The sequence below is a fragment of the Nannobrachium achirus genome (genome assembly GCF_963921795.1).
Source record: "Nannobrachium achirus genome assembly, chromosome: 24".
NCBI lineage: Eukaryota > Metazoa > Chordata > Actinopteri > Myctophiformes > Myctophidae > Nannobrachium > Nannobrachium achirus.
Genome location: NC_137831.1, coordinates 24193219 through 24481576, shown reverse-complemented (window position 1 = coordinate 24481576; position 288358 = coordinate 24193219). Strand labels below are relative to the sequence as shown.

Here is a 288358-nt window from a genome sequence, read left to right as displayed (position 1 = left end):
TTACACCACATAATCGTGTAAAATGTCCTTGAGTGTATTATACGCTGACAACAAAACGGAGGTAAAATGTCCCTACAAATTGAATTTTACCATCATGAAGAGAGTCATTGTGTTGATCGCTAATCAGCGTCATGCCCTTAAATCAGGACGTTTACAGGTTCCCAGAGGTCAAACTCAAGCAGTCTGTTACTTTGATTGCTTCGGTAAATTACTATCCAATAAAATGTTGTGCCATTGTGTTATAGCGGCACAAGCATGTTCAAACTTAACTCAAAGCGTTCTTGAACGTAGAAAATATGCACTCATTCCTGTAGGGTTGCTTTGCAAGAGTTAAACTAATCGATTCTCAGAATTTGTTGAAGTCCATTTGTTGTACTGTATATACAACACAACAAATACAAAAAACATACTTCAAGTTTATTTGAATAACATATTATATCAATAGAATAATCAATAAGAAAATAATCGATAGTTGCAGGCAGCGCTAGTACATTCCGGTTCAAAGTTCATGCTCGATGGATTCCAGCCACTGGACGAACCCGTTGACCACAGAAAACTCTATCTTAAGTGGCGCTGTTTTGTAAACGAGACACTTCAGACGTGGCTGCTAGTGCTGCTAGTTGAATTAATATTCCACAGGGAGTTTCACAAAGGTGTCTCTCTTTGATGCTGGCACTGGGAGTCGGTCCGTTGGCTGCCTGGTTGTTTATGGAGCGTCAGTTGTTAGGAGACAGTGAGCATCCATCACCACAACAAAAGAGTAAACACATGAATTCATAACTAGAGCCTGTCTGATGCCAGATTCCTGGGTCCAAGTATCAATCCCGATTCTAGCCCACGGATTACAGATTTGACAAAAAGTGCAAAATCAAAATAGTTTTTTCAAAAATAAAAAATCAACTTGTTGCATTGTGACATAAAAAAAGATTTCAAAATATTTTTAATAGAAAGATTATTCAATTATTTGAATTGACAGAATCATTTGAAAGAAAAATAATCACTATTTCCATTCCTAGAACTAATCCCTTTTTTCCCTATACAGCATCTCTGATTAGATTATAAACTATTGTGTGTGTGTGTGTGTGTGTGTGTGTGTGTGTGTGTGTGTGTGTGTGTGTGTGTGTGTGTGTGTGTGTGTGTGTGTGTGTGTGTGTGTGTGTGTGTGTGTGTGTGTGTGTGTGTGTGTGTGTGTGTGTGTGTGTGTGTGTGTGTGTGTGTGTGTGTGTGTGTGTGTGTGTGTGTGTGTGTGTGCTTACAGGACGTAGAGGACTGCAGGCCAGTGTACCGTCATCAGTCCAGGCTGTGGTGTTGGTGTATGTTTCTGGGACTTGGCCTCATGTTGACAGGTGTGGTGGTGGGAGGAGCTTACCTGTACAGGTCTTACATGCTGCAGGTGAGCAAATCATTGGTTGAAGGACATTCTTATTTTTATTTTTTTAAATGACAGATATTAGTGTTTACATAATAGATGATACCCGTCATCCTATTGTGAGGAAGATGTGAAATTCTTATCAGAATCCTTCCTTATGCATTGTGGAGATTTCACTCTCCAAAGTGGCACTGGGGAAAAAAAGTGTTCCCGTCCATTGATCGTTGCAGAACTCAGCTGCAATTATCACGGCACCCACTTTGGGAAACCCTGTGCTAACATGCCACTTCCCTTTACTCTCTCCATATTTCGTGTCTGTCTATCAAATGAGGATTTTATTTTTATTTTTAATCTGGTCTTGGTCTCGACTTGGTCTCGACCCCCATTGGTCTCAACTCGGACTTGACCCCCTGCTTGACCCCCCTACTCACCCCCCCTCGGACTTGGTCTTGACTTGGCCTCGCTTTAGGTGGACTCGTCTACAACACTAGCACAGGTATCGTCGTGATATTGTATTTGATGATTTTGTAATGATTATTGGCTGTATTACATTGTATTTTAATATATTTCGCTCTAGGATGTATGTTTTGATATTGGGTTTGTCATGTCATGTTTAAACCAAGGAAATGTAAAGAAGGAGGAGACGGAGACGTTCTATGACCTATTTTGCACCTTAGACACACTGGGAGGCAAACTGGAGCCGGAAAAATTCAGTGGAATGCAATTGCAGTCAATGAGAGCCAGCTGGACCGGCCTATGAATAAACATTTTTATTGATGGCGACCTTTGTCGTTCGGGACAATAAAAGAAGAGATATCACACATTGTTTTCATTGTGTGCACTATATAATTGTATTGAAGTAACTGAGCACGGAGTAGGGCATTCACGAAAATATTGTTTTCTCTTTAAACAATATATAGTTTATAAAGCTTGGCGAGATAGGAAGTCATAAGAATGAGTTGTCAATGCCCCTGGTGGATGAATTTGTTAATGCTCTATACCAGGGGTTCTCAAAACCTTTTAGGCCGTAAACATATTTGAACTGGGGACCCCCACCCTGACAAGCACTTGGAATTGTAGGTATTACATTTAATGTGACTCTGTTCCACAGATAAATATTGTGAAAATAGCAGATCTACATGCTCACAACTCCTCGCAACACGAGGCGTTGTGAGCATGTAGATCGGCTATTTTCACAATGTTCGCCTCTTGCTGACTTAATATTTGACAGTTTAGCCAGTACTGTCGAATGCCCTAGCACGGAGTGGGCAGTATTCACTCTGGCAGATTCATCAGGTTTCCAGGCTAGACAGCCATGCCAGGAACTCACTCTGTGCTCTTTAGTTACCCCAATAAAATATAATGTGTACACTGAAAAACAAGGAGATCAGAAAACGACGTGATATTTCTGCTTTCATTGTCCTGAACCGATTATTTTAAAAAGGCAGTGATTAAAAGCTAGTGTTGATTCATAAGTTTGACCACCCGGCTCTCATTTTTTCAATGTCTTCTCTTCTTTACATATCCTTGTTTTAACCCAAACATGTCTTTGCAAAGCAATGCACTGCTCATGATTGTCTGATTGCACACTTTTACAAAGTCATCAGAATCGTTTAAATTCATCTGTATAAATGTAATCTTTTGAAAGATATTCATACATTTACGAACGGTCTCACGAATAGGGGAACTAGCAGATCCCACATTGTAGATCGGCTATATTTCCACAATTTTATGACTCTGATTCTAAAAGTATTAAATGATTAAATAGAGCCTATTTTGTCATACAGTTTCTGCCCTTTGCACTTTCTGTTTGTAAAAAGGGCAAACAGATCTATTAAATTAAATCATAATCATACATACTTGAATGGAAATTAAACTGTCCAGTCAGTCCACAAAATGAACGCCCCTTCACCAGGACACGTGGTCTTCTTTTCTCCTTGGTCACAGGAGGGCCAGGTGTACTTCTGCGGGGTGGACTACCGGGAGGAAGACTACATGGTGGAGGAGACAGAGGTGGAGGAGTACAACGGCCTGCCGGCACGCCTCCGCCACATCAAGGAGAGCATCCGCATCCTGGAGGAGGACGGCGTGGAGATGATCAACGTCCCTGTACCCGAGTTCGCCGACGGTGACCCTGCTGACATCGTCCACGACTTCAACCGGGTGAGGAGAGAGAGGGGGGGGGGGGGAGGGGGAGGAGGAGGATGCAACAATTTGTTGTTTCAGTGCTTCTCAACTTGGGGGTCGGGTGGACTTAGAATGATGTTAAAAGATAATCGAAAACATTTATTTACAGTGCTGTAACAGTCATACAACATAATCATAATCATATGTCCTTAGACAACGACACTTAAAGACAAGACTGACTCGCTCTTCCTGACTGTCTGCTTATAATTGGCTAAAACATTTGATATCCTCTGTGATATCCCCTGTGAATCGTAAAACAAAGGCCTTCTCTTCTGCTGGCAGCTGTGTGACCTTCAACCTGTAGTTACTCCCTACATTCTAACCTTATCTACTACTTGTTCTCAGCGTTCAAACTCAATCTAGCAACACAAAATATTCACTGCTCACAATAGTAACATATAATTCACTGAAATGGTCCCCAGATGACAACCTAAGGACTTTTAAGACCTTTTTTAATACCCGAAAAGAGCATTACTGCATCAAAAGTAATCAACAAATTATACTATAAAACTGTTGAAACATTGGGCAAATTGTCAAATAATATTAAGAAAAGGCAAAACATTTTAAAATAGCTGATGTACAAGCTCACAAGCTCTTGTGAGCTTGTAGCCTTGTACATCTGCTATTTTCACAATATGTATCCGTGGAACAGAGCCCAAAATGTAATGCCTCAACTCCTACAATTCAGTTTGTCAGACGATGTCAGACTAACTCAAGTTGATTTAGTTTTTAGCAGCAGCATTAAAAGTTTACGATCATTTGGAAAGTTCAAGTGCAGTTTGATTCCTGCGTTTGATTCCTGGATGCATTAAAAACTGATTGACCAATAAGTCTTTCACATTGAACTTGGATTAAACGCATTTGTAAAATTGTGTTTACTGCAGTCATAGAGATTTCAAGATGGCAAAGTTGAGAACTGAACAATGAGTTATATATGGACTAGAGTTTACAAGAGATGTGAATGGAAAAAGCATAAAAGACAAGATCAATTTAAGTCTTGGACGACTGATTAAATAGCTATGAGGAGACGGGCAAAGTACACAATGTATATTTTATATTTATTTAGGAGACACAGGAGAAAGGCCAAGCTCATGAGCTCAGTTTCAAGGGCCTTGGGGGTCATGAAAAACGCTAGACATATTAATAAAATGAATAATTAACTAGGTTTGCAAAGTGCAGTTTAGAAAATGCTTTACAGCGATGCACAATGAATAGAAACCAGCAATTAAAGTAAGACAAAAGAAAATACAAGCAAAGTTGCAGTTAAGGACTTTTTTGCCCTGACGACAGCAAAAAAGTGTCTAAGGAAATATAACCCCAGTGTTCCTATCTGTGCAAACACCACTCTGTGGAGAGTTGCAGAGTCATTGGTACACAAACCAGCCCAGTAGTGTCAACGGCTAACAAAAATAAATAGTTGTCATTGCTTTCGTGAATAGAGATAGAGAAAGGAAAAAAAAAATTCTCAACAATGCACAATGTTAGAATGTTCTTGCATGTATATTTTTAGAATATACTACCCACTTTAAAAAAATAATAATAATAATAAAACGTTATATTAAAGAACAGGCAAAGCATTTCTCAGAGGAATCTAACTCCAACTAACAGTGTATCTACCTTAATCTTATTTTACGGTTTATTATTTCAGAGACTGTGCACAATTATAATTAATTAACACGTGTCTGGGGGTGGCTCAGTCGGTAGAGCACTTGCCTTTGGACCACGGGGTTCTGCGTATGAGCAGCACAGCTAAGTCGTGCGTTAAGTACTGGGAGCTGATGGCAGGTGTGGCGCTCTACCTCAGCAAAGTTTATGAATACTATGTAGTTTTCCCATCAGATAAACTTATACAACTAATATGCTTACTCTTACTTTTTGGTGACGGGACATCAAACATTAAGTTGTGTTTCATTTCACTTACTGCAGTTGTTGTTCTTTGCCTTTGGAGAGCAGAAGAGGGCATGTGTTTTGAGAGTGCTAACACCCGAATCTTTCTCTCTCCGTTTCTCTCCACCAGAGGCTCACAGCCTATCTTGACCTGCTCCTGAACAAGTGCTACATCATTCCACTGAACACCTCCATCGTCATGCCACCCAAGGACTTTGTGGAACTGCTTGTCAACATAAAGGTAATTAGCATTGTAAAATCTGCCACCTCTGTTAATTTTATGTGTATAAAAGTGTGGGAATTTGACAGTTTCGAGATAAGGCACAAGGTCATTAAAAGTGATATTCAAGATGGCAGTCATACGGTATCTAATATTATTTGTGGATAATTTTGTTCTCTAGGCTGGTACATATCTGCCAAAGTCTTACTTTGTTCTGGGATTGAATAATACTATATTGTATATACAGTAATCCAGGCTGATACCTACCCACCACAGTTAAAACTTGTACCCTGGTCTGGTTTCTAAAACTAATAATGAATTATATAATATTGTTATGCAGGCTGGTACCTACCTGCCTCAGTCCTACCTGATCCATGAGCAGATGATGGTGACCGAGCGCCTGGACAACATCGAGGACCTCGGCTTCTTCATCTACAGCCTGTGTCAGGGACGCGACACCTACAAACTGGAGCGCCGCTCCACTGTCCTAGGTTCGACTGCGCTCAACTCGTTTTGCAGTTTTCTGATCCGGACTAGAGATAATTGGCCCCTAAAAATAATTGCGTCAGGGTGTATCGGGCTTACCCATGAAAATGTATTTTATCCAGCAAGCTTCTTCAAAAACGTATTTTATGCTTTGGAAAGGAGAGCCTGGTGACATGAGGTTAGTCGTAGGTCAGGCCTTGAACCGAGGTTGGTTGCTGCGGGATCGGTTTCCCCTCAAACGGTCGTTCGCCCTTCAGTTGTTCATTAAAGTTTCAATGTTTGGCATTTAGCCGACACTCTCATCCACACGTATCCAGCCTCACACAACACTTTTTGGCAAGTTGTCACTGGATGATAAATGACGTATTTTCAACTGAATAATCATTTTTGTTGAACGACGGCCCTGCAGTAAAGTTTCAATTAGCCTTTAGACTGTGTTCTATTCAGTCTGACAATCAAGTCATGAGCCGATAGAACTAGCAGTAAATCTGAAACGAATAAAATGCACATAAAATGATGTATACTGTAAATGGTATATAATAAACAATTCTAAAGAACACTACGGCATCCAAACAGAAGTGCATAAAATATTCCGTATGTGATCTCCTTTGACAACATAATTATTTTCTTGCTCATTAGAAGAGGTTGAAGCCTAGTAAATGTCCTTTTAACTTTAGAACAGATATCCTTTTATGGAAACACTTTCAACCTGGTATCCGTTCAAAACAGTGCAGATATCCTTCCTATTATTGTCATCCCTATTGTGGCAATGTCATAATAGGGGAACATTTGGTGAAAATAGCTCATCTACAAGCTTCAAACGCGCCGCGATAAAGGAAGAGACCAAGTGTAGAGCCTTGGTGACCCTGATCAATGAAGTACAGATCCATCTTTTTTTTAAAAAGAAGAAAAAAAAAAACATTTTACGTAATTTAATTAAAAATGGAAACTTTAATATATACAAGATATATTGCGCATGCAGTGAAATAACCAAAACCTTTTTTTTATGGCATACATCTCAATATATATCTCAAAATATTACATCATTGCACAAGACCACTCAAAACAAGGATTTAGAATACATAAATGTCAACCTTCTGAAGTCAGAGTTGCTTGAGGTCCAGTTTGAAGTTTCCAGTCAGTGATGATTTGGGTTGCTATGGTATCTGCTGTTTTTTTTACACAAAATTCTATTTATTTATTAGATTGATCTATATAGGATTTAATTGGCTAATAACCATCCTAATCTCTCTCCGTCTTTCCTTCCAGGGATCCAAAAACGCGAGGCCCTCAACTGCCACAAGATTCGTCATTTTGAGAACACGTTTGTGGTGGAGACCCTCATCTGTGAGCCTTAAACAGGAAACCTTCCAGACGTTGTATAGTTCTATTTTAATCATTCTACTGAATCTCCTTTCCATCTAGATTCTCTGCATTCTGTTAAGTACTGCTGTCAAGGTCAAGATCCACCTGAGCAATATGATGTGAAAGCTAATTTACCAATGTATATTTCACTGTGTAAAAAAAAAAAGAACGGACAGAATCCGTTGCACAGGGGCAACTCTGACTGGCATGCAAAAGGAACAGTTCTTGTGTTTTAATAGGCAGATCTGATTTTGAGTCTTAAGTGGGGGTTCTTTTAGTTCATTTAAAAAAAGAAATGTTAAGAATTGAAAGCAAACCGTTGTTACCAACTCAGTGCGGTCCAAAAGCATTAGGCTACTCATGTTGTTGATAATCAGTCTATAAGCTGATTTGTTCATGTCATAGTTTGTCAGTAGTTGATGCAAGTCGATGTGGCCAAAAAGAAAAAATAAACTATTGTTGGGGGGAGAAACTCAAGTTGGTTAACAGTTAGGACTTCTGTCCTTACCTCATTGACTTAGTGAGGCTAAACAGACTCGCGTAACAGGACCGAAACAATTTGCAACCGATTTGACAGACTACAACTATTTTATAAAACAGTTTGGAAGCTGTTGACTACTGCAGCTGATGAATTCTTGTAACCGTTTCTGCTTTCAATAACACAATTATTTTTTTGGATGAACTTTCTGCTTTCAATAACACAATTATTTTTTTGGATGAACTGAAAGAAATTGTATAAGACCGCATGAGTCGTGCTTGGCTTCTTTTAAAAACCTGAACTATTCCTGGAAAGCGTGTGTTTTTTTTTTTTGGGTTTGTTTTCTATTTTGTGGGATATTTTCTATGTATCTGCTCCTCTGGGGGTGAAATCATTATTATAAACACTGAACAGTCTAGATTATTACACTCTTGTTTAAGGGTATAACCATAGTTACAATATATTGTTCTTGAGTAATAATATTGTGAATATTTTGCATATTATGCATTGGTTCTGATTATTTTTTTGCATAGGGTTCAATCTTTAGTTTTTTTTTTTGTATCTGCTGTAACTAGTGCACTGCAGGACGACTTTAAGAGTTTCACCATCACCGGAGTGACCTTGTTGTGGACACAAAGACCGGCACTAACTTGTATATAGCTTGAATATAAACAAACTAGGAAAAGAAAAAAACAATAGATGCCAGTAACACACCAATAAATCTTAATAATTTTTATTGTCTTTGTTCTCATGATTTTACAAATATGGTAACTTCTGCAATTCAACTTTGCACTGTGCAACACAATGGCATTATGGACTGTTTTTGTCATGACATCCGGGGTGGGGGTGTCCTGGTGTTTCCAGGAAGCTTTGAATCCAGCAGGCAAGGAGCCCCATGTAATGTAGTGTTATTTCTAGTTGTCGTAATACAAGTAGTTATTTCTCTGCTTCTCACAATGCACACCACCACGAGGCCAGTCACAGAACAGCCTGAACAGTGGTGGCATGACTCGGAACCCATCGAGACCCGAGGCAGATTCCACAAATGCATTCTAAAATTAGTTGGCCGTGGACCCCCATCTGAAAATGCTTTGTGCCAGGGACCCCGGGAAGATGTGTTAAGTAAAAAAAAAAATAGATGTACGAGCTTGTAGCACGGCACGAAGAGGCGCGCTGCGAACTGAAAAACTGTTCTCTGAAAAACTGTTCTCTGAAACACTTATATAGTTTTAACCCATTTAGGCCTGAACACATGACGCAATATTTTATGCTTTAACTATTGAAAAATAGCAGATATACAAGCTCACAGCGCGGCACCGAGTGCCGCGCTGCGAGCTTGTATATCTGCTTGTATATCTTCTTTTTTCCCTAGTATGGTAAGTGAATGAGAGCCACCAGATCCCATGGGAAAAGTGCTTGGGACCGTCAATTTTTGAATTCAGCGCACAAAAATACCCCTAGGTGCAAATTTTCACGCTTTCTGCCGGAAGTGAACACATTTGCCTTTTTTTGTTACATATTTCTTCCACTAAAAGTGTAAAGGGGAAGACCACAATATTGAACAATGTCATTAATATAACTTAGAGCAGTTGTGTGGAAATAGAAAAAAAGTTCCCCCCCTTCTGTGTTGCCTAGAACTGGAGGATTGATTTTTGGGTAAACCAAAATCAATCCTCCAGTTCTAGGCAACACAGAAGAGGGGAAACTTTTTTTCTATTTCCACACAACTCCTCTAAGGTATATTAATGACATTGTTCAATATTGAAAATGGGTGGTCTTCCCCTTTAAAGTCTTGGGATCTGGACTTCTAGACCTTCAGTGGGGCTCTTTGCCTGTAGGATCCACTTGTATCAACACACACACACACACACGCACGCACACACACACACACACAATTATCACCATGAAATTAAACGACAGCTCCTCTCGGGAGTAAGCTCGGTCACCCCGCGAAAAAAGAATCCGAGGACATCACGATTTGTGGGCTTGAAGAAGTAAAGTCATACAGTCTCTTTGGATGAGGCTGGTGGTACCTGGTTAATAAAGAGTAGTGGGGCTTTGCTTTGTCTCTAGAATGGGGTGATCTCGCCACGTAAGGTTAATCGGGACATCCAGTACAGAATAAAGAACAATGGCATGCAAGACTCACATACGGACCGACCCACTTGTTTTTCTTTTTAATAGAAAATAAAGATCTCGACATACATACAAGAACTGAGCCCTCGAGAAAAGTCTCTCCCCCCCCCCCCCCCCCACACACACCCCCCCAACCCCCACACACAAAACAAGCCAAGCGTATCGGAAATTAGTATGCTGCGCTTCGATCCCGTGTTCGAGGACGCAGGCCTAAACCTCGTCCAGTTTAGCGGGGGGGGCTCTGTAACAGTTAAGACCGCGTCAACACAATGGCTGGCTTCTTTTCATATTCAATAAAAGGAGTCCTGTTCTGTGGACATTAATAATACATCTTACATTTATATTATTTTGTTTCAGTTTTACTCTACACCATTTTTTTTTCTACAAATGTTATGTGCTTTTTGATTAAAAAAACAAAACAACAACAAGTGAAAAAAAAGGAGTTCAAAGTAATTAAAGGTTTTGAAGTTTTCAAACGACAATCCACCCCCCTCTCTGGCCTCAACGTTTATTGCAAATCAAGTGACTAAACCTTTTTGAACACACCACCACACACACTTTTCAATATGGCACAAGGGTCTTCTTAAAAATAATGACTCACCTAAATGTGTCCTCGTCTTTGATGGAGTGAGTATAATCAAATAAAAAAAACTGGAACCACACTATATATCTAAAAATATTAAGACATTAATAATCGATAGAGCAGAAAATAAAAAAAGAGGTCTTTGTTGTTTTTCCTCTCTCTCCTGTCATGGAAACATGCAGTCCTGTCACTCTGCAAGCATAACTCAATTCTGGACCCCTTGGTTGAATGAACAACACCCCCCCCCCCCCCACCCACCCTGAAATAAAACAGATAAGAGGGGAGGGTATCAACAACAAAAGTAATGGATGTAAAATATGAACACTGCAAATAAGTGGCCGGCGGTATCTATCCATTCATCCATCCGTCTAGGTACTCTGCGATCTCTGTGATGATAATAATGGTCCATTATTCATCACAGCGGAGCTGGAGAGACGGTAACATAAGACTTGAGAATCAAGGTCATTGTGCAGTAGAAGAACCCAACGGGCTCTTCTCCTCAACCTCCTCATCCACTTTTTACTTGAGGGAAGAAAGACAAACTCCTTTTCCAGCCTAAAAACACAGTATGAGGCCTTGTACCATGACCCACGTAGTGAACAAAATACGGATCTCAAAGTGGGTTTAAGCCACCCCAGAATCTAGAGCCGCCAAAAGGTCTCGACTAGCCAGACCTCCTATGGGGCCCGAGTCTCGACCCAGCGATGATCAAATTCACTCAGAATTGGGACGATGTTTTCTGCTCAAACAATACTGGGGTTTTGTATATTTAGTTTGTCAGACACCCACAACCCACTGAAATCTAGCTTATGGTCTTTGTTGCATTAAGACATGTATACATGTTATACTATTTTTTATATATATATATATATAGCTTTGGCACACTCATCGACGAGCTACCGAAATAACGATATAGTCTGTCAGGTTCGCAAGTGCTAGGCTAGTGTTTTACCTCGCGACAACCGACAAGATAGAGTATAATCTTTGTATTATCCATCTTTGTATTTAAACTATAGAAAGACCTTTGACTATAACGTCACTGTAGTGTTAGGTGTTAATAGACATTATACATAAGCAGAGATGTTCTCCTCAAGCCCTTGTCATCTGGACCTCTAAGCAGGAGAGCCTCCATTTAATTTCCCCCCAAACAAGCTTGTTGTCAGCGCAAGTTACCATATACTGTATATATTCCACTACAAGGTCCAAATAAATAGGATTCAAAATAAGGGCAAATTGGCTAAACACAACAACAAAAAAAAATATATATATATATATTTATATATATCAAGAGGAAAATAAAGCAAAACTAAAATGTAGTGGCCTAAAAAAAAAAGAAACAATCTCCCAGAAATATACCGTAAAATCCCACACGTTCACCATTCCTCGCCAGTCAAAAACAGAAATAAAAAAGAAAATAAGAAAAATGTTTACAGGGAATAAAAAAATAACATAGTGGAGTAGTGGTTGTGGAACGATGGGGGTTTGATGTTCAGAGAGAATGACCAGGGTCTCAGTTTGTCTTTTTTCGTAGAGAACTTTTTCAAACCGTTTCCTTCACTCTCGTCTCTGTCGCCGTCCTTCCATCATTCCTTCCGCCTTAGTGTGATCATGCTCTGTCTTGACCAAAGTCTTTGACCTTTTGACAATTTAACCTTTATAAACCGTCGGTACTCTGTATCCCCTTCCCCTCCCTCCCTCCCTAAACCGCCCTTCCCCTTTACACCACCTTCCCCTCCAACCTCGGAGGCCCTTCCTTGTCTTCCTTCAGTCGGCGTAGTGCATGATGGACTCCACATAGTTCCCGGGGAAGAGGCCGGTGGTGCCGCACATCACGCCCTCGTACCAGCCGTCGTCGTTCTTCTTGATGACGTAGATGATGGCCCCTTCCTGGAAGGACAGCTCGTCTTCCTTGTCCCGCGCGTAGTCGTAGATCGCCACCACTGAGGAGGAGGAGAGGAGAGATTTGTTTTTGGTTACTTAAAGATCACCGGTTCCCAAACAGCAGGTCGGAACTCATTTGTGGGTCACAGACACATTTTTACGGGTTTTGTTTACGAAAAGGTTTTCATGAATTAAAAAACGAATCGAATGGTTGTTTTCAGTAATTTCATGAAGAAATAAAAGAAAAATCCATAAATTAAAAAAAGATATAGATTACGAAGGAGCGATAATAGCCGATCTACAAGCTCAGCATGCTGCGCGGCTTTGTGAACTTGTAGATCTGCTATTTTCACTAGTTTGCGTCCTGGACAAACGTCTAATTTCTCCTTTGGGTCTTGAGGCCTAAACCTCGTCCAAATTAGATCTACAAGCTCACAACGCGTCGCGCTGCGAGGCATTGTGAGCTTGTAGATCGGCTATTTTCGGCAAAGAGCTTTAGTGTAGAGGGGAAAAAGAGCAGACTAAGTGCAGAGTGAAAGGATCCTGTTTATTAATTATTGGTTAAATATCTGAAAACACAAATTGACATGAATCCAAAATACACTGATGATTGTGCTGTCAAGCAATGAACTATATGCAATCTATGAACAGGTTGTAGGGTCCCTGCTTCATCTCTCTCTCTCAACTAAGGGGTCCCTGCTTCATCTCTCTCTCTCTCAACTAAGGGGTCCTTGGCCTGAAAACGTTGAAGACCCCTGGGCTAAAGGTGACGCGTACCTTTCTCCAGGTAGGTGCGTGGCGCCCAGGGCGGGTCCTCCTCGGCGTAGGGGTCGCTGTACTCCACCACGGCCGACTCCTCCTCCTCCTCCTCGTCTTCGTCCTCGTAGTCCTCCGGCGGGGGCGGGGGAGGGGTGGGCTCCTCAAACACCGGCTCCTCTGCGGGGGGAGGTGGCGGGGGCACGTCCGAGACTACAGGAGGGAAGGACCATGCAAGGAACGAACGGTGAAGGACGCGTACGAGAGAGAGAGAGAATCAATCAGACAATGAGGAAAGGTTGAGATGGAAACCATGGAAAGGTTGAGTCCATACTGGATGTTGCCTGTAAATAATTGTTTCTTTCTTTTTTTACAAGAAGGTTCATATTTTAGATTGTAATTAGAGAAAAGAAAAGATTAGTGTTAAAATGTTTTCATTTACTGCTTTAAATCATTTTAGCCATTTTGGAAAGTTTGATTTCAGTGGATACATATTTTGACACTTATACACAAGTACAAGTGTCAAAATATGTATCTTTAGACACAATTAGCCCATTCCCAACATGCACCGCAATCTTTCATGGTTAGGTGTGACTTATGGGGGCTAGTAGTGTTAATGTAAATAGCAATAAAGACTTTTTCGGCACAATGTGTCTAAAAATACATATTTAGCCACTTGCACGCATGCCCCCACCAACTGAAATCAAACTCGCTAAAATGGATAAAAAGATAGAAGTAGTAAATGAAAACATTTTAACACTCATCTTTTCTTTTCTCCAATAGAGGGTATGCGCATGCATAAAGTGAATGGCAAATCGAGTGGCAAAGTGAGTGGCAAAGTGAGTTTAACGTTGTTCAACTTCGTTTAATGCAATCAGATAAGACTTTTCTGTTTGGATGAATGGGCTGTCAACGCAAGAAAGTATGTTTTTGCCACTCAGTAGGCATTCACACATAACTTCCGGGTATGATGATGATGTCACACGCATACCCTCTATTACAATCTAAAATATGAACCTTCTTGTAAAAAAACAAAGTTATCCTTTAACCACTGAAACGCTATATACTTGACCAGGGTCCCCCAAGGCTTTATACTGGCTAGGTATTTCCCTTTCTACACCGCATCTCTTGACTGAAAATAGCCGATCTACAAGCCTAATGACGCATTGTCAAATAGTGAACTTGTAGATCCGCTATTATCTTTAGCACATTTTCGCCCTCTAGAATAGGTATTCATGAGGTTATGTGCATCATGACATACTCCCACTGACACAGGTCCGTACCAAGAACCAGAACTACACGTCGATCGGCATTGCCGGCTCTTTGGTGGTCAGAATTACTGTTGACTTGACTAAAGTATAGCGATAATATAAATACTGGTACATCCTTTTCTAAAATGTGGAGGGTGTTATCCTTATTGTATTCTTGATGTGAACGGCCCTCAAATATTTTAACCTTAGCATTCCCGTTCAGCGGGGCGAACATTCAGCAAAGATATTGTTTTGGTGTAGAGAGGGAGAAAAAAAGAGGTGGCCTAGTACAGGCCCCTGGGGGACTCCAGTCAACTAAGTATAGAGGTTTTAAGTGATTAAGGATGCTAGGTACTGTAGGTTATGAAGGGAAGGACACATGCTGGATACACGTGTGTGTGTTTGTGCAAGTGCGTGCGTGTGTGGAGAACAATCCCTTTTTATAGTCCTGCTGCGGAATTGCACGGAGACACACGACACACAAGTCCCATGCAAGAACAACAAGCACACACACAACATGCACCATTAGAGGAATCATGCTCACAGTAATGTTCACACTTTGTTAAAATCATTTTTTTGCTCATTAACCTCTTTCTGAATTCATGAACAGTCAGCTGCCAAAACGCTCTGGGCAAAACGCAGGTCCCCGCCAACTCAATTTGTGTTTCCAGGAGCTAATCTAAAATTTAGCTCTTAAACGGGTGCAAAGCAGTCCCTGGGAATATTCCGTCATTTATTTTAAAAGATAATTTGTCCAAGGTTATTACTTTTTTTTATTTATTTTTTAAGCGAGGTGCGTTGGCCATTTTCCGTTACAAATACGGACACGTTCAGGATTTGTTCGTGAACGTCATTTGGGGACGAGGCCCCAGAGAGGCTAATATTGGTGGCTGACTTCTCTTGAATACCTGCAAGACATGATTCACCCAGATATTTCACTGACAAGTGAAAATACCATTAATACCAAACACTGGCCCCCATGGGCGTTGGGGTGGTTGGGGTAGATGTGAGTTCACTAGGCAGTGGAGAGGACTAAAGAGACATGCAGAGGGGGTGCAGCTACTGTAAAAACCACTTACTGGTCTCCTGAACTCGCGCCACAAACCCCATCAGGGGTAACTGGGGGGTGATCTGCATGGAGGGGGGAGGGGGCGCGAGGGGACCTGCTACCACCGCACACAGAATGCACAGGGCGACGGGGGAGAGAGAGAGAGACAGAGGACAAGAACATGATGAGAGGAGGAGGCGTAAGAGAGAGAGAGAGGGAGAGAGAGAGAGAGTGTTGAAAAGTGAAAATTTAAGAAAGAGAGATGGATTGAGAGGGATTTTCTTTTTTTAAAGAGATGGAAGGCCGTTCTTGAGAGAATAAGGCTGCAACTTTCTTAGAGATTATTCTATTGGTTTATTTTGGGATTTATTGTGAGAATCGCGTTTTCAATCTAAAACAATTACGCAACAACAAATTGATTAACCACTATGTTATACTTTGTAGCACAACGATGTCTTGCGAAAATAATGGAAATAGCAGATAGACAATATCAGCTATTGTCACTATTTTTCCAATATCTTTGTCATTTCTTGATACTTTTCATCTATGACATGCCCAAAACAGGGATGGATTATGAATCGATTATTTTATTACGTTATCGCTTAACATTTTATTTTATTATTATAATCGATCAAATCCATTTGTTCGATTAGCTGTTGCACCACTATAAGCAAAGAATAGACGCTTGGGTGTCAATTACAGTTTCATGGATAATGAAGCCAGAGAGAAACGCACAGAGTCCTATCAGACCAGAGCAAAGAACTGGTTTAACTGGAAGCTGATAAGACTGGACACACGAAAAGAACAAACGATCAAATGTCTGGCCTCTCAGAGAAGACAAGAGTATATAGCAGAGGGAGAGGGCGAGAGAGAGAGAAAGAGAGAGATGGTGATGTTTAGTGACAACAGTTAAATAGATGAGACGAATAAGATTACAGAGGCGGCTTTTAATCAAAGCTGCATGGGATCTGGTGCTACTGCTGAAGTCTAGAGCCGCGGTTCTCAACTCCGGAGACCAGCGACACTGCTGGTTTTCTTGGTTCAGACTTGGGCGTTCCGGGGGAATTTAGTGGAAAAACCCTGCAGTCGTCTCTGGGCGGAGTTGAGATAGAGAAGTGAAGCAATCGTGATTCTAAGAGACCCCAAGCACTTCAATTATAAGAAAGGGATGCTTGGAAATTGAACATTCCATGTACAGTGGATGGGGAGAATAATTGGAATCAATCTAGGCGAAGACAACCCAATGAGAACAGGAATAGAAAAGAGACTATCTATTTGACACCATATATACCCGTATATATCTAGTCTTTGTGTGTCTCTGTAATCATTGTACTGTATGTTAAACTGACCACACTAAAAGCAGATGAGCTATGTCCACATGACCATGATGAATAAAAATTTACAGGTTTACTGTCAGAGCATGTTGCTGCCACTGAAGAACACCTTTGTGCCGCTGTACTTTCCCCCCAAAAAATGGATACTCCCGCTCACACTTTTCTACTTTGCTTTATTTATCCGTTTCAGTCGTAATACGACCTTCCTCAGGACATCTCTGTGCCACTGAGACCCGTTAAAACCACATGCACAGCAGCGTGTGAGTACCGCACCTTGGTTCTGGTTGAAGTGTGGTCCTCCGTTGAGCTGGCTCTGGTTGTGTGCCATGTTGGGCTGTCCCGTGACGGAGGAGGGACGGCGATAGGGCAGCGAGCCCCCTACAGGAGGGTTCTGGGACTGCTGCTGCTGCGGCCTGTTCATGCTGTAGAACTGTGGAGCACCTGGGGAGGGACGTTGGCAAACACCGGGGGGCGCCACAGAGTCATTTTGATTTAACAAAGGTCTCATGTGAGGGGTGAGGTTGGTGGTTTTATTGATTAATGGTGTCCTGGAGTAATGGTTCTCAACTGGGGAGTTTTAGAGATCTGCTGGCTTTAATCACAAACATATTTAGACCTGGGACACCAGGTGAAAACGATCCTTAAAAAAGGCAGGGTGAGTCATATTTTTTGTTTAAAATAAGTGTTTTGTTAAAAAGGTTAAAGCACTATATTCTGATAGTAACCTAATCATTATAGTGTGTATGTTCAGTAAAAGGGGTCTCCCCATTCCTCTAATAAACAGAAAATACTTCAGGCGTTCAGGTGTGTTGCCAATCTCAGCCCATCACGACAGAGTACCCGTTTCAGTTTCAATTTTAGTCTTCCAGTTCCAAATTAGTTTGGTAATTTCTTTTCATCACTTCCACTTGTTTTAATCTGTATCCTGTTTGAGTTCTTTCTCCTAACTGGATACAATTGGTATTCATCAGGTCAATTCTTTTGTCAGATCCTGTATCTAAACTCAGCAAAAAAACAAAGTAAACTTGACTTCGGTTCAATATATCTCTAATACCAAATTGTATTGTGTTTTATATCATTTTTATCGTTGATTCGTCACCTTTACAACGAGGTACAGTTTGTAAGCATTCGTGGAATGAGTAACACAGCCAAATGTGTGGGTAGCGCCGACCCAAAATATTTAGCCGTGTAGCTCATGCCTCGAATGCCCGATGCTTACAAGCTGTAAGACACAATCCAAGTGTCTCAATAGATGTGCAAGGAGACCAAATACGACCACCCCAATTGTATTTGTTGTATTGTAAAGTTGTATTGTATTAACATAATCTACCATACATATTGGATAAAATTACATTAGTTACATAGTGCTGCAAAGGCCTTAGAAAGAAGGGAAAAAAAGTTGTATTTAATGGCAAAGCTTTTGAACTTTTATACCAACAATCCATCTAGTTTTGTGCCAACGATGCATGTGACCGTCCGGTCAGGAAATAAACCCTGGAGTCATTTGTCTCAGCTTTAGTGCTCAGACAGTTATTGTGTTTGGTTTTATTGGGCAGCACAAACCTAACAGTCACAATAATTAATGCCCTGTGGAGGGAAATATGGCCACCGATGGGACATTGTTAATGTCTGACTTTTCCGTTTCGACTGCACCGTTTCTCAACCAGTGGTCTGTGGCAAAATGACTGGTGGTCCATGGGACAATGTTTTACGTAAATGGTAAATGGGGAAAAAAAGTTTGAAATGGAATAATGACCCTTAAAGGACCACTTTACCCATTTTTTTTTTTTTTTTTTAATATTTGTTTTTGGGCTTTTATGCCTTTATTGGATAGTACAGTAGACTGACAGGAAACGGGGGGAGAGATGGGGAGAGACATGCGGCAAAGGTCATCCGGATCGGGAATCGAACCGGCGACGCCGCCAGGCATCAATGCCTATATGGTATGCGCTTAGACCAGTAGGCCACCGGGCGCCCCCACTTTACCCATTTTCAACTCAACTTACAGTAATTAGTCCTCACTAATACTCATTATAAAATGGCACCATTTCTGTCTATCCAGTCTGTAACTCATAGGACAGTGGGCAGTTCAGAAACCTGCGTACCAGTGACATCATCGGTGGCACGTTTGGTCTTTTTTTTTTTTTTTTTTATTAAGGCAAGAACAATGACTTATTTCCTCATGCAAACTTTCCAGGAAGAATAAAGGTTTTAGTTTCTATTAGCATGGAATTAGGCAGGTTTCTGAACGGTCCACAGCCCAACATTGAGATGCAGAGTGAGTACCGGTAGATGGAAATCATGCCATCTCATCAGGAGCAATAGTGAGGGACAATTACATGAATAGAAGGTTGAAAATGGCTGAACATTTTGCATTGGCTATTCAATGTTCAAAATGGCAGATGTAGCTGATAGCTCACAGCGTGTCAATTCGTGCAGCACATCTTGAAAGTGTTTGATAAATGCTGAATAATTTTGTATTACGAGAAAGTTTGCAAACTACTGATTTAAAAGGCATTTTGTAGAATTCACGTCAGGCCTTAAATGGGTAAAAACAAAGGTGAACCACTGGTTTAGAGAATTGAGCAACCAGTCACATCCAGTCTCAACGAGTCCAGTCCACTCTAATGCAGCTGACCCAGATGACTGATGGCTCTCCGTTCTAACAGGGCAGGGGAAATGAATCCACTCGCTGTCATGGGGCTAAATTAGTCCCCGATGGCTAAACAAACGACACCCAGCATTATTACTCGGTTTCCCCAGAAGCTGAGAACCACTGCCATGGGAGTAAGAACAGGGTTAAAGGAGAATTCCGGAGTAGCGTTCTATTTACCTTAAAGGTGATACACCATGAAATTTCACTTTTCCTATTTTAAAACCTTTTTTTGGGGTCCCACTAGCACCTTCTATCCTCACAAAGTCCCATTTCTGACCGTTGTGTCTTTCTCTGGTTTTGAGAAGGCGAAGGTTAAAAGTATCTCACGGGTTCTCAAAACAGGCTGTCCAGATTTGCTGCCGATTGTGACGTCATCTGCCGATTGTGACGTCATCATAAAAATTCAAAAAAATAAAAAATTCAAAAAAAAACTTTTTTCAAAAAAACTTTTTTTTCAAAAAGATTTTTTTGGGGGGGGTGGCGCAGTTCAGGCCAAAGGTGGTACTGCAGCTGAAATGCTCTGAGAGCCATTCAAAAATGAGAGAGGCTCTCTATTCAGGAGTGGTAATTTAGCCTCAAACCTTTTGAAAAACGTTTTTGGGACATAAACAATATGACATAAATACTTTTTAAATCCATGGTGTATCACCTTTAATCTGACGTTATATCCCAAGACGAGTGCTAGAGCGTTTTTTGTTTTTGTTTTAGTCCACCTCAGCTCCAATCGCTTTTTTTTCCCGTAAATTAAAGCCCTGCCTCGTCATACAAGACTGTCGCACAAAACTAGTGAAAATAGCAGATCTACAAGGATTTTAGTATGTACCAACTACCCCAAGAAATAAATGCATAAAAAAAAATAAAAAAAAAATAAAAACATCAAATTGAACAGTGGTTCTCAAAGTGTGGTCCAGGGTCCCTCAGGGTAGATTTAGGTGTCCCAAATGGACCCTTACAGTGGGGGTCCTTGCAAGTTTGAGAACCACTGAAAAAGTACACAAACAAATACATTACAATAATCAATAATAAAAAGCCACCAGACAGGATCATGCGACAGATAACATCGACATAGGTACAGGTAAGTGAAGTGACGTCAGGTGGGGTTTGGAGGGGCAAATGGGTGGTCCTAGGAAGGCGGCGACAGAGCCAAAGTGAAGGGCAGTCACTCAGGAATCACGGCATACATGTTAAGGCATAGAGCTGCAAAGACTGTATAATTAAACAATTCATTTTATCCTAATTCAAAATGTTATATATAGTTTAATATATTCAACAACAAAAAAAAGAATAACACTTCCACAGGGCCAGGGGAAACTTGACACCAAAACAATCCTATGGGATGATGCAACTGAACCACTGTCTGCAGCACATGCCAGTCTCCCCCTAAAGGATTATCGCTCTTGGTTGATTTCCCCCCCCAAAAGCCTTAAGCGTCTTTTAACGCCAACCGTGCGCGGATTAGGGCAATTTTTTCAAAGATTAGTGAAAAACTCTCTGAACGCTGGCAGCAGCAGAATAGACGCCAGTATTTAAACTCAAGCAGTTAATGTTTTTGAATTAACAACACAATCACTTGTACAGTAACTTGACAGTCTGCCTACTCTGCAGCACAATATTGCAGAAGTCAATTCATCCTCTTCATAAAGCGTAACACCTGAGAGGACATCTTTAGTGATGTGATTATGGGTCTGCCTATGAAGCAATTTTGGGCAACATCAAAGTGCCCGTAATAACAATATAGAATGCCCTGGAGGCGGGCATTCTTTATTATGGCTTTTATGCAGCCGCTAGATGGGACGATTGTTTACTGTCTGGAAGGTTTTCTTCAAAGCGTAAGAATAAAGAGATAGAAAATGAGAAAGACTGTCGTCTAGTTATCATAAACAATAAAGTCTAGCTATGATTTGTGGGAGCGTCAACACAGCTGTGATGTTTCTTTGACCACTACTGGTCAAACCCATGGCCCACTTCCTGAAGGTACCCAAATAAACACAGTTCTGTCCCCCTTCATCTCACCACATGATTTACCGCCAACACTGGTGCTTCAGCATGTTAAGTATAGTGACATTTGGTATGTCTCCCTTAGAATAGAGTCATACCATTGATCTTACTGATTCCCCACATGAACTGTAACACATGTACTACTAGTACACCGTATAGTAGACACACAAGCTTGTGATGTGCTGGGAGCTTGTTGATCAGCTGTTCCGCTAAGAGATTCGGTGTTTACCAAACAGTGGGTCGGGACCCATGTGGACCCAATTTCCATAGGTCACGACTCAAGTAAAAATTCCACTCTTTTCTTACATTAAAAAAATCTATATATTCAAAAATTTGAAATTTCTAAAAAAATCTATATATTTTTAAATAAGCCTTTTTTTAAAGAATGTTATCAATTTGAACAAACAAACAAATTCAAACAAAGAAACAAAGAAATTACTTGAATTTCAAAAAAAGTAATAATTAAGAGAGTGAAAATTGACGATTTACAAGCTTGCAATGCGGCACAACGTGACGCAACGCAGCGCGTTGCGAGCTTGTAGATCTGCCATTTTCACTAGTTTGTGTGTCCCGGGCAAACTCTTTTGGGTCACGAGCTAAAAAGTATGGCAACCGCAGGTGCAGAGGGACCATGCCAAGTATAGACTCCTGAGGGACGCCCGTCAATGAATGAAGCATAGAATTTAAGTGGTCAAGGAAACGAGTTAAGGGAAGACATATGTTGGTTGGAGGAGGGGTCGGATCCTTGAAGGTGAAGGAGAGTTGGGATGGGAATGAAAGGCGGGACCTCATGCCAGGTGGGATGGGACGGGACGGGACGGTGCATGCAGGCAGGCGACACTCACCTTGTGTGGGCGTGCCAAAAGTAGCGGGGCCTGAGCTAGTGGGAGGAGCCACTGAGGCGGGGGGGAGCTGGGGAGGGGGAGGGGGCAGTGGGGGGACCTCTACGGGGGTGCTGGGGGCCTGCTGCGGGGGGCCGTCTAGGGCGGTGGTGGGGGCACCGGGGGTGGTGGCGGAGGGGGGCTTAGCATTGTTGTTGTTTGGGGGGGCGGGGGCTGTACCTGAGAGACGTCGGAATGCAGAGGGGTTACGGGAAGAGGGAGGAAGGAAGGAAGGAAGTGAACAAGGGGGAAGGGGGTAAAGACAGGATTAACATTAGGGAGGAAGACTCCAGTGAAGAGTGATTAGTTACATTCTACGCCAGGGGTCTTCAACGTTTTCAGGCCAAGGACCCCTTGGTTGAGAGAGAGAGATGAAGCAGGGGACCCCCACCAACCTTTTCAGAGATTCCATGTTTTAGTTTCATTGTTTGACAGCACAATCTTCAGTGTATTTTGGATTCATGTCAATTTGTGTTTTCAGATATTTAACCACTTGAACTGTCAATACTTAATAAAGTTGACCTTTCACTCTGTACTTAAGCTGCTCTTTTTCCCCCTCTACACCAAACCTCTTTGCCAAAAATAGCCGATCTACAAGCTCACAACGCCGTTGTGAGCTTGTAGATCTGCAATTTTTTGGCAAAAGTTCTCAGAATAAGGACACTAGGGTTCAAATTGTTAATATAACTGGGACTTGGAGGACCCCTTGTAGTAACTCTGAGGACCCCCTAGGGGTCCCGGAACCCCTGTTGAAGACCCCTGTTCTACACGGGAGAGAAGAGTCTCACACACACACACACAGGGCAGGCCTTTTTACCTGGGAGGAAGGTAGGCGGGGCCGGGGTCGGCACAGCGATGGGCACGCCCACGCTGCCACTACCGCTGTTCTCTCTGCTGCTGCTGCGACTGCTGCTGGGGTGACTGCCTCCACTGCTGCCGCTGCTGTCAGTGGGCAGGCAGGCACGCAGGCACACGCACACGCACGCACACACACACAGGGGCGTCACAAGGGGTAGGAAAGTGGGAGTGAGTTACCAGGGCCCAAGGTGGAGGGGCCCTAGTAACTTTAGCTATTGAAAAATAGCAGATATACAAGCTCACAGCGCGGCACCGAGTGCCGCGCTGCGAGCTTGTAGATCTGCTATTTTTTAAAAGTCGTGAAAATGTGCGCAAATCTTTGAATATATGTATTTTTTAAGTGAACATTTGTAACTCAAATTTTCCTTCTGGGGGGTCGCTGGAACTAAATATTTTGAGATGGGGGGGTCCTTCACATGAAAAAGTTTGAGCATCACTGACATGGAAACATAGGTTTCTTGGCACACATTTTCACGATTTTTCAAAAATAGCAGATCTACAAGCTCGCAGCGCGGCACTCGGTGCCGCGCTGTGAGCTTGTATATCTGCTATTTTTCAATAGTTAACATTCATGGGGGGCCCGCAGTGAATCCTTGTACCCAGGGCCCAGAATTTGGTGTGACGCCCCTGCACGCACGTCAGACTGCACATATACACGCACGCGCTCTCCTACACTCTCCTGGCGCTAGCAATGGCAATTTGTTATCACTGTTGCAGTAGAGCTGGTCTGTGGGCTGTACTGCAATGGAGTTGTTTTGCAAAACTCTTTGCTAATCAAACATAAAAAAAAGCAATAGGCTCCGTGCATAACTGTAGTCCCAGGTTTCCAGAAGGTGGCATACCCATTTCCTGTTCCGGTTTATTTTCTCATAGCTTCATTTGATTGGCCAATCAAACGAAGCTATGGCACATTTAACAGGAACCCCGAGACTACTGTCATGCACAGAGCCTATTATGTCATCATAATTGCTGTTATTTCATGTAACAAAAGCCTCAGATATAATGCATTCTGTAAAAAACTATGTTTAAGTCTCAGAGGCTTTACCTATGTGGGCAATGACTATAAATATAAGATACCGAAAAAATCATCAAAAACTTTGTATTTACAAATTGAGCAGGAACCAGGCCAGAGCAGTCAGTACATCACATTGCAGTTCAGTCCATCTGGTCAGTGTTTAAAGCCCCATTCATTACAAGACTTGCTACGAATCCCCAAAATGGCCCCCTCAAGATCACTGCATGGATTCACATGAGGCGCTATGCCTTTGAAATGACTATGTACAGCAATAAAAAAGAGGAGACGGAAGCCTCACAGGGACAAGACAGTGAGCTCTTGACAGGTGACACATTAGTGACATATGACAAAAAGACATTAAGAAGTATATAAAATTATATAAAAATACCACATCATGAGAGCTGGTGGCACAGAGACACACATACAGTAGCAGACTTTTGAACAGACAGAAGAGAAGGAACGGGTGAAGAGATGATGATAAAGATGAAGATGATAGGTGGAAGAAAGAAAGAAAAAAAAAAGACAGCATGCTGAGAAGAAAATCAATCTTATCTTGGTTTTGGGAGCCTTTTAACATCTGATGGACGTGTTCAGTCTTTATTCGTTGCGTTTTTCCTTCAAAAAGGTGGGGCAGGTGGGTGCGAAGATGGAACACGGCAAAAAGAAAAAACAGGACATCCTTGCGCAGCTGGATATCTAAGAATATCTTCTCGGGTTCAGAGGGCTTGCTAAGGTAGCTCAGTCAGTCGAGTGCACGCCTTTGAACCATAAGGTTCTGGGTTCGATCCTGGGCACTGCCAACTCAGCATAATGAATAGCTCCAATTACTGGGAGTTGTCAGTAGGTGCGGCGATCCACCTTAGCCATCCATCTCCCAGGGTCTAGCTAGCACATCGTAAGAGGGACAGACACCCTAGTTGCACAGCCAATAGCGACAATACGCTTCCTAGTTACTTAATTACTTTGAGAGGGCAATGGGTATTTGGTCACACCTCATTGTGAGGAGACATGGAAGTGGACAGGCCTTGGATGTTTAAAGACCATTACACTGGAAACCTGGAACTGGTCATTCTAAACACAGCTCTCTACCGTGGCCTCATTACTGTCTGTGCCGCTGAGGAGCATGCTTGGTAATGGAGGAACATCTGTTGTTATCCGGGGGACTTTTGGAACGTCTTCTAACTAAAGCAAAAGCTGCTTGGTCGTTTGGTCAAATGAGTCTCGATACTCTTATGTTTGGAGAACGGCTATTTTGGGGCTCGGGGACACCAGCCTACGATACCATCCTACTGCAATTCTGGTTTAATCGGTCTTAGCAAGAGACAATTACATTATTTTGACTTGACAGTCATACAACACGGCGGCATGTTCCTCATCGTAACCCCTTTCAACTACTCTCCACACTAAATTCCATTACGGGAAGAAAAAACTGTAAAAAGGCTTGGTTTAACGGGTTTAACCTTTTGAGCTGCGCGTCCGTCCAATCAAAGAATGGTTTAGTTCAGCCAGTGTGAATTGGTGAGTCACTGTTAGGTTTCATTTCATTTTAAGAGAACAGAGGAGGAATAGGGGAGGTAAGGAAGAGGGACAGGACAGGAGAAGGGGGCGTGTTTTCAGAAGGTATAGAGAGAGGCATGCTGGGTAAGGGAAGTCAAGGTTCTGTTTGGGTTTGTTTTTCTTTTGGAGGGAGGGGGTACCTGTACGTGCGGTTCCTCTGATTAACAGACGCAGTGCGTGCAGGGCTCTGCTGGGGGGGCGCCATGTTGTTGCGCGTCGGGCTTGAGACGTAGTCATTAGGGACAACGGGCGGACGCACTGGCTCGAGCGTCCGATAGGGGGAGTGGCGCCTGCGAGAGGGGGGTGGGGTGGGGGGGTTCAGGACAGGAGTCGGGGAACATCCACAGAGGAGAAGTGTGGAGGAGGGTGGGGGTAGAGGTGGGGGAGGGGGGGAGAGCGAGAAACAAACAGGTGCAAACTTAAAAACGGGAACGACACGTGACACGGGGTTGGGGCACAGAGGGTCGTTATGGGAGGGGAGTTGGGGCGGGTCCACAGGTGTTTGTTGGGGTTCACGTCTGAACCTGCTGGTGAATTCTTGTAGGGGCGTCACAAGGGGGGGAAATGTGGGACTGAGTTACTAGGGCCCAAGGTGGAGGGGCCTTCATTATTTAATGCTTTAACTATTGAAAAATAGCTGATATACAAGCTCAGATCTGCTATTTTTGAAAATGTGTGATCTTTGAATAAATGTTTTGAGATGGGGCTCTGTGGTCAAATACACATCATTTTGGGAGTCCTTCACATGAAAAGGTTTGAGCACCACTGACATAGAAACATAGGATTTTCAAAAATCCTTAGGATTTGAAATATTCAAAGAATTTGCACGATTTTTCAAAGATAGCAGATCTACAAGCTGGCAGTGAGCTTGTATATCTGGTATTTTTCAATAGTTAAAGCTCAACATAATAAGTAATAATGCGTCCCCAGTCTAAATGGGAAGAACATTCATGGGGGGCCCGCAGTGAATCCTTTGAATTTGGTGAGACACCCCTGAATGCTTGCACATCTTCATTTCTATTTTACCTTTGTTTATCTTGTCCCGGCTTTCCTGGAACCTCCAACGTGTCGCTTACAAATCACTAGCAGAATTGTCTGTGGTATCGCTACGTTAGTGAAGATATCCTAAGTTATGTCACCTTTATTTTTATCCAAGCATCGCTAGGTTAGGATAGTGAACTCATTAAAATCTCTTCAATTCCACCTATTCAAACAAGTGTTAGTTTAACCACAAGAGTTAGTTTAACCACATGAACCCTAGTGTCCCATTTTTGGTCGTAATAGGCAAACATCCTGAGGAAATAGCCGATCTACAAGCTCAGATCACAACTCGTTGTGAGCTTGTAGAGCGGCTATTTTCGGTGAAGAGATTTGGGCAAAAGGAGGGGGCCCCCGAGTAAAGGATTCAAGTGGTTAAGAGCATGATTTTGCATTTTATACTATCATCAAAAGCTTGAAAAGAAGAAAAAAAAATATATTTTTGTGCCTCTAAGGCTGATGAAGATTAAATTATCATGCAAGGTTCCAACTCATTAACATTATGGGATGACCCAACTCTGTTGCTATGGCAAAACGTTGCTATGGGAAACATGGGGCAGCCAGCAGTGACTGGGACACACGTTATACAAGTGAAAGATAAATTAAAATGGACAAACTGGGAAGGAGAAGCTTAACAAATTAAATAATGAACTACAAACAACAACAAAACAAAAAGATGCCTGCCCGTAAACTATGGGCCGCGGCACATAGTGAGTCATGGAAGGTCTGAGCTGTGGAAGACCAACATGCATCTTGAAGGGACACACACGCACACAGTCACACACGCTTCTGAAGGTCAGGAAGCTTAGGGTAGACACACACCGACATTTCTTGCCACTTTCTTTTTGACACACACACAGTCACACACACACATACAGAGGACAGATACAACTTCAAGCCCAGTTAGGTCCCAGGAGTGACACAGAACACAGTGTTATGGGCGGGCTGGACAGACACACACGGACAAACACACACACACACACACACACACACACACGGACACACACACACACGGACACAAGACAGCTAGGACAGTAAACAACAGTGAACACACATCAATTACCTTTCCTATTCATCACTAATGAGCTCTTTGCAGACAATGTCCAACATTCCATTCTATATGTTCTACAGACATCTGTACACATACATATACATATTTGAGTTATGTTTTAAATTATAATTAAGAAAATGTCTCTTCAAATGGATTACCGGTATCAAAGAAGTAGAAGAACCACATATAACCATCACTTAAACGTCTTCTATTGTACCTCTCTAATGTTCTGTATGGTAAAATTGTGAACGTGGCTGTTGTGTTTCCTGCAGTGTTACTTAAAAAGAAAGTAAGAAAATAACTTTTCATTCAATGACCAGAGTGACAGTTAGACATTGTTTTTACTATTCTACTAAGTAGACAAGCTTACCAGTGAGTCTAAACAAGTCACACTCCGCGAGACGTTCTGAAAGCATGGCAGACCAACCAATGTCGACTTCAGAAGAAGAAGAACGCTGTGTTCTTTATAATAACTGTATTGGATCTTCGAGCATCTGAGATCAACAGGTCTAACTACACACAGCGTCGGCTGGTTGGCAATTTCCCACGCTGATTACTACTATCAAAAAAAGGTCACAGAAAAGCCAGTGTCCTTTGTGATAGCAGTTGTCCTCTGCCCTGGCATGAGATAAACATGCCAGTGAAAGGTTGAGGAAGGGGACAGCGTGGCACTGGTGGCAACCCTGGTGGCATTTTGAGTGACACACCCCGCTCGTCACTTACAACACGTCAGGCGTAAGTGCAGAGTAAAGCCCGATCTATACTTCCGTTGCAGTGTGACGTATCGCAAGCTAGTAGATCTGCTATTTTGGGCAAGTGACACCGCAGGCAACAACGTTTAAGTCAAGCCGAGTGTTTCTTAATGAGCCATCAATCGATTCTCTTTCGGCTTGCATCAAAGGAGCTAACATAGTATACTTCAACTTCCCATTCATCTATTCTGTATCACAATTCCTTCTAAATGTGGAGTCTGCATGTTCACCCCTTGGTTGTGTGTGTTTTCTACCACACCAAAACAGACCCAGATGAAAGGACATGCCACCTCAAGGACATGGTATGTACTGTCTGTACAGAACAGCGTATAAAACGTGAGCCATATGGGGTAAATGTTTACATTCTCAGGGTTAAATTTAACACAACAAACCCCACAATCTAGCACTGCAACAGAGTCATTGGAACTCAACATATACATTATGACAAACTGTTGCTAGTTGCTAGGCATCTTGTTTTGTTTGAACTTGCCTCTGAATTCAAACACAACGTATGATGAGACATCAGGTCTCATTTCAGACTACATCTATTTGCGTTGAGATCTCAGAAGAACGTTTAAACATGCGTTGTGCATTGATGTTTCTCCCTGCACGCTGAACACACGGCAGCACAGCATGGATCTGGAATCCTGGCCAGTCTTCCTCGCTTTGTTTAGATCAAACAATACAGATCAAACAATGCAGAGAAAGAAAAAAAACCATTCACACCAGTAATTCCCCCACTGTGATTAAAAAAAACTGAGCATCTTTTAACAGCTGTGATCAAAATGCGGAGCATCTTTAATTAACCACTTAAACCCCACCATTCCACGTTCTAGGGGGGAACATTGGCCAAAAATAATAGATCTACAATGTGAGCTTGTAGATCTGTTAGATCAGCTAAGAGATTTGGTGTACACTGTACACAGAAGGAAAAAAACGGATTAAAACAAACTGTACAGTTGCAACAGTTCCAGTCTGTTTAACTAAGACTAGAGGGTTTAAGTGGTTGAAACAGCTGGGATCAAAATGCAGAACATCTTTAAACAGGCTGCGATACAGCTGTGATCAAAACTAACAGGGCATCCATCGTTAAACAGCCCCGAGGACACCCTCTAAATAAACAAAGAGCCAATGATGACACCCAGAGAAACCAACTGCTCGCCGTCACCGCCTCAAAGCCACAAACACACGGCAGATACGTTAACGGTGCAGACGACGGCGTCGTTCTGTCGCAGCTTCTCAGTTTTAACAGTGTGAGGATGGCGGGGTCGGGTCCCCCACCGCGGTCGTACGTACCCTAGGGTCCCCTTCCCTGTCATGGGGGGGCTGGGGGGCTTCTGTGTGGGGGGGTTGGTACGAGGCAGGCCACCGGCACCGGCCTTCATGTTCTGAGCACTGGCCTGTGAGGAGGAGGAGGAAAGCCAGGGATGAGAAGTGGGTGACGATATTGAACATGGACTGAGAAAAATGAAATGCATCAAGATACCAGTGTGTTTTTTAAACCAGGTAAAGCCTGAGCTATAATCAGCAACGTGCATCGAAAATAGCTTGTAGCTCGGCTATTTTCGGTGCGCGACTAACAATCTGGCATAAGAAGCAAACAAGGTTCTAGGGATGGGACGATTAGCGATATTATCGTTTATCGCGATAAAAAACACTCACGATAATCGTATTGTGTAGATTTAATATATTGCGATATCATCCTCCGTCATGCACTGGGATCAATTCACCTTTTATTTGCCATCTACAAGCGATCTACAAGCTCACAACGCGCCGCGTTGCGACGCGTTGCGACGCGTTGTGAGCTTGTAGATCTGCTATTTTTTGGCAAATGCTCCACCCCAGAATAATGGATTTTGATTATCGTGATAATATCATAATTCATGATTTATTTTGTCACAATAATCGTGATATGACATTTTCATATCGTCCCATCCCTACAAGGTTCTTAACTTCTTAACACAGCAGTCAAGAGAGCTTTAAAAAAAATGCTGCAACCACAACAGTTCTTCACACAGCATCAAAACAAAAACAAAGGGAACCTCATAGCAACTGTGCTCTGCTAGGACAAACACTGGAGATACTTACCTTAAACCTTAGCAACCACTGAGGTTGAGTTTATAGGTAAATTAGGCAAGCGGAAAGAGAGAGAGAAAGAGAGGGAATCAGAGGATTAGTGAGTGAACAGGTAGAGAAACAAACTGCACATGAAATGTGATCAACAGCCCGACACGCCTATGAGACTGGAGGGACAATAGCTAGGGCTGTCACGATTACAAATCGTAAGTTGACGATTAAATGTCACACAAATAATTGGTTCGATTAACGATTTGAACGTTTTGAGTTTACCGTCATTTTTGGAAAATGCTTGAAAGAGTAGGAAGATTTTTCAACACAAGACGATTATGAAATATAATTATCTCAAATAATTGCGATTAGGAGATTATATAATAATTGTGACAGCCCTAACAATAGCCGTCCGCTAAGATCGAACACACTGCTGTGCTCTGACAGACATCGGTTATACTTTGTTCAGTAAAAGAAATAATAAAAATCAAACCTTGGTTCGAAGTGGAGCCGTGAAATTGAGCACTTCCAGATCTATGTTTTTGATTCTATGTGTTCCCCCCTGTGTGTGTGTGTGCGTGTGTGTGCCTGGCCTGAAAACAGCGCCCCTCCCTTAACATGTGTGGTCATAAAAGGTACTGTTCGAACTCAACGGGACAGTTCTCACTGGTGAGACAGGACACACATTGCCACTCAGAGGGAGACCATGGGCTCCGCCCACGGCTCCAATAACTTCATTCTTCCAAATCAGGTATAGGGGAAACCTTGGATACCGTAATATCCCCATTTCACTTCAATTTTAGGAATGGACAGGAACCTTCAAATAACACTGAGTTACATGCCAAAGCTGACACAGCCATTCTGAATGATACAGTCAGCGGTTAAGAGCTAGAGACATCAGGCAGGCATTTTGTAAGTAAAGCACAATTAAACTTTGGTAGACGTTTGGGTTTTGTAGTTACCTTGCCATGATGTCACTCCTAATATTGGCAAGATAATATTTAGATACTTGTGCCGTAGATTAAAAATGTATAATCCAAAATATTCTCCCTATTAATTTATATAACATGGCGAAACAAACACGTCTCAAAGTCACACTTTTAAACACACCAACTAACAAAGCGGATTCTGCCAATGTATTAGAAAACCAGACTCTGCGTTTTTCATCTGTTTACAATGACTGCCAACAGGTACTATCGTTTCTTACACTCGCAACAAACACAGTGAGTCACGTAAGCATACTTACCGCAAACTCTTCCGAATTCAAATCGTAAAATAAACACAAGTTAACCTTTTCATATCTAGAAAACACAGGTTTTGTTACATATGGTCACAATCTGTGTTCGTTTGTGAGCTACAGCAGTGGTTCTCCACCTTTTCAGGCCGCGACCCCCAAAATAATCATATTTTAACTGGGGACCCCCCCACCCTGACGAGCACTAAGGGATGAGGCATTAACACGGTTCTATTGTGAAAATAGCCGATCTACATGCTCACAACGCCTCATGTTGTAGATCGGCTATTTTCACAATTTCTGCCTCTAATATTTAACAATTTGGTTTAATTTGTAATTTTAGAGGTATTAAAAAGTCCTTAAATTGTCACTTTAGAAATGTGCAGATATCCTCTATACACTTCAACTTTATGTTGGTTTGTTTACTGTTGACTGAGAAAACAATGTTGCACATTAAGTTAATCATCTGGGGAAGGGGTCCCGACCCACAGGTTGAGAACCACTGAGCTACAGTAGTGTGACTTTGAGACCTTGTCTCGTACGGTGGACCAGCAGGGCGGAGCCTACCTTTACGCCGTGACCCATGTCGTCCAATAGGCTGTAGTCGATGGGCTTGCGGATGTAGCGCACAGGCCTCTCGGGATTGGCCGGGGCGATGATCTTGTGCGTGCGCGAGGTGTTCTTATTGGTGGTGAGGATGCCAATCTCCCGCCTGGCCACCTTCTCTTTGTGGATGTCCACCGTCTGAGGAGATGGAAGAGGTAGAGGAGGAGGGGGTTTTAACCTTTTGTAAACTCCTTTCTATGTGGGATGTGGATATGTCATAATGCAGGGGTCTTTCAGGCCAAGGACCCCTTAGTTGGGAGAGAGATGAAGCAGGGACCCCCACAACCCTTTCATAGATTCCATATTTAACCACTTGAACCGTCAATACCGTCTTGACCTTTCACTGTGTACTTAGTCTGCTAATTTTGCTAGCAGACTAAGTACACTGCTAATTTTCTCCTCTACACCAAGCTCTTAAAATAGTCGATCTACAAGCTCACAACGCCTCGCAGCGGGGGCGTTGTGAGCTTGTAGATGTGCTATAGTTCTGGCTAATGTTCTCAGAATATGGACACTAGGGTTCAAGTGGTTAATATAAAATAGGAGAAGAAAAATAAACTTTCTATCACTCAAAGATTTGGAGGAACCCCTGTAGAAACTCTGAGGACCCCCTAGGGGTCCCGGACCCCCTGTTGAAGACCCTTGTCATAATGGATATGTGCATATATTATTGCCTTTATATTGTTTTTATTTTGATGCATATTGCATATTGTTTAGTCCGGTCGATCACGATCGACATGTCAATCTTCAAAGCCGTCACAGTCGACGGGAGAGGAGGCAACGGACGGCTTGAAAAGGTTGGCCATCACTGGTTTAGACTGATGCTAGGTTCTTAGTTTACCTACTGTATGATCCTAGTTTACTGAGGCACTACACTGTTTTTCTCAACCAACTCAGTGGCCTTGTGATTAGAGTGTCCGCCCTGAGACTGAGAGGTCGGGGTTAGGGCTGTCACGATTATGACATTTTACATGACTATTAATTGTCACTCAAATAATTGCGATTAACGATTTAATTGTGTTTTTGTCGTTGACAATTACATTTCTGTTTGGCTTTTAGGCTTTGAAGTTGCACATGGCAGATATGACACATCTGCTGTTTTCAAAATGTTTGACATTTTTTTAAAACATGAACATTTTTCTACATGGAAACAATTATGACTATTATGAAAAATAATCGCGATTATGTCAAATAATCACGATTAGAGGTTTATGTAATAATTGTGACAGCCCTAGTCGGAGTTCAATCCCTCGGCCGGGTCACAGCAAAGACTGCTTGGCATCAAGGGTTGGATTGAAGTCCCTCTGACATACTAGTGTCATGTCCAGGGGGTTTACGTGTACATCAAGCTGCTAAGGAAACGGGAGATAGGATCCTGCCCTATAGGCCTCAGAGCTCGGCAAGGCTTACTTACACGGTCTCTCTGCATTTGATGTACAGTATGTGTAAATTATGTCGTTATAAGTGGAATTCTTAAAAAATGAAAAACATTCGAAATGCCCAAAAAAAGAGAATGCGTTGAGAGAGAGAGAATTCTTTCCTTGTACATTCAGTCTCATGTCTAACATATGATAGGGATCACAAGCAAATGAAGGGTTGTGGTGATGCAGCTCTATACTCACAGACTGCATTCTCCTTCACCCCTGTGGTTTTACAACCTGTTCACGTTTAATTGCACAAACCCAAGAGGACACAGTCTACCAAATGCGTGAATTGAAAATGAAACCGTAAATTGATATTGTGGTTGATATTGTGGGGAAGACTATTGGTGCTTTCAAAAACCATTTACATCGAGATCTCTGATGAATAAATCATCAGTAATGCCTATAGAATAATTAAGCGGTTAAAGGCAAACTATAAAACATCTATGACTTGAAAACGAGGAAAATGCAACACCAAATTCACCATATTACGATTACAAAACCACAAACATCGTCTTCACCAGCCCCTGTGTGTGTGCAATGTGCATGTGTGTGTGTGTGTGTGTGTGTGTGTGTGTGTGTGTAGGGCTGTCACAATATGACATTTTACATGACGATTAATTGTCACACAAATAATTGTGTTTTTGTCGTTGACAATTACATTTCTGTTTCGATTGTAGAATTTGAAGTTGCAGATTGAACATGGCAGATATGACACATAACCTAAATATACAAAGAAATTACTGACATATTTGACAACTTTATACTTAAAAAAAAGAAACATTGATAGTGGAAATAGCCGATCTACAAGCTCACAACACGTCGCATCACGACTCGTTGTGAGCTTGTAGATCTGCTATTTCCACCATTTTTGAAAACGTTATGAACATTTTTCAACATGGAAACGATTATGACAAAATAATTGCGATTATGTCAAATAACAACGATTATTTAATACAAGGTTCCCACACATTTTTACCAATTAATTTCCAAAACCTTTCTAAAACTTTTCCAGAATATTTAACCCAATTTCCAGGACTATATAACAATAATTCAGCTCAATAACAAGTCGCTTACTCCTATGCGCAATGCCCAAAGACAGGTAGTGTATGCCAGTGGTTCTCAACCTTTTCAGGCTGTGACTCCCAAAATAATCATTTTAACTGGGGACCTGGCACCCTGACGAGCACTAAGAGTTGAGGAATTTTGTATAACACGTTTCTATTGTGAAAATAGCAGATCTACATGCTCGTTGTGAGCATGTAGATCGGCTATTTTCACAATTTCTGCCTTTAATATTTGACAATTTGGCCAATGTTTAATTTGTCATTTCAGAGGTATTATCAAAATCAATAACCAAAGACAATGCATAGCTATTTTTTCCAGGACCTTCCAGGACCCTTGATCAATTCCAAAACGTTTCCAGTACTGGAAATATATTTGTCTAATTTCCAAATATTTCCAGGAATTTCATGACCGTGGGAACCCTGTTAACTCATTTGCTGCCATTTAACAATACCTTCGTACTCCAATCCTGCCATAAGTCTCCATAGACTTCCATGTAATTCAATGTGCACGGATCATGCACACCCATGCCTAGATCATGCACCACTTGTGTGCAGATTGCTCACAGCTTTCAAACAAAAAAGTCAGAATGGAAATCCGTTCAGGCATTCATGAGTTAACAGCCACTATGTTTTCCTAATATGTAAACAAAAATGGCTGCCATGCTTGAAAGATGGGGTTGCTATGGGGGTTAAACATGCGATTTCGCAATCGCAATCATGCCTACTATAGTTTTTGGGGTCAAATTATTTTTTTTCGGTTTTGGCAGCAAATGAGTTAATACATTGTGACAGGCCTACCTGTGAGATGTGGTTGATGGAGGACTCCATGCGGCGGAGCTGGGAGGCCTGGATGTCCAGCATCTGGAGGACATTGTTGGCCAGTGTGTTGATCAGGTAGGCCACGCTGGCCAGGGACTGGGTGGTGTAGTTCTTGGTCTCCTCCAGCGCCCTGTGCTTATCTGGTGACTGCAACACAAGGGACAGAACGGGAATATTAAAACCCCTTGCCACCTAGAAGAGTCCCTATTTAGGGCCAATTGCCGGGTTTCCCAAAGCGATTTTAGCCCATCCTAAGCCCATCGTAGCTCACGATGGTCGTAGAGACCAAGCACCGATCGTCATGTTCCCGTGTTTGCATGGGTTCGGGCAGAGCAACTTATTTAGCCCCCTACAACTACACCAACATTCAGATTTCACAAACAAACTGCTTAATAATACGGTACGGCTTTCTATAATTACTAGGGGTGTAACGATACATTTTAATAGCGATTCGATACATATCACGATACATGGTTGACGATACGATACATGGACGATATTGGTTCATTCATGGCGATACGATACGATTCGATTCAATGATTTAAAATCGATATAGTAACTATTTAGCAAAGAAATTAAATCTGTGTGAAAGGTGTGCATAGTGCAGGTTTTTAAGGGAAACATGTATTATTATGATTATCTGCCAAATACATGGACAAAGTATATTGACAAACTTCCACCTTGAAATGAACCCAGAGATTACACACATTTATCCATAGACCAGTGTAGCTATATGGAAAGTAGGGCTGTAATCTAGCCCTCGTTTTGGGATTCGAACTTCGGGGGGATTTTCCGAACGGACCTTCGAACCTTAGATGGTTCGTTCAATTGATTAAAAACCGAACGTTCGAACGTTCGAACCTCCGATGGTTCTGTACATAAACCACCTGCATTCATTATAACCAGCTGCAATTCATTATAGGATCCTACGGGGGGCGACATTGCATAGTCTTATCGGTAAAAACGATTAGTTTCATAAGGATCAATTACACAAAATACACGTTTGCACAGGATTTATTGCACAGTCTGACAGGAGCAAAGTCGTTCTTAAATAGGCCTACAAGCAACTGAAGCAAGCAATGCAGATCAGATCAACAATAGCCTAATATCACAGGCTCACAGAGCACAGTATTTTCTAGGTCACTGTCTTTTTTTCTTTTTAAACTGTAAAACAATAAAATAAACCATTAAATAAAAAACGGACACAATAAAAATAGTCAGACAAAGCGCACTCTATGTCCAATAGACAGACCTCTGCACAGGGCTACAACATTGCAAACAAACAGCTTCAATATAAGTATGCATGTAACCAAATAAACAAAGTTACAACGACTTTAGTGCAACCAAGCCAGGCTTGTAACGAAGGAGCTCACCTCTGCGCCCTAAACCCTCTTCATATTGTGTGCCAAGAAAATCAGTTTGTCCACATTCTCAGGGAGGAGGCAGCTCCTCGTCTTGCTAACAATATTCCCTGCTTTGGAAAAGATACGTTCCGATGGCGTGGAAGTTGCTGGGATACAAAGACACCGTTTGGCTGCCAATGCAAGTTTTGGGTAGCGGTGGCAATGCATCTTCCACCATCCTAGTGGGCCCACTGGGTCGGTTTTCTCTTTGGACTTTGACTTGTCGCCGCCGGATTTCTCTTTGGGCTCGGATTTTGGCACTTTGGACTTGTCGCGAAGGTAATTCTCCATCTCTTTTTGGGCACCGCCGTCACCTTCCTCCTCATCTTCATCACCCTGTAGCAACATTTCTAGGTCACGCTCTTTCTTTTTTTTTTGCGGTGGTCCCCCGTCCTCAGTCTCCTCTCCCTCCTCTCCCAGTCCCTCCTCTTCCTCGCGTGCACCCTCTTCCTCGGTTGTGGGTGTGTCACGCTCGTGTAAGTGGTCAGCGAGGTGAACAATCTGAAAATAATGTAATATTTTAGTAATAAATCAAATCGGAGAAAATGTTGAGCTGTTGCAGGCTAGTGAGGCTACACAGTACATATGTGTCATTAAGAGTTGTATAGTTAAGAATTTAGATTTAATATAGACTATATTAGTAGGCTATACTCTTACCTCGGTGTATACGTTGTCCCTCATCTCGTCATCGAGGAATTTGAGATGCTTATAGCGGGGATCCAGGGCAGCAGAAAGCAGATAGATACTGGTAGGCTCAAGCTTTTGTAGCTCCCATCTGTTGTCGATTTCGGTGACGAGGGACTTTTTCAGTTCTCTTATCGCAGGGCTGTCAGCCTCGTCTGGTGACAAGCTTTTCTTCAGGTTGGTTAACATCGGCACGGTTGCTGACAGAGACACGTTGTCTTCTTTAGAAAACAGTTCTGTCAGTGTCTCTAAAGGGTGGAGCACATCTGCAACATCGGCTGCCAGAGTCCACTGATCCGAAGTGAGGTCCAGTGAACGATCTGCCTTTTTGGTGACAGTGGAGTCGGACAGCACCGCAGTTATTGGCCATCGTTGCTCCACCAAGCGGTCCAGCATGTTTAGTGTGGAGTTCCAGCGAGTGGTTACGTCTGGGATTAGTTTGTGGTCAACGACACGTTGTGCAGCTTGTTTGGTTTTCAGAGCAGTTGTAGCTTTTTGGCTTTTTCTGAAATGCGACACCAGATTCCTGGCCGCTCCAACCATTTTGGTCACAGTGGGATGTTTTAGGGATGCATTAATACAGAGCTGCAGTGTGTGTCCGGAACAGTAGACCCCCTGAACCTTGCCCCAATGTTCTGGGTCCTGTTTCAGTGTTGCAGTGCAGAGCTTCATGTTACTAGCGTTGTCGTGTACAACAGCGATTCTCTTGTAGTTGGGTATGTTGTAAGCGTCAGCCACTTCACCGAGGCGCTGTGCTATGTTTGCTCCAGTGTGCACGACATCCAATTCTTTGGTTTCCAAGACGTATCCCTTTAGTTCCCAATCGATGGAAATAAAGTGAAGGGTGACCGCCATGTACGCCTCCATCACTATGGACGTCCAAGCGTCGGTTGTGAATGCTACAGCCGTAGCACTGTCAATTTGAACCACAATCTTCTCCCGCACGTCACTGTACTTTATAGCTAGGGCATCGGTGATGGTCTGTCGACATGGCACGGTGTAACCTGGCACCATCAGCTCAACCATCTTCTTAAAACCCTGGCCCTCTACCACACTAATGGGTCTCATGTCCATAGCTATAAATTCAACAATGCTGTTCAGAATCGCTTTCTTTCTCGTTTCAGTTAATGGCACGTTGAATGACAGCTTGGCCTGCTTTGTTCCCGTGGGCCCGACGTCCAGATCCATTCTGTGTACCTAAAATACATATATAATATAACTTTTATTACGTTTATTTGAGACCCAACTGCTTAATATGTGCGCAGCCTACCCTGCACATGGCTATAGTTCTAATATAGCGTTCATACTTACATTGGTTAAATGAGCGCTCAGATTTGTTGTGCCACCGTGGAATGCCAAGGATTTGTCGCATATTTGGCACAAAGCTTTAGTTTTATCCTCAGATAGTTTAAAGTGTTTCCACACTGGCGATTTCTTAGTGGCAGCTGCCATGATTGATTCATTTATGACCCCTCACCCCTCTTCACCTGACTCGTTGATTGTGTGGAGTGTGTCTGTCTGTGTATTCAGTGCGTGACTTTCCAATGATTTTGTTAAGACAAAGACAACATAGTATAGGCAGGTAGGCATGCTACAGCGAATATGACTATCTATCACATTCTGATAATAAGGCTATATTTAACGTGGAAATATATATATATATATATTTATTTATTTTCGTAAAAAAAAACAAAAAAACCTGACCCATTATTTTCGAACTTCGATTGCCAACGTAACGAACGAACGTTCGAATCCCCGAACGTTCGCTTGCAGCCCTAATGGAAAGGAAAAGTAATTAAACCCCTCCTTTTAAAATTTTCTTCTTAAAAATGCTAAATACAATGCACAAGTAGGCAGTATCGATACAATCGATTCTTTGCACTGCCGATTCGATACGATACAAAATAAAACGATACGATTCGATTTTAGCTGTTTTCATTTCGATATACTTCGTTTTTTTTTAAGTTAAAAGCGATATTTCGATACAGTTACTATATTGTTACACCCCTAATAATTACCCTTATCCTCCGTTTTCTTTAATAAGAAGCTTTTTTTTTATCCGATCACTGTCTGTTTATCTCAATGAGGTTGGTGTGCATGCATGGGGAACGCCAGGAAATACATGGGAAAACAGAACGCATCGGATAAAAAGGCTTCTTATTAAAGAACACGGAGGCTATGGGTAATTATAGAATGCCGTACCGTATTTAGACATGAGTGAGACTTTATTAAGCACTTTGTGAAATCTGAATGTTGGTGTAGTTGTAGGGGTCTAAATAAATGTAAACACGGGAACATGACGGTCGGGGCTTGGTCTCTACGACCATGCGTGAGCTACGATGGGCTAAAATCGCTTTGGGAAACTCAGCCAATGTTGGTTCCCATAACCCTGGGGGTGTACTGAATGGAACCAAATGGACCCAAAGAGAAGAGCCCCAGACACCTCTGTGAGAACAACTGCTGTAGGTAAACATTTCCTAAAATTTTCCAATGAATTATTTCAAAATGAAAAACAAATAAACAATTGATATAGGTATTCAAGCTCACAGGATCGAAAACTAGGGAAAATAACTGATCTACGTGAGCTTGAACAGGGCTTAAAACAGAGCCGAAAACAGAGCCGAAACATTGCTCTGAACAACGCCCTGTGTTTATCTGGTGATCGATCGCCAGAGGAAAACAGTAGCACATGTACCAATCTATATCAGGGGAAAAATATTACTTTTTTGAAGTGAGCACTGGGCTTGATAAAAAATGCAGCTACATGATGGATACAAAAGAAATTTCACAAGACATTTCACTGCATAACCGCCATGAAATGGAACAGGGACCTTTTGAACATTGCCTGGTGACTGGTGAGAAGTGAGAAAAGTGGAAGTGGAGTCAGACGAGGACTTGGTTAGATTCCTTGACCCATGACTGTGTGTCGTGTTCATCCCTAGGAAGGAGAAACCACCCGAAGTGGAACTTGTCAGTAATGAACATTACTTTTATGTTCCAGCCACAGTGAGGATCGTTCCTCCTTCTAGACAGCGGCGTGTTACTGACACAGGGAGGTCAAAGATGCCCTTTCTTGTTTTCAACTACAAGTCTATTGCTAAAGGGCATCTTGAAATGGGCTGACGTGGGGATCAAACCCACCGAGAGATCTTTATTTACAAGACAGTCCGTCTAAACAGCAGCCCACGCTGCTGCCAAAACTTGCGCACCTTCCTGTACAGAGCAAGAATGTCAGACTGAGTCCCAACAGTACCACTGAGAGAGGGACTCTACTGTAGCAGAAGTTTCCACTTCATTATCTGAACAAGTGAGTCAACTTTACAGAAGTCCAAGACACTGTGTCATTTGCAGAATAGTACAATAACTTCAGGCAAGTAAAAGAAGGACGAAGGGGGAAAAAAAGAAAAAGAAAAAACGCCCAGCATATTTTCGGATTTCAGGTTAATCGAGTTTTGATTATCTCGTTATTTGGAATTTCCATTTAACATTCTTGCTATGTAGATAATTAAGGTATTTTGCTGCCATCAGTGTCAGGCAGCATTATGCATAATGTTAGAAGATATGGTGGACACATGTAGCCCGGAGCTCATATATGGCAAATCATCAGTGTTTGGAGCAATGAGAAAACATTTCCTTATCTATTCCTTGACCACTTAAACTTACATAATTGAAGGGTCCATCAGGGATCTGTAAATCTGTACACTGAATCTCTTTGCTGGAAATAGCCAATCAACTAGGCAATCACAAGTAACACGCCATAATTTTGCAGAATGTTCGCTTATTGTCCAAGATATTCCAGTGTCCAATGCCCAGAAAAGGGATGCTAGAGTTCATAATAGTAAAAGGGAGAGCGGGCAATCCACTTCCCTTTCAGCATATGACGGACGGTAACAAAAGCTGAGAGGACACGCAATGCCGCTATCGTATCTCCCACTCAGCTTTGTCCCCGCTTTCTGACAGGGAAACAAGAAGAGATTCAATCCCACTCTGGCAGGGTTCCTCCAGACAGAGCTGTGGAATGTAACCACAACACTGTCCCAGGTGCTTTTTCTTCTCTTTTCTTTTTACACCCACTTTGAAAACCTCAACTAAAAACCACACGGTCCAAATGAGACAAAGAGCTTCCGGCTGATATTATTTAATTCTTTCCAGATAAGGAGATCATTTCACCTGTTAGCAATTATCTAAAAAGCTGGGGGTGGCGGGCTGAATGTTTGTGGTGAGAGCAGAATCCCAGCCAGGGTACCTCCTGTTCTGTGGGAGGTTTGAACTGCTCCAGAGCTGCAACTGTTAGGCCTGAACCTGAACACAATTTCAATTTTCAGTTAACAATGTTTTAAGTCCTTCGCTGACAAAAGTCCATTATTGAATGATGAACTAAATGCATTGCCATTCTAAATTCAACACTTCAAACTGTCTATCTGTCTTTTACTAACCACATTAAAAGACCATAATAAATCATTCTGATCTCTAAATATCTACTTTTAGTCTCAACCTTTCCGCTTACCAATATTGAACACGTCAGTGAAACTGATCAATTCTGATAAGACAAAGCCTCTGTGTGTAAATTTGAGTGTAAAAAATGTCTTGCATTTTTGGGAGGATCGTGCTGAATATCGTCACTGTCGGGCAGAAACCTTGTATCTCCCAAGTTTCAAATGTGTACGTCTTTTGGTACAGCAAAGGCCTGTTTCATCATACAAGACCGTCGCACAAAACTAGTGAAAACAACAGATCTACAAGCACACAACGCCGGCGTTGTGTGCTTGTAGATCGGCTGTTTTCACTAGTTTAGTTAATGTTTAGATGATTATACAAAATGAATGGTTTTGGACATACAAGGTTTCCACCCGACAACGACGATATGAAGCACACAAACAGCTGCAATTTGCTCCAGAGGAATTGCAAAAAATAAGTGATTCGAGCCAAAAGGTCGAGCCGTAGGCAGACAAACAGGACCATCAAAGTACATAAGGACCAGCTAATGTTTTCTGGACGGATGCTGTGTTCTACGGGAGATGGGACACTTCCTTCCTCCTGCGTTAAGCACTACACTAACATTACTCCTGTCCTGTGATGTCTGTCTGTCTGTACTGAATGATCCCACACCACACTTTTCCCCCCCTTTAATATTAGTTTTCAGGCAGTTTCTGTGTTGTTTAGACACAGTGAAGAGAAAGGGAGAGAGGGAAAAAGAAGACAGGCAGCTCCACAACACTGTAGCTGTTTTTTTTTTGCATTGCTAAGATTGTTCCTAATTCAACAACGAATAAATTAATGTCCATTCAAGTTGGTGTAAGTGATTTTTCTGTGGTCAAATTAAGCGTTAAATAGCTCTATATCCTGATGCAATCACAGTGCTATAGAGTGTTTGTCCAGTAACAGGGTGTCTTTTTTTTCAGTCAGGATACCAATTTCATCCAATCCGGGGAGAAAACTCAATCAGGATAAAAAACAATGAAACTGGAAGTGATGAAAAACAAAAGATGAGTTGGCAAAATTGGAACTGGAAAAAACTCAAATTGAAGCTGAAATATTGGTATTCTCCTGACTGGATGAAATTGGCAACCCACCTGAAAATGTATTTATTTATTTTCTGTTTATTAAGTGCTGGAGTGATGAAGGGGAAACCCCTATTACTGAACAAACATTTGAGAGCAAGCAATGATTACCATCAGAATATAAAGCTTTAACTGTTTAAACAAGAAACATAACTTACAGCACCTTTAAATATCCAATACGAGCCAATGCTTAATTGTCAAGGCAAGAAGTGTTAATAATGTTATGTAACAGTTATGAAAGGATTTGTTTAAAAACTTTTAAAAGACTCATCTCATTGGAATTTTTAGCCGCACTAAACAGTGCTTCAGGTACCTCAACCTGAACCTAGTATGGAGATTCTTATCATAACCGATCGGCATGAAGATAAGCAACTATAGGAAAATTGGGCCTGTCCCATGTTGAAAAGAATGTGTCTTGTCCAGCGAGGGCAGGGTGCATTGTGGGTTCAGTTGGAATCACTGTGCGAGACTGGCACCATCAATCAAGAACGAGCTAAACAACATAATGTAATACGAAAACACCCATGTCACCTATTGAAGTGACCTTGAGCGAAAGATTACAACAAGCTCTGTCTGCTCAATCACCCATTCATTACTCTAGATAAGCGCAACAGCTAAACACCTGCAATGTAAACAGACTGCACATTTTGAAACGCAGAACTCTTGACGTCCATTACGATCGAATGTCTTGTACCATTCATTTGTTGGGTTGTACCCCCAGCCCCAGCCCCAAGACGTGGCACTCAGTTTACACTTTTCCAAGTGCACAAAACGCTTTACAGTGGTTCATTCATTAGGAGTTGAACCGAACAATCGATGCCAGCATCCTCACTTTCCACATTCATACACCAATGTTGGCAAGCTGACAGCGACCGACACATTAATTGGAGGCAAAATGGGGTTCAGTGTCTTGCCTAAGGACACCTCGATATGTGGACAAGAGGAGCCGGGATTCGAACCGCGGACCCACAGATCATTGGACGACCTGCTCTACCTCCTGAAACACAGCCGCCTTATATATACCGTACGTATGGCCAACCTTCCCTACGGACAGGTGCCGCCGCAGCCCATAGGAGTACGGGCAATGACCGATATCACCCTCCACGCCCGGCTTCCCTCCCCCGAACACGGACCATTATTGTGTCCGCATAGACGCCTGACAAAGCCAGATGCACCACGGTGGGTTCGAACGCACAACCTCCATGGTGGTGGGCAGGGACTTTACTACTGTGCCACCCGAGCGCCCTGCTACTGTAAATCTTTTTAAACTAGCCTCTGTACATTACATGTACTACAAAATGTAACCTGTGTACACTCTCAGAGTTACAAACGGATAAATTAAGACTGAGAATTTTCCTGTGTTCACTCCAAGTGTTGGCTAACAACGCATGCAACAATTAGTCATGCATGCAACGGCCGCAAATAAACCAGCAAGGAAAAAGAAGGGTGCAGCCAAAATGATCTACTGCCCAACCCAAGCATGAGGACAAGCAGGTTATTAACAAAAATTAAAATCGTGTAGGACATTGTACCCACATGGCAGCAATTAACTTTGTTGTCCACCACAGTGCCTAATAAATCCACAAATGTGTATCAGCATCTTATAAGTCTTCGAGATTCTCAGAATAGAATCTCTTATTAATGATGGATGATCATGTGCCAAAATGGCTTCTAGAGAAAAACTAAAAATATCTACCACGATTTAGCTGGAGGTAAACTAAAGGCCTGGCTACTTGCCTTGTAAACAGACCAATTATCAAAGAGGAAAAAAACACCAGATTAACTCATAAGACTGCAAGCATCCCTCCCACAGGGGTGATGATGAGGGATGAACTGATCTGAATTCTAAAATGAATCAAACACCATGTTTTAGTCAAAACTGAGTATGAGAATAGGACCTACTAAATGGTAGATACTAGACAGAGATGCATTTGTCAGGCAAGGCAACTAGTTGCCAGACAATTTCCCCCCATTCTGTCTACCTGGCTTTTAACCCATTAAAACCAGGGAAAGCATCATTTTAGATGATATCGATATTTTATAAATATTAGATTTTGAACAAATATTGTTTAACACAAACATTTTAAATTCAAATTTTGCTTCTCAGGGTCTCTGCCGCTGAAACAAAAAGAATTGAGATGGGGGTCAGCAGCCAAATACATATAATTTTGGGGGTCATTGAAATTAGAAGGTTTGAGAACCACTGATATAGAAACATGTTACCACTGATATAGAAACATGTTTTTCAGAAAGCTTTGAAGTCTTATTTTTAGAATCAGCCCCAGGTCTTAATGGATTTTACCAATCCAAATACCTGTAGCACCCCAAATCAATTCCCCTAAAGTTAGAAATTAAGCCCCTACACCGCTATGAAAATATGAATTCAACGTGTTGCTCAATCAGTCGACAGTCGGTAGCAGCACGAGGCTGATGATAAATGCAGGTGACAATATCAATCTGACAACAGTGGAGAAAATCTCACAGGGTGACATGCAAACTAAGTGGGGCAACCTGCCAGCCGGCAAGATGCGATTCACCCGGAGGGGCCGACACCTTCCGTCTTACCTGTCAGACCCGATCGACTGTATTCATCAATGATGTCAGATTTTTTTGTTTGGCACGCTGCCAAAAAAAAAAAAGCCTCTTCGCTCACTACAAACAGTGATTGAGATGGGACCTCTAGTCCGGTAATTACAGGAGGCCTGTGTGCATTTGTGGGATTAGAGAAGTTCTGCCACAAACAAGATACAGGCTATTTCCACAGCTACATTCATTCGTGCTTAGCTCATCTGATCACAAGATTGGAAAGGAAGTGTTTCATGGACATGAGGCAGGCTTACACAGTAGAATCTGTCAGTGTTAATTAATTCATCCATTTGTAACTCAGAGTACACAAATGTAACCAAATGGACCATCTCACAGTTAAATCAAAGACACATGAGCCTATACAGACAGACACTCATTCAACACTATACAACACTTCTATAAGATTCCCTTCTTCTTAGCAGATGGCATTTTATTCTTTCTCACCCCCAGACACTGCTAGATTAACTGAAGCACAAGGCAATATTAAAAGTGATAAATAACCTCAGCTATAAAGCCATGCCAGGGTATAAACATTTGCAGTAATTACGTGCATATTTCAAATATCTGCCAGGGCAGCAAGATTAGTTTGCACTTTGCAGTGTATCTGCATGCATAGGAATGCATCACACCTACCAACCCCTCATGTAATACATACATCACGAACTGTAATTCATGTCTCTTTTAAAAATAAAAAAATATTTTTGAATTAGGTTGTTAGTCTAGATTTCTGTCAATCAAAGCCATTAAGCGCTGTAATGTGTCTGTTTTGCAACATGCCCGGGTAAATGCATGATCGATACGTTGCTGCAGATGCACTGATTGATTTGTATTGATTTGACGGGGCCGTCAACCCAGAGCGGGCTGACTGCTTCACATCCGTGGGTGATGACGATTCTACAACGGAATCGGTGACCCATCGAAATGTGTTTTAAATTTGTTCCCCAAACAGTGGGTCGGGGACCCATTTGTGGGTCGCAGACATGTCTTTATGGGTCATTATTTTTTGTTTCCTACATTTTGTTCTTTTTTAAATATAATTTCAAAACATTTTCAAAAAACATTCCTCCAAAAAAGCAACACTTTTCATGGATAAAATGAAAATCAATGATTTTTTCCAAGTAATTTCTAATAAAAAAATCTAATAAATGCCATAAATCAGAACACATGTCTAAAAGAAGTACTGAAAATAGCGCGAAGCAACGCGTTGTGAGCTTGTAGATCTGCTGTTTTCACTAGGCTAAAGGGAACCACTGGTTTGCAATATACATCTCTCAGGTTTAAATTTTACACTTTGGCGTTGTATTTTAGATTAGTTCTAACCGTTGCAAAACAGCGAGTGCCTGAGGCGCAGTATTCGATGGGTCACCAATGTGCGTGTAACACGGAAGCTACATAGGAGCTAGTATGGCTAACTAACACTATATAGATCACTATTAGACTTGGTTTATCGAACACGTGAAACACTAGCCTACATTAACAACCATTACATCAAAAAACGTAATTTGTAATTAAGTGCGACTGTCTTGTTGTTTTAATGACTGAACAGCTTCTGTTAGGAGAGAAACTGCCTGCACCCGAGAACAAGGATAACGCACCAAGGAAACGTCGGTGACGTCACCAATACGTTTAGTTCTGATATGACTAAAGTAGATTGCTTCATTTCTAGATCTATTTTTAAGCACACACACACACACACACACACAAAAAAGACGACTGTTAATAGGTGATAGCTCTGGTCCATAGCGTTAGTGGGAGAACTCCACTAACGCTAATATGGACCAGAGCTAATTAGGTGAAAACTGCTCTTTTTGCAAGCTTTAACAAGCAACAATTATTTAACAATTTCCAAGAATTTAACAAATTGACTAATGAACTTATTTTGAAACGTTATGTTCATCATTCATGTAAAAGCCCAAATCCTACATTCACGGTTTGAAAATGAAGTAAATTCCATCAACCCAAGGGAAAAGGGGAAAATACAAAATCTGTAGCAAACTGTCAAGGAGTGAACTTACAAAAATTCAAGAGACTCCCACTAACTTGCAATTACATAAAACGTAATTACTTAATGTGTATTATTTATAATGTATTAATAATTAAATTAAAAACGAAAGAAAATAATGTCAAGAAAAACAATGACATCTGCGAACAGGGTGATGTCGGTGACGCATCCTTGGCTGCGTGCTGCCTGCACCACATCGGCAGCTCGTTAGCCACACAGATAGCTTAGCATCATTAGCATCAGTTCGCCCACTGTGGCTCTCTCTCTTTGCCAGGCGTGTTTCGTTCTTTATCGCCGCCGCACCGTCAAACACGTCCGCCCCGACGACACGTACCTGAACATAGTTGCTTTCACAATACTCCGCGACTCTTTCCAAGTTGGTAAAACTGTCTAGTAATGCACTGCGTCCAGCTGGGATCTCCTCTTCCAAAAGCATTTGTAACTCCGCCATTTTCACATCTTTAGCTGTGTGTGTGTGTGTGTGTGTGTGTGTGTGTACGTGCGCGCGTTGTGTTGGCTCACTAGTGCCACTCAGGACATGTGCGCTACTACAGGGCTCTCCCACCCAATTAAATCATTATTAAATACTGTATATAAATAATAAATAATGTGGCAGCTACTGCAATGGTCTAAGGAGCCTTTTATGTGCACCAACCAGTGAAGCCATCATCGCATCTTGAAATGGAAGAGTCTCTAAAACTGACACACTGTCGAACGCTTTCTATTTACACCCACACAATTTAGGCATTTATCCAGAGTGACTTCTAATAAGCACATAAATCAAATGCAGACTTGCAGAGAGACAGTGTAGTAGTGCCTCAATAAACTGTTTGATGCTGAATGTAGGAGAGAGAGAAAAAAACAAGGAGCAGACAATCTAAATACATGATATGAATCTCAATTCAAATTGAATACAACACATTAGTACAGATGTCTAAAGCAGGGGTCTTCAACAGGGGGTCCGGGACCTCAGAGTTACTACAGGGGGTCTGACAACTTAAGCCAAAAATAGCAGATCTACAAGCTCACAACGCCTCGCAGCTTGTAGATCTGCTATTTTAGGCAAAGGCGTTTGGTATAGAGAGGAAAAAGAGCAGACTGAACGGTCAAGTTTTTAGCTGGTGAAAACCAGCTCAATATGTTGGCCCTTAGCCAATGAGGAGCAGCGTTCTAGGTGCCATCATCACCAACAAGTGCGACCTGATGACATCATAGATGTCTGACAGCATAGACCACATGAGAGTCTATGACCATACTGGTCAGTCTCAAGATGAGACTGACCAGTATGTTCATATATGGGCATTCCAAGATATTGGCTTATTGATGATAATATCGGTGATCTCCATATATGTGCAAAAAGGGACAAGGACTGACACAGAGCTCCCCACAATGTATTATTATTTATAATTATTATAATTAATTTCACCCATTGACTTGAATGGGGAAAATTCAAATGGTAAGACAGAATTCATTTGTCACGGCAACCACACGCAATTTCCCAGTTGTGATGCTAGCTCTTGTAACATTTTAACTGCAGAGGCTGGTGGTCTGTCTATTTTCATTTCATTACACAACCCCATGGATTTGTAGATTTCTTTGGAAATTGCATTGAGTATACAAGTAGCTATTTTGAGATTTGCTATGATAGTAATCTCTCGAGACAGCCTCAGAGTCTCTACAGAAAAGGGATAAGTGGGCGGTCCCTAGTCCCTTTTCGTGACGATGGCTAGCCAGAATGCTATGATAGTGATACTGAAATTGAAAAGACCTTTGTACATACCAGTAGCAGCAGTGGGCAGAAAAACCTCCTTTACCGTTGTCGTCTTTTCCTGAATGAAGTATCAAGAAGGATTTGTCACTTACTCCTACAGGTACAAGCAGCAAAAGGTTGGTTGCATATGTTATGCAGAGACTGTGCCAACACAACCAGGGCAGGAATTTCATGGAGGCCATGAAGGCCATGGCCGTCGTTGCCCCTCAGTTTGGCCTTGTGCCCCTCAAACCATTGGCATGACCTGAGGCCACAATGGCCTTAATGCCCCAGCTGACTGTACCACTTTCTCCTGTCTCTTTCTTGTCAATGTGTAGATAGTAGACACCAGTGTCTCTTTCTTGTCATGTAGACACCAGTGTCTTTTGTTGAGATTCTGAATTAACTCCCCAGAGTCCCCATCTTTAAACCAATCCGGTGACTTTGATTGGTGCAGGGCTGAGCATGGATCAGATTGTAAATACATCATTTATCTATTTCAATGCAGATTAGATTATCATCCCTAATCCTTAAACTCAACAAATTATTTCAATGGACTAAAATGTTGTTTTATTTGATGGCCTTCCTGCCCTGGCATTTGGCCTTTGTGCCCTAAAAAAATGGACAACACCAAAGGCCAAGTGGCCTTGCCCCTAAAATGATGAAATTCCAGGCCTGAACACAACACAAGATAATAAAAATACAAATAAGTAATAGTACTGGATAAGAGAAATACAATTCAAGTAGGTAGAACAGCAGTATGATAAGTACAATATCTGTTCTATCTTTAGCAACAGTGGGGGGTGCAGGGGACGTAATCTCCAGCCAACACCAACAAATCTCAGTCAGTGCCCATTTAACTACACATCATTTTACTTGACCTTCATTCTGACATTTCTGACCACACATTGAGTCCCTCAAAAAATGTATATATATACACACACACACACACACACACACACACACACACACACAACGGCTATCTGTTAACCACATGAACCCTTGCGTCCCTATTCTGAGCATTTAATGATGACCAGCCAGCAAAATACTGCATGTTGTTGTGAGCATGTAGATTGGAGAGGGAAAAAAAGGGGGGCCAACTTAGTACAGACCCCTGGGGGACCCCAGTCAACAAAGTATATAGTTGAAGTGGTTAAGAGATATATATAGTCTATATGACTTGCAAATAATCTGAGCCTCCCATGAATCATTACAAGACTCTCCTTCATCAAAATAGATGCTAACAACAATGAGTCAATGTCAATGACCATAGATGCTAACAATACTGACCTGGACAATAGAGAAGATCTTTTCTCTGGTCTCTCAAACGAGCAGGTCCATTTTGAAGATGGCTCCAGGACTCCAATCTTGTATGCAACGACATTCACCTAAAAAACATAAGAAAACATTGCTAAACGATAATGATGTATGACTTTAATGGTGATAGATGTCCATATATCCAAACCTTAGACATTGTCTGAGATTAACTGACACAATACCATATGGGTTAATTTACAACTACTGCACAATGGGTTTCTGCTGTTCATAAAATCAACACAAACAAATTATTATTTTAGGTATGAGTCTATTTCAAAGTCTGAGGTAAAAGTTGTGTACAGCATAAGACTGGTGAAACCATTGTATGACTGTATGTAGTTGGTTTATTTTGCCAAAAGATGGCGGAATTCACTATCAAACCGGAGAGGATGCCATGAATGCACAAACTGATCATCAACTTCTGCCAAGATTTGAAGAGAAAGATCATGGAAGGGTCACAAGTCATATCATCACATTTAAAATACAAACATAAATAGTTCTAAAAGCAAACTGGAGGAGTTGATCTGAAAACTAGGTTTTAATGTAAATTGTATTCTATAACATTATTGTCTCCTATAAACAAGGAACCCATAGATCAGGGGGACTGGACAGTTCAGTGATTGGCTGGCTGCTTCCCTCACTATTATATGGTTACTATGGTTTACATGATGATTGTCACTCAAATAATTGCGATTAACGATTTAATTGTGTTTTTGTCGCTGACAATTACATTTCTGTTTGGCTTATAGGCTTTGAAGTTGCACATGGCAGATATGAGATAAAATATAAGAAATGACTGATATATTTGAAAACTAATAGGCCAACACAGAAAACATTGATAGTGGAATAAAATAGCGGATCTACAAGCTTGCATTGCGATGCGTTGTTGTGAGCTTGTAGATCTGCTATTTCCACTATTTTTAAAATTTTCTTTCACATGGAAACAATTATAGCGATTATGACAAACCTCAGCAACATTGGTGTGCAACCTTTTTGCTTGTTGATTTTTACATTTTTTAACATTCATCTGTATGGGTTCCCCGAATCCCCGGCACAAAATATTTTCAGATGAGGGTTTGTGGCCAAACACATTAATTTGTGTGTCCTTCCTTGACATGAAGCACCTTCAGAATTGTTGCTGTCTATGAACTTGCCTGATCATGCTTTGCCTGTCTGTCTGCTTTCTTTGTTGTGGCTGTACCTGTTTTCTATTAGAACAGAAATTTAATTTAGCAATGTTATGAATACAGAGAGTGATGCAGCAAAAACTGGAAAATGCAATGCAGAACAGGTCAAGGACCTCAAGGTTACCAGAGATCAGATATAAATTGCCTGAAATAAAACCCAATACACAAGTAGATCATTATGCTGAAACCTTCAAATCATACCATGCACTCCTCACTTGTGGTGGACTGGTGATACAGTTGAATCATAACTTGATGTTTTTAATCCAAGGAGTTAAGCCTGGAAGATCTTTTATCTGTCAGTATTTATGTATCGATTTAATACTTGCACTACTAAAATAACAGCAAAGTGATTGCTTGTATCTTAGAGATTATATCTAATATTTGACCAATTTGGCCAATGTTTAATGTGTCATTTTAGAGGTATTAAAAATCCTTCAATTGTCACTTAAGAAATGTGCATATACTCTCTATACATGATTAAACTTTGTTAGTGTGTTTACTGATGAGTGAGAAAACAATGTTTCACATTAAGCTAATCAGGTTGAGAACCACTGAAGTAAGGTATAGATATATTTTTGTTATGATGAAAAACGTATGTCCATATATACCATGGAGAGGTTATATGTATTAAAAGGAACACTTGATGATTGAAAGATACTGTATTTAAAAGGTAATCTGTATGGGAGTCAGTGATGAGTACAGTGTGGGAGTAGACATTACAACTTCTTTCCTATTATAAATGCTGAAACAGTTGGATGCTGGCTTGTTGTTGATTCTGTCTTTTTATTTACTTTTTGTTGCCGTTATAACATCTATAAAAATATTGAAAGAGTAGATCAGAGCTTCTCAACATTGTTGGGCACTGTCAGGACCCACAGCATATTTAGAAAATGTTCCTCAAGGGCCCCCTCCCCTAAACAGTATACTATATTTAGTAAATAAGAAGGCATAACAAAGTCATTTTTGGTTTTGAAACAAGATACATACATACCTTTATTATTATAAAGCACACTGTATAAGGATATTAACAAAGTTACAGAGAAGTATAAAAAGAATTAAAAAAAAAAAAGAACAGTACAGTAAAGATGAAGGTACATCAAAGAAAGGGAACGAAGAATATATACATTAAGTGTCAAAAACAGTCAAAGCTCATAAGTGAAACAGCCAACTTAAACAAAAAAGCAAAATAGCAATCCTTAAACACAACTATCAATACAGCGCCAATTCCAAACAAAAGTGTCAATAACAGTCAATGCTACAAGTATCTCACCGCCATGTCAAACACAAGCAAAATACAAATACTACTCACACAACCTTACCTTACCGAGTCAGTTCAACTATAGTTCCAGTTAAATAAGGCTACAGTCAGAGTCCTTGACACAGTGCAAGACAAATGAGATAAATATAGGACTGAGTCCAACTATTAGTCCAACGAAAGCATCAATGGTATAATAATTGCCACCATCAATTGTACCCATACCCATACCCCCACCATCCCCAGAAAAAGCCCCAGAAGAAACCCCAGAAAGGGAACGACAAACATCAGAACCACAAAAATCTTCCTCTTTGTACTCAGCCCCAGAAAGGAACTGACAACAAAACTCAGAAACCTCAGAATCTTCTTCTTTGTACTCCGTTGCTTCTTCCGACCGGTCTCTACTCCGTCGTTGGCTGATCTACCATCCTCCGTCTGGGTGGTGTTGAAGGCGTTGTCCTTAACGATAACGGCTGATGACATGGTGTCAACATAAGCCGCTGCTGCTCCGCTGCTCCCCTCCCGACCACCCGCCCCAGCAATGGCGGTCTGGAGAGGCCGCGCTGCCTCCTCCTCTCCCTTTGGGTGGAGGTCGTCGTGGGGTCGGCGGTGTCTCCTCCTCTCAAACAGCGAGCGGAAGAAGGACAGGCATGGTTTCTTCTCCTCCTGGGTCTTTAGGACAGAGGACCTCTGCTGCTGCATTGCTGCTGGTTGGTGGTAGGTAACTGCTAGTTTAGTTGTGTTGTTTGTTTGGTAGTTATCTCTCTGCTTCTCTTCCCTCCCTCTCTCTCTCTCTCTCTGCTCAGCTTGACTGCTAAGGCTTCTCTCCTCTCTGCAACGACTACACCTGCTCCGCTCGTGGTGAGGCCAGAGCAGTATAATCAGACTCCATTCTAGGGCTCTGGGTGAGGCTATTTGAGCGGCGCAACGTCCAACGCTTGGCCAATCACAAGGCCGATACGTTGGGGCGGGGTTGACCATGACCAATCAGAATCAGAGTCTTGGCTCTGACAGCGACATAATGTTACCATGGCAACAACAAGTCTGACGAGATAGAAGTCAACCAACCAAACCATCAACAAACCGGGAAACGTGGCACAAGTTGATGTTGTTTGTCTATGATTCTCCAGTCAGCACTCCCATCCTATGGGATGTCGCCCTGCGCCATCCGAACACCAGAACGTTAACGTCTACTCCCGTAGGTCGATCCAATTGGCCGGAGGGGATGTCAGTCAAACGTCATAGCCTCATGACGCGGCCCTATAAAACCCCTGACATCCTGTCCCTCCCCCTCTTTCGTCTTTCTGCCTTCTGCAAAGAACGCCGTTCACGACGACCTACTCTCAAACTACTTCATTCTACATTTTCTTCATCGACCTACGCTTTCTTCACGACGACGATTTTGGATTACGGATTATTGTTCCTCTGCACCGATAGCGACGAGCTACAGCGAGTCCAACGGTTTGGAACTTTTGCCTTCTTCAAACTTTCCTTTGTTCTTCAGACACGTGCGCGCCGCTTCCACTGTTCCTAGCTGTTAGCTTAACTTCCAGTGGGACCGCCATGCAGTGTGGCTCCTTCATCCTGACGGCCTGCCAAGGCCCGGACTGCCCGTTCTGGCTGGACAACGGAGACACCCACACCAGGTGCAAGAACTGCCTGGGTTACGGGCATGCCTTCAAGGGAGTCCGCACCCATCCAAAGTGCGATGACTGCCGCCGCATGCCTTTGGCTCTCCGGATCAGTCGGGCAAACCAGGCCAGCGTGACCTTCAGGGGCGAGATCGAAGCGAGCCTCGGGGCTCCGCGCCCTTCTCCCTCCGGGCCCCGTGCTAGCTCTTCTCTTGGGGCTACGGGACCACCCGCCTCCACTCCGCTGGAGGCCCAGCGTCGCCGCTCTCCCTCTCCCGCCTCTTCCGAGGACAGCGAGGAAGGTGACTACGAAGCTTCCCCCTTCTCCCTCGGCTCCGACGAATACGACGTCGAGGAGGAGGACGACGTGGCTATGGAGACCGCCCAGCAGGAGTTCACGTTCTCCGCACCTGGTGCTGGTCCTCTTTTCTCCCGCTCCTCCGCCGCGCTGGAGGTCTCTACCGAAGGCGCGGCGGGGACCGCCTCACCCACAGGGAACGCCGGACAGGGACTCCAGGTAGACCCTTCTACCTCCCCTAGCCAGCCCCCTCCTCCGCCTGCCGTGGCTGGTGCCTCAGCTACTCAGGCGGTTCCCCCGGCTCCTCACGTTGGGGCTCCGGGGACAGCGGCGGTGCCTAGCGCCACTCCCCAGGACGGCGCGCCGCCAGCTCGCCCGATGGACACCTGGTCCCTCATGGAGAGGGCTACTCGGGCTCTGGGCCTGTCTATCACCCTGCTAGACCCTCCGGAGGCCCGTCAGCCCTCCATGCTGGGGGTGCCTGCCACGGAACCTCCCCCCCAGGTTGAAGGCGCTGCCTATGATCACTAACCTGGAGCAGTTCCTCCACCAGACCTGGGAGGAACATCATGACCCCCCCCCTGTTGGCTTCAAGACGGAGTTCGAAGGGGCTCCTGAGATCGGAATACCTCTCCTCCCTCCTATTGGTCGCCCTCTGGCTGCCACCCTGGAGGCCAACTTCCGCAGCAGGAAGGGTCCGGCGGCAGCAAATCCCTTTCTCCTGTCCGGTACTAAGCCCGCCCTGGAGGATAAGGTGGACAAGAACCTGTACAAGGGGGCCAAAGACACCTACAGGGCCTGTGGTTTTACTGTCAGAGATCTCAACGCTGAGGGCCTCATGGCAGCATACATCCAACAGATCCTGGGGCGCAGCCTACACCTCCTCCCGGAGGACGACGCTGCGGAGGTGAAGGAGGCCCTGCTCACCTTAATCAAGCTCAACTACCACGCTGTCTCCTGGGCGGGAAGAGCTATGGATCACATCCTACGTCAGGAGTCGGCGCGTTGGATTGCCGCCGCGGCCCTGCGGAAGGAGGACCCAGAAAAAGAGGAGCTACAGAATCTGCGTAGCTCCCCCAGAGAGCTCCTGGAAGGTGGGCTGGAAGTCTTCCAGAAGCACGCCACTGCCCGTGAGGAGACCAAGAGGCTGGTGGTGAACCCCGTGCCTACCCCCTCCTCCTCCACTTCGGGCTATAAACAAGCCGTCAAACAGAGGACGCCCAGATCCGGCTCCAAGTTCCGGGGCTACGGTTCCTCTGCTTCTGCGGCTCCCAGGTCCTCCTCCTCCTCCTCCAGGCCTCCTCCTCCTCGCACTCCCAGCCAGGGGCCTCCGCCCCAGAGGAGCAAGGATGAACGCGCGCCTCCGCACTACCGTCCCGCGAGGGGACGAGGAAGAGGGCAGCGTAAATGACATTCTGTCCAGGGACTGTGTGCAAAAAGCTTCTCATTGTTTTCACCCTGTCAGTCTGCAAAATGTTTTTTCTGTAACCACCTCTCAAGGCAAAGTTATAGTAAAGAAAAAGTGTGTTCCCAAAAAATGTCTGTTTCTTTCTCCTGCACCGTTTGCACAGAAAGTTCTAGGTGTTCAGCCCACACAGGTCAGCTCTCACGCTCTGTTAAATACACCTTCACACAGCCCACACACTCCTACCTCTCAGCCTCTCCGGGCGATAAATCACACAAAGGTAGATTTGCAGGCACTCAGTTCCCTGGCGTCTCCACGAGAGGGCAGCCTAACCACTCTAGCTCTGAATGTACCTCAGTTGATTCTGTGTCCTCCTCTCCAGAGAGAGAATCCTCTGCTAACGGTAAACTCTATGAGCCCTCACGGGACGTTGTTAGAAGAGCTAAAGTTAAAACGTGCGTTCCCTCAGGGTGGAGAAACGCTTTCTTTAGGCCCACCTCGGGCAAAAGTAAGAAGGTTGTTTTCTGCACGTCTCCCCGCGCTGGACCCAGCACGGCACGTGAGGGAGCACTCGTTTCCTCCTACTCCGCTGCACCCCCGGTCGGATCCCCGCCTAAAGGTGAGCTCCTTCCCTCCTGCAGCGGCGCCCCCGCGGGCGGTGCCTCGCCTGGGGGTGCGCTCGTTTCCTCCCGTGGAGGCGCTCCCCCGGGCGGTGCCCCGCCCGGAGGTGCGTTCGGTTCCTCCCGCAGCGTCGCCCCCCCGGTCGGCCCTTCGTCCGGGGGTGCGCTCGTTTTTCACTCCGGCGCCTCTCGTCCCCGTACCTCAGAGGCGCTCGGTTCTTCGCTCGAAACGTCTCAATCTAACGGCCCTCCGGCCCGAGGTGCGTTCGTTTTCGACTCCGGCGCCGCTGGATTCGACGATTTTCGCCGTTTCGACGCCCTCTCAAGGGACGTCGGCGGCGGAAGTCTCTCTTCCCACAGAGCGCTTGGTAAGCGTCCCGGCGCTTCCCGAGCGGGCGGTGCTAGTACAGTTTCCTCTTTATACTCCTCTAACAAACTGCCTTTCTCAGTGGAGAAAATACAGTCCCAACCCTTGGATCTTTCGCACCGTGAAAAGAGGTTACAGAATTCAATTCTGCAGATCTCCCCCGCTCACTTCTCAGGTGACCTTCACCAGAGAGGAGGGGCTGCGTGCGCTGGCCCTGGGGGAGGAGATTCAGGCGAACCTCCGCAAGGGAGTGATACGGGAGGTCCCGTGGAACGAAATACACCTAGGATTTTATTCCACTTACTTCCTGGTGCCAAAGAAAACAGGGGGACTTCGGCCCATTCTGGACCTACGTGTTTTGAACCAGTATCTGAAGGATTTCAAGTTCAGAATGTTAACCCCCGCCACCCTGCTCCGGTCAGTGAGGGAGAACGACTGGTTCACGTCGATAGATTTAAAGGACGCGTACACACACGTATCCATCTATCCCCCCCACAGAAAGTTCCTAAGATTTGCTTTTCAAGGGAGGGTGTTCGAATACGCCGTTCTCCCGTTCGGTCTCAAACTGAGTCCTCGCGTTTTCGTCATGGTGACGAAGGCGGCTATCGAGCCGTTGAGACGTCAGGGCATCAGGATTGCGAATTACCTGGACGATTGGTTGATAAGCGCAGGCTCGTACCAGGAGGTGGCGCTACACACACAAGTGGTGATAGCGCACCTAACTTCGCTGGGGTTCAGTTTAAATTTCAAAAAATGCGAACTGACTCCTTCTCAGCGGATCACCTTCGTGGGGACCCTGCTGGACTCCCAGAGAATGGTGGCCTGCCCGTCACAGGAGAGAGTGGACAAGTTCCTGTCCTGTGCAGGGGCCCTCAGCAGCGGACTGGAGGTCTGCTACGAGGAGATCATGTGCATCACGGGCATCATGGCCTCGGTCATTCATCTCGTTCCGTTGGGGAGTTTTCACATGAGACCTTTCCAGCGCTGGATGCTCTCTCTGCGGATTCCTTCAGATCAGGGCAGAGACCTGGTCTGGGTCTCCCACAAGGCGGTGGCGGCACTCGTGCCTTGGCTACGCGTGGGTTTCCTGACCAGCGGTGTCAGGATGGGGCAGGTGATTCACCGGAAGGTGATAACCTCGGATGCCAGCCTCGCGGGCTGGGGGGCGACCTTGGAGGGCCGCACGGCCAGGGGCCTCTGGGGCCCCGACCTACAGGGCCGTCACATCAACTACTTGGAGCTGATGGCGGTTTTCCTGGCGCTCAAACACTTCGAGCAGCGCATCCTGGGGTGGCACGTTCTGATCAGAACAGACAACACCGCCACGATGTGTTATATCAACAAACAGGGGGGGCTTCGGTCTCGGGCGCTGGATACCCTGGCACGAGAACTGACTCTCTGGTGTTTCAGTCGCCTGGGGTCGGTCAGAGCCTCCCATGTTCCGGGCCTGCTGAACAGTGGCGCGGACCTGTTATCCAGGAGGGAACCGCGGTACGAGGACTGGTCTCTCTGCCCCTCAGTGGCACGTCAGATCTGGGACAGGTTCGGCCACCCGGTGGCCGATCTGTTCGCGTCTCCGGAGAACTCGAAGTGTTCTCGGTTCTTTGCCCTGTCAGGGAACCCTCCCTTGGGGCTGGACGCGTTCTCTCACGTCTGGCCTCGGGGCCTTCTTTATGCGTTTCCCCCCCTGGATCTGATCCTGCCGACCCTGGAAAGGGTACGGAGGTTCGGTCTGGAGATGCTCTTGGTGGCTCCGAAGCAAGGGGTGTGGATAGCCTTGATAGCTCCACTCCTCTACGGAGAGCCTTGGCAGCTGCCCCTGGTCAGGGACCTGCTGAGTCAGGCGGGTCGAGAGATCTTCCACCAGGACCCTCAACTTCTAGACCTTTGGGTCTGGCCCCTGAGAGGGAGAAGTTGAGGGCGGCTGGGCTGTCCTCTGCAGTCGTGGCAACGATGCAGAGGGCTAGGGCTCCTTCTACTCACGAGGTGTACGCGAGGAAGTGGGAGGCCTTTGTAGCGTGGTGCAAGGCGGTTCACCCTCTGGCTGAACCAGTCTGCATCTCCGTGGAGGTTATTATGGACTTCTTGCAGTCATGCGTGGCTCGGAAGTTAAAACCTTCCACGATTAGGGGGTACCTGGCGGCTATTGACGTGTGTCATTTGGGCCTTCATGGTTGCAGACCCTCGAGTCATCCTTGGGTGTCACAGTTTTTGGCTGGAGTCAAACGTGACAACCTGGCCGCTAGGCCTCTCGTCCCTTCGTGGGACTTGGAGGTGGTTCTTCGGGGGCTGGGTCAGGCTCCGTTCGAACCAATTGAGAGCATTTCCTTGAAGCTTCTCAGCCTCAAGACTGCTCTTCTCTTGGCTTTGACTACTGCCAAGAGAGTGAGTGATCTTCATGCCCTCTCGGTAGCTGAAGATTGCTTGAGGTTTGGGAATAATGACTCTAAGGTCTTACTCAAACCTCGTCTCCAGTTTATTCCCAAGAATGGGCTGGTTCAAGATGTCCCTGTGGAGATCTTCGCCTTCCATCCTCCACCCTTTGGCTCGGAGGAGGATGAGCGTTTAAACCATCTTTGCCCTGTCAGGGCTCTGAAGGTTTATTGTGAGCGGACGAAGGACCGGAGGCAGTCCGATCGTCTTTTTGTCTCACATAGCAAGTCCACCAAGAAGACCGACATTGTCAAGTCGACGCTTTCTGGTTGGATTGTGGAGGCTATTAATTTAGCCTATGATAGTGCGAAGGTGGCTAGGCCGTTCGGCCTGAAAGCCCATTCGACTAGAGGCATGGCCTCTTCTTGGGGTCTCGTTAAGGGGACCTCGATTCAGGAGGTGTGTTTGGCGGCTAATTGGAAGTCGCCTTCCACCTTCACAGCCTACTATCAGTTGGATCTGGCACCTCGCTCCCTGGCGCAGTCAGTTCTACAGGTGGCTGTTTCTTCTTCCTGAGGTGTGACACGTGGCTGTGTTTTCACTTTGGGAGTGAATGTTTGGTGTTCTCGTACACCTTCTTTTTCCCTTCCTGACTATCTCGTAGTGGTCGTAAGGAGGGGGGACCCTTTTTTCCTATGTTATTTCTCTTTGTGACATGGGACGGGCTAGGATTGTGGTGGGCCTTGGTGGGCCTAGCCCGTAAGGGTTCTTAATCTCTCTGGCTCTTTTTTCCCTGTGCCGGGTTGGCTGGGGGAAAGAGTGGTTGGAGTTGGCCTTGTCGCTCCCCGGGAGGTTATGTTTCCCATAGGATGGGAGTGCTGACTGGAGAATCATAGACAAACACAAGTGTTTCGTATGAAACACCTGTTTGTTAAGATTCGGAAGGAAGCACTCCCATCCGGAGTTCGGCCCTGGTTCTTTGTATCAGGCAGAGCTCTCAGAGGGGGAGGGACAGGATGTCAGGGGTTTTATAGGGCCGCGTCATGAGGCTATGACGTTTGACTGACATCCCCTCCGGCCAATTGGATCGACCTACGGGAGTAGACGTTAACGTTCTGGTGTTCGGATGGCGCAGGGCGACATCCCATAGGATGGGAGTGCTTCCTTCCGAATCTTAACAAACAGGTGTTTCATACGAAACACTTGTGTTTGTGTTGTTGTCATGGCTACGCGTAGGTCTACCCGTTATCAGAATCAGGAGCGCAGCGCCGGTTGGAGGCGGAGCGATTTTTAAATGTCGCGCTGGTGCTCTGGTGGAAATTACGTTACATTACAATAATCACACGTTAAAAAGTCTTGGAACTCAAGTCACAAACCCTATTACAGTACATACATGTGATGGACAAAACCAGGGAATGGGATATTTTTTCTATTTTAGCTGTTTCTCCGTGTTTTCTGTCTGCTAATGGTGAAAACCACTGGACCAATCATATCTACGTCATCAAAGAAATCTGCGCATCTATTCTGCGCACCTTGTTTACATTTTGTAGCCTATATTTCTTCAAGGAACAGAACTACAACCTTTTGTTCCGGTAATTTGTTCCATTATTGTGTTGTGTTTCCCTAAATAACATTACTATTTCATAACATGGAAATGTGACTATTATGTTGTCATGAATGTGCAAATGGCCATGCAGATTAACAAACTAGATAAAATACTGTCAGCCTGTTAAATGTGCCTATTAACTTTGTGTAGCTAGGCGAAATGGTTGAACATTAGCTGATGTAAACGTAGTGACTATTACAATAATAAAAACTTGACTTCAGGTTGAAGAAGAAGAGCCTTTCTGTGTATAGGACAGGCTAGCCTGGATTATGACTTGTTTGCCATCATGACACAACTCAAATAATTACATTAAAATGAAATGCTATCATTTATTATAATTTTTTATTATCATATTAAGTTAGGAACTAACATGTTATTTACAAAGACATAATACAATATTATTTTGCTAGCCCACCAACATGAGTAATTTGGTACAAATGTAAGCACATTTATAGAAACAAAGCATGCTTTCCTGCATCCTGTAAAAATACTATTATTGAAGCTACCTTTCTCTCTGTTTTAGATTATGGTGACATTATATATAGGATTGCTTCTCCTTCAACTTTAAAGCGCCTTGACACTGTGTACCACTCAGCACTAAGATGGATCACTGGTGACAGCTATGGAACCCACCATTGTACACTATATGGGAACTCAGGTTTATTCTCCTTATCTGAGAGGCGTGATAAACACATATCTTTTTATTTTCAAAGCTCTCTCAGGATTGCTCCCCCCTTATATTTGTTCAATGCTGAATCTGGACCCTAGTCCCTATCAGACGTGCTCAAGCGACATTTTGACGCTCAAGGTTCCATTTGCTCATACAGAGCTGGGCAAGGCAGCATTTTCTATCAGTGCTCCACTTGCATGGAACAAGCTCCAAAAATCATTAAAAATAAAATATCTGCCGGCCTTAGGCCATTTTAGGATGCTGGTTTCTAACACCTTTGTTCTAAACTGTATATGTTTTAATTAATTTAGCTTTTAGTTTCTTGAACTTTCTACAGTTTTCAAGTATTTTCTTTTTGATTTTTCAAATGATGTCTGTAAATGTATACATGTATATATGTTGTTGTTCGTTGTTGTACAATCTCGGTTGCGTTGTAAATGAGTGCTTGCGCTCAATTGTATTTCCGAGTCTAAATAAAGGTAACAAACAAACAAACATTTAACTCAACTCAATTACAAGCAACTACATGGAAAAGGAAAAACACCATATCCTTTTCACTATCTATATTAAATAAATATGAATTATCTGAAATAAATATTGAATAAATGGTTGACACTATTCTGTTTACTTTCCAGGTTAAGGACACTGTACTGCCACTGCCACCAACTGTTCAAAAAGCTCAGTTCTTCACATTGGCTAGTGGTGGATAGCCTAGATGTTCAGCGGAGACGTCCTACGGTCGTGTCAACCTATTCATTTTTATCATTAACTTCTTTGAGGTTAACTAGGGTCCAGTCCAGTGGACCAGTTCCTAGAAAGGGGAGGCTAGTCCGTGGTGGGTGACGGGTCCTCTGAGGGGTTTGTCAAGATACCGGGCCTGAATGCAGGTTCAGTGGGCAGACTGGGCACCTCCTCTTAATCGCCACAGGTAGGGGCCTTTTCCACCTTTCTCCCGCCTATGGGATGAACCAGAGGTGAGCTTTTCCACCAAGAACCGAGTTGGTTCCTAACCATACTGTAAAAGTTGGTTCGCGGCCAGTTTGCAAGAACAAACCAAGGTTCCAAGAAAGTTGCCATCCCATAGGCAGGAGAAAGAACCAAAACTGGTTCTTTGCCCGTGGAAAAGGCCCTGTAGAGTTATGTCCATCTTGAGTAAAAAAATCACAACCCAGTTCCACTCAACCAACAACAATTATATTATTCTATATCAAAATATGAATTTAATGGCTGAGTGTGCATGTCCTTAATGTTGCCCCAAAAAGAAATCCAAATCATAGTGGTTTCGTGGAATGACTTTTATTCTGAAAGTTCGAGTCTCGGAGGGAAAGTGCCTTCTACGGAACCCGAGGAGGCTGAGGACTACAGCAGTCTGCAGACATACAGAGTTTGTCTGTAATGAAACCAATAATGGAAGTGTGTGTGCTGCGTGTGTGTATGTGTGTGCGTGTGTGCGTGCGCGCGCGTGTGTGTGTGTGTGTGTGTGTGTGTGATAACCCTTAATTAATAACCCAAAATACTTTTGTAGGCTACTACTAAGTACATTTTATATTCCTGACTTTTACTTGTAACAGAGTATTTCTACATTGCAGTATTGATAGTTTTACTCAAGTTTCCACTATAAGTGAGTCAGTGTGTACCCTGATTTGGGATGGAGGGAGGACGCGCTCCAGTTGGAATGGCCTCCTGGGTCTCTGGGACGCTCTGCTCTTTCATTGATGTACACCAGGGGCGTCAATTGGGTATGGCAGGGGTATGCAGCTGCCATACCCTGGGTCCAGGGGGGGAAATAAAAGTTACTTTTAAATATAAATCCATGAATGTCTCTTTGTCTATCTGTGCTGGTTATTATTATGTAAAATGCAAAATGTAACAAAATATTCTCCACACTTTTATTCTCCCCATCTTGACAAAATGGTATATTCCCAGGTTCCGCAGGTCAGCTGCACAGGTGCAATGCATTATTGTTAATTGTGTCACGTTTACTAACATGCCAAGTTTAGCTGCACTTTTCCAGGCTGCCATATCCAGCCCAAGAAACCGTAGAAATGGGGGGGGGGGGGAATGTACTTCTTAAAATTAATGTATCATGCCTGTTGCTAAGGTATGGCAACATGACTGATGTCCCGCACGTGCAAGACACCAGTCATGTTGCCATACCTTAGCTTTTTCTGAACTGACGCCACTGATGCACACCAGGCTCTCCTCTGTCTCCCCTCTCACCTCCTGGCTCTCCTCCCTCCTGGCTCCTCCATCGTACCTCACACGCTGCTGTGCCATCAATGGCTTGTTGCCACAAATGTGTATAGGCTTAAAGAACACCACAAAAACATAAGTCAAGTTCATTAACCTATACCTTAGTCGACAACATACTATGCATTCACTTTATTTTTTATTTTTTTTATCTAGCACTGGTACCTTCCTTTTCTTAATGTAAAGCCACTTTGGGCTGCTTAAATCTAACAGAATTACATATTATTTGTAGGCCTATCGATTAAGAGAAAGAGCAGAAATCACACCATTACACTATTACACCAGCATTGCATTGTATTGCTGGTGTCGGTCCACTTTTATCAAGTTCAGAGTCAACAGCCATCTACCTGGGGATTTTAGAGCACTTTTGTGCTTCTGTACATCAACAAGCTTTATGGAGATAATGATTCCCGAAGCACTTGGCACTTGTTAAATATGAGAAACCGCATGTAACTAGTGCGTCGCTCTTATGTGATAACAAAATGATATAGGCCTACGTAGCATTTTCCTAAGATACCTGACATTGTGAAGTCATGATGCTTGACCTTTCTCAATGGCTGAAATAATTCCAATCCCCTCTCAATGCCGACCTGTTGTTTTCCAAGCTCCACACCGTTCCAACATGCCTGACATACTCACTGTGTGTGTTCTACTAAGTGTTTTGATCTGATTGCTGCTTAATGGCACATGAACATTTACCTGCTCAATGCTGTGTTACGTAATAGTATCTAATAAGTAAAAATGTACTTGAGTAAATGTATCCAAGCGTACGTAAAGTACAAAAAGTAAAAGTACTCATCAATACCTCCCCCACATATTGACACACAGACAGAACACATTAGTCAACTGTAATTGAAATGCAAATACGACCGTGGTGCTTTGTTTGTATTTGCTGTGAAGGAAAAGCATAGCAGAATATGTCTTGGTGTTTAGAAAGAGAGGAACTGTGAATTTGATTATTAGCATATCTGTTCCAACAGGCCAGGCTCTATTGTCTTGTAATGTAGCCTACCTTTTGTTACAGTGATTCTGGGGGATATGGCATTCATTTGAGGAGTTCATTGTACTTGCGTGGAGTTGGCACCCCTTATGATGAAAATGGTGTCATTATTTAGTGCTGAATTTGTGCTGAATTGTGCCGTAAATGTTATAATTTGTGCTGGTATAATTTTTGAGATATTCAAGTATATATATATATATATATATATATATATATATATATATATATATATATATATATATATATATATATATATCCCCCAAATAACGTTTGTAGTACAATCACAAGTACACCATTGGTGTGTGATGTGAATTTGGTTGTAATACATTTTAATAAAGTTATCTTTATTTTTTCCCCATTGACTTGACTGGGAAAATGTAAAAACACAAGTGTTTCGAACGAAACACCTGTTTTCTAAGCTCTGGAAATTTCCCTCTGAAATTGTACAGCCTTCAGTCCAGAGGCCTATGCATATCAAAAATAATCACACCAGTTTGCCTCATGGTGGCGCTATAAAAGCCCACTTTACATTTTGGCCCATAACTCTTGAACTGTAGGTCGTAGAATAAAAATCTCTTTTCCCCTGGCTCCCTTGGATCATGACGCAATAGGTAACATATTATTATGAAGTGTAGCACCATGAAAATACCCATAATGCTACAGCATTTGTTTTTGTAAAACATCACTTTCTTTAATTTTGCTCAATTTTAATCTGCAATTTCGATCAATAGCGAACATATTATGGAGCGTAGGACCCTTAAAATCCTTGTCGCCACTAGGGGGCTCCCATTTGGCATACTACAGCAATTAGTTTGGTTTGGTTTAAATTTGGTTTAAGTTTTAACTGCAATTTCGATCAATAGTGAACATATTGAAGCAATATGGCAAACATTAATCAAACACAAATCACAGATTTTATATTGACTGTGTCAATTCTTGTTAGCTGGTGAAAACCAGCTCAATATTTTGGTGAGTTTGTGGAGTGACTTACAGGGCACCTTTTGCCTATTGGCTGAACCATGGCACATGGTAACCGAACTAGTAAGTAGGATTGGCTAATGTTAAGGGCCAATGGCAGGGCAGTTTACCCCAGGCTATGAGAGAATGGGAGAAAGGGGCACTCCTCTGGGCTCTAGGGGAAAGGACTGGGGGGGCTGCTGGAACAGTGCGCGCACACAGCAGGACTTCACATTAACTTTTTGAGGCACAGTGTCCTCTGGACAAGTACATTTCTCATTCTCTTGTCCAGTCAAGTCACAAAATCACCAGCGTATATATTGACTGTGTCAATTCTTGTTTAAGTATTGACGGTTCAAGTGGTTAAATATCTGAAAACACAAATTGACATGAATCCAAAATGCACTGATGATTGCGCTGTCAAACGAAAAAGAGGTTGTGGGGGTCCCTGCTTCATCTCTCTCTCAGCTAAGGGGTCCTTGGCCTGAAAACGTTGAAGACCCCTGGTCTAAAGGGATGTTTAAGTGATGGCATGTACAAATTCTGAGTCTGCTATATCGGGTTCTTTTGTATAAACATTTTTAATGACAAAATAGATGTCATCTGGAATGTGGGTGCTAAAAGAGTTCCAGGTTAAACTGTTGTTACAAAGTGCAAAAGCATAAAAACTACAAGTTTCCCCACCTTACCCGGCTTGTTTGAATGCTTGATTCTGATTGGTCAATCGCTGAAATCAGAGGTCTGATATTCCTTGATAACAGACCGCTGCCTAATCAAAGGCTCAGAACACCTGCTGCAGTCAGGCTGCACTACATGAATCTTGTGCGGTATCCAACATGTCAGCCATGTAAACAAACACACAGCAACATTTAGAACTAAACGTTGCTCTCAAGAATGTTTTAAAAAATATTTTAAGCGAGAAATAGAAGACGTAGTATCAGAAAATTGATTCTATCTAATCAGCACTTTTCCAAGGCGACCATGTTGCGCTGGGGGGGACGCAGAGTGCAACACTTGTGGAATACTTTCAGCTGTCTGTAAACAAGGAAATACTTTGTTTTGTTTTTAGTTTTGAGTCAAATTATACATTTTATTTAGTAGCCGGGTAATAAGCGGGATAACAACAAATTTGACCCCTGGTGATGTGGTTTAAGGCTTATTGGCTGAACAAAGCAACATGGCTTGACACACACACACACACACACACACACACACACACACACACACACACACACACACACACACACACACACACACACACACACACACACCTATAAGGAACACTGAATTAAGCCAAACTAAAAAAAGTTCTACCCAAATTAAATGTTGTTCTGTGTTCTTACAATAGTTAACACTGAATGATGTAATTAATACATGTTCCTTTCATAACAGAACTCAGTTCTTGCTTGACAGAACAATCTACATTAATCTACATTAATCAGAGACACTGACCGAAGAACTCCACGCAATGTTGTGCTCTCCTCTCGAGGAGGACATATTGCCGTTTGTAATAGTCTTCGGAGGTTTCCGCTTCGCCTGGTTAGGAAGTTGGAAGGGTAAATTCTATCTTCTTTCACTGACGGTGACCCAGGTGTCGTCTTTAGGGGTGGAAACCAGTTCCGATTTCACCTCCACGACATGACCCTTCAACCGGTGAAGTTTCAGCCGCCGTACCAACGTGCTGAGCAGGACTGCAGCGACAGTGTAGGCGAACCTGACAAAGACATCAACAGAGTCATGTTGGACGCTACACGCAGGAATCAATAATCACTACTATAACCTCCAAAACAAATGGGTAAAATTGCAGATCTACAACACGGTTGTGGATCGTCCATTTTCATTGTACACCACCATCATGTGATAAAGTATAAAATAGGGCTCAGAGGTTAAGTTATTCTAGTGCCATGAGTGGCCAATGCTGTTTTGAGTGGCCAAACAGCATTTGCCACCTTAATACAATCAAAATAGGGCTGTGATTGTAGAAAGACAAACATTATCGAGCACAGGTTTTAGTATTGAATTTTAGTATTCAAGGCAAGCCATTTATTGTTAATACTGCAGTTTCATCTTGACAGAATTGCAACTTCTGTACTGTAGAACGGTATAGAGTGCCTTGAACATAGAAGCTCCTGTGAACCTTTGTGGTTCACAACCTGAAAAGTTTATAATTTGGAAATCACACCATTGAAGGTAATAGCTGAAAGTGAAAACCTTTTGAGAACTCATTGAACTCAATGGACAGGGCTGAGCGGTTACTCGTTCTAAATTGTCTAATTGGGAATACATCAAAATACATACTTTGTCATTTTTATTAAATACCTTACTAAAAATAGTTTATAACTCAGCAGGAAACCGGTAGATTTCATACTCCAGGTAGGGAATGAGTCCTTACGCCAAGTGAAGGAATTCAAGTATCATGGGGAGGACGGAGCATGATATTAGCAGGAGGAATAAAAAGCGGGGGGGGGGGGGGGGGGGGGGAGTTACAATATTGTATTTGCTGTGCCGCACCATTATGATTGAAACTTTGATTGAAGCTCTGCATCTGCCGCCGGTCAACCGTTCCTCCTCTCACCTATGGTGATGAAACGTGGCTCATGACCGAAGGATAAAGGCGTCCGAAATGGGATTTCCCAGGAGGGTGGCTGGCGTCTTCCCTTAGGGATAAGGTGAGAAGCTCAGTCATCCGTGAGAGACTTGGGAGTAGAGCAGATGCTCCGTTGCATAGAAAAGAGGCCAGTTGAGGTGGTTCTGACATCTAGAAGGAGGATGCCTCCTGGAGGTGACGTAGAAATCCTACTTAATTCATGTACTCCATAGCAGAATTGAAACTCTCAAAAGATCAGCAAAACCTTGACTCAGAAACGTCCATTTGGTCAGGCTCAGGCCGGGCTGAACCCTCGAACAGCTTACAGTGTGATGCGAGCACCCAAGTTGACCTCTCCTCGACTTTGATTGACGTGTGAATGGTAGCAATACCATGAACGGGCCCTCCAACCGTGGTGACCTCCAATCTTTCCAGCAAAACTTCCTGTTGTACACGTTCAGTTTGGGCCAGCGTTTGATGTAAGGAGCAGCCACTTTTGGGTGGGCAGTGCGTGTGGAACCTGTAGGCCTCCAGATGTCAGTAGCAGTGACTCCCTCTGTAACCAATATTTGTTAACACAAAGGGCATCTCAACTGTGTAATAAAAATTCACGATCCCAAACACCACATTCAGGGGCAGTGGGGAAAGTGGGGACATCAGATAAACACATGGAGAAATCACTAGCAGTATTCTAACAAACCAACAATTTCTCAGATATGTACAAGAAGCGGAAAGTTGCTGCCACTGGGGGAAAATAATAATAATTAATTCAGAATTCTCCAACGGCACTCCAACAAGGCCAGGCCTAAGGGAACAAATCAGGTCAATGAGTTAATTTGGTTAATCAAAACAATCATGTTCATCATCACAATTAAAAACATAATATTAATCTACATTATGAACGTCAAGGAAAGTCTTCTGGTTTTGCATCTTCCAGTACAGGCAAAAGTACAACCTCATTCAGAACAGAACACTGTCCCCTGCAACGTTAGGCTGCAATGTTCAAGAGAAAGAAATCTTGTTTCAGCCATCACTTAAACAAAAAGTGTGAGGCCCAATAATCCTATAAGATGAACTCGTCAGAATTAACAGCATAAAGAATAAGTCACATGAGCAGATAACGGCTCCATCTTCAACAGCAAAAGCCCTTAAGTTAACACAGGGGGGTCCTGTATGTCTACATGTGAACACATATAGGATCCTGAATGACGCTGTCCAGATCACAAGAGAAGTATGCAACAAATCAAATGTAAGGGAGAAGTGGGGCCAAGGGTGGGGGGCCTCAATAAAGCTGTCTTGAATGCTTTAAGGATAGAAATAGGATTCCTCTTGCTCTTCAGCCCGCATGAGCGTGCATGTCCCTTTAAGAGAGAAATACTGAAGTATGAAAGGGTAATAAAAAAAAATTAGGCCAAAATAACAAATACAAATTAATAAAATGTCTATCATACTCTATCGTGTCTATCATATATATGTTACTGTCATAGGTAAACTAATTGTAATTCCTGAATAGTATTCACATGATTTGAACCAATTTACCCTCCCCAGGCCTAGGCCTACTGTAATAATGTAGCCAACTAAATATTCCCCTTTGGAATTAATTAATTAACTATGCTTAACCATTTTAGTCGCGCTGACATTGTGACCACCTTCATATAAATATTTTAAAAGACGGACCATATCTCGTTTGGTGCACTATTTACAGGTCATCAGGTTTTGTGATAAAACTGTGCCATCTGATCTAAATCATATTAACGCATGATAACGCAACAACAGCCACACTCAGCCTGTGGACATGTTTACACTACAACAGCTTCCAATAAAGTATAAAACATCGCTTTTTAACCTAACATTTGAGATAATCTAAATTGACATGTGACTGGTCTTAAAGTATTGGAGTCAAACAGCCTTATGGCCACAGGTGGATAAGACTTTACTTCACCCATGCCATACCAAGTTTACACAAACAAAGCAGGTGATAAAGGTAGCCAACTCTTACATTGCCAATAAATCAAAAACTCAAACAAAATGTTCATCTAAATATGACCAAGCGTCCTGTTCTAAGTGTACACACATAATTTATGTCACAGAGACATCAAAACACTATAAACACGAAGCAGAGGGGTATTCTACATAACAGACTTTAAAATTCCGGGTGTTTCCCGTCGGGCTGCATACCACATTCTTTTGGATCAATTTCGCCTCACTGAAACATGAGCTGTGACCATTCTAGATCGTTTGATATAAACAATGGAAACAAGGGCATAATGTCTAGAACATCAAATGGAACCAGAAACATTACTTAAAACTCCAAGCTGTCTTAACACACCTCATCAGTAATGAGAGGAATTTCTATGCTCAATATTGCCCATTTACAACTACAATAACCCTACAGATAATAGAATATTATTCTATATCCAATCTCTGAAAATGAAAGACATATATTCCACCATAATAGCATTAAGTCACATGACTCGTATTTCATACATGAATACTTATATATATTTTTCCTCTGGTTTTAAAGATATTCATTTATTCAATAGGGACATTTTGCTGGGTACTTTTTAATGCCTCTGTTAGTATATTAGTATTTACCTTTGACGTCCATAATTTGTATTGATAAATGACAAATATTTTGACTGGATTAAATGAATGTTACCATACTGTATATGAATGCATTATTTGCATTGGATTACATTTTCAATTTCATTATTCAACCATGTAAAAATTCCAAGATTTCATTCTAAAGTGAGTGCGGGCATCTCCTTTCTAAAAGTTTATTCGTTCCCTGAGCCGTGCACCCAAGACAAGTATTTGACGGAACTGTGTTTGACGAGTGCTCCTCTCTCTCTCTCTTCTGAACCATATAATATAACAATTCCTAGTTTTAGAATTGAATCCCTGTCTAATGTAACTGGACAATTATAAGACCTCAAAAATGAATGCATAAAATGACCCATATACCATCTCATGACATGGTTGTACAGTTCAGAAAGATCGATTAGTACTGATAAAAGTTTAAAAGGTTTCACAGACTCTGACTTACTTAATACCAAAAACCACCATAACTTTAAACTGTTTACCAATTATTGTAAATAATCATGGGATATTTATTATAACACTGTGACGAGTATTTTGCACAATACTGTATGTAGCTTTTTCAACTTTCTCAGTAAATGTCTAAATAATTTCTTGAAGTCACTTAACATCAATAACTGCTAATAAGTGTCTGTCAATATCATATACATCTTACATCTAATCTAATGGCCTTGTCAAACAATTAATTAATCAATCATTGTTTCATACATTTCTTTACCTTGTCTCCTACGGGGCCCCATGGCATGCATGCAAAAGCGATTCCCGTGTTCCTTGGGGATCAACAGCCTGGGACCAGGTTAAATTAGAACGACACAGAGCGACCTTGTCCACCCTGAATACGGCCGCCGCTCCATCCATGTGTCGTCCAAAAAGTCGTCGTTCTGATTGTCCTCCAAATTCAGCGCTCCAACGTTGGTACTCAGTTGAGTTTCTTCAAATTGTCTCTGTATCCATTTTGTAGTTCTGATATAGTGCCATATCGCTGCCTTTGCTTTTTCCAAGTTTTCAGCTTGTACTGTAACATTGCAAGTGTCCAGCCCTGTCCTTTTTGTAGATCTTCCAGCTTTCTTTTTTTGTTGATTATTTGAATGTCTTCTTCATAGGCCTACTGGCCTGGGCTGAGGGGCAATGTACCATAGCGTGGTGACTCTGGTGAGTCCGGCAGTGCCAGCAGTGTCTGTATACTGGTAATTTCTCCATGCAACAAGTCTTCAGTACTGGGGCAGATGCAGCTCTGTTTGTCAAGCTCAGCTGCACTCCCTAGGTTCAGGGGTTGATTTATGGCCGTATTCAGGGGGAGTCATTCGCCTGCTTAAAGTCGCTTCTCCTGGTCCTGCCAGGGTAGCAGTCCTAGTCCAAAGATACCTCGGGGTACAAAGTGCGGGTTAGTGTGCGTTTCTACAGACATAGATTCAGTTGTCCTCATAATCTTGTTTAAAAAATGTTTTTTATTCAGTTTCTCTTCTTTTTTTTTTTTTTCTTTGTCAACACAACCTTATTTTCTATTATTTGTTTCATATTTTGTTCATGATTTACTTGTTTCTTTACTTGGTTCAGTTTTTAGGAGACAAAATACCTCTATCATAAAATGTTTCCCCTTCTATTTTTTTATATATTTTTTACTTTATATAATTCTAGTATTTCACCTGCGTGTAGTTCACACCAAATACCAATATTTTAGATTCAAACCACTTTTAACGTTTCACCATTTTCATTATGATCTAATTCACACAACACAGAATATTCACACAACACAGAATATTCTATAACATCTAACATCGATCTGAGTCATCTATTCATCGTGTACACTTTAACCTCCAGAATGCTGATCAGGCACCTGGGACTGCGACTTTTTAGTGGAGCAGTTCTATCCACCCACCGTACTGTTTCGGTGTTCTGTTTCTATAGTGTCTCACTCTATAGAATACTGTCATCAACTGTTTTACGCCCAATTCGGCGGTGGCCTAACACGCTGTGCCACTCTGCGGAGACTTATGACCATACTGAATCGTTGAGAGTTTCACCGCTTGTTCGTTGACTTAGTTCGGTGATCAACGCGTCCCAATCGAGAGATAGTTCCGTCACAGATGAACCCCACGCTCTGCACGGGAAAGACTCCTTTACTCCGGCAGGTTTACGAGATCGAGGATCACTAATAATCCTCAACGGTCGGCGCCTGACCAGTCCGTCTGTTCGGGTCTCTCGAAGGGGTCGGTTGATCCTGTTCGTGACGCCAAGAACTGACGTAGAAATCCTACTTAATTTATGTACTCCATAGCAGAAATTGAAACTCTCAAAAGATCAGCAAAACCTTGACTCAGAAACGATGTTAAAAGATAATAGAAAACATTTATTTACAGCGCTGTAACAGTCACACACATGTACATACATCCTACACCAAGAGACAGACAAGACAGACTGACTCGCCCTCCCTCTCACAGTTCCTTATTTCCTCCACTAAAACAAAAACATCTATTCCTTCTCTTTCCCTAGCTCATTAAAGCCAACAACTTATCTCTTTCTCAGAGTCATAAAACAAGGAGGCACTGACTGGCTGCCAGCTGTGACCTTCTATGCTCCTACTCCCTACTTTCTGACTTCATCTACAAATGGTTCTCAGGACTCAAACTAGCAAATATATTCACTACTAACCAACATACCATAATAATATAATTTCACCTCATCAAGGTCTCCCCGGGGAGGTTTTCCAGGCACGGCCAGCTGGGTAGAGCCCACAGGGCAGAACAAGGACCAGGTGGGGGACTACTGTATATCTCCACACTGGCCTGGGAAAGCCTCGGGATGCCCCAGTCAGTGCTGGATAATGTGGCCAGAGAAAGGGAACTGCTACCTCCACAACTAAATTCGAATAAGCAGATGATGAAAAAAATCTTTACTTTTTGAGGACCTTTTTTAATAAAATATGGATTTAAGATAATGTAAGGCTTTTTAAGGACACCCTGTAATTAAGTTACTTATCGAGGTGGCAGACTGGTCGGGACAGATTGTATTTATACAATCTTCTATCTTCTATTTTCGGTTAAATGATTTGGTGTAGAGGGGGTAAAAAGGAGCAGACCTAGTGTAGAGCCTTGGGGGACCGTGATCAACTAAGCATGTACGGTTTAAGTGACATACCGAGCTGAGCAGTAAAAACAACGTGAATATCACTTGTAACATGTTATGCTCTGGGAAATCTTGTGGCAGGCTACTCTGCCATTCTGGTGGACTGCTGCAAATACTGCAAGTCTTTGTTTAAGAAACCCTGCAATGATTAGCTACCCATAATGTTTCTCTTTCAAGTCCCGAGAGGCGGTGCATTGGCTCCCCATCTAGGGAGCTGGCCTGGGATCGCGTCCCACCAGGCACTGTGCCTCCCCTTTGCAGTTTACCCACTCCTTTTCCTCTCCGCTTTCTAACCAGCTGCCTCAATAAATAAACAGAAAGACTCAGACCACCCAGTTAAATTTAGAAAAACAACCCCGGCTTCTCTAAATGTTATGTGAGAACGCCGGTTGTACCTCAGCTCAGGGCATGCCTGGTTTCCAGAGAAACCCAGTAGGGAGAAGCTCTTGCTGGCGGACTCCTCCTCAAATCGATCTGGGTCAAATCTGCGAGTACAGAGCAGGAGTGTCACAAAGCTGTATAAATACATTACCGGTATATATAAACTAACAAAATGTGTGTGTGTGTGTGTGTGTGTGTGTGTGTGGGGGGGGGGGGGGGGGGATTTAGATACAAATTACAATATGGTAAGAACCAATGAGAAATTATTCAATCATAAGAAGGAGGTGCTAGGCTCTCCCAATAGAAATATGCACTTTAATTTAATTAAATTTAAATGAATGAATCTTCGGATCTATATAACCTTCACTGGATCTGATTTTGATTGATTGAAGACTTTATTAGAAGTTTGCATAGGAAAAGGTACAGTTTCATGACGGTACAGTTCACTGGTACAAGGTCTACTAAAAGGAGATCCATGAAAAGACTAAGCTTATTTCCACTGGAAACCATTGAAGTATCTCATATAACATTGAATGACAGACAAATAGAACACAGTACTATGCAGTAGATATGTAAAGAAAAACAAAAGAAGACAGTAAGTCTAAACAAAACAGTATATACAAAGAAGGGGCAGGGGAGGGTAGGGTTGGGCTAGGTTCATTTTTTACCAGTTGCGAACGGTTGCTGCCTGTAAGTGGTTTTTAAGGGCAATTTTAAAGGATGCTAGTGATCCACACTCCTTTATGGCCTTCGGTAAGGCGTTCCACATTTTGGTGGTATAGCAGAAAAAAGAGTTTGACCCTTTGTTGGTTTTGACTCTGGGTTGAAAGTGATCTGTGGCGCTGCCTCTGGTGTTGTAATTATGGTGAAGTTCATATGGGGCAGAAACGTCACGTTTAAAATCTTCAAAATAAATTAATTACAAATATTTCTACAGGGAGTGTAGTGCTTCGTTCCTACATTTATCTACTTAAGTTTTAGACACAGCCTCGTCTTCAGGAAAACCTACAAGAACCAAGCAATTAATCAAGAAATAAATAGTCAAAAGTAACGTATGCAAAGTGCAAACCTGTATGGGACACTCCAAGTGTTTGCATCCTGCAAGACAACTCCTAGCGCATAGATGACAAGAGTCTGAAATACCATAAAACAAAAACAAGCAACACATTAGCATTCATCATAATATATTCATTATTCACTTAACCACTTAAGCTTATTGGTATATGTTTCGTTATACAGAAAATATATCTATTAGCTCCAATCTATTAGCTCACAACCTGTTGCAACGCAAAGTGTTAATATTGGAATTCAGAAAATGGGGACGGCCAAAGTGGTTAATCCAATTAGTATGTAATATAATATGCGTAAGTCTTTACTTTGTGATAACCTGGTGATGAGCAGACAGACAGAGAAAACAGATACCTCTTTGGGGATGACATGCTGATCCACTTTCCCTTCCACTTCCTGAAGGCGGGCTGCGACGGGGGTCAGTTTGGCAGTCCTCACCGTCTCGTTCAGGACCTGCTGGCAGTATCTGGTCAAGGACAGAAACGCGATCAGAGCAGGGCAACTGAACTGATCAATATTTCACTTTTAGCCCTAAATTGTAATGTCTGTCTCTTCCTAAACTGGAGGACAACAGAGTTCATTTTCCAAATATAATCCTTCCATATCATATTTTAGTTTACACATTATTATTTTTATTATTACACCACTTCCCCATAGTGTGCTCCTGTAATCACAGGATCGTATTCTCTGCTTAATGGATTTGCCATTGCACTACTTCATGTTATATATGAACTTCCTCTAGGGACCAACCTGTTGTAAATATAACAGTGTCAGCTAAATGACTCAAACGTAAAAGAGTGTATATTTTTATTTTGGGGGGAGTACAATCACTACGTTAGCATGCCATTTAATACCTGTCCTAGACAATGGGTTACTCTGTGAAAAACATTAATTGTCAGCCACGATCTTAGAGAGATCTCTGATTGCCTGCCTGCGCAAGACAGGTAATCAAGCAGGAAATAGTTGAGTATCGTTGTTGTTGAGCATTAAACTTTTATCTCTTTTTTCTTTCCTAAACTGATGCCGTACATCATCATACAACAGTGTCACAAAAAAAGAAAATAGCAGATTTTCGCTATTTCTAACAATAAATAGTTCCACAAGAAATTAAGGGTGGATATGTCTGTTGTTAAATATTGAACCAATGAAAAGTAACAAGAGCTTGTGACTTCATTGGATCCAGTGGAACACAGGTTATTTTCCTCCCCATTTCCTGAAAAGTAATGATATTTAATGCTATTACAAATCACTTTATTCTGCAGAAGATGGCTGGACCGTGGATGGATGATCTTCATTAGGTCAGATTTGGACAGCGACTGATCTTACCTGAGCTGAGGGATCTTGTCCAGAGAAACGGGATCAGAACCCAGCACCTCCTCCAGCTCTTCATACAGCTTGTCCTGAACCTCTTCAGAGGTGGACAGGAAGTGCACTGCCCAAACACACACTGCAGGAAACAATAACAATTTACAATTACAATGTAGGCCTTTAGCATGCACCCTTAACTTCTTCTCAATCACATAAATCTAATGCAGAGAGACAGTGTAGTGTCTCAGTGAACTAGGATCACAGGTAAACCAAGAACCTAGCATCAGTCTAAACAATATAATATAAAAATAGTGATCTGTACATTGCATTGTCTGCAAATCATGTTTTATTAATGTTTTTATTGTGTTATCCATAGGTAGAGGCCTCGTATAAGAAGAATACAATCTTCAATTCATGTATTTTCTATGTTTCTGGATTCTTCATTCGCTGTGAAGGAATGTGCCAAACTCAAAATGTCAAGACTTCAATTGGTGAGTATAAATATACAGTATGTAATTAGCCTTGAAAACCAATGGTTCAATGAGTTCATGTGGCCCGTAGGTCAGGAGCCCATCTTTTGTTTCCGTAGTGCAAGGCAGCTTGATGTCCAGGGGGTGTACACATGACACTAGTTAGTACCATACTGTATGTCAAATGGACTTACCCCCTAACCAACCCTTGATGTTGAGCGCCAAGCAGGTGGGTATTGGATCCCGTTTTTATAGTCTTTGGTATGATCTATGATTGAATCCCTGACCTCCCAGTCACTGACACTCTCACCACAAGGCCACTGAGGTGGTTCATGTGGTGAGTAATTGGGGTAAAGGTGTTCCTTTAAAAGCAGTTGTGTCAAACTTTACTTACAGTTGGCTGTGATGACGCATCCTGCCAGAGTGAACACCATGCTGTCCTCCATGATCTGAAATAATTAATTATACAACAATATCACTGTCAAAATACGTCTTGTTTCTCTGTCACATGTTAACATCAAACCCACTTTAACCTATTCAAACCGGGTCAACATTATTAAAAAAAATAGCAGATATACAAGCTCACAGCACGGCACTGAGTGTCACGCTGTGAGCTTGTAGATCTGCTATTTTTGAAAAATCATAGACTTAGACTTTGAATATTTTGACCCGATTCTATTCTAAGTGTCTTCTGAATCCTTCGAGGTTTTCTGAAAAACCTATATTTTTCCTATGTCAGTGCTCAAACCTTTTCATTTCAAGGACCCCCAAAATTACCTGTATTTGGCCACGGACCCTGATCTAAAAGTATTTACTTCTAGGGACCCCCAGAAGCAAAATTTGAGTTACAAATGTTCGCTTTAACAATACATATATTCAAAGATTTTCACACATTTTCACGACTTTTCAGTTAAAGCATTAAATAATTCTAGGCCTAAATGGCTTAAAGCCATTGCATAATGTCATGAACCAATGAAAAGCAATAACAAGAGCTTGTGACTAAATAACAACTACACTGGATGACAGTGACAATAATATTATGTTTTGTATATTTGTGCCTTTGCTTGGGCCATTCCATGTCCCCTCGAAATGTGTGACCGACATTAAAGATGTATTTTAACGGCATGTCCCTTGTATAACCTTCATTGGAATAATGATCCATCCAACGAAGGCGGTTTATAATGAAGCCAGTGTTCACCTGTCTCTCTGTGAGGCTGGACTGAAGCAAGGCGTCTATGAACACGGCCTGGCTCTGCTGGGCTTTCCTCTCCCTGGTCACAGACAGCAGTACTGACTCCATCTCTGACAGGGCTGGACAAAACAAGCACTCTCGTTAACCACATGAACCCTAGCATCCCTATTCTGGGCTGCACATTTTGGCGAAAAATCTAAAAGCTTGCAATGTGACTTGTTGTGAGAAGACAAATTGGATATTTACAGCAAAGAGATTAAACGTAGAGGTGGAAAAAAGGACGGACCCCCAGGGTACTCCAGTCAACGAAGTATATAGTAAGTCATTAATAAAGTTAATCGAAGCAGACAGTGCACCAAACATGGTTGCAATTATCTCTCTCTGTTGAGAGAGAAAGAGAGAGACAACAGACATGAACGGTACATATTGACTCACCACTCTCATAATGTCCTTTCCTGCTGGAGCTCTTCTCCATGGAACCATCCAGGTAGCCTTTCCCAATCTCTGACCAGATCTTGTGAAATGGGAGCAAAAGTCAACAACCCAGTTAAAATCAAACCTCGGTTCGAAGTGGAGCCGTGAATTGGAGCAGTTCCAGGTCTATGTTTTTGATTGAAGTGATTTGTAATTATAATCAAAATCTACAAAGTATTTACAAAATAAATAACTTTTGAACGGCTCTTTGAAAGGAACGAATTCCAGAGATCCGGCTCACTTCAAAGTGACATAAATCCCATCCAAAAAATCCAGAGATCCGGCTCACTTCAAAGTGACATAAATCCCATCATTCTTGACGACACAGACTCTGGTGAGACTCTGGTGAGGACACACAAAGCCACTTACAGGGAGGCCATGTGCTTTGCACACGGCTCCAAAAAAGAGGATACTAGAACACTAGCATCCCCATTCTGGGGGTTACATTCTACAAGTTTCCAACGTGATGTGTTGTGAGCTTGTGGATTGGCTATTTTTGGCGAAGAGATTTTGTATAGAGGGATGAAAAGAGAACAAAACCAACAAAAGGTCAAGTTTATAAAGGGTGCGTTTGGAAGCACGCTCAGAGAATATAAGTATAGAGGATTTAAGTTGTTTACTGTTCAAATAATGCAACCAAGCACATTTTCTCACCGCATCGTGGTTCTTGCGGAAGCGGATGACCTCTGCGTCGTCTTTGAAGCGCTGCCCCAGGGCCAGCTGGGTGACAGTCTTCATGGACAGTCCGAGAAGATGGGCACACAGAGGGGTGTGCTGGCCCTCCGGGAAAGACTGCCATTTCTCCACCAGCTCCTCCACCAGCTTAGAGAGAGAGGGCAATGCACAAACAGCAATGATTATCTGATTGCTGAATGTAGCCTGATTTACTTACGAATTCCCTTGACTATTTTGAGATACCTTGTTTACTTTCATCAGTACGTGACTACAGTATATGACCTGAGAGTAATGAGGATCTAAAACATCCCCAAAAACTCAATAAACAGAATGTAAAAAAATGTTTTAGCCTGATTTATACTTCGTCATATGAAGCATTGTGGGACTACTTTCGACACGCAGTGCATATCAATATTTGCGCATGCAGAAAAGATGTGTTAGTTGCGACCGTAGGTCGCAGTTACTTGCACACTATCCAAACCTCCACCGGCTGTCCCTCCGTCACTCCCTCCGTCACTCCCTCCGTCACTCCCTCTGTCACACGTCACACGTCACACTTTTGCCCTGCTCATATCTCTGCAACCGTTGCCCCGATCCATGCCAGATTTTGCACACACACTCCTTGCCTGCCAAACTACAACCTCCAAGGACCCCCGGAGTTTCGGGGACCCCCAGGTCCCTGGGGGACCCCCAGGTGTAAAAAATTACCAAATGTGCAAAAATGACCAAATGACCACCCCAACGGGGCTGCTCACGGGGCATTCCCGGGGACCACCCACTCCTGGTGCTCCAGAACGGATGCAAAAGTGGTGGCGCCCCCAGTGGAGGACCCCCTGCCACTGCAGCTCACATAAAATGCCGTAACTCGGGCTAGGAGCGACCGGGAGAGCCGGGGCCGGTACCTATTCGTCCGCCTTGGCGGCGAGGAGACCCCACCCCTCATTTCTCACATGGCCCTCTAGCGCCACCATGAGGCCGATTCAGATTTTGCCCTAAAATCACGAAAATCACTACACAGTATGTCTACACTCATGTCAACAACATGGATCAGGAAGATTTTGGAAAAACACATTTTTGCTCTATTTATGGAGTCACTCCCTCTGTCACACGTCACACGTCACACTTTTGCCCTGCTCATATCTCTGCAACCGTTGCCCCGATCCATGCCAGATTTTGCACACACACTCCTTGCCTGCCAAACTACAACCTCCAAGGACCCCCGGAGTTTCGGGGACCCCCAGGTCCCTGGGGGACCCCCAGGTGTAAAAAATTACCAAATGTGCAAAAATGACCAAATGACCACCCCAACGGGGCTGCTCACGGGGCATTCCCGGGGACCACCCACTCCTGGTGCTCCAGAACGGATGCAAAAGTGGTGGCGCCCCCAGTGGAGGACCCCCTGCCACTGCAGCTCACATAAAATGCCGTAACTCGGGCTAGGAGCGACCGGGAGAGCCGGGGCCGGTACCTATTCGTCCGCCTTGGCGGCGAGGAGACCCCACCCCTCATTTCTCACATGGCCCTCTAGCGCCACCATGAGGCCGATTCAGATTTTGCCCTAAAATCACGAAAATCACTACACAGTATGTCTACACTCATGTCAACAACATGGATCAGGAAGATTTTGGAAAAACACATTTTTGCTCTATTTATGGAGATAAGCGACCAACGGTCGCTTATCTCCCGATTAGGGAGTCTTACTGGTATATCTGTAGCATTAGTGTCTATACACTGCATGGTTCACAATGTATGTTGTGATGTTTCAACAAGAAAACACAAGTTCTAGTTCCTGCACACAGCTTGCAAACTTCTGAAAATGTATTGCAGTGTTTCACTCATAGACATGCATCAGACAAAAGATGATTTGATGCCAGCAAAATGTTTGGTAACTAAAATTATACTTGCTGAGTACAAATCTTCCTTTTTGGGTGTCCCAGAAACAAATCTTTTCAGATGGGGTTCTGTGACACAAGACATTCACCAGTGTTAGTTTTACTGAGGTTAGGGTTAAGGTTAGGTTTAGGTGTATCTCCGTCCCCCCGACTTTCTGCACCTCAGCGCAGCCAAAAGCGTCCGCTGCCTTAACCCAGTTGCCTTTTTGATACACTCGGACTGAAAGACCTGCAAAAAACGCTCTCCCATTGTAGTAGAGCTGGTCTTCTCCTTTGTACCTGCCACCAGAATTACACTTCAGCCCACCAACCTTGAGGACGAGGTTGAAGTTGTTCTTTAGCGTGTTGTTGATGCCGTTCTCGTACACCTTCTTCCTCATCATTGCCTCGGTGGCCCCGCCCCCCATGCCCGCCTGGTAACGTAGCAACGACTTCAGCATCGTCTCAAAGGAGTCCGCTGGGAAGAACAAAGGAACAAGAAGAAACATTATATGTATTTCAAAAGAGAAGAACAAGGGCAAATTATGGTTTACAATACCTTAGTTCCTGAGTTAAGCTAATATGTTCCATGAAATATGTCCTTGAGACATTAAAGTACAATCACATTTTGGTGGATGTTACTCCATGATGTAACGCCAAATATTGGGGAGATATTTTCAATAGTTACTCAGTTGATTATATTCTCCAGTCCTCAATGGCTTGCATTGCACTGTGAAACGTCTCTCAAAGTCACTCTTTTGAATATATAAACGAAAGTAAATAAAGTTAATTCTGACAATAGATGCACTACAGGAACGTCACAAACAGCATTTTTATTTGTATGAAAATGTTAACTTTCTGTTGAGTGTTACTATTTGAAGTACCGGTACAGATCTACTGATCCAGTGCAGGTTTTCTTCCTAATTAATTAGTAAATTCAACAGGAAAATTATGGTTTTGTGATTTGATATATTGGCAGAATCTGCATTGATTGCAATTCGTATACTATAAAGGTATGTGCTAAAAGAGTGAGTTTTGGAACCACTTAAATAAAAACATTTAAAAACATGCAGAGTCACTATACTGCCACTGAGCAGCTCCATTTATTGAAACCAAGTTTGAAATTAGAATTGAACTCACAGCATAACAATACAAATGAATTGAAATGAAAGGCAAATGAATTAAAATGGTAGTGGATGGAGTGTCCCACCAAGACACAGCAACCAATGGGTGCGAAGAGGGGTGGGACAACGGGCGGTACTTGACAAAGGGTGAATTACACAACCCAAACTTCTACCAAAGTCTCATTGCACATTAAATCCGATCAACGCATGACCATTTATTTCGACGAAAAGCATTCACACTCACTGGTCCTGTTGGGGTTGATGTGCTGTCGTAGCTGTTCCACAGAGCCTAGGCTGACCACCGGTCGGCCTCCGAACCAGAACGATGCCACAGGTCCAAACTCCTGGTGCAGGCTTAGCAGGAACTCATGCAGACTGCCCCTGTTTACAATGTCCTGTAGGTTGCCATCCCTAACACAGAGGAATATCGTTCTAAACAACTGTACGGTCGTTCTGTTTATATATATTGGGACCCCCATTACTCTTGGAGTGTACAGATGGAACTAGTTACAGACCCAGGGGTGCCATTTGTACGGTTACATCCCGCCACTCCGACATGCCTCCTTTCCGACATGTCTCCATTCCGACACTAACCCTATCTCTAACCCTAACCTTAAACTTTGCCACTCTGACAATAAGAAGTCAATTTCGGAGTGGCGTCATGTCGGAATAGAGAGAGACTCCCCATTTGTACACTCTCAAGAGGGTCCATTTGGTTCCATTTGTACACTCACAGAGTTACAGACCTCCAAGGTTCATTTGAAACCCCCTCAAGGAAGGTCCCCCGACCCACTTTGAGAACGACTGCACTATTAATGTTCAAAGCTATATTTCTTAATATGTGTTTCCAGTAATATTATTGTCAGATCATTTTCTATGTGTATGGTAAAACATATGTATGTACTTGAAAAAAATGTCCGCTTCAAGCCTGGTGGTGATGACCCCTGTTTCAATCCAACCAGAAAACGACTTGATAAGAGCATGTGGTACATTCCCACCCTGATAAGAATGGACAATAATGAAGTGAACTTACTTCTCATCTGTGGGGTTGAGACCTGGAATGCCAGAAGCACGTCTGGATGACTGGGATGGTGAGCAGAGCACAATGTGGAAAGGAAACACGTTCATTTCACATAAGTATGTATTTGTTGAAGTGTAGCCTCAAATTGCAACACTAGATTTGTTTTAATATGTTGAATCTCTCCCGTTGGCAGCCAATGCATCTATCATTATCTAATTATCCTCCTTCCTTTTTTCTCTGTCTCTCTTGATTGTTTTTATTGAATACTTCATTAGAAGTTTGCACAGGAATAGTACAGTACACTACAGGACAGTTCACTGATACAAGGTCTACTAAAATGATAAAGACCACTAGCCGCAAATTGCAACACTAGATTTTTTTATAATCGGATGAGTATAAAAAAATCTAGTGTTGCAATTTGCGGCTAAAAGACCACATGAACGTGCACTGGCTTGTTTGCATTGGGGTCCCTTCACACACGCACGCACGCGCGCACACACACACACACACACACACACACACACGTTATCTCTCTCACCTCTGGCTCTCACTGACACACATACAGTAGCATGCCTGATACAGACAGACATATGGGTCAGGTGGTCGTTCTATTACTTTTCAACAGATGAGCATACCATAAAACATTTGTTTTGGTTTTCCAGATGATAAAAGCACCGTTAATAAAAACAGAGAGGACACAAGCAGGGGAGGGGTTGCTTACTTGCTATCAGCTAACTAACTACTGTTTCATGAACTTACCGGATAAAGGTAGAGGACTGCACCAACCAGAATGACCACAAATGTCACAGCGAAGATGGCAAAGTCCAGCATGCTTTATACTGGCTGTTTTATCAACTTATATCAACTTGTATTATTGTGTGCAGGACTCCCACATGACCAGTCTGTTACCACGTCTACACACAAACTGCTGCAACAGTGATGATCAATCTGTCTGAGTTCTACTGCACGACTAGGAGACCAGAATAATTCATCACAGAGAGAATGGATGAGGTTTGTCGTAATTAAAGGAGTAGTTCACCCCCAAAAATTACAAAATGATTTCTCACTTGAAATTGTCGCATTCCTAAGCCAAAATATAGTTAATTAATGTACCCCCTATTGATTCCAGATGTTGTCTCAATCCGTAATCAATGGGGGTACATTTATTATTATCACATTTAGTTTAGGAATGCGAGAAAAAAATATATATATATATATATATATATATATATATATATATATATATAGACTATATATATATATATATATAGACCTATATATATATATATATATATATATATCCATGGGGTGGTTAATTGATAGAAAGAAGTTATTTTGGGGGTTTTAATTTGGGTTTTTGATTGAATTCTGCATAGGAAAAGTTACAGTTTCATGACAAGGTTCAATGGTACAAGGTCAACTAAAAGGATAAGCTCAGGTTTGTTTCCATTGAGATACTTCTCTTTAGGGGTAGGATTAAAGTTAATGTTTTATACTTCATCCTACTCATTTTAATAATTTCATATAGCCTATCCTTTCTGTTTCTTCCTAAAGTCTAAGAAGCTCTGTTTAAACTTAACCCTGTTTCTCAACCAGTGGTCCACTAGCAGTCCATGCAGGCCCAAATACAGGTGGTCTATGGCAAAGTGTTTATTTTATACAGATCACAAAAACACATCTACACGCTCATGACATCAACACGCTAACTAACCCATTGCTTTTCAAAGTGAGGGTGCCCCACTCTAATTGCCTACTACATTGGCTACTTAAATTATAGATACTAAGTGACGTCTAGGATTCTCTCCCAGAACTGTTACCTCTGTGATCTGACTCCGGATAAGCAGTAAAAGATAGATGGTTGGATATATTTAAATTAAATTAATTTGGTTATTAAAAATATATGTTACCAATACAGTATGAATATATTTCTGATATATCATATATCAGGTCGGCAACCTCATGGTACAATTATGACTCAGACAATTAAATCCAAAACATACAGTTAGATATCCCTGGCTTAGACTAACCGAGAGAAAATGAGAGATGCAAAAACTGATCCCACACAGTATCCTATTCCTCTATCCTGACTTCAGTGTTCTTTCTCCTTAACGTTGTGGGTAGTGGTGTATTTCTCTGAGATCATTAGTTAAACTTAAACAAATGTTTTTAAAACTAGAGTGATTGCATACAGACATGTTGCTTCTACAGGAGCATACAGTAGGCAGTAGGAATATAAGAAACAGGCACATCACTGCAGTTGGATAAAATCATATATTTCCAATTTGTTTTCAAAAGACAAATTTCATTAAAATACAAAAATAATGTATCGCAAAAAACATGTTCATTTCGAATTCACTGGTAAATAGTACAAAAGTATGTGAAATTACAAGTAATCAACAGTTTATTTTCTTCTCATGCAGTCATTTCATTCTTTTCCTCTAATTGAGGTGGTTTAATCTCCATCGCCATGAGGTACCCTGAAAAACATAACACAGAAAGAGAGTTGAATGCTACATTTGTTCTGTTTGCAGATTGTGAGTGTGTCTTGTATTATTATACTTGTGAGTGCCAAATGTCCAGAGAAGTGTAGTCCAGTTTGAGAAATAGTTACGTGAAGCCAATTGCCCTGGTATTAGAGATAGGCTCACAATTACAATTAGGAAAAGATTCAAGTTGGGGTTAGGGTTAGGATGAGAGATTAGGTTTAGGGGTTAGGGTTGGACGTATGCCTGATTTATACTCAGCTTTAGGTTTAGGCTGAAAACTAATCATAACAACGCCATTAAACCGACTTCAAAAATTGACAGTGTCCTCACAAGAATAGTAGTACAAACGTGTGTGTGTGTGTGTGTGTGTGTGTGTGTGTGTGCGTGTGTGCGTGTGTGCGTGCGTGCGTGCGTGCGTGCGTGCGTGCGTGCGTGCGTGCGTGCGTGCGTGCGTGCGTGCGTGTGCATGTGTCTGTCTCTCACCCTCAGTGTGGTCTATATCAGGCCGGGTGGCGATGAGGATCCAGGCGAGGCCGACAAGCACCGCCACCACCAGGTTGACCGTCAGCCAGGGGTGAAGGAAATGATGCTCCGAGCCTGCAGGCCTGGGACAGGGAGAGGACAGAGGAGTCAATCAGAATGGCTTCAAAAGCTGTTCTGAGATAACATCAGAATCCCATTCAATAACATATACAAGGACTTCGCAGAACTCACCAGTTAACAAGCACAGTTTTTATAATACATTTGATTTGATCATTCGATCTGACTCGACTCACCATAGAGTTACATTGGGGCTTTGGTAGAGGTTGATTCGATCGCTGGTCATTTGCTGGCTGAGAGACAGGACCAGAGCCGAGGAATACACTGTAGGTTACATTACGGAAAAATGCACAGACACGCAGGCAGACAGACAGAGGGAGACAGTAAGTTTAGGCTGTATGGAGATGAGCAGAATGGTCAAAGAAAATAGTAGCAAGCCATTGTGAAAACCTTTATTCTTTTTTTGTCAACTTTCCCATTTCAGTTGTTGTGCCAATGTCCTGATGTCCCTGCACACTTGTGTAGTCTTGTCATTGCTGACCCCTACTGGATGGTGTTGGTATCATACCTATAAGACCAACCATTCCCAAGACCATAAGTGTAGGGTAGGAGGCATATTGAAACCACATGCCTCCTATGATGATATTCTTTTCACGAGGACGTGGTGCGTGGAGGAAACTATTCCTCACAGTTCAACACCCCTGCTGACATGCACCTTTGAAGGAGTCACTCGTGCAACGACAAAGACCTGGCCCTCCCCGCCCGGCTTCCCTCCTGCCGCGAACACGGCCAATTATATTGATTGGAATACCAGATGCACCGTGGGAGTTTCGACACTTTCCCATTTTTTTCTTTTTTTAAAGATTTGTTTTGGGGCTTTTATGCTTTTATTGATAGGACAGTAGACTGACAGGAAATGGGGGGAGAGATGGGGAGTGACACACAGCAAAGGTCGTTCGGATCAGGGATCGAACCGGCGACTGTCCCATTTGATCCAGTAACTTGTTTTTGTCCTGCACCATGACTAAAATGTATGCATGTTAAATGTATGTGAACTAAAGACTCACAAAATGATGCCAGCGCCACAGGGTCCAGTGTGAGGAACTTCCGTAGAGCTGTGGAGCCTTTAGCCAGGTTCATCCTGAACAGAGAACACAGAACAGAGAGTATTTTATTTTTCAACAATGTGTGCGACTACAATGACAGACACATCCCATTTTAAGCAATGGAAGTAGAATATATAATCATCGATTTTATTTAACAATTTCATCAATATAATCAGAACTTTCAGAGACAGTTAGGAATGCAAGATAATCACACGTGACATCACACACTCCTAGGACGGACAAGAGTATGCAGGGATTCACCCCAACCAAACGCTACACAAACTGGTGTCTAGCATTGACTCATGCCTGAAGATATTGCCCACTCTTGTATGGAAAAACCTATTATTATCAGACCAAACCTACTGATATACTGAATGCTGAAGTGACAAGACCATATCGCTCTATTGATGTAAAATGATTCTTTTGTTATAATAAATTGATTTAAAATGAACACATACAACTCTGTCATACTATGGTGTCGTGCACCGAAAATAGCCAATCTACAAGCTTGCAGCGCATTGAGATGTCACACTTGCAGGTCGTCTAGTTTCAGCGTGCGTAGGAGAGCGTACCTGTCAAAGGCAGCCACAGTGCTAATTGCCAGCAGCATGTACAGCAGAGACTGCGCCGGATACGCCAGGCGGTGGTACTGTTCCAACAGGTTGTCGAGAGCTGTAAGCTCAGGACCAGCCAAGACGTAGACTGTTATAGTGTTCCACACTGCGTAGCCAGCCAGGAACCCATGGCAGAACACCCCTAGATCCCTGGAGAAGAGAGGAGAGGGGTGTTTTTCATTCCGTATGTCTACAGATACGTACCGTTATGTGCTTCTTGTCTGAACAGTGACGCACTCAGATAATGATGGAGACAAATCTGTAACAAAAGAAAGTGTCCGTGCACTTTTTCAATACACACACACACACACACACACACACACCTGAACCCTGAGTGTACTCTGAGTGCCACGTCTCTGGTGTTATAGGGAGACTGAGGCTGGAATTCCACAAAGTTGTCTGACTGGTCACTGGTCTTCCCCCTGTCATAACGCTCTTCTGCCTGAAAACGCTCTGCAGATGCACGCACACACAACGTTTAATATAGCAGTCTGTGATTTTTTTCAATCAAAAGTCTAAATTCATCAGTACAGTACAGTGTGATTGCAAATGAGCTCAAATTGAACAACTAAGGTCTGTATTACTAGTGCAGTACCCGTTAACAGAGGTATTCAAGTATTATGAGTGATCTCCATATTCGGGCATACACCGAGTCAGTAGTCACCCAAAGATTCCTAGATAGAAGACAGATATCACGACATCACAGACACTCACTTGTCCTCTCTACGAACACCTTCCCCACCGGCTTGCTCTGGTCCTGGGGGGCTGAGAACAGGGAATGCTGGGGGATTGAGGACGGGTCATCCGTGATGATGTCATCCGCTTCTACGTTGAGCTCGGCGGGCAGCTGCGACTCTGTGACCTTTGGCTTCCTGGTTTGGAAGACGTAAAGAGACATGGTCAGATGCTTTTATTGGTCCCTTTCTGTCTTTACCGTGAACATTTTGATTGTTTGTGTTTCATAAAAAAAAAAAGGAACCTTGTTCCAAAGTATTATCTTTCACTGAATTTAGTCTCTTAAACCAAGGTATCTTGTCTTATTTGGTGATATTTTGGAGGTGTTGCAATAATTTACTTTTTCTGTTTTGTGCTTATAATGTGCAAATTCGCCTTCCCTGTGTATTTTTGGTTTCTTCCTGAAAACTGAAAGCCTCGGAGTCAAAACACTGATTTAATGACATCATAAAATCATCCCCTCTCCTTTTACCTTAGACCCAACACTGTGGGTGTGGCTAACTTCAGCTGGGTCACCACCCACCTGACAACCAGGCATACTTAATGAGCAGGTAGGTGTGACCACATAAAAACATAATTTTAACACTTTATGTACACTCTTTTGGGGAAAAAAATCTTCCTCCTAATATAATCATAATATCATGTTTTAGGGGGGAAAGAAATTATGGCACCCCATCTTTAAAATGTGACTGATCTCCACAGCCAAAAATGTTACCTTATTTACTTAAATCAGCCAGTAAAGGTCTTTTTGTTTAGTCAAAAATTAATTAATATGTCAAAAGTTTCACCTTTTAACTGTTTTGGGGTTTTGACTGGTTTGATGATTACATGAAGTCTCTGCTTTCGTAATTTGTTGAATGACAACATGGATGCTCAGAGGACAGATGCTCTACTGTCGACATGACAATCCCATGCTAAATCTGTGGCTATATTAAATCTGACTCACTTCTTCTTCTTTGATCTTTTGACAATTCCCTCCCCATCTGTGTTCTGCTCTGGCCCGTCTTCATTCACCAGGTCCGCCTGGTCGTCTTCAAAATCTGCGAAACAAACTAAACATAAATTCCCCAGTGACCCATAGTCGGCTATTAGACGTCCGTCTAAAACAGGGTTATAACTGGTCTAAAAGTGCAATTTCTTTGACATGGCCAAGCTTAGATTAGACGTTGATTAGCTGCTTTGTAAGCGTCTGTCTATATATCCACAAGTTTCCGCGGGAGTTTACTGGAGACTATCAGGACCAAACTTCCGGGTTTAACAGCAGACATACAAGCTCACGTCGCGTCGCAGATGCAACCCGTTGTGAGCTTGTAAATCGGCGGCGGAACCTCGGTGCAGACGTTTGCGCAATGCACTATGGGGCGTAGGAAACTCGTGGATAGCCGTTGAAATAATGTTGTTCCCACTTCTAATCTAAAAAACGTTCACGTTTAGACGTATTTTATACGTCTAATAGCCCGAAAAATTCTCAGTGGGTGGGTCATGAAGCATTAGAGAGGGCTATAACAGACAGACAGACAGACAGACAGACAGACAGACAGACATTTATGATTTAAACCTATGGTTTGAACTTTCTTCTTCTTTTTCCTTCTCTGGTGTCCTTCATTCACAGGCTCAGAGGCCGGCGTCTCCTTGAGTTCAGACGTCCTGGGGTTGTCCAAGCCTCCCATCTCCAACCCGGGCTCTACACACAAACAAGAAGAGGTGTGTAGGACACTTAACGGGTCATATCGGTGGTGGTCGCCTGGTCGGGCTTGTTTATTCCATTGACTACGAATCCTGGTATACTTGACATACGTAACTATTGACAACCATTTTACAAGCATACCGTGTTTATGCAGAGACCAGACAGGTTATATACGACACACAAAGAAATATAACTCTTGGGTAGTCTTTTGTCAAAGTGATGTTACAGTTGCGTTTTAATGCATCTTAGAGCACGTTGTTGGTCTGAAAGGTCTCTACGAAAATAACCCCAGGAGAAAAAGGTTTAAGATGTACGCAGTTTGGCCAAAATGATTCTGGTAGGTTAGGCAACGTTAAAGTTCACCCCCAAAATGACTTTTTTTCTATTGATTAGTCACGCCATGGAAATGGTGTAGAGGGAAAAAAAATATGCTCCCACTTCAGTGTGATGTGCTATCACTTCAGGGCCTGCAGCAGCAAACACAAGACCCCAGCGGCGGCCCCAGAGAATTGGGACTGGGGGGGCTATGGGGGAGCTGGCTTTTTTAGAGCGGGGGCTAATTCATTTTGGCAACAAACAATAATGACTAGTACTAATACGACAAACGTGATTCTCTCGCTTAGGGTATGGATAACGGAACAAATCTCCAAATCTGAGTACTGTAGGTGATCGAATAGGGTTTTTGTGAGGCTGAAGATGCTTTTTTAGCATAAAAAGTACAGTTTTTTAGTATGGTTTACATAGAAGTCAGTCAATTGTCTTTCACATATTCATATATATTTAATGTATGTGTTCCATAAATATTTTTCATTACAATTGGGTGTCTGGGGTGGGGGGGCTTAGGGGGTGCTAAGCCTTCACCAGGGGGGGCTAAAGCCCCCTCAAACACCCCCCTGGAGCCGCCACTGCAAGACCCACACGACAGTGTTGATTTCGTCGACTAAAACCATGACGAAAAATGTTTGTCGACGGCGTCTTTTTTCACAGAAGAAAACTAAATAAAAACGAAATAAAAAGTAAGCTGTGATGACTAAAACTAAGACTAAATATATTGACAATTTCGTCAACAAAATAAAAACTAGACTAAAACATTAGGGAGGGACTATAGTGCTGAAGAAAGTCATTTTATGTTTGGTTGCTCTCGGGTGTTGCGTGCTGAAAATAGCAGATCTACAAGTTCACAACGCGTCGCGTTGGAGGTTGTATGCGACGCGTTGTGAGCTTGTAGATCGGCTATTTTCAGCACGCAACCAAGTGTAAAATCAGTCATTACGATGCCAAAATACATTTTAGTTGACTAAATCAACTGTAAATTTAGTCTCCTAAAATCTTAAGATATTTAGTCGACTAAAAGTAGACTAAAACTAAAAGTCTCTAACTGTGAATTACCTGGTAAACGTTGCTGGCCATCTGGGCACCGCGGTCGAATGAACCATGATTTAAATAAAGAAATAATACAAATGATAATAGTTCCCCCGAGGGATATAAAAAAACTAACAAAAAATCCCAAATTCCCTTCAATGGTTTTATTGGTCGAAAAATAAACCCCAACTAAACAGACCCAGGTACCCCCAAAAATAGTGACAAAAACTGAAATGAGGGCCCAGGGTATTCCAGCGCAGCAGCATCCTGATGAGAGAGAGCGCACGCACACGCACACGCACACGCACACACACACACACACACACACACACACACACACACACACACACACACACACACACACACACAGCTAGGACAGTAAACAGTGAACACACATCAATAACCTTTCCTATTCATTACTGATGAGCTCTTTGCAGACAATGTCCAACATTCTACACAATGTCACATACATATACATATTTGAGTTATGTTTTAAATTATAATTAAGAAAATGTCTCTCCAAATGGATTATCAAAGAAGTAGAAGAACCACATATAAACCATCACTTAAGCGTCTTCTATTGTACTGTACTGACAGTTAGGCACATTTGTTTTACTATTCTACTAAACAAGTAGACAAGCTTACCAGTGAGCCTAAACAAGTCACACTCAGCGAGACGTTCTGAAAGCATGGCAGACCAACCAATGTCGACTTCAGAAGAAGAAGAACGCTGTGTTCTTTATAATAACTGTATTGGATCTTCGAGCATCTGAGATCAACAGGTCTAACTACACACAGCGTCTGCTGGTTGGCAATTTCCCACGCTGATTACTACTATCAAAAAAAGGTCACAGAAAAGCCAGTGTCCTTTGTGATAGCAGTTGTCCTGTGCCCTGGCATGAGATAAAAATGCCAGTAAAAGGTCGAGGAAGGGGAAATTCAACAGCGTGGCACTGGTGGCAACCCTGGTGGCATTTTGAGTGACGCCCCGCTCGTCACTCACAACACGTCAGGCTTAAGTGCAGAGTAAAGCCCGATTTATACTTCCGTTGTAGCGTGACGTATCGCAAGCTAGTAGATCTGCTATTTTGGGCAAGTGACACCGCAGGCAAGCCGAGTGTTTCTTAATGAGCCATCAATCGATTCTCTTTCGGCTTGCATCAAAGGAGCTAACATAGTATACTTCAACTTCCCATTCATCTATTCTGTATCACAATTCCTTTTAAATGTGGAGTATGCATGTTCACCCCTTGGTTGTGTGTGTTTTCTACCACACCAAAAGACATGCGTGTTAACTTGGTACATACTCCTGCCAGTGCCCTTGGCTGTCACCAGACTATTGGCATTACAACAGGAGTTGGTCTCCGGGAGCTGCCCACTGCTCTTAACTCATTTAGTGCCATTCGCGAGATGTCTCGCGAAATGTAATCTATTACTGTAGTGCCATTCACGGGATATCTCGCGAAAAGTAATCTATTACTGTAACAGCGAGTACATTACCGAGAAGAATGGCCGGCGGTCCGGAGACGAAATCTGTCGCTGATTTCGCATCATCACGGCTCCACAAGCACAAAATAGTCCCATCCATAACATTGAGGTGGACGGGGGATCTCATCTTTAATGTCCATTATCTCAAAACTACACTTTAGAAGCTAGGATGGAGGCAGATGCTCGCTTATTTTACACAGTTATAAAAGCTCCCGGTCGGCCATTACACAACTCCACGTGGACACGGAACGGTTCCAGCGCACGATCCGATGACGTCAGACCGGAAGTTATTCGCGTGTGGACTTCTGGCCTTCAAAATAAGACAACGCAAGTGAATGGGACCTGAAGGAGGCACTTTGGACATTATAATCCGTTAATGTCTGGGGCTCAGAATGAGTTAAGTACACTAGCTAGGATGGGTCAAATGTTAGGATGGGTGTAGGGGACACATTTCCCCCATGGGGATAATAAAGTTAAAGTACACCTTTGACCTAACAGGCCCAGATGAAAGGACATGCCACCTCAAGGACATGGTATGTACTGTCTGTACAGAACAGCGTATAAAACGTGAGCCATATGGGGTAAATGTTTACATTCTCAGGGTTAAATTTAACCTAACAAACCCCACAATCTAGCACTGCAACGGAGTCACTGGAACTCAACATATACATATGACAAACTGTTGCTAGTTGCTAGGCATCTTGTTTTGTTTGAACTTGCCTCTGAATTCAAACACAACGTATGATGAGACATCAGGTCTCATTTCAGACTACATCTATTTGCGCTGAGATCTCAGAAGAACGTTTAAACATGCGTTGTGCATTGATGTTCCTCCCTGCACGCTGAACACACGGCAGCACAGCATGGATCTGGAATCCTGGCCAGTCTTCCTTGCTTTGTTTAGATCAAACAATGCAGATCAAACAATGCAGAGAAAGAAAGAAAAAAAAAACATTAACACCAGTAATTCCACCACTGTGATAAAAAAATAGAGTATCCTTTAACAGCTGTGATCAAAATGCGGAGCATCTTTAATTAACCACTTCAACCCCACCATTCCCCGTTCTAGGGGGAACATTGGCCAAAAATAACAGATCTACAATGTGAGCTTGCCTCAGCTAACTGATTTGGTGTACACAAAAGGAAGAAAAAATAACTGTACAGTTGCAACAGTTCCAGTCTGTTTAACTAAGACTAGAGGGTTTAAGTGGCTGAAACAGCTGTGATCAAAATGCAGAACATCTTTAAAAGGCTGCGATACAGCTGTGATCAAAACTAACAGGGCATCCATCGTTAAACAGCCCTGAGGACACCCTCTAAATAAACAAAGAGCCAATGATGACACCCAGAGAAACCAACTGCTTGCCGTCACCGCCTCAAAGCCACAAACACACGGCAGATACGTTAACGGTGCCGACGACGACGTCGTTCTGTCGCAGCTTCTCAGTTTTAACACAGTGTGAGGAAGGCGGGGTCGGGTCCCCCACCGCGGTCGTACGTACCCTAGGGTCCCCTTCCCTGTCATGGGGGGGCTGGGGGGCTTCTGTGTGGGGGGGTTGGTACGAGGCAGGCCACCAGCACCGGCCTTCATGTTCTGAGCACTGGCCTGTGAGGGGGAGGAGGAGAGCCAGGGATAAGAAGTGGGTGACGATATTGAACATGGAGTGAGAGAGAAAAATGAAATGCATCAAGATGTGTGTGTTTTTTAAACCAGGTAAAGCCTGAGTTATAATCAGCTACGCGCATCAAAAATAGCTCGTAGCTCGGCTATTTTCGGTGCGCGACTAACAATCTGGCATAAGAAGCAAACAAGGTTCTAGGGATGGGACGATTAGTGATATTATCGTTTATCGCGATAAACACTCACGATAATCGTATCGTGAAGATTTTAATTATCGTGATATTGTCCTCCATCATGCACTAGGATCAATTCATCTTTTATTTGCCGAGCTGCACATCCGGTACCATTTTAAACCCTCTATAATTGGTAAAAGGTACTTATAATATACATACTTGATACAGTCTTTTTTTCGCTTTCTAACAAATCCCTTTGCCAAAAAATTGCCGATCTACAAGCTCACAACACATCGCGCTGCGACACATTGTGAGCTTGTAGATCTGCTATTTTTTGGCAAATGTTCCGCCCCAGGATAATGGATTTTGATTATCGCGATAATATCGTGAATCACAATAATCGTCATATGACATTTTCATATCGTCTAGTGTTGGAGGCGGTAACCGCCGTACCGCCGTACCGCGGTATACCGAGGTCTACCGGGGTGTCATTGTGCTTACCGCGGTAAAAAGACAAAAAAAAGGTCTATTTTTTATTGGAAAACAAGCGAGTTTTAAAACGGGGGAGAAGCGAGGACCGCATGCGCTCCATGCTGCTCTGCTCTGGGCCGTGTACCACACGTTGGAAGCCACATACGTCACTCACACAGACCTGCAGGCACACAGTGCACACAGTGCACACACAGGGCAGGAGAGTACGGAGCACAACTATGACGGAGCAGCATAAACTGTCTCTGTAATCCACTCGACACAAGGATGTTAATACATACCTTGTGTTGTGGCATATCTTTTTTTATTCATACGGATTACTGGCGGAGCGCGGGCCGCGTGGACTAAACCGAAAATGAAACTATTTTACTTTTTCCACCGCGTCGCATGTTGTGCCCCGTCCGGCGGCGTGTCGGCGATTTTATAACCTTTTCTGTCAAGTCTTGTACCTGCAACTAAAACCTGTATATACTGTAGCAGCACTCAATCACTGCGATTTGAGAGTTGAGACGTGACGTGAAGTTACAGAATCACTGTACACGATCTGACTACCCTTCCTCTTCTGTTTTGTTCACGCAGCTGTTTGTGTCTGAAAAGCCTACGTTACTATTTTACTTTCTTCACCGCGTCGCACGTTGTGCTCCGTCCAGCGGCGCGTCAGCGATTTTATAACCTTTTCTGTCAAGTCTTGTAACTAAAACCTGTATATAGCAGCACTCAATCACTGCGATTTGATAGTTGAGACTTGACGTGAGTTTACAGAATCACTGTACACGATCTGACAACCCTTCCTTCAGCTGTTTGTGTCTGAAAAGCCCAAGTAGCCCAAGTAGCTAGCCTACGTAGCTTGCCTACGTTACTATGGTAACCCGACAGTGCAGATCTAAAAGCTCAGAACGCGTCGCGGATGCGATGTGTTGTGAGCTTGTAGATCTGCTCCTTTGAAAGCCAGACCCGCTGTGCTGTACGGAGAAGTATAACTCGGGCAGTCAGGCTGTGTCGCCTCTCCACTGTGGAGAGGTGACTTTTGGGAAGATGATTGCAATATTTTGGCTTATCGCCGAACCTTAATTAATAGATACGGGGGTGCGGTAATTACCGCAGTACCGGCGGTAAATGGGAAGACGGTAATCGCGGTAACAAAATGTCCATACCGCCCCAGGCCTAATATCGTCCCATCCCTACAAGGTTCTTAACTTCTTAACTCATTTTGTGCCCGCGATTTTCGGTCGCAATGATGTCCAGAGTGCCTCACGCAGGCTCCGTCCACTTGCACTCTCTTATTTTGAAGGCCAGAAGTCTAGACCGGAAGTACTTCCGGTCTGAAGTCATCGGATCGTGCGCCGGAACCGATGCGTGTCCACGTGGAGTTGTGTAATGGCCGACCGGGAGCTTTTATAACTGTGTAAAATAAGCGAGCATCTGCCTCCATCCTAGCTTCTAAAGTGTAGTTTTGAGATAATGGACATTAAAGATGAGATCGGCCGTCCACCTCAATGTTATGGGATGACTATTGTGTGCTCGTGGAGCCGTGATGATGACAAATCAGCGCGGATTTCGTCTCCGGAGCGTCGGCCATTGTACTAGGTATTTTTACTCGCCGTTACAGTAATATATTACTTTTCCCGCGACATCGCGTGGATGGCACTATAGATACTCTATTACTTTTCCCGCGACATCGCGGGGTTGGCTTTTAATGAGTTAACACAGCAGTCAAGAGAGCTTTAAAAAAAATTCTGCAACCACAACAGTTCTTCACACAGCATCAAAACAAAAACATAGAGAACCTCATAGCAACTGTGCTCTGCTAGGACAAACACTGGAGATACTTACCTTAAACCTTAGCAACCACTGAGGTTGAGTTTATAGGTAAATTAGGCAAGCGGAAAGAGAGAGAGAGAAACAGAGGGAATCAGAGGATTAGTGAGTGAACAGGTAGAGAAACAAACTGCACATGAAACGTGATCAACAGCCCGGCACGCCTATGAGACTGAAGGGACAATAGCTAGGGCTGTCACGATTACAAATCGTAAGTTGACGATTAATTGTCACACAAATAATTGCTTCGATTAACGATTTGAAAGTTTTGAGTTTACCGCCATTTTTGGAAAATGTTTGAAAGTGTAGGAAGATTTTTCAACACAAGACGATTATGAAATATAATTATCTCAAATAATTGCGATTAAGAGATTATGTATTATGACAGGTCTAACAATAGCCGTCCACTAAGATCGAACACACTGCTGTGCTCTGACAGACATCGGTTATACTTTGCTAAGTAAAAAAAAAAATAACTTCATTCTTCCAAATCAGGTATAGGGGAAACCTTGGATACCGTAATATCCCCATTTCACTTACATTTTAGGAATGGACAGGAACCTTCAAATAACACTGAGTTACATGCCAAAGCTGACACAGCCATTCTGAATGATACAGTCAGCGGTTTAAGAGCTGGAGACATCAGGCAGGCATTTTGTAAGTAAAGCACAATTAAACTTTGGTAGACGTTTGGGTTTTGTAGTTACCTTGCCATGATGTCACTCCTAATATTGGCAAGACAATATTTAGATACTTGTGCCGTAGATTAAAAATGTATAATCCAAAATATTCTCCCCATTAACTTATATAGCATGGCGAAACAGGTCTCAAAGTCACACTTTTAAATACACCAACTAACAAAGTGGATTCTGCCAATGTATTAGAAAACCTGACTCTGCGTTTTTCATCTGTTTACAATAACAGGTACTATCGTTTCTTACACTCGCAACAAACATAGTGAGTCACGTAAGCATACTTACCGTAAACTCTTAATCGTAAAATAAACACAAGTTAACATTTTCATATCTAGAAAACGCAGGTTTTGTTACATATTGTCACAATCTGTGTTCGTTTGTGAGCTACAGCAGTGGTTCTCAACCTTTTCAGGCCACAACCCCCCAAATAATCATATTTTAATTGGGGACCCCCGCACCCTGATGAGCACTAAGAGATTAGGCATTACATTTTGTATAACACGGTTCTATTGTGAAAATAGCCGATCTACATGCTCACAACGACTCATGTTGTAGATCGGCTATTTTCACAATTTCTGCCTCTAATATTAAAAAGTCCTTAAATTGTCACTTTAGAAATGCGCAGATATCCTCTATACACTTAAACTTTATGTTGGTTTGTTTACTGTTGACTGAGAAAACAATGTTGCACATTAAGTTAATCATCTGGGGACCCCCCAAAATAAAGTGGGGACCCCCCTGGGGGTCCCGACCCCCCAGGGGGGGTCAGAGAACCACTGAGCTACAGTAGTGTGACTTTGAGACCTTGTCTCGTACCGTGGACTAGCAGGGCGGAGCCTACCTTTACGCCGTGACCCATGTCGTCCAATAGGCTGTAGTCGATGGGCTTGCGGATGTAGCGCACAGGCCTCTCGGGATTGGCCGGGGCGATGATCTTGTGCGTGCGCGAGGTGTTCTTATTGGTGGTGAGGATGCCAATCTCCCGCCTGGCCACCTTCTCTTTGTGGATGTCCACCGTCTGAGGAGATGGAAGAGGTAGAGGAGGAGGAGGGGGGTTTTAACCTTTCCATGTGGGATGTGGATATGTCATAATGCAGGGGTCTTTCAGTCCCTTAGTTGGGAGAGAGATGAAGCAGGGACCCCCACAACCTTTTCATAGATTCCATATTTAACCACTTGAACCGTCAATACTTGATAAACTTGACCTTTCACTGTGTACTTAGTCTGCTAATTTTCTCCTCTACACCAAAGCTCTTTGCCGAAAATAGCCGATCTACAAGCTCACAACGCCTCGCAGCGGGGGCGTTTCCTTGTAGATCTGCAATAGTTCTGGCTTAAGTTCTCAGAATATGGACACTAAGGTTCAAGTGGTTCATATAAAATGGGAGAAAAAAAACTTTCTATCACTCAACGATTTGGAGGACCCCCTGTTGAAGACCCTTGTCATAATGGATATGTACATATATTATTGCCTTTATATTGTTTTTTTTTTGTTGCATATTGCATATTGTTTAGTGGATCACGATCGACATGTCAATCTTCAAAGCCGTCACAGTCGATGGGAGAGGAGGCAACGGACGGCTTGAAAAGGTTGGTCATCACTGGTTTAGACTGATGCTAGGTTCTTAGTTTACCTACTGTATGATCCTAGTTTACTGAGGCACTACACTGTTTCTCTCAACCAACTCAGTGGCCTTGTGATTAGAGTGTCCGCCCTGAGACTGAGAGGTCCGGGTTCAATCCCCCGGCCGGGTCATAGCAAAGACTGCTTGGCACTCAGCATCAAGGGTTGGATTGAAGTCCTTATGACATACTAGTGTCATGTCCAGGGGGTTTACGTGTACATCAAGCTGCTAAGGAAACAGGAGATAGGATCCTGCCCTATGGGCCTCAGAGCTCGGCAAGGCTTACTTACACGGTCTCTCTGCATTTGATGTACAGTATGTGTAAATTATGTCGTTATAAGTGGAATTCTTAAAAAATGAAAAACATTCGAAATGCCTAAAAAGAGAATGTGTTGAGAGGAAGAGAATTCTTTCCTTGTACATTCAGTCTCATGTCTAACATATGATAGGGATCACAAGCAAATGAAGGGTTGTGGTGATGCAGGTCTATACTCACAGACTGCATTCTTCTTCACCCCTGTGGTTTTACAACCTGTTCACGTTTAATTGCACAAACCCAAGAGGACACAGTCTACCAAATGCGTAAATTGAAAATGAAACCGTAAATTGATATTGTGGTTGATATTGTGGGGAAGACTATTGGTGCTTTCAAAAACCATTTACACTGAGATCTCTGATAAATAAATCATCAGTAATGCCTATATAATAATTAAGCGGTTAAAGGCAAACTATAAAACATCTATGACTTGAAAACCAGGAAAATGCAACACCAAATTCACCATATTACGATTACAAAACCACAAACATCGTCTTCACCAGCCCCTGCCTGTGTGCAATGTGCATGCGTGTGTGTAGGGCTGTCACAATATGACATTTTACATGACGATTAATTGTCACTCAAATAATTGTGTTTTTGTCGTTGACAATTACATTTCTGTTTGGCTTGTAGAATTTGAAGTTGCAGATTGAACATGGCAGATATGACACATAACCTAAATATACAAAAGAAATTACTGACATATTTGACAACTTTATACTTAAAAAAAAAGAACATTGATAGTGGAAATACAACACGTCGCGATGCGACGCGTTGTGAGCTTGTAGATCTGCTATTTCCACTATTTTTGAAAACGTTATGAACATTTTTCAACGATTACGGAAACGATTATGTCAAAATGATTGTGATTATGTCAAATAACAACGATTATTTAATACAGGGTTCCCACACATTTTTACCAATTAATTTCCAAAACCTTTCCAAAACTTTTCCAGAATATTTAACCCAATTTCCAGGACTATATAACAATAATTCAGCTCAATAACAAGTCGCTTACTCCTATGCACAATGCCCAAAGACAGGTAGTGTATGCAAGTGGTTCTCAACCTTTTCAGGCTGTGACCCCCGAAATAATCATATTTTAACTGGGAACCTGGCACCCTGACGAGCACTAAGAGTTGAGGAATTTTGTATAACACGTTTCTATTGTGAAAATAGCAAATCTACATGCTCACAACGAGGCGTTGTTGTGAGCATGTAGATCGGCTATTTTCACAATTTCTGCCTCTAATATTTGACAATTTGGCCAATGTTTAATTTGTCATTTCAGAGGTATTAACACCAGTAAGACTCCCTAATCGGGAGATAAGCGACCGTTGGTCGCTTATCTCCACAAACAATATGTCAAAATCGTCTAGGAAGGATGGTGTGAGTCATGCTGGCAGTATGACATCACACCGTACACAAATGACCCTTATATAAGACCGGCATTATCTACCGACAGATTAGTAACAAGATGTCAAAATCGTTGAAGGTTGAATCTCCAGATATGGAGATAACCAATACATCCCTCCATATATGGAGATAACCGACGAGTCTCACTAAGTCCGACCGACGGACGGACGGCCGGTGGAGGTTTTCATAGTAAACTGCTCCCTTACGGTCGCAAAAATCAATAACCAAAGACAATGCATATCTATTTTTTCCAGGACCTTCCAGGACCCTTGATCAATTCCAAAACGTTTCCAGTACTGGAAAAATATTTTTCTAATTTCAAAATATTTCCAGGAATTTCATGACCGTGGGAACCCTGTAAATACATTGTGACAGGCCTACCTGTGAGATGTGGTTGATGGAGGACTCCATGCGGCGGAGCTGGGAGGCCTGGATGTCCAGCATCTGGAGGACATTGTTGGCCAGTGTGTTGATCAGGTAGGCCACGCTGGCCAGGGACTGGGTGGTGTAGTTCTTGGTCTCCTCCAGCGCCCTGTGCTTATCTGGTGACTGCAACACAAGGGACAGAACGGGAATATTAAAACCCCTTGCCACCTAGAAGAGTCCCTATTTAGGGCCAATGTTGGTTCCCATAACCCTGAGGGTGTACTGAATGGAACCAAATGGACCCAAAGAGAAGAGCCCAGGACATCACTGTGAGAACAACTGCTATAGGTAAACATTTCCTAACATTTTCCAATTAAACAATTGATAGATATTCAAGCTCACGGGATCGAAAAGTAGTGAAAATAACTGATCTACAAGCTCACAGCCTGTGAGCTCTTAAATCTGCTATTATCACTTTCTTTAAATTTATGTTAAGTAGATAGTAGATAGATATGGTAAAAGTCAGTCTATGTAGGAAACTGGGGAGAAAAAATAATTAATGATTTGGCTACGAGACCACGACCCAAAGATGGGCCCCGAAACAGTGCTCTGAACAACGCCCTGTGTTTATCTGGTGATCGATCACAGGAGGAAAACAGTAGCACATTACAGTACCAATCTATATCAGGAGGAAAATATTACTTTTTTTAAGTGAGCACTGGGCTTGATAAAAATCACTGCATAACCGCCATCAAATGGAACAGGGACCTTTTGAACATTGCCTGGTGAGAAGTGAGAAAAGTGGAAGTGGAGTCAGTCAGACGAGGACTTGGTTAGATTCCTTGACCCGTGACTGTGTGTTGTGTTCATCCCTAGGAAGGAGAAACCACCCCAAGTGGAACGTGTCAGTAATGAACATTACTTTTATGTTCCAGCCACAGTGAGGACCGTTCCTCCTTCTAGACAGCGGCGTGTTACTGACACAGGGAGGTCAAAGATGCCCTTTCTTGTTTTCAACTACAAGTCTATTGCTAAAGGGCATCTTGAAATGGGCTGACGTGGGGATCAAACCCACCGAGAGATCTTTATTTACAAGACAGTCCGTCTAAACAGCAGCCCACGCTGCTGCCAAAACTTGCGCACCTTCCTGTACAGAGCAAGAATGTCAGACTGAGTCCCAACAGTACCACTGAGAGAGGGACTCTACTGTAGCAGAAGTTTCCACTTCATTATCTGAACAAGTGAGTCAACTTTACAGAAGTCCAAGACACTGTGTCATTTGCAGAATAGTACAATAACTTCAGGCAAGTAAAAGAAGGACGAAGGGGGAAAAAAAGAAAAAGAAAAACGCCCAGCATATTTTCGGATTTCAGGTTAATCGAGTTTTGATTATCTCGTTATTTGGAATTTCCATTTAACATTCTTGCTATGTAGATAATTAAGGTATTTTGCTGCCATCAGTGTCAGGCAGCATTATGCATAATGTTAGAAGATATGGTGGACACATGTAGCCCGGAGCTCATATATGGCAAATCATCAGTGTTTGGAGCAATGAGAAAACATTTCCTTATCTATTCCTTGACCACTTAAACTTACATAATTGAAGGGTCCATCAGGGATCTGTAAATCTGTACACTGAATCTCTTTGCTGGAAATAGCCAATCAACTAGGCAATCACAAGTAACACGCCATAATTTTGCAGAATGTTCGCTTATTGTCCAAGATATTCCAGTGTCCAATGCACAGAAAAGGGATGCTAGAGTTCATAATAGTAAAAGGGAGAGCGGGCAATCCACTTCCCTTTCAGCATATGACGGACGGTAACAAAAGCTGAGAGGACACGCAATGCCGCTATCGTATCTCCCACTCAGCTTTGTCCCCGCTTTCTGACAGGGAAACAAGAAGAGATTCAATCCCACTCTGGCAGGGTTCCTCCAGACAGAGCTGTGGAATGTAACCACAACACTGTCCCAGGTGCTTTTTCTTCTCTTTTCTTTTTACACCCACTTTGAAAACCTCAACTAAAAACCACACGGTCCAAATGAGACAAAGAGCTTCCAGGCTGATATTATTTAATTCTTTCCAGATAAGGAGATCATTTCACCTGTTAGCAATTATCTAAAAAGCTGGGGGTGGCGGGCTGAATGTTTGTGGTGAGAGCAGAATCCCAGCCAGGGTACCTCCTGTTCTGTGGGAGGTTTGAACTGCTCCAGAGCTGCAACTGTTAGGCCTGAACCTGAACACAATTTCAATTTTCAGTTAACAATGTTTTAAGTCCTTCGCTGACAAAAGTCCATTATTGAATGATGAACTAAATGCATTGCCATTCTAAATTCAACACTTCAAACTGTCTATCTGTCTTTTACTAACCACATTAAAAGACCATAATAAATCATTCTGATCTCTAAATATCTACTTTTAGTCTCAACCTTTCCGCTTACCAATATTGAACACGTCAGTGAAACTGATCAATTCTGATAAGACAAAGCCTCTGTGTGTAAATTTGAGTGTAAAAAATGTCTTGCATTTTTGGGAGGATCGTGCTGAATATCGTCACTGTCGGGCAGAAACCTTGTATCTCCCAAGTTTCAAATGTGTACGTCTTTTGGTACAGCAAAGGCCCGTTTCATCATACAAGACCGTCGCACAAAACTAGTGAAAACAACAGATCTACAAGCACACAACGCCGGCGTTGTGTGCTTGTAGATCGGCTGTTTTCACTAGTTTAGTTAATGTTTAGATGATTATACAAAATGAATGGTTTTGGACATACAAGGTTTCCACCCGACAACGACGATATGAAGCACACAAACAGCTGCAATTTGCTCCAGAGGAATTGCAAAAAATAAGTGATTCGAGCCAAAAGGTCGAGCCGTAGGCAGACAAACAGGACCATCAAAGTACATAAGGACCAGCTAATGTTTTCTGGACGGATGCTGTGTTCTACGGGAGATGGGACACTTCCTTCCTCCTGCGTTAAGCACTACACTAACATTACTCCTGTCCTGTGATGTCTGTCTGTCTGTACTGAATGATCCCACACCACACTTTTCCCTCCCTTTAATATTAGTTTTCAGGCAGTTTCTGTGTTGTTTAGACACAGTGAAGAGAAAGAGAGAGAGGGAAAAAGAAGACAGGCAGCTCCACAACACTGTAGCTGTTTTTTTTTGCATTGCTAAGATTGTTCCTAATTCAACAACGAATAAATTAAGGTCCATTCAAGTTGGTGTAAGTGATTTTTCTGTGGTCAAATTAAGCGTTAAATAGCTCTATATCCTGATGCAATCACAGTGCTATAGAGTGTTTGTCCAGTAACAGGTAGGGTTGGAGGCGGTAACCGCCGTACCGCCGTACCGCGGTATACCGAGGTCTACCGCGGTGTCATTGTGCTTACCGCGGTAAAAAGACAAAAAAAAGGTCTATTTTATATTGGAAAACAAGCGAGTTTTAAAACGGGGGAGAAGCGAGGACCGCATGCGCTCCATGCCGCTCTGCTCTGGGCCGTGTACCACACGTTGGTACACCAGGAAAATGCAACACCAAATTCACCATATTACGATTACAAAACCACAAACGTCGTCTTCACCAGCCCCTGCCTGTGTGCAATGTGCATGCGTGTGTGTAGGGCATTTTCCTGGCATTACTCGGGCAGTCAGGCTGTGTCGCCTCTCCACTGTGGAGAGGTGACTTTTGGGAAGATGATTGCAATATTTTGGCTTATCGCCGAACCTTAATTAATAGATACGGGGGTGCGGTAATTACCGCAGTACCGGCGGTAAATGGGAAGACGGTAATCGCGGTAACAAAATGTCCATACCGCCCCAGGCCTAGTAACAGGGTGTCTTTTTTTTCAGTCAGGATACCAATTTCATCCAATCCGGGGAGAAAACTCAATCAGGATAAAAAACAATGAAACTGGAAGTGATGAAAAACAAAAGATGAGTTGGCAAAATTGGAACTGGAAAAAACTCAAATTGAAGCTGAAATATTGGTATTCTCCTGACTGGATGAAATTGGCAACCCGCCTGAAAATGTATTTATTTATTTTCTGTTTATTAAGTGCTGGAGTGATGAAGGGGAAACCCCTATTACTGAACAAACATTTGAGAGCAAGCAATGATTACCATCAGAATATAAAGCTTTAACTGTTTAAACATAACTTACAGCACCTTTAAATATCCAATACGAGCCAATGCTTAATTGTCAAGGCAAGAAGTGTTAATAATGTTATGTAACAGTTATGAAAGGATTTGTTTAAAAACTTTTAAAAGACTCATCTCATTGGAATTTTTAGCCGCACTAAACAGTGCTTCAGGTACCTCAACCTGAACCTAGTATGGAGATTCTTATCATAACCGATCGGCATGAAGATAAGCAACTATAGGAAAATTGGGCCTGTCCCATGTTGAAAAGAATGTGTCTTGTCCAGCGAGGGCAGGGTGCATTGTGGGTTCAGTTGGAATCACTGTGCGAGACTGGCACCATCAATCAAGAACGAGCTAAACAACATAATGTAATACGAAAACACCCATGTCACCTATTGAAGTGACCTTGAGCGAAAGATTACAACAAGCTCTGTCTGCTCAATCACCCATTCATTACTCTAGATAAGCGCAACAGATAAACACCTGCAATGTAAACAGACTGCACATTTTGAAACGCAGAACTCTTGACGTCCATTACGATCGAATGTCTTGTACCATTCATTTGTTGGGTTGTACCCCCAGCCCCAGCCCCAAGACGTGGCACTCAGTTTACACTAAAGTACCAAAATGGAAATATTATTAAATATGATATTATTATTTTTGATTTTTTTGGACATCTTCTGCTTTATTTGACAGAGAGAAAGTAGGTCTGGGCATATATTTAGAACCAATAATCGACACGTTGTGAGCTTGTAAATCTGCTATTTTCACATTTTCTTAAAATAGTTCATTACTCGTAATTGAGGCAAACATTTGAAATAATCAGGATATTGATTTGACAAGAACACATTTCTGTGTCGTCATTGCTGTTGTATCCTACAGACTCACCTGCCAGTGAGGAGCCCCCACCAGGAGGTCATAATGAATTGCATTTTTATAATGAATTGATTTTTTTCCAAGTGCACAAAACGCTTTACAGTGGTTCATTCATTAGGAGTTGAACCGAACAATCGATGCCAGCATCCTCACTTCCCACATTCATACACCAATGTTGGCAAGCTGACAGCGACCGACACATTAATTGGAGGCAAAATGGGGTTCAGTGTCTTGCCTAGTAAGGACACCTTGATATGTGGACAAGAGGAGCCGGGATTCGAACCGCGGACCCACAGATCATTGGACGACCTGCTCTACCTCCTGAAACACAGCCGCCTTATATATACCGTACGTATGGCCAACCTTCCCTACGGACAGGTGCCGCCGCAGCCCATAGGAGTACGGGCAATGACCGATATCACCCTCCACGCCCGGCTTCCCTCCCCCGAACACGGACCATTATTGTGTCCGCATAGACGCCTGACAAAGCCAGATGCACCACGGTGGGTTCGAACGCACAACCTCCATGGTGGTGGGCAGGGACTTTACTACTGTGCCACCCGAGCGCCCTGCTACTGTAAATCTTTTTAAACTAGCCTCTGTACATTACATGTACTACAAAATGTAACCTGTGTACACTCTCAGAGTTACAAACGGATAAATTAAGACTGAGAATTTTCCTGTGTTCACTCCAAGTGTTGGCTAACAACGCATGCAACAATTAGTCATGCATGCAACGGCCGCAAATAAACCAGCAAGGAAAAAGAAGGGTGCAGCCAAAATGATCTACTGCCCAACCCAAGCATGAGGACAAGCAGGTTATTAACAAAAATTAAAATCGTGTAGGACATTGTACCCACATGGCAGCAATTAACTTTGTTGTCCACCACAGTGCCTAATAAATCCACAAATGTGTATCAGCATCTTATAGGTCTTCGAGATTCTCAGAATAGAATCTCTTATTAATGATGGATGATCATGTGCCAAAATGGCTTCTAGAGAAAAACTAAAAATATCGACCACGGTTTAGCTGGAGGTAAACTAAAGGCCTGGCTACTTGCCTTGTAAACAGACCAATTATCAAAGAGGAAAAAAACACCAGATTAACTCATAAGACTGCAAGCATCCCTCCCACAGGGGTGATGATGAGGGATGAACTGATCTGAATTCTAAAATGAATCAAACACCATGTTTTAGTCAAAACTGAGTATGAGAATAGGACCTACTAAATGGTAGATACTAGACAGAGATGCATTTGTCAGGCAAGGCAACTACAGTATTTTCTGGACTATAAGGCGCACCTGACTATAAGGCGGCTTAAAGGCGCACTGTCAATGAATGGTCTATTTTCAAACTGTTTTCATATATAAGGCGCACCTGACTATAAGGCGCACATAATAGACGCTACCGTTGCGTTATGCATCAAACAGATGGAGCTGTGCTAAAGGGAATGTCAATGTCAATGAATGATCCATATATAAGGTGCACTGGACTATAAGGCGCACTGTCGTTTTTTGAGAAAATTAAAGGCTTTTAAGTGCACCTTATAGTCCAGAAAATACGGTAGTTGCCAGACAATTTCCCCCCATTCTGTCTACCTGGCTTTTAACCCATTAAAACCAGGGAAAGCATCATTTTAGATGATATCGATATTTTATAAATATTAGATTTTGAACAAATATTTTTTAACACAAACATTTTAAATTCAAATTTTGCTTCTCAGGGTCTCTGCCGTTGAAACAAAAATAATTGAGATGGGGGTCAGCAGCCAAATACATATAATTTTGGGGGTCATTGAAATTAGAAGGTTTGAGAACCACTGATATAGAAACATGTTACCACTGATATAGAAACATACATGTTTTTCAGAAAGCTTTGAAGTCTTATTTTTAGAATCAGCCCCAGGTCTTAATGGATTTTACCAATCCAAATACCTGTAGCACCCCAAATCAATTCCCCTAAAGTTAGAAATTAAGCCCCTACACCGCTATGAAAATATGAATTCAACGTGTTGCTCAATCAGTCGACAGTCGGTAGCAGCACGAGGCTGATGATAAATGCAGGTGACAATATCAATCTGACAACAGTGGAGAAAATCTCACAGGGTGACATGCAAACTAAGTGGGGCAACCTGCCAGCCGGCAAGATGCGATTCACCCGGAGGGGCCGACACCTTCCGTCTTACCTGTCAGACCCGATCGACTGTATTCATCAATGATGTCAGATTTTTTTGTTTGGCACGCTGCCAAAAAAAAAAGCCTCTTCGCTCACTACAAACAGTGATTGAGATGGGACCTCTAGTCCGGTAATTACAGGAGGCCTGTGTGCATTTGTGGGATTAGAGAAGTTCTGCCACAAACAAGATACAGGCTATTTCCACAGCTACATTCATTCGTACTTAGCTCATCTGATCACAAGATTGGAAAGGAAGTAGGGATGGACATCGGTATCGGCCAATATCAGAAATCGGCAGGTATCATATCAAACCGGCCAAATCGGTGATCGGCAGGTCACTGACATAAATATGCCAAAATCGGCCAATTGTATCTCTTGCACTGCACAGCATGATGCTCGGTCCTGTGACGTAAACATTAGCAAGTAGCAGCCAGTCTACTTAGTGGCAGCCTACAGAATACAGATGGTGCTGATTACCTTTGCAATGTAAGGATATATTCCATAATCCTGTGTCAATGTCGTCTCAAAAAAGAAGGGAAAAAAAGCATGCGTCACCTGCTTTCCTCCTGCCTAGTCCAGACGGTCATACTAGACTGGATATTGTCTGTGATTTTGGATATTGTACTATTGTGATTGATTTGGCATTAGTGTTCTTCTAGCTTATTGGTACTCAAATTGAAGTATGTCTTGTAGGCCTACTTGGCCTGAAACAAAAGGGTATTGGAGCAACCCTATTTCCTAGTTCTTAGCTAAAGAAATCGGTATCGGAAAAATCGGTTTTGGCAGGTCAGACCTTCATAAAACCGGTGGATCGGTATCGGCCATGAATTTTGCAATCGGTCCATCTCTAAAAGGAAGTGTTTCATGGACATGAGGCAGGCTTACACAGTAGAATCTGTCAGTGTTAATTAATTCATCCATTTGTAACTCAGAGTACACAAATGTAACCAAATGGACCACCTCACAGTTAAATCAAAGACACATGAGCCTATACAGACAGACACTCATTCAACACTATACAACACTTCTATAAGATTCCCTTCTTCTTAGCAGATGGCATTTTATTCTTTCTCACCCCCAGACACTGCTAGATTAACTGAAGCACAAGGCAATATTAAAAGTGATAAATAACCTCAGCTATAAAGCCATGCCAGGGTATAAACATTTGCTGTAATTACGTGCATATTTCAAATATCTGCCAGGGCAGCAAGATTAGTTTGCACTTTGCAGTGTATCTGCATGCATAGGAATGCATCACACCTACCAACCCCTCATGTAATACATACATCACGAACTGTAATTCATGTCTCTTTTAAAAATAAAAAAATATTTTTGAATTAGGTTGTTAGTCTAGATTTCTGTCAATCAAAGCCATTAAGCGCTGTAATGTGTCTGTTTTGCAACATGCCCGGGTAAATGCATGATCGATACGTTGCTGCAGATGCACTGATTGATTTGTATTGATTTGACGGGGCCGTCAACCCAGAGCGGGCTGACTGCTTCACATCCGTGGGTGATGACGATTCTACAACGGAATCGGTGACCCATCGAAATGTGTTTTAAATTTGTTCCCCAAACAGTGGGTCGGGGACCCATTTGTGGGTCGCAGACATGTCTTTATGGGTCATTATTTTTTGTTTCCTACATTTTGTTCTTTTTTAAATATAATTTCAAAACATTTTCAAAAAACATTCCTCCAAAAAAGCAACTCTTTTCATGGATAAAATGAAAATCAATGATTTTTTCCAAGTAATTTCTAATAAAAAAATCTAATAAATGCCATAAATCAGAACACATGTCTAAAAGAAGTACTGAAAATAGCGCGAAGCAACGCGTTGTGAGCTTGTAGATCTGCTGTTTTCACTAGGCTAAAGGGAACCACTGGTTTGCAATATACATCTCTCAGGTTTAAATTTTACACTTTGGAGTTGTATTTTAGATTAGTTCTAACCGTTGCAAAACAGCGAGTGCCTGAGGCGCAGTATTCGATGGGTCACCAATGTGCGTGTAACACGGAAGCTACATAGGAGCTAGTATGGCTAACTAACACTATATAGATCACTATTAGACTTGGTTTATCGAACACGTGAAACACTAGCCTACATTAACAACCATTACATCAAAAAACGTAATTTGTAATTAAGTGCGACTGTCTTGTTGTTTTAATGACTGAACAGCTTCTGTTAGGAGAGAAACTGCCTGCACCCGAGAACAAGGATAACGCACCAAGGAAACGTCGGTGACGTCACCAATACGTTTAGTTCTGATATGACTAATGTAGATTGCTTCATTTCTAGATCTATTTTTAAGCACACACAAAAAAAAGACGACTGTTAATAGGTGATAGCTCTGGTCCATAGCGTTAGTGGGAGAACTCCACTAACGCTAATATGGACCAGAGCTAATTAGGTGAAAACTGCTCTTTTTGCAAGCTTTAACAAGCAACAATTATTTAACAATTTCCAAGAATTTAACAAATTGACTAATGAACTTATTTTGAAACGTTATGTTCATCATTCATGTAAAAGCCCAAATCCTACATTCACGGTTTGAAAATGAAGTAAATTCCATCAACCCAAGGGAAAAGGGGAAAATACAAAATCTGTAGCAAACTGTCAAGGAGTGAACTTACAAAAATTCAAGAGACTCCCACTAACTTGCAATTACATAAAACGTAATTACTTAATGTGTATTATTTATAATGTATTAATAATTAAATTAAAAACGAAAGAAAATAATGTCAAGAAAAACAATGACATCTGCGAACAGGGTGATGTCGGTGACGCATCCTTGGCTGCGTGCTGCCTGCACCACATCGGCAGCTCGTTAGCCACACAGATAGCTTAGCATCATTAGCATCAGTTCGCCCACTGTGGCTCTCTCTCTCTTTGCCAGGCGTGTTTCGTTCTTTATCGCCGCCGCACCGTCAAACACGTCCGCCCCGACGACACGTACCTGAACATAGTTGCTTTCACAATACTCCGCGACTCTTTCCAAGTTGGTAAAACTGTCTAATAATGCACTGCGTCCAGCTGGGATCTCCTCTTCCAAAAGCATTTGTAACTCCGCCATTTTCACATCTTTAGCTCTGTGTGTGTGTGTGTGTGTGTGTCTGTGTGTGTGTGTGTGTGTGTGTCTGTGTGTGTGTGTGTGTGTGTGTGTGTACGCGCGCGCGTTGTGTTGGCTCACTAGTGCCACTCAGGACATGTGCGCTACTACAGGGCTCTCCCACCCAATTAAATAATTATTAAATACTGTATATAAATAATAAATAATGTGGCAGCTACTGCAATGGTCTAAGGAGCCTTTTATGTGCACCAACCAGTGAAGCCATCATCGCATCTTGAAATGGAAGAGTCTCTAAAACTGACACACTGTCGAACGCTTTCTATTTACACCCACACAATTTAGGCATTTATCCAGAGTGACTTCTAATAAGCACATAAATCAAATGCAGACTTGCAGAGAGACAGTGTAGTAGTGCCTCAATAAACTGTTTGATGCTGAATGTAGGAGAGAGAGAAAAAAACAAGGAGCAGACAATCTAAATACATGATATGAATCTCAATTCAAATTGAATACAACACATTAGTACAGATGTCTAAAGCAGGGGTCTTCAACAGGGGGTCCGGGACCTCAGAGTTACTACAGGGGCCAGGGGGTCTGACAACTTAAGCCAAAAATAGCAGATCTACAAGCTCACAACGCCTCGCAGCTTGTAGATCTGCTATTTTAGGCAAAGGCGTTTGGTATAGAGAGGAAAAAGAGCAGACTGAACGGTCAAGTTTTTAGCTGGTGAAAACCAGCTCAATATGTTGTCCCTTAGCCAATGAGGAGCAGCGTTCTAGGTGCCATCATCACCAACAAGTGCGACCTGATGACATCATAGATGTCTGACAGCATAGACCACATGAGAGTCTATGACCATACTGGTCAGTCTCAAGATGAGACTGACCAGTATGTTCATATATGGGCATTCCAAGATATTGGCTTATTGATGATAATATCGGTGATCTCCATATATGTGCAAAAAGGGACAAGGACTGACACAGAGCTCCCCACAATGTATTATTATTTATAATTATTATAATTAATTTCACCCATTGACTTGAATGGGGAAAATTCAAATGGTAAGACAGAATTCATTTGTCACGGCAACCACACGCAATTTCCCAGTTGTGATGCTAGCTCTTGTAACATTTTAACTGCAGAGGCTGGTGGTCTGTCTATTTTCATTTCATTACACAACCCCATGGTTTTGTAGATTTCTTTGGAAATTGCATTGAATATACAAGTAGCTATTTTGAGATTTGCTATGATAGTAATCTCTCGAGACAGCCTCAGAGTCTCTACAGAAAAGGGATAAGTGGGCGGTCCCTAGTCCCTTTTCGTGACGATGGCTAGCCAGAATGCTATGATAGTGATACTGAAATTGAAAAGACCTTTGTACATACCAGTAGCAGCAGTGGGCAGAAAAGCCTCCTTTACCGTTGTCGTCTTTTCCTGAATGAAGTATCAAGAAGGATTTGTCACTTACTCCTACAGGTACAAGCAGCAAAAGGTTGGTTGCATATGTTATGCAGAGACTGTGCCAAGTTCAATACATATCACGATACATGGTTAACGATACGATACATGGACGATACTGGTTCATTCATGGTGATACGATTCGATTTAATGATTTAAAATCGATATAGTAACTATTTAGCAAAGACATTAAATCTGTGTGAAAGGTGTGGATAGTGCAGGTTTTTAAGGGAAACATGTATTATTATGGATATAAATAAGTAAACACAGTGATTATCTGCCAAATACATGGACATTGTATATTGACAAACCTGCACCTTGACATGAACCCAGAGATTACACACATTTATCGATAGACCAGTGTAGCTTTATGGAAAGGAAAGTAATTAAACCCCTCATTTTTATTTTTTCTTCTTAAAAATGCTAAATACAATGCACAAGTAGGTAGTTTCGATACAATCGATTCTTTGCACTGCCGATTCGATACGATACAAAATAAAACGATACGATTCGATTTTAGCTGTTTTCATTTCGATATACTTCGATTTTTTAAGTTAAAAACGATATTTCGATACAGTTACTATATCGTTACACCCCTAGTGCCAACACAACACAAGAAGATAATAAAAATACAAATAAGTAATAGTACTGGATAAGAGAAATACAATTCAAGTAGGTAGAACAGCAGTATGATAAGTACAATATCTGTTCTATCTTTAGCAACAGTGGGGGGTGCAGGGGACGTAATCTCCAGCCAACACCAACAAATCTCAGTCAGTCCCCATTTAACTACACATCATTTTACTTGACCTTCATTCTGACATTTCTGACCACACATTGAGTCCCTCAAAAAATGTATATATATATACACACACACACACACACACACACACACACACACACACACACACACACACACACACACACAACGGCTATCTGTTAACCACATGAACCCTTGCGTCCCTATTCTGAGCATTTAATGATGACCAGCCAGCAAAATACTGCATGTTGTTGTGAGCATGTAGATTGGAGAGGGAAAAAAAGGGGGGCCAACTTAGTACAGACCCCTGGGGGACCCCAGTCAACAAAGTATATAGTTGAAGTGGTTAAGAGATATATATAGTCTATATGACTTGCAAATAATCTGAGCCTCCCATGAATCATTACAAGACTCTCCTTCATCAAAATAGATGCTAACAACAATGAGTCAATGTCAATGACCATAGATGCTAACAATACTGACCTGGACAATAGAGAAGATCTTTTCTCTGGTCTCTCAAACGAGCAGGTCCATTTTGAAGATGGCTCCAGGACTCCAATCTTGTATGCAACGACATTCACCTAAAAAACATAAGAAAACATTGCTAAACGATAATGATGTATGACTAATGGTGATAGATGTCCATATATCCAAACCTTAGACATTGTCTGAGATTAACTGACACAATACCATATGGGTTAATTTACAACTACTGCACAATGGGTTTCTGCTGTTCATAAAATCAACACAAACAAATTATTATTTTAGGTGTGAGTCTATTTCAAAGTCTGAGGTAAAAGTTGTGTACAGCATAAGACTGGTGAAACCATTGTATGACTGTATGTAGTTGGTTTATTTTGCCAAAAGATGGCGGAATTCACTATCAAACCGGAGAGGATGCCATGAATGCACAAACTGATCATCAACTTCTGCCAAGATTTGAAGAGAAAGATCATGGAAGGGTCACAAGTCATATCATCACATTTAAAATACAAACATAAATAGTTCTAAAAGCAAACTGGAGGAGTTGATCTGAAAACTAGGTTTTAATTTAAATTGTATTCTATAACATTATTGTCTCCTATAAACAAGGAACCCATAGATCAGGGGGACTGGACAGTTCAGTGATTGGCTGGCTGCTTCCCTCACTATTATATGGTTACTATGGTTTACATGATGATTGTCACTCAAATAATTGCGATTAACGATTTAATTGTGTTTTTGTCGCTGACAATTACATTTCTGTTTGGCTTATAGGCTTTGAAGTTGCACATGGCAGATATGAGATAAAATATAAGAAATTACTGATATATTTGAAAACTAATAGGCCAACACAGAAAACATTGATAGTGGAATAAAATAGCGGATCTACAAGCTTGCATTGCGATGCGTTGTTGTGAGCTTGTAGATCTGCTATTTCCACTATTTTTTAAATGTTCTTTCACATGGAAACAATTATAGCGATTATGACAAACCTCAGCAACATTGGTGTGCAACCTTTTTGCTTGTTGATTTTTACATTTTTTAACATTTATCTGTATGGGTTCCCCGAATCCCCGGCACAAAATATTTTCAGATGAGGGTTTGTGGCCAAACACATTAATTTGTGTGTCCTTCCTTGACATGAAGCACCTTCAGAATTGTTGCTGTCTATGAACTTGCCTGATCATGCTTTGCCTGTCTGTCTGCTTTCTTTGTTGTGGCTGTATATACCTGTTTTCTATTAGAACAGAAATTTAATTTAGCAATGTTATGAATACAGAGAGTGATGCAGCAAAAACTGGAAAATGCAATGCAGAACAGGTCAAGGACCTCAAGGTTACCAGAGATCAGATATAAATTGCATGTCTGAAATAAAACCCAATACACAAGTAGATCATTATGCTGAAACCTTCAAATCATACCATGCACTCCTCACTTGTGGTGGACTGGTGATACAGTTGAATCATAACTTGATGTTTTTAATCCAAGGAGTTAAGCCTGGAAGATCTTTTATCTGTCAGTATTTATGTATCGATTTAATACTTGCAATACTAAAATAACAGCAAAGTGATTGCTTGTATCTTAGAGATTATATCTAATATTTGACCAATTTGGCCAATGTTTAATGTGTCATTTTAGAGGTATTAAAAATCATTCAATTGTCACTTAAGAAATGTGCATATACTCTCTATACATGATTAAACTTTGTTAGTGTGTTTACTGATGAGTGAGAAAACAATGTTTCACATTAAGCTAATCAGGTTGAGAACCACTGAAGTAAGGTATAGATATATTTTTGTTATGATGAAAAACGTATGTCCATATATACCATGGAGAGGTTATATGTATTAAAAGGAACACTTGATGATTGAAAGATACTGTATTTAAAAGGTAATCTGTATGGGAGTCAGTGATGAGTACAGTGTGGGAGTAGACATTACAACTTCTTTCCTATTATAAATGCTGAAACAGTTGGATGCTGGCTTGTTGTTGATTCTGTCTTTTTATTTACTTTTGTTGCCGTTATAACATCTATAAAAATATTGAAAGAGTAGATCAGAGCTTTTCAACATTGTTGGGCTCTGTCTGGACCCACAGCATATTTAGAAAATGTTCCTCAAGGGCCCCCTCCCCTAAACAGTATACTATATTTAGTAAATAAGAAGGCATAACAAAGTCATTTTTGGTTTTGAAACAAGATACATACATACCTTTATTATTATAAAGCACACTGTATAAGGATATTAACAAAGTTACAGAGAAGTATAAAAAGAATAAAAAAAAGAACAGTACAGTAAAGATGAAGGTACATCAAAGAAAGGGAACGAAGAATATATACATTAAGTGTCAAAAACAGTCAAAGTGAAACAGCCAACTTAAACAAAAAAGCAAAATAGCAATCCTTAAACACAACTATCAATAAATACAGCGCCAATTCCAAACAAAAGTGTCAATAACAGTCAATGCTAAAAGTATCTCACCGCCATGTCAAACACAAGCAAAATACAAATACTACTCACACAACCTTACCTTACCGATAGCTCCTTTCGGAACCCTTCACTCCACTGCTACGCAGCTCCGAGATGGGGTTCCTACTGGTAGCATGCCGGAATCCTCCGGCCGGATCGCCGATCCGCCGTTAGGGAACACTTTCTTACCTTTGGAGAACACTCTATCCAAAAAGTGACCGGTCTATAGTCATCTATAATCGTTTTACTTCTTTAAGGTGGAAGAAACTCGAAGCAAGGGGGTGAAATAAAGTTTTTATATCGCTCGAAAGACCAGCCGGCTCTGTGTTTACCCGTGTTTTCCCCCGTTGTAGTCTCGCGTGGCCAGACTGTTGCCTCCGCGATTTGGTCAAATGCTCACAGCCACGCGAGACTACAACGGGGGAAAACACGGGAAAACACAGAGCCGGCTGGTCTTTCGAGCGATATAAAAACTTTATTTCACCCCCTTGCTTCGAGTTTCTTCCACCTTAAAGAAGTAAAACGATTATAGATGACTATAGACCGGTCACTTTTTGGATAGAGTGTTCTCCAAAGGTAAGAAAGTGTTCCCTAACGGCGGATCGGCGATCCGGCCGGAGGATTCCGGCATGCTACCAGTAGGAACCCCATCTCGGAGCTGCGTAGCAGTGGAGTGAGGGGTTCCGAAAGGAGCTACCTTACCGAGTCAGTTCAACTATAGTTCCAGTTAAATAAGGCTACAGTCAGAGTCCTTGACACAGTGCAAGACAAATGAGATAAATATAGGACTGAGTCCAACTATTAGTCCGACAACCAAATCAGCAATGGTATAATTAACACCATCAATGGTCCAAAAATGCAAAACCCCATAAACCCCAGAAAAAACCCCAGAAGAAACCCCGTTAAGGGAATGACAAACATCAGAACCCCCAAAATCTTCCTCTTTGTACTCAGCCCCAGAAAGGAACTGACAACACAACTCAGAAACCTCAGAATCTTCTTCTTTGTACTCCGTTGCTTCTTCCGACCGGTCTCTACTCCGTCGCTGGCTGATCTACCATCCTCCGTCTGGGTGGTGTTGAAGGCGTTGTCCTTAACGATAACGGCTGATGACATGGTGTCATCATAAGCCGCTGCTGCTCCGCTGCTCCCCTCCCGACCACCCGCCCCAGCAATGGCGGTCTGGAGAGGCCGCGCTGCCTCCTCCTCTCCCTTTGGGTGGAGGTCGTCGTGGGGTCGGCGGTGTCTCCTCCTCTCAAACAGCGAGCGGAAGAAGGACAGGCATGGTTTCTTCTCCTCCTGGGTCTTTAGGACAGAGGACCTCTGCTGCTGCATTGCTGCTGGTTGGTGGTAGGTAACTGCTAGTTTAGTTGTGTTGTTTGTTTGGTAGTTATCTCTCTGCTTGACTGCTTCTCTCCTCTCTGCAACGACTACACCTGCTCCGCTCGTGGTGAGGCTATTTGAGCGGCGCAACGTCCAACGCTTGGCCAATCACAAGGCCGATACGTTGGGGCGGGGTTGACCATGACCAATCAGAATCAGAGTCTTGGCTCTGACAGCGACATAATGTTACCATGGCAACAACAAGTCTGACGAGATAGAAGTCAACCAACCAAACCATCAACAAACCGGGAAACGTGGCACAAGTTGATGTTGTTTGTGTTGTTGTCATGGCTACGCGTAGGTCTACCCGTTATCAGAATCAGGAGCGCAGCGCCGGTTGGAGGCGGAGCGATTTTTAAATGTCGCGCTGGTGCTCTGGTGGAAATTACGTTACATTACAATAATCACACGTTAAAAAGTCTTGGAACTCAAGTCACAAACCCTATTACAGTACATGTGATGGACAAAACCAGGGAATGGGATATTTTTTCTATTTTAGCTGTTTCTCCGTGTTTTCTGTCTGCTAATGGTGAAAACCACTGGACCGATCATATCTACGTCATCAAAGAAATCTGCGCATCTATTCTGCGCACCTTGTTTACATTTTGTAGCCTATATTTCTTCAAGGAACAGATCATCACTACAACCTTTTGTTCCGGTAATTTGTTCCATTATTGTGTTGTGTTTCCCTAAATAACATTACTATTTCATAACATGGAAATGTAACTATTATGTTGTCATGAATGTGCAAATGGCCATGCAGATTAACAAACTAGATAAAATACTGTCAGCCTGTTAAATGTGCCTATTAACTTTGTGTAGCTAGGCGAAATGGTTGAACATTAGCTGATGTAAACGTATTATCCTTATCAACAATAGTGACTATTACAATAATAAAAACGTGACTTCAGGTTGAAGAAGAAGAGCCTTTCTGTGTATAGGGTGGGCCAAATGTAGTTCTAAGAGCGGCCATTTCTTGGGTAAACACAGCCTTACACAGGTGTTCTGATTAGACTATAACATTAGTTCTATGCAATCAAACAATTGAAACACCTGTGTTTTGTCCCAGAAGATCCGATAAGGACTACAATGACGTAGCCGCTGGCACACACTATAGGACAGGCTAGCCTGGATTATGACTTGTTTGCCATCATGACACAACTCAAATAATTACATTAAAATGAAATGCTATCATTTATTATAATTTTGTATTATCATATTAAATTAGGAACTAACATGTTATTTACAAAGACATAATACAATATTATTTTGCTAGCCCACCAACATGAGTAATTTGGTACAAATGTAAGCACATTTATAGAAACAAAGCATGCTTTCCTGCATCCTGTAAAAATACTATTATTGAAGCTACCTTTCTCTCTGTTTTAGATTATGGTGACATTATATATAGGATTGCTTCTCCTTCAACTTTAAAGCGCCTTGACACTGTGTACCACTCAGCACTAAGATGGATCACTGGTGACAGCTATGGAACCCACCATTGTACACTATATGGGAACTCAGGTTTATTCTCCTTATCTGAGAGGCGTGATAAACACTGGTATCTTTTTATTTTCAAAGCTCTCTCAGGATTGCTCCCCCCTTATATTTGTTCAATGCTGAATCTGGACCCTAGTCCCTATCAGACGTGCTCAAGCGACATTTTGACGCTCAAGGTTCCATTTGCTCATACAGAGCTGGGCAAGGCAGCATTTTCTATCAGTGCTCCACTTGCATGGAACAAGCTCCAAAAATCATTAAAAATAAAATATCTGCCGGCCTTAGGCCATTTTAGGATGCTGGTTTCTAACACCTTTGTTCTAAACTGTATATGTTTTAATTAATTTAGCTTTTAGTTTCTTGAACTTTCTACAGTTTTCAAGTATTTTCTTTTTGATTTTTCAAATGATGTCTGTAAATGTATACATGTATATATGTTGTTGTTCGTTGTTGTACAATCTCGGTTGCGTTGTAAATGAGTGCTTGCGCTCAATTGTATTTCCGAGTCTAAATAAAGGTAACAAACAAACAAACATTTAACTCAACTCAATTACAAGCAACTACATGGAAAAGGAAAAACACCATATCCTTTTCACTATCTATATTAAATAAATATGAATTATCTGAAATAAATATTGAATAAATGGTTGACACTATTCTGTTTACTTTCCAGGTTAAGGACACTGTACTGCCACTGCCACCAACTGTTCAAAAAGCTCAGTTCTTCACATTGGCTACTGGTGGATAGCCTAGATGTTCAGCGGAGACGTCCTACGGTCGTGTCAACCTATTCATTTTTATCATTAACTTCTTTGAGGTTAACTAGGGTCCAGTCCAGTGGACCAGTTCCTAGAAAGGGGAGGCTAGTCCGTGGTGGGTGACGGGTCCTCTGAGGGGTTTGTCAAGATACCGGGCCTGAATGCAGGTTCAGTGGGCAGACTGGGCACCTCCTCTTAATCGCCACAGGTAGGGGCCTTTTCCACCTTTCTCCCGCCTATGGGATGAACCAGAGGTGAGCTTTTCCACCAAGAACCGAGTTGGTTCCTAACCATACTGTAAAAGTTGGTTCGCGGCCAGTTTGCAAGAACAAACCAAGGTTCCAAGAAAGTTGCCATCCCATAGGCAGGAGAAAGAACCAAAACTGGTTCTTTGCCCGTGGAAAAGGCCCTGTAGAGTTATGTCCATCTTGAGTAAAAAAATCACAACCCAGTTCCACTCAACCAACAACAATTATATTATTCTATATCAAAATATGAATTTAATGGCTGAGTGTGCATGTCCTTAATGTTGCCCCAAAAAGAAATCCAAATCATAGTGGTTTCGTGGAATGACTTTTATTCTGAAAGTTCGAGTCTCGGAGGGAAAGTGCCTTCTACGGAACCCGAGGAGGCTGAGGACTACAGCAGTCTGCAGACATACAGAGTTTGTCTGTAATGAAACCAATAATGGAAGTGTGTGTGCTGCGTGTGTGTATGTGTGTGCGTGTGTGCGTGCGCGCGCGTGTGTGTGTGTGTGTGTGTGTGTGTGTGATAACCCTTAATTAATAACCCAAAATACTTTTGTAGGCTACTACTAAGTACATTTTATATTCCTGACTTTTACTTGTAACAGAGTATTTCTACATTGCAGTATTGATAGTTTTACTCAAGTTTCCACTATAAGTGAGTCAGTGTGTACCCTGATTTGGGATGGAGGGAGGACGCGCTCCAGTTGGAATGGCCTCCTGGGTCTCTGGGACGCTCTGCTCTTTCATTGATGTACACCAGGGGCGTCAATTGGGTATGGCAGGGGTATGCAGCTGCCATACCCTGGGTCCAGGGGGGGAAATAAAAGTTACTTTTAAATATAAATCCATGAATGTCTCTTTGTCTATCTGTGCTGGTTATTATTATGTAAAATGCAAAATGTAACAAAATATTCTCCACACTTTTATTCTCCCCATCTTGACAAAATGGTATATTCCCAGGTTCCGCAGGTCAGCTGCACAGGTGCAATGCATTATTGTTAATTGTGTCACGTTTACTAACATGCCAAGTTTAGCTGCACTTTTCCAGGCTGCCATATCCAGCCCAAGAAACCGTAGAAATGGGGGGGGGGGGGAATGTACTTCTTAAAATTAATGTATCATGCCTGTTGCTAAGGTATGGCAACATGACTGATGTCCCGCACGTGCAAGACACCAGTCATGTTGCCATACCTTAGCTTTTTCTGAACTGACGCCACTGATGCACACCAGGCTCTCCTCTGTCTCCCCTCTCACCTCCTGGCTCTCCTCCCTCCTGGCTCCTCCATCGTACCTCACACGCTGCTGTGCCATCAATGGCTTGTTGCCACAAATGTGTATAGGCTTAAAGAACACCACAAAAACATAAGTCAAGTTCATTAACCTATACCTTAGTCGACAACATACTATGCATTCACTTTATTTTTTATTTTTTTTATCTAGCACTGGTACCTTCCTTTTCTTAATGTAAAGCCACTTTGGGCTGCTTAAATCTAACAGAATTACATATTATTTGTAGGCCTATCGATTAAGAGAAAGAGCAGAAATCACACCATTACACTATTACACCAGCATTGCATTGTATTGCTGGTGTCGGTCCACTTTTATCAAGTTCAGAGTCAACAGCCATCTACCTGGGGATTTTAGAGCACTTTTGTGCTTCTGTACATCAACAAGCTTTATGGAGATAATGATTCCCGAAGCACTTGGCACTTGTTAAATATGAGAAACCGCATGTAACTAGTGCGTCGCTCTTATGTGATAACAAAATGATATAGGCCTACGTAGCATTTTCCTAAGATACCTGACATTGTGAAGTCATGATGCTTGACCTTTCTCAATGGCTGAAATAATTCCAATCCCCTCTCAATGCCGACCTGTTGTTTTCCAAGCTCCACACCGTTCCAACATGCCTGACATACTCACTGTGTGTGTTCTACTAAGTGTTTTGATCTGATTGCTGCTTAATGGCACATGAACATTTACCTGCTCAATGCTGTGTTACGTAATAGTATCTAATAAGTAAAAATGTACTTGAGTAAATGTATCCAAGCGTACGTAAAGTACAAAAAGTAAAAGTACTCATCAATACCTCCCCCACATATTGACACACAGACAGAACACATTAGTCAACTGTAATTGAAATGCAAATACGACCGTGGTGCTTTGTTTGTATTTGCTGTGAAGGAAAAGCATAGCAGAATATGTCTTGGTGTTTAGAAAGAGAGGAACTGTGAATTTGATTATTAGCATATCTGTTCCAACAGGCCAGGCTCTATTGTCTTGTAATGTAGCCTACCTTTTGTTACAGTGATTCTGGGGGATATGGCATTCATTTGAGGAGTTCATTGTACTTGCGTGGAGTTGGCACCCCTTATGATGAAAATGGTGTCATTATTTAGTGCTGAATTTGTGCTGAATTGTGCCGTAAATGTTATAATTTGTGCTGGTATAATTTTTGAGATATTCAAGTATATATATATATATATATATATATATATATATATATATATATATATATATATATATATATCCCCCAAATAACGTTTGTAGTACAATCACAAGTACACCATTGGTGTGTGATGTGAATTTGGTTGTAATACATTTTAATAAAGTTATCTTTATTTTTTCCCCATTGACTTGACTGGGAAAATGTAAAAACACAAGTGTTTCGAACGAAACACCTGTTTTCTAAGCTCTGGAAATTTCCCTCTGAAATTGTACAGCCTTCAGTCCAGAGGCCTATGCATATCAAAAATAATCACACCAGTTTGCCTCATGGTGGCGCTATAAAAGCCCACTTTACATTTTGGCCCATAACTCTTGAACTGTAGGTCGTAGAATAAAAATCTCTTTTCCCCTGGCTCCCTTGGATCATGACGCAATAGGTAACATATTATTATGAAGTGTAGCACCATGAAAATACCCATAATGCTACAGCATTTGTTTTTGTAAAACATCACTTTCTTTAATTTTGCTCAATTTTAATCTGCAATTTCGATCAATAGCGAACATATTATGGAGCGTAGGACCCTTAAAATCCTTGTCGCCACTAGGGGGCTCCCATTTGGCATACTACAGCAATTAGTTTGGTTTGGTTTAAATTTGGTTTAAGTTTTAACTGCAATTTCGATCAATAGTGAACATATTGAAGCAATATGGCAAACATTAATCAAACACAAATCACAGATTTTATATTGACTGTGTCAATTCTTGTTAGCTGGTGAAAACCAGCTCAATATTTTGGTGAGTTTGTGGAGTGACTTACAGGGCACCTTTTGCCTATTGGCTGAACCATGGCACATGGTAACCGAACTAGTAAGTAGGATTGGCTAATGTTAAGGGCCAATGGCAGGGCAGTTTACCCCAGGCTATGAGAGAATGGGAGAAAGGGGCACTCCTCTGGGCTCTAGGGGAAAGGACTGGGGGGGCTGCTGGAACAGTGCGCGCACACAGCAGGACTTCACATTAACTTTTTGAGGCACAGTGTCCTCTGGACAAGTACATTTCTCATTCTCTTGTCCAGTCAAGTCACAAAATCACCAGCGTATATATTGACTGTGTCAATTCTTGTTTAAGTATTGACGGTTCAAGTGGTTAAATATCTGAAAACACAAATTGACATGAATCCAAAATGCACTGATGATTGCGCTGTCAAACGAAAAAGAGGTTGTGGGGGTCCCTGCTTCATCTCTCTCTCAGCTAAGGGGTCCTTGGCCTGAAAACGTTGAAGACCCCTGGTCTAAAGGGATGTTTAAGTGATGGCATGTACAAATTCTGAGTCTGCTATATCGGGTTCTTTTGTATAAACATTTTTAATGACAAAATAGATGTCATCTGGAATGTGGGTGCTAAAAGAGTTCCAGGTTAAACTGTTGTTACAAAGTGCAAAAGCATAAAAACTACAAGTTTCCCCACCTTACCCGGCTTGTTTGAATGCTTGATTCTGATTGGTCAATCGCTGAAATCAGAGGTCTGATATTCCTTGATAACAGACCGCTGCCTAATCAAAGGCTCAGAACACCTGCTGCAGTCAGGCTGCACTACATGAATCTTGTGCGGTATCCAACATGTCAGCCATGTAAACAAACACACAGCAACATTTAGAACTAAACGTTGCTCTCAAGAATGTTTTAAAAAATATTTTAAGCGAGAAATAGAAGACGTAGTATCAGAAAATTGATTCTATCTAATCAGCACTTTTCCAAGGCGACCATGTTGCGCTGGGGGGGACGCAGAGTGCAACACTTGTGGAATACTTTCAGCTGTCTGTAAACAAGGAAATACTTTGTTTTGTTTTTAGTTTTGAGTCAAATTATACATTTTATTTAGTAGCCGGGTAATAAGCGGGATAACAACAAATTTGACCCCTGGTGATGTGGTTTAAGGCTTATTGGCTGAACAAAGCAACATGGCTTGACACACACACACACACACACACACACACACACACACACACACACACACACACACACACACACACACACACACACACACACCTATAAGGAACACTGAATTAAGCCAAACTAAAAAAAGTTCTACCCAAATTAAATGTTGTTCTGTGTTCTTACAATAGTTAACACTGAATGATGTAATTAATACATGTTCCTTTCATAACAGAACTCAGTTCTTGCTTGACAGAACAATCTACATTAATCTACATTAATCAGAGACACTGACCGAAGAACTCCACGCAATGTTGTGCTCTCCTCTCGAGGAGGACATATTGCCGTTTGTAATAGTCTTCGGAGGTTTCCGCTTCGCCTGGTTAGGAAGTTGGAAGGGTAAATTCTATCTTCTTTCACTGACGGTGACCCAGGTGTCGTCTTTAGGGGTGGAAACCAGTTCCGATTTCACCTCCACGACATGACCCTTCAACCGGTGAAGTTTCAGCCGCCGTACCAACGTGCTGAGCAGGACTGCAGCGACAGTGTAGGCGAACCTGACAAAGACATCAACAGAGTCATGTTGGACGCTACACGCAGGAATCAATAATCACTACTATAACCTCCAAAACAAATGGGTAAAATTGCAGATCTACAACACGGTTGTGGATCGTCCATTTTCATTGTACACCACCATCATGTGATAAAGTATAAAATAGGGCTCAGAGGTTAAGTTATTCTAGTGCCATGAGTGGCCAATGCTGTTTTGAGTGGCCAAACAGCATTTGCCACCTTAATACAATCAAAATAGGGCTGTGATTGTAGAAAGACAAACATTATCGAGCACAGGTTTTAGTATTGAATTTTAGTATTCAAGGCAAGCCATTTATTGTTAATACTGCAGTTTCATCTTGACAGAATTGCAACTTCTGTACTGTAGAACGGTATAGAGTGCCTTGAACATAGAAGCTCCTGTGAACCTTTGTGGTTCACAACCTGAAAAGTTTATAATTTGGAAATCACACCATTGAAGGTAATAGCTGAAAGTGAAAACCTTTTGAGAACTCATTGAACTCAATGGACAGGGCTGAGCGGTTACTCGTTCTAAATTGTCTAATTGGGAATACATCAAAATACATACTTTGTCATTTTTATTAAATACCTTACTAAAAATAGTTTATAACTCAGCAGGAAACCGGTAGATTTCATACTCCAGGTAGGGAATGAGTCCTTACGCCAAGTGAAGGAATTCAAGTATCATGGGGAGGACGGAGCATGATATTAGCAGGAGGAATAAAAAGCGGGGGGGGGGGGGGAGTTACAATATTGTATTTGCTGTGCCGCACCATTATGATTGAAACTTTGATTGAAGCTCTGCATCTGCCGCCGGTCAACCGTTCCTCCTCTCACCTATGGTGATGAAACGTGGCTCATGACCGAAGGATAAAGGCGTCCGAAATGGGATTTCCCAGGAGGGTGGCTGGCGTCTTCCCTTAGGGATAAGGTGAGAAGCTCAGTCATCCGTGAGAGACTTGGGAGTAGAGCAGATGCTCCGTTGCATAGAAAAGAGGCCAGTTGAGGTGGTTCTGACATCTAGAAGGAGGATGCCTCCTGGAGGTGACGTAGAAATCCTACTTAATTCATGTACTCCATAGCAGAATTGAAACTCTCAAAAGATCAGCAAAACCTTGACTCAGAAACGTCCATTTGGTCAGGCTCAGGCCGGGCTGAACCCTCGAACAGCTTACAGTGTGATGCGAGCACCCAAGTTGACCTCTCCTCGACTTTGATTGACGTGTGAATGGTAGCAATACCATGAACGGGCCCTCCAACCGTGGTGACCTCCAATCTTTCCAGCAAAACTTCCTGTTGTACACGTTCAGTTTGGGCCAGCGTTTGATGTAAGGAGCAGCCACTTTTGGGTGGGCAGTGCGTGTGGAACCTGTAGGCCTCCAGATGTCAGTAGCAGTGACTCCCTCTGTAACCAATATTTGTTAACACAAAGGGCATCTCAACTGTGTAATAAAAATTCACGATCCCAAACACCACATTCAGGGGCAGTGGGGAAAGTGGGGACATCAGATAAACACATGGAGAAATCACTAGCAGTATTCTAACAAACCAACAATTTCTCAGATATGTACAAGAAGCGGAAAGTTGCTGCCACTGGGGGAAAATAATAATAATTAATTCAGAATTCTCCAACGGCACTCCAACAAGGCCAGGCCTAAGGGAACAAATCAGGTCAATGAGTTAATTTGGTTAATCAAAACAATCATGTTCATCATCACAATTAAAAACATAATATTAATCTACATTATGAACGTCAAGGAAAGTCTTCTGGTTTTGCATCTTCCAGTACAGGCAAAAGTACAACCTCATTCAGAACAGAACACTGTCCCCTGCAACGTTAGGCTGCAATGTTCAAGAGAAAGAAATCTTGTTTCAGCCATCACTTAAACAAAAAGTGTGAGGCCCAATAATCCTATAAGATGAACTCGTCAGAATTAACAGCATAAAGAATAAGTCACATGAGCAGATAACGGCTCCATCTTCAACAGCAAAAGCCCTTAAGTTAACACAGGGGGGTCCTGTATGTCTACATGTGAACACATATAGGATCCTGAATGACGCTGTCCAGATCACAAGAGAAGTATGCAACAAATCAAATGTAAGGGAGAAGTGGGGCCAAGGGTGGGGGGCCTCAATAAAGCTGTCTTGAATGCTTTAAGGATAGAAATAGGATTCCTCTTGCTCTTCAGCCCGCATGAGCGTGCATGTCCCTTTAAGAGAGAAATACTGAAGTATGAAAGGGTAATAAAAAAAAATTAGGCCAAAATAACAAATACAAATTAATAAAATGTCTATCATACTCTATCGTGTCTATCATATATATGTTACTGTCATAGGTAAACTAATTGTAATTCCTGAATAGTATTCACATGATTTGAACCAATTTACCCTCCCCAGGCCTAGGCCTACTGTAATAATGTAGCCAACTAAATATTCCCCTTTGGAATTAATTAATTAACTATGCTTAACCATTTTAGTCGCGCTGACATTGTGACCACCTTCATATAAATATTTTAAAAGACGGACCATATCTCGTTTGGTGCACTATTTACAGGTCATCAGGTTTTGTGATAAAACTGTGCCATCTGATCTAAATCATATTAACGCATGATAACGCAACAACAGCCACACTCAGCCTGTGGACATGTTTACACTACAACAGCTTCCAATAAAGTATAAAACATCGCTTTTTAACCTAACATTTGAGATAATCTAAATTGACATGTGACTGGTCTTAAAGTATTGGAGTCAAACAGCCTTATGGCCACAGGTGGATAAGACTTTACTTCACCCATGCCATACCAAGTTTACACAAACAAAGCAGGTGATAAAGGTAGCCAACTCTTACATTGCCAATAAATCAAAAACTCAAACAAAATGTTCATCTAAATATGACCAAGCGTCCTGTTCTAAGTGTACACACATAATTTATGTCACAGAGACATCAAAACACTATAAACACGAAGCAGAGGGGTATTCTACATAACAGACTTTAAAATTCCGGGTGTTTCCCGTCGGGCTGCATACCACATTCTTTTGGATCAATTTCGCCTCACTGAAACATGAGCTGTGACCATTCTAGATCGTTTGATATAAACAATGGAAACAAGGGCATAATGTCTAGAACATCAAATGGAACCAGAAACATTACTTAAAACTCCAAGCTGTCTTAACACACCTCATCAGTAATGAGAGGAATTTCTATGCTCAATATTGCCCATTTACAACTACAATAACCCTACAGATAATAGAATATTATTCTATATCCAATCTCTGAAAATGAAAGACATATATTCCACCATAATAGCATTAAGTCACATGACTCGTATTTCATACATGAATACTTATATATATTTTTCCTCTGGTTTTAAAGATATTCATTTATTCAATAGGGACATTTTGCTGGGTACTTTTTAATGCCTCTGTTAGTATATTAGTATTTACCTTTGACGTCCATAATTTGTATTGATAAATGACAAATATTTTGACTGGATTAAATGAATGTTACCATACTGTATATGAATGCATTATTTGCATTGGATTACATTTTCAATTTCATTATTCAACCATGTAAAAATTCCAAGATTTCATTCTAAAGTGAGTGCGGGCATCTCCTTTCTAAAAGTTTATTCGTTCCCTGAGCCGTGCACCCAAGACAAGTATTTGACGGAACTGTGTTTGACGAGTGCTCCTCTCTCTCTCTCTTCTGAACCATATAATATAACAATTCCTAGTTTTAGAATTGAATCCCTGTCTAATGTAACTGGACAATTATAAGACCTCAAAAATGAATGCATAAAATGACCCATATACCATCTCATGACATGGTTGTACAGTTCAGAAAGATCGATTAGTACTGATAAAAGTTTAAAAGGTTTCACAGACTCTGACTTACTTAATACCAAAAACCACCATAACTTTAAACTGTTTACCAATTATTGTAAATAATCATGGGATATTTATTATAACACTGTGACGAGTATTTTGCACAATACTGTATGTAGCTTTTTCAACTTTCTCAGTAAATGTCTAAATAATTTCTTGAAGTCACTTAACATCAATAACTGCTAATAAGTGTCTGTCAATATCATATACATCTTACATCTAATCTAATGGCCTTGTCAAACAATTAATTAATCAATCATTGTTTCATACATTTCTTTACCTTGTCTCCTACGGGGCCCCATGGCATGCATGCAAAAGCGATTCCCGTGTTCCTTGGGGATCAACAGCCTGGGACCAGGTTAAATTAGAACGACACAGAGCGACCTTGTCCACCCTGAATACGGCCGCCGCTCCATCCATGTGTCGTCCAAAAAGTCGTCGTTCTGATTGTCCTCCAAATTCAGCGCTCCAACGTTGGTACTCAGTTGAGTTTCTTCAAATTGTCTCTGTATCCATTTTGTAGTTCTGATATAGTGCCATATCGCTGCCTTTGCTTTTTCCAAGTTTTCAGCTTGTACTGTAACATTGCAAGTGTCCAGCCCTGTCCTTTTTGTAGATCTTCCAGCTTTCTTTTTTTGTTGATTATTTGAATGTCTTCTTCATAGGCCTACTGGCCTGGGCTGAGGGGCAATGTACCATAGCGTGGTGACTCTGGTGAGTCCGGCAGTGCCAGCAGTGTCTGTATACTGGTAATTTCTCCATGCAACAAGTCTTCAGTACTGGGGCAGATGCAGCTCTGTTTGTCAAGCTCAGCTGCACTCCCTAGGTTCAGGGGTTGATTTATGGCCGTATTCAGGGGGAGTCATTCGCCTGCTTAAAGTCGCTTCTCCTGGTCCTGCCAGGGTAGCAGTCCTAGTCCAAAGATACCTCGGGGTACAAAGTGCGGGTTAGTGTGCGTTTCTACAGACATAGATTCAGTTGTCCTCATAATCTTGTTTAAAAAATGTTTTTTATTCAGTTTCTCTTCTTTTTTTTTTTTTTCTTTGTCAACACAACCTTATTTTCTATTATTTGTTTCATATTTTGTTCATGATTTACTTGTTTCTTTACTTGGTTCAGTTTTTAGGAGACAAAATACCTCTATCATAAAATGTTTCCCCTTCTATTTTTTTATATATTTTTTACTTTATATAATTCTAGTATTTCACCTGCGTGTAGTTCACACCAAATACCAATATTTTAGATTCAAACCACTTTTAACGTTTCACCATTTTCATTATGATCTAATTCACACAACACAGAATATTCACACAACACAGAATATTCTATAACATCTAACATCGATCTGAGTCATCTATTCATCGTGTACACTTTAACCTCCAGAATGCTGATCAGGCACCTGGGACTGCGACTTTTTAGTGGAGCAGTTCTATCCACCCACCGTACTGTTTCGGTGTTCTGTTTCTATAGTGTCTCACTCTATAGAATACTGTCATCAACTGTTTTACGCCCAATTCGGCGGTGGCCTAACACGCTGTGCCACTCTGCGGAGACTTATGACCATACTGAATCGTTGAGAGTTTCACCGCTTGTTCGTTGACTTAGTTCGGTGATCAACGCGTCCCAATCGAGAGATAGTTCCGTCACAGATGAACCCCACGCTCTGCACGGGAAAGACTCCTTTACTCCGGCAGGTTTACGAGATCGAGGATCACTAATAATCCTCAACGGTCGGCGCCTGACCAGTCCGTCTGTTCGGGTCTCTCGAAGGGGTCGGTTGATCCTGTTCGTGACGCCAAGAACTGACGTAGAAATCCTACTTAATTTATGTACTCCATAGCAGAAATTGAAACTCTCAAAAGATCAGCAAAACCTTGACTCAGAAACGATGTTAAAAGATAATAGAAAACATTTATTTACAGCGCTGTAACAGTCACACACATGTACATACATCCTACACCAAGAGACAGACAAGACAGACTGACTCGCCCTCCCTCTCACAGTTCCTTATTTCCTCCACTAAAACAAAAACATCTATTCCTTCTCTTTCCCTAGCTCATTAAAGCCAACAACTTATCTCTTTCTCAGAGTCATAAAACAAGGAGGCACTGACTGGCTGCCAGCTGTGACCTTCTATGCTCCTACTCCCTACTTTCTGACTTCATCTACAAATGGTTCTCAGGACTCAAACTAGCAAATATATTCACTACTAACCAACATACCATAATAATATAATTTCACCTCATCAAGGTCTCCCCGGGGAGGTTTTCCAGGCACGGCCAGCTGGGTAGAGCCCACAGGGCAGAACAAGGACCAGGTGGGGGACTACTGTATATCTCCACACTGGCCTGGGAAAGCCTCGGGATGCCCCAGTCAGTGCTGGATAATGTGGCCAGAGAAAGGGAACTGCTACCTCCACAACTAAATTCGAATAAGCAGATGATGAAAAAAATCTTTACTTTTTGAGGACCTTTTTTAATAAAATATGGATTTAAGATAATGTAAGGCTTTTTAAGGACACCCTGTAATTAAGTTACTTATCGAGGTGGCAGACTGGTCGGGACAGATTGTATTTATACAATCTTCTATCTTCTATTTTCGGTTAAATGATTTGGTGTAGAGGGGGTAAAAAGGAGCAGACCTAGTGTAGAGCCTTGGGGGACCGTGATCAACTAAGCATGTACGGTTTAAGTGACATACCGAGCTGAGCAGTAAAAACAACGTGAATATCACTTGTAACATGTTATGCTCTGGGAAATCTTGTGGCAGGCTACTCTGCCATTCTGGTGGACTGCTGCAAATACTGCAAGTCTTTGTTTAAGAAACCCTGCAATGATTAGCTACCCATAATGTTTCTCTTTCAAGTCCCGAGAGGCGGTGCATTGGCTCCCCATCTAGGGAGCTGGCCTGGGATCGCGTCCCACCAGGCACTGTGCCTCCCCTTTGCAGTTTACCCACTCCTTTTCCTCTCCGCTTTCTAACCAGCTGCCTCAATAAATAAACAGAAAGACTCAGACCACCCAGTTAAATTTAGAAAAACAACCCCGGCTTCTCTAAATGTTATGTGAGAACGCCGGTTGTACCTCAGCTCAGGGCATGCCTGGTTTCCAGAGAAACCCAGTAGGGAGAAGCTCTTGCTGGCGGACTCCTCCTCAAATCGATCTGGGTCAAATCTGCGAGTACAGAGCAGGAGTGTCACAAAGCTGTATAAATACATTACCGGTATATATAAACTAACAAAATGTGTGTGTGTGTGTGTGTGTGTGTGTGTGTGTGTGGGGGGGGGGGATTTAGATACAAATTACAATATGGTAAGAACCAATGAGAAATTATTCAATCATAAGAAGGAGGTGCTAGGCTCTCCCAATAGAAATATGCACTTTAATTTAATTAAATTTAAATGAATGAATCTTCGGATCTATATAACCTTCACTGGATCTGATTTTGATTGATTGAAGACTTTATTAGAAGTTTGCATAGGAAAAGGTACAGTTTCATGACGGTACAGTTCACTGGTACAAGGTCTACTAAAAGGAGATCCATGAAAAGACTAAGCTTATTTCCACTGGAAACCATTGAAGTATCTCATATAACATTGAATGACAGACAAATAGAACACAGTACTATGCAGTAGATATGTAAAGAAAAACAAAAGAAGACAGTAAGTCTAAACAAAACAGTATATACAAAGAAGGGGCAGGGGAGGGTAGGGTTGGGCTAGGTTCATTTTTTACCAGTTGCGAACGGTTGCTGCCTGTAAGTGGTTTTTAAGGGCAATTTTAAAGGATGCTAGTGATCCACACTCCTTTATGGCCTTCGGTAAGGCGTTCCACATTTTGGTGGTATAGCAGAAAAAAGAGTTTGACCCTTTGTTGGTTTTGACTCTGGGTTGAAAGTGATCTGTGGCGCTGCCTCTGGTGTTGTAATTATGGTGAAGTTCATATGGGGCAGAAACGTCACGTTTAAAATCTTCAAAATAAATTAATTACAAATATTTCTACAGGGAGTGTAGTGCTTCGTTCCTACATTTATCTACTTAAGTTTTAGACACAGCCTCGTCTTCAGGAAAACCTACAAGAACCAAGCAATTAATCAAGAAATAAATAGTCAAAAGTAACGTATGCAAAGTGCAAACCTGTATGGGACACTCCAAGTGTTTGCATCCTGCAAGACAACTCCTAGCGCATAGATGACAAGAGTCTGAAATACCATAAAACAAAAACAAGCAACACATTAGCATTCATCATAATATATTCATTATTCACTTAACCACTTAAGCTTATTGGTATATGTTTCGTTATACAGAAAATATATCTATTAGCTCCAATCTATTAGCTCACAACCTGTTGCAACGCAAAGTGTTAATATTGGAATTCAGAAAATGGGGACGGCCAAAGTGGTTAATCCAATTAGTATGTAATATAATATGCGTAAGTCTTTACTTTGTGATAACCTGGTGATGAGCAGACAGACAGAGAAAACAGATACCTCTTTGGGGATGACATGCTGATCCACTTTCCCTTCCACTTCCTGAAGGCGGGCTGCGACGGGGGTCAGTTTGGCAGTCCTCACCGTCTCGTTCAGGACCTGCTGGCAGTATCTGGTCAAGGACAGAAACGCGATCAGAGCAGGGCAACTGAACTGATCAATATTTCACTTTTAGCCCTAAATTGTAATGTCTGTCTCTTCCTAAACTGGAGGACAACAGAGTTCATTTTCCAAATATAATCCTTCCATATCATATTTTAGTTTACACATTATTATTTTTATTATTACACCACTTCCCCATAGTGTGCTCCTGTAATCACAGGATCGTATTCTCTGCTTAATGGATTTGCCATTGCACTACTTCATGTTATATATGAACTTCCTCTAGGGACCAACCTGTTGTAAATATAACAGTGTCAGCTAAATGACTCAAACGTAAAAGAGTGTATATTTTTATTTTGGGGGGAGTACAATCACTACGTTAGCATGCCATTTAATACCTGTCCTAGACAATGGGTTACTCTGTGAAAAACATTAATTGTCAGCCACGATCTTAGAGAGATCTCTGATTGCCTGCCTGCGCAAGACAGGTAATCAAGCAGGAAATAGTTGAGTATCGTTGTTGTTGAGCATTAAACTTTTATCTCTTTTTTCTTTCCTAAACTGATGCCGTACATCATCATACAACAGTGTCACAAAAAAAGAAAATAGCAGATTTTCGCTATTTCTAACAATAAATAGTTCCACAAGAAATTAAGGGTGGATATGTCTGTTGTTAAATATTGAACCAATGAAAAGTAACAAGAGCTTGTGACTTCATTGGATCCAGTGGAACACAGGTTATTTTCCTCCCCATTTCCTGAAAAGTAATGATATTTAATGCTATTACAAATCACTTTATTCTGCAGAAGATGGCTGGACCGTGGATGGATGATCTTCATTAGGTCAGATTTGGACAGCGACTGATCTTACCTGAGCTGAGGGATCTTGTCCAGAGAAACGGGATCAGAACCCAGCACCTCCTCCAGCTCTTCATACAGCTTGTCCTGAACCTCTTCAGAGGTGGACAGGAAGTGCACTGCCCAAACACACACTGCAGGAAACAATAACAATTTACAATTACAATGTAGGCCTTTAGCATGCACCCTTAACTTCTTCTCAATCACATAAATCTAATGCAGAGAGACAGTGTAGTGTCTCAGTGAACTAGGATCACAGGTAAACCAAGAACCTAGCATCAGTCTAAACAATATAATATAAAAATAGTGATCTGTACATTGCATTGTCTGCAAATCATGTTTTATTAATGTTTTTATTGTGTTATCCATAGGTAGAGGCCTCGTATAAGAAGAATACAATCTTCAATTCATGTATTTTCTATGTTTCTGGATTCTTCATTCGCTGTGAAGGAATGTGCCAAACTCAAAATGTCAAGACTTCAATTGGTGAGTATAAATATACAGTATGTAATTAGCCTTGAAAACCAATGGTTCAATGAGTTCATGTGGCCCGTAGGTCAGGAGCCCATCTTTTGTTTCCGTAGTGCAAGGCAGCTTGATGTCCAGGGGGTGTACACATGACACTAGTTAGTACCATACTGTATGTCAAATGGACTTACCCCCTAACCAACCCTTGATGTTGAGCGCCAAGCAGGTGGGTATTGGATCCCGTTTTTATAGTCTTTGGTATGATCTATGATTGAATCCCTGACCTCCCAGTCACTGACACTCTCACCACAAGGCCACTGAGGTGGTTCATGTGGTGAGTAATTGGGGTAAAGGTGTTCCTTTAAAAGCAGTTGTGTCAAACTTTACTTACAGTTGGCTGTGATGACGCATCCTGCCAGAGTGAACACCATGCTGTCCTCCATGATCTGAAATAATTAATTATACAACAATATCACTGTCAAAATACGTCTTGTTTCTCTGTCACATGTTAACATCAAACCCACTTTAACCTATTCAAACCGGGTCAACATTATTAAAAAAAATAGCAGATATACAAGCTCACAGCACGGCACTGAGTGTCACGCTGTGAGCTTGTAGATCTGCTATTTTTGAAAAATCATAGACTTAGACTTTGAATATTTTGACCCGATTCTATTCTAAGTGTCTTCTGAATCCTTCGAGGTTTTCTGAAAAACCTATATTTTTCCTATGTCAGTGCTCAAACCTTTTCATTTCAAGGACCCCCAAAATTACCTGTATTTGGCCACGGACCCTGATCTAAAAGTATTTACTTCTAGGGACCCCCAGAAGCAAAATTTGAGTTACAAATGTTCGCTTTAACAATACATATATTCAAAGATTTTCACACATTTTCACGACTTTTCAGTTAAAGCATTAAATAATTCTAGGCCTAAATGGCTTAAAGCCATTGCATAATGTCATGAACCAATGAAAAGCAATAACAAGAGCTTGTGACTAAATAACAACTACACTGGATGACAGTGACAATAATATTATGTTTTGTATATTTGTGCCTTTGCTTGGGCCATTCCATGTCCCCTCGAAATGTGTGACCGACATTAAAGATGTATTTTAACGGCATGTCCCTTGTATAACCTTCATTGGAATAATGATCCATCCAACGAAGGCGGTTTATAATGAAGCCAGTGTTCACCTGTCTCTCTGTGAGGCTGGACTGAAGCAAGGCGTCTATGAACACGGCCTGGCTCTGCTGGGCTTTCCTCTCCCTGGTCACAGACAGCAGTACTGACTCCATCTCTGACAGGGCTGGACAAAACAAGCACTCTCGTTAACCACATGAACCCTAGCATCCCTATTCTGGGCTGCACATTTTGGCGAAAAATCTAAAAGCTTGCAATGTGACTTGTTGTGAGAAGACAAATTGGATATTTACAGCAAAGAGATTAAACGTAGAGGTGGAAAAAAGGACGGACCCCCAGGGTACTCCAGTCAACGAAGTATATAGTAAGTCATTAATAAAGTTAATCGAAGCAGACAGTGCACCAAACATGGTTGCAATTATCTCTCTCTGTTGAGAGAGAAAGAGAGAGACAACAGACATGAACGGTACATATTGACTCACCACTCTCATAATGTCCTTTCCTGCTGGAGCTCTTCTCCATGGAACCATCCAGGTAGCCTTTCCCAATCTCTGACCAGATCTTGTGAAATGGGAGCAAAAGTCAACAACCCAGTTAAAAAAGAGGATACTAGAACACTAGCATCCCCATTCTGGGGGTTACATTCTACAAGTTTCCAACGTGATGTGTTGTGAGCTTGTGGATTGGCTATTTTTGGCGAAGAGATTTTGTATAGAGGGATGAAAAGAGAACAAAACCAACAAAAGGTCAAGTTTATAAAGGGTGCGTTTGGAAGCACGCTCAGAGAATATAAGTATAGAGGATTTAAGTTGTTTACTGTTCAAATAATGCAACCAAGCACATTTTCTCACCGCATCGTGGTTCTTGCGGAAGCGGATGACCTCTGCGTCGTCTTTGAAGCGCTGCCCCAGGGCCAGCTGGGTGACAGTCTTCATGGACAGTCCGAGAAGATGGGCACACAGAGGGGTGTGCTGGCCCTCCGGGAAAGACTGCCATTTCTCCACCAGCTCCTCCACCAGCTTAGAGAGAGAGGGCAATGCACAAACAGCAATGATTATCTGATTGCTGAATGTAGCCTGATTTACTTACGAATTCCCTTGACTATTTTGAGATACCTTGTTTACTTTCATCAGTACGTGACTACAGTATATGACCTGAGAGTAATGAGGATCTAAAACATCCCCAAAAACTCAATAAACAGAATGTAAAAAAATGTTTTAGCCTGATTTATACTTCGTCATATGAAGCATTGTGGGACTACTTTCGACACGCAGTGCATATCAATATTTGCGCATGCAGAAAAGATGTGTTAGTTGCGACCGTAGGTCGCAGTTACTTGCACACTATCCAAACCTCCACCGGCTGTCCCTCCGTCACTCCCTCCGTCACTCCCTCCGTCACTCCCTCTGTCACACGTCACACTTTTGCCCTGCTCATATCTCTGCAACCGTTGCCCCGATCCATGCCAGATTTTGCACACACACTCCTTGCCTGCCAAACTACAACCTCCAAGGACCCCCGGAGTTTCGGGGACCCCCAGGTCCCTGGGGGACCCCCAGGTGTAAAAAATTACCAAATGTGCAAAAATGACCAAATGACCACCCCAACGGGGCTGCTCACGGGGCATTCCCGGGGACCACCCACTCCTGGTGCTCCAGAACGGATGCAAAAGTGGTGGCGCCCCCAGTGGAGGACCCCCTGCCACTGCAGCTCACATAAAATGCCGTAACTCGGGCTAGGAGCGACCGGGAGAGCCGGGGCCGGTACCTATTCGTCCGCCTTGGCGGCGAGGAGACCCCACCCCTCATTTCTCACATGGCCCTCTAGCGCCACCATGAGGCCGATTCAGATTTTGCCCTAAAATCACGAAAATCACTACACAGTATGTCTACACTCATGTCAACAACATGGATCAGGAAGATTTTGGAAAAACACATTTTTGCTCTATTTATGGAGATAAGCGACCAACGGTCGCTTATCTCCCGATTAGGGAGTCTTACTGGTATATCTGTAGCATTAGTGTCTATACACTGCATGGTTCACAATGTATGTTGTGATGTTTCAACAAGAAAACACAAGTTCTAGTTCCTGCACACAGCTTGCAAACTTCTGAAAATGTATTGCAGTGTTTCACTCATAGACATGCATCAGACAAAAGATGATTTGATGCCAGCAAAATGTTTGGTAACTAAAATTATACTTGCTGAGTACAAATCTTCCTTTTTGGGTGTCCCAGAAACAAATCTTTTCAGATGGGGTTCTGTGACACAAGACATTCACCAGTGTTAGTTTTACTGAGGTTAGGGTTAAGGTTAGGTTTAGGTGTATCTCCGTCCCCCCGACTTTCTGCACCTCAGCGCAGCCAAAAGCGTCCGCTGCCTTAACCCAGTTGCCTTTTTGATACACTCGGACTGAAAGACCTGCAAAAAACGCTCTCCCATTGTAGTAGAGCTGGTCTTCTCCTTTGTACCTGCCACCAGAATTACACTTCAGCCCACCAACCTTGAGGACGAGGTTGAAGTTGTTCTTTAGCGTGTTGTTGATGCCGTTCTCGTACACCTTCTTCCTCATCATTGCCTCGGTGGCCCCGCCCCCCATGCCCGCCTGGTAACGTAGCAACGACTTCAGCATCGTCTCAAAGGAGTCCGCTGGGAAGAACAAAGGAACAAGAAGAAACATTATATGTATTTCAAAAGAGAAGAACAAGGGCAAATTATGGTTTACAATACCTTAGTTCCTGAGTTAAGCTAATATGTTCCATGAAATATGTCCTTGAGACATTAAAGTACAATCACATTTTGGTGGATGTTACTCCATGATGTAACGCCAAATATTGGGGAGATATTTTCAATAGTTACTCAGTTGATTATATTCTCCAGTCCTCAATGGCTTGCATTGCACTGTGAAACGTCTCTCAAAGTCACTCTTTTGAATATATAAACGAAAGTAAATAAAGTTAATTCTGACAATAGATGCACTACAGGAACGTCACAAACAGCATTTTTATTTGTATGAAAATGTTAACTTTCTGTTGAGTGTTACTATTTGAAGTACCGGTACAGATCTACTGATCCAGTGCAGGTTTTCTTCCTAATTAATTAGTAAATTCAACAGGAAAATTATGGTTTTGTGATTTGATATATTGGCAGAATCTGCATTGATTGCAATTCGTATACTATAAAGGTATGTGCTAAAAGAGTGAGTTTTGGAACCACTTAAATAAAAACATTTAAAAACATGCAGAGTCACTATACTGCCACTGAGCAGCTCCATTTATTGAAACCAAGTTTGAAATTAGAATTGAACTCACAGCATAACAATACAAATGAATTGAAATGAAAGGCAAATGAATTAAAATGGTAGTGGATGGAGTGTCCCACCAAGACACAGCAACCAATGGGTGCGAAGAGGGGTGGGACAACGGGCGGTACTTGACAAAGGGTGAATTACACAACCCAAACTTCTACCAAAGTCTCATTGCACATTAAATCCGATCAACGCATGACCATTTATTTCGACGAAAAGCATTCACACTCACTGGTCCTGTTGGGGTTGATGTGCTGTCGTAGCTGTTCCACAGAGCCTAGGCTGACCACCGGTCGGCCTCCGAACCAGAACGATGCCACAGGTCCAAACTCCTGGTGCAGGCTTAGCAGGAACTCATGCAGACTGCCCCTGTTTACAATGTCCTGTAGGTTGCCATCCCTAACACAGAGGAATATCGTTCTAAACAACTGTACGGTCGTTCTGTTTATATATATTGGGACCCCCATTACTCTTGGAGTGTACAGATGGAACTAGTTACAGACCCAGGGGTGCCATTTGTACGGTTACATCCCGCCACTCCGACATGCCTCCTTTCCGACATGTCTCCATTCCGACACTAACCCTATCTCTAACCCTAACCTTAAACTTTGCCACTCTGACAATAAGAAGTCAATTTCGGAGTGGCGTCATGTCGGAATAGAGAGAGACTCCCCATTTGTACACTCTCAAGAGGGTCCATTTGGTTCCATTTGTACACTCACAGAGTTACAGACCTCCAAGGTTCATTTGAAACCCCCTCAAGGAAGGTCCCCCGACCCACTTTGAGAACGACTGCACTATTAATGTTCAAAGCTATATTTCTTAATATGTGTTTCCAGTAATATTATTGTCAGATCATTTTCTATGTGTATGGTAAAACATATGTATGTACTTGAAAAAAATGTCCGCTTCAAGCCTGGTGGTGATGACCCCTGTTTCAATCCAACCAGAAAACGACTTGATAAGAGCATGTGGTACATTCCCACCCTGATAAGAATGGACAATAATGAAGTGAACTTACTTCTCATCTGTGGGGTTGAGACCTGGAATGCCAGAAGCACGTCTGGATGACTGGGATGGTGAGCAGAGCACAATGTGGAAAGGAAACACGTTCATTTCACATAAGTATGTATTTGTTGAAGTGTAGCCTCAAATTGCAACACTAGATTTGTTTTAATATGTTGAATCTCTCCCGTTGGCAGCCAATGCATCTATCATTATCTAATTATCCTCCTTCCTTTTTTCTCTGTCTCTCTTGATTGTTTTTATTGAATACTTCATTAGAAGTTTGCACAGGAATAGTACAGTACACTACAGGACAGTTCACTGATACAAGGTCTACTAAAATGATAAAGACCACTAGCCGCAAATTGCAACACTAGATTTTTTTATAATCGGATGAGTATAAAAAAATCTAGTGTTGCAATTTGCGGCTAAAAGACCACATGAACGTGCACTGGCTTGTTTGCATTGGGGTCCCTTCACACACGCACGCACGCGCGCACACACACACACACACACACACACACACGTTATCTCTCTCACCTCTGGCTCTCACTGACACACATACAGTAGCATGCCTGATACAGACAGACATATGGGTCAGGTGGTCGTTCTATTACTTTTCAACAGATGAGCATACCATAAAACATTTGTTTTGGTTTTCCAGATGATAAAAGCACCGTTAATAAAAACAGAGAGGACACAAGCAGGGGAGGGGTTGCTTACTTGCTATCAGCTAACTAACTACTGTTTCATGAACTTACCGGATAAAGGTAGAGGACTGCACCAACCAGAATGACCACAAATGTCACAGCGAAGATGGCAAAGTCCAGCATGCTTTATACTGGCTGTTTTATCAACTTATATCAACTTGTATTATTGTGTGCAGGACTCCCACATGACCAGTCTGTTACCACGTCTACACACAAACTGCTGCAACAGTGATGATCAATCTGTCTGAGTTCTACTGCACGACTAGGAGACCAGAATAATTCATCACAGAGAGAATGGATGAGGTTTGTCGTAATTAAAGGAGTAGTTCACCCCCAAAAATTACAAAATGATTTCTCACTTGAAATTGTCGCATTCCTAAGCCAAAATATAGTTAATTAATGTACCCCCTATTGATTCCAGATGTTGTCTCAATCCGTAATCAATGGGGGTACATTTATTATTATCACATTTAGTTTAGGAATGCGAGAAAAAAAAAGAATATATATATATATATATATATATATATATATATATATATATATATAGACTATATATATATATAGACTATATATATATATATATATATATATATAGACCTATATATATATATATATATATATATATCCATGGGGTGGTTAATTGATAGAAAGAAGTTATTTTGGGGGTTTTAATTTGGGTTTTTGATTGAATTCTGCATAGGAAAAGTTACAGTTTCATGACAAGGTTCAATGGTACAAGGTCAACTAAAAGGATAAGCTCAGGTTTGTTTCCATTGAGATACTTCTCTTTAGGGGTAGGATTAAAGTTAATGTTTTATACTTCATCCTACTCATTTTAATAATTTCATATAGCCTATCCTTTCTGTTTCTTCCTAAAGTCTAAGAAGCTCTGTTTAAACTTAACCCTGTTTCTCAACCAGTGGTCCACTAGCAGTCCATGCAGGCCCAAATACAGGTGGTCTATGGCAAAGTGTTTATTTTATACAGATCACAAAAACACATCTACACGCTCATGACATCAACACGCTAACTAACCCATTGCTTTTCAAAGTGAGGGTGCCCCACTCTAATTGCCTACTACATTGGCTACTTAAATTATAGATACTAAGTGACGTCTAGGATTCTCTCCCAGAACTGTTACCTCTGTGATCTGACTCCGGATAAGCAGTAAAAGATAGATGGTTGGATATATTTAAATTAAATTAATTTGGTTATTAAAAATATATGTTACCAATACAGTATGAATATATTTCTGATATATCATATATCAGGTCGGCAACCTCATGGTACAATTATGACTCAGACAATTAAATCCAAAACATACAGTTAGATATCCCTGGCTTAGACTAACCGAGAGAAAATGAGAGATGCAAAAACTGATCCCACACAGTATCCTATTCCTCTATCCTGACTTCAGTGTTCTTTCTCCTTAACGTTGTGGGTAGTGGTGTATTTCTCTGAGATCATTAGTTAAACTTAAACAAATGTTTTTAAAACTAGAGTGATTGCATACAGACATGTTGCTTCTACAGGAGCATACAGTAGGCAGTAGGAATATAAGAAACAGGCACATCACTGCAGTTGGATAAAATCATATATTTCCAATTTGTTTTCAAAAGACAAATTTCATTAAAATACAAAAATAATGTATCGCAAAAAACATGTTCATTTCGAATTCACTGGTAAATAGTACAAAAGTATGTGAAATTACAAGTAATCAACAGTTTATTTTCTTCTCATGCAGTCATTTCATTCTTTTCCTCTAATTGAGGTGGTTTAATCTCCATCGCCATGAGGTACCCTGAAAAACATAACACAGAAAGAGAGTTGAATGCTACATTTGTTCTGTTTGCAGATTGTGAGTGTGTCTTGTATTATTATACTTGTGAGTGCCAAATGTCCAGAGAAGTGTAGTCCAGTTTGAGAAATAGTTACGTGAAGCCAATTGCCCTGGTATTAGAGATAGGCTCACAATTACAATTAGGAAAAGATTCAAGTTGGGGTTAGGGTTAGGATGAGAGATTAGGTTTAGGGGTTAGGGTTGGACGTATGCCTGATTTATACTCAGCTTTAGGTTTAGGCTGAAAACTAATCATAACAACGCCATTAAACCGACTTCAAAAATTGACAGTGTCCTCACAAGAATAGTAGTACAAACGTGTGTGTGTGTGTGTGTGTGTGTGTGTGTGTGTGTGTGCGTGTGTGCGTGCGTGCGTGCGTGCGTGCGTGCGTGCGTGCGTGCGTGCGTGCGTGCGTGCGTGCGTGTGCATGTGTCTGTCTCTCACCCTCAGTGTGGTCTATATCAGGCCGGGTGGCGATGAGGATCCAGGCGAGGCCGACAAGCACCGCCACCACCAGGTTGACCGTCAGCCAGGGGTGAAGGAAATGATGCTCCGAGCCTGCAGGCCTGGGACAGGGAGAGGACAGAGGAGTCAATCAGAATGGCTTCAAAAGCTGTTCTGAGATAACATCAGAATCCCATTCAATAACATATACAAGGACTTCGCAGAACTCACCAGTTAACAAGCACAGTTTTTATAATACATTTGATTTGATCATTCGATCTGACTCGACTCACCATAGAGTTACATTGGGGCTTTGGTAGAGGTTGATTCGATCGCTGGTCATTTGCTGGCTGAGAGACAGGACCAGAGCCGAGGAATACACTGTAGGTTACATTACGGAAAAATGCACAGACACGCAGGCAGACAGACAGAGGGAGACAGTAAGTTTAGGCTGTATGGAGATGAGCAGAATGGTCAAAGAAAATAGTAGCAAGCCATTGTGAAAACCTTTATTCTTTTTTTGTCAACTTTCCCATTTCAGTTGTTGTGCCAATGTCCTGATGTCCCTGCACACTTGTGTAGTCTTGTCATTGCTGACCCCTACTGGATGGTGTTGGTATCATACCTATAAGACCAACCATTCCCAAGACCATAAGTGTAGGGTAGGAGGCATATTGAAACCACATGCCTCCTATGATGATATTCTTTTCACGAGGACGTGGTGCGTGGAGGAAACTATTCCTCACAGTTCAACACCCCTGCTGACATGCACCTTTGAAGGAGTCACTCGTGCAACGACAAAGACCTGGCCCTCCCCGCCCGGCTTCCCTCCTGCCGCGAACACGGCCAATTATATTGATTGGAATACCAGATGCACCGTGGGTGTTTCGACACTTTCCCATTTTTTTCTTTTTTTAAAGATTTGTTTTGGGGCTTTTATGCTTTTATTGATAGGACAGTAGACTGACAGGAAATGGGGGGAGAGATGGGGAGTGACACACAGCAAAGGTCGTTCGGATCAGGGATCGAACCGGCGACTGTCCCATTTGATCCAGTAACTTGTTTTTGTCCTGCACCATGACTAAAATGTATGCATGTTAAATGTATGTGAACTAAAGACTCACAAAATGATGCCAGCGCCACAGGGTCCAGTGTGAGGAACTTCCGTAGAGCTGTGGAGCCTTTAGCCAGGTTCATCCTGAACAGAGAACACAGAACAGAGAGTATTTTATTTTTCAACAATGTGTGCGACTACAATGACAGACACATCCCATTTTAAGCAATGGAAGTAGAATATATAATCATCGATTTTATTTAACAATTTCATCAATATAATCAGAACTTTCAGAGACAGTTAGGAATGCAAGATAATCACACGTGACATCACACACTCCTAGGACGGACAAGAGTATGCAGGGATTCACCCCAACCAAACGCTACACAAACTGGTGTCTAGCATTGACTCATGCCTGAAGATATTGCCCACTCTTGTATGGAAAAACCTATTATTATCAGACCAAACCTACTGATATACTGAATGCTGAAGTGACAAGACCATATCGCTCTATTGATGTAAAATGATTCTTTTGTTATAATAAATTGATTTAAAATGAACACATACAACTCTGTCATACTATGGTGTCGTGCACCGAAAATAGCCAATCTACAAGCTTGCAGCGCATTGAGATGTCACACTTGCAGGTCGTCTAGTTTCAGCGTGCGTAGGAGAGCGTACCTGTCAAAGGCAGCCACAGTGCTAATTGCCAGCAGCATGTACAGCAGAGACTGCGCCGGATACGCCAGGCGGTGGTACTGTTCCAACAGGTTGTCGAGAGCTGTAAGCTCAGGACCAGCCAAGACGTAGACTGTTATAGTGTTCCACACTGCGTAGCCAGCCAGGAACCCATGGCAGAACACCCCTAGATCCCTGGAGAAGAGAGGAGAGGGGTGTTTTTCATTCCGTATGTCTACAGATACGTACCGTTATGTGCTTCTTGTCTGAACAGTGACGCACTCAGATAATGATGGAGACAAATCTGTAACAAAAGAAAGTGTCCGTGCACTTTTTCAATACACACACACACACACACACACACACACCTGAACCCTGAGTGTACTCTGAGTGCCACGTCTCTGGTGTTATAGGGAGACTGAGGCTGGAATTCCACAAAGTTGTCTGACTGGTCACTGGTCTTCCCCCTGTCATAACGCTCTTCTGCCTGAAAACGCTCTGCAGATGCACGCACACACAACGTTTAATATAGCAGTCTGTGATTTTTTTCAATCAAAAGTCTAAATTCATCAGTACAGTACAGTGTGATTGCAAATGAGCTCAAATTGAACAACTAAGGTCTGTATTACTAGTGCAGTACCCGTTAACAGAGGTATTCAAGTATTTTGAGTGATCTCCATATTCGGGCATACACCGAGTCAGTAGTCACCCAAAGATTCCTAGATAGAAGACAGATATCACGACATCACAGACACTCACTTGTCCTCTCTACGAACACCTTCCCCACCGGCTTGCTCTGGTCCTGGGGGGCTGAGAACAGGGAATGCTGGGGGATTGAGGACGGGTCATCCGTGATGATGTCATCCGCTTCTACGTTGAGCTCGGCGGGCAGCTGCGACTCTGTGACCTTTGGCTTCCTGGTTTGGAAGACGTAAAGAGACATGGTCAGATGCTTTTATTGGTCCCTTTCTGTCTTTACCGTGAACATTTTGATTGTTTGTGTTTCATAAAAAAAAAAAGGAACCTCGTTCCAAAGTATTATCTTTCACTGAATTTAGTCTCTTAAACCAAGGTATCTTGTCTTATTTGGTGATATTTTGGAGGTGTTGCAATAATTTACTTTTTCTGTTTTGTGCTTATAATGTGCAAATTCGCCTTCCCTGTGTATTTTTGGTTTCTTCCTGAAAACTGAAAGCCTCGGAGTCAAAACACTGATTTAATGACATCATAAAATCATCCCCTCTCCTTTTACCTTAGACCCAACACTGTGGGTGTGGCTAACTTCAGCTGGGTCACCACCCACCTGACAACCAGGCATACTTAATGAGCAGGTAGGTGTGACCACATAAAAACATAATTTTAACACTTTATGTACACTCTTTTGGGGAAAAAAATCTTCCTCCTAATATAATCATAATATCATGTTTTAGGGGGGAAAGAAATTATGGCACCCCATCTTTAAAATGTGACTGATCTCCACAGCCAAAAATGTTACCTTATTTACTTAAATCAGCCAGTAAAGGTCTTTTTGTTTAGTCAAAAATTAATTAATATGTCAAAAGTTTCACCTTTTAACTGTTTTGGGGTTTTGACTGGTTTGATGATTACATGAAGTCTCTGCTTTCGTAATTTGTTGAATGACAACATGGATGCTCAGAGGACAGATGCTCTACTGTCGACATGACAATCCCATGCTAAATCTGTGGCTATATTAAATCTGACTCACTTCTTCTTCTTTGATCTTTTGACAATTCCCTCCCCATCTGTGTTCTGCTCTGGCCCGTCTTCATTCACCAGGTCCGCCTGGTCGTCTTCAAAATCTGCGAAACAAACTAAACATAAATTCCCCAGTGACCCATAGTCGGCTATTAGACGTCCGTCTAAAACAGGGTTATAACTGGTCTAAAAGTGCAATTTCTTTGACATGGCCAAGCTTAGATTAGACGTTGATTAGCTGCTTTGTAAGCGTCTGTCTATATATCCACAAGTTTCCGCGGGAGTTTACTGGAGACTATCAGGACCAAACTTCCGGGTTTAACAGCAGACATACAAGCTCACGTCGCGTCGCAGATGCAACCCGTTGTGAGCTTGTAAATCGGCGGCGGAACCTCGGTGCAGACGTTTGCGCAATGCACTATGGGGCGTAGGAAACTCGTGGATAGCCGTTGAAATAATGTTGTTCCCACTTCTAATCTAAAAAACGTTCACGTTTAGACGTATTTTATACGTCTAATAGCCCGAAAAATTCTCAGTGGGTGGGTCATGAAGCATTAGAGAGGGCTATAACAGACAGACAGACAGACAGACAGACAGACAGACATTTATGATTTAAACCTATGGTTTGAACTTTCTTCTTCTTTTTCCTTCTCTGGTGTCCTTCATTCACAGGCTCAGAGGCCGGCGTCTCCTTGAGTTCAGACGTCCTGGGGTTGTCCAAGCCTCCCATCTCCAACCCGGGCTCTACACACAAACAAGAAGAGGTGTGTAGGACACTTAACGGGTCATATCGGTGGTGGTCGCCTGGTCGGGCTTGTTTATTCCATTGACTACGAATCCTGGTATACTTGACATACGTAACTATTGACAACCATTTTACAAGCATACCGTGTTTATGCAGAGACCAGACAGGTTATATACGACACACAAAGAAATATAACTCTTGGGTAGTCTTTTGTCAAAGTGATGTTACAGTTGCGTTTTAATGCATCTTAGAGCACGTTGTTGGTCTGAAAGGTCTCTACGAAAATAACCCCAGGAGAAAAAGGTTTAAGATGTACGCAGTTTGGCCAAAATGATTCTGGTAGGTTAGGCAACGTTAAAGTTCACCCCCAAAATGACTTTTTTTCTATTGATTAGTCACGCCATGGAAATGGTGTAGAGGGAAAAAAAATATGCTCCCACTTCAGTGTGATGTGCTATCACTTCAGGGCCTGCAGCAGCAAACACAAGACCCCAGCGGCGGCCCCAGAGAATTGGGACTGGGGGGGCTATGGGGGAGCTGGCTTTTTTAGAGCGGGGGCTAATTCATTTTGGCAACAAACAATAATGACTAGTACTAATACGACAAACGTGATTCTCTCGCTTAGGGTATGGATAACGGAACAAATCTCCAAATCTGAGTACTGTAGGTGATCGAATAGGGTTTTTGTGAGGCTGAAGATGCTTTTTTAGCATAAAAAGTACAGTTTTTTAGTATGGTTTACATAGAAGTCAGTCAATTGTCTTTCACATATTCATATATATTTAATGTATGTGTTCCATAAATATTTTTCATTACAATTGGGTGTCTGGGGTGGGGGGGCTTAGGGGGTGCTAAGCCTTCACCAGGGGGGGCTAAAGCCCCCTCAAACACCCCCCTGGAGCCGCCACTGCAAGACCCACACGACAGTGTTGATTTCGTCGACTAAAACCATGACGAAAAATGTTTGTCGACGGCGTCTTTTTTCACAGAAGAAAACTAAATAAAAACGAAATAAAAAGTAAGCTGTGATGACTAAAACTAAGACTAAATATATTGACAATTTCGTCAACAAAATAAAAACTAGACTAAAACATTAGGGAGGGACTATAGTGCTGAAGAAAGTCATTTTATGTTTGGTTGCTCTCGGGTGTTGCGTGCTGAAAATAGCAGATCTACAAGTTCACAACGCGTCGCGTTGGAGGTTGTATGCGACGCGTTGTGAGCTTGTAGATCGGCTATTTTCAGCACGCAACCAAGTGTAAAATCAGTCATTACGATGCCAAAATACATTTTAGTTGACTAAATCAACTGTAAATTTAGTCTCCTAAAATCTTAAGATATTTAGTCGACTAAAAGTAGACTAAAACTAAAAGTCTCTAACTGTGAATTACCTGGTAAACGTTGCTGGCCATCTGGGCACCGCGGTCGAATGAACCATGATTTAAATAAAGAAATAATACAAATGATAATAGTTCCCCCGAGGGATATAAAAAAACTAACAAAAAATCCCAAATTCCCTTCAATGGTTTTATTGGTCGAAAAATAAACCCCAACTAAACAGACCCAGGTACCCCCAAAAATAGTGACAAAAACTGAAATGAGGGCCCAGGGTATTCCAGCGCAGCAGCATCCTGATGAGAGAGAGCGCACGCACACGCACACACACACACACACACACACACACACACACACACAGCTAGGACAGTAAACAGTGAACACACATCAATAACCTTTCCTATTCATTACTGATGAGCTCTTTGCAGACAATGTCCAACATTCTACACAATGTCACATACATATACATATTTGAGTTATGTTTTAAATTATAATTAAGAAAATGTCTCTCCAAATGGATTATCAAAGAAGTAGAAGAACCACATATAAACCATCACTTAAGCGTCTTCTATTGTACTGTACTGACAGTTAGGCACATTTGTTTTACTATTCTACTAAACAAGTAGACAAGCTTACCAGTGAGCCTAAACAAGTCACACTCAGCGAGACGTTCTGAAAGCATGGCAGACCAACCAATGTCGACTTCAGAAGAAGAAGAACGCTGTGTTCTTTATAATAACTGTATTGGATCTTCGAGCATCTGAGATCAACAGGTCTAACTACACACAGCGTCTGCTGGTTGGCAATTTCCCACGCTGATTACTACTATCAAAAAAAGGTCACAGAAAAGCCAGTGTCCTTTGTGATAGCAGTTGTCCTGTGCCCTGGCATGAGATAAAAATGCCAGTAAAAGGTCGAGGAAGGGGAAATTCAACAGCGTGGCACTGGTGGCAACCCTGGTGGCATTTTGAGTGACGCCCCGCTCGTCACTCACAACACGTCAGGCTTAAGTGCAGAGTAAAGCCCGATTTATACTTCCGTTGTAGCGTGACGTATCGCAAGCTAGTAGATCTGCTATTTTGGGCAAGTGACACCGCAGGCAAGCCGAGTGTTTCTTAATGAGCCATCAATCGATTCTCTTTCGGCTTGCATCAAAGGAGCTAACATAGTATACTTCAACTTCCCATTCATCTATTCTGTATCACAATTCCTTTTAAATGTGGAGTATGCATGTTCACCCCTTGGTTGTGTGTGTTTTCTACCACACCAAAAGACATGCGTGTTAACTTGGTACATACTCCTGCCAGTGCCCTTGGCTGTCACCAGACTATTGGCATTACAACAGGAGTTGGTCTCCGGGAGCTGCCCACTGCTCTTAACTCATTTAGTGCCATTCGCGAGATGTCTCGCGAAATGTAATCCATTACTGTAGTGCCATTCACGGGATATCTCGCGAAAAGTAATCTATTACTGTAACAGCGAGTACATTACCGAGAAGAATGGCCGGCGGTCCGGAGACGAAATCTGTCGCTGATTTCGCATCATCACGGCTCCACAAGCACAAAATAGTCCCATCCATAACATTGAGGTGGACGGGGGATCTCATCTTTAATGTCCATTATCTCAAAACTACACTTTAGAAGCTAGGATGGAGGCAGATGCTCGCTTATTTTACACAGTTATAAAAGCTCCCGGTCGGCCATTACACAACTCCACGTGGACACGGAACGGTTCCAGCGCACGATCCGATGACGTCAGACCGGAAGTTATTCGCGTGTGGACTTCTGGCCTTCAAAATAAGACAACGCAAGTGAATGGGACCTGAAGGAGGCACTTTGGACATTATAATCCGTTAATGTCTGGGGCTCAGAATGAGTTAAGTACACTAGCTAGGATGGGTCAAATGTTAGGATGGGTGTAGGGGACACATTTCCCCCATGGGGATAATAAAGTTAAAGTACACCTTTGACCTAACAGGCCCAGATGAAAGGACATGCCACCTCAAGGACATGGTATGTACTGTCTGTACAGAACAGCGTATAAAACGTGAGCCATATGGGGTAAATGTTTACATTCTCAGGGTTAAATTTAACCTAACAAACCCCACAATCTAGCACTGCAACGGAGTCACTGGAACTCAACATATACATATGACAAACTGTTGCTAGTTGCTAGGCATCTTGTTTTGTTTGAACTTGCCTCTGAATTCAAACACAACGTATGATGAGACATCAGGTCTCATTTCAGACTACATCTATTTGCGCTGAGATCTCAGAAGAACGTTTAAACATGCGTTGTGCATTGATGTTCCTCCCTGCACGCTGAACACACGGCAGCACAGCATGGATCTGGAATCCTGGCCAGTCTTCCTTGCTTTGTTTAGATCAAACAATGCAGATCAAACAATGCAGAGAAAGAAAGAAAAAAAAAACATTAACACCAGTAATTCCACCACTGTGATAAAAAAATAGAGTATCCTTTAACAGCTGTGATCAAAATGCGGAGCATCTTTAATTAACCACTTCAACCCCACCATTCCCCGTTCTAGGGGGAACATTGGCCAAAAATAACAGATCTACAATGTGAGCTTGCCTCAGCTAACTGATTTGGTGTACACAAAAGGAAGAAAAAATAACTGTACAGTTGCAACAGTTCCAGTCTGTTTAACTAAGACTAGAGGGTTTAAGTGGCTGAAACAGCTGTGATCAAAATGCAGAACATCTTTAAAAGGCTGCGATACAGCTGTGATCAAAACTAACAGGGCATCCATCGTTAAACAGCCCTGAGGACACCCTCTAAATAAACAAAGAGCCAATGATGACACCCAGAGAAACCAACTGCTTGCCGTCACCGCCTCAAAGCCACAAACACACGGCAGATACGTTAACGGTGCCGACGACGACGTCGTTCTGTCGCAGCTTCTCAGTTTTAACACAGTGTGAGGAAGGCGGGGTCGGGTCCCCCACCGCGGTCGTACGTACCCTAGGGTCCCCTTCCCTGTCATGGGGGGGCTGGGGGGCTTCTGTGTGGGGGGGTTGGTACGAGGCAGGCCACCAGCACCGGCCTTCATGTTCTGAGCACTGGCCTGTGAGGGGGAGGAGGAGAGCCAGGGATAAGAAGTGGGTGACGATATTGAACATGGAGTGAGAGAGAAAAATGAAATGCATCAAGATGTGTGTTTTTTAAACCAGGTAAAGCCTGAGTTATAATCAGCTACGCGCATCAAAAATAGCTCGTAGCTCGGCTATTTTCGGTGCGCGACTAACAATCTGGCATAAGAAGCAAACAAGGTTCTAGGGATGGGACGATTAGTGATATTATCGTTTATCGCGATAAACACTCACGATAATCGTATCGTGAAGATTTTAATTATCGTGATATTGTCCTCCATCATGCACTAGGATCAATTCATCTTTTATTTGCCGAGCTGCACATCCGGTACCATTTTAAACCCTCTATAATTGGTAAAAGGTACTTATAATATACATACTTGATACAGTCTTTTTTTCGCTTTCTAACAAATCCCTTTGCCAAAAAATTGCCGATCTACAAGCTCACAACACATCGCGCTGCGACACATTGTGAGCTTGTAGATCTGCTATTTTTTGGCAAATGTTCCGCCCCAGGATAATGGATTTTGATTATCGCGATAATATCGTGAATCACAATAATCGTCATATGACATTTTCATATCGTCTAGTGTTGGAGGCGGTAACCGCCGTACCGCCGTACCGCGGTATACCGAGGTCTACCGGGGTGTCATTGTGCTTACCGCGGTAAAAAGACAAAAAAAAGGTCTATTTTTTATTGGAAAACAAGCGAGTTTTAAAACGGGGGAGAAGCGAGGACCGCATGCGCTCCATGCTGCTCTGCTCTGGGCCGTGTACCACACGTTGGAAGCCACATACGTCACTCACACAGACCTGCAGGCACACAGTGCACACACAGGGCAGGAGAGTACGGAGCACAACTATGACGGAGCAGCATAAACTGTCTCTGTAATCCACTCGACACAAGGATGTTAATACATACCTTGTGTTGTGGCATATCTTTTTTTATTCATACGGATTACTGGCGGAGCGCGGGCCGCGTGGACTAAACCGAAAATGAAACTATTTTACTTTTTCCACCGCGTCGCATGTTGTGCCCCGTCCGGCGGCGTGTCGGCGATTTTATAACCTTTTCTGTCAAGTCTTGTACCTGCAACTAAAACCTGTATATACTGTAGCAGCACTCAATCACTGCGATTTGAGAGTTGAGACGTGACGTGAAGTTACAGAATCACTGTACACGATCTGACTACCCTTCCTCTTCTGTTTTGTTCACGCAGCTGTTTGTGTCTGAAAAGCCTACGTTACTATTTTACTTTCTTCACCGCGTCGCACGTTGTGCTCCGTCCAGCGGCGCGTCAGCGATTTTATAACCTTTTCTGTCAAGTCTTGTAACTAAAACCTGTATATAGCAGCACTCAATCACTGCGATTTGATAGTTGAGACTTGACGTGAGTTTACAGAATCACTGTACACGATCTGACAACCCTTCCTTCAGCTGTTTGTGTCTGAAAAGCCCAAGTAGCCCAAGTAGCTAGCCTACGTAGCTTGCCTACGTTACTATGGTAACCCGACAGTGCAGATCTAAAAGCTCAGAACGCGTCGCGGATGCGATGTGTTGTGAGCTTGTAGATCTGCTCCTTTGAAAGCCAGACCCGCTGTGCTGTACGGAGAAGTATAACTCGGGCAGTCAGGCTGTGTCGCCTCTCCACTGTGGAGAGGTGACTTTTGGGAAGATGATTGCAATATTTTGGCTTATCGCCGAACCTTAATTAATAGATACGGGGGTGCGGTAATTACCGCAGTACCGGCGGTAAATGGGAAGACGGTAATCGCGGTAACAAAATGTCCATACCGCCCCAGGCCTAATATCGTCCCATCCCTACAAGGTTCTTAACTTCTTAACTCATTTTGTGCCCGCGATTTTCGGTCGCAATGATGTCCAGAGTGCCTCACGCAGGCTCCGTCCACTTGCACTCTCTTATTTTGAAGGCCAGAAGTCTAGACCGGAAGTACTTCCGGTCTGAAGTCATCGGATCGTGCGCCGGAACCGATGCGTGTCCACGTGGAGTTGTGTAATGGCCGACCGGGAGCTTTTATAACTGTGTAAAATAAGCGAGCATCTGCCTCCATCCTAGCTTCTAAAGTGTAGTTTTGAGATAATGGACATTAAAGATGAGATCGGCCGTCCACCTCAATGTTATGGGATGACTATTGTGTGCTCGTGGAGCCGTGATGATGACAAATCAGCGCGGATTTCGTCTCCGGAGCGTCGGCCATTGTACTAGGTATTTTTACTCGCCGTTACAGTAATATATTACTTTTCCCGCGACATCGCGTGGATGGCACTATAGATACTCTATTACTTTTCCCGCGACATCGCGGGGTTGGCTTTTAATGAGTTAACACAGCAGTCAAGAGAGCTTTAAAAAAAATTCTGCAACCACAACAGTTCTTCACACAGCATCAAAACAAAAACATAGAGAACCTCATAGCAACTGTGCTCTGCTAGGACAAACACTGGAGATACTTACCTTAAACCTTAGCAACCACTGAGGTTGAGTTTATAGGTAAATTAGGCAAGCGGAAAGAGAGAGAGAGAAACAGAGGGAATCAGAGGATTAGTGAGTGAACAGGTAGAGAAACAAACTGCACATGAAACGTGATCAACAGCCCGGCACGCCTATGAGACTGAAGGGACAATAGCTAGGGCTGTCACGATTACAAATCGTAAGTTGACGATTAATTGTCACACAAATAATTGCTTCGATTAACGATTTGAAAGTTTTGAGTTTACCGCCATTTTTGGAAAATGTTTGAAAGTGTAGGAAGATTTTTCAACACAAGACGATTATGAAATATAATTATCTCAAATAATTGCGATTAAGAGATTATGTATTATGACAGGTCTAACAATAGCCGTCCACTAAGATCGAACACACTGCTGTGCTCTGACAGACATCGGTTATACTTTGCTAAGTAAAAAAAAAAATAACTTCATTCTTCCAAATCAGGTATAGGGGAAACCTTGGATACCGTAATATCCCCATTTCACTTACATTTTAGGAATGGACAGGAACCTTCAAATAACACTGAGTTACATGCCAAAGCTGACACAGCCATTCTGAATGATACAGTCAGCGGTTTAAGAGCTGGAGACATCAGGCAGGCATTTTGTAAGTAAAGCACAATTAAACTTTGGTAGACGTTTGGGTTTTGTAGTTACCTTGCCATGATGTCACTCCTAATATTGGCAAGACAATATTTAGATACTTGTGCCGTAGATTAAAAATGTATAATCCAAAATATTCTCCCCATTAACTTATATAGCATGGCGAAACAGGTCTCAAAGTCACACTTTTAAATACACCAACTAACAAAGTGGATTCTGCCAATGTATTAGAAAACCTGACTCTGCGTTTTTCATCTGTTTACAATAACAGGTACTATCGTTTCTTACACTCGCAACAAACATAGTGAGTCACGTAAGCATACTTACCGTAAACTCTTAATCGTAAAATAAACACAAGTTAACATTTTCATATCTAGAAAACGCAGGTTTTGTTACATATTGTCACAATCTGTGTTCGTTTGTGAGCTACAGCAGTGGTTCTCAACCTTTTCAGGCCACAACCCCCCAAATAATCATATTTTAATTGGGGACCCCCGCACCCTGATGAGCACTAAGAGATGAGGCATTACATTTTGTATAACACGGTTCTATTGTGAAAATAGCCGATCTACATGCTCACAACGACTCATGTTGTAGATCGGCTATTTTCACAATTTCTGCCTCTAATATTAAAAAGTCCTTAAATTGTCACTTTAGAAATGCGCAGATATCCTCTATACACTTAAACTTTATGTTGGTTTGTTTACTGTTGACTGAGAAAACAATGTTGCACATTAAGTTAATCATCTGGGGACCCCCCAAAATAAAGTGGGGACCCCCCTGGGGGTCCCGACCCCCCAGGGGGGGTCAGAGAACCACTGAGCTACAGTAGTGTGACTTTGAGACCTTGTCTCGTACCGTGGACTAGCAGGGCGGAGCCTACCTTTACGCCGTGACCCATGTCGTCCAATAGGCTGTAGTCGATGGGCTTGCGGATGTAGCGCACAGGCCTCTCGGGATTGGCCGGGGCGATGATCTTGTGCGTGCGCGAGGTGTTCTTATTGGTGGTGAGGATGCCAATCTCCCGCCTGGCCACCTTCTCTTTGTGGATGTCCACCGTCTGAGGAGATGGAAGAGGTAGAGGAGGAGGAGGGGGGTTTTAACCTTTCCATGTGGGATGTGGATATGTCATAATGCAGGGGTCTTTCAGTCCCTTAGTTGGGAGAGAGATGAAGCAGGGACCCCCACAACCTTTTCATAGATTCCATATTTAACCACTTGAACCGTCAATACTTGATAAACTTGACCTTTCACTGTGTACTTAGTCTGCTAATTTTCTCCTCTACACCAAAGCTCTTTGCCGAAAATAGCCGATCTACAAGCTCACAACGCCTCGCAGCGGGGGCGTTTCCTTGTAGATCTGCAATAGTTCTGGCTTAAGTTCTCAGAATATGGACACTAAGGTTCAAGTGGTTCATATAAAATGGGAGAAAAAAAAACTTTCTATCACTCAACGATTTGGAGGACCCCCTGTTGAAGACCCTTGTCATAATGGATATGTACATATATTATTGCCTTTATATTGTTTTTTTTTTGTTGCATATTGCATATTGTTTAGTGGATCACGATCGACATGTCAATCTTCAAAGCCGTCACAGTCGATGGGAGAGGAGGCAACGGACGGCTTGAAAAGGTTGGTCATCACTGGTTTAGACTGATGCTAGGTTCTTAGTTTACCTACTGTATGATCCTAGTTTACTGAGGCACTACACTGTTTCTCTCAACCAACTCAGTGGCCTTGTGATTAGAGTGTCCGCCCTGAGACTGAGAGGTCCGGGTTCAATCCCCCGGCCGGGTCATAGCAAAGACTGCTTGGCACTCAGCATCAAGGGTTGGATTGAAGTCCTTATGACATACTAGTGTCATGTCCAGGGGGTTTACGTGTACATCAAGCTGCTAAGGAAACAGGAGATAGGATCCTGCCCTATGGGCCTCAGAGCTCGGCAAGGCTTACTTACACGGTCTCTCTGCATTTGATGTACAGTATGTGTAAATTATGTCGTTATAAGTGGAATTCTTAAAAAATGAAAAACATTCGAAATGCCTAAAAAGAGAATGTGTTGAGAGGAAGAGAATTCTTTCCTTGTACATTCAGTCTCATGTCTAACATATGATAGGGATCACAAGCAAATGAAGGGTTGTGGTGATGCAGGTCTATACTCACAGACTGCATTCTTCTTCACCCCTGTGGTTTTACAACCTGTTCACGTTTAATTGCACAAACCCAAGAGGACACAGTCTACCAAATGCGTAAATTGAAAATGAAACCGTAAATTGATATTGTGGTTGATATTGTGGGGAAGACTATTGGTGCTTTCAAAAACCATTTACACTGAGATCTCTGATAAATAAATCATCAGTAATGCCTATATAATAATTAAGCGGTTAAAGGCAAACTATAAAACATCTATGACTTGAAAACCAGGAAAATGCAACACCAAATTCACCATATTACGATTACAAAACCACAAACATCGTCTTCACCAGCCCCTGCCTGTGTGCAATGTGCATGCGTGTGTGTAGGGCTGTCACAATATGACATTTTACATGACGATTAATTGTCACTCAAATAATTGTGTTTTTGTCGTTGACAATTACATTTCTGTTTGGCTTGTAGAATTTGAAGTTGCAGATTGAACATGGCAGATATGACACATAACCTAAATATACAAAAGAAATTACTGACATATTTGACAACTTTATACTTAAAAAAAAAGAACATTGATAGTGGAAATACAACACGTCGCGATGCGACGCGTTGTGAGCTTGTAGATCTGCTATTTCCACTATTTTTGAAAACGTTATGAACATTTTTCAACGATTACGGAAACGATTATGTCAAAATGATTGTGATTATGTCAAATAACAACGATTATTTAATACAGGGTTCCCACACATTTTTACCAATTAATTTCCAAAACCTTTCCAAAACTTTTCCAGAATATTTAACCCAATTTCCAGGACTATATAACAATAATTCAGCTCAATAACAAGTCGCTTACTCCTATGCACAATGCCCAAAGACAGGTAGTGTATGCAAGTGGTTCTCAACCTTTTCAGGCTGTGACCCCCGAAATAATCATATTTTAACTGGGAACCTGGCACCCTGACGAGCACTAAGAGTTGAGGAATTTTGTATAACACGTTTCTATTGTGAAAATAGCAAATCTACATGCTCACAACGAGGCGTTGTTGTGAGCATGTAGATCGGCTATTTTCACAATTTCTGCCTCTAATATTTGACAATTTGGCCAATGTTTAATTTGTCATTTCAGAGGTATTAACACCAGTAAGACTCCCTAATCGGGAGATAAGCGACCGTTGGTCGCTTATCTCCACAAACAATATGTCAAAATCGTCTAGGAAGGATGGTGTGAGTCATGCTGGCAGTATGACATCACACCGTACACAAATGACCCTTATATAAGACCGGCATTATCTACCGACAGATTAGTAACAAGATGTCAAAATCGTTGAAGGTTGAATCTCCAGATATGGAGATAACCAATACATCCCTCCATATATGGAGATAACCGACGAGTCTCACTAAGTCCGACCGACGGACGGACGGCCGGTGGAGGTTTTCATAGTAAACTGCTCCCTTACGGTCGCAAAAATCAATAACCAAAGACAATGCATATCTATTTTTTCCAGGACCTTCCAGGACCCTTGATCAATTCCAAAACGTTTCCAGTACTGGAAAAATATTTTTCTAATTTCAAAATATTTCCAGGAATTTCATGACCGTGGGAACCCTGTAAATACATTGTGACAGGCCTACCTGTGAGATGTGGTTGATGGAGGACTCCATGCGGCGGAGCTGGGAGGCCTGGATGTCCAGCATCTGGAGGACATTGTTGGCCAGTGTGTTGATCAGGTAGGCCACGCTGGCCAGGGACTGGGTGGTGTAGTTCTTGGTCTCCTCCAGCGCCCTGTGCTTATCTGGTGACTGCAACACAAGGGACAGAACGGGAATATTAAAACCCCTTGCCACCTAGAAGAGTCCCTATTTAGGGCCAATGTTGGTTCCCATAACCCTGAGGGTGTACTGAATGGAACCAAATGGACCCAAAGAGAAGAGCCCAGGACATCACTGTGAGAACAACTGCTATAGGTAAACATTTCCTAACATTTTCCAATTAAACAATTGATAGATATTCAAGCTCACGGGATCGAAAAGTAGTGAAAATAACTGATCTACAAGCTCACAGCCTGTGAGCTCTTAAATCTGCTATTATCACTTTCTTTAAATTTATGTTAAGTAGATAGTAGATAGATATGGTAAAAGTCAGTCTATGTAGGAAACTGGGGAGAAAAAATAATTAATGATTTGGCTACGAGACCACGACCCAAAGATGGGCCCCGAAACAGTGCTCTGAACAACGCCCTGTGTTTATCTGGTGATCGATCACAGGAGGAAAACAGTAGCACATTACAGTACCAATCTATATCAGGAGGAAAATATTACTTTTTTTAAGTGAGCACTGGGCTTGATAAAAATGCAGCAACATGATGGATACAAAAGAGATTTCACAAGACATTTCACTGCATAACCGCCATCAAATGGAACAGGGACCTTTTGAACATTGCCTGGTGAGAAGTGAGAAAAGTGGAAGTGGAGTCAGTCAGACGAGGACTTGGTTAGATTCCTTGACCCGTGACTGTGTGTTGTGTTCATCCCTAGGAAGGAGAAACCACCCCAAGTGGAACGTGTCAGTAATGAACATTACTTTTATGTTCCAGCCACAGTGAGGACCGTTCCTCCTTCTAGACAGCGGCGTGTTACTGACACAGGGAGGTCAAAGATGCCCTTTCTTGTTTTCAACTACAAGTCTATTGCTAAAGGGCATCTTGAAATGGGCTGACGTGGGGATCAAACCCACCGAGAGATCTTTATTTACAAGACAGTCCGTCTAAACAGCAGCCCACGCTGCTGCCAAAACTTGCGCACCTTCCTGTACAGAGCAAGAATGTCAGACTGAGTCCCAACAGTACCACTGAGAGAGGGACTCTACTGTAGCAGAAGTTTCCACTTCATTATCTGAACAAGTGAGTCAACTTTACAGAAGTCCAAGACACTGTGTCATTTGCAGAATAGTACAATAACTTCAGGCAAGTAAAAGAAGGACGAAGGGGGAAAAAAAGAAAAAGAAAAACGCCCAGCATATTTTCGGATTTCAGGTTAATCGAGTTTTGATTATCTCGTTATTTGGAATTTCCATTTAACATTCTTGCTATGTAGATAATTAAGGTATTTTGCTGCCATCAGTGTCAGGCAGCATTATGCATAATGTTAGAAGATATGGTGGACACATGTAGCCCGGAGCTCATATATGGCAAATCATCAGTGTTTGGAGCAATGAGAAAACATTTCCTTATCTATTCCTTGACCACTTAAACTTACATAATTGAAGGGTCCATCAGGGATCTGTAAATCTGTACACTGAATCTCTTTGCTGGAAATAGCCAATCAACTAGGCAATCACAAGTAACACGCCATAATTTTGCAGAATGTTCGCTTATTGTCCAAGATATTCCAGTGTCCAATGCACAGAAAAGGGATGCTAGAGTTCATAATAGTAAAAGGGAGAGCGGGCAATCCACTTCCCTTTCAGCATATGACGGACGGTAACAAAAGCTGAGAGGACACGCAATGCCGCTATCGTATCTCCCACTCAGCTTTGTCCCCGCTTTCTGACAGGGAAACAAGAAGAGATTCAATCCCACTCTGGCAGGGTTCCTCCAGACAGAGCTGTGGAATGTAACCACAACACTGTCCCAGGTGCTTTTTCTTCTCTTTTCTTTTTACACCCACTTTGAAAACCTCAACTAAAAACCACACGGTCCAAATGAGACAAAGAGCTTCCGGCTGATATTATTTAATTCTTTCCAGATAAGGAGATCATTTCACCTGTTAGCAATTATCTAAAAAGCTGGGGGTGGCGGGCTGAATGTTTGTGGTGAGAGCAGAATCCCAGCCAGGGTACCTCCTGTTCTGTGGGAGGTTTGAACTGCTCCAGAGCTGCAACTGTTAGGCCTGAACCTGAACACAATTTCAATTTTCAGTTAACAATGTTTTAAGTCCTTCGCTGACAAAAGTCCATTATTGAATGATGAACTAAATGCATTGCCATTCTAAATTCAACACTTCAAACTGTCTATCTGTCTTTTACTAACCACATTAAAAGACCATAATAAATCATTCTGATCTCTAAATATCTACTTTTAGTCTCAACCTTTCCGCTTACCAATATTGAACACGTCAGTGAAACTGATCAATTCTGATAAGACAAAGCCTCTGTGTGTAAATTTGAGTGTAAAAAATGTCTTGCATTTTTGGGAGGATCGTGCTGAATATCGTCACTGTCGGGCAGAAACCTTGTATCTCCCAAGTTTCAAATGTGTACGTCTTTTGGTACAGCAAAGGCCCGTTTCATCATACAAGACCGTCGCACAAAACTAGTGAAAACAACAGATCTACAAGCACACAACGCCGGCGTTGTGTGCTTGTAGATCGGCTGTTTTCACTAGTTTAGTTAATGTTTAGATGATTATACAAAATGAATGGTTTTGGACATACAAGGTTTCCACCCGACAACGACGATATGAAGCACACAAACAGCTGCAATTTGCTCCAGAGGAATTGCAAAAAATAAGTGATTCGAGCCAAAAGGTCGAGCCGTAGGCAGACAAACAGGACCATCAAAGTACATAAGGACCAGCTAATGTTTTCTGGACGGATGCTGTGTTCTACGGGAGATGGGACACTTCCTTCCTCCTGCGTTAAGCACTACACTAACATTACTCCTGTCCTGTGATGTCTGTCTGTCTGTACTGAATGATCCCACACCACACTTTTCCCTCCCTTTAATATTAGTTTTCAGGCAGTTTCTGTGTTGTTTAGACACAGTGAAGAGAAAGAGAGAGAGGGAAAAAGAAGACAGGCAGCTCCACAACACTGTAGCTGTTTTTTTTTGCATTGCTAAGATTGTTCCTAATTCAACAACGAATAAATTAAGGTCCATTCAAGTTGGTGTAAGTGATTTTTCTGTGGTCAAATTAAGCGTTAAATAGCTCTATATCCTGATGCAATCACAGTGCTATAGAGTGTTTGTCCAGTAACAGGTAGGGTTGGAGGCGGTAACCGCCGTACCGCCGTACCGCGGTATACCGAGGTCTACCGCGGTGTCATTGTGCTTACCGCGGTAAAAAGACAAAAAAAAGGTCTATTTTATATTGGAAAACAAGCGAGTTTTAAAACGGGGGAGAAGCGAGGACCGCATGCGCTCCATGCCGCTCTGCTCTGGGCCGTGTACCACACGTTGGTACACCAGGAAAATGCAACACCAAATTCACCATATTACGATTACAAAACCACAAACGTCGTCTTCACCAGCCCCTGCCTGTGTGCAATGTGCATGCGTGTGTGTAGGGCATTTTCCTGGCATTACTCGGGCAGTCAGGCTGTGTCGCCTCTCCACTGTGGAGAGGTGACTTTTGGGAAGATGATTGCAATATTTTGGCTTATCGCCGAACCTTAATTAATAGATACGGGGGTGCGGTAATTACCGCAGTACCGGCGGTAAATGGGAAGACGGTAATCGCGGTAACAAAATGTCCATACCGCCCCAGGCCTAGTAACAGGGTGTCTTTTTTTTCAGTCAGGATACCAATTTCATCCAATCCGGGGAGAAAACTCAATCAGGATAAAAAACAATGAAACTGGAAGTGATGAAAAACAAAAGATGAGTTGGCAAAATTGGAACTGGAAAAAACTCAAATTGAAGCTGAAATATTGGTATTCTCCTGACTGGATGAAATTGGCAACCCGCCTGAAAATGTATTTATTTATTTTCTGTTTATTAAGTGCTGGAGTGATGAAGGGGAAACCCCTATTACTGAACAAACATTTGAGAGCAAGCAATGATTACCATCAGAATATAAAGCTTTAACTGTTTAAACATAACTTACAGCACCTTTAAATATCCAATACGAGCCAATGCTTAATTGTCAAGGCAAGAAGTGTTAATAATGTTATGTAACAGTTATGAAAGGATTTGTTTAAAAACTTTTAAAAGACTCATCTCATTGGAATTTTTAGCCGCACTAAACAGTGCTTCAGGTACCTCAACCTGAACCTAGTATGGAGATTCTTATCATAACCGATCGGCATGAAGATAAGCAACTATAGGAAAATTGGGCCTGTCCCATGTTGAAAAGAATGTGTCTTGTCCAGCGAGGGCAGGGTGCATTGTGGGTTCAGTTGGAATCACTGTGCGAGACTGGCACCATCAATCAAGAACGAGCTAAACAACATAATGTAATACGAAAACACCCATGTCACCTATTGAAGTGACCTTGAGCGAAAGATTACAACAAGCTCTGTCTGCTCAATCACCCATTCATTACTCTAGATAAGCGCAACAGATAAACACCTGCAATGTAAACAGACTGCACATTTTGAAACGCAGAACTCTTGACGTCCATTACGATCGAATGTCTTGTACCATTCATTTGTTGGGTTGTACCCCCAGCCCCAGCCCCAAGACGTGGCACTCAGTTTACACTAAAGTACCAAAATGGAAATATTATTAAATATGATATTATTATTTTTGATTTTTTTGGACATCTTCTGCTTTATTTGACAGAGAGAAAGTAGGTCTGGGCATATATTTAGAACCAATAATCGACACGTTGTGAGCTTGTAAATCTGCTATTTTCACATTTTCTTAAAATAGTTCATTACTCGTAATTGAGGCAAACATTTGAAATAATCAGGATATTGATTTGACAAGAACACATTTCTGTGTCGTCATTGCTGTTGTATCCTACAGACTCACCTGCCAGTGAGGAGCCCCCACCAGGAGGTCATAATGAATTGCATTTTTATAATGAATTGATTTTTTTCCAAGTGCACAAAACGCTTTACAGTGGTTCATTCATTAGGAGTTGAACCGAACAATCGATGCCAGCATCCTCACTTCCCACATTCATACACCAATGTTGGCAAGCTGACAGCGACCGACACATTAATTGGAGGCAAAATGGGGTTCAGTGTCTTGCCTAGTAAGGACACCTTGATATGTGGACAAGAGGAGCCGGGATTCGAACCGCGGACCCACAGATCATTGGACGACCTGCTCTACCTCCTGAAACACAGCCGCCTTATATATACCGTACGTATGGCCAACCTTCCCTACGGACAGGTGCCGCCGCAGCCCATAGGAGTACGGGCAATGACCGATATCACCCTCCACGCCCGGCTTCCCTCCCCCGAACACGGACCATTATTGTGTCCGCATAGACGCCTGACAAAGCCAGATGCACCACGGTGGGTTCGAACGCACAACCTCCATGGTGGTGGGCAGGGACTTTACTACTGTGCCACCCGAGCGCCCTGCTACTGTAAATCTTTTTAAACTAGCCTCTGTACATTACATGTACTACAAAATGTAACCTGTGTACACTCTCAGAGTTACAAACGGATAAATTAAGACTGAGAATTTTCCTGTGTTCACTCCAAGTGTTGGCTAACAACGCATGCAACAATTAGTCATGCATGCAACGGCCGCAAATAAACCAGCAAGGAAAAAGAAGGGTGCAGCCAAAATGATCTACTGCCCAACCCAAGCATGAGGACAAGCAGGTTATTAACAAAAATTAAAATCGTGTAGGACATTGTACCCACATGGCAGCAATTAACTTTGTTGTCCACCACAGTGCCTAATAAATCCACAAATGTGTATCAGCATCTTATAGGTCTTCGAGATTCTCAGAATAGAATCTCTTATTAATGATGGATGATCATGTGCCAAAATGGCTTCTAGAGAAAAACTAAAAATATCGACCACGGTTTAGCTGGAGGTAAACTAAAGGCCTGGCTACTTGCCTTGTAAACAGACCAATTATCAAAGAGGAAAAAAACACCAGATTAACTCATAAGACTGCAAGCATCCCTCCCACAGGGGTGATGATGAGGGATGAACTGATCTGAATTCTAAAATGAATCAAACACCATGTTTTAGTCAAAACTGAGTATGAGAATAGGACCTACTAAATGGTAGATACTAGACAGAGATGCATTTGTCAGGCAAGGCAACTACAGTATTTTCTGGACTATAAGGCGCACCTGACTATAAGGCGGCTTAAAGGCGCACTGTCAATGAATGGTCTATTTTCAAACTGTTTTCATATATAAGGCGCACCTGACTATAAGGCGCACATAATAGACGCTACCGTTGCGTTATGCATCAAACAGATGGAGCTGTGCTAAAGGGAATGTCAATGTCAATGAATGATCCATATATAAGGTGCACTGGACTATAAGGCGCACTGTAGTTTTTTGAGAAAATTAAAGGCTTTTAAGTGCACCTTATAGTCCAGAAAATACGGTAGTTGCCAGACAATTTCCCCCCATTCTGTCTACCTGGCTTTTAACCCATTAAAACCAGGGAAAGCATCATTTTAGATGATATCGATATTTTATAAATATTAGATTTTGAACAAATATTTTTTAACACAAACATTTTAAATTCAAATTTTGCTTCTCAGGGTCTCTGCCGTTGAAACAAAAATAATTGAGATGGGGGTCAGCAGCCAAATACATATAATTTTGGGGGTCATTGAAATTAGAAGGTTTGAGAACCACTGATATAGAAACATGTTACCACTGATATAGAAACATACATGTTTTTCAGAAAGCTTTGAAGTCTTATTTTTAGAATCAGCCCCAGGTCTTAATGGATTTTACCAATCCAAATACCTGTAGCACCCCAAATCAATTCCCCTAAAGTTAGAAATTAAGCCCCTACACCGCTATGAAAATATGAATTCAACGTGTTGCTCAATCAGTCGACAGTCGGTAGCAGCACGAGGCTGATGATAAATGCAGGTGACAATATCAATCTGACAACAGTGGAGAAAATCTCACAGGGTGACATGCAAACTAAGTGGGGCAACCTGCCAGCCGGCAAGATGCGATTCACCCGGAGGGGCCGACACCTTCCGTCTTACCTGTCAGACCCGATCGACTGTATTCATCAATGATGTCAGATTTTTTTGTTTGGCACGCTGCCAAAAAAAAAAGCCTCTTCGCTCACTACAAACAGTGATTGAGATGGGACCTCTAGTCCGGTAATTACAGGAGGCCTGTGTGCATTTGTGGGATTAGAGAAGTTCTGCCACAAACAAGATACAGGCTATTTCCACAGCTACATTCATTCGTACTTAGCTCATCTGATCACAAGATTGGAAAGGAAGTAGGGATGGACATCGGTATCGGCCAATATCAGAAATCGGCAGGTATCATATCAAACCGGCCAAATCGGTGATCGGCAGGTCACTGACATAAATATGCCAAAATCGGCCAATTGTATCTCTTGCACTGCACAGCATGATGCTCGGTCCTGTGACGTAAACATTAGCAAGTAGCAGCCAGTCTACTTAGTGGCAGCCTACAGAATACAGATGGTGCTGATTACCTTTGCAATGTAAGGATATATTCCATAATCCTGTGTCAATGTCGTCTCAAAAAAGAAGGGAAAAAAAGCATGCGTCACCTGCTTTCCTCCTGCCTAGTCCAGACGGTCATACTAGACTGGATATTGTCTGTGATTTTGGATATTGTACTATTGTGATTGATTTGGCATTAGTGTTCTTCTAGCTTATTGGTACTCAAATTGAAGTATGTCTTGTAGGCCTACTTGGCCTGAAACAAAAGGGTATTGGAGCAACCCTATTTCCTAGTTCTTAGCTAAAGAAATCGGTATCGGAAAAATCGGTTTTGGCAGGTCAGACCTTCATAAAACCGGTGGATCGGTATCGGCCAAGAATTTTGCAATCGGTCCATCTCTAAAAGGAAGTGTTTCATGGACATGAGGCAGGCTTACACAGTAGAATCTGTCAGTGTTAATTAATTCATCCATTTGTAACTCAGAGTACACAAATGTAACCAAATGGACCACCTCACAGTTAAATCAAAGACACATGAGCCTATACAGACAGACACTCATTCAACACTATACAACACTTCTATAAGATTCCCTTCTTCTTAGCAGATGGCATTTTATTCTTTCTCACCCCCAGACACTGCTAGATTAACTGAAGCACAAGGCAATATTAAAAGTGATAAATAACCTCAGCTATAAAGCCATGCCAGGGTATAAACATTTGCTGTAATTACGTGCATATTTCAAATATCTGCCAGGGCAGCAAGATTAGTTTGCACTTTGCAGTGTATCTGCATGCATAGGAATGCATCACACCTACCAACCCCTCATGTAATACATACATCACGAACTGTAATTCATGTCTCTTTTAAAAATAAAAAAATATTTTTGAATTAGGTTGTTAGTCTAGATTTCTGTCAATCAAAGCCATTAAGCGCTGTAATGTGTCTGTTTTGCAACATGCCCGGGTAAATGCATGATCGATACGTTGCTGCAGATGCACTGATTGATTTGTATTGATTTGACGGGGCCGTCAACCCAGAGCGGGCTGACTGCTTCACATCCGTGGGTGATGACGATTCTACAACGGAATCGGTGACCCATCGAAATGTGTTTTAAATTTGTTCCCCAAACAGTGGGTCGGGGACCCATTTGTGGGTCGCAGACATGTCTTTATGGGTCATTATTTTTTGTTTCCTACATTTTGTTCTTTTTTAAATATAATTTCAAAACATTTTCAAAAAACATTCCTCCAAAAAAGCAACACTTTTCATGGATAAAATGAAAATCAATGATTTTTTCCAAGTAATTTCTAATAAAAAAATCGAATAAATGCCATAAATCAGAACACATGTCTAAAAGAAGTACTGAAAATAGCGCGAAGCAACGCGTTGTGAGCTTGTAGATCTGCTGTTTTCACTAGGCTAAAGGGAACCACTGGTTTGCAATATACATCTCTCAGGTTTAAATTTTACACTTTGGAGTTGTATTTTAGATTAGTTCTAACCGTTGCAAAACAGCGAGTGCCTGAGGCGCAGTATTCGATGGGTCACCAATGTGCGTGTAACACGGAAGCTACATAGGAGCTAGTATGGCTAACTAACACTATATAGATCACTATTAGACTTGGTTTATCGAACACGTGAAACACTAGCCTACATTAACAACCATTACATCAAAAAACGTAATTTGTAATTAAGTGCGACTGTCTTGTTGTTTTAATGACTGAACAGCTTCTGTTAGGAGAGAAACTGCCTGCACCCGAGAACAAGGATAACGCACCAAGGAAACGTCGGTGACGTCACCAATACGTTTAGTTCTGATATGACTAATGTAGATTGCTTCATTTCTAGATCTATTTTTAAGCACACACAAAAAAAAGACGACTGTTAATAGGTGATAGCTCTGGTCCATAGCGTTAGTGGGAGAACTCCACTAACGCTAATATGGACCAGAGCTAATTAGGTGAAAACTGCTCTTTTTGCAAGCTTTAACAAGCAACAATTATTTAACAATTTCCAAGAATTTAACAAATTGACTAATGAACTTATTTTGAAACGTTATGTTCATCATTCATGTAAAAGCCCAAATCCTACATTCACGGTTTGAAAATGAAGTAAATTCCATCAACCCAAGGGAAAAGGGGAAAATACAAAATCTGTAGCAAACTGTCAAGGAGTGAACTTACAAAAATTCAAGAGACTCCCACTAACTTGCAATTACATAAAACGTAATTACTTAATGTGTATTATTTATAATGTATTAATAATTAAATTAAAAACGAAAGAAAATAATGTCAAGAAAAACAATGACATCTGCGAACAGGGTGATGTCGGTGACGCATCCTTGGCTGCGTGCTGCCTGCACCACATCGGCAGCTCGTTAGCCACACAGATAGCTTAGCATCATTAGCATCAGTTCGCCCACTGTGGCTCTCTCTCTCTTTGCCAGGCGTGTTTCGTTCTTTATCGCCGCCGCACCGTCAAACACGTCCGCCCCGACGACACGTACCTGAACATAGTTGCTTTCACAATACTCCGCGACTCTTTCCAAGTTGGTAAAACTGTCTAAGGCTAGGGCTCCACCAAAATGACGGCGTCGTGCCGGCGTCGGACGCCGTCAAAAAATGAACCGGGGCGAATTTAACCTCGCCTACCAGGCTAGGGCGAATTTGAGCGTCCGACGCGGACGTTGACGTCGGCAGTGGAGCACCCTTCATTGATTAAAACGGGAGCGTTCCCTGCGTTGACGTTGACGCGACGCTCGACGCGCTCGGTGGAGCCGGGGGGTTATAATGCACTGCGTCCAGCTGGGATCTCCTCTTCCAAAAGCATTTGTAACTCCGCCATTTTCACATCTTTAGCTCTGTGTGTGTGTGTGTGTGTGTGTCTGTGTGTGTGTGTGTGTGTGTGTGTGTCTGTGTGTGTGTGTGTGTGTGTGTGTGTACGCGCGCGCGTTGTGTTGGCTCACTAGTGCCACTCAGGACATGTGCGCTACTACAGGGCTCTCCCACCCAATTAAATAATTATTAAATACTGTATATAAATAATAAATAATGTGGCAGCTACTGCAATGGTCTAAGGAGCCTTTTATGTGCACCAACCAGTGAAGCCATCATCGCATCTTGAAATGGAAGAGTCTCTAAAACTGACACACTGTCGAACGCTTTCTATTTACACCCACACAATTTAGGCATTTATCCAGAGTGACTTCTAATAAGCACATAAATCAAATGCAGACTTGCAGAGAGACAGTGTAGTAGTGCCTCAATAAACTGTTTGATGCTGAATGTAGGAGAGAGAGAAAAAAACAAGGAGCAGACAATCTAAATACATGATATGAATCTCAATTCAAATTGAATACAACACATTAGTACAGATGTCTAAAGCAGGGGTCTTCAACAGGGGGTCCGGGACCTCAGAGTTACTACAGGGGGTCTGACAACTTAAGCCAAAAATAGCAGATCTACAAGCTCACAACGCCTCGCAGCTTGTAGATCTGCTATTTTAGGCAAAGGCGTTTGGTATAGAGAGGAAAAAGAGCAGACTGAACGGTCAAGTTTTTAGCTGGTGAAAACCAGCTCAATATGTTGTCCCTTAGCCAATGAGGAGCAGCGTTCTAGGTGCCATCATCACCAACAAGTGCGACCTGATGACATCATAGATGTCTGACAGCATAGACCACATGAGAGTCTATGACCATACTGGTCAGTCTCAAGATGAGACTGACCAGTATGTTCATATATGGGCATTCCAAGATATTGGCTTATTGATGATAATATCGGTGATCTCCATATATGTGCAAAAAGGGACAAGGACTGACACAGAGCTCCCCACAATGTATTATTATTTATAATTATTATAATTAATTTCACCCATTGACTTGAATGGGGAAAATTCAAATGGTAAGACAGAATTCATTTGTCACGGCAACCACACGCAATTTCCCAGTTGTGATGCTAGCTCTTGTAACATTTTAACTGCAGAGGCTGGTGGTCTGTCTATTTTCATTTCATTACACAACCCCATGGTTTTGTAGATTTCTTTGGAAATTGCATTGAATATACAAGTAGCTATTTTGAGATTTGCTATGATAGTAATCTCTCGAGACAGCCTCAGAGTCTCTACAGAAAAGGGATAAGTGGGCGGTCCCTAGTCCCTTTTCGTGACGATGGCTAGCCAGAATGCTATGATAGTGATACTGAAATTGAAAAGACCTTTGTACATACCAGTAGCAGCAGTGGGCAGAAAAGCCTCCTTTACCGTTGTCGTCTTTTCCTGAATGAAGTATCAAGAAGGATTTGTCACTTACTCCTACAGGTACAAGCAGCAAAAGGTTGGTTGCATATGTTATGCAGAGACTGTGCCAAGTTCAATACATATCACGATACATGGTTAACGATACGATACATGGACGATACTGGTTCATTCATGGTGATACGATTCGATTTAATGATTTAAAATCGATATAGTAACTATTTAGCAAAGACATTAAATCTGTGTGAAAGGTGTGGATAGTGCAGGTTTTTAAGGGAAACATGTATTATTATGGATATAAATAAGTAAACACAGTGATTATCTGCCAAATACATGGACATTGTATATTGACAAACCTGCACCTTGACATGAACCCAGAGATTACACACATTTATCGATAGACCAGTGTAGCTTTATGGAAAGGAAAGTAATTAAACCCCTCATTTTTATTTTTTCTTCTTAAAAATGCTAAATACAATGCACAAGTAGGTAGTTTCGATACAATCGATTCTTTGCACTGCCGATTCGATACGATACAAAATAAAACGATACGATTCGATTTTAGCTGTTTTCATTTCGATATACTTCGATTTTTTAAGTTAAAAACGATATTTCGATACAGTTACTATATCGTTACACCCCTAGTGCCAACACAACACAAGAAGATAATAAAAATACAAATAAGTAATAGTACTGGATAAGAGAAATACAATTCAAGTAGGTAGAACAGCAGTATGATAAGTACAATATCTGTTCTATCTTTAGCAACAGTGGGGGGTGCAGGGGACGTAATCTCCAGCCAACACCAACAAATCTCAGTCAGTCCCCATTTAACTACACATCATTTTACTTGACCTTCATTCTGACATTTCTGACCACACATTGAGTCCCTCAAAAAATGTATATATATATACACACACACACACACACACACACACACACACACACACACAACGGCTATCTGTTAACCACATGAACCCTTGCGTCCCTATTCTGAGCATTTAATGATGACCAGCCAGCAAAATACTGCATGTTGTTGTGAGCATGTAGATTGGAGAGGGAAAAAAAGGGGGGCCAACTTAGTACAGACCCCTGGGGGACCCCAGTCAACAAAGTATATAGTTGAAGTGGTTAAGAGATATATATAGTCTATATGACTTGCAAATAATCTGAGCCTCCCATGAATCATTACAAGACTCTCCTTCATCAAAATAGATGCTAACAACAATGAGTCAATGTCAATGACCATAGATGCTAACAATACTGACCTGGACAATAGAGAAGATCTTTTCTCTGGTCTCTCAAACGAGCAGGTCCATTTTGAAGATGGCTCCAGGACTCCAATCTTGTATGCAACGACATTCACCTAAAAAACATAAGAAAACATTGCTAAACGATAATGATGTATGACTAATGGTGATAGATGTCCATATATCCAAACCTTAGACATTGTCTGAGATTAACTGACACAATACCATATGGGTTAATTTACAACTACTGCACAATGGGTTTCTGCTGTTCATAAAATCAACACAAACAAATTATTATTTTAGGTGTGAGTCTATTTCAAAGTCTGAGGTAAAAGTTGTGTACAGCATAAGACTGGTGAAACCATTGTATGACTGTATGTAGTTGGTTTATTTTGCCAAAAGATGGCGGAATTCACTATCAAACCGGAGAGGATGCCATGAATGCACAAACTGATCATCAACTTCTGCCAAGATTTGAAGAGAAAGATCATGGAAGGGTCACAAGTCATATCATCACATTTAAAATACAAACATAAATAGTTCTAAAAGCAAACTGGAGGAGTTGATCTGAAAACTAGGTTTTAATTTAAATTGTATTCTATAACATTATTGTCTCCTATAAACAAGGAACCCATAGATCAGGGGGACTGGACAGTTCAGTGATTGGCTGGCTGCTTCCCTCACTATTATATGGTTACTATGGTTTACATGATGATTGTCACTCAAATAATTGCGATTAACGATTTAATTGTGTTTTTGTCGCTGACAATTACATTTCTGTTTGGCTTATAGGCTTTGAAGTTGCACATGGCAGATATGAGATAAAATATAAGAAATTACTGATATATTTGAAAACTAATAGGCCAACACAGAAAACATTGATAGTGGAATAAAATAGCGGATCTACAAGCTTGCATTGCGATGCGTTGTTGTGAGCTTGTAGATCTGCTATTTCCACTATTTTTTTAAATGTTCTTTCACATGGAAACAATTATAGCGATTATGACAAACCTCAGCAACATTGGTGTGCAACCTTTTTGCTTGTTGATTTTTACATTTTTTAACATTTATCTGTATGGGTTCCCCGAATCCCCGGCACAAAATATTTTCAGATGAGGGTTTGTGGCCAAACACATTAATTTGTGTGTCCTTCCTTGACATGAAGCACCTTCAGAATTGTTGCTGTCTATGAACTTGCCTGATCATGCTTTGCCTGTCTGTCTGCTTTCTTTGTTGTGGCTGTATATACCTGTTTTCTATTAGAACAGAAATTTAATTTAGCAATGTTATGAATACAGAGAGTGATGCAGCAAAAACTGGAAAATGCAATGCAGAACAGGTCAAGGACCTCAAGGTTACCAGAGATCAGATATAAATTGCATGTCTGAAATAAAACCCAATACACAAGTAGATCATTATGCTGAAACCTTCAAATCATACCATGCACTCCTCACTTGTGGTGGACTGGTGATACAGTTGAATCATAACTTGATGTTTTTAATCCAAGGAGTTAAGCCTGGAAGATCTTTTATCTGTCAGTATTTATGTATCGATTTAATACTTGCAATACTAAAATAACAGCAAAGTGATTGCTTGTATCTTAGAGATTATATCTAATATTTGACCAATGTTTAATGTGTCATTTTAGAGGTATTAAAAATCATTCAATTGTCACTTAAGAAATGTGCATATACTCTCTATACATGATTAAACTTTGTTAGTGTGTTTACTGATGAGTGAGAAAACAATGTTTCACATTAAGCTAATCAGGTTGAGAACCACTGAAGTAAGGTATAGATATATTTTTGTTATGATGAAAAACGTATGTCCATATATACCATGGAGAGGTTATATGTATTAAAAGGAACACTTGATGATTGAAAGATACTGTATTTAAAAGGTAATCTGTATGGGAGTCAGTGATGAGTACAGTGTGGGAGTAGACATTACAACTTCTTTCCTATTATAAATGCTGAAACAGTTGGATGCTGGCTTGTTGTTGATTCTGTCTTTTTATTTACTTTTGTTGCCGTTATAACATCTATAAAAATATTGAAAGAGTAGATCAGAGCTTTTCAACATTGTTGGGCTCTGTCTGGACCCACAGCATATTTAGAAAATGTTCCTCAAGGGCCCCCTCCCCTAAACAGTATACTATATTTAGTAAATAAGAAGGCATAACAAAGTCATTTTTGGTTTTGAAACAAGATACATACATACCTTTATTATTATAAAGCACACTGTATAAGGATATTAACAAAGTTACAGAGAAGTATAAAAAGAATAAAAAAAAGAACAGTACAGTAAAGATGAAGGTACATCAAAGAAAGGGAACGAAGAATATATACATTAAGTGTCAAAAACAGTCAAAGTGAAACAGCCAACTTAAACAAAAAAGCAAAATAGCAATCCTTAAACACAACTATCAATAAATACAGCGCCAATTCCAAACAAAAGTGTCAATAACAGTCAATGCTAAAAGTATCTCACCGCCATGTCAAACACAAGCAAAATACAAATACTACTCACACAACCTTACCTTACCGATAGCTCCTTTCGGAACCCTTCACTCCACTGCTACGCAGCTCCGAGATGGGGTTCCTACTGGTAGCATGCCGGAATCCTCCGGCCGGATCGCCGATCCGCCGTTAGGGAACACTTTCTTACCTTTGGAGAACACTCTATCCAAAAAGTGACCGGTCTATAGTCATCTATAATCGTTTTACTTCTTTAAGGTGGAAGAAACTCGAAGCAAGGGGGTGAAATAAAGTTTTTATATCGCTCGAAAGACCAGCCGGCTCTGTGTTTACCCGTGTTTTCCCCCGTTGTAGTCTCGCGTGGCCAGACTGTTGCCTCCGCGATTTGGTCAAATGCTCACAGCCACGCGAGACTACAACGGGGGAAAACACGGGAAAACACAGAGCCGGCTGGTCTTTCGAGCGATATAAAAACTTTATTTCACCCCCTTGCTTCGAGTTTCTTCCACCTTAAAGAAGTAAAACGATTATAGATGACTATAGACCGGTCACTTTTTGGATAGAGTGTTCTCCAAAGGTAAGAAAGTGTTTCCTAACGGCGGATCGGCGATCCGGCCGGAGGATTCCGGCATGCTACCAGTAGGAACCCCATCTCGGAGCTGCGTAGCAGTGGAGTGAGGGGTTCCGAAAGGAGCTACCTTACCGAGTCAGTTCAACTATAGTTCCAGTTAAATAAGGCTACAGTCAGAGTCCTTGACACAGTGCAAGACAAATGAGATAAATATAGGACTGAGTCCAACTATTAGTCCGACAACCAAATCAGCAATGGTATAATTAACACCATCAATGGTCCAAAAATGCAAAACCCCATAAACCCCAGAAAAAACCCCAGAAGAAACCCCGTTAAGGGAATGACAAACATCAGAACCCCCAAAATCTTCCTCTTTGTACTCAGCCCCAGAAAGGAACTGACAACACAACTCAGAAACCTCAGAATCTTCTTCTTTGTACTCCGTTGCTTCTTCCGACCGGTCTCTACTCCGTCGCTGGCTGATCTACCATCCTCCGTCTGGGTGGTGTTGAAGGCGTTGTCCTTAACGATAACGGCTGATGACATGGTGTCATCATAAGCCGCTGCTGCTCCGCTGCTCCCCTCCCGACCACCCGCCCCAGCAATGGCGGTCTGGAGAGGCCGCGCTGCCTCCTCCTCTCCCTTTGGGTGGAGGTCGTCGTGGGGTCGGCGGTGTCTCCTCCTCTCAAACAGCGAGCGGAAGAAGGACAGGCATGGTTTCTTCTCCTCCTGGGTCTTTAGGACAGAGGACCTCTGCTGCTGCATTGCTGCTGGTTGGTGGTAGGTAACTGCTAGTTTAGTTGTGTTGTTTGTTTGGTAGTTATCTCTCTGCTTGACTGCTTCTCTCCTCTCTGCAACGACTACACCTGCTCCGCTCGTGGTGAGGCTATTTGAGCGGCGCAACGTCCAACGCTTGGCCAATCACAAGGCCGATACGTTGGGGCGGGGTTGACCATGACCAATCAGAATCAGAGTCTTGGCTCTGACAGCGACATAATGTTACCATGGCAACAACAAGTCTGACGAGATAGAAGTCAACCAACCAAACCATCAACAAACCGGGAAACGTGGCACAAGTTGATGTTGTTTGTGTTGTTGTCATGGCTACGCGTAGGTCTACCCGTTATCAGAATCAGGAGCGCAGCGCCGGTTGGAGGCGGAGCGATTTTTAAATGTCGCGCTGGTGCTCTGGTGGAAATTACGTTACATTACAATAATCACACGTTAAAAAGTCTTGGAACTCAAGTCACAAACCCTATTACAGTACATGTGATGGACAAAACCAGGGAATGGGATATTTTTTCTATTTTAGCTGTTTCTCCGTGTTTTCTGTCTGCTAATGGTGAAAACCACTGGACCGATCATATCTACGTCATCAAAGAAATCTGCGCATCTATTCTGCGCACCTTGTTTACATTTTGTAGCCTATATTTCTTCAAGGAACAGATCATCACTACAACCTTTTGTTCCGGTAATTTGTTCCATTATTGTGTTGTGTTTCCCTAAATAACATTACTATTTCATAACATGGAAATGTAACTATTATGTTGTCATGAATGTGCAAATGGCCATGCAGATTAACAAACTAGATAAAATACTGTCAGCCTGTTAAATGTGCCTATTAACTTTGTGTAGCTAGGCGAAATGGTTGAACATTAGCTGATGTAAACGTATTATCCTTATCAACAATAGTGACTATTACAATAATAAAAACGTGACTTCAGGTTGAAGAAGAAGAGCCTTTCTGTGTATAGGGTGGGCCAAATGTAGTTCTAAGAGCGGCCATTTCTTGGGTAAACACAGCCTTACACAGGTGTTCTGATTAGACTATAACATTAGTTCTATGCAATCAAACAATTGAAACACCTGTGTTTTGTCCCAGAAGATCCGATAAGGACTACAATGACGTAGCCGCTGGCACACACTATAGGACAGGCTAGCCTGGATTATGACTTGTTTGCCATCATGACACAACTCAAATAATTACATTAAAATGAAATGCTATCATTTATTATAATTTTGTATTATCATATTAAATTAGGAACTAACATGTTATTTACAAAGACATAATACAATATTATTTTGCTAGCCCACCAACATGAGTAATTTGGTACAAATGTAAGCACATTTATAGAAACAAAGCATGCTTTCCTGCATCCTGTAAAAATACTATTATTGAAGCTACCTTTCTCTCTGTTTTAGATTATGGTGACATTATATATAGGATTGCTTCTCCTTCAACTTTAAAGCGCCTTGACACTGTGTACCACTCAGCACTAAGATGGATCACTGGTGACAGCTATGGAACCCACCATTGTACACTATATGGGAACTCAGGTTTATTCTCCTTATCTGAGAGGCGTGATAAACACTGGTATCTTTTTATTTTCAAAGCTCTCTCAGGATTGCTCCCCCCTTATATTTGTTCAATGCTGAATCTGGACCCTAGTCCCTATCAGACGTGCTCAAGCGACATTTTGACGCTCAAGGTTCCATTTGCTCATACAGAGCTGGGCAAGGCAGCATTTTCTATCAGTGCTCCACTTGCATGGAACAAGCTCCAAAAATCATTAAAAATAAAATATCTGCCGGCCTTAGGCCATTTTAGGATGCTGGTTTCTAACACCTTTGTTCTAAACTGTATATGTTTTAATTAATTTAGCTTTTAGTTTCTTGAACTTTCTACAGTTTTCAAGTATTTTCTTTTTGATTTTTCAAATGATGTCTGTAAATGTATACATGTATATATGTTGTTGTTCGTTGTTGTACAATCTCGGTTGCGTTGTAAATGAGTGCTTGCGCTCAATTGTATTTCCGAGTCTAAATAAAGGTAACAAACAAACAAACATTTAACTCAACTCAATTACAAGCAACTACATGGAAAAGGAAAAACACCATATCCTTTTCACTATCTATATTAAATAAATATGAATTATCTGAAATAAATATTGAATAAATGGTTGACACTATTCTGTTTACTTTCCAGGTTAAGGACACTGTACTGCCACTGCCACCAACTGTTCAAAAAGCTCAGTTCTTCACATTGGCTACTGGTGGATAGCCTAGATGTTCAGCGGAGACGTCCTACGGTCGTGTCAACCTATTCATTTTTATCATTAACTTCTTTGAGGTTAACTAGGGTCCAGTCCAGTGGACCAGTTCCTAGAAAGGGGAGGCTAGTCCGTGGTGGGTGACGGGTCCTCTGAGGGGTTTGTCAAGATACCGGGCCTGAATGCAGGTTCAGTGGGCAGACTGGGCACCTCCTCTTAATCGCCACAGGTAGGGGCCTTTTCCACCTTTCTCCCGCCTATGGGATGAACCAGAGGTGAGCTTTTCCACCAAGAACCGAGTTGGTTCCTAACCATACTGTAAAAGTTGGTTCGCGGCCAGTTTGCAAGAACAAACCAAGGTTCCAAGAAAGTTGCCATCCCATAGGCAGGAGAAAGAACCAAAACTGGTTCTTTGCCCGTGGAAAAGGCCCTGTAGAGTTATGTCCATCTTGAGTAAAAAAATCACAACCCAGTTCCACTCAACCAACAACAATTATATTATTCTATATCAAAATATGAATTTAATGGCTGAGTGTGCATGTCCTTAATGTTGCCCCAAAAAGAAATCCAAATCATAGTGGTTTCGTGGAATGACTTTTATTCTGAAAGTTCGAGTCTCGGAGGGAAAGTGCCTTCTACGGAACCCGAGGAGGCTGAGGACTACAGCAGTCTGCAGACATACAGAGTTTGTCTGTAATGAAACCAATAATGGAAGTGTGTGTGCTGCGTGTGTGTATGTGTGTGCGTGTGTGCGTGCGCGCGCGTGTGTGTGTGTGTGTGTGTGTGATAACCCTTAATTAATAACCCAAAATACTTTTGTAGGCTACTACTAAGTACATTTTATATTCCTGACTTTTACTTGTAACAGAGTATTTCTACATTGCAGTATTGATAGTTTTACTCAAGTTTCCACTATAAGTGAGTCAGTGTGTACCCTGATTTGGGATGGAGGGAGGACGCGCTCCAGTTGGAATGGCCTCCTGGGTCTCTGGGACGCTCTGCTCTTTCATTGATGTACACCAGGGGCGTCAATTGGGTATGGCAGGGGTATGCAGCTGCCATACCCTGGGTCCAGGGGGGGAAATAAAAGTTACTTTTAAATATAAATCCATGAATGTCTCTTTGTCTATCTGTGCTGGTTATTATTATGTAAAATGCAAAATGTAACAAAATATTCTCCACACTTTTATTCTCCCCATCTTGACAAAATGGTATATTCCCAGGTTCCGCAGGTCAGCTGCACAGGTGCAATGCATTATTGTTAATTGTGTCACGTTTACTAACATGCCAAGTTTAGCTGCACTTTTCCAGGCTGCCATATCCAGCCCAAGAAACCGTAGAAATGGGGGGGGGGGGGGAATGTACTTCTTAAAATTAATGTATCATGCCTGTTGCTAAGGTATGGCAACATGACTGATGTCCCGCACGTGCAAGACACCAGTCATGTTGCCATACCTTAGCTTTTTCTGAACTGACGCCACTGATGCACACCAGGCTCTCCTCTGTCTCCCCTCTCACCTCCTGGCTCTCCTCCCTCCTGGCTCCTCCATCGTACCTCACACGCTGCTGTGCCATCAATGGCTTGTTGCCACAAATGTGTATAGGCTTAAAGAACACCACAAAAACATAAGTCAAGTTCATTAACCTATACCTTAGTCGACAACATACTATGCATTCACTTTATTTTTTATTTTTTTTATCTAGCACTGGTACCTTCCTTTTCTTAATGTAAAGCCACTTTGGGCTGCTTAAATCTAACAGAATTACATATTATTTGTAGGCCTATCGATTAAGAGAAAGAGCAGAAATCACACCATTACACTATTACACCAGCATTGCATTGTATTGCTGGTGTCGGTCCACTTTTATCAAGTTCAGAGTCAACAGCCATCTACCTGGGGATTTTAGAGCACTTTTGTGCTTCTGTACATCAACAAGCTTTATGGAGATAATGATTCCCGAAGCACTTGGCACTTGTTAAATATGAGAAACCGCATGTAACTAGTGCGTCGCTCTTATGTGATAACAAAATGATATAGGCCTACGTAGCATTTTCCTAAGATACCTGACATTGTGAAGTCATGATGCTTGACCTTTCTCAATGGCTGAAATAATTCCAATCCCCTCTCAATGCCGACCTGTTGTTTTCCAAGCTCCACACCGTTCCAACATGCCTGACATACTCACTGTGTGTGTTCTACTAAGTGTTTTGATCTGATTGCTGCTTAATGGCACATGAACATTTACCTGCTCAATGCTGTGTTACGTAATAGTATCTAATAAGTAAAAATGTACTTGAGTAAATGTATCCAAGCGTACGTCAAGTACAAAAAGTAAAAGTACTCATCAATACCTCCCCCACATATTGACACACAGACAGAACACATTAGTCAACTGTAATTGAAATGCAAATACGACCGTGGTGCTTTGTTTGTATTTGCTGTGAAGGAAAAGCATAGCAGAATATGTCTTGGTGTTTAGAAAGAGAGGAACTGTGAATTTGATTATTAGCATATCTGTTCCAACAGGCCAGGCTCTATTGTCTTGTAATGTAGCCTACCTTTTGTTACAGTGATTCTGGGGGATATGGCATTCATTTGAGGAGTTCATTGTACTTGCGTGGAGTTGGCACCCCTTATGATGAAAATGGTGTCATTATTTAGTGCTGAATTTGTGCTGAATTGTGCCGTAAATGTTATAATTTGTGCTGGTATAATTTTTGAGATATTCAAGTATATATATATATATATATATATATATATATATATATATATATATATATATATATATATATATATATATATATATATATATATATATCCCCCAAATAACGTTTGTAGTACAATCACAAGTACACCATTGGTGTGTGATGTGAATTTGGTTGTAATACATTTTAATAAAGTTATCTTTATTTTTTCCCCATTGACTTGACTGGGAAAATGTAAAAACACAAGTGTTTCGAACGAAACACCTGTTTTCTAAGCTCTGGAAATTTCCCTCTGAAATTGTACAGCCTTCAGTCCAGAGGCCTATGCATATCAAAAATAATCACACCAGTTTGCCTCATGGTGGCGCTATAAAAGCCCACTTTACATTTTGGCCCATAACTCTTGAACTGTAGGTCGTAGAATAAAAATCTCTTTTCCCCTGGCTCCCTTGGATCATGACGCAATAGGTAACATATTATTATGAAGTGTAGCACCATGAAAATACCCATAATGCTACAGCATTTGTTTTTGTAAAACATCACTTTCTTTAATTTTGCTCAATTTTAATCTGCAATTTCGATCAATAGCGAACATATTATGGAGCGTAGGACCCTTAAAATCCTTGTCGCCACTAGGGGGCTCCCATTTGGCATACTACAGCAATTAGTTTGGTTTGGTTTAAATTTGGTTTAAGTTTTAACTGCAATTTCGATCAATAGTGAACATATTGAAGCAATATGGCAAACATTAATCAAACACAAATCACAGATTTTATATTGACTGTGTCAATTCTTGTTAGCTGGTGAAAACCAGCTCAATATTTTGGTGAGTTTGTGGAGTGACTTACAGGGCACCTTTTGCCTATTGGCTGAACCATGGCACATGGTAACCGAACTAGTAAGTAGGATTGGCTAATGTTAAGGGCCAATGGCAGGGCAGTTTACCCCAGGCTATGAGAGAATGGGAGAAAGGGGCACTCCTCTGGGCTCTAGGGGAAAGGACTGGGGGGGCTGCTGGAACAGTGCGCGCACACAGCAGGACTTCACATTAACTTTTTGAGGCACAGTGTCCTCTGGACAAGTACATTTCTCATTCTCTTGTCCAGTCAAGTCACAAAATCACCAGCGTATATATTGACTGTGTCAATTCTTGTTTAAGTATTGACGGTTCAAGTGGTTAAATATCTGAAAACACAAATTGACATGAATCCAAAATGCACTGATGATTGCGCTGTCAAACGAAAAAGAGGTTGTGGGGGTCCCTGCTTCATCTCTCTCTCAGCTAAGGGGTCCTTGGCCTGAAAACGTTGAAGACCCCTGGTCTAAAGGGATGTTTAAGTGATGGCATGTACAAATTCTGAGTCTGCTATATCGGGTTCTTTTGTATAAACATTTTTAATGACAAAATAGATGTCATCTGGAATGTGGGTGCTAAAAGAGTTCCAGGTTAAACTGTTGTTACAAAGTGCAAAAGCATAAAAACTACAAGTTTCCCCACCTTACCCGGCTTGTTTGAATGCTTGATTCTGATTGGTCAATCGCTGAAATCAGAGGTCTGATATTCCTTGATAACAGACCGCTGCCTAATCAAAGGCTCAGAACACCTGCTGCAGTCAGGCTGCACTACATGAATCTTGTGCGGTATCCAACATGTCAGCCATGTAAACAAACACACAGCAACATTTAGAACTAAACGTTGCTCTCAAGAATGTTTTAAAAAATATTTTAAGCGAGAAATAGAAGACGTAGTATCAGAAAATTGATTCTATCTAATCAGCACTTTTCCAAGGCGACCATGTTGCGCTGGGGGGGACGCAGAGTGCAACACTTGTGGAATACTTTCAGCTGTCTGTAAACAAGGAAATACTTTGTTTTGTTTTTAGTTTTGAGTCAAATTATACATTTTATTTAGTAGCCGGGTAATAAGCGGGATAACAACAAATTTGACCCCTGGTGATGTGGTTTAAGGCTTATTGGCTGAACAAAGCAACATGGCTTGACACACACACACACACACACACACACACACACACACACACACACACACACACACACACACACACACACACACACACACACACACACCTATAAGGAACACTGAATTAAGCCAAACTAAAAAAAGTTCTACCCAAATTAAATGTTGTTCTGTGTTCTTACAATAGTTAACACTGAATGATGTAATTAATACATGTTCCTTTCATAACAGAACTCAGTTCTTGCTTGACAGAACAATCTACATTAATCTACATTAATCAGAGACACTGACCGAAGAACTCCACGCAATGTTGTGCTCTCCTCTCGAGGAGGACATATTGCCGTTTGTAATAGTCTTCGGAGGTTTCCGCTTCGCCTGGTTAGGAAGTTGGAAGGGTAAATTCTATCTTCTTTCACTGACGGTGACCCAGGTGTCGTCTTTAGGGGTGGAAACCAGTTCCGATTTCACCTCCACGACATGACCCTTCAACCGGTGAAGTTTCAGCCGCCGTACCAACGTGCTGAGCAGGACTGCAGCGACAGTGTAGGCGAACCTGACAAAGACATCAACAGAGTCATGTTGGACGCTACACGCAGGAATCAATAATCACTACTATAACCTCCAAAACAAATGGGTAAAATTGCAGATCTACAACACGGTTGTGGATCGTCCATTTTCATTGTACACCACCATCATGTGATAAAGTATAAAATAGGGCTCAGAGGTTAAGTTATTCTAGTGCCATGAGTGGCCAATGCTGTTTTGAGTGGCCAAACAGCATTTGCCACCTTAATACAATCAAAATAGGGCTGTGATTGTAGAAAGACAAACATTATCGAGCACAGGTTTTAGTATTGAATTTTAGTATTCAAGGCAAGCCATTTATTGTTAATACTGCAGTTTCATCTTGACAGAATTGCAACTTCTGTACTGTAGAACGGTATAGAGTGCCTTGAACATAGAAGCTCCTGTGAACCTTTGTGGTTCACAACCTGAAAAGTTTATAATTTGGAAATCACACCATTGAAGGTAATAGCTGAAAGTGAAAACCTTTTGAGAACTCATTGAACTCAATGGACAGGGCTGAGCGGTTACTCGTTCTAAATTGTCTAATTGGGAATACATCAAAATACATACTTTGTCATTTTTATTAAATACCTTACTAAAAATAGTTTATAACTCAGCAGGAAACCGGTAGGGGGGGGAGTTACAATATTGTATTTGCTGTGCCGCACCATTATGATTGAAACTTTGATTGAAGCTCTGCATCTGCCGCCGGTCAACCGTTCCTCCTCTCACCTATGGTGATGAAACGTGGCTCATGACCGAAGGATAAAGGCGTCCGAAATGGGATTTCCCAGGAGGGTTGCTGGCGTCTTCCCTTAGGGATAAGGTGAGAAGCTCAGTCATCCGTGAGAGACTTGGGAGTAGAGCAGATGCTCCGTTGCATAGAAAAGAGGCCAGTTGAGGTGGTTCTGACATCTAGAAGGAGGATGCCTCCTGGAGGTGACGTAGAAATCCTACTTAATTCATGTACTCCATAGCAGAATTGAAACTCTCAAAAGATCAGCAAAACCTTGACTCAGAAACGTCCATTTGGTCAGGCTCAGGCCGGGCTGAACCCTCGAACAGCTTACAGTGTGATGCGAGCACCCAAGTTGACCTCTCCTCGACTTTGATTGACGTGTGAATGGTAGCAATACCATGAACGGGCCCTCCAACCGTGGTGACCTCCAATCTTTCCAGCAAAACTTCCTGTTGTACACGTTCAGTTTGGGCCAGCGTTTGATGTAAGGAGCAGCCACTTTTGGGTGGGCAGTGCGTGTGGAACCTGTAGGCCTCCAGATGTCAGTAGCAGTGACTCCCTCTGTAACCAATATTTGTTAACACAAAGGGCATCTCAACTGTGTAATAAAAATTCACGATCCCAAACACCACATTCAGGGGCAGTGGGGAAAGTGGGGACATCAGATAAACACATGGAGAAATCACTAGCAGTATTCTAACAAACCAACAATTTCTCAGATATGTACAAGAAGCGGAAAGTTGCTGCCACTGGGGGAAAATAATAATAATTAATTCAGAATTCTCCAACGGCACTCCAACAAGGCCAGGCCTAAGGGAACAAATCAGGTCAATGAGTTAATTTGGTTAATCAAAACAATCATGTTCATCATCACAATTAAAAACATAATATTAATCTACATTATGAACGTCAAGGAAAGTCTTCTGGTTTTGCATCTTCCAGTACAGGCAAAAGTACAACCTCATTCAGAACAGAACACTGTCCCCTGCAACGTTAGGCTGCAATGTTCAAGAGAAAGAAATCTTGTTTCAGCCATCACTTAAACAAAAAGTGTGAGGCCCAATAATCCTATAAGATGAACTCGTCAGAATTAACAGCATAAAGAATAAGTCACATGAGCAGATAACGGCTCCATCTTCAACAGCAAAAGCCCTTAAGTTAACACAGGGGGGTCCTGTATGTCTACATGTGAACACATATAGGATCCTGAATGACGCTGTCCAGATCACAAGAGAAGTATGCAACAAATCAAATGTAAGGGAGAAGTGGGGCCAAGGGTGGGGGGCCTCAATAAAGCTGTCTTGAATGCTTTAAGGATAGAAATAGGATTCCTCTTGCTCTTCAGCCCGCATGAGCGTGCATGTCCCTTTAAGAGAGAAATACTGAAGTATGAAAGGGTAATAAAAAAAAATTAGGCCAAAATAACAAATACAAATTAATAAAATGTCTATCATACTCTATCGTGTCTATCATATATATGTTACTGTCATAGGTAAACTAATTGTAATTCCTGAATAGTATTCACATGATTTGAACCAATTTACCCTCCCCAGGCCTAGGCCTACTGTAATAATGTAGCCAACTAAATATTCCCCTTTGGAATTAATTAATTAACTATGCTTAACCATTTTAGTCGCGCTGACATTGTGACCACCTTCATATAAATATTTTAAAAGACGGACCATATCTCGTTTGGTGCACTATTTACAGGTCATCAGGTTTTGTGATAAAACTGTGCCATCTGATCTAAATCATATTAACGCATGATAACGCAACAACAGCCACACTCAGCCTGTGGACATGTTTACACTACAACAGCTTCCAATAAAGTATAAAACATCGCTTTTTAACCTAACATTTGAGATAATCTAAATTGACATGTGACTGGTCTTAAAGTATTGGAGTCAAACAGCCTTATGGCCACAGGTGGATAAGACTTTACTTCACCCATGCCATACCAAGTTTACACAAACAAAGCAGGTGATAAAGGTAGCCAACTCTTACATTGCCAATAAATCAAAAACTCAAACAAAATGTTCATCTAAATATGACCAAGCGTCCTGTTCTAAGTGTACACACATAATTTATGTCACAGAGACATCAAAACACTATAAACACGAAGCAGAGGGGTATTCTACATAACAGACTTTAAAATTCCGGGTGTTTCCCGTCGGGCTGCATACCACATTCTTTTGGATCAATTTCGCCTCACTGAAACATGAGCTGTGACCATTCTAGATCGTTTGATATAAACAATGGAAACAAGGGCATAATGTCTAGAACATCAAATGGAACCAGAAACATTACTTAAAACTCCAAGCTGTCTTAACACACCTCATCAGTAATGAGAGGAATTTCTATGCTCAATATTGCCCATTTACAACTACAATAACCCTACAGATAATAGAATATTATTCTATATCCAATCTCTGAAAATGAAAGACATATATTCCACCATAATAGCATTAAGTCACATGACTCGTATTTCATACATGAATACTTATATATATTTTTCCTCTGGTTTTAAAGATATTCATTTATTCAATAGGGACATTTTGCTGGGTACTTTTTAATGCCTCTGTTAGTATATTAGTATTTACCTTTGACGTCCATAATTTGTATTGATAAATGACAAATATTTTGACTGGATTAAATGAATGTTACCATACTGTATATGAATGCATTATTTGCATTGGATTACATTTTCAATTTCATTATTCAACCATGTAAAAATTCCAAGATTTCATTCTAAAGTGAGTGCGGGCATCTCCTTTCTAAAAGTTTATTCGTTCCCTGAGCCGTGCACCCAAGACAAGTATTTGACGGAACTGTGTTTGACGAGTGCTCCTCTCTCTCTCTCTTCTGAACCATATAATATAACAATTCCTAGTTTTAGAATTGAATCCCTGTCTAATGTAACTGGACAATTATAAGACCTCAAAAATGAATGCATAAAATGACCCATATACCATCTCATGACATGGTTGTACAGTTCAGAAAGATCGATTAGTACTGATAAAAGTTTAAAAGGTTTCACAGACTCTGACTTACTTAATACCAAAAACCACCATAACTTTAAACTGTTTACCAATTATTGTAAATAATCATGGGATATTTATTATAACACTGTGACGAGTATTTTGCACAATACTGTATGTAGCTTTTTCAACTTTCTCAGTAAATGTCTAAATAATTTCTTGAAGTCACTTAACATCAATAACTGCTAATAAGTGTCTGTCAATATCATATACATCTTACATCTAATCTAATGGCCTTGTCAAACAATTAATTAATCAATCATTGTTTCATACATTTCTTTACCTTGTCTCCTACGGGGCCCCATGGCATGCATGCAAAAGCGATTCCCGTGTTCCTTGGGGATCAACAGCCTGGGACCAGGTTAAATTAGAACGACACAGAGCGACCTTGTCCACCCTGAATACGGCCGCCGCTCCATCCATGTGTCGTCCAAAAAGTCGTCGTTCTGATTGTCCTCCAAATTCAGCGCTCCAACGTTGGTACTCAGTTGAGTTTCTTCAAATTGTCTCTGTATCCATTTTGTAGTTCTGATATAGTGCCATATCGCTGCCTTTGCTTTTTCCAAGTTTTCAGCTTGTACTGTAACATTGCAAGTGTCCAGCCCTGTCCTTTTTGTAGATCTTCCAGCTTTCTTTTTTTGTTGATTATTTGAATGTCTTCTTCATAGGCCTACTGGCCTGGGCTGAGGGGCAATGTACCATAGCGTGGTGACTCTGGTGAGTCCGGCAGTGCCAGCAGTGTCTGTATACTGGTAATTTCTCCATGCAACAAGTCTTCAGTACTGGGGCAGATGCAGCTCTGTTTGTCAAGCTCAGCTGCACTCCCTAGGTTCAGGGGTTGATTTATGGCCGTATTCAGGGGGAGTCATTCGCCTGCTTAAAGTCGCTTCTCCTGGTCCTGCCAGGGTAGCAGTCCTAGTCCAAAGATACCTCGGGGTACAAAGTGCGGGTTAGTGTGCGTTTCTACAGACATAGATTCAGTTGTCCTCATAATCTTGTTTAAAAAATGTTTTTTATTCAGTTTCTCTTCTTTTTTTTTTTTTTCTTTGTCAACACAACCTTATTTTCTATTATTTGTTTCATATTTTGTTCATGATTTACTTGTTTCTTTACTTGGTTCAGTTTTTAGGAGACAAAATACCTCTATCATAAAATGTTTCCCCTTCTATTTTTTTATATATTTTTTACTTTATATAATTCTAGTATTTCACCTGCGTGTAGTTCACACCAAATACCAATATTTTAGATTCAAACCACTTTTAACGTTTCACCATTTTCATTATGATCTAATTCACACAACACAGAATATTCACACAACACAGAATATTCTATAACATCTAACATCGATCTGAGTCATCTATTCATCGTGTACACTTTAACCTCCAGAATGCTGATCAGGCACCTGGGACTGCGACTTTTTAGTGGAGCAGTTCTATCCACCCACCGTACTGTTTCGGTGTTCTGTTTCTATAGTGTCTCACTCTATAGAATACTCTCATCAACTGTTTTACGCCCAATTCGGCGGTGGCCTAACACGCTGTGCCACTCTGCGGAGACTTATGACCATACTGAATCGTTGAGAGTTTCACCGCTTGTTCGTTGACTTAGTTCGGTGATCAACGCGTCCCAATCGAGAGATAGTTCCGTCACAGATGAACCCCACGCTCTGCACGGGAAAGACTCCTTTACTCCGGCAGGTTTACGAGATCGAGGATCACTAATAATCCTCAACGGTCGGCGCCTGACCAGTCCGTCTGTTCGGGTCTCTCGAAGGGGTCGGTTGATCCTGTTCGTGACGCCAAGAACTGACGTAGAAATCCTACTTAATTTATGTACTCCATAGCAGAAATTGAAACTCTCAAAAGATCAGCAAAACCTTGACTCAGAAACGATGTTAAAAGATAATAGAAAACATTTATTTACAGCGCTGTAACAGTCACACACATGTACATACATCCTACACCAAGAGACAGACAAGACAGACTGACTCGCCCTCCCTCTCACAGTTCCTTATTTCCTCCACTAAAACAAAAACATCTATTCCTTCTCTTTCCCTAGCTCATTAAAGCCAACAACTTATCTCTTTCTCAGAGTCATAAAACAAGGAGGCACTGACTGGCTGCCAGCTGTGACCTTCTATGCTCCTACTCCCTACTTTCTGACTTCATCTACAAATGGTTCTCAGGACTCAAACTAGCAAATATATTCACTACTAACCAACATACCATAATAATATAATTTCACCTCATCAAGGTCTCCCCGGGGAGGTTTTCCAGGCACGGCCAGCTGGGTAGAGCCCACAGGGCAGAACAAGGACCAGGTGGGGGACTACTGTATATCTCCACACTGGCCTGGGAAAGCCTCGGGATGCCCCAGTCAGTGCTGGATAATGTGGCCAGAGAAAGGGAACTGCTACCTCCACAACTAAATTCGAATAAGCAGATGATGAAAAAAATCTTTACTTTTTGAGGACCTTTTTTAATAAAATATGGATTTAAGATAATGTAAGGCTTTTTAAGGACACCCTGTAATTAAGTTACTTATCGAGGTGGCAGACTGGTCGGGACAGATTGTATTTATACAATCTTCTATCTTCTATTTTCGGTTAAATGATTTGGTGTAGAGGGGGTAAAAAGGAGCAGACCTAGTGTAGAGCCTTGGGGGACCGTGATCAACTAAGCATGTACGGTTTAAGTGACATACCGAGCTGAGCAGTAAAAACAACGTGAATATCACTTGTAACATGTTATGCTCTGGGAAATCTTGTGGCAGGCTACTCTGCCATTCTGGTGGACTGCTGCAAATACTGCAAGTCTTTGTTTAAGAAACCCTGCAATGATTAGCTACCCATAATGTTTCTCTTTCAAGTCCCGAGAGGCGGTGCATTGGCTCCCCATCTAGGGAGCTGGCCTGGGATCGCGTCCCACCAGGCACTGTGCCTCCCCTTTGCAGTTTACCCACTCCTTTTCCTCTCCGCTTTCTAACCAGCTGCCTCAATAAATAAACAGAAAGACTCAGACCACCCAGTTAAATTTAGAAAAACAACCCCGGCTTCTCTAAATGTTATGTGAGAACGCCGGTTGTACCTCAGCTCAGGGCATGCCTGGTTTCCAGAGAAACCCAGTAGGGAGAAGCTCTTGCTGGCGGACTCCTCCTCAAATCGATCTGGGTCAAATCTGCGAGTACAGAGCAGGAGTGTCACAAAGCTGTATAAATACATTACCGGTATATATAAACTAACAAAATGTGTGTGTGTGTGTGTGTGTGTGTGTGTGTGTGTGGGGGGGGGATTTAGATACAAATTACAATATGGTAAGAACCAATGAGAAATTATTCAATCATAAGAAGGAGGTGCTAGGCTCTCCCAATAGAAATATGCACTTTAATTTAATTAAATTTAAATGAATGAATCTTCGGATCTATATAACCTTCACTGGATCTGATTTTGATTGATTGAAGACTTTATTAGAAGTTTGCATAGGAAAAGGTACAGTTTCATGACGGTACAGTTCACTGGTACAAGGTCTACTAAAAGGAGATCCATGAAAAGACTAAGCTTATTTCCACTGGAAACCATTGAAGTATCTCATATAACATTGAATGACAGACAAATAGAACACAGTACTATGCAGTAGATATGTAAAGAAAAACAAAAGAAGACAGTAAGTCTAAACAAAACAGTATATACAAAGAAGGGGCAGGGGAGGGTAGGGTTGGGCTAGGTTCATTTTTTACCAGTTGCGAACGGTTGCTGCCTGTAAGTGGTTTTTAAGGGCAATTTTAAAGGATGCTAGTGATCCACACTCCTTTATGGCCTTCGGTAAGGCGTTCCACATTTTGGTGGTATAGCAGAAAAAAGAGTTTGACCCTTTGTTGGTTTTGACTCTGGGTTGAAAGTGATCTGTGGCGCTGCCTCTGGTGTTGTAATTATGGTGAAGTTCATATGGGGCAGAAACGTCACGTTTAAAATCTTCAAAATAAATTAATTACAAATATTTCTACAGGGAGTGTAGTGCTTCGTTCCTACATTTATCTACTTAAGTTTTAGACACAGCCTCGTCTTCAGGAAAACCTACAAGAACCAAGCAATTAATCAAGAAATAAATAGTCAAAAGTAACGTATGCAAAGTGCAAACCTGTATGGGACACTCCAAGTGTTTGCATCCTGCAAGACAACTCCTAGCGCATAGATGACAAGAGTCTGAAATACCATAAAACAAAAACAAGCAACACATTAGCATTCATCATAATATATTCATTATTCACTTAACCACTTAAGCTTATTGGTATATGTTTCGTTATACAGAAAATATATCTATTAGCTCCAATCTATTAGCTCACAACCTGTTGCAACGCAAAGTGTTAATATTGGAATTCAGAAAATGGGGACGGCCAAAGTGGTTAATCCAATTAGTATGTAATATAATATGCGTAAGTCTTTACTTTGTGATAACCTGGTGATGAGCAGACAGACAGAGAAAACAGATACCTCTTTGGGGATGACATGCTGATCCACTTTCCCTTCCACTTCCTGAAGGCGGGCTGCGACGGGGGTCAGTTTGGCAGTCCTCACCGTCTCGTTCAGGACCTGCTGGCAGTATCTGGTCAAGGACAGAAACGCGATCAGAGCAGGGCAACTGAACTGATCAATATTTCACTTTTAGCCCTAAATTGTAATGTCTGTCTCTTCCTAAACTGGAGGACAACAGAGTTCATTTTCCAAATATAATCCTTCCATATCATATTTTAGTTTACACATTATTATTTTTATTATTACACCACTTCCCCATAGTGTGCTCCTGTAATCACAGGATCGTATTCTCTGCTTAATGGATTTGCCATTGCACTACTTCATGTTATATATGAACTTCCTCTAGGGACCAACCTGTTGTAAATATAACAGTGTCAGCTAAATGACTCAAACGTAAAAGAGTGTATATTTTTATTTTGGGGGGAGTACAATCACTACGTTAGCATGCCATTTAATACCTGTCCTAGACAATGGGTTACTCTGTGAAAAACATTAATTGTCAGCCACGATCTTAGAGAGATCTCTGATTGCCTGCCTGCGCAAGACAGGTAATCAAGCAGGAAATAGTTGAGTATCGTTGTTGTTGAGCATTAAACTTTTATCTCTTTTTTCTTTCCTAAACTGATGCCGTACATCATCATACAACAGTGTCACAAAAAAAGAAAATAGCAGATTTTCGCTATTTCTAACAATAAATAGTTCCACAAGAAATTAAGGGTGGATATGTCTGTTGTTAAATATTGAACCAATGAAAAGTAACAAGAGCTTGTGACTTCATTGGATCCAGTGGAACACAGGTTATTTTCCTCCCCATTTCCTGAAAAGTAATGATATTTAATGCTATTACAAATCACTTTATTCTGCAGAAGATGGCTGGACCGTGGATGGATGATCTTCATTAGGTCAGATTTGGACAGCGACTGATCTTACCTGAGCTGAGGGATCTTGTCCAGAGAAACGGGATCAGAACCCAGCACCTCCTCCAGCTCTTCATACAGCTTGTCCTGAACCTCTTCAGAGGTGGACAGGAAGTGCACTGCCCAAACACACACTGCAGGAAACAATAACAATTTACAATTACAATGTAGGCCTTTAGCATGCACCCTTAACTTCTTCTCAATCACATAAATCTAATGCAGAGAGACAGTGTAGTGTCTCAGTGAACTAGGATCACAGGTAAACCAAGAACCTAGCATCAGTCTAAACAATATAATATAAAAATAGTGATCTGTACATTGCATTGTCTGCAAATCATGTTTTATTAATGTTTTTATTGTGTTATCCATAGGTAGAGGCCTCGTATAAGAAGAATACAATCTTCAATTCATGTATTTTCTATGTTTCTGGATTCTTCATTCGCTGTGAAGGAATGTGCCAAACTCAAAATGTCAAGACTTCAATTGGTGAGTATAAATATACAGTATGTAATTAGCCTTGAAAACCAATGGTTCAATGAGTTCATGTGGCCCGTAGGTCAGGAGCCCATCTTTTGTTTCCGTAGTGCAAGGCAGCTTGATGTCCAGGGGGTGTACACATGACACTAGTTAGTACCATACTGTATGTCAAATGGACTTACCCCCTAACCAACCCTTGATGTTGAGCGCCAAGCAGGTGGGTATTGGATCCCGTTTTTATAGTCTTTGGTATGATCTATGATTGAATCCCTGACCTCCCAGTCACTGACACTCTCACCACAAGGCCACTGAGGTGGTTCATGTGGTGAGTAATTGGGGTAAAGGTGTTCCTTTAAAAGCAGTTGTGTCAAACTTTACTTACAGTTGGCTGTGATGACGCATCCTGCCAGAGTGAACACCATGCTGTCCTCCATGATCTGAAATAATTAATTATACAACAATATCACTGTCAAAATACGTCTTGTTTCTCTGTCACATGTTAACATCAAACCCACTTTAACCTATTCAAACCGGGTCAACATTATTAAAAAAAATAGCAGATATACAAGCTCACAGCACGGCACTGAGTGTCACGCTGTGAGCTTGTAGATCTGCTATTTTTGAAAAATCATAGACTTAGACTTTGAATATTTTGACCCGATTCTATTCTAAGTGTCTTCTGAATCCTTCGAGGTTTTCTGAAAAACCTATATTTTTCCTATGTCAGTGCTCAAACCTTTTCATTTCAAGGACCCCCAAAATTACCTGTATTTGGCCACGGACCCTGATCTAAAAGTATTTACTTCTAGGGACCCCCAGAAGCAAAATTTGAGTTACAAATGTTCGCTTTAACAATACATATATTCAAAGATTTTCACACATTTTCACGACTTTTCAGTTAAAGCATTAAATAATTCTAGGCCTAAATGGCTTAAAGCCATTGCATAATGTCATGAACCAATGAAAAGCAATAACAAGAGCTTGTGACTAAATAACAACTACACTGGATGACAGTGACAATAATATTATGTTTTGTATATTTGTGCCTTTGCTTGGGCCATTCCATGTCCCCTCGAAATGTGTGACCGACATTAAAGATGTATTTTAACGGCATGTCCCTTGTATAACCTTCATTGGAATAATGATCCATCCAACGAAGGCGGTTTATAATGAAGCCAGTGTTCACCTGTCTCTCTGTGAGGCTGGACTGAAGCAAGGCGTCTATGAACACGGCCTGGCTCTGCTGGGCTTTCCTCTCCCTGGTCACAGACAGCAGTACTGACTCCATCTCTGACAGGGCTGGACAAAACAAGCACTCTCGTTAACCACATGAACCCTAGCATCCCTATTCTGGGCTGCACATTTTGGCGAAAAATCTAAAAGCTTGCAATGTGACTTGTTGTGAGAAGACAAATTGGATATTTACAGCAAAGAGATTAAACGTAGAGGTGGAAAAAAGGACGGACCCCCAGGGTACTCCAGTCAACGAAGTATATAGTAAGTCATTAATAAAGTTAATCGAAGCAGACAGTGCACCAAACATGGTTGCAATTATCTCTCTCTGTTGAGAGAGAAAGAGAGAGACAACAGACATGAACGGTACATATTGACTCACCACTCTCATAATGTCCTTTCCTGCTGGAGCTCTTCTCCATGGAACCATCCAGGTAGCCTTTCCCAATCTCTGACCAGATCTTGTGAAATGGGAGCAAAAGTCAACAACCCAGTTAAAAAAGAGGATACTAGAACACTAGCATCCCCATTCTGGGGGTTACATTCTACAAGTTTCCAACGTGATGTGTTGTGAGCTTGTGGATTGGCTATTTTTGGCGAAGAGATTTTGTATAGAGGGATGAAAAGAGAACAAAACCAACAAAAGGTCAAGTTTATAAAGGGTGCGTTTGGAAGCACGCTCAGAGAATATAAGTATAGAGGATTTAAGTTGTTTACTGTTCAAATAATGCAACCAAGCACATTTTCTCACCGCATCGTGGTTCTTGCGGAAGCGGATGACCTCTGCGTCGTCTTTGAAGCGCTGCCCCAGGGCCAGCTGGGTGACAGTCTTCATGGACAGTCCGAGAAGATGGGCACACAGAGGGGTGTGCTGGCCCTCCGGGAAAGACTGCCATTTCTCCACCAGCTCCTCCACCAGCTTAGAGAGAGAGGGCAATGCACAAACAGCAATGATTATCTGATTGCTGAATGTAGCCTGATTTACTTACGAATTCCCTTGACTATTTTGAGATACCTTGTTTACTTTCATCAGTACGTGACTACAGTATATGACCTGAGAGTAATGAGGATCTAAAACATCCCCAAAAACTCAATAAACAGAATGTAAAAAAATGTTTTAGCCTGATTTATACTTCGTCATATGAAGCATTGTGGGACTACTTTCGACACGCAGTGCATATCAATATTTGCGCATGCAGAAAAGATGTGTTAGTATATCTGTAGCATTAGTGTCTATACACTGCATGGTTCACAATGTATGTTGTGATGTTTCAACAAGAAAACACAAGTTCTAGTTCCTGCACACAGCTTGCAAACTTCTGAAAATGTATTGCAGTGTTTCACTCATAGACATGCATCAGACAAAAGATGATTTGATGCCAGCCATGCCTGTTTGGTAACTAAAATTATACTTGCTGAGTACAAATCTTCCTTTTTGGGTGTCCCAGAAACAAATCTTTTCAGATGGGGTTCTGTGACACAAGACATTCACCAGTGTTAGTTTTACTGAGGTTAGGGTTAAGGTTAGGTTTAGGTGTATCTCCGTCCCCCCGACTTTCTGCACCTCAGCGCAGCCAAAAGCGTCCGCTGCCTTAACCCAGTTGCCTTTTTGATACACTCGGACTGAAAGACCTGCAAAAAACGCTCTCCCATTGTAGTAGAGCTGGTCTTCTCCTTTGTACCTGCCACCAGAATTACACTTCAGCCCACCAACCTTGAGGACGAGGTTGAAGTTGTTCTTTAGCGTGTTGTTGATGCCGTTCTCGTACACCTTCTTCCTCATCATTGCCTCGGTGGCCCCGCCCCCCATGCCCGCCTGGTAACGTAGCAACGACTTCAGCATTGTCTCAAAGGAGTCCGCTGGGAAGAACAAAGGAACAAGAAGAAACATTATATGTATTTCAAAAGAGAAGAACAAGGGCAAATTATGGTTTACAATACCTTAGTTCCTGAGTTAAGCTAATATGTTCCATGAAATATGTCCTTGAGACATTAAAGTACAATCACATTTTGGTGGATGTTACTCCATGATGTAACGCCAAATATTGGGGAGATATTTTCAATAGTTACTCAGTTGATTATATTCTCCAGTCCTCAATGGCTTGCATTGCACTGTGAAACGTCTCTCAAAGTCACTCTTTTGAATATATAAACGAAAGTAAATAAAGTTAATTCTGACAATAGATGCACTACAGGAACGTCACAAACAGCATTTTTATTTGTATGAAAATGTTAACTTTCTGTTGAGTGTTACTATTTGAAGTACCGGTACAGATCTACTGATCCAGTGCAGGTTTTCTTCCTAATTAATTAGTAAATTCAACAGGAAAATTATGGTTTTGTGATTTGATATATTGGCAGAATCTGCATTGATTGCAATTCGTATACTATAAAGGTATGTGCTAAAAGAGTGAGTTTTGGAACCACTTAAATAAAAACATTTAAAAACATGCAGAGTCACTATACTGCCACTGAGCAGCTCCATTTATTGAAACCAAGTTTGAAATTAGAATTGAACTCACAGCATAACAATACAAATGAATTGAAATGAAAGGCAAATGAATTAAAATGGTAGTGGATGGAGTGTCCCACCAAGACACAGCAACCAATGGGTGCGAAGAGGGGTGGGACAACGGGCGGTACTTGACAAAGGGTGAATTACACAACCCAAACTTCTACCAAAGTCTCATTGCACATTAAATCCGATCAACGCATGACCATTTATTTCGACGAAAAGCATTCACACTCACTGGTCCTGTTGGGGTTGATGTGCTGTCGTAGCTGTTCCACAGAGCCTAGGCTGACCACCGGTCGGCCTCCGAACCAGAACGATGCCACAGGTCCAAACTCCTGGTGCAGGCTTAGCAGGAACTCATGCAGACTGCCCCTGTTTACAATGTCCTGTAGGTTGCCATCCCTAACACAGAGGAATATCGTTCTAAACAACTGTACGGTCGTTCTGTTTATATATATTGGGACCCCCATTACTCTTGGAGTGTACAGATGGAACTAGTTACAGACCCAGGGGTGCCATTTGTACGGTTACATCCCGCCACTCCGACATGCCTCCTTTCCGACATGTCTCCATTCCGACACTAACCCTATCTCTAACCCTAACCTTAAACTTTGCCACTCTGACAATAAGAAGTCAATTTCGGAGTGGCGTCATGTCGGAATAGAGAGAGACTCCCCATTTGTACACTCTCAAGAGGGTCCATTTGGTTCCATTTGTACACTCACAGAGTTACAGACCTCCAAGGTTCATTTGAAACCCCCTCAAGGAAGGTCCCCCGACCCACTTTGAGAACGACTGCACTATTAATGTTCAAAGCTATATTTCTTAATATGTGTTTCCAGTAATATTATTGTCAGATCATTTTCTATGTGTATGGTAAAACATATGTATGTACTTGAAAAAAATGTCCGCTTCAAGCCTGGTGGTGATGACCCCTGTTTCAATCCAACCAGAAAACGACTTGATAAGAGCATGTGGTACATTCCCACCCTGATAAGAATGGACAATAATGAAGTGAACTTACTTCTCATCTGTGGGGTTGAGACCTGGAATGCCAGAAGCACGTCTGGATGACTGGGATGGTGAGCAGAGCACAATGTGGAAAGGAAACACGTTCATTTCACATAAGTATGTATTTGTTGAAGTGTAGCCTCAAATTGCAACACTAGATTTGTTTTAATATGTTGAATCTCTCCCGTTGGCAGCCAATGCATCTATCATTATCTAATTATCCTCCTTCCTTTTTTCTCTGTCTCTCTTGATTGTTTTTATTGAATACTTCATTAGAAGTTTGCACAGGAATAGTACAGTACACTACAGGACAGTTCACTGATACAAGGTCTACTAAAATGATAAAGACCACTAGCCGCAAATTGCAACACTAGATTTTTTTATAATCGGATGAGTATAAAAAAATCTAGTGTTGCAATTTGCGGCTAAAAGACCACATGAACGTGCACTGGCTTGTTTGCATTGGGGTCCCTTCACACACGCACGCACGCGCGCACACACACACACACACACACACACACACACGTTATCTCTCTCACCTCTGGCTCTCACTGACACACATACAGTAGCATGCCTGATACAGACAGACATATGGGTCAGGTGGTCGTTCTATTACTTTTCAACAGATGAGCATACCATAAAACATTTGTTTTGGTTTTCCAGATGATAAAAGCACCGTTAATAAAAACAGAGAGGACACAAGCAGGGGAGGGGTTGCTTACTTGCTATCAGCTAACTAACTACTGTTTCATGAACTTACCGGATAAAGGTAGAGGACTGCACCAACCAGAATGACCACAAATGTCACAGCGAAGATGGCAAAGTCCAGCATGCTTTATACTGGCTGTTTTATCAACTTATATCAACTTGTATTATTGTGTGCAGGACTCCCACATGACCAGTCTGTTACCACGTCTACACACAAACTGCTGCAACAGTGATGATCAATCTGTCTGAGTTCTACTGCACGACTAGGAGACCAGAATAATTCATCACAGAGAGAATGGATGAGGTTTGTCGTAATTAAAGGAGTAGTTCACCCCCAAAAATTACAAAATGATTTCTCACTTGAAATTGTCGCATTCCTAAGCCAAAATATAGTTAATTAATGTACCCCCTATTGATTCCAGATGTTGTCTCAATCCGTAATCAATGGGGGTACATTTATTATTATCACATTTAGTTTAGGAATGCGAGAAAAAAAAAGAATATATATATATATATATATATATATATATATATATATATAGACTATATATATATATAGACTATATATATATATATATATATATAGACCTATATATATATATATATATATATATATCCATGGGGTGGTTAATTGATAGAAAGAAGTTATTTTGGGGGTTTTAATTTGGGTTTTTGATTGAATTCTGCATAGGAAAAGTTACAGTTTCATGACAAGGTTCAATGGTACAAGGTCAACTAAAAGGATAAGCTCAGGTTTGTTTCCATTGAGATACTTCTCTTTAGGGGTAGGATTAAAGTTAATGTTTTATACTTCATCCTACTCATTTTAATAATTTCATATAGCCTATCCTTTCTGTTTCTTCCTAAAGTCTAAGAAGCTCTGTTTAAACTTAACCCTGTTTCTCAACCAGTGGTCCACTAGCAGTCCATGCAGGCCCAAATACAGGTGGTCTATGGCAAAGTGTTTATTTTATACAGATCACAAAAACACATCTACACGCTCATGACATCAACACGCTAACTAACCCATTGCTTTTCAAAGTGAGGGTGCCCCACTCTAATTGCCTACTACATTGGCTACTTAAATTATAGATACTAAGTGACGTCTAGGATTCTCTCCCAGAACTGTTACCTCTGTGATCTGACTCCGGATAAGCAGTAAAAGATAGATGGTTGGATATATTTAAATTAAATTAATTTGGTTATTAAAAATATATGTTACCAATACAGTATGAATATATTTCTGATATATCATATATCAGGTCGGCAACCTCATGGTACAATTATGACTCAGACAATTAAATCCAAAACATACAGTTAGATATCCCTGGCTTAGACTAACCGAGAGAAAATGAGAGATGCAAAAACTGATCCCACACAGTATCCTATTCCTCTATCCTGACTTCAGTGTTCTTTCTCCTTAACGTTGTGGGTAGTGGTGTATTTCTCTGAGATCATTAGTTAAACTTAAACAAATGTTTTTAAAACTAGAGTGATTGCATACAGACATGTTGCTTCTACAGGAGCATACAGTAGGCAGTAGGAATATAAGAAACAGGCACATCACTGCAGTTGGATAAAATCATATATTTCCAATTTGTTTTCAAAAGACAAATTTCATTAAAATACAAAAATAATGTATCGCAAAAAACATGTTCATTTCGAATTCACTGGTAAATAGTACAAAAGTATGTGAAATTACAAGTAATCAACAGTTTATTTTCTTCTCATGCAGTCATTTCATTCTTTTCCTCTAATTGAGGTGGTTTAATCTCCATCGCCATGAGGTACCCTGAAAAACATAACACAGAAAGAGAGTTGAATGCTACATTTGTTCTGTTTGCAGATTGTGAGTGTGTCTTGTATTATTATACTTGTGAGTGCCAAATGTCCAGAGAAGTGTAGTCCAGTTTGAGAAATAGTTACGTGAAGCCAATTGCCCTGGTATTAGAGATAGGCTCACAATTACAATTAGGAAAAGATTCAAGTTGGGGTTAGGGTTAGGATGAGAGATTAGGTTTAGGGGTTAGGGTTGGACGTATGCCTGATTTATACTCAGCTTTAGGTTTAGGCTGAAAACTAATCATAACAACGCCATTAAACCGACTTCAAAAATTGACAGTGTCCTCACAAGAATAGTAGTACAAACGTGTGTGTGTGTGTGTGTGTGTGTGTGTGTGTGTGTGTGTGTGTGTGCGTGCGTGCGTGCGTGCGTGCGTGCGTGCGTGCGTGCGTGCGTGCGTGCGTGCGTGTGCATGTGTCTGTCTCTCACCCTCAGTGTGGTCTATATCAGGCCGGGTGGCGATGAGGATCCAGGCGAGGCCGACAAGCACCGCCACCACCAGGTTGACCGTCAGCCAGGGGTGAAGGAAATGATGCTCCGAGCCTGCAGGCCTGGGACAGGGAGAGGACAGAGGAGTCAATCAGAATGGCTTCAAAAGCTGTTCTGAGATAACATCAGAATCCCATTCAATAACATATACAAGGACTTCGCAGAACTCACCAGTTAACAAGCACAGTTTTTATAATACATTTGATTTGATCATTCGATCTGACTCGACTCACCATAGAGTTACATTGGGGCTTTGGTAGAGGTTGATTCGATCGCTGGTCATTTGCTGGCTGAGAGACAGGACCAGAGCCGAGGAATACACTGTAGGTTACATTACGGAAAAATGCACAGACACGCAGGCAGACAGACAGAGGGAGACAGTAAGTTTAGGCTGTATGGAGATGAGCAGAATGGTCAAAGAAAATAGTAGCAAGCCATTGTGAAAACCTTTATTCTTTTTTTGTCAACTTTCCCATTTCAGTTGTTGTGCCAATGTCCTGATGTCCCTGCACACTTGTGTAGTCTTGTCATTGCTGACCCCTACTGGATGGTGTTGGTATCATACCTATAAGACCAACCATTCCCAAGACCATAAGTGTAGGGTAGGAGGCATATTGAAACCACATGCCTCCTATGATGATATTCTTTTCACGAGGACGTGGTGCGTGGAGGAAACTATTCCTCACAGTTCAACACCCCTGCTGACATGCACCTTTGAAGGAGTCACTCGTGCAACGACAAAGACCTGGCCCTCCCCGCCCGGCTTCCCTCCTGCCGCGAACACGGCCAATTATATTGATTGGAATACCAGATGCACCGTGGGTGTTTCGACACTTTCCCATTTTTTTCTTTTTTTAAAGATTTGTTTTGGGGCTTTTATGCTTTTATTGATAGGACAGTAGACTGACAGGAAATGGGGGGAGAGATGGGGAGTGACACACAGCAAAGGTCGTTCGGATCAGGGATCGAACCGGCGACTGTCCCATTTGATCCAGTAACTTGTTTTTGTCCTGCACCATGACTAAAATGTATGCATGTTAAATGTATGTGAACTAAAGACTCACAAAATGATGCCAGCGCCACAGGGTCCAGTGTGAGGAACTTCCGTAGAGCTGTGGAGCCTTTAGCCAGGTTCATCCTGAACAGAGAACACAGAACAGAGAGTATTTTATTTTTCAACAATGTGTGCGACTACAATGACAGACACATCCCATTTTAAGCAATGGAAGTAGAATATATAATCATCGATTTTATTTAACAATTTCATCAATATAATCAGAACTTTCAGAGACAGTTAGGAATGCAAGATAATCACACGTGACATCACACACTCCTAGGACGGACAAGAGTATGCAGGGATTCACCCCAACCAAACGCTACACAAACTGGTGTCTAGCATTGACTCATGCCTGAAGATATTGCCCACTCTTGTATGGAAAAACCTATTATTATCAGACCAAACCTACTGATATACTGAATGCTGAAGTGACAAGACCATATCGCTCTATTGATGTAAAATGATTCTTTTGTTATAATAAATTGATTTAAAATGAACACATACAACTCTGTCATACTATGGTGTCGTGCACCGAAAATAGCCAATCTACAAGCTTGCAGCGCATTGAGATGTCACACTTGCAGGTCGTCTAGTTTCAGCGTGCGTAGGAGAGCGTACCTGTCAAAGGCAGCCACAGTGCTAATTGCCAGCAGCATGTACAGCAGAGACTGCGCCGGATACGCCAGGCGGTGGTACTGTTCCAACAGGTTGTCGAGAGCTGTAAGCTCAGGACCAGCCAAGACGTAGACTGTTATAGTGTTCCACACTGCGTAGCCAGCCAGGAACCCATGGCAGAACACCCCTAGATCCCTGGAGAAGAGAGGAGAGGGGTGTTTTTCATTCCGTATGTCTACAGATACGTACCGTTATGTGCTTCTTGTCTGAACAGTGACGCACTCAGATAATGATGGAGACAAATCTGTAACAAAAGAAAGTGTCCGTGCACTTTTTCAATACACACACACACACACACACACACACACCTGAACCCTGAGTGTACTCTGAGTGCCACGTCTCTGGTGTTATAGGGAGACTGAGGCTGGAATTCCACAAAGTTGTCTGACTGGTCACTGGTCTTCCCCCTGTCATAACGCTCTTCTGCCTGAAAACGCTCTGCAGATGCACGCACACACAACGTTTAATATAGCAGTCTGTGATTTTTTTCAATCAAAAGTCTAAATTCATCAGTACAGTACAGTGTGATTGCAAATGAGCTCAAATTGAACAACTAAGGTCTGTATTACTAGTGCAGTACCCGTTAACAGAGGTATTCAAGTATTATGAGTGATCTCCATATTCGGGCATACACCGAGTCAGTAGTCACCCAAAGATTCCTAGATAGAAGACAGATATCACGACATCACAGACACTCACTTGTCCTCTCTACGAACACCTTCCCCACCGGCTTGCTCTGGTCCTGGGGGGCTGAGAACAGGGAATGCTGGGGGATTGAGGACGGGTCATCCGTGATGATGTCATCCGCTTCTACGTTGAGCTCGGCGGGCAGCTGCGACTCTGTGACCTTTGGCTTCCTGGTTTGGAAGACGTAAAGAGACATGGTCAGATGCTTTTATTGGTCCCTTTCTGTCTTTACCGTGAACATTTTGATTGTTTGTGTTTCATAAAAAAAAAAAGGAACCTCGTTCCAAAGTATTATCTTTCACTGAATTTAGTCTCTTAAACCAAGGTATCTTGTCTTATTTGGTGATATTTTGGAGGTGTTGCAATAATTTACTTTTTCTGTTTTGTGCTTATAATGTGCAAATTCGCCTTCCCTGTGTATTTTTGGTTTCTTCCTGAAAACTGAAAGCCTCGGAGTCAAAACACTGATTTAATGACATCATAAAATCATCCCCTCTCCTTTTACCTTAGACCCAACACTGTGGGTGTGGCTAACTTCAGCTGGGTCACCACCCACCTGACAACCAGGCATACTTAATGAGCAGGTAGGTGTGACCACATAAAAACATAATTTTAACACTTTATGTACACTCTTTTGGGGAAAAAAATCTCCCTCCTAATATAATCATAATATCATGTTTTAGGGGGGAAAGAAATTATGGCACCCCATCTTTAAAATGTGACTGATCTCCACAGCCAAAAATGTTACCTTATTTACTTAAATCAGCCAGTAAAGGTCTTTTTGTTTAGTCAAAAATTAATTAATATGTCAAAAGTTTCACCTTTTAACTGTTTTGGGGTTTTGACTGGTTTGATGATTACATGAAGTCTCTGCTTTCGTAATTTGTTGAATGACAACATGGATGCTCAGAGGACAGATGCTCTACTGTCGACATGACAATCCCATGCTAAATCTGTGGCTATATTAAATCTGACTCACTTCTTCTTCTTTGATCTTTTGACAATTCCCTCCCCATCTGTGTTCTGCTCTGGCCCGTCTTCATTCACCAGGTCCGCCTGGTCGTCTTCAAAATCTGCGAAACAAACTAAACATAAATTCCCCAGTGACCCATAGTCGGCTATTAGACGTCCGTCTAAAACAGGGTTATAACTGGTCTAAAAGTGCAATTTCTTTGACATGGCCAAGCTTAGATTAGACGTTGATTAGCTGCTTTGTAAGCGTCTGTCTATATATCCACAAGTTTCCGCGGGAGTTTACTGGAGACTATCAGGACCAAACTTCCGGGTTTAACAGCAGACATACAAGCTCACGTCGCGTCGCAGATGCAACCCGTTGTGAGCTTGTAAATCGGCGGCGGAACCTCGGTGCAGACGTTTGCGCAATGCACTATGGGGCGTAGGAAACTCGTGGATAGCCGTTGAAATAATGTTGTTCCCACTTCTAATCTAAAAAACGTTCACGTTTAGACGTATTTTATACGTCTAATAGCCCGAAAAATTCTCAGTGGGTGGGTCATGAAGCATTAGAGAGGGCTATAACAGACAGACAGACAGACAGACAGACAGACAGACAGACATTTATGATTTAAACCTATGGTTTGAACTTTCTTCTTCTTTTTCCTTCTCTGGTGTCCTTCATTCACAGGCTCAGAGGCCGGCGTCTCCTTGAGTTCAGACGTCCTGGGGTTGTCCAAGCCTCCCATCTCCAACCCGGGCTCTACACACAAACAAGAAGAGGTGTGTAGGACACTTAACGGGTCATATCGGTGGTGGTCGCCTGGTCGGGCTTGTTTATTCCATTGACTACGAATCCTGGTATACTTGACATACGTAACTATTGACAACCATTTTACAAGCATACCGTGTTTATGCAGAGACCAGACAGGTTATATACGACACACAAAGAAATATAACTCTTGGGTAGTCTTTTGTCAAAGTGATGTTACAGTTGCGTTTTAATGCATCTTAGAGCACGTTGTTGGTCTGAAAGGTCTCTACGAAAATAACCCCAGGAGAAAAAGGTTTAAGATGTACGCAGTTTGGCCAAAATGATTCTGGTAGGTTAGGCAACGTTAAAGTTCACCCCCAAAATGACTTTTTTTCTATTGATTAGTCACGCCATGGAAATGGTGTAGAGGGAAAAAAAATATGCTCCCACTTCAGTGTGATGTGCTATCACTTCAGGGCCTGCAGCAGCAAACACAAGACCCCAGCGGCGGCCCCAGAGAATTGGGACTGGGGGGGCTATGGGGGAGCTGGCTTTTTTAGAGCGGGGGCTAATTCATTTTGGCAACAAACAATAATGACTAGTACTAATACGACAAACGTGATTCTCTCGCTTAGGGTATGGATAACGGAACAAATCTCCAAATCTGAGTACTGTAGGTGATCGAATAGGGTTTTTGTGAGGCTGAAGATGCTTTTTTAGCATAAAAAGTACAGTTTTTTAGTATGGTTTACATAGAAGTCAGTCAATTGTCTTTCACATATTCATATATATTTAATGTATGTGTTCCATAAATATTTTTCATTACAATTGGGTGTCTGGGGTGGGGGGGCTTAGGGGGTGCTAAGCCTTCACCAGGGGGGGCTAAAGCCCCCTCAAACACCCCCCTGGAGCCGCCACTGCAAGACCCACACGACAGTGTTGATTTCGTCGACTAAAACCATGACGAAAAATGTTTGTCGACGGCGTCTTTTTTCACAGAAGAAAACTAAATAAAAACGAAATAAAAAGTAAGCTGTGATGACTAAAACTAAGACTAAATATATTGACAATTTCGTCAAAAAAATAAAAACTAGACTAAAACATTAGGGAGGGACTATAGTGCTGAAGAAAGTCATTTTATGTTTGGTTGCTCTCGGGTGTTGCGTGCTGAAAATAGCAGATCTACAAGTTCACAACGCGTCGCGTTGGAGGTTGTATGCGACGCGTTGTGAGCTTGTAGATCGGCTATTTTCAGCACGCAACCAAGTGTAAAATCAGTCATTACGATGCCAAAATACATTTTAGTTGACTAAATCAACTGTAAATTTAGTCTCCTAAAATCTTAAGATATTTAGTCGACTAAAAGTAGACTAAAACTAAAAGTCTCTAACTGTGAATTACCTGGTAAACGTTGCTGGCCATCTGGGCACCGCGGTCGAATGAACCATGATTTAAATAAAGAAATAATACAAATAATAATAGTTCCCCCGAGGGATATAAAAAAACTAACAAAAAATCCCAAATTCCCTTCAATGGTTTTATTGGTCGAAAAATAAACCCCAACTAAACAGACCCAGGTACCCCCAAAAATAGTGACAAAAACTGAAATGAGGGCCCAGGGTATTCCAGCGCAGCAGCATCCTGATGAGAGAGAGCGCACGCACACGCACACGCACACACACACACACACACACACACACACACACACACACACACACACACACACACACACACACACAGCTAGGACAGTAAACAGTGAACACACATCAATAACCTTTCCTATTCATTACTGATGAGCTCTTTGCAGACAATGTCCAACATTCTACACAATGTCACATACATATACATATTTGAGTTATGTTTTAAATTATAATTAAGAAAATGTCTCTCCAAATGGATTATCAAAGAAGTAGAAGAACCACATATAAACCATCACTTAAGCGTCTTCTATTGTACTGTACTGACAGTTAGGCACATTTGTTTTACTATTCTACTAAACAAGTAGACAAGCTTACCAGTGAGCCTAAACAAGTCACACTCAGCGAGACGTTCTGAAAGCATGGCAGACCAACCAATGTCGACTTCAGAAGAAGAAGAACGCTGTGTTCTTTATAATAACTGTATTGGATCTTCGAGCATCTGAGATCAACAGGTCTAACTACACACAGCGTCTGCTGGTTGGCAATTTCCCACGCTGATTACTACTATCAAAAAAAGGTCACAGAAAAGCCAGTGTCCTTTGTGATAGCAGTTGTCCTGTGCCCTGGCATGAGATAAAAATGCCAGTAAAAGGTCGAGGAAGGGGAAATTCAACAGCGTGGCACTGGTGGCAACCCTGGTGGCATTTTGAGTGACGCCCCGCTCGTCACTCACAACACGTCAGGCTTAAGTGCAGAGTAAAGCCCGATTTATACTTCCGTTGTAGCGTGACGTATCGCAAGCTAGTAGATCTGCTATTTTGGGCAAGTGACACCGCAGGCAAGCCGAGTGTTTCTTAATGAGCCATCAATCGATTCTCTTTCGGCTTGCATCAAAGGAGCTAACATAGTATACTTCAACTTCCCATTCATCTATTCTGTATCACAATTCCTTTTAAATGTGGAGTATGCATGTTCACCCCTTGGTTGTGTGTGTTTTCTACCACACCAAAAGACATGCGTGTTAACTTGGTACATACTCCTGCCAGTGCCCTTGGCTGTCACCAGACTATTGGCATTACAACAGGAGTTGGTCTCCGGGAGCTGCCCACTGCTCTTAACTCATTTAGTGCCATTCGCGAGATGTCTCGCGAAATGTAATCTATTACTGTAGTGCCATTCACGGGATATCTCGCGAAAAGTAATCTATTACTGTAACAGCGAGTACATTACCGAGAAGAATGGCCGGCGGTCCGGAGACGAAATCTGTCGCTGATTTCGCATCATCACGGCTCCACAAGCACAAAATAGTCCCATCCATAACATTGAGGTGGACGGGGGATCTCATCTTTAATGTCCATTATCTCAAAACTACACTTTAGAAGCTAGGATGGAGGCAGATGCTCGCTTATTTTACACAGTTATAAAAGCTCCCGGTCGGCCATTACACAACTCCACGTGGACACGGAACGGTTCCAGCGCACGATCCGATGACGTCAGACCGGAAGTTATTCGCGTGTGGACTTCTGGCCTTCAAAATAAGACAACGCAAGTGAATGGGACCTGAAGGAGGCACTTTGGACATTATAATCCGTTAATGTCTGGGGCTCAGAATGAGTTAAGTACACTAGCTAGGATGGGTCAAATGTTAGGATGGGTGTAGGGGACACATTTCCCCCATGGGGATAATAAAGTTAAAGTACACCTTTGACCTAACAGGCCCAGATGAAAGGACATGCCACCTCAAGGACATGGTATGTACTGTCTGTACAGAACAGCGTATAAAACGTGAGCCATATGGGGTAAATGTTTACATTCTCAGGGTTAAATTTAACCTAACAAACCCCACAATCTAGCACTGCAACGGAGTCACTGGAACTCAACATATACATATGACAAACTGTTGCTAGTTGCTAGGCATCTTGTTTTGTTTGAACTTGCCTCTGAATTCAAACACAACGTATGATGAGACATCAGGTCTCATTTCAGACTACATCTATTTGCGCTGAGATCTCAGAAGAACGTTTAAACATGCGTTGTGCATTGATGTTCCTCCCTGCACGCTGAACACACGGCAGCACAGCATGGATCTGGAATCCTGGCCAGTCTTCCTTGCTTTGTTTAGATCAAACAATGCAGATCAAACAATGCAGAGAAAGAAAGAAAAAAAAAACATTAACACCAGTAATTCCACCACTGTGATAAAAAAATAGAGTATCCTTTAACAGCTGTGATCAAAATGCGGAGCATCTTTAATTAACCACTTCAACCCCACCATTCCCCGTTCTAGGGGGAACATTGGCCAAAAATAACAGATCTACAATGTGAGCTTGCCTCAGCTAACTGATTTGGTGTACACAAAAGGAAGAAAAAATAACTGTACAGTTGCAACAGTTCCAGTCTGTTTAACTAAGACTAGAGGGTTTAAGTGGCTGAAACAGCTGTGATCAAAATGCAGAACATCTTTAAAAGGCTGCGATACAGCTGTGATCAAAACTAACAGGGCATCCATCGTTAAACAGCCCTGAGGACACCCTCTAAATAAACAAAGAGCCAATGATGACACCCAGAGAAACCAACTGCTTGCCGTCACCGCCTCAAAGCCACAAACACACGGCAGATACGTTAACGGTGCCGACGACGACGTCGTTCTGTCGCAGCTTCTCAGTTTTAACACAGTGTGAGGAAGGCGGGGTCGGGTCCCCCACCGCGGTCGTACGTACCCTAGGGTCCCCTTCCCTGTCATGGGGGGGCTGGGGGGCTTCTGTGTGGGGGGGTTGGTACGAGGCAGGCCACCAGCACCGGCCTTCATGTTCTGAGCACTGGCCTGTGAGGGGGAGGAGGAGAGCCAGGGATAAGAAGTGGGTGACGATATTGAACATGGAGTGAGAGAGAAAAATGAAATGCATCAAGATGTGTGTGTTTTTTAAACCAGGTAAAGCCTGAGTTATAATCAGCTACGCGCATCAAAAATAGCTCGTAGCTCGGCTATTTTCGGTGCGCGACTAACAATCTGGCATAAGAAGCAAACAAGGTTCTAGGGATGGGACGATTAGTGATATTATCGTTTATCGCGATAAACACTCACGATAATCGTATCGTGAAGATTTTAATTATCGTGATATTGTCCTCCATCATGCACTAGGATCAATTCATCTTTTATTTGCCGAGCTGCACATCCGGTACCATTTTAAACCCTCTATAATTGGTAAAAGGTACTTATAATATACATACTTGATACAGTCTTTTTTTCGCTTTCTAACAAATCCCTTTGCCAAAAAATTGCCGATCTACAAGCTCACAACACATCGCGCTGCGACACATTGTGAGCTTGTAGATCTGCTATTTTTTGGCAAATGTTCCGCCCCAGGATAATGGATTTTGATTATCGCGATAATATCGTGAATCACAATAATCGTCATATGACATTTTCATATCGTCTAGTGTTGGAGGCGGTAACCGCCGTACCGCGGTATACCGAGGTCTACCGGGGTGTCATTGTGCTTACCGCGGTAAAAAGACAAAAAAAAGGTCTATTTTTTATTGGAAAACAAGCGAGTTTTAAAACGGGGGAGAAGCGAGGACCGCATGCGCTCCATGCTGCTCTGCTCTGGGCCGTGTACCACACGTTGGAAGCCACATACGTCACTCACACAGACCTGCAGGCACACAGTGCACACACAGGGCAGGAGAGTACGGAGCACAACTATGACGGAGCAGCATAAACTGTCTCTGTAATCCACTCGACACAAGGATGTTAATACATACCTTGTGTTGTGGCATATCTTTTTTTATTCATACGGATTACTGGCGGAGCGCGGGCCGCGTGGACTAAACCGAAAATGAAACTATTTTACTTTTTCCACCGCGTCGCATGTTGTGCCCCGTCCGGCGGCGTGTCGGCGATTTTATAACCTTTTCTGTCAAGTCTTGTACCTGCAACTAAAACCTGTATATACTGTAGCAGCACTCAATCACTGCGATTTGAGAGTTGAGACGTGACGTGAAGTTACAGAATCACTGTACACGATCTGACTACCCTTCCTCTTCTGTTTTGTTCACGCAGCTGTTTGTGTCTGAAAAGCCTACGTTACTATTTTACTTTCTTCACCGCGTCGCACGTTGTGCTCCGTCCAGCGGCGCGTCAGCGATTTTATAACCTTTTCTGTCAAGTCTTGTAACTAAAACCTGTATATAGCAGCACTCAATCACTGCGATTTGATAGTTGAGACTTGACGTGAGTTTACAGAATCACTGTACACGATCTGACAACCCTTCCTTCAGCTGTTTGTGTCTGAAAAGCCCAAGTAGCCCAAGTAGCTAGCCTACGTAGCTTGCCTACGTTACTATGGTAACCCGACAGTGCAGATCTAAAAGCTCAGAACGCGTCGCGGATGCGATGTGTTGTGAGCTTGTAGATCTGCTCCTTTGAAAGCCAGACCCGCTGTGCTGTACGGAGAAGTATAACTCGGGCAGTCAGGCTGTGTCGCCTCTCCACTGTGGAGAGGTGACTTTTGGGAAGATGATTGCAATATTTTGGCTTATCGCCGAACCTTAATTAATAGATACGGGGGTGCGGTAATTACCGCAGTACCGGCGGTAAATGGGAAGACGGTAATCGCGGTAACAAAATGTCCATACCGCCCCAGGCCTAATATCGTCCCATCCCTACAAGGTTCTTAACTTCTTAACTCATTTTGTGCCCGCGATTTTCGGTCGCAATGATGTCCAGAGTGCCTCACGCAGGCTCCGTCCACTTGCACTCTCTTATTTTGAAGGCCAGAAGTCTAGACCGGAAGTACTTCCGGTCTGAAGTCATCGGATCGTGCGCCGGAACCGATGCGTGTCCACGTGGAGTTGTGTAATGGCCGACCGGGAGCTTTTATAACTGTGTAAAATAAGCGAGCATCTGCCTCCATCCTAGCTTCTAAAGTGTAGTTTTGAGATAATGGACATTAAAGATGAGATCGGCCGTCCACCTCAATGTTATGGGATGACTATTGTGTGCTCGTGGAGCCGTGATGATGACAAATCAGCGCGGATTTCGTCTCCGGAGCGTCGGCCATTGTACTAGGTATTTTTACTCGCCGTTACAGTAATATATTACTTTTCCCGCGACATCGCGTGGATGGCACTATAGATACTCTATTACTTTTCCCGCGACATCGCGGGGTTGGCTTTTAATGAGTTAACACAGCAGTCAAGAGAGCTTTAAAAAAAATTCTGCAACCACAACAGTTCTTCACACAGCATCAAAACAAAAACATAGAGAACCTCATAGCAACTGTGCTCTGCTAGGACAAACACTGGAGATACTTACCTTAAACCTTAGCAACCACTGAGGTTGAGTTTATAGGTAAATTAGGCAAGCGGAAAGAGAGAGAGAGAAACAGAGGGAATCAGAGGATTAGTGAGTGAACAGGTAGAGAAACAAACTGCACATGAAACGTGATCAACAGCCCGGCACGCCTATGAGACTGAAGGGACAATAGCTAGGGCTGTCACGATTACAAATCGTAAGTTGACGATTAATTGTCACACAAATAATTGCTTCGATTAACGATTTGAAAGTTTTGAGTTTACCGCCATTTTTGGAAAATGTTTGAAAGTGTAGGAAGATTTTTCAACACAAGACGATTATGAAATATAATTATCTCAAATAATTGCGATTAAGAGATTATGTATTATGACAGGTCTAACAATAGCCGTCCACTAAGATCGAACACACTGCTGTGCTCTGACAGACATCGGTTATACTTTGCTAAGTAAAAAAAAAAATAACTTCATTCTTCCAAATCAGGTATAGGGGAAACCTTGGATACCGTAATATCCCCATTTCACTTACATTTTAGGAATGGACAGGAACCTTCAAATAACACTGAGTTACATGCCAAAGCTGACACAGCCATTCTGAATGATACAGTCAGCGGTTTAAGAGCTGGAGACATCAGGCAGGCATTTTGTAAGTAAAGCACAATTAAACTTTGGTAGACGTTTGGGTTTTGTAGTTACCTTGCCATGATGTCACTCCTAATATTGGCAAGACAATATTTAGATTCTTGTGCCGTAGATTAAAAATGTATAATCCAAAATATTCTCCCCATTAACTTATATAGCATGGCGAAACAGGTCTCAAAGTCACACTTTTAAATACACCAACTAACAAAGTGGATTCTGCCAATGTATTAGAAAACCTGACTCTGCGTTTTTCATCTGTTTACAATAACAGGTACTATCGTTTCTTACACTCGCAACAAACATAGTGAGTCACGTAAGCATACTTACCGTAAACTCTTAATCGTAAAATAAACACAAGTTAACATTTTCATATCTAGAAAACGCAGGTTTTGTTACATATTGTCACAATCTGTGTTCGTTTGTGAGCTACAGCAGTGGTTCTCAACCTTTTCAGGCCACAACCCCCCAAATAATCATATTTTAATTGGGGACCCCCGCACCCTGATGAGCACTAAGAGATGAGGCATTACATTTTGTATAACACGGTTCTATTGTGAAAATAGCCGATCTACATGCTCACAACGACTCATGTTGTAGATCGGCTATTTTCACAATTTCTGCCTCTAATATTAAAAAGTCCTTAAATTGTCACTTTAGAAATGCGCAGATATCCTCTATACACTTAAACTTTATGTTGGTTTGTTTACTGTTGACTGAGAAAACAATGTTGCACATTAAGTTAATCATCTGGGGACCCCCCAAAATAATGTGGGGACCCCCCTGGGGGTCCCGACCCCCCAGGGGGGGTCAGAGAACCACTGAGCTACAGTAGTGTGACTTTGAGACCTTGTCTCGTACCGTGGACTAGCAGGGCGGAGCCTACCTTTACGCCGTGACCCATGTCGTCCAATAGGCTGTAGTCGATGGGCTTGCGGATGTAGCGCACAGGCCTCTCGGGATTGGCCGGGGCGATGATCTTGTGCGTGCGCGAGGTGTTCTTATTGGTGGTGAGGATGCCAATCTCCCGCCTGGCCACCTTCTCTTTGTGGATGTCCACCGTCTGAGGAGATGGAAGAGGTAGAGGAGGAGGAGGGGGGTTTTAACCTTTCCATGTGGGATGTGGATATGTCATAATGCAGGGGTCTTTCAGTCCCTTAGTTGGGAGAGAGATGAAGCAGGGACCCCCACAACCTTTTCATAGATTCCATATTTAACCACTTGAACCGTCAATACTTGATAAACTTGACCTTTCACTGTGTACTTAGTCTGCTAATTTTCTCCTCTACACCAAAGCTCTTTGCCGAAAATAGCCGATCTACAAGCTCACAACGCCTCGCAGCGGGGGCGTTTCCTTGTAGATCTGCAATAGTTCTGGCTTAAGTTCTCAGAATATGGACACTAAGGTTCAAGTGGTTCATATAAAATGGGAGAAAAAAAAACTTTCTATCACTCAACGATTTGGAGGACCCCCTGTTGAAGACCCTTGTCATAATGGATATGTACATATATTATTGCCTTTATATTGTTTTTTTTTTGTTGCATATTGCATATTGTTTAGTGGATCACGATCGACATGTCAATCTTCAAAGCCGTCACAGTCGATGGGAGAGGAGGCAACGGACGGCTTGAAAAGGTTGGTCATCACTGGTTTAGACTGATGCTAGGTTCTTAGTTTACCTACTGTATGATCCTAGTTTACTGAGGCACTACACTGTTTCTCTCAACCAACTCAGTGGCCTTGTGATTAGAGTGTCCGCCCTGAGACTGAGAGGTCCGGGTTCAATCCCCCGGCCGGGTCATAGCAAAGACTGCTTGGCACTCAGCATCAAGGGTTGGATTGAAGTCCTTATGACATACTAGTGTCATGTCCAGGGGGTTTACGTGTACATCAAGCTGCTAAGGAAACAGGAGATAGGATCCTGCCCTATGGGCCTCAGAGCTCGGCAAGGCTTACTTACACGGTCTCTCTGCATTTGATGTACAGTATGTGTAAATTATGTCGTTATAAGTGGAATTCTTAAAAAATGAAAAACATTCGAAATGCCTAAAAAGAGAATGTGTTGAGAGGAAGAGAATTCTTTCCTTGTACATTCAGTCTCATGTCTAACATATGATAGGGATCACAAGCAAATGAAGGGTTGTGGTGATGCAGGTCTATACTCACAGACTGCATTCTTCTTCACCCCTGTGGTTTTACAACCTGTTCACGTTTAATTGCACAAACCCAAGAGGACACAGTCTACCAAATGCGTAAATTGAAAATGAAACCGTAAATTGATATTGTGGTTGATATTGTGGGGAAGACTATTGGTGCTTTCAAAAACCATTTACACTGAGATCTCTGATAAATAAATCATCAGTAATGCCTATATAATAATTAAGCGGTTAAAGGCAAACTATAAAACATCTATGACTTGAAAACCAGGAAAATGCAACACCAAATTCACCATATTACGATTACAAAACCACAAACATCGTCTTCACCAGCCCCTGCCTGTGTGCAATGTGCATGCGTGTGTGTAGGGCTGTCACAATATGACATTTTACATGACGATTAATTGTCACTCAAATAATTGTGTTTTTGTCGTTGACAATTACATTTCTGTTTGGCTTGTAGAATTTGAAGTTGCAGATTGAACATGGCAGATATGACACATAACCTAAATATACAAAAGAAATTACTGACATGTTTGACAACTTTATACTTAAAAAAAAAGAACATTGATAGTGGAAATACAACACGTCGCGATGCGACGCGTTGTGAGCTTGTAGATCTGCTATTTCCACTATTTTTGAAAACGTTATGAACATTTTTCAACGATTACGGAAACGATTATGTCAAAATGATTGTGATTATGTCAAATAACAACGATTATTTAATACAGGGTTCCCACACATTTTTACCAATTAATTTCCAAAACCTTTCCAAAACTTTTCCAGAATATTTAACCCAATTTCCAGGACTATATAACAATAATTCAGCTCAATAACAAGTCGCTTACTCCTATGCACAATGCCCAAAGACAGGTAGTGTATGCAAGTGGTTCTCAACCTTTTCAGGCTGTGACCCCCGAAATAATCATATTTTAACTGGGAACCTGGCACCCTGACGAGCACTAAGAGTTGAGGAATTTTGTATAACACGTTTCTATTGTGAAAATAGCAAATCTACATGCTCACAACGAGGCGTTGTTGTGAGCATGTAGATCGGCTATTTTCACAATTTCTGCCTCTAATATTTGACAATTTGGCCAATGTTTAATTTGTCATTTCAGAGGTATTAACACCAGTAAGACTCCCTAATCGGGAGATAAGCGACCGTTGGTCGCTTATCTCCACAAACAATATGTCAAAATCGTCTAGGAAGGATGGTGTGAGTCATGCTGGCAGTATGACATCACACCGTACACAAATGACCCTTATATAAGACCGGCATTATCTACCGACAGATTAGTAACAAGATGTCAAAATCGTTGAAGGTTGAATCTCCAGATATGGAGATAACCAATACATCCCTCCATATATGGAGATAACCGACGAGTCTCACTAAGTCCGACCGACGGACGGACGGCCGGTGGAGGTTTTCATAGTAAACTGCTCCCTTACGGTCGCAAAAATCAATAACCAAAGACAATGCATATCTATTTTTTCCAGGACCTTCCAGGACCCTTGATCAATTCCAAAACGTTTCCAGTACTGGAAAAATATTTTTCTAATTTCAAAATATTTCCAGGAATTTCATGACCGTGGGAACCCTGTAATTACATTGTGACAGGCCTACCTGTGAGATGTGGTTGATGGAGGACTCCATGCGGCGGAGCTGGGAGGCCTGGATGTCCAGCATCTGGAGGACATTGTTGGCCAGTGTGTTGATCAGGTAGGCCACGCTGGCCAGGGACTGGGTGGTGTAGTTCTTGGTCTCCTCCAGCGCCCTGTGCTTATCTGGTGACTGCAACACAAGGGACAGAACGGGAATATTAAAACCCCTTGCCACCTAGAAGAGTCCCTATTTAGGGCCAATGTTGGTTCCCATAACCCTGAGGGTGTACTGAATGGAACCAAATGGACCCAAAGAGAAGAGCCCAGGACATCACTGTGAGAACAACTGCTATAGGTAAACATTTCCTAACATTTTCCAATTAAACAATTGATAGATATTCAAGCTCACGGGATCGAAAAGTAGTGAAAATAACTGATCTACAAGCTCACAGCCTGTGAGCTCTTAAATCTGCTATTATCACTTTCTTTAAATTTATGTTAAGTAGATAGTAGATAGATATGGTAAAAGTCAGTCTATGTAGGAAACTGGGGAGAAAAAATAATTAATGATTTGGCTACGAGACCACGACCCAAAGATGGGCCCCGAAACAGTGCTCTGAACAACGCCCTGTGTTTATCTGGTGATCGATCACAGGAGGAAAACAGTAGCACATTACAGTACCAATCTATATCAGGAGGAAAATATTACTTTTTTTAAGTGAGCACTGGGCTTGATAAAAATGCAGCAACATGATGGATACAAAAGAGATTTCACAAGACATTTCACTGCATAACCGCCATCAAATGGAACAGGGACCTTTTGAACATTGCCTGGTGAGAAGTGAGAAAAGTGGAAGTGGAGTCAGTCAGACGAGGACTTGGTTAGATTCCTTGACCCGTGACTGTGTGTTGTGTTCATCCCTAGGAAGGAGAAACCACCCCAAGTGGAACGTGTCAGTAATGAACATTACTTTTATGTTCCAGCCACAGTGAGGACCGTTCCTCCTTCTAGACAGCGGCGTGTTACTGACACAGGGAGGTCAAAGATGCCCTTTCTTGTTTTCAACTACAAGTCTATTGCTAAAGGGCATCTTGAAATGGGCTGACGTGGGGATCAAACCCACCGAGAGATCTTTATTTACAAGACAGTCCGTCTAAACAGCAGCCCACGCTGCTGCCAAAACTTGCGCACCTTCCTGTACAGAGCAAGAATGTCAGACTGAGTCCCAACAGTACCACTGAGAGAGGGACTCTACTGTAGCAGAAGTTTCCACTTCATTATCTGAACAAGTGAGTCAACTTTACAGAAGTCCAAGACACTGTGTCATTTGCAGAATAGTACAATAACTTCAGGCAAGTAAAAGAAGGACGAAGGGGGAAAAAAAGAAAAAGAAAAACGCCCAGCATATTTTCGGATTTCAGGTTAATCGAGTTTTGATTATCTCGTTATTTGGAATTTCCATTTAACATTCTTGCTATGTAGATAATTAAGGTATTTTGCTGCCATCAGTGTCAGGCAGCATTATGCATAATGTTAGAAGATATGGTGGACACATGTAGCCCGGAGCTCATATATGGCAAATCATCAGTGTTTGGAGCAATGAGAAAACATTTCCTTATCTATTCCTTGACCACTTAAACTTACATAATTGAAGGGTCCATCAGGGATCTGTAAATCTGTACACTGAATCTCTTTGCTGGAAATAGCCAATCAACTAGGCAATCACAAGTAACACGCCATAATTTTGCAGAATGTTCGCTTATTGTCCAAGATATTCCAGTGTCCAATGCACAGAAAAGGGATGCTAGAGTTCATAATAGTAAAAGGGAGAGCGGGCAATCCACTTCCCTTTCAGCATATGACGGACGGTAACAAAAGCTGAGAGGACACGCAATGCCGCTATCGTATCTCCCACTCAGCTTTGTCCCCGCTTTCTGACAGGGAAACAAGAAGAGATTCAATCCCACTCTGGCAGGGTTCCTCCAGACAGAGCTGTGGAATGTAACCACAACACTGTCCCAGGTGCTTTTTCTTCTCTTTTCTTTTTACACCCACTTTGAAAACCTCAACTAAAAACCACACGGTCCAAATGAGACAAAGAGCTTCCGGCTGATATTATTTAATTCTTTCCAGATAAGGAGATCATTTCACCTGTTAGCAATTATCTAAAAAGCTGGGGGTGGCGGGCTGAATGTTTGTGGTGAGAGCAGAATCCCAGCCAGGGTACCTCCTGTTCTGTGGGAGGTTTGAACTGCTCCAGAGCTGCAACTGTTAGGCCTGAACCTGAACACAATTTCAATTTTCAGTTAACAATGTTTTAAGTCCTTCGCTGACAAAAGTCCATTATTGAATGATGAACTAAATGCATTGCCATTCTAAATTCAACACTTCAAACTGTCTATCTGTCTTTTACTAACCACATTAAAAGACCATAATAAATCATTCTGATCTCTAAATATCTACTTTTAGTCTCAACCTTTCCGCTTACCAATATTGAACACGTCAGTGAAACTGATCAATTCTGATAAGACAAAGCCTCTGTGTGTAAATTTGAGTGTAAAAAATGTCTTGCATTTTTGGGAGGATCGTGCTGAATATCGTCACTGTCGGGCAGAAACCTTGTATCTCCCAAGTTTCAAATGTGTACGTCTTTTGGTACAGCAAAGGCCCGTTTCATCATACAAGACCGTCGCACAAAACTAGTGAAAACAACAGATCTACAAGCACACAACGCCGGCGTTGTGTGCTTGTAGATCGGCTGTTTTCACTAGTTTAGTTAATGTTTAGATGATTATACAAAATGAATGGTTTTGGACATACAAGGTTTCCACCCGACAACGACGATATGAAGCACACAAACAGCTGCAATTTGCTCCAGAGGAATTGCAAAAAATAAGTGATTCGAGCCAAAAGGTCGAGCCGTAGGCAGACAAACAGGACCATCAAAGTACATAAGGACCAGCTAATGTTTTCTGGACGGATGCTGTGTTCTACGGGAGATGGGACACTTCCTTCCTCCTGCGTTAAGCACTACACTAACATTACTCCTGTCCTGTGATGTCTGTCTGTCTGTACTGAATGATCCCACACCACACTTTTCCCTCCCTTTAATATTAGTTTTCAGGCAGTTTCTGTGTTGTTTAGACACAGTGAAGAGAAAGAGAGAGAGGGAAAAAGAAGACAGGCAGCTCCACAACACTGTAGCTGTTTTTTTTTGCATTGCTAAGATTGTTCCTAATTCAACAACGAATAAATTAAGGTCCATTCAAGTTGGTGTAAGTGATTTTTCTGTGGTCAAATTAAGCGTTAAATAGCTCTATATCCTGATGCAATCACAGTGCTATAGAGTGTTTGTCCAGTAACAGGTAGGGTTGGAGGCGGTAACCGCCGTACCGCCGTACCGCGGTATACCGAGGTCTACCGCGGTGTCATTGTGCTTACCGCGGTAAAAAGACAAAAAAAAGGTCTATTTTATATTGGAAAACAAGCGAGTTTTAAAACGGGGGAGAAGCGAGGACCGCATGCGCTCCATGCCGCTCTGCTCTGGGCCGTGTACCACACGTTGGTACACCAGGAAAATGCAACACCAAATTCACCATATTACGATTACAAAACCACAAACGTCGTCTTCACCAGCCCCTGCCTGTGTGCAATGTGCATGCGTGTGTGTAGGGCATTTTCCTGGCATTACTCGGGCAGTCAGGCTGTGTCGCCTCTCCACTGTGGAGAGGTGACTTTTGGGAAGATGATTGCAATATTTTGGCTTATCGCCGAACCTTAATTAATAGATACGGGGGTGCGGTAATTACCGCAGTACCGGCGGTAAATGGGAAGACGGTAATCGCGGTAACAAAATGTCCATACCGCCCCAGGCCTAGTAACAGGGTGTCTTTTTTTTCAGTCAGGATACCAATTTCATCCAATCCGGGGAGAAAACTCAATCAGGATAAAAAACAATGAAACTGGAAGTGATGAAAAACAAAAGATGAGTTGGCAAAATTGGAACTGGAAAAAACTCAAATTGAAGCTGAAATATTGGTATTCTCCTGACTGGATGAAATTGGCAACCCGCCTGAAAATGTATTTATTTATTTTCTGTTTATTAAGTGCTGGAGTGATGAAGGGGAAACCCCTATTACTGAACAAACATTTGAGAGCAAGCAATGATTACCATCAGAATATAAAGCTTTAACTGTTTAAACATAACTTACAGCACCTTTAAATATCCAATACGAGCCAATGCTTAATTGTCAAGGCAAGAAGTGTTAATAATGTTATGTAACAGTTATGAAAGGATTTGTTTAAAAACTTTTAAAAGACTCATCTCATTGGAATTTTTAGCCGCACTAAACAGTGCTTCAGGTACCTCAACCTGAACCTAGTATGGAGATTCTTATCATAACCGATCGGCATGAAGATAAGCAACTATAGGAAAATTGGGCCTGTCCCATGTTGAAAAGAATGTGTCTTGTCCAGCGAGGGCAGGGTGCATTGTGGGTTCAGTTGGAATCACTGTGCGAGACTGGCACCATCAATCAAGAACGAGCTAAACAACATAATGTAATACGAAAACACCCATGTCACCTATTGAAGTGACCTTGAGCGAAAGATTACAACAAGCTCTGTCTGCTCAATCACCCATTCATTACTCTAGATAAGCGCAACAGATAAACACCTGCAATGTAAACAGACTGCACATTTTGAAACGCAGAACTCTTGACGTCCATTACGATCGAATGTCTTGTACCATTCATTTGTTGGGTTGTACCCCCAGCCCCAGCCCCAAGACGTGGCACTCAGTTTACACTAAAGTACCAAAATGGAAATATTATTAAATATGATATTATTATTTTTGATTTTTTTGGACATCTTCTGCTTTATTTGACAGAGAGAAAGTAGGTCTGGGCATATATTTAGAACCAATAATCGACACGTTGTGAGCTTGTAAATCTGCTATTTTCACATTTTCTTAAAATAGTTCATTACTCGTAATTGAGGCAAACATTTGAAATAATCAGGATATTGATTTGACAAGAACACATTTCTGTGTCGTCATTGCTGTTGTATCCTACAGACTCACCTGCCAGTGAGGAGCCCCCACCAGGAGGTCAAAATGAATTGCATTTTTATAATGAATTGATTTTTTTCCAAGTGCACAAAACGCTTTACAGTGGTTCATTCATTAGGAGTTGAACCGAACAATCGATGCCAGCATCCTCACTTCCCACATTCATACACCAATGTTGGCAAGCTGACAGCGACCGACACATTAATTGGAGGCAAAATGGGGTTCAGTGTCTTGCCTAGTAAGGACACCTTGATATGTGGACAAGAGGAGCCGGGATTCGAACCGCGGACCCACAGATCATTGGACGACCTGCTCTACCTCCTGAAACACAGCCGCCTTATATATACCGTACGTATGGCCAACCTTCCCTACGGACAGGTGCCGCCGCAGCCCATAGGAGTACGGGCAATGACCGATATCACCCTCCACGCCCGGCTTCCCTCCCCCGAACACGGACCATTATTGTGTCCGCATAGACGCCTGACAAAGCCAGATGCACCACGGTGGGTTCGAACGCACAACCTCCATGGTGGTGGGCAGGGACTTTACTACTGTGCCACCCGAGCGCCCTGCTACTGTAAATCTTTTTAAACTAGCCTCTGTACATTACATGTACTACAAAATGTAACCTGTGTACACTCTCAGAGTTACAAACGGATAAATTAAGACTGAGAATTTTCCTGTGTTCACTCCAAGTGTTGGCTAACAACGCATGCAACAATTAGTCATGCATGCAACGGCCGCAAATAAACCAGCAAGGAAAAAGAAGGGTGCAGCCAAAATGATCTACTGCCCAACCCAAGCATGAGGACAAGCAGGTTATTAACACAAATTAAAATCGTGTAGGACATTGTACCCACATGGCAGCAATTAACTTTGTTGTCCACCACAGTGCCTAATAAATCCACAAATGTGTATCAGCATCTTATAAGTCTTCGAGATTCTCAGAATAGAATCTCTTATTAATGATGGATGATCATGTGCCAAAATGGCTTCTAGAGAAAAACTAAAAATATCGACCACGGTTTAGCTGGAGGTAAACTAAAGGCCTGGCTACTTGCCTTGTAAACAGACCAATTATCAAAGAGGAAAAAAACACCAGATTAACTCATAAGACTGCAAGCATCCCTCCCACAGGGGTGATGATGAGGGATGAACTGATCTGAATTCTAAAATGAATCAAACACCATGTTTTAGTCAAAACTGAGTATGAGAATAGGACCTACTAAATGGTAGATACTAGACAGAGATGCATTTGTCAGGCAAGGCAACTACAGTATTTTCTGGACTATAAGGCGCACCTGACTATAAGGCGGCTTAAAGGCGCACTGTCAATGAATGGTCTATTTTCAAACTGTTTTCATATATAAGGCGCACCTGACTATAAGGCGCACATAATAGACGCTACCGTTGCGTTATGCATCAAACAGATGGAGCTGTGCTAAAGGGAATGTCAATGTCAATGAATGATCCATATATAAGGTGCACTGGACTATAAGGCGCACTGTAGTTTTTTGAGAAAATTAAAGGCTTTTAAGTGCACCTTATAGTCCAGAAAATACGGTAGTTGCCAGACAATTTCCCCCCATTCTGTCTACCTGGCTTTTAACCCATTAAAACCAGGGAAAGCATCATTTTAGATGATATCGATATTTTATAAATATTAGATTTTGAACAAATATTTTTTAACACAAACATTTTAAATTCAAATTTTGCTTCTCAGGGTCTCTGCCGTTGAAACAAAAATAATTGAGATGGGGGTCAGCAGCCAAATACATATAATTTTGGGGGTCATTGAAATTAGAAGGTTTGAGAACCACTGATATAGAAACATGTTACCACTGATATAGAAACATACATGTTTTTCAGAAAGCTTTGAAGTCTTATTTTTAGAATCAGCCCCAGGTCTTAATGGATTTTACCAATCCAAATACCTGTAGCACCCCAAATCAATTCCCCTAAAGTTAGAAATTAAGCCCCTACACCGCTATGAAAATATGAATTCAACGTGTTGCTCAATCAGTCGACAGTCGGTAGCAGCACGAGGCTGATGATAAATGCAGGTGACAATATCAATCTGACAACAGTGGAGAAAATCTCACAGGGTGACATGCAAACTAAGTGGGGCAACCTGCCAGCCGGCAAGATGCGATTCACCCGGAGGGGCCGACACCTTCCGTCTTACCTGTCAGACCCGATCGACTGTATTCATCAATGATGTCAGATTTTTTTGTTTGGCACGCTGCCAAAAAAAAAAGCCTCTTCGCTCACTACAAACAGTGATTGAGATGGGACCTCTAGTCCGGTAATTACAGGAGGCCTGTGTGCATTTGTGGGATTAGAGAAGTTCTGCCACAAACAAGATACAGGCTATTTCCACAGCTACATTCATTCGTACTTAGCTCATCTGATCACAAGATTGGAAAGGAAGTAGGGATGGACATCGGTATCGGCCAATATCAGAAATCGGCAGGTATCATATCAAACCGGCCAAATCGGTGATCGGCAGGTCACTGACATAAATATGCCAAAATCGGCCAATTGTATCTCTTGCACTGCACAGCATGATGCTCGGTCCTGTGACGTAAACATTAGCAAGTAGCAGCCAGTCTACTTAGTGGCAGCCTACAGAATACAGATGGTGCTGATTACCTTTGCAATGTAAGGATATATTCCATAATCCTGTGTCAATGTCGTCTCAAAAAAGAAGGGAAAAAAAGCATGCGTCACCTGCTTTCCTCCTGCCTAGTCCAGACGGTCATACTAGACTGGATATTGTCTGTGATTTTGGATATTGTACTATTGTGATTGATTTGGCATTAGTGTTCTTCTAGCTTATTGGTACTCAAATTGAAGTATGTCTTGTAGGCCTACTTGGCCTGAAACAAAAGGGTATTGGAGCAACCCTATTTCCTAGTTCTTAGCTAAAGAAATCGGTATCGGAAAAATCGGTTTTGGCAGGTCAGACCTTCATAAAACCGGTGGATCGGTATCGGCCAAGAATTTTGCAATCGGTCCATCTCTAAAAGGAAGTGTTTCATGGACATGAGGCAGGCTTACACAGTAGAATCTGTCAGTGTTAATTAATTCATCCATTTGTAACTCAGAGTACACAAATGTAACCAAATGGACCACCTCACAGTTAAATCAAAGACACATGAGCCTATACAGACAGACACTCATTCAACACTATACAACACTTCTATAAGATTCCCTTCTTCTTAGCAGATGGCATTTTATTCTTTCTCACCCCCAGACACTGCTAGATTAACTGAAGCACAAGGCAATATTAAAAGTGATAAATAACCTCAGCTATAAAGCCATGCCAGGGTATAAACATTTGCAGTAATTACGTGCATATTTCAAATATCTGCCAGGGCAGCAAGATTAGTTTGCACTTTGCAGTGTATCTGCATGCATAGGAATGCATCACACCTACCAACCCCTCATGTAATACATACATCACGAACTGTAATTCATGTCTCTTTTAAAAATAAAAAAATATTTTTGAATTAGGTTGTTAGTCTAGATTTCTGTCAATCAAAGCCATTAAGCGCTGTAATGTGTCTGTTTTGCAACATGCCCGGGTAAATGCATGATCGATACGTTGCTGCAGATGCACTGATTGATTTGTATTGATTTGACGGGGCCGTCAACCCAGAGCGGGCTGACTGCTTCACATCCGTGGGTGATGACGATTCTACAACGGAATCGGTGACCCATCGAAATGTGTTTTAAATTTGTTCCCCAAACAGTGGGTCGGGGACCCATTTGTGGGTCGCAGACATGTCTTTATGGGTCATTATTTTTTGTTTCCTACATTTTGTTCTTTTTTAAATATAATTTCAAAACATTTTCAAAAAACATTCCTCCAAAAAAGCAACACTTTTCATGGATAAAATGAAAATCAATGATTTTTTCCAAGTAATTTCTAATAAAAAAATCTAATAAATGCCATAAATCAGAACACATGTCTAAAAGAAGTACTGAAAATAGCGCGAAGCAACGCGTTGTGAGCTTGTAGATCTGCTGTTTTCACTAGGCTAAAGGGAACCACTGGTTTGCAATATACATCTCTCAGGTTTAAATTTTACACTTTGGAGTTGTATTTTAGATTAGTTCTAACCGTTGCAAAACAGCGAGTGCCTGAGGCGCAGTATTCGATGGGTCACCAATGTGCGTGTAACACGGAAGCTACATAGGAGCTAGTATGGCTAACTAACACTATGTAGATCACTATTAGACTTGGTTTATCGAACACGTGAAACACTAGCCTACATTAACAACCATTACATCAAAAAACGTAATTTGTAATTAAGTGCGACTGTCTTGTTGTTTTAATGACTGAACAGCTTCTGTTAGGAGAGAAACTGCCTGCACCCGAGAACAAGGATAACGCACCAAGGAAACGTCGGTGACGTCACCAATACGTTTAGTTCTGATATGACTAATGTAGATTGCTTCATTTCTAGATCTATTTTTAAGCACACACAAAAAAAAGACGACTGTTAATAGGTGATAGCTCTGGTCCATAGCGTTAGTGGGAGAACTCCACTAACGCTAATATGGACCAGAGCTAATTAGGTGAAAACTGCTCTTTTTGCAAGCTTTAACAAGCAACAATTATTTAACAATTTCCAAGAATTTAACAAATTGACTAATGAACTTATTTTGAAACGTTATGTTCATCATTCATGTAAAAGCCCAAATCCTACATTCACGGTTTGAAAATGAAGTAAATTCCATCAACCCAAGGGAAAAGGGGAAAATACAAAATCTGTAGCAAACTGTCAAGGAGTGAACTTACAAAAATTCAAGAGACTCCCACTAACTTGCAATTACATAAAACGTAATTACTTAATGTGTATTATTTATAATGTATTAATAATTAAATTAAAAACGAAAGAAAATAATGTCAAGAAAAACAATGACATCTGCGAACAGGGTGATGTCGGTGACGCATCCTTGGCTGCGTGCTGCCTGCACCACATCGGCAGCTCGTTAGCCACACAGATAGCTTAGCATCATTAGCATCAGTTCGCCCACTGTGGCTCTCTCTCTCTTTGCCAGGCGTGTTATCGCCGCCGCACCGTCAAACACGTCCGCCCCGACGACACGTACCTGAACATAGTTGCTTTCACAATACTCCGCGACTCTTTCCAAGTTGGTAAAACTGTCTAATAATGCACTGCGTCCAGCTGGGATCTCCTCTTCCAAAAGCATTTGTAACTCCGCCATTTTCACATCTTTAGCTCTGTGTGTGTGTGTGTGTCTGTGTGTGTGTGTGTGTGTGTGTCTGTGTGTGTGTGTGTGTGTGTGTACGCGCGCGCGTTGTGTTGGCTCACTAGTGCCACTCAGGACATGTGCGCTACTACAGGGCTCTCCCACCCAATTAAATAATTATTAAATACTGTATATAAATAATAAATAATGTGGCAGCTACTGCAATGGTCTAAGGAGCCTTTTATGTGCACCAACCAGTGAAGCCATCATCGCATCTTGAAATGGAAGAGTCTCTAAAACTGACACACTGTCGAACGCTTTCTATTTACACCCACACAATTTAGGCATTTATCCAGAGTGACTTCTAATAAGCACATAAATCAAATGCAGACTTGCAGAGAGACAGTGTAGTAGTGCCTCAATAAACTGTTTGATGCTGAATGTAGGAGAGAGAGAAAAAAACAAGGAGCAGACAATCTAAATACATGATATGAATCTCAATTCAAATTGAATACAACACATTAGTACAGATGTCTAAAGCAGGGGTCTTCAACAGGGGGTCCGGGACCTCAGAGTTACTACAGGGGGTCTGACAACTTAAGCCAAAAATAGCAGATCTACAAGCTCACAACGCCTCGCAGCTTGTAGATCTGCTATTTTAGGCAAAGGCGTTTGGTATAGAGAGGAAAAAGAGCAGACTGAACGGTCAAGTTTTTAGCTGGTGAAAACCAGCTCAATATGTTGTCCCTTAGCCAATGAGGAGCAGCGTTCTAGGTGCCATCATCACCAACAAGTGCGACCTGATGACATCATAGATGTCTGACAGCATAGACCACATGAGAGTCTATGACCATACTGGTCAGTCTCAAGATGAGACTGACCAGTATGTTCATATATGGGCATTCCAAGATATTGGCTTATTGATGATAATATCGGTGATCTCCATATATGTGCAAAAAGGGACAAGGACTGACACAGAGCTCCCCACAATGTATTATTATTTATAATTATTATAATTAATTTCACCCATTGACTTGAATGGGGAAAATTCAAATGGTAAGACAGAATTCATTTGTCACGGCAACCACACGCAATTTCCCAGTTGTGATGCTAGCTCTTGTAACATTTTAACTGCAGAGGCTGGTGGTCTGTCTATTTTCATTTCATTACACAACCCCATGGTTTTGTAGATTTCTTTGGAAATTGCATTGAATATACAAGTAGCTATTTTGAGATTTGCTATGATAGTAATCTCTCGAGACAGCCTCAGAGTCTCTACAGAAAAGGGATAAGTGGGCGGTCCCTAGTCCCTTTTCGTGACGATGGCTAGCCAGAATGCTATGATAGTGATACTGAAATTGAAAAGACCTTTGTACATACCAGTAGCAGCAGTGGGCAGAAAAGCCTCCTTTACCGTTGTCGTCTTTTCCTGAATGAAGTATCAAGAAGGATTTGTCACTTACTCCTACAGGTACAAGCAGCAAAAGGTTGGTTGCATATGTTATGCAGAGACTGTGCCAAGTTCGATACATATCACGATACATGGTTAACGATACGATACATGGACGATACTGGTTCATTCATGGTGATACGATTCGATTTAATGATTTAAAATCGATATAGTAACTATTTAGCAAAGACATTAAATCTGTGTGAAAGGTGTGGATAGTGCAGGTTTTTAAGGGAAACATGTATTATTATGGATATAAATAAGTAAACACAGTGATTATCTGCCAAATACATGGACATTGTATATTGACAAACCTGCACCTTGACATGAACCCAGAGATTACACACATTTATCGATAGACCAGTGTAGCTTTATGGAAAGGAAAGTAATTAAACCCCTCATTTTTATTTTTTCTTCTTAAAAATGCTAAATACAATGCACAAGTAGGTAGTTTCGATACAATCGATTCTTTGCACTGCCGATTCGATACGATACAAAATAAAACGATACGATTCGATTTTAGCTGTTTTCATTTCGATATACTTCGATTTTTTAAGTTAAAAACGATATTTCGATACAGTTACTATATCGTTACACCCCTAGTGCCAACACAACACAAGAAGATAATAAAAATACAAATAAGTAATAGTACTGGATAAGAGAAATACAATTCAAGTAGGTAGAACAGCAGTATGATAAGTACAATATCTGTTCTATCTTTAGCAACAGTGGGGGGTGCAGGGGACGTAATCTCCAGCCAACACCAACAAATCTCAGTCAGTCCCCATTTAACTACACATCATTTTACTTGACCTTCATTCTGACATTTCTGACCACACATTGAGTCCCTCAAAAAATGTATATATATATACACACACACACACACACACACACACACACACACACACACACACACACACAACGGCTATCTGTTAACCACATGAACCCTTGCGTCCCTATTCTGAGCATTTAATGATGACCAGCCAGCAAAATACTGCATGTTGTTGTGAGCATGTAGATTGGAGAGGGAAAAAAAGGGGGGCCAACTTAGTACAGACCCCTGGGGGACCCCAGTCAACAAAGTATATAGTTGAAGTGGTTAAGAGATATATATAGTCTATATGACTTGCAAATAATCTGAGCCTCCCATGAATCATTACAAGACTCTCCTTCATCAAAATAGATGCTAACAACAATGAGTCAATGTCAATGACCATAGATGCTAACAATACTGACCTGGACAATAGAGAAGATCTTTTCTCTGGTCTCTCAAACGAGCAGGTCCATTTTGAAGATGGCTCCAGGACTCCAATCTTGTATGCAACGACATTCACCTAAAAAACATAAGAAAACATTGCTAAACGATAATGATGTATGACTAATGGTGATAGATGTCCATATATCCAAACCTTAGACATTGTCTGAGATTAACTGACACAATACCATATGGGTTAATTTACAACTACTGCACAATGGGTTTCTGCTGTTCATAAAATCAACACAAACAAATTATTATTTTAGGTGTGAGTCTATTTCAAAGTCTGAGGTAAAAGTTGTGTACAGCATAAGACTGGTGAAACCATTGTATGACTGTATGTAGTTGGTTTATTTTGCCAAAAGATGGCGGAATTCACTATCAAACCGGAGAGGATGCCATGAATGCACAAACTGATCATCAACTTCTGCCAAGATTTGAAGAGAAAGATCATGGAAGGGTCACAAGTCATATCATCACATTTAAAATACAAACATAAATAGTTCTAAAAGCAAACTGGAGGAGTTGATCTGAAAACTAGGTTTTAATTTAAATTGTATTCTATAACATTATTGTCTCCTATAAACAAGGAACCCATAGATCAGGGGGACTGGACAGTTCAGTGATTGGCTGGCTGCTTCCCTCACTATTATATGGTTACTATGGTTTACATGATGATTGTCACTCAAATAATTGCGATTAACGATTTAATTGTGTTTTTGTCGCTGACAATTACATTTCTGTTTGGCTTATAGGCTTTGAAGTTGCACATGGCAGATATGAGATAAAATATAAGAAATTACTGATATATTTGAAAACTAATAGGCCAACACAGAAAACATTGATAGTGGAATAAAATAGCGGATCTACAAGCTTGCATTGCGATGCGTTGTTGTGAGCTTGTAGATCTGCTATTTCCACTATTTTTTAAATGTTCTTTCACATGGAAACAATTATAGCGATTATGACAAACCTCAGCAACATTGGTGTGCAACCTTTTTGCTTGTTGATTTTTACATTTTTTAACATTTATCTGTATGGGTTCCCCGAATCCCCGGCACAAAATATTTTCAGATGAGGGTTTGTGGCCAAACACATTAATTTGTGTGTCCTTCCTTGACATGAAGCACCTTCAGAATTGTTGCTGTCTATGAACTTGCCTGATCATGCTTTGCCTGTCTGTCTGCTTTCTTTGTTGTGGCTGTATATACCTGTTTTCTATTAGAACAGAAATTTAATTTAGCAATGTTATGAATACAGAGAGTGATGCAGCAAAAACTGGAAAATGCAATGCAGAACAGGTCAAGGACCTCAAGGTTACCAGAGATCAGATATAAATTGCATGTCTGAAATAAAACCCAATACACAAGTAGATCATTATGCTGAAACCTTCAAATCATACCATGCACTCCTCACTTGTGGTGGACTGGTGATACAGTTGAATCATAACTTGATGTTTTTAATCCAAGGAGTTAAGCCTGGAAGATCTTTTATCTGTCAGTATTTATGTATCGATTTAATACTTGCAATACTAAAATAACAGCAAAGTGATTGCTTGTATCTTAGAGATTATATCTAATATTTGACCAATTTGGCCAATGTTTAATGTGTCATTTTAGAGGTATTAAAAATCATTCAATTGTCACTTAAGAAATGTGCATATACTCTCTATACATGATTAAACTTTGTTAGTGTGTTTACTGATGAGTGAGAAAACAATGTTTCACATTAAGCTAATCAGGTTGAGAACCACTGAAGTAAGGTATAGATATATTTTTGTTATGATGAAAAACGTATGTCCATATAGGGAAAGTCCTGTTCTGGCGAAGCCCGAACTGGCGAAGTGGGGATTTGTCTCCTACCGTAGCGATCTGGCGAATCGATTGTCCACGACACTGCAAGCGGCGCGAAGGCCAGCGGACCTTGGTCCTGCTCTTCGCCCCCGAGCGCCGCAGGCGCGAGTGGCCGCGAAGAGCGGGCCAGGGCCGCGCGGCCGGCGGAGCGCCGCGCGAGTTACGAAGCCGTGGTGAATGCAATCGTTATATTTATGCCCAGGCCGTAAGGCCTGGGCAAGCGCACGATAAACGCCCTGTCCAGAAGACGTTCGCCAGATCGCTACGGTATCGGACATTTCCCCACTTCGCCAGTTCGGGCTTCGCCTAAAAGGTACGTGCCCGTCCATATATACCATGGAGAGGTTATATGTATTAAAAGGAACACTTGATGATTGAAAGATACTGTATTTAAAAGGTAATCTGTATGGGAGTCAGTGATGAGTACAGTGTGGGAGTAGACATTACAACTTCTTTCCTATTATAAATGCTGAAACAGTTGGATGCTGGCTTGTTGTTGATTCTGTCTTTTTATTTACTTTTGTTGCCGTTATAACATCTATAAAAATATTGAAAGAGTAGATCAGAGCTTTTCAACATTGTTGGGCTCTGTCTGGACCCACAGCATATTTAGAAAATGTTCCTCAAGGGCCCCCTCCCCTAAACAGTATACTATATTTAGTAAATAAGAAGGCATAACAAAGTCATTTTTGGTTTTGAAACAAGATACATACATACCTTTATTATTATAAAGCACACTGTATAAGGATATTAACAAAGTTACAGAGAAGTATAAAAAGAATAAAAAAAAGAACAGTACAGTAAAGATGAAGGTACATCAAAGAAAGGGAACGAAGAATATATACATTAAGTGTCAAAAACAGTCAAAGTGAAACAGCCAACTTAAACAAAAAAGCAAAATAGCAATCCTTAAACACAACTATCAATAAATACAGCGCCAATTCCAAACAAAAGTGTCAATAACAGTCAATGCTAAAAGTATCTCACCGCCATGTCAAACACAAGCAAAATACAAATACTACTCACACAACCTTACCTTACCGAGTCAGTTCATCTATAGTTCCAGTTAAATAAGGCTACAGTCAAGCCCTTTGCACACAGGCGCGTTTAACCGCACGGATAAAACGGACAATATAATTTTTTTTAAAGAAAACAATGATTCTCTATGACCTCATGCACACCGGCTCCGAATTAGCCGTTCGACGAGTGGCTGCCGCCGTGCGTTTTTTTCTCGATCGAACCCAGTTCGATTCGTGCGTCTTGTCGCATGCGGTAAAAAACTCATCACTCCTTTTATGACTCCTTTTGGGATCCGCAGCGCCGATTCCGCACAGCCTTGCACACCAAATCCAATGCATTTTATTCATGCCGCAAACGAAAAAAACGCAACTGTCCTGTGTGCAAAGGGCTTCAGAGTCCTTGACACAGTGCAAGACAAATGAGATAAATATAGGACTGAGTCCAACTATTAGTCCGACAACCAAATCAGCAATGGTATAATTAACACCATCAATGGTCCAAAAATGCAAAACCCCATAAACCCCAGAAAAAACCCCAGAAGAAACCCCGTTAAGGGAATGACAAACATCAGAACCCCCAAAATCTTCCTCTTTGTACTCAGCCCCAGAAAGGAACTGACAACACAACTCAGAAACCTCAGAATCTTCTTCTTTGTACTCCGTTGCTTCTTCCGACCGGTCTCTACTCCGTCGTTGGCTGATCTACCATCCTCCGTCTGGGTGGTGTTGAAGGCGTTGTCCTTAACGATAACGGCTGATGACATGGTGTCATCATAAGCCGCTGCTGCTCCGCTGCTCCCCTCCCGACCACCCGCCCCAGCAATGGCGGTCTGGAGAGGCCGCGCTGCCTCCTCCTCTCCCTTTGGGTGGAGGTCGTCGTGGGGTCGGCGGTGTCTCCTCCTCTCAAACAGCGAGCGGAAGAAGGACAGGCATGGTTTCTTCTCCTCCTGGGTCTTTAGGACAGAGGACCTCTGCTGCTGCATTGCTGCTGGTTGGTGGTAGGTAACTGCTAGTTTAGTTGTGTTGTTTGTTTGGTAGTTATCTCTCTGCTTGACTGCTTCTCTCCTCTCTGCAACGACTACACCTGCTCCGCTCGTGGTGAGGCTATTTGAGCGGCGCAACGTCCAACGCTTGGCCAATCACAAGGCCGATACGTTGGGGCGGGGTTGACCATGACCAATCAGAATCAGAGTCTTGGCTCTGACAGCGACATAATGTTACCATGGCAACAACAAGTCTGACGAGATAGAAGTCAACCAACCAAACCATCAACAAACCGGGAAACGTGGCACAAGTTGATGTTGTTTGTGTTGTTGTCATGGCTACGCGTAGGTCTACCCGTTATCAGAATCAGGAGCGCAGCGCCGGTTGGAGGCGGAGCGATTTTTAAATGTCGCGCTGGTGCTCTGGTGGAAATTACGTTACATTACAATAATCACACGTTAAAAAGTCTTGGAACTCAAGTCACAAACCCTATTACAGTACATGTGATGGACAAAACCAGGGAATGGGATATTTTTTCTATTTTAGCTGTTTCTCCGTGTTTTCTGTCTGCTAATGGTGAAAACCACTGGACCGATCATATCTACGTCATCAAAGAAATCTGCGCATCTATTCTGCGCACCTTGTTTACATTTTGTAGCCTATATTTCTTCAAGGAACAGATCATCACTACAACCTTTTGTTCCGGTAATTTGTTCCATTATTGTGTTGTGTTTCCCTAAATAACATTACTATTTCATAACATGGAAATGTAACTATTATGTTGTCATGAATGTGCAAATGGCCATGCAGATTAACAAACTAGATAAAATACTGTCAGCCTGTTAAATGTGCCTATTAACTTTGTGTAGCTTGGCGAAATGGTTGAACATTAGCTGATGTAAACGTATTATCCTTATCAACAATAGTGACTATTACAATAATAAAAACGTGACTTCAGGTTGAAGAAGAAGAGCCTTTCTGTGTATAGGGTGGGCCAAATGTAGTTCTAAGAGCGGCCATTTCTTGGGTAAACACAGCCTTACACAGGTGTTCTGATTAGACTATAACATTAGTTCTATGCAATCAAACAATTGAAACACCTGTGTTTTGTCCCAGAAGATCCGATAAGGACTACAATGACGTAGCCGCTGGCACACACTATAGGACAGGCTAGCCTGGATTATGACTTGTTTGCCATCATGACACAACTCAAATAATTACATTAAAATGAAATGCTATCATTTATTATAATTTTGTATTATCATATTAAATTAGGAACTAACATGTTATTTACAAAGACATAATACAATATTATTTTGCTAGCCCACCAACATGAGTAATTTGGTACAAATGTAAGCACATTTATAGAAACAAAGCATGCTTTCCTGCATCCTGTAAAAATACTATTATTGAAGCTACCTTTCTCTCTGTTTTAGATTATGGTGACATTATATATAGGATTGCTTCTCCTTCAACTTTAAAGCGCCTTGACACTGTGTACCACTCAGCACTAAGATGGATCACTGGTGACAGCTATGGAACCCACCATTGTACACTATATGGGAACTCAGGTTTATTCTCCTTATCTGAGAGGCGTGATAAACACTGGTATCTTTTTATTTTCAAAGCTCTCTCAGGATTGCTCCCCCCTTATATTTGTTCAATGCTGAATCTGGACCCTAGTCCCTATCAGACGTGCTCAAGCGACATTTTGACGCTCAAGGTTCCATTTGCTCATACAGAGCTGGGCAAGGCAGCATTTTCTATCAGTGCTCCACTTGCATGGAACAAGCTCCAAAAATCATTAAAAATAAAATATCTGCCGGCCTTAGGCCATTTTAGGATGCTGGTTTCTAACACCTTTGTTCTAAACTGTATATGTTTTAATTAATTTAGCTTTTAGTTTCTTGAACTTTCTACAGTTTTCAAGTATTTTCTTTTTGATTTTTCAAATGATGTCTGTAAATGTATACATGTATATATGTTGTTGTTCGTTGTTGTACAATCTCGGTTGCGTTGTAAATGAGTGCTTGCGCTCAATTGTATTTCCGAGTCTAAATAAAGGTAACAAACAAACAAACATTTAACTCAACTCAATTACAAGCAACTACATGGAAAAGGAAAAACACCATATCCTTTTCACTATCTATATTAAATAAATATGAATTATCTGAAATAAATATTGAATAAATGGTTGACACTATTCTGTTTACTTTCCAGGTTAAGGACACTGTACTGCCACTGCCACCAACTGTTCAAAAAGCTCAGTTCTTCACATTGGCTACTGGTGGATAGCCTAGATGTTCAGCGGAGACGTCCTACGGTCGTGTCAACCTATTCATTTTTATCATTAACTTCTTTGAGGTTAACTAGGGTCCAGTCCAGTGGACCAGTTCCTAGAAAGGGGAGGCTAGTCCGTGGTGGGTGACGGGTCCTCTGAGGGGTTTGTCAAGATACCGGGCCTGAATGCAGGTTCAGTGGGCAGACTGGGCACCTCCTCTTAATCGCCACAGGTAGGGGCCTTTTCCACCTTTCTCCCGCCTATGGGATGAACCAGAGGTGAGCTTTTCCACCAAGAACCGAGTTGGTTCCTAACCATACTGTAAAAGTTGGTTCGCGGCCAGTTTGCAAGAACAAACCAAGGTTCCAAGAAAGTTGCCATCCCATAGGCAGGAGAAAGAACCAAAACTGGTTCTTTGCCCGTGGAAAAGGCCCTGTAGAGTTATGTCCATCTTGAGTAAAAAAATCACAACCCAGTTCCACTCAACCAACAACAATTATATTATTCTATATCAAAATATGAATTTAATGGCTGAGTGTGCATGTCCTTAATGTTGCCCCAAAAAGAAATCCAAATCATAGTGGTTTCGTGGAATGACTTTTATTCTGAAAGTTCGAGTCTCGGAGGGAAAGTGCCTTCTACGGAACCCGAGGAGGCTGAGGACTACAGCAGTCTGCAGACATACAGAGTTTGTCTGTAATGAAACCAATAATGGAAGTGTGTGTGCTGCGTGTGTGTATGTGTGTGCGTGTGTGCGTGCGCGCGCGTGTGTGTGTGTGTGTGTGTGTGTGTGTGATAACCCTTAATTAATAACCCAAAATACTTTTGTAGGCTACTACTAAGTACATTTTATATTCCTGACTTTTACTTGTAACAGAGTATTTCTACATTGCAGTATTGATAGTTTTACTCAAGTTTCCACTATAAGTGAGTCAGTGTGTACCCTGATTTGGGATGGAGGGAGGACGCGCTCCAGTTGGAATGGCCTCCTGGGTCTCTGGGACGCTCTGCTCTTTCATTGATGTACACCAGGGGCGTCAATTGGGTATGGCAGGGGTATGCAGCTGCCATACCCTGGGTCCAGGGGGGGAAATAAAAGTTACTTTTAAATATAAATCCATGAATGTCTCTTTGTCTATCTGTGCTGGTTATTATTATGTAAAATGCAAAATGTAACAAAATATTCTCCACACTTTTATTCTCCCCATCTTGACAAAATGGTATATTCCCAGGTTCCGCAGGTCAGCTGCACAGGTGCAATGCATTATTGTTAATTGTGTCACGTTTACTAACATGCCAAGTTTAGCTGCACTTTTCCAGGCTGCCATATCCAGCCCAAGAAACCGTAGAAATGGGGGGGGGGGGGAATGTACTTCTTAAAATTAATGTATCATGCCTGTTGCTAAGGTATGGCAACATGACTGATGTCCCGCACGTGCAAGACACCAGTCATGTTGCCATACCTTAGCTTTTTCTGAACTGACGCCACTGATGCACACCAGGCTCTCCTCTGTCTCCCCTCTCACCTCCTGGCTCTCCTCCCTCCTGGCTCCTCCATCGTACCTCACACGCTGCTGTGCCATCAATGGCTTGTTGCCACAAATGTGTATAGGCTTAAAGACCACCACAAAAACATAAGTCAAGTTCATTAACCTATACCTTAGTCGACAACATACTATGCATTCACTTTATTTTTTATTTTTTTTATCTAGCACTGGTACCTTCCTTTTCTTAATGTAAAGCCACTTTGGGCTGCTTAAATCTAACAGAATTACATATTATTTGTAGGCCTATCGATTAAGAGAAAGAGCAGAAATCACACCATTACACTATTACACCAGCATTGCATTGTATTGCTGGTGTCGGTCCACTTTTATCAAGTTCAGAGTCAACAGCCATCTACCTGGGGATTTTAGAGCACTTTTGTGCTTCTGTACATCAACAAGCTTTATGGAGATAATGATTCCCGAAGCACTTGGCACTTGTTAAATATGAGAAACCGCATGTAACTAGTGCGTCGCTCTTATGTGATAACAAAATGATATAGGCCTACGTAGCATTTTCCTAAGATACCTGACATTGTGAAGTCATGATGCTTGACCTTTCTCAATGGCTGAAATAATTCCAATCCCCTCTCAATGCCGACCTGTTGTTTTCCAAGCTCCACACCATTCCAACATGCCTGACATACTCACTGTGTGTGTTCTACTAAGTGTTTTGATCTGATTGCTGCTTAATGGCACATGAACATTTACCTGCTCAATGCTGTGTTACGTAATAGTATCTAATAAGTAAAAATGTACTTGAGTAAATGTATCCAAGCGTACGTAAAGTACAAAAAGTAAAAGTACTCATCAATACCTCCCCCACATATTGACACACAGACAGAACACATTAGTCAACTGTAATTGAAATGCAAATACGACCGTGGTGCTTTGTTTGTATTTGCTGTGAAGGAAAAGCATAGCAGAATATGTCTTGGTGTTTAGAAAGAGAGGAACTGTGAATTTGATTATTAGCATATCTGTTCCAACAGGCCAGGCTCTATTGTCTTGTAATGTAGCCTACCTTTTGTTACAGTGATTCTGGGGGATATGGCATTCATTTGAGGAGTTCATTGTACTTGCGTGGAGTTGGCACCCCTTATGATGAAAATGGTGTCATTATTTAGTGCTGAATTTGTGCTGAATTGTGCCGTAAATGTTATAATTTGTGCTGGTATAATTTTTGAGATATTCAAGTATATATATATATATATATATATATATATATATCCCCCAAATAACGTTTGTAGTACAATCACAAGTACACCATTGGTGTGTGATGTGAATTTGGTTGTAATACATTTTAATAAAGTTATCTTTATTTTTTCCCCATTGACTTGACTGGGAAAATGTAAAAACACAAGTGTTTCGAACGAAACACCTGTTTTCTAAGCTCTGGAAATTTCCCTCTGAAATTGTACAGCCTTCAGTCCAGAGGCCTATGCATATCAAAAATAATCACACCAGTTTGCCTCATGGTGGCGCTATAAAAGCCCACTTTACATTTTGGCCCATAACTCTTGAACTGTAGGTCGTAGAATAAAAATCTCTTTTCCCCTGGCTCCCTTGGATCATGACGCAATAGGTAACATATTATTATGAAGTGTAGCACCATGAAAATACCCATAATGCTACAGCATTTGTTTTTGTAAAACATCACTTTCTTTAATTTTGCTCAATTTTAATCTGCAATTTCGATCAATAGCGAACATATTATGGAGCGTAGGACCCTTAAAATCCTTGTCGCCACTAGGGGGCTCCCATTTGGCATACTACAGCAATTAGTTTGGTTTGGTTTAAATTTGGTTTAAGTTTTAACTGCAATTTCGATCAATAGTGAACATATTGAAGCAATATGGCAAACATTAATCAAACACAAATCACAGATTTTATATTGACTGTGTCAATTCTTGTTAGCTGGTGAAAACCAGCTCAATATTTTGGTGAGTTTGTGGAGTGACTTACAGGGCACCTTTTGCCTATTGGCTGAACCATGGCACATGGTAACCGAACTAGTAAGTAGGATTGGCTAATGTTAAGGGCCAATGGCAGGGCAGTTTACCCCAGGCTATGAGAGAATGGGAGAAAGGGGCACTCCTCTGGGCTCTAGGGGAAAGGACTGGGGGGGCTGCTGGAACAGTGCGCGCGCACACACTTTCTTTCACTGACGGTGACCCAGGTGTCGTCTTTAGGGGTGGAAACCAGTTCCGATTTCACCTCCACGACATGACCCTTCAACCGGTGAAGTTTCAGCCGCCGTACCAACGTGCTGAGCAGGACTGCAGCGACAGTGTAGGCGAACCTGACAAAGACATCAACAGAGTCATGTTGGACGCTACATGCAGGAATCAATAATCACTACTATAACCTCCAAAACAAATGGGTAAAATTGCAGATCTACAACACGGTTGTGGATCGTCCATTTTCATTGTACACCACCATCATGTGATAAAGTATAAAATAGGGCTCAGAGGTTAAGTTATTCTAGTGCCATGAGTGGCCAATGCTGTTTTGAGTGGCCAAACAGCATTTGCCACCTTAATACAATCAAAATAGGGCTGTGATTGTAGAAAGACAAACATTATCGAGCACAGGTTTTAGTATTGAATTTTAGTATTCAAGGCAAGCCATTTATTGTTAATACTGCAGTTTCATCTTGACAGAATTGCAACTTCTGTACTGTAGAACGGTATAGAGTGCCTTGAACATAGAAGCTCCTGTGAACCTTTGTGGTTCACAACCTGAAAAGTTTATAATTTGGAAATCACACCATTGAAGGTAATAGCTGAAAGTGAAAACCTTTTGAGAACTCATTGAACTCAATGGACAGGGCTGAGCGGTTACTCGTTCTAAATTGTCTAATTGGGAATACATCAAAATACATACTTTGTCATTTTTATTAAATACCTTACTAAAAATAGTTTATAACTCAGCAGGAAACCGGTAGATTTCATACTCCAGGTAGGGAATGAGTCCTTACGCCAAGTGAAGGAATTCAAGTATCATGGGGAGGACGGAGCATGATATTAGCAGGAGGAATAAAAAGCGGGGGGGGGGGGGGGGGGGGGGAGTTACAATATTGTATTTGCTGTGCCGCACCATTATGATTGAAACTTTGATTGAAGCTCTGCATCTGCCGCCGGTCAACCGTTCCTCCTCTCACCTATGGTGATGAAACGTGGCTCATGACCGAAGGATAAAGGCGTCCGAAATGGGATTTCCCAGGAGGGTGGCTGGCGTCTTCCCTTAGGGATAAGGTGAGAAGCTCAGTCATCCGTGAGAGACTTGGGAGTAGAGCAGATGCTCCGTTGCATAGAAAAGAGGCCAGTTGAGGTGGTTCTGACATCTAGAAGGAGGATGCCTCCTGGAGGTGACGTAGAAATCCTACTTAATTCATGTACTCCATAGCAGAATTGAAACTCTCAAAAGATCAGCAAAACCTTGACTCAGAAACGTCCATTTGGTCAGGCTCAGGCCGGGCTGAACCCTCGAACAGCTTACAGTGTGATGCGAGCACCCAAGTTGACCTCTCCTCGACTTTGATTGACGTGTGAATGGTAGCAATACCATGAACGGGCCCTCCAACCGTGGTGACCTCCAATCTTTCCAGCAAAACTTCCTGTTGTACACGTTCAGTTTGGGCCAGCGTTTGATGTAAGGAGCAGCCACTTTTGGGTGGGCAGTGCGTGTGGAACCTGTAGGCCTCCAGATGTCAGTAGCAGTGACTCCCTCTGTAACCAATATTTGTTAACACAAAGGGCATCTCAACTGTGTAATAAAAATTCACGATCCCAAACACCACATTCAGGGGCAGTGGGGAAAGTGGGGACATCAGATAAACACATGGAGAAATCACTAGCAGTATTCTAACAAACCAACAATTTCTCAGATATGTACAAGAAGCGGAAAGTTGCTGCCACTGGGGGAAAATAATAATAATTAATTCAGAATTCTCCAACGGCACTCCAACAAGGCCAGGCCTAAGGGAACAAATCAGGTCAATGAGTTAATTTGGTTAATCAAAACAATCATGTTCATCATCACAATTAAAAACATAATATTAATCTACATTATGAACGTCAAGGAAAGTCTTCTGGTTTTGCATCTTCCAGTACAGGCAAAAGTACAACCTCATTCAGAACAGAACACTGTCCCCTGCAACGTTAGGCTGCAATGTTCAAGAGAAAGAAATCTTGTTTCAGCCATCACTTAAACAAAAAGTGTGAGGCCCAATAATCCTATAAGATGAACTCGTCAGAATTAACAGCATAAAGAATAAGTCACATGAGCAGATAACGGCTCCATCTTCAACAGCAAAAGCCCTTAAGTTAACACAGGGGGGTCCTGTATGTCTACATGTGAACACATATAGGATCCTGAATGACGCTGTCCAGATCACAAGAGAAGTATGCAACAAATCAAATGTAAGGGAGAAGTGGGGCCAAGGGTGGGGGGCCTCAATAAAGCTGTCTTGAATGCTTTAAGGATAGAAATAGGATTCCTCTTGCTCTTCAGCCCGCATGAGCGTGCATGTCCCTTTAAGAGAGAAATACTGAAGTATGAAAGGGTAATAAAAAAAAATTAGGCCAAAATAACAAATACAAATTAATAAAATGTCTATCATACTCTATCGTGTCTATCATATATATGTTACTGTCATAGGTAAACTAATTGTAATTCCTGAATAGTATTCACATGATTTGAACCAATTTACCCTCCCCAGGCCTAGGCCTACTGTAATAATGTAGCCAACTAAATATTCCCCTTTGGAATTAATTAATTAACTATGCTTAACCATTTTAGTCGCGCTGACATTGTGACCACCTTCATATAAATATTTTAAAAGACGGACCATATCTCGTTTGGTGCACTATTTACAGGTCATCAGGTTTTGTGATAAAACTGTGCCATCTGATCTAAATCATATTAACGCATGATAACGCAACAACAGCCACACTCAGCCTGTGGACATGTTTACACTACAACAGCTTCCAATAAAGTATAAAACATCGCTTTTTAACCTAACATTTGAGATAATCTAAATTGACATGTGACTGGTCTTAAAGTATTGGAGTCAAACAGCCTTATGGCCACAGGTGGATAAGACTTTACTTCACCCATGCCATACCAAGTTTACACAAACAAAGCAGGTGATAAAGGTAGCCAACTCTTACATTGCCAATAAATCAAAAACTCAAACAAAATGTTCATCTAAATATGACCAAGCGTCCTGTTCTAAGTGTACACACATAATTTATGTCACAGAGACATCAAAACACTATAAACACGAAGCAGAGGGGTATTCTACATAACAGACTTTAAAATTCCGGGTGTTTCCCGTCGGGCTGCATACCACATTCTTTTGGATCAATTTCGCCTCACTGAAACATGAGCTGTGACCATTCTAGATCGTTTGATATAAACAATGGAAACAAGGGCATAATGTCTAGAACATCAAATGGAACCAGAAACATTACTTAAAACTCCAAGCTGTCTTAACACACCTCATCAGTAATGAGAGGAATTTCTATGCTCAATATTGCCCATTTACAACTACAATAACCCTACAGATAATAGAATATTATTCTATATCCAATCTCTGAAAATGAAAGACATATATTCCACCATAATAGCATTAAGTCACATGACTCGTATTTCATACATGAATACTTATATATATTTTTCCTCTGGTTTTAAAGATATTCATTTATTCAATAGGGACATTTTGCTGGGTACTTTTTAATGCCTCTGTTAGTATATTAGTATTTACCTTTGACGTCCATAATTTGTATTGATAAATGACAAATATTTTGACTGGATTAAATGAATGTTACCATACTGTATATGAATGCATTATTTGCATTGGATTACATTTTCAATTTCATTATTCAACCATGTAAAAATTCCAAGATTTCATTCTAAAGTGAGTGCGGGCATCTCCTTTCTAAAAGTTTATTCGTTCCCTGAGCCGTGCACCCAAGACAAGTATTTGACGGAACTGTGTTTGACGAGTGCTCCTCTCTCTCTCTCTTCTGAACCATATAATATAACAATTCCTAGTTTTAGAATTGAATCCCTGTCTAATGTAACTGGACAATTATAAGACCTCAAAAATGAATGCATAAAATGACCCATATACCATCTCATGACATGGTTGTACAGTTCAGAAAGATCGATTAGTACTGATAAAAGTTTAAAAGGTTTCACAGACTCTGACTTACTTAATACCAAAAACCACCATAACTTTAAACTGTTTACCAATTATTGTAAATAATCATGGGATATTTATTATAACACTGTGACGAGTATTTTGCACAATACTGTATGTAGCTTTTTCAACTTTCTCAGTAAATGTCTAAATAATTTCTTGAAGTCACTTAACATCAATAACTGCTAATAAGTGTCTGTCAATATCATATACATCTTACATCTAATCTAATGGCCTTGTCAAACAATTAATTAATCAATCATTGTTTCATACATTTCTTTACCTTGTCTCCTACGGGGCCCCATGGCATGCATGCAAAAGCGATTCCCGTGTTCCTTGGGGATCAACAGCCTGGGACCAGGTTAAATTAGAACGACACAGAGCGACCTTGTCCACCCTGAATACGGCCGCCGCTCCATCCATGTGTCGTCCAAAAAGTCGTCGTTCTGATTGTCCTCCAAATTCAGCGCTCCAACGTTGGTACTCAGTTGAGTTTCTTCAAATTGTCTCTGTATCCATTTTGTAGTTCTGATATAGTGCCATATCGCTGCCTTTGCTTTTTCCAAGTTTTCAGCTTGTACTGTAACATTGCAAGTGTCCAGCCCTGTCCTTTTTGTAGATCTTCCAGCTTTCTTTTTTTGTTGATTATTTGAATGTCTTCTTCATAGGCCTACTGGCCTGGGCTGAGGGGCAATGTACCATAGCGTGGTGACTCTGGTGAGTCCGGCAGTGCCAGCAGTGTCTGTATACTGGTAATTTCTCCATGCAACAAGTCTTCAGTACTGGGGCAGATGCAGCTCTGTTTGTCAAGCTCAGCTGCACTCCCTAGGTTCAGGGGTTGATTTATGGCCGTATTCAGGGGGAGTCATTCGCCTGCTTAAAGTCGCTTCTCCTGGTCCTGCCAGGGTAGCAGTCCTAGTCCAAAGATACCTCGGGGTACAAAGTGCGGGTTAGTGTGCGTTTCTACAGACATAGATTCAGTTGTCCTCATAATCTTGTTTAAAAAATGTTTTTTATTCAGTTTCTCTTCTTTTTTTTTTTTTTCTTTGTCAACACAACCTTATTTTCTATTATTTGTTTCATATTTTGTTCATGATTTACTTGTTTCTTTACTTGGTTCAGTTTTTAGGAGACAAAATACCTCTATCATAAAATGTTTCCCCTTCTATTTTTTTATATATTTTTTACTTTATATAATTCTAGTATTTCACCTGCGTGTAGTTCACACCAAATACCAATATTTTAGATTCAAACCACTTTTAACGTTTCACCATTTTCATTATGATCTAATTCACACAACACAGAATATTCACACAACACAGAATATTCTATAACATCTAACATCGATCTGAGTCATCTATTCATCGTGTACACTTTAACCTCCAGAATGCTGATCAGGCACCTGGGACTGCGACTTTTTAGTGGAGCAGTTCTATCCACCCACCGTACTGTTTCGGTGTTCTGTTTCTATAGTGTCTCACTCTATAGAATACTGTCATCAACTGTTTTACGCCCAATTCGGCGGTGGCCTAACACGCTGTGCCACTCTGCGGAGACTTATGACCATACTGAATCGTTGAGAGTTTCACCGCTTGTTCGTTGACTTAGTTCGGTGATCAACGCGTCCCAATCGAGAGATAGTTCCGTCACAGACGAACCCCACGCTCTGCACGGGAAAGACTCCTTTACTCCGGCAGGTTTACGAGATCGAGGATCACTAATAATCCTCAACGGTCGGCGCCTGACCAGTCCGTCTGTTCGGGTCTCTCGAAGGGGTCGGTTGATCCTGTTCGTGACGCCAAGAACTGACGTAGAAATCCTACTTAATTTATGTACTCCATAGCAGAAATTGAAACTCTCAAAAGATCAGCAAAACCTTGACTCAGAAACGATGTTAAAAGATAATAGAAAACATTTATTTACAGCGCTGTAACAGTCACACACATGTACATACATCCTACACCAAGAGACAGACAAGACAGACTGACTCGCCCTCCCTCTCACAGTTCCTTATTTCCTCCACTAAAACAAAAACATCTATTCCTTCTCTTTCCCTAGCTCATTAAAGCCAACAACTTATCTCTTTCTCAGAGTCATAAAACAAGGAGGCACTGACTGGCTGCCAGCTGTGACCTTCTATGCTCCTACTCCCTACTTTCTGACTTCATCTACAAATGGTTCTCAGGACTCAAACTAGCAAATATATTCACTACTAACCAACATACCATAATAATATAATTTCACCTCATCAAGGTCTCCCCGGGGAGGTTTTCCAGGCACGGCCAGCTGGGTAGAGCCCACAGGGCAGAACAAGGACCAGGTGGGGGACTACTGTATATCTCCACACTGGCCTGGGAAAGCCTCGGGATGCCCCAGTCAGTGCTGGATAATGTGGCCAGAGAAAGGGAACTGCTACCTCCACAACTAAATTCGAATAAGCAGATGATGAAAAAAATCTTTACTTTTTGAGGACCTTTTTTAATAAAATATGGATTTAAGATAATGTAAGGCTTTTTAAGGACACCCTGTAATTAAGTTACTTATCGAGGTGGCAGACTGGTCGGGACAGATTGTATTTATACAATCTTCTATCTTCTATTTTCGGTTAAATGATTTGGTGTAGAGGGGGTAAAAAGGAGCAGACCTAGTGTAGAGCCTTGGGGGACCGTGATCAACTAAGCATGTACGGTTTAAGTGACATACCGAGCTGAGCAGTAAAAACAACGTGAATATCACTTGTAACATGTTATGCTCTGGGAAATCTTGTGGCAGGCTACTCTGCCATTCTGGTGGACTGCTGCAAATACTGCAAGTCTTTGTTTAAGAAACCCTGCAATGATTAGCTACCCATAATGTTTCTCTTTCAAGTCCCGAGAGGCGGTGCATTGGCTCCCCATCTAGGGAGCTGGCCTGGGATCGCGTCCCACCAGGCACTGTGCCTCCCCTTTGCAGTTTACCCACTCCTTTTCCTCTCCGCTTTCTAACCAGCTGCCTCAATAAATAAACAGAAAGACTCAGACCACCCAGTTAAATTTAGAAAAACAACCCCGGCTTCTCTAAATGTTATGTGAGAACGCCGGTTGTACCTCAGCTCAGGGCATGCCTGGTTTCCAGAGAAACCCAGTAGGGAGAAGCTCTTGCTGGCGGACTCCTCCTCAAATCGATCTGGGTCAAATCTGCGAGTACAGAGCAGGAGTGTCACAAAGCTGTATAAATACATTACCGGTATATATAAACTAACAAAATGTGTGTGTGTGTGTGTGTGTGTGTGTGTGGGGGGGGGGGGGGGGGGGGGGGATTTAGATACAAATTACAATATGGTAAGAACCAATGAGAAATTATTCAATCATAAGAAGGAGGTGCTAGGCTCTCCCAATAGAAATATGCACTTTAATTTAATTAAATTTAAATGAATGAATCTTCGGATCTATATAACCTTCACTGGATCTGATTTTGATTGATTGAAGACTTTATTAGAAGTTTGCATAGGAAAAGGTACAGTTTCATGACGGTACAGTTCACTGGTACAAGGTCTACTAAAAGGAGATCCATGAAAAGACTAAGCTTATTTCCACTGGAAACCATTGAAGTATCTCATATAACATTGAATGACAGACAAATAGAACACAGTACTATGCAGTAGATATGTAAAGAAAAACAAAAGAAGACAGTAAGTCTAAACAAAACAGTATATACAAAGAAGGGGCAGGGGAGGGTAGGGTTGGGCTAGGTTCATTTTTTACCAGTTGCGAACGGTTGCTGCCTGTAAGTGGTTTTTAAGGGCAATTTTAAAGGATGCTAGTGATCCACACTCCTTTATGGCCTTCGGTAAGGCGTTCCACATTTTGGTGGTATAGCAGAAAAAAGAGTTTGACCCTTTGTTGGTTTTGACTCTGGGTTGAAAGTGATCTGTGGCGCTGCCTCTGGTGTTGTAATTATGGTGAAGTTCATATGGGGCAGAAACGTCACGTTTAAAATCTTCAAAATAAATTAATTACAAATATTTCTACAGGGAGTGTAGTGCTTCGTTCCTACATTTATCTACTTAAGTTTTAGACACAGCCTCGTCTTCAGGAAAACCTACAAGAACCAAGCAATTAATCAAGAAATAAATAGTCAAAAGTAACGTATGCAAAGTGCAAACCTGTATGGGACACTCCAAGTGTTTGCATCCTGCAAGACAACTCCTAGCGCATAGATGACAAGAGTCTGAAATACCATAAAACAAAAACAAGCAACACATTAGCATTCATCATAATATATTCATTATTCACTTAACCACTTAAGCTTATTGGTATATGTTTCGTTATACAGAAAATATATCTATTAGCTCCAATCTATTAGCTCACAACCTGTTGCAACGCAAAGTGTTAATATTGGAATTCAGAAAATGGGGACGGCCAAAGTGGTTAATCCAATTAGTATGTAATATAATATGCGTAAGTCTTTACTTTGTGATAACCTGGTGATGAGCAGACAGACAGAGAAAACAGATACCTCTTTGGGGATGACATGCTGATCCACTTTCCCTTCCACTTCCTGAAGGCGGGCTGCGACGGGGGTCAGTTTGGCAGTCCTCACCGTCTCGTTCAGGACCTGCTGGCAGTATCTGGTCAAGGACAGAAACGCGATCAGAGCAGGGCAACTGAACTGATCAATATTTCACTTTTAGCCCTAAATTGTAATGTCTGTCTCTTCCTAAACTGGAGGACAACAGAGTTCATTTTCCAAATATAATCCTTCCATATCATATTTTAGTTTACACATTATTATTTTTATTATTACACCACTTCCCCATGGTGTGCTCCTGTAATCACAGGATCGTATTCTCTGCTTAATGGATTTGCCATTGCACTACTTCATGTTATATATGAACTTCCTCTAGGGACCAACCTGTTGTAAATATAACAGTGTCAGCTAAATGACTCAAACGTAAAAGAGTGTATATTTTTATTTTGGGGGGAGTACAATCACTACGTTAGCATGCCATTTAATACCTGTCCTAGACAATGGGTTACTCTGTGAAAAACATTAATTGTCAGCCACGATCTTAGAGAGATCTCTGATTGCCTGCCTGCGCAAGACAGGTAATCAAGCAGGAAATAGTTGAGTATCGTTGTTGTTGAGCATTAAACTTTTATCTCTTTTTTCTTTCCTAAACTGATGCCGTACATCATCATACAACAGTGTCACAAAAAAAGAAAATAGCAGATTTTCGCTATTTCTAACAATAAATAGTTCCACAAGAAATTAAGGGTGGATATGTCTGTTGTTAAATATTGAACCAATGAAAAGTAACAAGAGCTTGTGACTTCATTGGATCCAGTGGAACACAGGTTATTTTCCTCCCCATTTCCTGAAAAGTAATGATATTTAATGCTATTACAAATCACTTTATTCTGCAGAAGATGGCTGGACCGTGGATGGATGATCTTCATTAGGTCAGATTTGGACAGCGACTGATCTTACCTGAGCTGAGGGATCTTGTCCAGAGAAACGGGATCAGAACCCAGCACCTCCTCCAGCTCTTCATACAGCTTGTCCTGAACCTCTTCAGAGGTGGACAGGAAGTGCACTGCCCAAACACACACTGCAGGAAACAATAACAATTTACAATTACAATGTAGGCCTTTAGCATGCACCCTTAACTTCTTCTCAATCACATAAATCTAATGCAGAGAGACAGTGTAGTGTCTCAGTGAACTAGGATCACAGGTAAACCAAGAACCTAGCATCAGTCTAAACAATATAATATAAAAATAGTGATCTGTACATTGCATTGTCTGCAAATCATGTTTTATTAATGTTTTTATTGTGTTATCCATAGGTAGAGGCCTCGTATAAGAAGAATACAATCTTCAATTCATGTATTTTCTATGTTTCTGGATTCTTCATTCGCTGTGAAGGAATGTGCCAAACTCAAAATGTCAAGACTTCAATTGGTGAGTATAAATATACAGTATGTAATTAGCCTTGAAAACCAATGGTTCAATGAGTTCATGTGGCCCGTAGGTCAGGAGCCCATCTTTTGTTTCCGTAGTGCAAGGCAGCTTGATGTCCAGGGGGTGTACACATGACACTAGTTAGTACCATACTGTATGTCAAATGGACTTACCCCCTAACCAACCCTTGATGTTGAGCGCCAAGCAGGTGGGTATTGGATCCCGTTTTTATAGTCTTTGGTATGATCTATGATTGAATCCCTGACCTCCCAGTCACTGACACTCTCACCACAAGGCCACTGAGGTGGTTCATGTGGTGAGTAATTGGGGTAAAGGTGTTCCTTTAAAAGCAGTTGTGTCAAACTTTACTTACAGTTGGCTGTGATGACGCATCCTGCCAGAGTGAACACCATGCTGTCCTCCATGATCTGAAATAATTAATTATACAACAATATCACTGTCAAAATACGTCTTGTTTCTCTGTCACATGTTAACATCAAACCCACTTTAACCTATTCAAACCGGGTCAACATTATTAAAAAAAATAGCAGATATACAAGCTCACAGCACGGCACTGAGTGTCACGCTGTGAGCTTGTAGATCTGCTATTTTTGAAAAATCATAGACTTAGACTTTGAATATTTTGACCCGATTCTATTCTAAGTGTCTTCTGAATCCTTCGAGGTTTTCTGAAAAACCTATATTTTTCCTATGTCAGTGCTCAAACCTTTTCATTTCAAGGACCCCCAAAATTACCTGTATTTGGCCACGGACCCTGATCTAAAAGTATTTACTTCTAGGGACCCCCAGAAGCAAAATTTGAGTTACAAATGTTCGCTTTAACAATACATATATTCAAAGATTTTCACACATTTTCACGACTTTTCAGTTAAAGCATTAAATAATTCTAGGCCTAAATGGCTTAAAGCCATTGCATAATGTCATGAACCAATGAAAAGCAATAACAAGAGCTTGTGACTAAATAACAACTACACTGGATGACAGTGACAATAATATTATGTTTTGTATATTTGTGCCTTTGCTTGGGCCATTCCATGTCCCCTCGAAATGTGTGACCGACATTAAAGATGTATTTTAACGGCATGTCCCTTGTATAACCTTCATTGGAATAATGATCCATCCAACGAAGGCGGTTTATAATGAAGCCAGTGTTCACCTGTCTCTCTGTGAGGCTGGACTGAAGCAAGGCGTCTATGAACACGGCCTGGCTCTGCTGGGCTTTCCTCTCCCTGGTCACAGACAGCAGTACTGACTCCATCTCTGACAGGGCTGGACAAAACAAGCACTCTCGTTAACCACATGAACCCTAGCATCCCTATTCTGGGCTGCACATTTTGGCGAAAAATCTAAAAGCTTGCAATGTGACTTGTTGTGAGAAGACAAATTGGATATTTACAGCAAAGAGATTAAACGTAGAGGTGGAAAAAAGGACGGACCCCCAGGGTACTCCAGTCAACGAAGTATATAGTAAGTCATTAATAAAGTTAATCGAAGCAGACAGTGCACCAAACATGGTTGCAATTATCTCTCTCTGTTGAGAGAGAAAGAGAGAGACAACAGACATGAACGGTACATATTGACTCACCACTCTCATAATGTCCTTTCCTGCTGGAGCTCTTCTCCATGGAACCATCCAGGTAGCCTTTCCCAATCTCTGACCAGATCTTGTGAAATGGGAGCAAAAGTCAACAACCCAGTTAAAAAAGAGGATACTAGAACACTAGCATCCCCATTCTGGGGGTTACATTCTACAAGTTTCCAACGTGATGTGTTGTGAGCTTGTGGATTGGCTATTTTTGGCGAAGAGATTTTGTATAGAGGGATGAAAAGAGAACAAAACCAACAAAAGGTCAAGTTTATAAAGGGTGCGTTTGGAAGCACGCTCAGAGAATATAAGTATAGAGGATTTAAGTTGTTTACTGTTCAAATAATGCAACCAAGCACATTTTCTCACCGCATCGTGGTTCTTGCGGAAGCGGATGACCTCTGCGTCGTCTTTGAAGCGCTGCCCCAGGGCCAGCTGGGTGACAGTCTTCATGGACAGTCCGAGAAGATGGGCACACAGAGGGGTGTGCTGGCCCTCCGGGAAAGACTGCCATTTCTCCACCAGCTCCTCCACCAGCTTAGAGAGAGAGGGCAATGCACAAACAGCAATGATTATCTGATTGCTGAATGTAGCCTGATTTACTTACGAATTCCCTTGACTATTTTGAGATACCTTGTTTACTTTCATCAGTACGTGACTACAGTATATGACCTGAGAGTAATGAGGATCTAAAACATCCCCAAAAACTCAATAAACAGAATGTAAAAAAATGTTTTAGCCTGATTTATACTTCGTCATATGAAGCATTGTGGGACTACTTTCGACACGCAGTGCATATCAATATTTGCGCATGCAGAAAAGATGTGTTAGTATATCTGTAGCATTAGTGTCTATACACTGCATGGTTCACAATGTATGTTGTGATGTTTCAACAAGAAAACACAAGTTCTAGTTCCTGCACACAGCTTGCAAACTTCTGAAAATGTATTGCAGTGTTTCACTCATAGACATGCATCAGACAAAAGATGATTTGATGCCAGCCATGCCTGTTTGGTAACTAAAATTATACTTGCTGAGTACAAATCTTCCTTTTTGGGTGTCCCAGAAACAAATCTTTTCAGATGGGGTTCTGTGACACAAGACATTCACCAGTGTTAGTTTTACTGAGGTTAGGGTTAAGGTTAGGTTTAGGTGTATCTCCGTCCCCCCGACTTTCTGCACCTCAGCGCAGCCAAAAGCGTCCGCTGCCTTAACCCAGTTGCCTTTTTGATACACTCGGACTGAAAGACCTGCAAAAAACGCTCTCCCATTGTAGTAGAGCTGGTCTTCTCCTTTGTACCTGCCACCAGAATTACACTTCAGCCCACCAACCTTGAGGACGAGGTTGAAGTTGTTCTTTAGCGTGTTGTTGATGCCGTTCTCGTACACCTTCTTCCTCATCATTGCCTCGGTGGCCCCGCCCCCCATGCCCGCCTGGTAACGTAGCAACGACTTCAGCATCGTCTCAAAGGAGTCCGCTGGGAAGAACAAAGGAACAAGAAGAAACATTATATGTATTTCAAAAGAGAAGAACAAGGGCAAATTATGGTTTACAATACCTTAGTTCCTGAGTTAAGCTAATATGTTCCATGAAATATGTCCTTGAGACATTAAAGTACAATCACATTTTGGTGGATGTTACTCCATGATGTAACGCCAAATATTGGGGAGATATTTTCAATAGTTACTCAGTTGATTATATTCTCCAGTCCTCAATGGCTTGCATTGCACTGTGAAACGTCTCTCAAAGTCACTCTTTTGAATATATAAACGAAAGTAAATAAAGTTAATTCTGACAATAGATGCACTACAGGAACGTCACAAACAGCATTTTTATTTGTATGAAAATGTTAACTTTCTGTTGAGTGTTACTATTTGAAGTACCGGTACAGATCTACTGATCCAGTGCAGGTTTTCTTCCTAATTAACTCATTTAGTGCCTATCCCGAACTAGTTCGGGATATTCTGGATCAAAAACAAATTTTTATTTGCTATTTTACTTACCCCGAGCTGCTTGGAGCAACGTGGGTGGTCCCGGCTCGCTAGCCGCTAGCCAGCAAGCCATTCTACTCTGTCCGACGATATATTCCATTGAAAATGGTTTAAAATAAAGTTTAGATCCCCCCCAATGTTCACCCAATGTTCATTGTAGGCGGCGCGACGTATTCCATGGTGCCTCTCCCGAACAAGTCCGGGATATTTAATGAAAATGAATAAAATGATAAGAGGCCTTCTGAAGCCTGGCTTGATTTTTGTAGCTACTAGCCGAAAGCTAACAACGTCCCGGCCGGCCGTAGTTTGCGAACGAAATCGCCAATCTCCGCCTAATCCAATGAAAGGCAACATCTTTAAAGTCTTATATCTCTTTTTTGTGTTTTGAGAAAGCGGCGCGAGGTTTCTTTACGGCGAAATCGCCCAAAAATGATCTTTTAGATGAAAAAATGGGAATGGCCATTCTGTTAGCATCTCCATCCGGGACATTTCCATGCTGTGTATCAACGTGAGGACGTGAGGTCCTGGAAGGTGAAGTCATGGAAGCTAAAGCGCTCGCCTATGAGAGATGCGCTGGCATTCTTTGGCCCCTAGAGGGCGCTGGCACGCAATGAGTTAATTAGTAAATTCAACAGGAAAATTATGGTTTTGTGATTTGATATATTGGCAGAATCTGCATTGATTGCAATTCGTATACTATAAAGGTATGTGCTAAAAGAGTGAGTTTTGGAACCACTTAAATAAAAACATTTAAAAACATGCAGAGTCACTATACTGCCACTGAGCAGCTCCATTTATTGAAACCAAGTTTGAAATTAGAATTGAACTCACAGCATAACAATACAAATGAATTGAAATGAAAGGCAAATGAATTAAAATGGTAGTGGATGGAGTGTCCCACCAAGACACAGCAACCAATGGGTGCGAAGAGGGGTGGGACAACGGGCGGTACTTGACAAAGGGTGAATTACACAACCCAAACTTCTACCAAAGTCTCATTGCACATTAAATCCGATCAACGCATGACCATTTATTTCGACGAAAAGCATTCACACTCACTGGTCCTGTTGGGGTTGATGTGCTGTCGTAGCTGTTCCACAGAGCCTAGGCTGACCACCGGTCGGCCTCCGAACCAGAACAATGCCACAGGTCCAAACTCCTGGTGCAGGCTTAGCAGGAACTCATGCAGACTGCCCCTGTTTACAATGTCCTGTAGGTTGCCATCCCTAACACAGAGGAATATCGTTCTAAACAACTGTACGGTCGTTCTGTTTATATATATTGGGACCCCCATTACTCTTGGAGTGTACAGATGGAACTAGTTACAGACCCAGGGGTGCCATTTGTACGGTTACATCCCGCCACTCCGACATGCCTCCTTTCCGACATGTCTCCATTCCGACACTAACCCTATCTCTAACCCTAACCTTAAACTTTGCCACTCTGACAATAAGAAGTCAATTTCGGAGTGGCGTCATGTCGGAATAGAGAGAGACTCCCCATTTGTACACTCTCAAGAGGGTCCATTTGGTTCCATTTGTACACTCACAGAGTTACAGACCTCCAAGGTTCATTTGAAACCCCCTCAAGGAAGGTCCCCCGACCCACTTTGAGAACGACTGCACTATTAATGTTCAAAGCTATATTTCTTAATATGTGTTTCCAGTAATATTATTGTCAGATCATTTTCTATGTGTATGGTAAAACATATGTATGTACTTGAAAAAAATGTCCGCTTCAAGCCTGGTGGTGATGACCCCTGTTTCAATCCAACCAGAAAACGACTTGATAAGAGCATGTGGTACATTCCCACCCTGATAAGAATGGACAATAATGAAGTGAACTTACTTCTCATCTGTGGGGTTGAGACCTGGAATGCCAGAAGCACGTCTGGATGACTGGGATGGTGAGCAGAGCACAATGTGGAAAGGAAACACGTTCATTTCACATAAGTATGTATTTGTTGAAGTGTAGCCTCAAATTGCAACACTAGATTTGTTTTAATATGTTGAATCTCTCCCGTTGGCAGCCAATGCATCTATCATTATCTAATTATCCTCCTTCCTTTTTTCTCTGTCTCTCTTGATTGTTTTTATTGAATACTTCATTAGAAGTTTGCACAGGAATAGTACAGTACACTACAGGACAGTTCACTGATACAAGGTCTACTAAAATGATAAAGACCACTAGCCGCAAATTGCAACACTAGATTTTTTTATAATCGGATGAGTATAAAAAAATCTAGTGTTGCAATTTGCGGCTAAAAGACCACATGAACGTGCACTGGCTTGTTTGCATTGGGGTCCCTTCACACACGCACGCACGCGCGCACACACACACACACACACGTTATCTCTCTCACCTCTGGCTCTCACTGACACACATACAGTAGCATGCCTGATACAGACAGACATATGGGTCAGGTGGTCGTTCTATTACTTTTCAACAGATGAGCATACCATAAAACATTTGTTTTGGTTTTCCAGATGATAAAAGCACCGTTAATTAAAACAGAGAGGACACAAGCAGGGGAGGGGTTGCTTACTTGCTATCAGCTAACTAACTACTGTTTCATGAACTTACCGGATAAAGGTAGAGGACTGCACCAACCAGAATGACCACAAATGTCACAGCGAAGATGGCAAAGTCCAGCATGCTTTATACTGGCTGTTTTATCAACTTATATCAACTTGTATTATTGTGTGCAGGACTCCCACATGACCAGTCTGTTACCACGTCTACACACAAACTGCTGCAACAGTGATGATCAATCTGTCTGAGTTCTACTGCACGACTAGGAGACCAGAATAATTCATCACAGAGAGAATGGATGAGGTTTGTCGTAATTAAAGGAGTAGTTCACCCCCAAAAATTACAAAATGATTTCTCACTTGAAATTGTCGCATTCCTAAGCCAAAATATAGTTAATTAATGTACCCCCTATTGATTCCAGATGTTGTCTCAATCCGTAATCAATGGGGGTACATTTATTATTATCACATTTAGTTTAGGAATGCGAGAAAAAAAAAGAATATATATATATATATATATATATATATATATATATATATATATATATATATATATATATATATATATATATATATAGACTATATATATATATATATATAGACCTATATATATATATATATATATATATCCATGGGGTGGTTAATTGATAGAAAGAAGTTATTTTGGGGGTTTTAATTTGGGTTTTTGATTGAATTCTGCATAGGAAAAGTTACAGTTTCATGACAAGGTTCAATGGTACAAGGTCAACTAAAAGGATAAGCTCAGGTTTGTTTCCATTGAGATACTTCTCTTTAGGGGTAGGATTAAAGTTAATGTTTTATACTTCATCCTACTCATTTTAATAATTTCATATAGCCTATCCTTTCTGTTTCTTCCTAAAGTCTAAGAAGCTCTGTTTAAACTTAACCCTGTTTCTCAACCAGTGGTCCACTAGCAGTCCATGCAGGCCCAAATACAGGTGGTCTATGGCAAAGTGTTTATTTTATACAGATCACAAAAACACATCTACACGCTCATGACATCAACACGCTAACTAACCCATTGCTTTTCAAAGTGAGGGTGCCCCACTCTAATTGCCTACTACATTGGCTACTTAAATTATAGATACTAAGTGACGTCTAGGATTCTCTCCCAGAACTGTTACCTCTGTGATCTGACTCCGGATAAGCAGTAAAAGATAGATGGTTGGATATATTTAAATTAAATTAATTTGGTTATTAAAAATATATGTTACCAATACAGTATGAATATATTTCTGATATATCATATATCAGGTCGGCAACCTCATGGTACAATTATGACTCAGACAATTAAATCCAAAACATACAGTTAGATATCCCTGGCTTAGACTAACCGAGAGAAAATGAGAGATGCAAAAACTGATCCCACACAGTATCCTATTCCTCTATCCTGACTTCAGTGTTCTTTCTCCTTAACGTTGTGGGTAGTGGTGTATTTCTCTGAGATCATTAGTTAAACTTAAACAAATGTTTTTAAAACTAGAGTGATTGCATACAGACATGTTGCTTCTACAGGAGCATACAGTAGGCAGTAGGAATATAAGAAACAGGCACATCACTGCAGTTGGATAAAATCATATATTTCCAATTTGTTTTCAAAAGACAAATTTCATTAAAATACAAAAATAATGTATCGCAAAAAACATGTTCATTTCGAATTCACTGGTAAATAGTACAAAAGTATGTGAAATTACAAGTAATCAACAGTTTATTTTCTTCTCATGCAGTCATTTCATTCTTTTCCTCTAATTGAGGTGGTTTAATCTCCATCGCCATGAGGTACCCTGAAAAACATAACACAGAAAGAGAGTTGAATGCTACATTTGTTCTGTTTGCAGATTGTGTGTGTGTGTTGTATTATTATACTTGTGAGTGCCAAATGTCCAGAGAAGTGTAGTCCAGTTTGAGAAATAGTTACGTGAAGCCAATTGCCCTGGTACTCACAGGAGAAATGGTTGGTTAAATAAGACTTTTAGAGATAGGCTCACAATTACAATTAGGAAAAGATTCAAGTTGGGGTTAGGGTTAGGATGAGAGATTAGGTTTAGGGGTTAGGGTTGGACGTATGCCTGATTTATACTCAGCTTTAGGTTTAGGCTGAAAACTAATCATAACAACGCCATTAAACCGACTTCAAAAATTGACAGTGTCCTCACAAGAATAGTAGTACAAACGTGTGTGTGTGTGTGTGTGTGTGTGTGTGTGTGTGTGTGTGTGTGTGTGTGTGTGTGTGTGTGTGTGCGTGCGTGCGTGCGTGCGTGCGTGCGTGCGTGCGTGCGTGCGTGCGTGCGTGCGTGCGTGTGCATGTGTCTGTCTCTCACCCTCAGTGTGGTCTATATCAGGCCGGGTGGCGATGAGGATCCAGGCGAGGCCGACAAGCACCGCCACCACCAGGTTGACCGTCAGCCAGGGGTGAAGGAAATGATGCTCCGAGCCTGCAGGCCTGGGACAGGGAGAGGACAGAGGAGTCAATCAGAATGGCTTCAAAAGCTGTTCTGAGATAACATCAGAATCCCATTCAATAACATATACAAGGACTTCGCAGAACTCACCAGTTAACAAGCACAGTTTTTATAATACATTTGATTTGATCATTCGATCTGACTCGACTCACCATAGAGTTACATTGGGGCTTTGGTAGAGGTTGATTCGATCGCTGGTCATTTGCTGGCTGAGAGACAGGACCAGAGCCGAGGAATACACTGTAGGTTACATTACGGAAAAATGCACAGACACGCAGGCAGACAGACAGAGGGAGACAGTAAGTTTAGGCTGTATGGAGATGAGCAGAATGGTCAAAGAAAATAGTAGCAAGCCATTGTGAAAACCTTTATTCTTTTTTTGTCAACTTTCCCATTTCAGTTGTTGTGCCAATGTCCTGATGTCCCTGCACACTTGTGTAGTCTTGTCATTGCTGACCCCTACTGGATGGTCTTGGGATCATACCTATAGGACCAACCATTCCCAAGACCATAAGTGTAGGGTAGGAGGCATATTGAAACCACATGCCTCCTATGATGATATTCTTTTCACGAGGGCGTGGTGCGTGGAGGAAACTATTCCTCACAGTTCAACACCCCTGCTGACATGCACCTTTGAAGGAGTCACTCGTGCAACGACAAAGACCTCGCCCTCCCCGCCCGGCTTCCCTCCTGCCGCGAACACCGCCAATTATATTGATTGGAATACCAGATGCACCGTGGGTGTTTCGACACTTTCCCATTTTTTTCTTTTTTTAAAGATTTGTTTGGGGGCTTTTATGCTTTTATTGATAGGACAGTAGACTGACAGGAAATGGGGGGAGAGATGGGGAGTGACACACAGCAAAGGTCGTTCGGATCAGGGATCGAACCGGCGACTGTCCCATTTGATCCAGTAACTTGTTTTTGTCCTGCACCATGACTAAAATGTATGCATGTTAAATGTATGTGAACTAAAGACTCACAAAATGATGCCAGCGCCACAGGGTCCAGTGTGAGGAACTTCCGTAGAGCTGTGGAGCCTTTAGCCAGGTTCATCCTGAACAGAGAACACAGAACAGAGAGTATTTTATTTTTCAACAATGTGTGCGACTACAATTACAGACACATCCCATTTTAAGCAATGGAAGTAGAATATATAATCATCGATTTAATTCAACAATTTCAGCAGTATAATCAGAATTTTCAGAGACAATTAGGAATGCAAGATAATAATTTATCCCAAATTGTTAGTTTGGGAAATTACCCTCTTCTATGGTGACATCATTAGCTTACACTCCTAAGAGGGACAAGAGTATGCAGAGTTTCACCCCAACCAAACGCTACAAAAACTGGTGTCTAGCATTTATTATTCTGTTGACTATTTCTATGTTTGTATAATTAGCAGCCCGTAATAAGATGTGAAAGTGGTGGTTCATATTTTCAGTCTGGTGATAGCCTGAAAATAATGCCCACTCTTGTAAAGAAAAACTATTATCGGATTGCTGAAGTGACAAGACCATATCGCTCTATTGATGTAAGATGATGAACACATACAACTCTGTCATACTATGGTGTACCGAAAATAGTAATCTACAAGCTTGCAGCGCATCGAGATGTCACACTTTGTGAACTTGCAGGTCGTCTAGTTTCAGCGTGCGTAGGAGAGCGTACCTGTCGAAGGCAGCCACAGTGCTAATTGCCAGCAGCATGTACAGCAGAGACTGCGCCGGATACGCCAGGCGGTGGTACTGTTCCAACAGGTTGTCGAGAGCTGTAAGCTCAGGACCAGCCAAGACGTAGACTGTTATAGTGTTCCACACTGCGTAGCCAGCCAGGAACCCATGGCAGAACACCCCTAGATCCCTGGAGAAGAGAGGAGAGGGGTGTTTTTCATTCCGTATGTCTACAGATACGTACCAGTATGTGCTTCTTGTCTGAACAGTGACACACTCAGATAATGATGGAGACAAATCTGTAACAAAAGAAAGTGTGCGTGCACTTTTTCAATACACACACACACCTGAACCCTGAGTGTACTCTGAGTGCCACGTCTCTGGTGTTATAGGGAGACTGAGGCTGGAATTCCACAAAGTTGTCTGACTGGTCACTGGTCTTCCCCCTGTCATAACGCTCTTCTGCCTGAAAACGCTCTGCAGATGCACGCACACACAACGTTTAATATAGCAGTCGGTGATTTTTTCAATCAAAAGTCTAAATTCATCAGTACAGTACAGTGTGATTGCAAATGAGCTCAAATTGAACAACTAAGGTCTGTATTACTAGTGCAGTACCCGTTAACAGAGGTATTCAAGTATTATGAGTGATCTCCATATTCGGGCATACACCGAGGGCAGTCACCCAAAGATTCCTAGATAGAAGACAGATTTCACGACATCACAGACACTCACTTGTCCTCTCTACGAACACCTTCCCCACCGGCTTGCTCTGGCCCTGGGGGGCTGAGAACAGGGAATGCTGGGGGATTGAGGACGGGTCATCCGTGATGATGTCATCCGCTTCTACGTTGAGCTCGGCGGGCAGCTGCGACTCTGTGACCTTTGGCTTCCTGGTTTGGAAGACGAAAAGAGACATGGTCAGATGCTTTTATTGGTCCCTTTCTGTCTTTACCGTGAACATTTTGATCGTTTGTGTTTCATAAAAAAAATAAAAAAAGGAACCTCGTTCCAAAGTATTATCTTTCACTGAATTTAGTCTCTTAAACCAAGGTATCTTGTCTTATTTGGTGATATTTTGGAGGTGCTGCAATAATTTACTTTTTCTGTTTTGTGCTTATAATGAGCAAATTCGCCTTCCCTGTGTATTTTTGGTTTCTTCCTGAAGACTGAAAGCCTCAGAGTCAAAACACTGATTTAATGACATCATAAAATCATCCCCTCTCCTTTTACCTTAGACCCAACACTGTGGGTGTGGCTAACTTCAGCTGGGTCACCACCACCCACCTGACAACCAGGCATACTTAATGAGCAGGTAGGTGTGACCACATAAAAACATAATTTTAACACTTTATGTACACTCTTTTGGGGGAAAAATCTTCCTCCTAATATAATCATAATATGTTTTAGGGGGGAAAGAAATTATGGCACCCCATCTTTAAAATGTGACTGATCTCCACAGCCAAAAATGTTACCTTATTTACTTAAATCAGCCAGTAAAGGTATTTTTGTTGAGTCAAAAATTAATTAATATGTCAAAAGTTTCACCTTTTAACTGTTTTGGGGTTTTGACTGGTTTGATGATTACATGAAGTCTCTGCTTTCGTAATTTGTTGAATGTTGAATGACAACATGGATGCTCAGAGGACAGATGCTCTACTGTCGACATGATAATCCCATGCTAAATCTGTGGCTATATTACATCTGACTCACTTCTTCTTCTTAGATCTTTTGACAATTCCCTCCCCATCTGTGTTCTGCTCTGGCCCGTCTTCATTCACCAGGTCCGCCTGGTCGTCTTCAAAATCTGCTAAAGAAACCAAACATAAATTCCCCAGTGACCCATAGTCGGCTATTAGACGTCCGTCTAAAACAGGGTTATAACTGTTATAATAGTGCAATCAAAAGCTTAGATTAGACGTTGATTAGCTGCTTTGTAAGCGTCTGTCTATATATAGCCGTTGAAATAATGTTGTTCCCACGTCTAATCTAAGTCTGTCCATCTAAAAAACGTTCACGTTTAGACGTATTTTATACGTCTAATAGCCCGAAAAATTCTCAGTGGTTGGGAAGCATTAGAGAGGGCTATAACAGACAGACAGACAGACAGACAGACAGACAGACATTTATGATTTAAACCTATGGTTTGAACTTTCTTCTTCTTTTTCCTTCTCTGGTGTCCTTCATTCACAGGCTCAGAGGCCGGCGTCTCCTTGAGTTCAGACGTCCTGGGGTTGTCCAAGCCTCCCATCTCCAACCCGGGCTCTACACACAAACAAGAAGAGGTGTGTAGGACACTTAACGGGTCATATCGGTGGTGGTCGCCTGGTCGGGCTTGTTTATTCCATTGACTACGAATCCTGGTATACTTGACATACGTAACTATTGACAACCATTTTACAAAGCATACCGTGTTTTTTGTGTGATTTTAGAGGAAGCTACTGGATTCCGTTCATTTCAGTACAATATGAACATCTACTTGCAGAGACCAGACAGGTTATATACGACACACAAAGAAATATAACTCTTTGGTAGTCTTTTGTCAAAGTGATGTTACTGTTGCGTTTTAATGCATCTTAGAGCACGTTGTTGGTCTGAAAGGTCTCTACGAAAATAACCCCAGGAGAAAAAGGTTTAAGATGTACGCAGTTTGGCCAAAATGATTCTGGTAGGTTAGGCAACGTTAAAGTTCACCCCCAAAATGACTTTTTTTCTATTGATTAGTCACGCCATGGAGGGTAGATAGAGTTCGATAATATTTTTAGTTTTTTGTCGCATTCCTAAGACAAAAATGTGATAACAATAAATTTACCCCCATTCGTTCCGGATGGGGACCCGTTTCGAAACGGGTCCCCACCCGGAATCAATGGGGTAAATTTACTCGAATCAAATTTTTGTCTTAGGAATGTGACAAAAACCCAAAAATATTATTGAACTCTACTCTCCATGGCGTGACTAATCAATAGAAAAAAAGTCATTTTGGGGATGAACTACTCCTTTAAGTCTAACAATAACAAAATTAATGGAAAAAAAAGTCTCACTGCACTTTATTTATTATTGCACTTTGTAACCTTGTTTTGAAAAGTTCTTGTCTTGTGTTTGTGTGTGAGAGAGAGACCTACCTTCTAAAGTACCACCTCCATTTGTCTCCCTTCTGACTTTTTTCTTCCTGGTTTTGATTACTGGAGCATCTTCTGCACAACATACAAAGTAAAACAAGTATGAATGAAAGCACAAGCTTCAAAATAAATGTAATAGAATAGATACATTTAATGTATTTCATAGGATACTTACCAACAGTTTCTTGACTTCATATGTATCATGTATCAAACAAAGCAGAAGACATAGCATTAGGCAATCTGGCAAGTGTAACATAAACACCATTCAGAGGTAACGATTGTCTACCCGACCAACACATTTGAGCACATTTGTTACATTTTTAAAAATGTTCAAGTTCTCTAAAGGTTTTTTTTAGAAAATAACTAAAATAGCCAATCTAAAAGCTCACAACACATCAGGACACAATACCACATGTTGTGACTTGTGAGCCATTGTCATACGACGAAGTATGTATGGCTTAAATGGTTAAGTTATAGTTGATTGGCTAAATTAATTACCCAGACACTGTGGTTGATCAATTCTAAAGTTGAACCAGCCAGCCATGATGAAAATTCGTAACCTGAGTGCCAAAGTTCCTCCTGACACAGTATGAGAACAAAGTGTAGTTGGTGAATAATTTCCCACTTACTATGGCATGGCAGGGAGTGCCCGGTGTCCGTGCTGAGGAGAGAGAGAGAGAGATGGTGAGATAGTAGTCTCGCGAGGCCAGACTGTTGCCTCCACGATTTGGGAAATGCTCCCGGCATACAGTCTGGCAAACGGAAATAGAAACGATGAGTGTGAGATAAAGCGGATGCGACACAACGCTCCCTTGGTGCAGTAGCAATAACATGTCCTACTGGAAGCGTTATGTCTCCTTTCAATATTTCTGGGGGCGTTATTTCATCTTTTTCTGGTGTTGTTGGTGTTACCTCCATGATGTTTTGAAACGTTTTCTTAAACTATACACCCATAACAAGAATATGCCGCTCAAATGACTTTGTCTGAGCTATTGTGTTTCTGTTATGTTTCCAATGGGACTACAGTTCAGTGCAGCAGTAGCTACTTCCGATACTCGCCGTTCGGGAGCTGCCGTTCCAGACTCTATATAGCATTCGGAGATTGTGGAATAGTTGTCTGGCTACGCGAGACTAGTGAGATAGTAACTAGTGAGAGTGTGTGCTTGCATGGTGCGCCGGGTAAGACATGAAAGTTACGGATTGTATCTTCAAATAGTTAAAGATAGACCATCTTGAGGGCCACAACAACAAACTAACTAACAAACAAACACAAAAGTGGCTCCTAGCCACTTATTGGATTGGGCTGGATCTCTGGCTGCAAACCACCAGTGGATATGAAGCCTTACCGTCAGTGGTGGGAAAAGTACTCATATTCTTTACTTGAGTAAAAGTATCAGCACTGCAATGTAGAAAACTTGAGTAAAAGTACAAAAGTATTGGCATCAAAATGTACTTTAAGTGCATAACAAAAGTAGAAAGTATTCATTGTGTAGGATGTCCCATTTCAGAAGTTTTCAAGTGTATAAAATGTATAAAAAAACATTAGAAAATTGCACATCTACAAACTCACAATGCGTTGCATCGTGATGCATTGTAAGCTTGTAGAAATTCAAATGGCTGGAATGTATGTAGGGCTCAAGTGGAGTAGAGTATAGTATTTGCCTCTGAGATGTAGTGGAGTAGAAGTAAAAGTATTGAAAATTGGAAATAGTCCAGTAAAGTGAAATAATACCTCAAAATTGTACTTAAGAACAGTACTTGAGTACATGTACTTTACACCACCACTTACCGTTGGTTTCATACATAGCCATTCGACCCATTCAGCTGACATGATATGATATGAACATCTCAGACACTGTGGTAATCCCATGCTAAATCTGTGGCTATATTACATCTGACAAGGATTGAGGATTAGGCCTATCCGAGGCACACACAGGTCACTCGATGCGACTGAGACCTTTGTGTTAATTCATCCATTGATAACTCTCAGAGTGTACAAAATGTAACACTTTTGTACACTTCTCACAGATGAATTAACTCTCTGGGTTTTACCCTGTGTACTTAGGATCAAACATAACAATGCTGTATATGTTTTGAGGGCACTGTCTGTGGGTGGTAGCGACACGCTGCAAATTAAAGCTCAACCAAGAAGGAATCCCTGCTTGCTTGCTTTATCCATGGGAGATATTATAAGGCTTATGCGCTTCAAACAGTATTATTTGTCAGGTAGGTGCCCTAATAGTATCTGACCAAAACCAGGGTCTCATGTCTCAATGGAAAGGTAGGGAGACCATGAACAATTATCTATATTTGTATATTATTTTTTTTATTTATTTTTTATTGAACTTCCCCTTATTCTCTTAAGTAAATAACACAAATGATGGAGTTTCCACACATGCAGCAACTAATTTCCCCCACTGTTTTACATCTGTAAAACCTGTGTTCTGACAATAAAGTTGGTTCTGATTTTGACATCAAAGTAACCACGGCACATGTAAGCTATAAGTACTCACTTTATAGCTTAGTAGTAAAACTTCTAAGTTTTACAACACCGTCATATTTACCTGTGGACGAGGTGGCAGTTCCCTCCGCCGTGTGACGTTACTCTGTCCAAGTTGGAAAAACAAAATAAACAATAAAGTAAACAACATTGTAAATTTTACAGCTACAGTAAAGTTGCAGTAAAGATATAGACAACATAGACTAGAGTGTAAATCAAAACGTGTACGTTTAGTAAATAAAAACAAAGACAAAGACACACAAACGTTACCCTTGCGTCGAGATCCATATTCCAAAAGCTTCTAAAATGGACAGCAGAGCAGTGTGACTAATAATAGTTAATACATGATAATTGGTTAATATATCTCTCTAGTAGTGAGAGCATGCTGGCAGCCACGCTGTTGTTTACCTCTATCTGTTTATGATGATCAACACAACAGCGCCCGTTGCTGCCTATGTGAAGTCAGCTGCATTAGCGTTACCTGCAATAAGACTTCCGGTGCCGATCTCTTCAGAATAAGAGTACCCCTGAGGCAATTGAAAAATGTTGAAAAACGAGTAATTGTCCCATGATGATATATGCACATGTCAAAATATAGATTAAGCATTAAAACGAACACACACAATGCTAATTGTGTTTCTGGGTAAAAAAAAAGTTTTATTAACATTAGAAAAACATTATAAATGGATAAATGCAGTTCACTGGAGTGCATAGCCTTTACAAATTGGGCACTGGACAGGAGAGGTGTAAAATCAATTTCTGTTGGCTTTCCAGTGCAGCCACTCGCTCAAAATAGTGACATTTTCAGGCATTTTCAAACTCTAGTTGGCGCTGGAGAGCAGACGGCTCTTTGCGTCGGCACTGGAGACACGCACGCGTTCGGGGAGACCTCCTCTATCACTCCACACTCTCCGCTAAGCAGGAGAGGTGTAAAATCAATTTCTGTTTGCTTTCCAGTGCAGCCACTCGCTCAAAATAGTGACATTTTCAGGCATTTTCAAACTCTAGTTGGCGCTGGAGAGCAGACGGCTCTTTGCATCGACACTTTGGAGACACGCACGCGTTCGGGGAGACCTCCTCTATCACTCCACACTCTCCGCTAAGCAGGAGAGGTGTAAAATCAATTTCTGTTGGCTTTCCAGTGCAGCCATAGAAAGAATGGAATTAACTTGTTAAAGGGCCTACACCATGCTTTTAAAACTATATTTTTTGTTTAAATATATGCTCAAAATTGAGTCTTAGACAGGTTTTAACCCTCAAAAAACACTCTGACCATTCTTTTTGTTTGTTCTAGCTCTACTATAGACCAATTATTTGTTTACAAACATTGAGACTGAATGCACAGCTGACTGTATCATGTAATCAATTCCCAACAGATCCCCAAACCTGTTGTTTTGGGGAGCACTGGTTATTCAACCTCCTCTTGTGTGCTAGTGAGGTGCTCCCATGGGTGCGCCCTTATCGAGACATATATACTTCATTGCGCAACGGTGTTCCACGTCAGCCGAGTAGCTGATATACAAACTCACATCGCGTCACCAATGCAACCCTTCTGAGCTTGGAGGTCTGCGGCTCTGCGCGCGACACCGTCGCGGGACGGAGCATAATTAGGCTTCATGGACTGCAGCTGGGCGAGCAGTAGACGCTCTGGTGATCCAGTGGATCGGGTGGGTGATCAAGAGGAGCGCTCCCTCTGTTCTGATGACGGTGAATGGAGGTGGGGTTTGAAGGACAACTGTTTTGAATCGCTATTATTGTTTACAATCAACAGAAACTAAGGATTATATATTTCAAGAGTGAGAATTTACAGTAAAAATCCTAAGCATTCTTCCTCCACACTGGGAGAAAAACGGCATCTGAAAGTTTGATGGAATGCATTTTTAAACACAAGTGCCATCCATTGCATCCTATGAACGGTGGGGTTCATTTGGTGCCGACCGGCGTGCGCATACTGGTTTATATCAATGTGACGTGGACCATTAAGGCATCTATAATGAGGCTCTCCAGCTACAATACCAAAACGGCCTCTGTTTGCTCAGGGGCGCATCTAGTGGGGTTTTTCCAGAAAAAAAAAGTTTTTTGAAAAAGAAAACGTTTTTTGAAAAAAAAAAAGTTTTTGAAAAAAAAAAAGTTTTTGAAAAAGAAAAAGTTTTTTGGAAAAAAAAAAGTTTTTGAAAAAAAAAGTTTTTTGAAAAAAAAAAACGTTTTTGAAAAAAAAAAGTTTTTGAAAAAAAAGTTTTTTGAAAAAAAAAAATTGACTCTGAAAAAAAAACGGGAATCCGTGTGACGTCACACGGATCAACTCTCAGAACAGCACTGTTCTGAGAACCTGTGGAAAGCTTTTCATCTCTGTCTTCCCAAAACCAGAGAAAGACACAATGTACAGAAATAGGACTTTGTGAGGATAGAAGGTGCCAGTGGGACCCCAAAAAAAGGTTTTAAAATAGAAAAACTGAAAATTCATGGTGTAGGTCCTTTAAGTGGCCTTTAATGGCTCGCATACCACGAATTTCAATCTGAAAGAACCTGGAAAATGTGTTAGGACAATTAGAAGTACACTAGTATAGAGACATACATAATACACGTATTTCTTAAATACATTTGTGTCTTTTAAATAAACATTATTTAGTTGACTTTTATTTTGAAGGCTGGAGCTTCGCTTAATGCAGCCAGCTGCCAGGCCGGAAACGCTAATGCAGCTGACTTCACGGACCTCCCGTTGCTACCATCGACCATAGATATATATAAAGGCTAGATAGCTCACGCCCGCTGTTGGCCAATGGGGACTGACGACGCTACAGGTCGGCCATCTTGGGACAGGACCGATTGCCCAGTTTAACATTAATTTCTATAGTGCATGTACTATTTAAATGACCAGAGCTTGCTCAATTTTCAACCTATTTCGAAACGGATTGGTTTGTTATAAACCTAAGAAACGTAGCTACGTTACTGTATACTTAGAATAATTATAACCATGGATTTCCATATGAAATAACATTAAGTATATAGGTAAAGTAAAGCAATTAGCTATACACACTGTATTTATACTGTAAATATAACATGTAATAGTTCCATTATTAGTAAAATTTATATTATTTAATACATTATGTATTAAATGTATCAATGTATTTATTTAATATAAAAATCTGTCTCATTTGGCTTATATTTATTTCATATAAAATAGTCTCATGTTGCCATTCTGTAAAATATGAGATTAGAGATGGGGCTTCAATGTTATTTTATTAAGGACATAACAAAACCAAATAAACCTCTTTAACTAAAATAATACATTTTATTTCAGCACTGCAACTGCAAGTCATTTCCCAATCAGTAACATGACCAATCCTCCCCTCCCTCTGAAATCAGACCACTAACAGCTAGACGAGTACATACATACATAATATATACCAACTATAGTCATAACAGCAATAATCATGATATATAATAATCTTTTTTTTTTTGTTAAACCCCATGCTGCACAGGTAGCTTTTGGTGGCCCTTGATATTGAAGTAGGCTACATGCAGTACACCTGTTTGAAGGTTCAATGGACCAATATTGTATTGAACAGCTCAACAATGATCAATGAGGTTGGGGGTTAGACTGGAACTGTTGGGGGCTGTTGAGAGGCTGTTGAGAGGGCGGTGGCGTGGCAGTGTAGAGAGACAGACAGGATTTACCATCATCAAGTATACCTGTAGCATTAACTGAATAGCAAAATCACAGTGGGTTCCTTTTCTCAGATGGCATTCAGTGCACTACTCATGGGCTCATACGTTCTTGCTTGGAGTCAACTTTAAATGTAAAGCCTAAAAAGGAGGTAAACCAGACTCAAATACATTCATTGGGGGAAAAATGACCCATTATTTAACATCTGCATTACTTACAAGAAGACTACACAATTATAGAATGTAGAAGAATGTTTTATTTGATCGTTTGCCTGTTATCTCTCCTATGGTACCAGATCAATACAGCATGAAATTGTGGATGAAATGTTTCCATACATATACATATACATATATATATATATATATATATATATATACACACACAGTATAAACCACTGAGGAACATTGGCTCGAAGCCAAAATTAGGCTTCTGTATGTGCACACAGAGTTTGAGCGAATGGCCTTTAAAAAGGACCGTTTTGGGTAGTCATTTTAGCAATATGGTGCAGCCTCAGCTTAAAAAACAGGGACATAACTAACTTCATCAGTGTATGGTGGTGACTGTCAATGCCTGAGCAAAAACACATCCTCTGAGTCTGAACCTATCCTCCTATCCTATGGGCTGTTTTCATCTGGATTCTGCAGATGCCTGGCGAACGACCCACTCTGCTGCCTTCACCGTGCCTTCAGAACAGATGGTATCACCAGACCTCCATTGCTTTTCAGGGTCAGCAGGTGGTAGCTCTTGTCCTTACAGGCAGATTCAGCATCGGTCACAAGGCTGGCCCGGCAGACATCACAGGACAGCTTCTTCAAAGAGCGTCGCACAACAAATCCTGAAATTAGCAGTAGACAGATTATTATAATATTATTAATATTATTATTACTACAATAAATGTACCCCCATTGATTCCGGAAGGGGACCCAAATACATTCGTCCCCATCCGGAATCAATGGAGGTAAATTTACTATAATCATTTTTTGTGAAGAATGTGACAAACACAAAAAGAAATTATTGAACTCAAGTCTCCATGGTGTGAATAATCTATATAAAAAAAAGTAGTTTTGGGGGTGAACTACTCCTTTAAGGGTAAGGATGTATGTAGGCCTATGTACACTATGTATGTATGCATGTATGCATTAGCCTATGCAAACTTTGAGAATAAGACAACCACAATAAAAGAGTTAAAAAGTGTGTAAACAGGTGGTAGAAATATTTCTAAAAGCCAGGGTCAACAACACTCTTGCAATGTTATTATCTCACAGCCCTGTTGTTCCTGTGAAGCAGAACTTGTATTGTACATAATGATTATCCTAATTATAATATAATATTGTCATATTTGTGGCAGGTGATCCCACAGGTTCCATTTGGATAGGCCTACTCCTTTCATTGGAGCAGCCATAGGCATTAGGCAGCAAAACAATCAGGCATCTTCACAACAGACTTAACCCTCGTAGGATCCTCGTGTTTTAGTCACACCCAGGGCCTTCGTGTCACTTTGACCCGGCTCATATTAAACCATTCTAAAGTAGTTAGAAATCCCCAAAAATCATATTAAACACAATTTGATTGTCATTACTAACTACTTTACTAACAATTCAATCAATATTTTGTATTATCCCCGCCAGGCCGGGATGGCCAAAGGTGAGGGATTATGTTTTCACTCCTCTGTCTGTGGACAGCTAATCTCAGGCAAATTTGACTAATTAGTGTGAAACTACACACACACACTCCCAGGAGGCCTAGGAAGAACCTCCTCCCCAAATTCTTCACATTGGCCTCTTATAGCGCCACCATCAGGCCGTTGTGTGAACAGCTAATCTCAGGCACCACTTCAGCATCAAACTTGGCATTGGCACACATACGCCCAAGAGGCCTAGAAAGGAAATCTTTCCCATCTGTCTTTTATAGCACTACCATGAGACTGATCTTTGTAAAATATCTTGGTATTACCATATAGACTTTGTCTAAACCTCACACCAATTGGTACATATTATATTATCCCTATTGTCATTTGATCAAGAACTATATGTCAAATATTTCTTGTCCCACTCTGATTTGCACAAAGTGCTACAGGTGCTCGGGTGGCACAATGTCCCTGTCACCACCACAGAGGTTGTGGATTTTAATCAATCGTGGGGCATCTATGCAAACACAATTGTTGTTCGAGGGAAGGGAAGCTGGGCGGAGAGGGTGATAATTGTCACTACATGTATTCCTACAGCCAGGCTGGGCGGTAGCTGGTTTTGGGAGGGAGGAGTAGGACGAAGGGCGAAGGCCCTACGTCCTCTCGGTGGGGGCTCCTCACTGTCAGGTGATTCGGTAGGATACAACAGCAGTGACAACATAGGGGAGGAATCAATTGGCATAAGGACTGGATTGGGGAGAAAAAGAGGGTAAACTATAATTGGCTACTCAAAATAAAATAAAATAAATGCTACAAATCACGTCGGAATGCTGAGGAACTTGGAATTTGTAAAGTGGCATAGGGATGAAGTTCCCATTTGGTAGCAAAATGTGCCACTCCCGCAAAAATCGTAAGCATCTTTGGGATCGTGGCCAATCTGAATAGAAAATGTGACTCATACTGTAGGTCATGACATTGATCAAATGACAAGAGAAAATCGGTATTGTAAATATCCCCCAAAACTTGTTTTGTTCAATTCTGCCTCATGGTGGCTCTATAACAGGACGATTTGGGGTTGAATATCTTCCTAGGCCTCCCGGGGAAGTACATGTAAAGTTTCACGCTGACTGGTCCAGCGGTGACTGAGATTAGCTGTTCACAGACAGAAGCAACGAAAACATATCCCTCACTTTTGGCCATCCTGGCCTGGCGGAGATAATATTGATTGAATTGTTATCAATGTAGTTTGTAATGGTGAGCAAATTATGTACTCCAAAATCCATATGTCCAATGTTTTTTCAGAAAGAAATGGTCTAAATATTAGGCATTTAGCATACACTTTCAATGGCCGGGTCAAAGTGACCCGAAGACCCTGGGTGTTATATGTTGATACAGGGGGGTGTTGCAAATGCATGACAGGTACCATTTTCATATCACATGTTTAGTACAGTAAATAAGCCAAGCAGAAGAAGTTTCATGGAAAAAATCATATTTTAACATTCTTTTTCTTGATGTTGAAAATGTAAAACCGGGTCAAAGTGACCCGAAGACCCTACGAGGGTTCACATACAGTAGCCTAGGCCTATTTCTGTAAACAAAAAGCCAGCAATTCCCTGTATCAATGTATCTAAATGTAAGATATTTTTAACAAACCACACCGCTTGGAAATCATGTAATTCTGCCTCTCCCACCATTGCAACTTTGCTGTCAACTTTGTAATAAGATATAGGTCTAGCTCACACTTGTCTCTTAGCCGGCAGCTAAAAAATACAACAATATCCACACGAAGAAATGTAATTTAGACAAAAGATTAGTTGTCATGAAATCGTTATTGGTCTCAGGAAAACCTGATAATATTTGAAAATCTCGATTGTTGTTGTCTTGATGAACTTGTGCAAGCAGCCATGTTGTTGTTGTCTTGATGAACTTGTGCAAGCAGCCATGTCACCCAACTAGGGAAGCGCTCACTATCCCGACTATCCGCTGTTCCGACATGGTCGGCAGGTTAGTTACTTAGCGTCGGCAGGTTAGTTACTTAGCGTAAGGCAGGTTAGTTACTTAGCGTAAGGCAGGTTAGTTACTTAGCGTAAGGCAGGTTAGTTACTTAGCGTCGGCAGGTTAGTTACTGAGGTAAGGTTTACTGAGGTTAGGTTTAGGGTTGGGGGTAGAGTTAGGGTTATAGTTTTAGTGTCGGAATACCGGACCGTCGGAACTCTGATGCGGACCCACTTAACTATGCTGCATGCTCTTTTTTCGAAATGAAAAGCTTCAATTTCAACATGTCAACCAGCCTGAGCTCATAGCCACGCTAATAATGTTTGTAATAATCCAAACCGTTAGTAAATCGGTTAAGATTTCAGAGAGTAAAGAGTATTTAAGTGTGCAGATCACTCACCTTACAGGCACAATACAACGGCAGGACGCGGGGGATGGTCCTGTCCTAAGATGGCCGCCAGTGAACGACGCCGCCGACTCCGCCTTGCGCCATCTAGCCTTCTTATATATATCTATGCCATCGACCACAGGTTGCTACCCGGAATATTCTGACGGCGACACATAGCCGATCTACAAGCCCACAACCCGCCCACAACGCGTAGTGGACGCGAAGCGTTGTGGGCGGGTATTTATTATAATTTTATCGACCCTTGGAGTCACTATTATACCAACCAGGTACAGTATTGCACTGGGTGGGTGTTATTTAATTCTCCAAATCTAACCCTCAATAATGAATATTACTTTTGAGGCAGAAACTTTGGAGGGGGGTCTGAGGGTCTTCCCCCAGAAAAGATTTAAAAGAGTAGATGTTATTTCCTGAATAGGGGGTGAGGATAGGGCGTGGCCTTGCAAAAATCGGCCACTTCCGCCCGCCATTTTGGTTGCTAGCATATCTTTCTTGTGAGACTCTTGGATAAAAGGGTCACAGTTCACAGTTCACAGTTCGCTGGTTGTTGACAGACGGAAGATGGATCGTGCAATGCGTGGGAGAGATGGACCATATGTAGAGAAGCTGAACAGGGACGCAAAGGCACGCTACCTGGTTAAAACGACTCAACTGGATGGATTTGATCCGGGAAAGTCCCGAAAGCGCGAAGCCCGAAAGCGCGAAGTGGGGAAATGTCTCCTACCGCACCGTTAGCGCGAAGTGGGGAAATGTCTCCTACCGCACCGATATTGTATGGTAGTACAGCTCCTTGTGAACGTTGATAATATGCAGTGCTCGATATTGTATGGTAGTACAATGTCTCTCTTTTCATTCACATGCTCCACTGTGCACGCACTGAGCACGCAGCTCATAATATGCAGTGCTGTCTGCACTCAGCTTGTCTCGCAAAATAGCTGATCTGCAAGCTCACAACACGTCGACAACGTGAGCTTGTAGTAGCCCTTCACAATAAGGGTCCAGGAAGATATATTGTGTGGTAGTACAATAGTTTCGACAGGGGGCACCCTTTTTCATTTACCTGTAGTCAAATAGCCTATATTGTGTGGTTGTGTAGTTTCTTAGGGCTTAAAATGTCCTCACGCCTCCCCTCCCCCCGCAAAGTGAAGCCGATAGCCGAAGGGTGCTAATAGTCGGCTAATATAGCCTGCATTTGCATGCATACGTATGCATTTCCCCACTTCGCGCTAACGGTGCGGTAGGAGACATTTCCCCACTTCGCGCTTTCGGGCTTCGCGCAAAAGGTACGCACCCTTTGATCCATATGAACACAAAGTTTGGGAGATAGTGACACTACCAGAGGAGTTTGGTCTGCTACCACCGCTGACAGACTTCAGCATCTATCAGTACCTTGTTTGTGGAATGAATTATTGCACTCTTGATGACTTTAACAACCGCAAATATATGGAATGCCATAGTCGTTTTACTGTTGGCTTTGTTGGTAATCTCCACATGTATCCTGTCAACGACCGATACACTGTTGTCCGAGCAGAGGTGGGTTTCATAACTTTATTATTACATGCCAGTCACTTTATTTTAAAGTACAATATGTCCATCTTGGATGTAGTGGAAAAATATTGGAAATTGTACTTAGGTAATTTACTAGAGTAAATGTACTTAGTTACTTAACATCACTGGTCATTCAATGCACATGGCTGCAACTGATGATGTGTGTAGCAACCAGGCATTGTGATGCTGATGCTGAACCACACTGATCATCTGTTCATGCATTTCATTGTCAGTCAACTATCTGACAAGTACCAGGGAGTGCCCACACCTAACTTTTTGTAATGCTGAATATGTACCCATAACAAAAGGGCATGGGCAATTGGCTGACTATTTGAAAATAAACAACCTACAAGCATGCTAATCAGATTGAGGTTTAATAACTCATGGCAGGTCCCTTGGCTTAAACACATTATGCCTACAGGCTAAAGGATCTCAGAGTAAAAAAAAAAAAGTAAAAATCGGCAGGTTCTCCCCAACTGATAATTTATATGTAATGAAATAAGCATTGAGTAAGTAAAGAGGACAGATGAGCTGTTGTACATGTGCAAACAACAACAACAACAAAGTAACAACACTGCAGAGCGCTTGGTAAAATAGTGGCGTTTAGCGTTGCTGTGTTATGATTGTAACTTACCCTTATGGAAGTGCCTTGGACACACAACCAAGTGTTTGCGAATATCCTCAAAGGTTACTTTGTTTCTTCTTACAGCAGACACCCAAGCCATACGACGTCTCTTGGTTATATCATCCATCTGTTCGCCACAGGTTCTCTTCCAAGCTGGAAATGTGAACATTTTAACTCCGCCGTTTTTATCGCTGACTTCACATCCCACAACGCAGCATTTACGTACCATTGCTGGACAAAGATATAATCTAGAAAGATGGAAGATACACACCACCGTCACTGCTAGACAAAGATATATAATAGATGGAAGATACGCTGTCTGCACACCACCGTCGCAAGTAAGTAGTTAGCTCAACAAGTAGAACTACAGACTGACTGATCTTGCTGCATCCAAGACCTAGCAGGAGCAATGGCCGCCAAAGTGGGCGGAGTTAAGCCCCGAATCTTGCGGTGATGTCATAACCGACAGTCCCTATTCTGTTGCATTTTACAGGGAGTTTGGTACTTTTATCTGGCTTTACTAGGATGAGAAAATTATGGATAAATGTTTTCAGCTATCATCACCAACAATAAAAAATACTGTCACTCACACCCTCCTGGTGTGTGTGTGTGTGTGTGTGTGTGTGTGTGTGTGTGTGTGTGTGTGTGTGTGTGTGTGTTTGTGTTTGTGTGTGTGTACTGTTAAGTTGTTTAACCAGAACTGCACCATAACAAAGCACCATTTGGCAGCAACACCCATCATATCATGCCTTTACTGCTGCTCTGGAAAGTCCCTTCTCTTCATTCCTCCACTTTCATTTACTGTGCTTTGAATTTCAGCTCCTGATACTGCCTCATGCCAAATTCATGTAGGCCTCACAACACAGCTGTTGTGAGCTTGTAGATCTGCTATTATTGTCTCACAAAACAAGAAATAGTGAATGAAAGAATTGTATATTGCTGCTGCTGGCTGGCACTATAACTAATATAATGTCAGATTTCCCTGAAACCATCTCTGTCCAGCAGAGGCCGCTGGAACCCTGCTCACCACTCAGTGCCAGTAGGAGCTCAACTTAATGTAAACATCACTGACCAGTGACTGGCTAATGCATCACTATATTCTAATATGGTTAGCTATTCTGTCTCATCATAGTAGACTACTGTAGGTGAATACTGAATATAGCCTACTGTACTTGAAGTAGGCTTCATTTAACAACCTCGGCTACTCAAGTTCACCTAGTAACAGCATTTACTGAATTTCTATTGGTTGTAACGCGAGTTGCGACCTGCGCACATTAATATTACACGCAGTAAACTGTTGAGCAGCCATTTGATTGTAGAGCTTTCATCTCAGAAGATGGTAGACAAAGTTTCACTGAAATTATTTTTCATATAATTTAATCCGAAGATGAAGGCTTTAGCTGTTTTGTGCCTCTGTTTTTACACCACATCTGCAGGTAAGAGTTTAACTCAACTTGTATTATATTTAATATTTTTAGGTTCTTATTACAACAGGTCACTCTGGGTCTCTGGGACCTGCATGGGCGTCTTCATACCTTTTGTTTGGGGACATTTGTTGGGAATTTTGTCTGACTGAGATTTGAACTGTGTAGGCCTATTTATGTTAGTGCTCGGTTGTTATTATTATTTAGAGTAGGCTACAGTAGGTAGTAGGCTATTATTATTTGACTTTTCTAATAGTAGTCTAGTAGCCAGCCCATAGAGCCCCATTGTAGACCCGGACATTTTGAGTACCCTAAAGTTTTATGTTAGAAATGTTGAGTATGGGTCCCCAGCATATAAAAACCACCGGATGCTAACTTGTATATGTTGAGCAATTTTCATAATCAGCCACTAAAGTCATAATCAGCCACATTACAGAAACTTTCCTGTAATGTAAAGTTAAGTTTCCATTAACTTTACATTACAGGAAAAATAAGCAAAAAATTAATCTGCTTTAAGTAGCATATGAGGGGTCTAACTAGGGGTATTTCATGATTCTGAATCCATTGCAAGCATCCGTTTTGCACGAAAATCATTCCTTGGCGAAAAATCGGCCTTGGTTTAGTGATGAAAAGTGCCGAATCATCACTTTTCACATGTTTCTGGGGTCCGTTTTAGCCCAAGGAATGTTCTTCATGCAAAACAGATGCTTGCAATGGATTCAGAATCATGAAATACCCCTAGTTAGACCCCTCATATGCTACTTAAAGCAGATTAATTTTTTGCTTATTTTTCCTGTAATGTAAAGTTAATGGGACACCAACTTTAGCGGCTGATTATGAAAATTGCTCAACATATACAAGTTAGCATCCGGTGGTTTTTACATGCTGGGGACCCATACTCAACATTTCTAACATAAAACTTTAGGGTACTCAAAATGTCTTGGTTCACATTCTGGCTACTAGACTATAGGTGCAAAGCTAGGCTAAACACTGTATAGAAATTCCCTGGAAAAGTAGGCCTAGAGGTACCAGTTGAACATTGGTTAAAAGTCTTTTCAACTATTTTGACAAAAATCAGACTCATGCCATTAAGGTGTTTGTATGTTTTTGTTCTTTTGAAATAGTGACAATTTACTGCATTTCTTGAAAATCACCTGCTGTATCAAGAGGGTTGCTGAGAACTTAACAAATAAGAATAATACACTGTATAGCCCAATGATTATTTATCTTCTCCAGTTGAGGTCTTTAGATTTAGGTTCAGTAGAGCTTCCAAAACAGTGGAAATGGAGAGAGGCTGAATGGAAAACTGAGCGGTTGTGCTATTGCTAAGATCGGGGTGATTAATGGAAGGCGGTGGTCCGTTGGAAGTATTATTGAATACATTTCCAGCATTGACAAAGTGCAAATTGAATGCAGAACACACTTCTAAGGGGTCTGAAATTAGACCATTGCTGCCATTAATTTGTGAAGGTAGAGCGGTGGACGAGCTGTTATTTAGGGAATTCACTGCTTTCCAGAATTGTACTGGATTTCCCTGGGATGATGTAATTAAATGTAAAAAATAATCAGATTTGGCTTTTCTGGAGTTAAGGGGGAGACCTTGAAATGGTAAAGTTTGGGAAACACTGTTCTATAATGTCTTGTCTTGACAGATCCAAATGAGGAGGCCCTAGAGCTGGCGACCCCTACTGATGCAGTCGTGGAACTTCTGAAACAAGGAGCAGGTGAGAACAAACTGTCAGTGTTCATTTCCACAAGCGTAATTTGTATAGGGTTGATGGGTTTAATAAACCCAAGGTCCCCCCTACTGGTGACAGTATTATAAATTCATAGGCCGTTGTCGGGTGAAAACCTTTCATGTCCAAAACCGTTCATTTTGCATTTTTCATTTTAAAAATGATTTAAACTAGTGAAAACAGCCAATCTAAAAGCACACAACGCCTCGCACCGCGAGGCGTTGTGTGCTTGTAGATCTGCTGTTTTCACTACTTTTGTGCGACGGCCTTGTCTGATGAACCAGGGCTTTGCTTTGCGAAAGAACATACAAATTTGAAACTTGGAGATACAAGGTTTACACCCGACAACGACGATATGTATTTTGTCATTTCCAATATTAGGGGTCTCTAATCTCCTAATCTATGGGCCCCCCTCACAGCAGTACAGGGCCCTTTTGATCTGAAAACCCATGCAGAATAATATCTAATTTCGCCCCTGTTCATTTAATTTGTATACGTGCTGTGCCTGAATACATTATGTCAGGTTTCTCTACTTGAGCAGGTCTTCCTTCATGCCAGGAACAGACTGCACATGATTTGAAGCCTAGTTATACCCCTGATTTAGGATTCAAAATAATCTGCCGCCACCCTATAGAGGTGTCGACCTGTCAGAGCCATCACAATTATATCAAACATTTGATTTTTGGAATTTGTTCTAATGTGAACGTGGCCCTGGAGTTTGAGCTGGTCAATTTAAATGCGAATGAAGCCCTGGAAATAGTGAGTCTTAATCTTGCACATGACAAGATTACTAAATATTTAATGCAGACAGTTGGATTTTAAATGTCATCCAGTGTGTTTGAGGAGTTACTTGGACAGAAAACTGATTCTACCACAGCTTTCTTAGAGATGTACAGTATCTAATATGTCTTTTATAGTTATTACTGGTCATTCTACATGCCTGGTACAGATGTCCCTGTGCTTGTAATGTGTTCCTAGTTTAGCTGATCACAACCTATCATCTTTACATTGCAGTAGCTCAGAAAGCTCCAGAAGAAGCACATGGTAAATATCTGATTGCACCGTTTTTGCTGTATCTTGCCTGGCATCTATTCAACAATTCAATACAGACAGCATGGACTTGGAATTCCGCAATGTCTGCTGTTGAAGCACTGCGTTGTACATGATTTGCGTTATTTCAGAATTAGTGTTAATACTGTCTGCAGACTGTTGTGTACTGCATGCCCCATTTCACATGCAGACTTTAAGGATGGTGAGATTAAACATGCTTTAACTTCACAAGAGAAGTGTTTTGTTCCAAAACGAGTTTTAGATTTACAGTTGTATAAATGGACGGAATGTCACAAACTACCACTGAACGTTGTAGTTATGTTATGTCCTTCACAAAACAAAAAACACATTTATGATATATGTTCTTATATGTAGTGAGATATTAGATCTTGAACGTCTAATACTATAGTTTTCCCCCAAAAGCATATATAGACAGCTTGAACAGAACTCTTCCAAAGCTCCATATAGTGTTGCATGTGTCTTGCAGTCAGAATATCATTTTGTGGCTCATATGTGCCATTATAGAGCGTCACCAAATGTAATGTGTAAATATGTGTTTCCATGTTGCATGGTGTAGTACAGCTTGTTAGCTATGCTACAATGCACGCCAGGCATGTCACAAATACACAGCAGCGCTTATTACGTGCTTCCCACATCAGCAGCTTCTCTACTAGGCTCGTTTATGCTCCCTTCACGTATGAAAACAAATACATCCGTTTATAATGTGAGTGACTGTCACTGCTCACATACTTTTGCACATCCTTTGTGTTGGCACGGATGTTGTTAAGCAATACATCCACTAGAGGGCAGATCAGAGTACATTTTCTTTGACAACGAACATGGTGATGGTTGGTCACTAACCAACCATCTCCTCCCAGCTGTTCTGTAATAGCTGTGGAGTGACATTGCTATAGAGTGTTTGTTAAGTTACAGGGGTTTCCCGCTCATTACTCCAACTATTTAGTAAACATAATATGCATTTTCTGGTCGCGATAACAATTTCATCCACTCAGGAGAGAGAATGAACAACCAAAAATGTGATGACACGAATAAATGAGCGGACAAAATTTGAACTGACACCACAGTCTCCGGTGGTAGTGCTCTGTTCCAACTTCCATCCGTATCTTAAAGCTTTTTTTGAGCATAAACAAGCCTTTACTGTAAGAGACACTGTCCTATTAGTATTGTCCCCATGGCTGGCTTTTCACCGTGTTCCAATCCGTCTCTAGCCTGCAACGTTCTCTACATCAACTCGGTCGACATGGAATCGCTAACAGGGCCTCAAGCCATCGCGAAGGCCATCGGCCAGACGCTGGCCGCCAGCCCCGTGCCGTCTGCCACCACCGTCCATTTCAAAGTGTCCACGCAGGGCATCACCCTCACTGACAGTCAAAGAAAGTGAGTATAGAGTACTGTATATACATTCATTGAGTATACTGCATTTCACCCGTATTTTTGTTTTTGTGTTTGTCTGTTTTTTTGTTCTTGTTTCCGTTTGATATGTCTTTAATTTGTTTTATTGCAGTTTGTATAATATTTTAATACTTTTCTGTCACACATTTATGTGAAAACTTATACTTTTTATAAAAAATTATAAAAAGTATAACTCTGAGAGCTTAGAAATGGAACCAAATGGACCATAACAGGCCCATTTGGTTCCATTTTGTACGCTCTCAGAGTTATATGAACACTGAGGACTGTACTGTGATTTTGATGAAAACACATGATTATCAATCTCTCTTGCCCCAGGATATTCTTCAGGCGGCACTATCCAATCAACACTATAACCTACTGTGACATCGACCCCCAGAACAGGAAGTGAGTGTTTAATATTGACAGACCCTGTGTTGTGTGATGTGTAACGTTGTGGACACTATGGCTTCATTAAAACATGTTTCTTGGCTTTCTTTCTCTCTCCTCAGATGGGGCAAAGACGGAGGTGGCTCAGTCAAGTAAGTCATTTAGTTGATAGTAACATATTTGTAAAATAGACTATGTATGCACACAGAACCAGCCTTTCGTCATTAGAAATAGGATTACTGACCAAGTGAACAACATCTGGATGATGTGTGAAAAAACACACCTGTTTTAACACACCTGTCTTAAATCACAGTGTGGTGGAGAAATCAGTGTGGAACTGTGGGCACATGAGCAAGCATAATGTATACACACTAATTTTTATCCCTAAATCACTGGGAAAAACTTCCACGGTTTAATACCCTATATTATAGCTACATTTTCAAGTAAGTTCATATGAATGTAGCTCAAATGTCAAAGACAAACAGTGAAAAGGAAGCGTAACTTTGAATCAAAGCATTGAACAGTTGAACAGTTTGGTACTGAGGTAGTGGCATATAAAACATAAAACAAAAACTAGCTTGTTCAGTAAATATATTTATGCTATAGTGTTTGTTCAGAGCACACGTCTCATGATTTTGATTGCACATACAAGGAAAATCCACTGAGTGCTCATAAAAAAACATGTTGTAAGCAAGTTGGCCTTCCAGTATACTAAAAGTATATTTCTCACTCTTAATCCTTACAGACTTTTTGGATTTGTGGCGAGGAAACAAGGAAGCACAACAGACAATGTCAGCCACCTGTTCGCCGAGCTGGACCCCGCCCAGCCCGCCTCAGCTATCGTCAACTTCGTATCCAAGATGATGAAGCGATGAAACCCCAAAATGGCCGCTGCCACTCGGATACTTTCCTCGTTATTGGTGTCTTTGCTTTCGCGGGGACTTGAGGATGTCCTTTATTCGTTTTTTTATTTTATTTTATTTTTATTTCCCCCCCTCTCGGTTTGTTTTGGGTTTCTCTTCTCTATTTATTTATCTCGCCTTTGTTCTTTTTCAGAGGATTTTTTTATTTAGTTTGAAGGACCCAGTAATGATCTAAAAAAAGTGGCGCCAGAGGACGTGCGGCGAGGAGCTGTGAATGTGATGAACTGCGAGACCAGTGAAGGGAGTAAAAAGTAAATAAAAAAAGATTATCAGGGTCAACCTGTACAAGAGGACGATGCTAGCTAACAGCTACAGGAGTAAAAGCAAAGGCTAAGTGACCGTGGGGGAATGAGCAAAGGATTCAGCGATGCTTTCAGGGTTTTCCTTGTTTGAGTGATTTACCAAAGGTAGTACAAAACAGATGGAAGTATGAGATGGTCAAATTAAGCCATTCTTTTTTCCTCTCTCTCTCTCTCTCTCTCTCTCTCTCTCTCTCTCTCTCTCTCTCTCTCTCTCTTTCTCTCTCTCTCTCTCTCTGTATCTCTTTATCTCTTTCTCTTTTCAAAAGAATGAAATCTTGAACAAAAAAATACAAAAAACAAAAGAAAAGAAATTTGATTTCTTCATAAACTTTTAGTCTTCAGGAAAAAAAATGGAAGAAAAACAAAAAAAAATGGCGGCCTTGACGGCCCATAACAAAAGAGAGTCTGAAGACCTTATGCATGTTAGCTTGATCTTTAAGCTCAGTTCTTCTACCCTCAACATTAAGTCATTTCGTGAATCCCTTAGAGTGGGCGTTTCCAGGCCTGTTGCGTGAGGGAAAGGGCTCCGCAGTGAAACGACGACTGATCTACACTTCCGCATACATGCAGACCGAACCCATTCGAACGCCACTCTAAGGTCACTGCACTAAGATCCAAACTGCCACAAAAGAAAAAAAACAAACACGCCCATCGCCACGGCCTTCCCCGGGTCCTGAGCCTGATCTCATCTCACCCATCACCTCTGGAATGGATGGATGGAAGCGGGGATACTCTGGGATGCAGAGGCCCCCCGCCCCCCTCTCTCAGCATCTGGCATTTCACCTCTTAGGCTTTTGTCATGGCAGAAGGAGAGGCACCTCTTGTCCACTGGATGGCGCCATCAGCCAGGCTTGGATGATCCCCTCCCCACCACACACACACAGACACATACACAAACACACACACACACACACACACACACACACACACACACACACACACACACACACACACACACACACACACACACACACACACACACACAGATACACACGCACAAACATAATGCACACACACCCTCCCTTCTCCGCCTCACATAGACTTGCCCGTCACCTCCTTGCTTGCTGTTGTGGATTTGCTCACACGACGCTGCCACCAAAACACACTGGAAGAAGAATAAAAAAAAGAAAAATACCCCGGGACTGGTACCAGTCACCTGGAACTATGCACAGTACTGCATGTTGTAGCCCCCCCAATGCAACCCCCCCCCAACCCCCCACCCCATAGCTACATTAAAGCATCACAGAACCCATCCTATGCTGTGTGCTACAAATGACTTTAGACAAAACTTTTAAGACAAGTACACCAAGATTGTATGACTTGTCAGAGACTGCATGAAAAATAGACAAAACGTTTTTTTGTACTCTTCTCTCGGGAGTCCTAAAAATGAGTAGACAAAAACCATTGTTGAAATTAGACACTTGGTGGTGAGATGCAATATTTTTACTGTCTTTTGTCTTTTGTTTGGGTTTGTTTTTCGTTCATTCATCTTGAGCCAGGGTTACCTTTCACTGTAAAAGACAGTCTAGTCTTCATTTTTTTGGGATTCACAGTGAACTTGCCATGTTGTCAACTTTACATTTAGATACCTTTAGGGATGAAAAGATGAGAAAAAAAGAAGAAAAAAAATAACTACAAGGAGTTTCCACACTGTGCGCAAATGCCTGCTTGTTGATCACATGCTCAGCCATTCACAATAAGCTAAGAAGATTTATATTGATATAAATGTACATAGATATACTACTTTGAAAGGTGACATAGCAAAAAAGTATTTATTTTTGTTGCTTTGGTCCCCTCATGATTACTCATAATATACATATATTGTACAGTCTAGATAAAGAAGATTACCTAATGGGTTGGGAAAAAACAATATATATAGACTTATTTTGGCTAATGATTTCAAAGTCTGACGATTTTGAAATGTGTCTGAATATATGGTGTACATTACTTTGTACATGTACATGTTTGTTTTTTGGCTCGTCACGTTGTATCATTTTGTGTTCTCAGAGATAGAGGTAGGGCATGAGACGAAAGCCTTCGGTTTGTACAGGACGAGTTGCATAAAGCCTGATTTATACTTAACTTGTTCGACAGTGTCGCACATCGACAATAGACAATTTACAGGCTCACAACGCGTTGCGTGCCTTGCAACGCTTTCTGAGCGTGTGTGGCTGTTTTCGGCGTGCAATGCCGTCGTACGACGGATCATAAATTTGGCCTTTTAGGCTTAAATGCCCGGGCGGTTTGCAACGAGGATAATTGATACCGTATGAATCAAGCGATGCATGTTTTCTAATAGTTCCGAGAGTCGATGAAAAACTGCGGTATAGACGTGTGGATTCATAAGGGAAGCACAGGGAAATAGAGATGTTTAGAAGAAGCCAACCTCAAATGCAATATTTAAAAAACAGGGTTAGGGTTAGGGTTAGGGTTAGGGTTAGGGTTGGGTTAGGGCTAACCCTAACCCTAACCCTAACCCTAACCCTAACCCCATTTACTTAAGAAGTGTCCTTATGAAGTATTTGTACTTTACTTGAGTATTTCCAACTTCCAATACTCCACTACACTCCACTACATCTGGGATCCAAAAAATATTGTACTTTTACTCCACTACAATTAACTTTAGTTACTAGTACTTTGCAGATATAGCCTACATTATAATATTATAAAACATAGACCTACATAAACCCTTCATGCCTAAGCTTTTTGAATTCTGTACGTTTTGGTACTTTAATTACATTTTGATGCCAATACTTTCATACTTTTAGTAAAAGCTTCCGTCTGATCTGAAGAGGTTTGGACTGAACCACTCGCTACTTCCTCCCTCCATGTCTCTAAACGTGATTGCCTTCTCTCTGTCTGTCTGTCTGTCTGTCTGTCTGTCTGTCTGTCTGTCTGTCTCTGTGGGAGTTAGAGAGAGAGTTACTAGGGTCCAAGGTAGAGGGGGGTTATTTTATACTTTAGCAAATGTCTGTCTGTCTGTCTGTCTGTCTGTCTGTCTGTCTGTCTGTCTGTCTGTCTGTCTGTCTGTCTCTCTGTCTGTCTGTCTGTCTGTCTGTCTGTCTGTCTGTCTGTCTGTCTGTCTGTCTGTCTCTGTGGGAGTTAGAGAGAGAGTTACTAGGGTCCAAGGTAGAGGGGGGTTATTTTATACTTTAGCAAATGAAAAATAGCAGATGTACAACTGAGTGTCGCACTGCGAGCTTGTAGATCTGCTATTTTTGAGAATGTTGAAAATGTCTGAAAAACACTGATCAAAGGTTTGCCTATTGACCTGTTTTATTTGTATTTTCATACAGGCATGGGATTTGTGATGCGGCCAGGACGCCTCTGACGCAGAGAGAGGCTGTCCTTCTAAAACAACAGCTCAGAAGACCGTACTTCAAGAAACTACCATCCTGGAGACAAGAGGTGACACTTGGGATGGACAAATATCGTCAAATATATACAGTATTTGCACTACTAAAATGTCATTACTTTTAATCCAACTCCACTGACCACAACATCTCAGAGACAAATATTGTACTTTTACTCCACTAAAATGTATTTTAAACTTAGTTAAAGGTATATTCTGTGACTGTATTTCATTCAAATAAAAATATGAAAATATAATT

At 41.7% G+C, this 288358-nt stretch overlaps 14 protein-coding genes and 1 long non-coding RNA gene across 29 annotated transcripts in view; 1 reads left to right on the top strand and 14 right to left on the bottom strand.

Moving 5' to 3' along the window:
- The window catches only part of itm2ba (integral membrane protein 2Ba), a 13169-nt gene extending 4443 nt beyond the window's left edge, over positions 1-8726 (top strand). The window contains exons 2-7 of one of the 2 annotated variants that reach the window (XM_080720655.1): positions 1259-1393; positions 1839-1865; positions 3317-3532; positions 5574-5684; positions 6004-6154; positions 7419-8726. In XM_080720655.1, the coding sequence (XP_080576781.1) occupies positions 1259-1393; positions 1839-1865; positions 3317-3532; positions 5574-5684; positions 6004-6154; positions 7419-7507 (729 nt within the window). In that variant the 3' untranslated portion in view covers positions 7508-8726. The remainder of the gene's footprint in view (positions 1-1258; positions 1394-1838; positions 1866-3316; positions 3533-5573; positions 5685-6003; positions 6155-7418) is intronic. The other variant, XM_080720656.1, reaches the window with a different exon arrangement.
- A 3718-nt stretch (positions 8727-12444) lies between these two features.
- abi2b (abl-interactor 2b) lies at positions 12445-48696 on the bottom strand. 2 transcript variants are annotated; one of them, XM_080720227.1, is made up of 10 exons: positions 48571-48696; positions 35980-36147; positions 32655-32831; positions 30083-30186; positions 26086-26235; positions 23333-23457; positions 17254-17421; positions 15678-15761; positions 13370-13561; positions 12445-12651 (listed from the first exon to the last, which is right to left on the bottom strand). In XM_080720227.1, exons 1-10 carry the CDS (start codon positions 48685-48687, stop codon positions 12476-12478), a joined length of 1461 nt encoding a protein of 486 aa, XP_080576353.1. In that variant the 5' UTR covers positions 48688-48696; the 3' UTR covers positions 12445-12475. The 2 variants fall into 2 exon arrangements, with proteins under 2 accessions (XP_080576353.1, XP_080576352.1); XM_080720226.1 differs by lacking the exon at positions 15678-15761 and having other exon boundaries at positions 48571-48693.
- On the bottom strand, positions 37231-39724 carry LOC308279987 (E3 SUMO-protein ligase ZBED1-like). 2 transcript variants are annotated; one of them, XM_080720223.1, is made up of 3 exons: positions 39399-39724; positions 38061-39284; positions 37231-37904 (listed from the first exon to the last, which is right to left on the bottom strand). In XM_080720223.1, exons 1-3 carry the CDS (start codon positions 39537-39539, stop codon positions 37383-37385), a joined length of 1887 nt encoding a protein of 628 aa, XP_080576349.1. In that variant the 5' UTR covers positions 39540-39724; the 3' UTR covers positions 37231-37382. The 2 variants fall into 2 exon arrangements, with proteins under 2 accessions (XP_080576349.1, XP_080576350.1); XM_080720224.1 differs by having other exon boundaries at positions 38061-39401.
- Positions 48697-67492: 18796 nt separating the features above from the next.
- LOC308280066 (cytochrome P450 20A1-like) lies at positions 67493-85740 on the bottom strand. Its single transcript, XM_080720326.1, has 13 exons — positions 85577-85740; positions 84830-84879; positions 84041-84207; positions 83005-83150; positions 80781-80948; positions 80088-80166; positions 79659-79771; positions 78855-78909; positions 78009-78129; positions 77037-77148; positions 76684-76748; positions 75629-75718; positions 67493-68636 (listed from the first exon to the last, which is right to left on the bottom strand). The coding sequence occupies exons 1-13, from the start codon at positions 85646-85648 to the stop codon at positions 68486-68488; spliced, it is 1389 nt and encodes a 462-aa protein (XP_080576452.1). The 5' UTR covers positions 85649-85740; the 3' UTR covers positions 67493-68485.
- A 1334-nt stretch (positions 85741-87074) lies between these two features.
- Positions 87075-93538, bottom strand: LOC308280440 (transmembrane protein 237B-like). The gene is made up of 10 exons (XM_080720705.1): positions 93375-93538; positions 91857-91982; positions 91245-91338; positions 90278-90435; positions 89887-90016; positions 89522-89713; positions 88911-88984; positions 88080-88167; positions 87787-87908; positions 87075-87294 (listed from the first exon to the last, which is right to left on the bottom strand). Exons 2-10 carry the CDS (start codon positions 91966-91968, stop codon positions 87230-87232), a joined length of 1035 nt encoding a protein of 344 aa, XP_080576831.1. The 5' UTR covers positions 91969-91982; positions 93375-93538; the 3' UTR covers positions 87075-87229.
- Positions 93539-93696: 158 nt separating this feature from the next.
- On the bottom strand, positions 93697-123405 carry LOC308280441 (abl interactor 2-like). 3 transcript variants are annotated; one of them, XM_080720707.1, is made up of 6 exons: positions 123349-123405; positions 116321-116418; positions 115005-115089; positions 103370-103537; positions 100473-100649; positions 95593-96441 (listed from the first exon to the last, which is right to left on the bottom strand). In XM_080720707.1, exons 4-6 carry the CDS (start codon positions 103430-103432, stop codon positions 95950-95952), a joined length of 732 nt encoding a protein of 243 aa, XP_080576833.1. In that variant the 5' UTR covers positions 103433-103537; positions 115005-115089; positions 116321-116418; positions 123349-123405; the 3' UTR covers positions 95593-95949. The 3 variants fall into 3 exon arrangements, with proteins under 3 accessions (XP_080576834.1, XP_080576833.1, XP_080576832.1); XM_080720708.1 differs by lacking the exons at positions 115005-115089; positions 116321-116418; positions 123349-123405 and adding an exon at positions 113506-113641 and having other exon boundaries at positions 93697-95729; positions 96338-96441; XM_080720706.1 differs by lacking the exons at positions 115005-115089; positions 116321-116418; positions 123349-123405 and adding an exon at positions 113506-113641.
- Positions 123406-126478: 3073 nt separating this feature from the next.
- Positions 126479-143810, bottom strand: LOC308280480 (cytochrome P450 20A1-like). The gene is made up of 13 exons (XM_080720757.1): positions 143647-143810; positions 142902-142951; positions 142113-142279; positions 141077-141222; positions 139426-139593; positions 139057-139135; positions 138628-138740; positions 137824-137878; positions 136978-137098; positions 136006-136117; positions 135653-135717; positions 134601-134690; positions 126479-127616 (listed from the first exon to the last, which is right to left on the bottom strand). The coding sequence occupies exons 1-13, from the start codon at positions 143716-143718 to the stop codon at positions 127466-127468; spliced, it is 1389 nt and encodes a 462-aa protein (XP_080576883.1). The 5' UTR covers positions 143719-143810; the 3' UTR covers positions 126479-127465.
- Positions 143811-145176: 1366 nt separating this feature from the next.
- LOC308280531 (transmembrane protein 237B-like) lies at positions 145177-151609 on the bottom strand. The gene is made up of 10 exons (XM_080720840.1): positions 151465-151609; positions 149947-150072; positions 149339-149432; positions 148372-148529; positions 147981-148110; positions 147616-147807; positions 147005-147078; positions 146174-146261; positions 145881-146002; positions 145177-145396 (listed from the first exon to the last, which is right to left on the bottom strand). Exons 2-10 carry the CDS (start codon positions 150056-150058, stop codon positions 145332-145334), a joined length of 1035 nt encoding a protein of 344 aa, XP_080576966.1. The 5' UTR covers positions 150059-150072; positions 151465-151609; the 3' UTR covers positions 145177-145331.
- A 2025-nt stretch (positions 151610-153634) lies between these two features.
- Positions 153635-181673, bottom strand: LOC308280532 (abl interactor 2-like). Of its 5 annotated transcripts, XM_080720842.1 has the most exons (6): positions 181616-181673; positions 174602-174699; positions 173306-173390; positions 161412-161579; positions 158514-158690; positions 153645-154493 (listed from the first exon to the last, which is right to left on the bottom strand). In XM_080720842.1, the coding sequence occupies exons 4-6, from the start codon at positions 161472-161474 to the stop codon at positions 154002-154004; spliced, it is 732 nt and encodes a 243-aa protein (XP_080576968.1). In that variant the 5' UTR covers positions 161475-161579; positions 173306-173390; positions 174602-174699; positions 181616-181673; the 3' UTR covers positions 153645-154001. The 5 variants fall into 5 exon arrangements, with proteins under 5 accessions (XP_080576971.1, XP_080576968.1, XP_080576969.1 ...); XM_080720845.1 differs by lacking the exons at positions 173306-173390; positions 174602-174699; positions 181616-181673 and adding an exon at positions 171589-171883 and having other exon boundaries at positions 153635-153781; positions 154390-154493; XM_080720843.1 differs by lacking the exon at positions 173306-173390.
- Positions 181674-184772: 3099 nt separating this feature from the next.
- On the bottom strand, positions 184773-201315 carry LOC308279959 (cytochrome P450 20A1-like). Of its 2 annotated transcripts, XM_080720183.1 has the most exons (14): positions 201152-201315; positions 200405-200454; positions 199616-199782; positions 198580-198725; positions 197617-197784; positions 197248-197326; positions 196819-196931; positions 196015-196069; positions 195169-195289; positions 194197-194308; positions 193844-193908; positions 192794-192883; positions 191952-192131; positions 184773-185916 (listed from the first exon to the last, which is right to left on the bottom strand). In XM_080720183.1, the coding sequence occupies exons 1-14, from the start codon at positions 201221-201223 to the stop codon at positions 185766-185768; spliced, it is 1569 nt and encodes a 522-aa protein (XP_080576309.1). In that variant the 5' UTR covers positions 201224-201315; the 3' UTR covers positions 184773-185765. The 2 variants fall into 2 exon arrangements, with proteins under 2 accessions (XP_080576309.1, XP_080576310.1); XM_080720184.1 differs by lacking the exon at positions 191952-192131.
- Positions 201316-202671: 1356 nt separating this feature from the next.
- LOC308280437 (transmembrane protein 237B-like) lies at positions 202672-209104 on the bottom strand. Its single transcript, XM_080720700.1, has 10 exons — positions 208960-209104; positions 207442-207567; positions 206830-206923; positions 205863-206020; positions 205472-205601; positions 205107-205298; positions 204496-204569; positions 203665-203752; positions 203372-203493; positions 202672-202891 (listed from the first exon to the last, which is right to left on the bottom strand). The coding sequence occupies exons 2-10, from the start codon at positions 207551-207553 to the stop codon at positions 202827-202829; spliced, it is 1035 nt and encodes a 344-aa protein (XP_080576826.1). The 5' UTR covers positions 207554-207567; positions 208960-209104; the 3' UTR covers positions 202672-202826.
- A 2059-nt stretch (positions 209105-211163) lies between these two features.
- Positions 211164-239046, bottom strand: LOC308280438 (abl interactor 2-like). Of its 3 annotated transcripts, XM_080720702.1 has the most exons (6): positions 238990-239046; positions 231891-231988; positions 230585-230669; positions 218935-219102; positions 216037-216213; positions 211174-212022 (listed from the first exon to the last, which is right to left on the bottom strand). In XM_080720702.1, exons 4-6 carry the CDS (start codon positions 218995-218997, stop codon positions 211531-211533), a joined length of 732 nt encoding a protein of 243 aa, XP_080576828.1. In that variant the 5' UTR covers positions 218998-219102; positions 230585-230669; positions 231891-231988; positions 238990-239046; the 3' UTR covers positions 211174-211530. The 3 variants fall into 3 exon arrangements, with proteins under 3 accessions (XP_080576829.1, XP_080576828.1, XP_080576827.1); XM_080720703.1 differs by lacking the exons at positions 230585-230669; positions 231891-231988; positions 238990-239046 and adding an exon at positions 229103-229238 and having other exon boundaries at positions 211164-211310; positions 211919-212022; XM_080720701.1 differs by lacking the exons at positions 230585-230669; positions 231891-231988; positions 238990-239046 and adding an exon at positions 229103-229238.
- Positions 239047-241283: 2237 nt separating this feature from the next.
- On the bottom strand, positions 241284-258082 carry LOC308280393 (cytochrome P450 20A1-like). 2 transcript variants are annotated; one of them, XM_080720659.1, is made up of 14 exons: positions 257922-258082; positions 257187-257236; positions 256398-256564; positions 254679-254824; positions 253716-253883; positions 253347-253425; positions 252918-253030; positions 252114-252168; positions 251268-251388; positions 250296-250407; positions 249943-250007; positions 248885-248974; positions 248043-248222; positions 241284-241892 (listed from the first exon to the last, which is right to left on the bottom strand). In XM_080720659.1, the coding sequence occupies exons 1-14, from the start codon at positions 257991-257993 to the stop codon at positions 241697-241699; spliced, it is 1614 nt and encodes a 537-aa protein (XP_080576785.1). In that variant the 5' UTR covers positions 257994-258082; the 3' UTR covers positions 241284-241696. The 2 variants fall into 2 exon arrangements, with proteins under 2 accessions (XP_080576785.1, XP_080576786.1); XM_080720660.1 differs by lacking the exon at positions 248043-248222.
- A 1372-nt stretch (positions 258083-259454) lies between these two features.
- Positions 259455-265398, bottom strand: LOC308280078 (transmembrane protein 237B-like). Of its 2 annotated transcripts, none has more exons than XM_080720339.1 (11): positions 265320-265398; positions 265148-265219; positions 264165-264290; positions 263739-263835; positions 262761-262918; positions 262373-262502; positions 262024-262215; positions 261336-261409; positions 260505-260592; positions 260212-260333; positions 259455-259674 (listed from the first exon to the last, which is right to left on the bottom strand). In XM_080720339.1, exons 3-11 carry the CDS (start codon positions 264274-264276, stop codon positions 259610-259612), a joined length of 1038 nt encoding a protein of 345 aa, XP_080576465.1. In that variant the 5' UTR covers positions 264277-264290; positions 265148-265219; positions 265320-265398; the 3' UTR covers positions 259455-259609. The 2 variants fall into 2 exon arrangements, with proteins under 2 accessions (XP_080576465.1, XP_080576466.1); XM_080720340.1 differs by having other exon boundaries at positions 263739-263832; positions 265320-265395.
- Positions 265399-265768: 370 nt separating this feature from the next.
- Positions 265769-268050, bottom strand: LOC308280032. The gene is made up of 3 exons (XR_013961713.1): positions 267915-268050; positions 267709-267750; positions 265769-265805 (listed from the first exon to the last, which is right to left on the bottom strand). It is a non-coding gene; the product is annotated as an uncharacterized lncRNA (long non-coding RNA).
- Positions 268051-288358: the final 20308 nt, after the last annotated feature.

Excerpts from the sequence above, each read along its gene's own strand:
- LOC308279987 (XM_080720223.1), bottom strand. The coding sequence starts at position 39,539 with ATGGCAGCTGCCACTAAGAAATCGCCAGTGTGGAAACACTTTAAACTA. Across the intron at positions 39,285-39,398 it reads TGAGCGCTCATTTAACCAAT|GTACACAGAATGGATCTGGA; the intron begins GTAAGTATGAAC and ends TATGTATTTTAG. Across the intron at positions 37,905-38,060 it reads GGGACAACGTATACACCGAG|ATTGTTCACCTCGCTGACCA; the intron begins GTAAGAGTATAG and ends CATTATTTTCAG.
- abi2b (XM_080720227.1), bottom strand. The coding sequence starts at position 48,687 with ATGGCGGAGTTACAAATGCTTTTGGAAGAGGAGATCCCAGCTGGACGC. Across the intron at positions 23,458-26,085 it reads CAGAGGAACCGCACGTACAG|CAGCGGCAGCAGTGGAGGCA; the intron begins GTACCCCCTCCC and ends GCCCACTGACAG. Across the intron at positions 15,762-17,253 it reads ACACTTCAACCAGAACCAAG|GTCCCCTCGCGCCCCCTCCC; the intron begins GTGCGGTACTCA and ends CGGTGGTAGCAG.
- LOC308280066 (XM_080720326.1), bottom strand. The coding sequence starts at position 85,648 with ATGCTGGACTTTGCCATCTTCGCTGTGACATTTGTGGTCATTCTGGTT. Across the intron at positions 84,208-84,829 it reads CTCAACCCCACAGATGAGAA|GGATGGCAACCTACAGGACA; the intron begins GTAAGTTCACTT and ends CCTCTGTGTTAG. Across the intron at positions 77,149-78,008 it reads GACAAGATCCCTCAGCTCAG|ATACTGCCAGCAGGTCCTGA; the intron begins GTAAGATCAGTC and ends GTCCTTGACCAG.
- LOC308280440 (XM_080720705.1), bottom strand. The coding sequence starts at position 91,968 with ATGGGAGGCTTGGACAACCCCAGGACGTCTGAACTCAAGGAGACGCCG. Across the intron at positions 88,985-89,521 it reads ACTGTGGCTGCCTTTGACAG|GATGAACCTGGCTAAAGGCT; the intron begins GTACGCTCTCCT and ends TTCTCTGTTCAG. Across the intron at positions 88,168-88,910 it reads TGTGGCGCTGGCATCATTTT|TGTATTCCTCGGCTCTGGTC; the intron begins GTGAGTCTTTAG and ends TGTAACCTACAG.
- LOC308280441 (XM_080720706.1), bottom strand. The coding sequence starts at position 113,622 with ATGGCGGAGTTACAAATGCTTTTGGAAGAGGAGATCCCAGCTGGACGC. Across the intron at positions 103,538-113,505 it reads GTGAAAGCAACTATGTTCAG|TCACCAGATAAGCACAGGGC; the intron begins GTACGTGTCGTC and ends CTTGTGTTGCAG. Across the intron at positions 96,442-100,472 it reads ACATGGGTCACGGCGTAAAG|GCCAGTGCTCAGAACATGAA; the intron begins GTAGGCTCCGCC and ends TCCCCCTCACAG.
- LOC308280480 (XM_080720757.1), bottom strand. The coding sequence starts at position 143,718 with ATGCTGGACTTTGCCATCTTCGCTGTGACATTTGTGGTCATTCTGGTT. Across the intron at positions 142,280-142,901 it reads CTCAACCCCACAGATGAGAA|GGATGGCAACCTACAGGACA; the intron begins GTAAGTTCACTT and ends CCTCTGTGTTAG. Across the intron at positions 135,718-136,005 it reads AGCATGTCATCCCCAAAGAG|ACTCTTGTCATCTATGCGCT; the intron begins GTATCTGTTTTC and ends ATGGTATTTCAG.
- LOC308280531 (XM_080720840.1), bottom strand. The coding sequence starts at position 150,058 with ATGGGAGGCTTGGACAACCCCAGGACGTCTGAACTCAAGGAGACGCCG. Across the intron at positions 147,808-147,980 it reads AGAGTACACTCAGGGTTCAG|GGATCTAGGGGTGTTCTGCC; the intron begins GTGTGTGTGTGT and ends TCTCTTCTCCAG. Across the intron at positions 146,262-147,004 it reads TGTGGCGCTGGCATCATTTT|TGTATTCCTCGGCTCTGGTC; the intron begins GTGAGTCTTTAG and ends TGTAACCTACAG.
- LOC308280532 (XM_080720842.1), bottom strand. The coding sequence starts at position 161,474 with ATGCTGGACATCCAGGCCTCCCAGCTCCGCCGCATGGAGTCCTCCATC. Across the intron at positions 158,691-161,411 it reads CCATCAACCACATCTCACAG|ACGGTGGACATCCACAAAGA; the intron begins GTAGGCCTGTCA and ends CCATCTCCTCAG. Across the intron at positions 154,494-158,513 it reads ACATGGGTCACGGCGTAAAG|GCCAGTGCTCAGAACATGAA; the intron begins GTAGGCTCCGCC and ends TCCCCCTCACAG.
- LOC308279959 (XM_080720183.1), bottom strand. The coding sequence starts at position 201,223 with ATGCTGGACTTTGCCATCTTCGCTGTGACATTTGTGGTCATTCTGGTT. Across the intron at positions 197,785-198,579 it reads ACTTCAACCTCGTCCTCAAG|CTGGTGGAGGAGCTGGTGGA; the intron begins GTTGGTGGGCTG and ends TCTCTCTCTAAG. Across the intron at positions 193,909-194,196 it reads AGCATGTCATCCCCAAAGAG|ACTCTTGTCATCTATGCGCT; the intron begins GTATCTGTTTTC and ends ATGGTATTTCAG.
- LOC308280437 (XM_080720700.1), bottom strand. The coding sequence starts at position 207,553 with ATGGGAGGCTTGGACAACCCCAGGACGTCTGAACTCAAGGAGACGCCG. Across the intron at positions 206,924-207,441 it reads GAAGAAAGTTCAAACCATAG|ATTTTGAAGACGACCAGGCG; the intron begins GTTTAAATCATA and ends TTTGTTTCGCAG. Across the intron at positions 203,494-203,664 it reads AGCCCCAATGTAACTCTATG|GCCTGCAGGCTCGGAGCATC; the intron begins GTGAGTCGAGTC and ends TCCCTGTCCCAG.
- LOC308280438 (XM_080720701.1), bottom strand. The coding sequence starts at position 229,219 with ATGGCGGAGTTACAAATGCTTTTGGAAGAGGAGATCCCAGCTGGACGC. Across the intron at positions 219,103-229,102 it reads GTGAAAGCAACTATGTTCAG|TCACCAGATAAGCACAGGGC; the intron begins GTACGTGTCGTC and ends CTTGTGTTGCAG. Across the intron at positions 212,023-216,036 it reads ACATGGGTCACGGCGTAAAG|GCCAGTGCTCAGAACATGAA; the intron begins GTAGGCTCCGCC and ends TCCCCCTCACAG.
- LOC308280393 (XM_080720659.1), bottom strand. The coding sequence starts at position 257,993 with ATGCTGGACTTTGCCATCTTCGCTGTGACATTTGTGGTCATTCTGGTT. Across the intron at positions 250,408-251,267 it reads GACAAGATCCCTCAGCTCAG|ATACTGCCAGCAGGTCCTGA; the intron begins GTAAGATCAGTC and ends GTCCTTGACCAG. Across the intron at positions 248,975-249,942 it reads ACTTGGAGTGTCCCATACAG|ATTTGACCCAGATCGATTTG; the intron begins GTTTGCACTTTG and ends CTGTACTCGCAG.
- LOC308280078 (XM_080720339.1), bottom strand. The coding sequence starts at position 264,276 with ATGGGAGGCTTGGACAACCCCAGGACGTCTGAACTCAAGGAGACGCCG. Across the intron at positions 262,919-263,738 it reads AAAAGATCTAAGAAGAAGAA|GAAGCCAAAGGTCACAGAGT; the intron begins GTGAGTCAGATG and ends CTTCCAAACCAG. Across the intron at positions 260,593-261,335 it reads TGTGGCGCTGGCATCATTTT|TGTATTCCTCGGCTCTGGTC; the intron begins GTGAGTCTTTAG and ends TGTAACCTACAG.